Source organism: Ambystoma mexicanum, chromosome 9, assembly GCF_040938575.1.
Source record: "Ambystoma mexicanum isolate Mex_15411 chromosome 9, UKY_AmexF1_1, whole genome shotgun sequence".
NCBI classification, from domain to species: Eukaryota; Metazoa; Chordata; class Amphibia; order Caudata; family Ambystomatidae; genus Ambystoma; species Ambystoma mexicanum.
The window spans coordinates 1258080682-1258369039 of NC_090931.1; the positions used below are offsets into that span (position 1 = coordinate 1258080682).

The 288358-nt window shown below is 47.2% G+C and overlaps 1 protein-coding gene across 2 annotated transcripts; it reads left to right on the forward strand.

Annotated features, from left to right (window-relative positions):
* The first annotated feature begins 29734 nt into the window (after positions 1-29734).
* On the forward strand, positions 29735-228907 carry DDX18 (DEAD-box helicase 18). Of its 2 annotated transcripts, none has more exons than XM_069616589.1 (14): positions 29735-29943; positions 69236-69436; positions 83224-83358; positions 84112-84247; positions 95560-95660; positions 104178-104377; positions 104547-104661; positions 130658-130797; positions 144959-145120; positions 159757-159909; positions 188348-188461; positions 188617-188673; positions 222946-223123; positions 227973-228907. In XM_069616589.1, the coding sequence occupies exons 1-14, from the start codon at positions 29841-29843 to the stop codon at positions 228116-228118; spliced, it is 1941 nt and encodes a 646-aa protein (XP_069472690.1). In that variant the 5' UTR covers positions 29735-29840; the 3' UTR covers positions 228119-228907. The 2 variants fall into 2 exon arrangements, with proteins under 2 accessions (XP_069472690.1, XP_069472691.1); XM_069616590.1 differs by having other exon boundaries at positions 29764-29943; positions 69239-69436; positions 227973-228310.
* Positions 228908-288358: the final 59451 nt, after the last annotated feature.

Below are 288358 nucleotides of genomic sequence, written 5' to 3' on the forward strand. Positions count from 1 at the left end.
CCAGAGCTGGGCTGACTCAGAGGGTCACATGTCCTGCTTCCTGCTAGCAGTTTGTTTGTCAGTCACACCCGAATCTGCATTTCTATTCAGCCCAAGGATCCCTTTGTCTGCACTGAGAGCAACAGGCCAGGGTGCCACTCCCAGTTCCCTTTGTTTGTTTGAACACAGTGTGGGAAATTTTAACTCTGAGACCCAATGTCTAAAACCTGTCTTTTCTTATCATATAACCCACATTTTTAACACATACATCAAACCATTTCTTGCTTCAAGCCTTTTCAGAATATAGTTTTAAATTGTATCCACCTCTTAGGCTTCTGATAGCAAGTCTTTCATTGGCATAGTTTGAGTTCAATTGTCCAACTTTACACAAAATGGTTTTAAAACGCCGGCTTTCTGGTAGAGGTGAGGAACGGTATTACACCCATTTTTGACAGGTTTCTTCCAGCAAGCAATCCTCAAAAGTATACTTTGTTCAGATATAGATACACTTCTGTGGACCTTATATTGATGTAGATTCTTGCGGGAGAATGATTTTGACCCCTCAACAAGGAAGTTGGATCTTTTTGGGTGGTTTGTAAGCCATGATTTTTGTAAATTTGACACCAAATAGAAACAGATTTTTGAAACCAGCTCTATTTCCTTTGTAATGATTTTGCTCTGTGAGCAGCCAAATGATGGGTTTTGGCAGTGGTCTCCTGTGTTACCACTGACATAGGCACAAAGTAGATGGCGGCCTATTTTTCAGGTTTTCACTGCGCACTTTCTGGTGATTTCTGGCGAGCAGCATGCTTCCCGGCGGCCATTATGATGTTTCTGCTGCCAGCAATGCACAGTGATGTTGCAGGGCTTGGATTAGTGGGTTAAGACATCCCACAGAAGCCCAACCAGGATCTGCCACGATGCTGTTTGCAAAGCACTGAAACCGCAAAGTGCAGCTGAACCAAAAAGAGCCCATAGCTGCTGCTGACCTCACAAGTACTACCGCAGGAGCCCTCCAGACGTCCTCCCTCTTGTCCCCATGACTGAGGCTCATGAACAAGGGTCTGAACCGCTGTAGCAAGACAGAGACCACTCTTCTTCAAACCAGAGGTACTGTTTAGGCTTGGGGTACTTACCTAATTGTCTTTTAGCTGTACTTTTATCAATTGGGAATTTCAGTGCCTTACCTTTTAGCATTGATTCCAACTCTCTTTCTAAAGGCTTAACAGCTTGTGACCCTTCAAGTGATTTTTCTACAAACTCTCTAACTTTGTGCAAGACTTTAATTTAAGAAGTGCCTCAGATCCATAGACTGTGATCCAAGTGACTTTGGCTGTCCTTGCTCCCGGAAGGCTCTTCTAGTCCATTGACTTTGATACTATTTGTCCTCATAGGTGGTAGCTTGTTGTAGACTGTTACTGCTGGGAAAAACTTATCTAGATTTCATTGGAAGATTTTGTTGTCCTCACATATACTGAGACACTGGGGATCATTACAAGTTTGGAGGTAGCAATGGTGCTATTAGCGCCATGGCTGCCTCCAAAGTCGTGTCCGGGTCTTGCCGGGTCATTCCAACCTTGGAGGACCCGGTAAATCCCCATTCAAAATCCCCATCCCCATTGCCATTCGAGCCCCCATAGGGCTCAAGGGGAATGGGGAGAGAGCTAATAACGGGCCTGTTAATAACGGGCCCGTTATTAGCTCCCAGGTCCCTTAGCGGCTCCCGCTAAGGACGGCTGGTTTTACCTGCCGGCCTTAGTGGGACCCGCCAAGGGACCTCGTAATGCAGCGATAAGGGGTTAATGGAACTGGCAACCTTACCGGCGCCATTAACCCCTTACCGCCAGCCTCGTAATGAGGCCCACTGTCTAAGCTGTTTCCTTCCCTAACCTTTCCTGAAACCTCAGAATCTGCAAAGTATAACTTTGTGATATATAAATGCCACTACTGTCCTTGTGATTGAAGTCACCTCAGGGTGTAGGAATTGTGTAAGAAGCATATCCAAAGATTATCCTCTAACTTGTGTTGAGCCTGAAAAGTACTTTTAAAGTATATTTACATTGTTACACAAATTGCCTTTTTAAAGAATGCTTATTCAAAAATGTATGTTTAAATAAATACATATTTATGACAGGAACCTTGAGTGTAAGTGTTACTTCTACTTGTATTTACGAATTTCATTTGTACAGCTCTATGTCATGGTGCGTGCTCCAAAACCCCTGGAGCTGTTGGGCCCATCCCAGTTCCCGCCAACCAGAAGGACTTTGCAGGCCCCAAGGAAATGCCCCAGAGTCTCATGGACTCAGTCCTGGCGCCGGTGGCGCCAGGCTCATGAAATGGGCTGAATTTATGGAACTATTTAAACTGCCTGTGAGGCTGAGTCTTCTGTTTAATACAGGGTGTGGCAGAGGGACTATTTTTCCTGAGAGACAGTGTGTGGTAATGGGACTACTTTACATGGAACTACTTACAAGGCTATATAATCCACACCCTGCAAGCAGAACACGCTTCGCGTTATTCTGCACTCCTGAAGCGTAACGCTCACCGTGTCTGCTCTGCCCTCGAGCTTCTTCAGCCACGCCCGTTGGTGCTTTCCATCCATCGGTTCCTGGAACAAGACAAGGAGAAGAACAGGAGTTACTACAGTGACAAGCCCTTACCTGCGATTCCGGCCATCGGTCTCATCTCCAGCTGGTTCTCTGATCGCCGCCCCTGTTGGAAAAGGACTCCCACGCAGATTCCGATACTCACCTGGGATTCTGCATCCTCCGGGTTTCTTCGGAGCGGTTCTTCCATACTTCATCGTGGGGCCGCGCCTGCAAAAGGGAAACAGAAAAAAACAGCAGGTTAGTCAAGCACCATACAAACAAACATTTACCGTGTCATCCGGCGCCACTCATTCGCACCTGGACTCACATGGAGGCAACCAGCTCAGCATCCGAGGAGGGCCGAATCTTCTCCCGGACGACACACAAAACTGCATCTGTAAGAAAGACAAACACGTTTAAAGCCTTGGGACAATATGAGCATCTATACCAAGCTGTTATTGAGAAAGAGACTCACCTGATTATCCAAGCATTCCGAAAAAGCAGCAACAGCACTCTGGAACAGTGAAGTAACTGCGCCCAGAGAAAGACTGAGCCTACCGCGCCCTTGCTGAAGGTCAAGCAGGACGGAGCGCCAACCTCACCAAACTCATAGGTAAGCAGGAGAGGAGTCGGGCACCAGGAGGTGGCAGGTAGTGGGGCCAATACAACCCACTCATAGCTAACTTCTTGTTTCAACATTACAGGCTGACGCCTTCTGGGGAGATAACAAGGGAGAGGACACCGCTATACCATCAAAACTACACCAGTGCAGTTCCTGGTCATACGACTACGTGCTACGCCCCCGTGGAGACCAGGTGAGCATGACAGAAAGTGAAGCCTTCTACAAATTCTCTACCTGGGTGTCATGGAAACCTCAGAGACTGACCAACTGGCCCAACTCTTGGGGGAACTCAGGGCTGAGGTACATTCGGCCCGGCAGGAGACCAATGCTTTAAGGAAGGAATTGATCGTGGCTAAAGACCGAACCAATGAGCTTGCTAAACAATTGCTTCAATCCCAGGCGGGGCAAACACTGCTGCCTGGATTGGGGTCAATGGTTCCGACTACACCCAGCAATCCAGTTCAAGTGGTCCTCCCAGGGGCCGTACCTTTGGCACCTCCAGAACGCTTTGCAGGAGACCCAAAAAGGTATGCTGTTTTTATGAACCAGTGCCGACTTCATTTTCTACGTAGGCCAGGGGCCTTCCCAAATGACAAATCAAGGGTAGCCTTTGTATTGTCTTACCTCAGTGGCAGTGCTGCGGACTGGTCGGTTCCTCTAGTTAATCAGGACAATCCCATCTTGCGTGACTTCCAGGGGTTCCAAAGGAAAATGGAGAAGTTGTTTGCCCGCCACTCTCAAGGTCAGGCATTGGATAATGAACTCTTGTCCCTGCGCCAAGGCAACCAGGATCTGTTGTCGTACATTGCAACCTTTAATAGACTGATAGTAGAAACCGATTGGCCAGACGATAAGAGAACAACTCTCTTTCACCGGGGCTTAAGAGGGGAGCTGAAGGACGTTTTAGCCCTAGTGGTCAACCCCCTAGTGTTTGTGCGGAATACATAGATCTGGTGGTTCAGCTTGATCATAGACTACAGAACCGTAAGGCGGATCGAGCTAGGATGGACACTCGGGTGTTTGTGCGCCCAAAGGAGAATGCATCCAAGTCTTCTGACGTGGCCGAACCCATGCAAATTGGGGGGGGGGGTGCGAGGGCCATTAACCAAAGCAGAAAGAGACAGAAGAAGACAACAACAGCTATGTTTGTACTGCGGCTCTGCTGGCCGCTTTCTTCAAGACTGTCCTGTAAAGCCACCCAAGAAGGCAGTCGGAGTTGCCGGCAAAGTGGAAACGGAGCCGGAGTCGGAAAACTTCCTCACCCGACAAGCGTAGAGGTCCGCTTGTCGAGCGAAAAGAAGGACTCTCAGACCTCGCACCTCGTCTTGCCAATGATCCTCATAAATCACCAACAGCCTTCTCAAATCCATGCGGTCAGAGCATATATTGATAGCGGAGCCATTGGAAATTATATGGATCACGATTTGGCTACAAGGATGAATATTCCTCTGTGCGAAAAGGCAACTACAGATTTAGTCACCATTGTCGATGGAACTGAGATCGCATCAGGGCCAGTAACGCACTCAACAACAGAAATGACACTTTTGTGCCAAAACGGACATCAGGAAGACATCGTATTCGATCTAATCAAAGCTCCACAATTTCAAATAATTCTGGGAATACCGTGGTTAGGATCTCACAATCCTTGCATCGACTGGCGTGCTACGAAGCTGACCATCTCAGTCAAATGTGCATTTCTATTCAGCCCAAAGATCCCTTTGTCTGCACTGAGAGCAACAGGCCAGGGTGCCACTCCCAGTTCCTTTTGTTCATTTGAACACAGTGTGGGAAACTTTTAACTCTGAGACCCAATGTCTAAAACTTGTCTTTTCTTATAATATAACCCACATTTTTAACACATACATCAAACCATTTCTTGCTTCAAGCCTTTTCAGAATATAGTTATAAATTGTATCCACCTCTTAGGCTTCTGATAGCAAGTCTTTCTTTGGCATAGTTTGAGTTCAATTGTTCAACTTTACACAAAATGGTTTTAAAACGCCGGCTTTCTGGTAGTGGTAAGGAACAGACCCATTTTTGACAGGTTTCTTCCAGCAAGCAATCCTCAAAAGTATACTTTGTTCAGATATAGATTGATCATAGACTACTGAACCGTAAGGCGGATCGAGCTAGGATGGACACTCGGGTGTTTGTGCGCCCAAAGGAGAATGCATCCAAGACTTCCGACGTGGCCGAACCCATGGAAATTGGGGGGGGGTGCGAGGGCCATTAACCAAAGCAGAAAGAGACAGAAGAAGACAACAACAGATATGTTTGTACTGTGGCTCTGCTGGCCGCTTTCTTCGAGACTGTCCTGTAAAGCCACCCAAGAAGGCCATCGGAGTTGCAGGCAAAGTGGAAACGGAGCCGGAGTCGGAAAACTACCTCACCCGACAAGCTTAGAAGTCCGCTTGTCGAGCGAAAAGAAGGACTCTCAGACCTCACACCTCGTCTTGCCAATGATCCTCATAAATCACCAACAGCCTTCTCAAATGCATGCGGTCAGAGCATATATTGATAGCGGAGCCATTGGAAATTATATGGATCACGATTTTGGCTACAAGGATCAATATTCCTCTGTGCGAAAAGGTAACTACAGATTTAGTCACCACTGTTGATGGAACTGAGATCGCCTCAACAACAGAAATGACACTTTTGTGCCATGACGGACATCAGGAAGACATCGTATTCGATCTAATCAAAGCTCCACAATTTCAAATAATTCTGGGAATAGCATGGTTAGAATCTCACAATCCTTGCATCGCCTGGCGTGCTACAAAGCTGACCATCTCAGTCGAATGTGCTCGTACCTGTTACCAAACAAAGGAACCTTTGGTTAAGAAAGTCGCAACTGTCTCGAATCAGCCTAATCCGCTACCTCCAGAATACCAAGACTATCAGGACGTTTTCCAGAAAGATCAAGCAAATACCCTTCCTCCCCATAGATGGTACGATTGTCAAATCGACCTTATACCTGGCGCTCAAATTCCATGTGGCCGAATCTACACACTTACGGAGCCTGAAAATCTGCATTTAAAAACGTATTTGGACCAATACCTGGCTAACGGCTTTATCCGCCCATCCAAGTCCCCTGCAGCCTCGCCTTTGTTCTTCGTGCCTAAAAAGGAAGGAGACCTTAGGACTTGCATTGATTACCGCGCATTAAACCAAGTCACAGTTAAAAACCGTTACCCCTTGCCGCTAATTCCTGAACTTTTGGACCAAGTTAAAGATGCCTGAATCTATACCAAGCACGATCTCAGAGGGGCATATCATCTGGTACGAATAAAAAAAGGGGATGAATGGAAGACTGCCTTCCGCACCAAATATGGATTATTCGAATACCAGGTGATGTCCTTTGGTCTTTGTAAAGCCCCAGTGGCCTTCCAGTACTTCATGAATGACGTCCTTCGTGAATTGATTGATGTGTATGTCATAGTATACATAGACGACATCCTGGTATATTCATCGTCTGAACTGGAACATGTGAAACACGTCCGTGCAGTTTTGGATACATTTCGGCAACATAGACTGTTCGCAAAACTGGAAAAATGCTTCTTCCATGTTACGGAGGTCGAATTCCTTGGGTTTGTCCTAACCCCACATGGTGTACGCATGGATTACCAGAAGGTCGACGCCATACTCAACTGGCCTTCCCCAACCTCCATTAAAGGAGTTCAAAGTATGCTCGGATGTGCGAACTTCTATCGCCGCTTCATTCCAGACTTCTCACAGCTAGTGCATCCCATTACCTCTCCACTACGAAAGAACAAACGTTTCCAATGGTCAGAGGAAGCCGAGATGGCATTTCAGGACTTGAAGCAAAAATTCATCTCAGCCCCGATCTTGAAACACCCACGTCCAGACCTACCGTACGTGGTTGAGACCGACGCTTCCAGTTCAGCAATGGGAGCGGTCCTCTCACAAAAAGATCCTGAAACGGGTCAACTCCATCCAGTGGCTTTCTGGTCACGAAAATTCACGGCACCTGAATTGAATTACGCCATTACGGACAAGGAACTTTTGGCCATTAAGGCGGCCTTCAAAGCTTGGCGGCATTACCTTCTGGGAGCAAGACATACAATTACAGTAATCACTGACCATTGCAATCTACAGTATTTGAAGGTGGCAAAGGCCCAATCATCCCGCCAACTCTGATGGCATTATTTTTTGCCGAATTTGACTTTGTGATCACTTACCGACCTAGTTGTCAAAATGGCAAGGCTGACTCCCTATCTCGCATTGGGGTAGACAAGGAATCCACCAACCCAGACCCAGTGCCCATCATTCCCAGAGAAAAAATATTAGGAGTGACAACGTCTCTAACCTTAGACGACATCCACAAAGAAATCACACATCTCATGGATACAGACACTCTGAGAGACTGGTCTACTAAAAGTGTTCATCATTCGGTCTCAAACCACTTACCATATTTTCAGGGACGTCTCTACCTACCCAGTAAAGAACTTCAGGAGAGGGTCATCTCGACTTAACCACGAATCACTGGTTGAAGGCCATACTTGGATAGCTAAGACCGAAGCCAAGATCAAGCGATACTATTGGTGGCCAACATGGCGTAAAGACATCAAGCAATTTGTATTTTCCTGTGGAATTTGCGCACAAAACAAGGCCTCGAAGAAAAGATCACCAGGTGAACTGCAACCACTGGATATTCCGCCTACGTCTTGGCATACGTTGTCTCTTGATTTTATAACTGACCTTCCCCCTTGTAACGGGTTCAACACAATTCTGGTGGTGGTGGACTTATTTTCGAAAAATGGCTCATTTCATTCCACTGAAGGGCTTACCCTCTGCTGCAACCTTGGCTAAAGAATTTTTAGTGCAGATAGTGCGAATACATGGATTTCCTTCCATCCTAATTTTGGATCGTGGTAGCCAATTTATCTTAAGCTTTTGGAAAAAGTGTTGCGAATTAGCGCAAATCGATGTAAGACTTTCCACCAGCCACCATCCCCAGACTGATGGTCAGACTGAAAGGACCAACCAGACTCTAGAACAATACCTCAGATGTATGTTACACCAGTCTGAAAATGGTTGAAAAGACATTTTATGGATAACCGATTACGCCAACAACAGCTCTCTGCACTCCAGCATCGGACAGACCCCCTTCTACACCATCTATGGTTTGCATCCACAAACTTTCAATCTTGACTCACCTCAACCTTTGGAAATGCCAGCAGTAAAAAGTTTGCACTCTACCATCACTCAAGCCTTCAAACAAGCAACGGATCAGCTGAAACAAGCCAAGGAAAGGTACAAGAAGTCAGCAGACATCCACAGGAGTGAAGCACCAAAGTATCAAGTTGGAGATGAAGTCTGGCTGGCATCTAAGCACATACCCATGAAAGGAACCCGAACTTTCAACCCCAGATACATAGGTCCATACACCATTAAGGCTATCATCAATCCAGTAGCAGTGAAGTTGAATTTACCCTCACACATGAAAATTCATCCCGTGTTTCATGTCCCACTTCTAAAACCAGTACAACCAGGAACCCGAGTTCTGAAACCACCAAAACCGATCATGGTCGACGGAGAACCCGAATTTGAAATCAAGGATATTCTGGACTCGAAAATCATCAAATCAAAACTGTTCTATCTAATAGACTGGAAAGGATATGGACCACACGAAAGATCATGGGAACCCATTAAACACATTCAAGCACCACGATTGTTGAAAAGGTTTCATCATAGTCACCTGAACAAACCAGGACCAAGGGGAGACCCCGCCTTTAGGGGGACCTTGGGGGGGAGTGCTGTCATGGTGCGTGCTCCAAAACCCCTGGTGCTGTTGGGCCCATCCCAGTCCCCGCCAACCAGAAGGACTTGGCAGGCCCCAAGGAAATGGGTCTCATGGACTCAGTCCTGGCGCCGTTGGCGCCAGGCTCATGAAATGGGCTGAATTTATGGAACTATTTAAACTGCCTGTAAGGCTGAGTCTTCTGTTTAATCCAGGGTGTGGCAGAGGGACTATTTTTCCTGAGAGACAGAGTGTGGTAAAGGGACTACTTTACATGGAACAACTTACAAGGCTATATAAACCACAAATTCAACAAAGGTAGCAGGCGCCCCTCTCTCGGAAGAACAAGGCATGATAGCCTGTTCAGTGGCTGTTAACCACATTGAGAGTTCGCAGCCATCTGCTTTTTGCTCACTGTACCTTTCAAAGATGGGAAATATCCATTTGCATATCAGTCTTTGTCCCGCCCACATGGGCAGTCCAGCACCGAAATGCTATGGTAATTCCTCTCTGAACAAGAGTACCACCAGCAACCCCATACAAGTGTTTCAGCCTTGTTGGGCATCATCAGTGAGGTGAAGCTGAGCCTCTCTAACCACACCCTGCAAGCAGAACACGCTTCGCGTTATTCTGCACTCCTGCAGCGTAACGCTCACCGTGTCTGCTCTGCCCTCAAGCTTCTTCAGCCCCGCCCGTTGGTGCTTTCCATCCATCGGTGCCTGGAACAAGACAAGGAGAAGAACATGAGTTACTACAGCGACAAGCCCTTACCTGCGATTCTGGCCATCGGTCTCATCTGCGGCTGGTTCTCTGATCGCCGCCCCTGTTGGAAAAGGACTCCCACGCAGATTCTGATACTCACCTGGGATTCTGCATCCTCCGGGTTTCTTAAGAGCGGTTCTTCCATTCTTCATCTTGGGGCCGCGCCGCGCCTGCAAAATGGAAACAGAAAAAAACAGCAGGTTAGTCGCGCACCATACAAACAAGCATTTACTCCGGCGCCACTCATTCGCACCTGTACTCACCTGGAGGCAACCAGCTCAGCATCCGAGGAGGGCCGAATCTTCTCCCGGACGACGCACGAAACTGCATCTGTAAGAAAGACAAACACGTTTAAAGCCTTGGGACAATATGAGCATCTATACCAAGCTGTTATTGAGATAGAGACTCACCTGATTATCCAAGCATTCCAAAAAAGCAGCAACAGCACTCTGGAACAGTGAAGTAACTGTGGCCAGAGAAAGACTGAGCCTACCGCGCCCCTGCTGAAGGTCAAGCAGGACGGAGCGCCAACCTCACAAAACTCATAGGTGAGCAGGAGAGGAGTCAGACACCAGGAGGTGGCAGGTAGTGGGGCCAATCCAACCCACTCATAGCTAACTTCTTGTTTCAACATTACAGGCTAACGCCTTCTGGGGAGATAACAAGGGAGAGGACACCGCTATACCATCAAAACTAAACCAGTGCAGTTCCCAGTCATACGCCCCCGTGGAGACCAGGTGAGTGTGACACTATACAGCTCACATTTACCCCTCTTGAGATAGGCCTGGCTGCTCATTCACACTACCAACTTAAGTAGTACGGACCTAAACCAAAGGTGGGTTACCTAATACCAAGCAGATATGTGTTGTGTAGTCTCACACAGTGTCACTGCATCAATTCTTACCTAACACTCAGCAAAGACTTTGACGAATTCAGGCTTTGCACGATGATGCACTCGAAATGGGCAGCAGGTCTCCTGGTATTGGGGTTCCACAGCTCTGGAAACTCACAGGACCTTGAGAGATAGCTCAAATCAAAGTTCGTCTTGGGACTGGTTGTTCCCACCAGTCAAACGGAAGGAGTCATCCTCTTCGGAGTTCCTCTGTCACACAGTAAACGGGGTCAGGACAGCAGTGGTCGCTTCACGATGTTGCAAAGGTTCTGCAAGCGTCTCTGGTCATCTTCTTCTTCGGTAAATTCAGCTTCCAGTGGTCGTCTTTCTTTTCACTCCAGGAGCCCTGCCTTTTATCCACTTCCAGCACTCACTCCTCTGCACTCTTCCTCAGCAGTTTACAGAAAGGGGCGTTTGGTTGTCCAATCAGGACTGCCAGACTTTCAGTGGGAGCTGGTCCCATTCAGGCACTCTGGCAGACAAAGTACAGTGGGGTGGAAAACTCCTCCCCCACTTCCTGCCTGTCCAGACACTCTGGAGCCTAGGTGGGGGCACCCAAGACTTCCTGCCAAAGGCAAAATACATACGCAAGCCTCCCCATCCGGAATGGCAGAAGAAGGGCTGACAAAGAACAACCACGCTAGTAATGGCGAAAAAAGAAGGAATGCCTCAAGTTAGTACTTGGGTGCCCCTATTGCGCACTACTGAGGCTGTGGACATAGCCTGCGCTAGAATAATCACACAATAGTAGGTAGGACACATCCACTGCCACCAGCCATAACTAGGAGTTTGTCTATGTGACTAAAAAGTCACAGGAGCAGAGAGGAGGATACTAGGTATCCCCTTGGCACTCCGCATAAGGTGGTGTGTGCCATTGTCTCAGACTATAATGTTTTAGGAGAGATATCCTTAAGAACTGTAGCTACTCTAGGATAAAGAAAATAATCTCAAAGGAGGACCATAAGGATCCCCAGCAACACTTTGTATAAGGAGCTGGGTGCTGCAATAGTAAAATACAGATGCCTTTAAGAGTTATGGAGGAAAATAGACTCCTTAGGACAGGTAAAATACAAAGGGCCTCATCACAAGTTGGGCGCTAACCCCGGCGGTAATACCGCTGGGGCTATTAGCCCTACCGCCAAACTCCCCGGCGCTATTAGCGCCGGATCACGGGTTTGGTGGAACGGTAAGTCCCTATTACGCACTGGACCCATTCTGTTCTGGAATTTCCCATTCCCCATTTGGCCTAATGGGGAATGTTCGGCGCTATTACTGCCGGCGGTATTACCGTCGGCGGTAATAGCGCTGAAAATCGGCTAAATCACAGCGGTTTTGCCCCCAGCTCAGAGCTGGGGGAAAACCCGCCAAGATCGTGATTTGGTGGACCCTTAAATGCAGCGGTAATAGTGTTACCGTCGCTTTTAAGGGTTACTGCAAAACTCGTGATGAGGCCCAAAGAATAGAGCCCATAAGAATGAATGAGTGGAAAAAATCTACACTCATTCAGATTTTCAGAAAAGGTCCAGTAGTCCAGTAAAACTTGCAGGGGGGCAGGGGCGTAGGAGACGCATCAAATCTGGGGGGTACAGGGGACATCTTGGGGACTTTGCTTTATTTATTTATTTATTTATTGTGTTTTAGTCAAAGAACTCGACTTTTCACAAAATTAGAATTAAAATAGCAGTACATATTAAATTACAAATATCACTGTATAAAACAAGAGAAAAGAATAGAAGAAAACAGAAGAAAATTAAAGGATGCAGCAGCAAAGAACATGTCTTTGTATGTGGCATTTCTGGATTTTTCATCTGACTATGAGCTCATGGTAAGAGAGATGAAGTAACAATTACTTCCCGTGGGCCACAGCTCGGACGCCAGCTTGTTAAGAGGCAGATCACCGGTAAGTGGACTCCTGCCAAATAAAGGAGTTGCAGCCTTTTCTACCAACTGCAAGTTGCTACTTTTTTTTTTGTGGGGCAAGGAGACGTGTGTGTCTCTTGGAATGGAAGGATGGGGGTTTCAAAGAAAGAGGAAATCTTGTTTGTACCTCTGAGTAAGCCCTGTTATGGGAGTAGAGGGACTAGGTGTGTGATGTTGCTGCTTTGACTGTCCTCCGGGGGCGGGGGTTACAGCAAACAAGGAGGATGAGCGATCGCAAGCCCACCCCCTTATAAGCACTCCCCAGGCCCACGGCCGGATATGTCAGACCCGGGGGATGCCTAGTAGGTGGGGTGTATGTGGACCCAGGGGGGGTGGCCAAAGGGACAGCCCGCTATGTGGGCTGCCCCTCTAGCGCCCCTACGAGGGCCGGGCCAGCCTCTCACGATGAGTCTGGTCCCTCTTATTCCATCTCATGCTGGCTTCAGAGCCTAGCCTTTCTTTGCCTTTGTTATTCTGAATGCAGAGCTGGACTCTGTTCCTTTCTCGTTTAACATTTGCTGCAAAGCCTGATCTATTTGATTCTCTCATATGTTACTAGGACAGCAGAGCATGGGTCCTCTGCCCTGTTACATTATTCAAAGAGCCCCTCTGGCCTTTATTTGCTTCTCCCTTGTCTCACTGTGTGCTTGCTTAATACATACCTCCTTGCTTGAACACTGAACATATTCTCCCTAACACAGCAATGGCAGCTGCAGTCTCTCTTAACTTCTATTTGTTCCGTGTCTTGAATTGGCCTTTTATTTCCGCTTTTCTGTCTACAGGGGAAAGGCATTTGCCAGTCACTGCCATGATGGTTCTAGCTGGCCATAAGAGGGCAAAGGCTAGCCAATAGTGGAAGAACATGGGCATATTATGCCAGAGGCTGGCAACTGCCTTCCTAATGCCTACACAAGAGACACAACTCTTGCCTTTGTTTCTAACAGTAATCAGTGGATGAAGAAACGCGAGAACACACATATTGCTTTGCTTATAAATGAAGGGGATGATGTCACACTTGGTTAAGACATTTTGATCACGCCAGGAGCTAATTTCCAGCTGCAATTAAGCGATTACCTTTTAGACTTATGGCTTTAAATAACATTAGTATACCCTGGAAAGCACAGAGTTTGCTCAACAGGGTTCCTGGAGCATGAGGGATACCCTACTCGTGGGCATGGATGATTGGAGCAAATTCTTGTCCTGGTTTGGAGACTGGCCTCTACAGCCATGATGGGTGGAGGGGCCTATTACTTTTGGTTGTACGTACCCTTTGAGTGTGGGCAGACATTGCCTCCTGCTTTAGCCCACTAACAGCTCTGCTTTGCAACTTTATCACACATACCTTTCAGGTGGCATGTAACTCAATGCTACTAATGTTATCAGCCTCAGAAGTCTGGAATCCTTTGCCACATCAACTACAGTACAGGCTTGCCACCTGAGACTTACCCATGTCTGAGTCGGCATCTGTCACTCTGTGGGGAAGACAGACACAGAAAGAACAGGGCACCGTGCCCTTGTGGGTTTTTCACACTTCTTCCTCGGGGTGGGCACGATTCACTCCGCAGAGAAAGTGACACATGCTGGGCAACATTCTCCCACTTTGCCATGCTCACTCATTCTGATCACAAATTGCCATTTATCTGGGGTCATGTTAAATGTATTTATTTATTTATTACATGTGTAGAATCACGCAAAACCCCCAAGCATCAAGGCGCAAAGTAAACTGCATGGAGTAGACTACTTCCATTGGCGCATGTTTTTACTTTTCCGCCACAAAATGGAAGATTTTAGCATAAAAAGCAGGTGAAATCACATTGCTTTTCCACTTTGGAAGAGTGTAAATAGCTTGCGCAATTAGCGATTGCTGGCGGAATGGACAATGGCTTCCTCTGGACTCCGCCTGCTTTTACCAGGTTTAATTTTAAGCAGATCCCAGAGGAATCCCTTTCCTTATTTCCAGCATGAGAATCCATGCTGGCAGTAAGGCTGCATTTGTCTAGTGGAGCGGAAAATACAGGGGGACCTGGTGTGTCCACTCGGCTCCCGAACTCCACCCAGAAAATGCACGAAAATCTGGCCAATTAGAAAAAGCCACACTAATAGTGTTTTCCACTACTTTTTCTGAACCAATTGACCTGGAAAATGCTGTGTTGCATCGGAAGCTGAATGCATTCACTCTGCCTATTATCCCACTGGAAGATTAAGCCAGGTGCTGAACATAGGTGTTACATATTCCTGTGCACAATCTGCATTTGGAGCATTAACTAACTGAGCTACCTTACAAATGATATCTCCTCTGGGGCTTTACCGTCTTAACCCCTTAACTACCATGGGTATTTCCCCCAGTTCCAAGGCCTTTATTTGTGATTTCGGTATGTCGCCCTTCAATACCTTGTAACTTCTTTGTTACATGAGATATCTTGGCCAAAGTTGGCCCCTTTTTTCCAACTTGTAGCCGGTCGTAACGCCACCCAGGAATCCTAGTTTGCTCTAGGGGGGTGAGAGAAAATGACCAAAAAGGAGAACATTTTTTTTTCCAGAAAATGCCAATAAAATGTTGTACAAAGAAGCCTCTGGTGTTTTCCTTTCAAGAGCTAGGAACAAATGGTTTGCTGTGCTGGATTTCCCATTTTCCAGGGTTTCAAGAACAGATTGGGCCTCATTACACGGTAGGCGGTAAGGGTTAACGGTCACCGGTAAGGGTTACCGGTGACCGTTAACCCTTACCGCCTGATTACGAGGTCCCTTTGCGGGTTGGTACTTTAATGCCTGCTTTTTAGCAGGCGTTGAAAACCAACCCGCAAAGGGACCAGGGTGCTAATTACGGTACCGCAATTTGCGGTACCGTAATTAGCACCTTCCCCATTCCCATTATGCCCTATGGGGCAAAAATGGGAATGGGGAAGGGCAATGGGGGAAGGGGGAATTACCGTCCCGCCAACCTTGGAATAGGGCGGTTATTCCCCTTTCCTCCAAGGCGGTGCCGATACTTTACTGGCATGGACCAAGGTGCTAATAGCACCTTGGTCCACCGCCTACCGTGTAATGAGGCCCATTGAGTGGAAACCAAAATAACATATTTGGATATGTTAATCAGCCATTTTGTGAGAGGTAGGCTATTTTGGCGTTTTTTTTGTCCAATAGGACATGTGGACGGAATGGAAGAAAAGGGTAGGAAAGCTGAATGGGAAGCCAGAAAGGCACACATTTCTGAAAAGTAGACAATATTCCAAGTTTAGGAAGGGGTGATTTGCGCAGGTCAGGCAACAACTATGTAGGGAAAGATTCCATAGTTTTGGGGGAAATCGGAAAAATGACAGAAAAAAACCCCACAATTTCCGCACATTTCACTCTGGTCACCCACCGAAACACACAGCCAACAACACATAGCCTACCTTCCCACGTTCCGACAGGTTTCCCGACGAAAATGGTACCTCACATGTGTGGGTGCACCTACCTGGGTGCAAAGTGAAAAGCCAAAAACACTGGTAACCCCAAGTCTTTTCGCACAGCAGATTTTCAGGAATTTTGCTCATGTGGACAACCTACAGATTTGGGCCTAGGGTGTTGAAGCCACGAAGGAAAACCGGGAACCCCATGCATTTCCGAAAAAAAGACACACGTGGGAATCCAGAGAGGTCTGACTTGCGTGAATCGCCCCATAATTTATGACCCACAATCTCTGACAAAGTCTGAAATTTGCTCATGTGGACAACCTACAGATTTGGGCCTAGGGTGTTGAAGCCACCAAGGAAAACAGGGAACCCCATACATTTCCGAAAAGAAGACACCCTTGGGCACCTCCCTTTCCACTAAAAACATCCATGGTGGCCCCCACACCCACCCAAAACAAGTTATCATTTTTTTTATTTTTGTTTTGCCTCTTTCCTAGGGGCAGATTGTGCTAGCAATCTGCCCCCAGGGAGGGCTACATGAGATACCCCCATCCATTTGGGGTGGGGGAGAGGGCCACCCCCCTTTCTTCTAAAAACATCCATGGTGGTTCAGTGGCCCCCCGACCCACCCAAAACAAGTTATAATTTGTTTTATTTTTATTTTGCCCCTTTCCTAGGGGCAGATGGGCACATGTGTGTGGCCATCTGCCTCCCGGGGGGGCAAAACGTACTGCCCCAGGCTTGGGGGTGGCTCTGCCAATATTTGCAGTGGCCTCCCCCCACCCCAAATGGATGGGGGCATCTCATGTACCCCTTCCTAGGGGCAGAAATCTGCCCCCAGGGGAGGCTACATAAGGTGCCCCCATCCACTTAGGGTGGGGGGAGAGGGCCACCCCCCTTTCAAACGCAAAGAATCCTGGTGGTCTAGTGGACCCCCTACCTCCACCCAAAACAAGTTATAATATATATATTTTTGTTTTGCCCTTCTTTATGGGCAGATGGGCACATGTGTCTGATCATCTGCCCCCAGGGGGGTGGCAAAATGTACTGGCCCAGGCTTGGGAGGGGTGGCTCTGTCAATATTTGCAGTGGCCTCTCCCCCCACCCCAAATGGATGGAGGGCATCTCATGTACCCCTTCCTAGGGGCAGAAATCAGCCCCCAGGGAGGGCTACATTCACTTAGGGTAGGGGGGAAGAGGTCCAACCCCCTTGCAAAAGTCCCTGGTGGCTAGAGGTCCCATCCGCACCCACCCCACCCAAAACTATCTTTAAAAACATTCTTTTTTTTTGTTTGCCCCCTTTCCCTGGGGGCAGATGATCACCCATCTGCCCCCAGGGTATTGCCCCCATGCTTTGGGGTCAGGGGGAGAGGGCAGCTTACATAGTAAGCAGCCCCTCCCCCCACTTCAAAAACAGATCCCTGCACGACACACCAAACACATATTCTGGGGGGGATAAATGACATTACATCCCCCCACTTAAAATTGTGGGGGGATTTGTCCCCCCTGTCCCACCCATGTCCTATGCCCATGCAGGGGTTCTCAGTACGAGAGGGGATAAAGCATAACAATGATAAATCTCTCTAATAGGAACGTAGGGCCTCATTACGAGTGTGAAGGTAGCCATGCCCTTAATAAGGGCATGACTGCCTCCAAACTCGGGTCTGGGTCCGTGGTCCCTGAATGGGGAAATACCGGGCCATTCCGACTTTGGAGGGCCCGGTATTTCCACATTCAGGGAACCCGGACCATCCCCATTCCCATTTGCGCACCCACAGGGCTCAATGGGAATAGGGGGCATGCTAACAACAGGCCCGTTAATGACAGGCCCGTTGTTAGCATGCGTGTCCCCTCGCGGGAGCTACAAAGGACGTCTGGTAAAGGGGACCTCGTAGTAGGGCGGTAAGGGGTTAACGGCAGAGTGAACCGGGGTAACAGATGAGCCAACATCCAGCCCGGTACTCATTGGATTAGATCAGCATTCTGCTTACCTGCACCCAAGAGCGGGGAGACCCCCGTCCCGGTCCAGACGTTAATCAACAAGCATCGGGCAGCCTTTCTCTGGGGCATGGGCTGTGTGAAGCCCAGGAGACAGCCTGGACTATTACTGAAAGAAACTGGATGGGGCCTGAAGCAAGCTCGAGCCTCCTCACCTGGTCTCAGGAATTGCCCATCCTGGCTTTTCATGTAGACAACCGTTGCACATACCCGTCAACCTTTTGAGTTGCAAAGGAAGATGAAGAAAGAGGATTTTCTTTTGTGGGTGAGAGCAATATTGATGCCTATGGAGAGGCAAGGGTATTAGACAGTGAGTCTGGGCCTCCCCACTCCTGCCTAGCAGGAATCCCTCGAGGACTCAAGCATATATGCCAACCCTCCTGATTTAGACGTGAGGCTCCCGATTTTTTTAATAAAAAATGTTTCACTTTCTCCCACCTAAAATAAATTCGGCCCCAATGTAATTTAAAGGGAGAGTTCAACTCTCCCGCTTTCTGTAGGAGAATCTCCCTCCCAGGTGCTGCAAAATGTTGCCATGCGATCTCATGTCCTGCATGACCCGCATACAGACATTTAACTCAGTGTGATGAGGAGGCTTGTCACACCCAGGGGAACCAATGAAAAGTGTGAATGCTTGCACATGCACACAGGGAATTGTTAAAGACTCCAATCAAGCAGTCCCACTAAGTCAGTGCCTTGTCTGGGATTGCTCAAGGGAAGCCCTTATTTATATATTTTATGTCCAGTTCGTGTACTCTGGATGATCACCCTTATATAACACCCCTCTCTTAGAATCCCCCTGACTCCACTGAGCCAAGAAGTAAGTTTGTTTTGCAAATTTAAAAGGTTTATTTGAGAATTAAACAATATATATATATATATCACACTTTTATAATAAATTAATAATTGATATTACACTGGTGAATATGAGCAGTAATCAGCAATAGGTAATCCTACAATAGCACAGTTCTGGTGACTTATGACTAGGAACAGGAGAATAAGGTATCAGAGAATGCTTTATGGTTTCAAGGAGATGCAAAGATGAATAAGAGGCAGTACAGAAATAAACTTGATATGATTTCAGCAAAAGATAATGTGATCACTTTTTCTTCGACAATTCACTGCCCCCCTATGCAATGTAAGGAGATGGAAGTAACACGCACAATTCTCAGGAATACACACAAATGCAATACAAAGTTCCAGTTCCCCCCAGCGAGCTTAGAGGAAAACAGATATGATTTTAAACACAGGCAAAATCCTTTTAAAGGTGGTGGTAATGAAGTGAAAAATATACTCAAATTGCTTTTAATTCCCTATAGGAGGTTCAGGGTGAGTGATAGCTACTTTAAATTAGTTCAGGATCACTTTAGCAATGCTCTATGAATGATTGTCAGGTTGCAAACGAATTTCAGCAAAGGAAAGCAAGGAGCTGCTATTTTGACAAGTGAAGAAATTGAGCCAAATCGCAAATCGCGGCAATTTTTCCGAGTGCGTCCAGCGCGATTACGGAAAAGGTATAATGAATAGAAAGTCGGTTCTGGGTTCGTTGGAAAGCCCAGAATCTTAGCTTTAAAATGGCAGTTAAATTTCGTTCAAGAGATACGGACGATTTAGTGGAGGTAGATTTTCAGAATTGAAATTGCAGTTTCAGAATGACAGATGCGCTTTGGAAGGTTTTGAATCAACAGGATGGACACGATTTCTGATGATGCAGTTCTAATAGGTTAAAATAGTTTGAATTAGATTATTTTAAACTAAGAGATTGGGTTTTTTCACAGTCCTAAGGATACTCACTCCTAATTTTGGAAAGACTGGGCCTCGTTACGGATCTGGTCAACAGGTTTAGACTGCGGTTCTCTCGCCACGGACGGTCTCTGCCTGGTTCTGCTCACAGCGATCTCTGGTCTCTTTGCTCTCTGGGTCTGTCAGGCACCGGTCTCTGGAGATTGATGTATTTGAAGTCTGGATCTCTGGATGTGAAGTCGTCTATCAGCGTGCTCCGCAAGGAAATGGGAATTGAAAGTCCCTGTCTGGCTTCCAGTGGCTCTTTTTATGTGTTTTGAAAATGGGTGGGTCGGCTAATTCTGCATGCCCAACCCTCTCAAGATTTGATAGGCCAAAGGATTCTTTGGTCCCTGATTTGAGAAAGGATAGTGTGTCAGAGTGATGTCAGCCATTTATGATCTATTGAAGAAACGCCCCTTTGCTTTTACCTTAGAAATCATTTTTCATAACTACACATATTTCCCAGATACACAGTTGTTTGACATTACACGTACATATTACCGATTACTTAAGGTACATTCTGGCCCAACTCTGATCCTCCCAAGAGCTTGCATTAAAAAATGACAACTTATTTTCATTTTTAGTTGATTTACCAATATCGGACGTTTACCAAAAATGGCGCACATGTACACCGCCTTTTTACCCATATTCCATTAATTTACTAGGTCTCTAGCATAAACACAGTGTCTGTAGTATTAATAATTAGCGGGGTTTTGGCTCAGAACATCACAGAGCGACCAGCCTAGTTTTGAACTGGGAGTGAATGTGTCAATTTAAAGATCCCAAAGTTGCACATTTCTGTCATCTGGTTACAATTAGTTATCAGTGTTTTTATAAAACATATATTTGCCTTCAATTCAATTCACAAAAAGTGTCTGGGTCCGCCCCCAGAAACTTGGGAGTCAGGGATCACATGTCTCTTCTTCCAGGCAGAGCTCTGTTTACAGTCAACACCCGAATTAACATACCCCATTCAATTGCAAGAGTCTATTGTGTCGGCTGAAGTCAGCAGGCCAGGGGGCCACTCTGCATTTGGTTAGCATGTCCATGTGATCTCCTGGCTTCTTGTGTGTAGTTCTGAGGTGAGAAGGTTTCCCGGCCTCTTGCAATGTTAATTGAATCAGGCTGTCTTCGGGGAACAGCAGGTGTTTACATTTTTTAATTAACCAAAAAGGCTTTGAAGTTTCCAGCTGTCTCAGGAGGCTGGCAACTCATGAAGTACAGTTCTACTGTCAGAGTTTAGACCGCTAGCACCAGCTTGTGTCCAAAGTTGGTACTGCAGCTATTTTTTTAGGAGTTGAATTTGACAGGAGGATTTTGCTTGACAGCTCTAATCCTTGCTGCCATTGTTTTGATGGGCATCCTTACAGTAGAGTGGTGATGTGGAACCCCCCTCAAGAAGGTTGAATCTTTAGAGTGGTCTTGTGCCCATGATTTTAGCAACTTGTTGACATCAATAAAAACGGATTTTGAACAAATTGAAATGGACATTTTGAGCTTGCACTTCAGAGAAACAGCAGTGATTTCAAGGCGCTTTTGATCTAACAGGCACTGCTATTTTTCCTTTGGCACCACCTTTCACCCCTGGCGCTTCCGGTCCATCACGCTTGCACTAGTGGGTGGCAGGTTAGGTGACCATTTTGGTGTGCGCAAAACTGCGCGGTCCTCCTGGTTCTGGGATAGAATGATGGGCGGCGACAGCTCAATTCCACATCTACCCAGTCTATTGATTTATTTTTATTATCGCCTAATAATTCAACATGGGTCAAAACCCTTGACAAGCCCCCCTGCCCGACTGCGCTTTGATTTCGAGTCGAGGGGGAGTCGGGTGCAAAGGATGTTTTGATCCACACGCTGGTATGTCCTCATCATCTTCTTCCAATTCCGTAGATGGCACAATTCAGCATCTTTTCCTCCCTCCCGTTGGATCGATCGGTTCTCCTCGCCGGTCCTGATGGGAATATTGGGCGGTACCCTGGGCCCCTCGGATCTTTGCTCCCGGTCCCTGGGTCGTTCTCCTTGGTCAGTCTCCATGGTTTCATCTCTCCTAGGATGATAAAGCAAAAGCGCAATACCTATTCGTAGACATTTCTCCCCCACTATTGATATAGTGGGGCGGCATATACATTTTATAGTCAAAAACATGAACATATACATTTTTTTTTAAATCAGGAGGCAAGAAAATATTCAAGAATCATAGAATTTTATAGGCTATATGTGGAATATTTTAGGGTGGAACTGAATTAATCTGGAGCGGTCCCCTCTGGTATTGCAGAGGACTTCTCCAGTTGCTGCAGAGTGTGCCTGGGATGGCAACACTTTCGCTGATTTATATGGACCCACTTGTCTCCCCCTTCCGCCAGACTACCTTTGGGGATGCGGATCTTATACGCTACTGGGGAGACCTTGTCTATAATTTCAAACGGCCCCTTCCATGTAGGCAAACATTTTCGCTGTTTGGCCTGGTTTCTTTGGAAATTGTATAGATAAACCCGGTCTCCGACATTATATTCCTTCCTGGTGGTCTTCAGGTCGTAGTGGGTCTTCATGCTATCAGCTGATCTTTCTAGATTCCGCTGAGCATAGGCAAAAGCATGTTGGAGGTGTTTCCTTAAATTCTCCACATACTCATGAGTTGTGGAGGCATTTATCAATGTCTGCTCTTGGGTCCTGTAGAGCAAATGCTGGGGAAGCACCATCTTGCGTCCAGTCATCAGCTCAAATGGTGACATTTTAGTTGCAGATGACGGGGTAGATCTGATGGCCATTAGGACCAGAGGTAATCGGATATCCCAACTTGGCCCAGAATCTGCCACAAACTTTTTTAAGATGCTCACAATGGTCCGGTTGTAGCGTTCTACTGCCCCAGAAGAAGCTGGCTGGTAAGCAATATGTAACTTCCTTTGACCCCCAGTATCTCCCACATCTTTGTCATTACCTCGCTGGTGAAATGGCTACCTCTGTCTGACTCAATCCTTTGAGGTAGGCCAAAACGGGAAAAGATGTAGTTAATCATCAGGGCAGCTGCTGTTTCTGCCTTGCAGTTTGGGGCTGGGAGACATTCCACCCACTTGGTAAACAAGCATGTGACGGTCAACATGTACTTGTTTCCTCTAGACGAGCGAATTACAGGGCCTACGAAGTCGATTTGCAAATCTGACCATGGCAGTGTCACCCCCCTCTTTTGGAGAGGTGCACGGTGTGTGAGGGATGATGGCTGAAATTGTGCAGACACCCCTTCAAGTATTGGTTGAGGTCCTGCCCCATGTGTGGCCAGGATGCAACCTCTCTTAAGATCTCAAGTGTTGTGTGAAACCCCCTATGACCGGCTGTGGCCGCATCAAGGGCGTGACTTAACATCAGGCTTCGGAATGAGGTAGGGACCACCAACTGATCATGGCCAGCTTGGGATTTCCTTACCAACAAACCGTTTTGGATTCGGAACATCTTTGGACATTTCATCAACACTCTAAGGTCCTCCTTCCCAATGTAATCGGTATCCGTGAGGGGAAAGTTCTCAGGGTCCTCAATGTGTTGGTAAAACTTACCAATTATTGGATCCCCCTTTTGAGCCGTAATTAAATCAGCATCAGGGGCCTCCTTACTCCATTGTGCAGTTGAAAGATCATTGTGAACATTTGTCTGGGACCTAGTGATAGCAGTGACCTGGATTTCGCCCCAACAGGGACTCTATTTCTATTAGATCCCCTTGGATGGCCCCGGTTTTGGCCAGCTGATCAGCTAAGTCATTTCCAGTTTTATCTGGTCCCTCTACTTTGGAATGACCCTTGATCTTTTTGCAGTAGATGGTCATCCCATTCGATGTGACCAGATCATCAATGTTTTGGATTAACTTCCCATGTTTCAGGGGTTTGTTATTAGCACATAACATGCCTCTGGTTTTCCAATTGACCAGGTGCTCCACGAACCCGTTCCGTACATAATCCGAATCTGTGATTATGACCAGTTCGTGGAGTTGATGTTGGACAGCAGTGAGGATGGCTTGATGCACAGCCATCAACTCTGCTACCTGACTACTTCGGGGACCGATTTTGTACCCAGCGGAGGGTTCTGGGGACTCATTCACCCATGCATTCCCTACGCCGGCCACCAGTTCTTTTTCCCCGTTGTTGTCAACATGGTAAGAGCATCCATCCACATAGACAGTGGGCATTCCCTCACACTTGTCTTCTTCAAAGACTTTGTGTGGGGAATTAAGGTATGCCTCCATGTTGTCCTTGAGTTTTAGACTTTCGTGCTCGAGACAGTTTTCTCTGGCACAATCATGCAAGTCAGCCAGACCTTGCGCGAGGGGACTCTTCTTGTTTTGGCCATATCTGACCTCCACAGGAAAGCCTTGCATTGACAGAATCCAGGAAGTAATTCGGGAATTACTCACATTTCCGGCCCGGATTCTGTCACTTTGGAGGTATTGCAGAGGCTGGTGTGGAGTCTCCACTATGATGTGTTCGCCCTGGATGAACGGCGGTAATTCTTCAATGCCCACACCGTTGCCAGGAGTGCCTTTTCACAATCGTGGAATTTTTCCTCCACAGAGCATAAAGTTTTGCTCGCATTGGAGATTACTTTATTGACCTTGTCATGCTTTTGGTATAATACTGCCGTCAAGCACGTTTTAGAGAACCCTGTCTCCAGGAAGAACTCCTTGTTTCTGACGGGGTAAGCTAGGCAAGGCGCTTGTGAGAGGCTTCTTTTGAGTTGTCTTACTGCCTCGGATTGTTCTGGACCCCATTCACACTTGACCCCCCCTTCAAAAGATGAATCAGGGGTCTGCTGATCTCTGCGTAGCCTTCAATGAACTTTCTGCTGTAATTAGTCAGTCCAAGGAGGCTCCTTAGTTCCCGCAGTGTTGTGGGATCCTTCAGTTTCTGAAGTGCTTCCACTTTCTTTTCTTGGGGACAGAGACCCTGAGGAGTAATCTCATGCCCCAAGAAATTAACACGGGTTCTACACCACTGTGCTTTCTGAAAGGAAAGTTTTGCTCCGGCGGTCCTCAATTGTGTCAGAACATAACGGATCTCCGCTATGTGTTCTTCCACAGATGAACTTTTGATGAGGACATCATCTACATAAGCCAGGTTCCCCTTGCACCCAGGTCGGGCATGGCCTTATGTAGGAAAATGTTGAATTCATTGCCGGAGTGGAGGTATCCGAAGGGAGTTCGGGTCCATGTGTACTGCTGGCCCCCAAAGGTGAAAGCCAGTTTGTATTGATCCTCCCTACTGACGGGCACGGTCCAGTCACCATTGGTCAGGTCTTTTGCAGTGAATACCTGTGACCCCTGAATCTGGGCCAGCCCTTGGTCAATGTAGGGCAGAGGCCATCGGGAAGTATGGACCCGTTTGTTGAGCTCCCTACGGTCGGCGCAGAGTCTCCACTGGCCGTTTGGCTTCAATATTCCCAGCACCGGATTATTGAAGGTGCTGTGTACTGGACAGATTATTCCCCGGGACTCAATGTTCTTAATTATTTCAGTAAGAGACTCCATGGATGCGAGAGGAAAACGATATTGCTTCACAAACACTGGAATCATTCCAGGGTCCGTGGGAATTGTTGTAGTGTGGATGTCGGTGCGACCACAGTCATATGAGTCTACCGCAAAGAGATCTTGGAAATCCAAGAAAACTTGTTTCAACTTTTGCTTCTGTTCCAGAGTCACGCAGGCATCAGCTAGGTTGACTCTCTCTTCCACCATCTGCCTGAGGCCTGGAAAGACTTCTGGTTTTGCTATCTCAGCGGCCTCCTCCAGCTGGGTGGAGAAGTCCCTGGTCAGAGTGCTGATTTGGACTGGAGGCTTCAGGTGGGAAAGGCAGCCCTCATGGACCTGGAAAATCACCTCATCCCTTCTGAAGTGACAAGTCAAGTCTTCCTTACCATAAGGGCAAGAAGTGTACACCAGGAAGTTCCCCCCATGCCGGCTAAAGATCCTGTCTGGTGTTGTATTGTCATCACTGTCACTGTCAAAACAGTCCTTGGCGATTGGTCCTAACAGTTCATTTCCTAAATCAATGGAGAAATGTCGGTCATCAACCGCCATTCCAATTATGGTGCCTGCGGCTAGAGTAATACTCTTTAAGTCGCTGTTATCCACCTCTATTGGAATGGTGTCATGTTCTATGTTGACGAACGGTGTTGGGTTTACCCCTAACCCTTGCTGTTGGAGGGAAGCATTTAGATGAATATAAGCATCTGGGTTTTTCAATTTTTGTCCCCTTTTAACTTTCACTTCCAGGGAGAATTGTCGGGTCCTTTCTGGGCTGGTGACTTCCTCTTTAACCTGAATTTCAACTGCATAAGGTAGCAATTGAACTGACCTAAATGATTTTTCTGGATCATCAAAGCCCATGGGATTATCTGCTAATCGGGACCAAGCTTTGACGTTTATTAGGTCCAAACTAATGGTAAAGTTATTGAGAATGTCACTGCCTAAGTAAAAGGCGGCAGTGACGTCTTGCATGACCCATCAATTATGGACTATGCTCTTGTTGCCAATGGAGATTTTGCGCATACACCTGCTTGGCAGGAGATGTTTGGAATTGGGTGCTTCCAGGTCCATTTCCCATTTGTCTATCAGTTTGAATGTGGGAATGGCTGGATCTTTTGGGAGTTGGCAGCACATGGCTTCGCTGATGAAGCTCTTACCGTTGTTCACACACACTCGAGCGAGAACAGAGTCCTTCCCATCATTTAACTGAACAGGGATGAACAACTGCTCTCCAATTTGCTGAATATCAGCCAGGCTCTGAGCTAATTTCACATCTTTCTGGACTATAGGAGTGGGAGTGTCTGATTGTGGATTGGTAAAGAATTTCAGAGTGTTTCCTTCCAGTGTGGAATACCACCTTAAACTGGAAGGAAGGATGATTTTCAGAAATAGAGAGGACCCCCCCATCACCAGTCTGTTGTCCTACTGCTATTACTGTCACATCTGGAATTTGGTTGTTCTGGAAGTGAATTCTACTTGGTCAGATTTGTGTTCAACAATGTGGCAGGTGCCGTTTAAACTAACATGGTTGACACTCTGTTTTAATTTTATTGGTCGGCTAGTCTGGGTCCAGAGGACCTTGTTTACGCATTCTATTAGGGGTGACAACCTTCTCAGGAGGTCATTCCCTAGTAAAGAAGGGGTGCCCTCTGGAGTCACTACTATGACCGGGTGTTTCACTTTGTGTCACCCAATTTTGATGTCCAAATCTGCAGTCCCCTCGACGGGAATTTCCTTCCCGTCAAAGTTCTGGAGTTGTCCAGGAAGAGAGGTGAGGGGAATTTGGTACTTCTCCCCCCTACCTGAATTCAGTTCATCAAAGGCCCTTTTGGACAGAAGGGTAGCTTGGGATCCAGTGTCCACCAGTGCCAAAATTGTACCCTACCCCTGTACTTGTACCGGGGCATAGTATCTTCCCTCCTTCTCCTCAAGGGGGCACAGATAAGGTCCTTAAGCAGGGCCCTTTTTGCCTTATTGGCCTTTTTGGTTCGGGTAACCCTGGTCCATTCATCCTCCGACTCAGAAGCACTGCTCCCCGAGGTGCCCGTCTGATCTTCCAGGTTTTCCCAGATTCTGCGAGCCTGGGAATGGCTGGCAGAATGTGGGGACCTGGTCTCCTGTGTCCTGTGACGCTCAGAGGAGTCTTCAGATCTCTCCTTGCTACCAGGATTTGCTGGGTACCCCCCCCCACTAACCTAACTGGGCAGAGCTTTTCAGGATGCCCTTAGGGGGCCTACTCTCCTGGGGTTCCCCACTAAATTGCACTGTGCTTGGGTGCCCATACCCGGATGCCCGCCCATCCATTCCTGGGTGGTACTGGCCTATGAGCCCCATCCTTTTGGCTGGATAGTAATCTGCCATCCCTGTGGCCCTGTGCTCCTGTGCGCCAGGGGAGATGAGGGTGGCAGAGTCCAGGGACTGGGAGAGATGAAGGCCTCTGGTACTAGGGCTCCTGAGGTTATGCTCAGGTGTTTCCCTTTCCCAGCGAACTTCCTCTCTGTCAGCCCCTGCTCCCTGTTGCAATGCAAGAGCCTGCACTTTCAGTTCCTCAGTTAAGGCCTTACTAGACTCTATCAGTCTCTCCTGCATGGCTACCTGTTGCTGGAGCCTATCATTGTGCTGACAGAGAGCCTCATTCTCTCTCTGTGCCTCCTGATTGGTCCTGGAGTACTGGGCCAGTCTTTGCTGCAGGAGGGTTACCTCCTGAGTCCCATCCCTACTGGCCTGCTCCTTTCTTGCCAGAGCATATTCCACCCTCCTGGTCATATTCACAGCGTAGGGCATTCCTGAGGTGCTCAAGTCAGACAACAGGCCTCTGTTCAACGGAGGGAAGTTTGTCCATTCATGAGTCACATTGGCAAAAGTCACAGAAAATTACACCCCTGAGGCCACAAGCCAACGGCATGATAGAAAAGTTAATGGGAAGTTTGAAAAAGGTGCTGCAACAAAATGCATTGAGTCTGAGGCTGCTGAGCCAGGCACTGTATAGCATGCTCCAAGACTATCCGAACTCACCACATGGTACAACGGGAAAGTGCCCGTCAGAGCTGGTGTTTCAGAGGAAGGTGAAGACGAGATTGCCCCACAGCAGGGATTTCTGAGAAACAGACCTGACGATACTTCAAAATGAGGATGAAAAAAGGGGGGCAAAGTGGTTGACGCTGCACACGGGAGACAAAGTTCTTGCACGTCCGCAGCAAGAAAGGAAGTCAGAGTCCTGCGGAACGAGTGATTACATGAAATGTCTCACAGTTCAGACTCTACCAAGCAGGGGAGAAAGAGTGCGAGGACGAGGAGAATGCTGTGGAAGGTGCCCAAAGGGGGTCGAGAAAGGTTAACGTGGCCTCACCAGAGATGGGGCAGATTGTGGAGGTGTCAATGAGGCCCAAGCAATACTTCACAAGACCTGTCATTTGCAGCAATTTCATGGCAGAGTTAAAGAAAATAAAGAGCTGTTACAACCTGTTAATCGAGGCACCACATCTCTCATTTTAAGCGCAGCGCGCGCAGGCGCCTCAGGTCGAGGACCATTTTGAGATATAGCAATCAGCAGGACAAGATGTGCATGCTCAAGCATGACATTTTCCACTCCCCTCGCTAATGTGCTGTGTTGCACCTGGCAGCCAATCAGCGAGAGGAATGTTACGTACGCCTTACGTCCCGCAAGCGCAGTGACTTAAGGTGTCGGTTAATAAAGGGCCCGCCCTGGCGCATGTGCAGGCAGTTCCGGGCACAACAGAGACAACGCGTGTCGTGTGTATTCTTTCAGCTCCTCAGCCACGGCCCCATACAGGGCCCTGTTCGTTCTCCCTTCAGCCAGCGCACCGGCAGGGCAGAACGGAACAAGGATGTGCTTGCTCACTGTCCAGAGGAATGCAAAACTTTAACTGAGAGAGATTGGGACAGTAAGGTATTTTAGCTCCTGGAGGGAGAGCCAGAACATTTAAACTGGATAAAGGCTACCGTCATTACAGGATGACCCTCAAAGGTAAGTACTGGGACGAGGAAGAAGGAATTAGAGGTAATTATATTGCAGATTTATTATAGACTAGCCAAATAGTTCTATCTGTGACACTAGTATATTTGTCAAATCGGTGGAAGAAGACGGCTGAGAAGAAATAATCGAAACAAAAAAAGGACTACTTTCACAATCTAAGACTTGTTTGTAAGAACAGAACTCTGTGTCCCTAAAGCTATTTATTGGCTTTTCTTGGAATTCCGGCACATTTATTCATAATGAACAAAAATTGTTACTCAATTTTTCTAGAAGGCGTTTCAGGTACCTCTTATCGTGCATTTAATTTAATAAATTACTTATATAAAATCTTAATAAAACTCCGTAAATAAACATTTTACAAAAGACCGTTATTTCTCCAATCATTGACAGTATTGAGAAAAATAAATTTTAGGCGATATTTGGCGGTGTGTTTGAGTAGCTCATTCATTATTGTATTGTAACGGATTGTTTCAAAGTGGCGGATCGTATGCTGAAGCCTGGATGCACGGCTCACACGCTCCTGTTAGTCTTTTTACACTGTTTAGTCATCTTTCGGTTTGCTCCGTTTCGCGTGGACAGTGGACACAGACTCACTTCCGTTTTTTTTTACATGTGCGTTTCTTTGGTTCGGAACGATGGCGGACCTGCAAATGAAGCTGCTTCGGAGGAGGATTGCAAAGAGGAGTCAGAAGTTGAAGGAGAGAAACGTGGCACTACGGAGGAAACAGGAGGAGCAGGGTGAGTCGAAAATGTAGTGATCGAGAAAGTGTTGGTGAGAGGAGACTTCTGGCATGGGTTGGTAAATTGATGGGCTGATGGTAGAATTACTTACCGGTAATTTTCGGTGCCCCCATGTCCCTCTTCCTCACATTACTTAACTCCTGAAACTTGTCAAAGGGAGATTTTAATGGAAAGGAACCTATGACAACCTGCTTAGAAACGACCGGTTTACACCCCCCCACCCCCTCGCCATACCTTTTTTACCTTTCTTCCTGTTTAAGAATGTATCCTATCCTGTGAATCCAGGATTGCAGAATCCCAAAGGAAATGGACCTAGGGTCTTCAACTTTCAACTTGTAATGTCTAATGGAAGTATTTGGGTATACCCAAGTAGCACCCTTACAGACCGTGGAGTATACAGCATTATCAGAGTGGAGGGCGGGGGGAGCAACGAAAAAGGACAGAATGGCCAGAAAAAAAGACATGCACAGTAAGAAAGGGCTAGACTGGCTGCCACTGAATGCCAGTCTAGCCAAGTAATACATTGCATGCAAACTTTCTAATTTGCATGCAAGGTATTGCTGTGACTGCACAGAAAAGGACATTGCAAGGAGCATCATCAGTCTGATACCTGGAGGCACCATGGAAGTGACTTTAGAATAAGTTGCTTTCACTGAGCCAAGTAGCAAATAACTTTGTGATGCAAAATACATCAATTGCACTATTGTTATGTTGATTTATACTGCACAATGCTACTACCCAAGGGCAGTCTCTGGGTGCTCTATTATATATGGAGCCACTCTATAGTCGGTAGACATTTTTATACTAGCTTGATCTATTAACATAAGCTATGAAGTCGATCGCTTTAGGAGCTGCAGAAAAGACACCGTGAGATTAAAGGCTTTGCCCAGCATCACACACTTTGGTTAAATGGTGAAACTGGGATGGCGACAATTTAAGCAACGGAACACATCTCAACAGGTTGATATAGATGGGTTTTGCTTTGCATTTCATGTGATTTAAATATTTTATTTATAGCAATGCCTTGGAATCAAACCACAATACACTATAAGCTAGCTTTACACTATATACATCTCATAGAAATATGTTGATCAATACGTCTGGCTTTAGTTTATTCTTCCCATGCTGCATGCAAAGTCACAATAGCATCATGCCATGCAGATTAATGTGTGCCAACAAATCCTCCTTGGGTTTTAAAGCCATAGGCATTATTTAACAAAGCATGCAGCATTATGCACCCATCTAACTTCTGGTCACCCCATTCACATTTCTTAAGGGGCATATATATTGGGCCTCATTACGACCCAGGCGGTAAGTTACCGCCTGGGCCGTGACTTTACCACCATGGCGTAAACTACGTTTACGCCATGGTGGTTGGCGGACTTACCGCCCCATTCCGACCTAGGCGGGGCGGTAAGTCCCCAATCCCCATTTACCATTCCCATTTTTGCCCCATAGGGCATAATGGGAGTGGGGAAGGCGTTAATTACGCCACCGTAAATTACGGTGGCGTAATTAACTCCATGGTCCCTTAGCGCCATGGATTTTAACACCTGCTAAAAGCAGGTGTTAAAAGCACCATGGCGCTAGGGGACCTCGTAATCAGGCGGTAAGGGGCGGCGCTGTTAACGCTGCCGTTAACCCCTTACCGCCTGAGTCGTAATGAGGCCCATTGTCATTGCTTCTACTGTTTCATGTTCTACGTATTCTTGTTAAACTGTAAAGCGCTTTGGACTAAAGTGCTATATAAAAACAATAAATACAATACAATACAAAAGTCCTTGCTAATAATTCCCCATCCTCCTATCGGTGCCTAATGGCTCCCATTGCAATGCTCTGTTGACAAAGAGCAAACTGGCCAATTCCCTGAGAGAGCCCTCGGCTGCCCTGAGCTCAAACTGTCACACAAATAGGAAAGGTTTCCTGCCAGGACAATGGGGGTGCTGAACAAGAACACCATGCTTCTACTCGGCACCCTCATTGCTGCGTTCTGGCTCTTAAAATAGCCATGGGGATGGACGCAAGTTGGCCCCGCTCTGTACACTACTTCTTTCAGATATCCTCCAGTGTTACTCCTTCAGCCCTAGCCCATGAGGCTACCATGCCTCAAATGGCATTACTCTGGATAGTCCCTAGCAGTTGCTGATCTGCCATTAAATTGAGGGATGACCCATCTGCTATTGGTGACAATGGAAGCCTTTTTGTTGACACTCCTAGACCCACATGTTTAATTTCCTACAGGATTTTGTCATCTAGAGGTGCACTCCAGTTGATGCTGGGTTAGGAAAAAAGGCAGCAGCACTTGGTCCTGGAATCTATGGACTTTAGAGACCACTTTAGGAATGAGCTTTGGATCACACCACAGAACTAACAAGTCTGACTTTACTTTCAAGTATGGTGGTCTACACAATGGCTTCACTATCTCACCCAAACTACAAGCTAATGTGATTGCTATAAGGAATGTGTTAAGTAGCCATATGTTCACTCTGTGGGTTTAAACCATACTCTTTGCAACGTGTCCATTACCAGGGGAACATCCCACGTGGGACCTCCTGATACTTCCGCTCCTTAGCTACTGATAGGCTTTTCAGCATCTGTGCCACCAACTGTCTCCACTCTGTCCCAGTGCTCTTTAAATGCTTTTACTGCAGCAAGGCATACATTCGTTTTCAAAAATTGATTAGCAGAGCTTGCTAGTTAAAATGTATTTGGTTAGTAAACTTATTTGATTTGCAAATTTGTGCTGATATTTTTGTCACCGGGCGCTATTTGTACCCAAGACTAAAATTAGCAACAATACAGCATTTTCGTGTACATCTGAAGACTGACATTAGTGAGATGAATGTTTTTAATATGTCAAGGTTAGCTGCATGAATGGACACAAATATGTTAAAATGCCTCTGAAAACAGTTTTCAGTGGAATGCTCTGCGCATCTGGGTGCAGGCAGAGTTGTAGGGAAGTGCCACATATATTGTATGTTTGACCCATCATTTGCTGTGTAAGTTCAGAAGTGTAGTAAATCAAGCTTAAGATGGTAAAGGAAAGTCTTGTCCTGAGACCAAGTGTGTGGTATGGTGTTGCAGCAGGCACTGTAATTGTCAACTTCAGGTAGACAAGATGGCTCTTGCCTGTCATTGATATGATCTGTTTTCAATATTGCGTTAAATGCCACTTTTGTGCAAGGGCTGGGCCTTTTTAAAAAGGTCCTTAAGCCCGAGCCAGGTTAGGCCCAAGCGTAGATTTCCAGCCCTACGCACCAATGAAAGCAGTATTTATTGCTATTAGCACTGGGAACCCTATCTATAGAGCTGATCCTTTTTTTTTTGTTGCTTTTAATGGAACTAGGCTTTGCGCAATTCATGCTTCCCTTACTAAGAAATTACATGTCTGATCTGAAATAACTATTGCCAGGAGATACACAGGTGAGTAGGTAGTTTAAGGGGGGCATTCGCGGTATGGCACTCCAGTGGAGACTTGTCCTGGGACACCGCCTCGAGGAGAGTCTCGCCCCGGCATGAAATGCGGGCGGCTACTTGCAAATTCTGCTTCCGCTCCCAGCCTCTCCTAGCAGGTGGTAATATATAATGCAAGGCAAGCTTTAGGGGCTAATTACAGTGGATTTCATTGCAGAAGATATGTAAATGAACAGACTGGATGGAACTACTGATTACTTTGTGTAACATCTAGTTGGCTTCGTATATTCATTATGTAAGAGGAAAAAAAGAGACTGAGTGGATGGTGTAGCAGGAAGAGAACTGGGCAAACTATATGGAATATTGTAGTGTGCGGCTCTCTCCTTCAGGGTAGCTGGTATAAAGCAACAGGGTGCTAAGAGACGATGTCAAGGAGTTCAGAATCGGCTCATGAGTTGAGCACCTGCTGCGCAGCTGGATGTAACCAGCAGGTAACAACTAGGGTTGCCTTCAAAAGCATTTGGCCGTTTGATCATGTACACTAAGTGTTCACTGGTTAGTAAAATGCAACTTGCCCAACAAAATATAGTTGACACTATGAGATTTAAAGACACTAACCTAAAAACTGAGACACTGCAGTGTTTTACAGTAGCAATTCCGTAATTATGCATCAACTTAAAACAATTAACACATACTGGTCTTTATCAAACAGGATATCGTTGTCTTAACAAAAGTATCAAAACCGATTTACTTCTGGCTTGTAATTATTTGAAAAGGAAAGAACTTTCCTTGTCTAGCACTCCCACACAGGCCTTTGGCACTTTTGTGGAGGAGATGATTTATGTTGCCATCTCTCTGTTGGCCCCTTTGAACTTGCAGAGAAAAGAGAGGGCTTGAGAGGAATGCAGGGTGAGCTGTGCTTCGATTGAACAGGTTTATTTAAATAGCTAGTTGTGCTACACAAGTGACAATTTAATTGGCAAACGTACATAATTGCATAGCAAATTCCTATGTGACACTGCTTATTTTATGCCTGGCAGCCCACTGATTCTACAAAGTGGACATTAATAAGCCTTTTTAAACCCCCATGAAGAAATTGAAGTATATCTGGAACTCCACACTCTTAAGACCTTTTTTTACACGTCACAAAATAGTCCCAGTGACAATCAAGATTTCAGTGTGGACGGCCTTCTAGCTCTCTGGACTTTTTATACTTGCCTAAACAATCTCAATTTCCATAGCACCCCTCGTCTCAACTTCTGCACCAACCATTGACTCGTGTGCTGAGACATGGCCTAGGATACCACTAGAATTTTTATGCTCCGACTGTCCTGATCCTCCTTATCACTCTCGTAATCAGAGAAATTGGAAGAAAGGTATATAGCACGGCATTAGGCCAATCTTGCAAGATGGCAATGTTAAGCAGGGCTTCTTTGATAAGTAATCAAAATAAAGTACACAAAAGTTATCCACCGAAGTATACACTGCAAAAACACAGCTTTATTTAACCCCCAACAGCTGTGACGATGCATTCCGACAGTCCTGTGACTGAACTGGGTGGAGTTCTCAGCCCCGTCCACTACTGATACACTATTCATGAAACAAAACATTAATTACATTTTGGGCCAGGTCAAACAAACTGATTGGTGAACCGTTATCAGGCCCCTATAGCGCCCAATGCATTGAGGTAATTCTATTGGATAAAACCTTTCCTGGACAAAACCCTCTAACACCCCTTTTCATGACGTCCTGTTACTAAAATATCCTGCCCCTTAATCCATCTCTTAAGCTGAACAGCAGAAAAACTCTTGGCTGTATCTGTCTGGCACAGTTCAACGTACAAATAATTGCTGCAAGCTTATTGCACCACGTGTTTGGATATGGCATGAGGTGAGAACACCTCAACAAGTCTGACCAATTAAGTCATGAGGGAACAGAACATGGTCAGTGACACTGCTACCCCCATGGAACACCATATCCCAGTCCTCAGATTTATTCTCCTCCACTATGTGCACTTGTCAGCCCTTCCTATCTCTTCCCTTCCATCATGCCAGGTTTAATTGGAAATAACTTTGCAGGATACTGTTGGTGACTTGTATTTTACTATTATTTTTGCACCCGGGCCTTTGGTGCCCTTGAGGTATCTTGTGACTGCAACCTTTCCTTTGGCAACAATCAATTACCTACTGTGAGCTTCTGCACTCCTACTGATGATCCAGTTTCATTGTGTCAGCAGACGTTCAACGTTCAAGTCATAAAATGAGAACTGTCGCATAGCACTTTGCTATGCAATTCTGTAGGTTTGCTAATTAAATTGACACTCGTGTAGCATTTACCCTGTTCAATGAAAGCACAGCTCGCCTTGAATACCTCTTGTCCTCGGGGATCGCTCCACCCTCCTTTCTCTGTTCACTGCAAGTTCAAAGGAGCTAATAGAGAGAGTGCGGCAGTAATAATCTCCTTCACTGAAGTGCCAAAGGCATGTGTTTGAGTGCTAGGCAACAATGCTTCTTTTTCAAATAATTGCAAACTATCATGCCTGGCAAAGAACAGTATGCGTTTAACTTTACTTCCTTTTTAAGACGGTCATGCAATTCCATTCCTAAAATTTTAAGTTATTACATAATAATGCATAATGTATTGCTACTATAAAACACTGCATTGTCTCCATGCTTTACAGGAAAGTTTAGGTTTGTGTATTTAAATCTCATTTTGTGAACTATATTTGATTTTGTTTGAGAAGATGCATCATATTGCAGAGCGAACAGTTTTGAAAATGTACACAATCAACAGCCAAATTCTTCTGATGACAAACCTGGTTCTGTAATCTGCTGGTTGCGTACACCAGTGCAACTGGTGCTCAATCCATGAGCCAATCCCATACTCCTTGATATTCTAACTAATTACCCTGTTGCTTTCTACCAGCTACCCTAAAATGGGGATGGCCGCAAAATACAATATTCCACCTAGTTTTACCAGTTCTCTGCCTGCCACCCCATCCACTATGCTTAGTCTCAGACTTTATTTCCTCTGACATAATTAATACACAACGCTAACTAGATGTTTACGCAAAGTAGTGATTAATAGTTCCATGCAGTCTGTACATTTACAGATCTACTGCATTACCATACACTGTAGTTAGCCTCCAGAGCTTGCTTTGGTCTATGATTATGATTGTATTATTTATTGGCACCTGTGGGAGAAAGCTGGCCAAACTGTTTGCAGAACCCATATCTATTTGTGTCCATTCATGAAGCAAATCCTTTACATTCTACAGGCACTTAAACGGGGGGTCGCAAAATCTTTTCACCCACTCATAGTCGAGTAGATTTTACGAAGGGCGAGTACCATTTGCAGGGAATGTTTGAAAAACATTTACATTTGTTTGCAGTAAATGTCAAATTAAGTTTCATTATGACCTCTATTTGGTCATAGTGTGCCAAACATACTGGGTTTGTGGTGACGTGCACCATTTTCCAGAAAGGGCATTTACATTTTGTCAGTTACCATGGGTCGAGTGCATTTCTCTTATGTCGAGTAGGTAAGCCAAGTTAGGACTGGCAGAATTTTAACAAATTTGCAAGGCCTGACTCATCTCACTAATGTCTTATTTCAGCAGTACACAAAACTGATGTATTGTTGCTCATTTTATGTCTAGGGTACAAATGTAACATAAAAATTCCTACAACATTGCTAATCAAATGAGTTTGTTTGCCAATCAAGAACATTTTAATTAGCAAACTCTGCTAATCCATTTTTTAAAACAAATGTATGCCTTGATTTTACTGTGGTGTGGCCTGTCAAGCACTTAAACATAATGCCCGAACTGTCCGTGAAAACAGACCGCTGAATACTCGGACCTGAGAAGTCTTACAACAAGGACCGCAAACAAAACACAAACCACCAGAAGAACGACAAATAGACCAGCAAATTGAGACGCCTTCAGACAAATAACGAAGACGCGCAGCACAGGCAAAGTCGGAATGACAAGAAAAGTTTGTTGCAACACCAACGCACATAAACGAGGGGCCACAACAAATTCCCAAATGATTAGACGTACAGCACAACTCTCGTTAGACACTGAGAATCATTGATGGAATGCCACGGACGACGTAATAAAATATTTGGCCATACATTGCATCATCGCAATAAAAAGATGAAAAATGAAATGACATCAACTCCCTTGCCACAGAGACTGCTTCAACTTCAAACCAAAAGTGCAGATAACGCGCAACCTTGATTTCGTGGAGGCACCTAAGAACAATCCAACTGACATTGAACAATGTTCTACTGCAAGCAATGAGAAACAAACTGTGAAGGAGAATCGTTTTGCAAATGTAAAAGCGATCAGTCTATAAACCAACAGTAACAAAATACAATTCCTACAACAATGCTAGATCTGCAGAATATCATGATGGTGGCCTCTTCTATGGTATTAGCTCAGTTTGTAAAATTGTATGAGAGCTGCAGCGAGGCATTGGAAGATGAGGCTACGCTGCTTGCTCTCATACACACCAAACAAATACACAATGAGGCATTCATAAATAAAATCCAGATTCGACTGGATGCGGAAGCAGAGCAGTCGAGATTATGGCAATCTTGCCTTTTTGAGATTGCGACTACAGACCACATAGACAAGGCATGCCTAACTAGGGCCTTGATGGAGTTGCTGAAGAAAGCCACACAAAGAAAAGAATGTGAATCACCCCAACCTCATAATGAACGAGAGAGTGAACTACGATCCTTCAGAAAAAGAAAATCTAATGCATGAAAAGGTGGACAAATTGAAATCTTCTAACCGAAGTAAAATCATACAGGACCAAGACTTTCCAGCGATTTCCCCCTAACAAATGGCGTGCAAAATAACATAACTAACTGCTATCGTAACAAATACTACACATAATAGGGGCAAAAACGGAATCGGACCGCTTACTCAATATTTGAGAATAAACAGAGAAAGGTAACCAGGAAAGCAACAAGTGCACACAAATTGTAACATTCAACCAAAAAAAACCACCAGCAAATCGGAAAATTAAAGAAAATGGATCTCAAGCCTTTCTTAGGAATTTGCAGATGCCAACCGCAACAATCAACCCAAGTAAAGTCAATCAACCAAAAGTCCCTGTAATCACACTTAAAAAACATCCTATAAAAATAACAAAGGGGGAGATGGGCTCCCCAACTGATGATCAGATCCAACAAGATGATCTATTAAACCTATCAGTCTATGGATGATACGGCAAGAGACTCGTGGAACTCGAAGGAAGTTAGATCACTAGTTGAAGACGAACAAAGTGAAACGTGTCCAGTTGGAATTCAGAGAGCATCACGTTCATAATTATTGGTGATCTTACATGTGAACAAATCTCGAACATTGAATTGGAAACAACAAGACTTGACCTCTCATCTAGCAACAGAGAAGGTTCATATAGTGATCCATTAGTGGCTTCACGTGATCGAAACTGACAGTAGCACAAAAATGGAATCTCGTGATCCACAGTAATTCCTCGAGACACCTTGGAGAACAAAAACCCAAGGCCAACACACAATTGACCCGCCCTATGTACATTGAATCGCAATGTTCACCTGAAATCTCAATAATACAGAGAACAACAAACTATAATGACAAAGTGGTCATGAACAGAGGAAATGTGTTGAGGCTGCTGCATTCAATTAACGAGTTTGAATCAGTAAAGTCAGCAGACATAAAATGTGTAGAATTTCTGGACGAAAAGTATGCAGATTGGGTAGAAGTTCATTTAAACTCAAACGTTACCAGACGCTTTACTAGCCAAACGAGCTGCATTTTGACAGATGGGATTCAGAGTATCCCTATCACAACGGTTGCCAAGTTTGACAACAAACAAGTCTACTATCGAGCAAAACACAAATTTGAATACCAGGCCAACCGATAATAGAAATGGTCATAATCAATGTCCAAGTGGATATGGAGATATAGATGTTTATAAACTTTGATTCCAAACTGGCTCCTTGGCTGTCCCATCCAAAATTGATGAATTACACTCTGCTTTAAAAATGTTACCATCATACTCTACAGAGTTTTGAATATACATCTCTTCAATGAAAGAGGTGAACTGATACCAACATTCAAATTATCATCAAAAGTGCAGATTTGGAAAAAGGAGCTAATAAGAGTTAATATTGCTGAACGGTCACATTAATGGCGATCAACTCGCGAGGACAACTTGGGGGGGGGGGGGGGGGGGTGGGGTGAAGCGATCTTAGACTGCATCTACATATATCAAGACGGGAGACATTGAACATCAGAATGATCTATCCCAAACAACGTCCGTGACCACCACCAACTGGTTGTGACATGGGAACCAAAAGAAACCAAACACCTGCATAAAGATTATCCTTGATGAACCTGATTTATACGAGTTCAAGGATCAAAATCTCCACTGATCAAATGAACAGCTTAAAGCAAACTTTTGTCGATGCAAATATGACAGACCTTCAAAAGGTGGAATACGAATGGTTACTACAACCAAATAAATTGACAATAAGAAAAAAGACCAATGCTCAAACATCGCACAAACATGTATACGATAAAACATTGGCCATGAAAAAGAAGCAACTCCACATCAACCTTGGAAAATTAAACCACTGCCGATGGCCCAGTAAAGATTATTAGTACAAAGATCATACGAGCACAAAATGATGCAGAGGAAAGGCTACGCGCCTTGGCAAGAAGAACCATAAGGGATCTGTGGAAAAAAAAAACAGACTTAATAACAACAAATATATCAGAATTAGCATGGATAAGTTATTTTACCGACATATTTCAGAAACATTGACATCTTCCTATTATGCCCTCTAACCAAATCCTTAAATCTAATCCCGAAGCATGGGCAACCCTATGCACCAGTCTTTTTGAAATGATTGCCCGGGCAACTACCGTCCGATGGCTCTGCTCGCCACACCCCTCACCCCCGGGAAAAATATTCGCATCATTCTTACAAAAAAGGCTAAGTGGGCCAGCACAAGGAACAGAAACGATCCAAGATGAGCAGGATTTACATGGGGAGTAGGCGCTAACATCAACCTTCTAATTTAGAATTTGCTGAAATTGGAAGCAGCCAAAACGGACACAAAAACAAATGCTGTCTTCATAGACTTCAGGTTACCGTTCAATAGTGTAAATAGAGTGAAACTGTGGAACAAATAAAAAATGTAGCAATGCCCACAGGACATTACAGAACCAATAATGGCCCTGTACTCAAACACTAGCATAAGAGTGAGACTTTCTAAGACCGGAATCGTATCCAAAGCCATACAGACCTGGAATGGCCTGAAACCGGGTTGCCCCTTGGCAGCAACGCTGTTCTCCCTCTACATCTCTGACATTGAATTACAGTTATCACCGGCCACAACCAACCCCACCCCCCTGCGCCTTAAATGGTGTATTTGCATAATAAAAAATTGGAAGTGGTAAACAAAACAAAATACTTGGGCATATGGCTGAACCAAGGGAACACGGAAAAAGAATGGCATGACCACCTAAGAGCTAAAGTGGAAGACCAGGATTAATATTGCATAAGAAATACGGGAAGTTCTCGTTACAACTTTGTCAGAAGTATGTTATTAGAGGTTTTAACAGTTTTAACATATGGCAGTGAAACATTCCTAAATCTGCATTGGAAAATTTGGGATCAACTGGAGGCCATCTTTTGGAGAAGAATATTACAGCTCCCAAAGTCCTTCCCAATAAATAGGATACGTTTCGAAGTAGCTACTCAATCACGAAGATCGATCATGACTTGGAAATCATTGGTTTTATATAGGAAAAAGTTATTGGAGGAAGTGAATCCTCAATTTGAAATATTCGCATGAAGACCAAATCATCTCATGCTGCAATTTTAGACAAATGGAAAGAGGCCTACCTCGATAAGATAAAGCAACTTGACTCAAACTTGGAAACCCTAAAGAGGAAACCACAAATGATTAAACGGAAACTCCAACGACTTGATTGGATAGACACAATGCAATAGAAAGAGGCCCATAAACTGACAACAGGACGACATAATCCAGAGCTTTAAATCAGATACCCGCATATTTGGCTCTTTGTCCGTGCCAGAAAACGAGGGACCTGTTTCTAAGAATGAGATTGAATATACACCCAACAAAGGAAATCCTCAACTCAACAGATCCCAGGAAACAACAGACAATGTCGATTCTGTTTATCAAGTGTAATGAATTGGATGGTGTCATCACTCCTTTCCTGTTGGTGACCTCTCCTCATGTGGCCAGCGGATGACAGCCCGCTACCTGATCCTGACCCCCTGGGTGGCTATTTGAGGAAGGATCACAATGGGGAGACAGCCTCTGGGAGAGTATCATGGCATCATCGGACAATACCTGGTATTTTCTTTTGAGGATACCCCATCCATGCCCAATGCCTTAATGGCATATTGCTTACCTCTCCTCATTCACCTAGGAAGGGTACTGAAAACCTTTCACAAGATCTGTATGTAAGCCTTCAAAATCGGTTTTGCTTTTTAAGACTCATAAAAACACATTCTCAGACTCTCTACAAGTCACCCAAAGCTAAATTGCCCTTAAAGATCACAGCAAACACTTACCCAGGCTTTAAATGCAAGTCGTCAAGAATGGACGCCCATTCCCATAAATATAAGAATACTGTGACGAAGATGAACCCAGTATTACAGATCAGTGGAGGCCAAGAGCATGAGCTGCTCTCTAATTGTTGCGAGCGCATACCTGTGGCTGGGAAATACAGGAAAAGCAGCTGACAGTACAGAGGCACACGGCTGGCAGGAGAAGAACGGAGAGACCTCTGGGCTGGAGTGTGTTCTGTGGAGCCAACTGGCTCGACGAAAAGGAAAGCAGATGGTAAGCAAGACCACGCTGTGGGCACACCGAAGCCGACGGAAGGCTTCTGGGCATTTGCAGGTGTTAGAAGGCAGCCTCTGCCTTACCAAAGACCGAAACCATGCAGAACAGCCCTGCAGGAACCATGAGTGGCAGAGAAGAAGCCAGTAACAGAGGGAACAAGAATAGAGGAAATGCAGAATGACCACCACCTTCTTGCCTCAGGAGAAACGGCATATGCTAGCAAGAGCCGGTGAGTCCACCCAAGGGAAGCAGGGACACCAGTAATATTTGTTAATGAAGAAAAAATTTCACACCTTTTCTGTTAAAATGACACAAAAGAATTTGAAATGAAGTAGTGATAGTATAAAGATATAAGGTCCGTGGGAGAAGAATCTGTCTTTGCTTATGCACTGAGCATGGACAGTAAATGGAAAAAGTTCCCATAGATGGGGAACTCCTGTCCCCTGCACACTTTCACAGGCTAATGAATTTCCAAACACTTTAAAATAATTCCCAAAATATTTGAGATGTCAGATTATTTGTTTAAGAAATTAATATTCCATTGTATCGTTTTTCAATATCCATTCATACATCTAGGTAGACATTTATATTACATGAGTTTTTTTATTTTTGACCCATCGTGTTTCGAGAACTCCTCTTCATTCGGGGTCTTCATGAAATGTTCTACAAATGATTAGTCTTATATCAATATTGAAGTTAATATTCACATCAAGATTGTTTATCGTACGCATCAACATATCTTATGGTCAATGGAGTATAGTTGCACTGAGTCATTGTTCTTCAAAATTAATTCAAACTAGTATACAAATCGACCCTGCATTGTGGCAACAGTATAACCTTGTGCACATTAAGATGGATTTCTAAACTCTGATCTGGTGGGCAGAAGTTTAGGAGGCCGCACTAGTTTATTAGAACAGGGGAACCTTCTGGGTCAAGACTTAAGTCTCCGGATGGGTAAGCGTGATCGGAAGCCCACAGTGAGCACACACAAACTCCACAGAATAGGCTTAAAAAAATACATATACATTTATTATAGGCCTTAATAATTGAACATGAATATAGAACAGTTGCCACACATGCCTTTCACTATTTGTCATATATACAATCTGTTTCGCCTAATACGGTAGAGGGGGGGAGAAACACTGTCCTACCCTTCTGTTACAGGGTGCGTTAACACAAATATAGCATTAGGTAGTTCTTCAGAATCGATCCCTAACTTAAAGACTCCAGCCCTACAAAGTGGGGGAGCCTTGTGCTCAAAATACAGTAGTGCGTTATGAGGGAAAGCGGTCCTATTCCTATTCAAGGAGCTGTAGCAGTTCAGTAAGGGGCTTGAGGTGATGAAGAACAGTGTCGTATTCGAGGAGGGTCTACCTTTGCAGGTGGAGTGACCTTCGAGTTTCAGGAATAGCTATGGAGCGCGGGCTAGCCCAGGTAAGGCGAGTAGCTTTTTAGGGATTCTCGTGCGTAAAGAACAAAGGCTGTGCTGGGGGCCACCGGTAAGTGATGCTAGTACTCACCAACCCTCAATGTAGCCGGGCCAGAATTTGCCAGTCTAGGCCAGGTTGCTGGTAGGTTCATCCCCTGCAGTTCCATGTCTCTTCAGCTCTCATCGACTGCAGGACAGGACGATCGTCCATGGTGGGACAGTAGCCTTTCAAAAAGAGTATTGTTCCAGTGCAGCATGTTTCGGGGGGGAGGGTGCGGGGGGGCAGGCAGACAAGGCTCCTACAACAATCGGGGCGACACAGGGACCATAAATGCTCGCGGCCTGGAACACTCTTAGATTGCGACCCAGAGGAGCTTGGATTATGAAATTTGGTGGGAGAGGGCCCAGGACCATAAGCTGGCGATTCCTTCAGTCTAGGACTTTTAGGAGCTGTAATATTCTTCTCCAAAAGATGGCCTCCAGTTGATCCCAAATTTTCCAATGTAGATTTAGGAATGTCAACTTAGGACGGTGGTGCTCCTATGCGATACCCTGGGTTTGAGCTGGTCAGTTCGCTGGATAGCCCAGGAACACTTCTGTTGAGGCTCTTTGGGAGGTGCCGAGAGTAGTTGTTCCCACTACTCCAAAGGGTCAAAGCGCCCCTGCAGGCCCTCATTGATCGATGCAAAAACAGGGGTCTGATGGGACAACAGTGGGCTTGGGGTGCCAAACCTTCCAGCACGTCTCCGGCGGTTCCACAGGTCTGCTTTAGCGTTTCAGGATACTTGTTTCCTTATGTAGTTCGGCGTGGACTTCAGTTGATTGAACTGGAATGGATGCAGAGCCCCTTCTCTTATCCAAGATTCATTTCACACTCAAATGTGGAAGATCTGCTCTCTTGCATTCATGCCAGGCGTGGGCCAAGCGCGGCACACTGTGATTCCAGTCATTCACGCATACCAGCACCAGTAGTGTGGATTGGGACCAGACATGCAGAAGCCCGCAAAAGGTGTGGTTTTCGCAGGAGGCTGCATGCCCAAATAAGGAATTCCTGGGTCTACTCGACCTGGGGGAAGGCAAAGGGACAAAATGGCCAAAGGACTGAACAAAAGACTTCGTAACACGGCCATACTTGGCACTGGCCACAGTCTTGAGTAAAACGGGATATGGTTCATTATAAAGTCCAAACACCAGTTCGTCCTAGGCACACATACAATCGCCAAAAACCCTTAGTGTCTTGGGTCATAAAACGAAAGGAACCCTATGCACGGTACTGTAAGGTGCTTCAGTACTGACAGCCTGAATGACGTGCCAGTTTCCCCATAACAGATTAGCAAAAGCCCAGAGGAGCGCCGCTGAAGGCTGTGCTTCACTGGAAAGTCAGGTTAGGATAGAAAATAAAAGCAAAACGTTTGGGGGTCAATAAACATGGAAGGAAAGGTGCAGTGAAGCAAACTCTTTCCTAACACATGTAAATAAACAAGTGCCTCAACAAACCTTGTGGGCAATGGACGTTAGTCACACTGTCGTTTTTTTTTTTTAAAACCAGAAAGTTGTGTCCTTCATATAGCCATGTGCACATATATGTATATGAACATGTACTTCAATAATTCACATTCCTAATTCTCAGAAATGTGCTAATCCCCTTCTACGTTAGAGACCCCCCCAGCTCTTTTGCTGGATTTAGGAACATTTAATTTCTAACACTCATGTATTTTTGTGATTTTGACCTTGTTTCTTTTTAACTTTGGAGTCTGGCAAACTCCATAGGCATCATCTTTTACATTGTGACACCCAGTACCTTCAGTGCAGTCTCTTAGATTTCCCAAAGGTTTAAATACCTTCTCTTGGATAAACTACTGTTTCCAAGAGCAGTGAAGTGAAATTGACTTTACTTACAAAGGGTAACTTTCTAGACCCAGCACACACTCCCAGCACACGCTATCTTACCATAGTGTGCTGCAGGGGCTACTTCGTATGCCCTTTGTCTAGTTTCTCGTGTAACATTTTCATGTTACCTTTTCTCCAATTAATGGCTGGTGGCAGTGGTTTACGTTTTACTACCATTGTGGGTTTTTACCACAGGCTGTGTTCACAGCTGCAGTAAAGCACCCAGGGGTGCCCATTTTGTCAAAATTGCCTAGTCATTTTTTTTTTTTCTCGCCATTTCTTGCTGGAAAGGAAAGGTCCTTCGAGATTCTCTGTACACCATGCAAGTTTAGTCCCATTGATCGTTTTGTCTTTGGCGGGATTCACGAGTGAAGCCTGCCTCTGGCTCCAGTATGTCTGGCAGGAGCAGGAAGTGAGGGAGGTGCCCGAAACTCGCTGTACTTAATCCCTTTGCTTACAGGAATGCACCCAGAGGTGATCGGCTGGCTGGCTGTCCGGCAAGGACAGCAACCCTGCTGTGTGACTGACAGCTATGCTGGAATGAATGGGAGAAACATGCATAGAAGGCGAGGCTTTTTGGCTTGGATGCAGAGTCGACCACTGGACAAAGGAATTTAAAGAAGAACTTGGAAGAGATGCCTGCTGCAACGCCTGGACCGTTGATTTGCCCGGTGAAGCCCTGCTGCTTTGCTGAAGCTCTGGATTCGCCTCGACTAGAGAAGCCCTACAAGGACGACTTTTCCCTTTGAGTTGGTGGGACCAATCCACTCCAGAGTAAGCCCGTCTGGACATCCTCTCGAAGCAGGCTGTACTTCCACTACTGCTGCTGCTGGAACGGAAGTGCCAGGGAGAGGAACACCGGATTGTGTGTGTTGCTTTTAAGTTGGACCCGAGCGCCAGAAATATCCTCTGGACTTCCTGAAGCATGACTGACCAAGCCTGAGCCACCTCAACAGAATGTTGGACCCCAGATGCGAGGGAAATCGAGAGTGGTATCCGTGAACCGCAGTGTTGCTATTTGCTGTTATACGCGAGGAGCTGAAACACCAAAGGACCACTGAATTGAAGTTTGCCCATTGCTGCCCCTGACCTTCCTATTTCAGAGCAGGAGTCCCCAGACGTCCTCCCTCATGTCCTCACGACTGAGGCTCAGGAACAGCAGGATCTGCAGAGCTGTACAGGAACAGAAGCCAGCTGGAACCATTTCTTCTAACCAGAGGTACTGTAAAGTCTAAGAACCTAACTCTTGTTGTGTAGCCTTACTTGCTCTCAGTTGAGACCTGTCTTGGTTACCTTGCAGAGTTGCTATAGCTTTGCCCCTCACAAGCCTCCCAGCTTGTGGCCCTTCAAGTGTTCTATTTTCTACAAACATTTATAAAAACATTGTGCAAGACTTTTTTTACCTACCTGCAAAGAAGATCTTCAGCTCCCCTAGACGTTACGGCTGTCCTGGCTCCCTGAGAGACTCTTATTTACCTTTGACTCTGTGCTTTATCTTTTCCCCAGGAAAGGGTTAAACCTATATGGCATTGGAATGTTTTTAAAAGTACTTACCTGTTTGTGAATTATTTGTTAACCATTGTTTTATTACACTCTTCTATCTTTTACACCAAACTCAGTTTTTCTCTAAATGTACCAGTGATAGATTAATGTCCACAGTGTCCTAGCTATTAAAGCCACCTGAGGGTGTAGGAAGTGTCTGTGTGTCATCTCCAATGGGTATCAACTGATTTAGAGAAACTTAAGAGTGTGTTTTGAAGTGCATTTTGTTACATATATTGCTCCCTTCTGAAGAAGGCTTATACAATTGACTGTGAAATACACTCAAGGTTTCTTGATAAAACAATTAGTGTTTATTTGAATTACTGCTACTATGAAACTCTGTCACAACATTACTGTTCACATTGACCCCTCATTAGCTAGGCCTGGTTGCTCAGCCACACTACCAACCTGTGTAGTTCAGACTTCTACCAAATGTTGGGTCCCTATTTCCATGAGGTCATGGTTATTGTAGTGCGCCCAAAGGGTACTGCATACAATCTTGCCTAACCGTTTCAATTTCCGAGAAGTATCATTCATGGATACTAGAAATGTGTTTGGCAATCCCTCCTGGCAGCCTAAAAAACACAATATTGAAAGGGTATTTCATCCACCTAATACTATTGAGCATCAATCGGGTAGAAAAAGAGTTGGAAAGAAGAGAAGCAAGATAGTCGGTCGCAAGCCCGTAGAGAGAGTTAAAAGCTAAACAAAGTTAAATTTAAGTTGAGAATGGAAGGACAACCAACCAAATGATTGAGTCACGATAGGAAAGAAGACAAAGTGAGCGAATAGAAGTGGTAGACTGATTTAAGAGGGGCGATACGTGAACTGGGAATGTCAAAGAACGTGACAGAACAATAAAATAGTTGAGAAAAGATAAGTGACGAGATGAATTCTGTTGTGTAGAAGTTGAGAAAAAGGCGAACTCTGAATATTGTAGAGGTGAAAACGACAGGAGCGAGATGCGAGAGAAATATGCTAGATAAAGACCAAGGTTACGTGCAGTGGGAGAGATGGATAGAATAGAGGGAGGGGAATGTGGAGGGAGAGCATTAGCCGGAAACAATAAGACCTTGGTCTTTCCGGCATTTAAAGTAAGAAAATGGGAGGTCATCCAAGATTTGATGGCAGAGAGACATGTTGAAAGAGTGTGATGAATATTGGGAGTAAAAGACGAGAAGGATAGAAAGAACTGAGTATCATCCGCATAGAAGTGATGCGATAGTCCAGATTATAGGAGCAAGAAGGGAAATGTATAGGGAAAATAGAAAAGGACCCAGGACTGACCCTTGAGGAACACCGGGATCAAGGGGAAAAGGCGCAGAAATGTTATCACCCCAAGAGACAGAGTTGGATTGAATAAATGAGAAGAAAACCACGATAGAACAGAACCCCGAAGACCAAAGGAAGAAGGGGAATCCAAACGCAAAGTGATCCACAGTGTCAAAAGCAGCAGATAAATCAAGAAGAATGAGAACAGAAGAGTGTCTAGAATAGCTGGCTGTGAGAAGGGAGTTAAAGGGGTAGTGCTCTCAAAAATATTATTGGCTAAAAAGGCCACCCCGTCACCACCCGGACACCGGGGGTGTGGGGTGAGACGAAAGGAGGCTATGGCCCATAATAAAAAATATATATATAAAAAATATTTTTAAACAAAGTTCCTATGTAAAGTTTTGAACAAATGAACAAATGAAACAAACTCAAAAAATTTGAAGCACTAGGAGGCATCCATTTTGTGAATGTATGAGCCTCCTGTGCTTCTGTTAAGCTCTGCCCTTCGGCACTAATGAAGCAAAAGCCATCCAGCTGTTATAAACGAAAGCTACCACTGGGTGGCTTTTGCTTCATTGGTGCCGGAGACCAGAGAATGCAGGCAGGAAAGCTGCATCTAGATAAGTGCTTATTTCTTTTTTTAAATGAGCACTGCAAATATATATAAATGTAAAAGCTGCGGTTTTCTTTCTGGAGGAGCCCAGAAAACCTGGAAAGAAAACTGCAGCTTTTAAAATGTTGTATTTGTTTGCTGTGGCTTCAGCTTTGAGTCCCCTGTGCTCCAAGCAGAAGCTACCGCAAACATAAATACAACGCGTTGTATTTCTGCCTGCAGTGGCTTTCACTTTAAGTCTCCTGGGCTCCCCCGGTGAGAAATGCGTTGTATTTGTAAATGCAGCGGTATTTACAAATACAAGAACGTTGTTCTTCTGACTGCGGCGGCCTTCGTTTGGAGACTCCTGGGCTCCAGACCAGACACAAATGTTGAAATTTGTGAATAAACAAGACTTTCAAGGAGCTTGGATAGAAAAGGTAAGAGATATGGGACGAAGGTTTGAGACAAGAAGGGGATTAACTCTTTCCCGCCTTCGTTCTCCTCCTACTCCCGATACCTCATCCAACTCTACGCTTTCTCCCTCTGACTTTGCTAACTTCTTTTCCTCCAAAATCATCACACTCCGCCAAAAAATTAACTCCCCCCTCTAGCTCCCTCTCCTCCTCCCCCCTCTCCTCCCTCTTCCACTATGTCTGTCTTTTCATCTGTTTCTACTTCGGATGCCTCCTCCCTTCTTGCCAAAGCCACCCCATATCTGCCCCCTCTAACCCTCTCCCCTCCGTTCTTATCCCCAAGATCTACCCTCTTCTTATCCCTTACCACTTTCTTCAACTCCTGCCTCTTCATCTACCTTTCCCTCAGCTTTCAAAAATGCAACGATTATTCCTATCCTAAAGAAACCCTCTGCTGATCCACTTCTCACCACTAACTACAGACCAATCTCCCTTCTACCTTTCCTTTCTAAACTCCTTGAGCGTCTCACCTACTCTCAACTCTCTTCCTTCGTCTCTTCTTCCGCTCTCCTTCCTCCCTTCCAATCTGGCTTCCGACCCAAACACTCCACTGAAACTGCTCTCCCCTCTATTCTCAATTCTCTCCTCTCTGCTCGACATGCCAAGCAATCGTCTATCCTTATTCTCCTTGATCTCTCTGCAGCTTTTGACACTGTCGATCACCCACTCCTGCTACACACTCTCTCCTCCTTCGGATTCAAAGGCCATGTTCTGAAATGGTTATCTTCTTACCTCTCCTCGTTCCTTTGCCGTCTCATGGGGAGGCCAGACCTCTCCTTCCTTCCCTCTTATCTACGATGTTCCTCAAGGCTCTGTACTTGGTTCTTTCCTCTTCTCTCTTTACACCTCCCTCATTGCCCCCGTTATCTCCTCCTTTGCTATCTCCCATCACCTCTATGCCAATGATACTCGGCTCTTTCTCTTTCTCCTCCTTCACACCTGACCTCCACCTTAAACTCTCCTCTTGTCTCACAGCCATCAAGAACTGAATGTGACCCCGCTTCCTCTCTCTTAACACTGATAAAACTGAAGTCCTTTTCTTAATAATAATAATAATAATAATAATAATTCTGCATCTCAGCTTGCCCCCCTTAAATCCATTTACCACTCCGCTGTTCGTACCCTTTGTCTCCTTACCTCCCGTGACTCCATCTCCTCCTCGCTCTCATCTTCACTGAGTACCTTTCCACTTACAGCTAAAATTTAGCTTTCTCTGCCTTGTTTTCAAATCCCTATATGGTCTTGCTCCTCCTTATCTCGCTTCCCTTCTCACCTTTTACTCCCCCTCTCGCTCCTTTCGTTCCGCTGACCATTTCCTCCTCACTGTACCTGCTTCCCCCTGCGCTTCCTCCCGGTTCCGCTCCTTCCAACTACTTTGTTTGTTGTTCTCTGCATTAGTTGTTCCATTGTACAGTGCCTTGGTGTAAGGCGCTCTATAAATCAATCAATCAACTTTAGAAGAGGAAACAATGTGCAAAGTCAGATGCTGGTAGTAATGAATTAATAGAGGTATCAGGCGTAGGGGGAGAAAGAAGTAGTTAGTTTGAAAAAGCTGCAGGGGGTGTGCAGATTGATTATGGAGAAGGTCAGAGAAATAAGTGCGTTCAGCAGAGTTAAGGGCATGATCAGAGAAGTAGGTAGCGTTATTAGCAGGAGATCGAAGTTTGCGGCAGTGCCTTTCAAGACGACGACGAAGAAGACGGCGCATAGAACAAAGATGGAAAGAGGGCCAAGGGTGGGCAGGTTTACGGGTGGGCTGAAAGGAAGAAAGAGGATAGAGTTGGTCGAGACTTGAGGTAAGAGATGTGGACGTAGCTCTGTCCGCAGTAAGAGTAGAAAGATTTGTAGGAGATGCAAGAGAATTTATGCAGGTGTCATAGAAGAGCGAGGAATTAAAGTTGCGTAAATCGTGCCTAAAGAACGTATTAGATGGGGAAGGAACAAGGGAACAAGGAGAGGTAAGCGGGCAAAGAGATGCAGAAAGTAGAGAATGGTCAGATAAATACAGGTAGAGCAGATATAGAAGAAGCAAAAATGACGAGATAAAAACCGAATCAAGAGTAGAACCAGAAGTGTGAGTGGGAGGAGTTGGGAAAGTAAGTGTGAATTAAGTATAGAAAGAAAGGGAGAAGCTAAGTGAGTAGAAGAGAGAAGAAGATTAAAGTCTCTGAGTAAGACAAGTTGAGTAGGACTAGGTAGTGTCCAAGAAGGTAGTCAATGTCCACCTGTTTAATCTTTTAATTCTGCATATGCGAGATATGGATTGCTGTTGCTGGTACTGTCAATGAACGGCATATTTGAACAGTCGCGTCTGAATGCATTACTGCAAATTTTACTTGCTGCGAGTTCTAAATGGCTCCAAAGAAAGAATTAATGGATGTAAAGTTCCTTCCTGCATCAACACAAACTGTTTATTCGGTACATGTGGCTGCAGATGTTACTAGAGTGCATGTTGTCTCGCCTAGGCTTAGAACTGTGGAACGATTGGATGGACAAGTTGGATCTTGTGCACAAGTGCACAAGTATGTGCAGAAGTCTCATGTCTTGGTTTAGGTGTTGTTTTGGTCAAGTAAATGGGTTTCTGAATTTGGATACGTACCTATTGACACCTACTGGACAAGTGGTATGACAATTTTCTTTTTTTTTTTACTGTGGTGTTTGCTCCTTATGTTTAAATATTGTGCAGTATACACTCTTTCAAGACAAAACTAATAGATATGAATTAGGAATGGATGTATTTCCAGCCATGTTAACTAGTGCAATTGGGCCGGCCTTGTTCAGTGTGTCATACATAAGTGTTATGGCAGGCTGCAGTTTGTTTTGAATATAAGAGTTGTGGCTTACGGTCTTGCACACACGTGTTGTAATTCTTGAATTTGGTATGTGCTGTGTTAATGTTCGGCAATGCCAGATTATGTTTGAGGGAGGTGGTTGGTTAAATATAATGCTTGTTTAGATTTATGCTGTGGAAACTGTTTATGAATTCACAGTTGGCAGTGCAACAATAGTTTGTTATATTTTTCTGTCTAAAGAGAGTTATGATGTTATAACATATGGAACGTTACCCTTTCTCAGACGTTTATCAGGAAAGTTTTAGTTACTGAAATGTTGGATTCACAGTATGTATGTTTTCTTTTTGTCTCTTTCTTTTTATATTCCTTTTTTTATTTTTTATTATTAAAGTGCATTTGGTTACATTGTAGCGTTTTACACTGATGCACCAAAAAAGGAATTTTGCTAAACCTAGTTAAAACAATCGAACAATAAAAGTGTACTTTCTTTCCACATAGGCCCCTACATTCCCATTAAAATGAATAAACCAAATCATGAAATTCAGTAACGAAAAGCACAGTTTTTTTCATTAGCATTTCTCTAACATTGAATTCAATCTACTGACAACACTATTCAAAAATGATAGGCCGCTGCCGTAGACTCAGCCAGAGACTCAGCCCCGAAGATATTACTCCAAAATGATCAGCAGTAGTTAATTATTATTATAATAATAATAATTTAGCATTTATACAGCTCTGCTTACCCACGGTGTGTGGTGCTCATTTATCGACCTCGGAAAGATTGAGTTTGGCCCTACCGGGATTCGAACCTGCATCAGTAGGTTCTGCACGGATGTCAAGGAAAACGCTCTACTCGCTCTTGGACCGGCTTTAAGCGGAATTTACTGTATGCTCTCTCCTAGGAGCTATCCAATGCCTCGTATTGTCAGTACATTGGGGGGAGGGGGGGGTGGATTCAACGTGTTTGTGGCAAAGTCTGCATGTTCAATCTCCAAGGGGGATACCCTGCCAGGCCCCAGTGATTTCTAAAACCGGAAGAGTCTGCATTGTTTTTAAAAATCTAATTTAGGTGTGCTCACATCCTGCATTGCTCTTTGACGGTTACTCTTAACATCCACTTGTCTGCCTGCGAGTTGGGGTCAGAACTGTGCACTGCAGCTCCCACCCCCCTCTTTTCTCTCTGCCTCCCATTTCTTTCCTCTTGCTTTGGGATGAACTCTCCATCCCTCCAATATACTCTAACTGCTAACACGATCACCTATCCGTCCTCTCACACTCACAAAATCTGGATGGAAAAAGCTTAAGACATCCTTGCTGCAAACCCTGGCCTCCCAATTGCAGACACTTATGTCCATGCATCTTCCAGAGAAATCATCATTCATCTCCTTTTCTCTGTTCCATCTCCAGACCTATGGACTTCTCATCTCTACTCTCCCCTTACTCTTTCTCTCCCCTTAATGGCGGCACCAAGTGGGAAGTCCTCTTGGCGGGCTTCTTATCTTGCTGCTGCATTAATGTCTACTTAACGGGCACCATACTGGTTCAAGGCACTCAAGCCAGCCTCCTTTTCTTGGACCGGATCCTGCTGTCTATCAACTTCTTCATTCTCCCCCTACTACCGCCTCCCATTGCTCCGCCACCTCTGACTAAAGTACCATTCCCCTGTTCGCCACCTCCAAAAAAACGTTCAAAGGAAGTGATCGTCTCCACCTGGCGACCTTCGGCACACGCTCAGCCAACAAAGACTCTGCTGACATCTTCCTTCTCCTTGAAGATACTGAGCTTGACATACTGGCACTCACTGAGACTTGGTTCAATGCCAGCTCAGTCCCTTCCTTAACTCTCACCTGATGACTTTAAGATCACCTCCAAGCTTTGACCTCACCGGGCTGGCGGTGGGGTTGCCTTAATCTTCCCTGAGTGGATTCCTTCTTCCATCCTACCCACTCCGCTCTACTCTCCCTTTGTGAGCCTAGTGTGCAGATTGGTCATCTCTCCCTCCTCCACGCTGACTGTTGCTACCATTTACCGGCCTCCAGATGCTTCCCCCTCTGTTTTGAATGTTTTAGTTGCTGAAATGTTGGATTCCCCAGTATGTATGTTTTATTTTAATTTTTTTTGTATTCCTTTTTTTTGTTTGTTATTAAAGTGCATTTGGTTACATTGTAGCCTTTTACACTGATACACCAAAAAATAAATGTTGCTAAACCTAGTTAAAACAAGTGGACCTCCTTTCCACATAGGCCCCTATGCTCTCAGGTGGGTCCAGACCCCTTCCCAATCCCGTTCGTTGATAATTCAGCAAACCCTTTTCCTCTACCCATGCTGGAAACCGCTCTGATATGTTGACAAAAAGCTTAGAACCGACGTTGAGGATTGCCAACAGACTAAAGTTTGATGGCAGGTCTCGAGATCCTTTCTTAAAAACGGCGTTTAGGGTCGATACATTCCATGTATTAGGGATGCAACCAGTTAAACATCTGCCGGAATAGTTGAAGGATATAGGCCCACATTTGCGCATCGGCCACCAAATTAGAAAGGCCGACCGCACGTGAGGGCTTGGCTTTAATTATAGATGTCAGTCGGTCCGCCTTCTCTACAGGCTTGCCTGCGAGTTGGCCATAGAGTTAGAATCGCCTGCCCCACCATCAAACTCCCCACCATCAAAAATATAACTGATAAACACCGCCCATTGGTTCTGTTACCCCCCTCCTCTCTCTCGTGCCGACTACTTCGGCTCTTGCCCTTGAAGCAGGTCCAACATTTCCTAGAATCATTTGTGCTTATTGGACTGTTCCAATATTTCCACTCAGTGTCATTTACTGAGTACCTATGTTTTCAGAGCCAGTTCTTATAACCAGCCCTGATCCTCCCAAGCTGTTGCCGCTTAGCACTCCCCTAAGGAGGTCATTTCAGCTTAACCTGCATATATGGCATGTAGCTCGCGTTTCATCTTGGCTATAGCGCTGTGGTAACAGCGTGCCCTTTTTATGGGGCTGTTCTGATTGTAAAATACCTGTGCTCTATTGGGCAGTGAGGGGCTTGCAATGTTCCTAGATCAATATCGCCATCTGGCACAGTTCCATGGTCATTGAAGACACTATTTCTCAGGGAGAGGTTAAACCTAGAAATGGTGCCAGCTGACCAGTGCAGTCTATTTCCCTGAGAATTAACCACGTGGTTGCAGTTCAGTCTCGCTCTGGTCCTGCTCTTAGCCAACTGGAATTTCAGGTTGAGCAATGCATGGTCACTTAACGAGGAAGACCTAATTTCCAACTCTGGGCTGTAATTAGCGAGGCCATCACTCGTGAAAATAAATCAATGCGACTGCTAAATTGTCCACTGGACAAGATTTTGTCCCCCCCCCCATGCTCCCAGCCCCCCTCTTTCGAACACAGAGAGCAGAGTTTTATCTCAGCCATGGCACCCCGCCACTCTTTGGCCCTAGCACTTAACCCTCCCTTTTTATCAAACGCCTCCCCCACTGACAGTTTGCCTACCCATCAACATTCAAATCGCCAGTCAAGATTATACATCCTCCAGGAAAATGCACCAACCAGTCTCTAAATGTCTCCACAACATTGATTAGTTTAGCACTCATAACTCCCCCGGGGAGGTGTCATACAGAGTCACCAGCAAAATGGGCACAGATCTATCTCCCAAGTTCGTAATATGTGCTACTAAAAAGTTGGGGTGAGGCTTGCCTGCGCAATAGTCGGATAAATTGGATGTTACTTACCTTTTGGGCGGCCTCTTACGGGCACCTCTGCCATGCAAAAATTACACAAATAGCTGTAGCCATCCATGGCAAAAGCGGCACATAACCAGGTCTCCTGTAGCCAAAAGCACACTGCACTCCTCAAGATCATCATTTTAACCATTACTATGAAAAGAGCTGTAGCCCCTCTAATTCCAGGAGAGCACCAGAAGCACACCTGTTTCATCGACAGCCAACTGTCACTGCAGGGCCTGAAGGACTCTAGACCATTGCCCACTCTCTCGGCCACACATGTATTTTCTTATTTCCCACAAAGCCCCTTGGTGCCGCCCAATGTTCACTCTGCACCTTACTTGGCATGACCAGAGTCTTTGGTAGAAAGACAGAAATTCAAAGCCCAGCTGCATTAGGGTCCTGGCATTATTACAGATCCGCTCTAATACTGATGGTGAGTTAAACGTTGCCACCACCCAATTATATCAGTAATGTTGAATTTCGGGAGTTCCAGTTTCACCAAGTCCTTTGACGAAATTGTCTGGTCTGGTATCTGATGCAATAGTTCAAAGAGCCAGGTTCGATTGAGAAAAGGACTGTGCGATGAAGGTTTTTTTCTCTCCACAAACCTGATGTGCGCAAGTCTGAGCACCATGCTGCACCATGTGACTCCCTCCCCAGGGACCAGGTCTTCGGCCTTAATTTGTTTACCCGGTCCAACCAGGAGACCTGTTTGCCAATTGTCACTTTGGGACTGCTGTGGGGTACAGTGTTTGGGACTCCAACCGATTGAACCTTCTGAGCGGCACCTACCAAGGGAGCCAAAGTTAAAGGCAGTTCCTTTCCAGGATCACATGCCTGGCTGCTTAAAAACGTGTGGGTGCGCCCGATAGCCACCAACGTTTCCAGCCCCAACCCCAGGCTGCACTGGACTGACTTGTCCGCCGTTGTTGGAGGCACAGGTTGCTGACCATTAATCTTTGAGTTAAAGGGTGGGGGAAGAGACCTCACTGGGGCAGTCATTGAGGCAGCAGGCCTAGGATGCGGTCTAGCTACCCAGCTGTCCATAGGGCCTCGAAGGCCGGCCAGCCTAATTTCCCCTGACTCAAGAGTTTTTGAGACCAAGTATTCCCCTTCCTCCCCCCCGCCCCCCCCTCTCCTGCTCGACCCTTGTTTCACAGGCCCAGCCTTTGCCATCTTACTCTTCTGTTTTCCTTGCTGCAATTTCCCCCATTTTTCAATTATTCTTAAGCACCCTTAATTTATGACTTTTGGGGGGGGGGGCATTTAGAAGGGACAATTTGTCACAAATCGCCTCCAGGGCCCCACAGTCAGAGTCCGCCACCACGTTGGGCCCTGTCTTCACAGATGTCCATTTGTGTAGGTGAAGATGTAGCTCCAATGGCACTGGGGGCCATTATTTGCCCCACTTCCTGATCGTCACCCCTTGTATTTCTTAAGATGTTGTGTAAGGACAGCACTCTCTCCTTTAGAAATCGCTGCTCCACAGCCATATTTGAGCAATAGTACAAATAAGGCCTCTATCTTGGCTTCCAGCACCCCAATAGATTCGTCGCGACCAGGGGACTAGGATGGTTTGGTTCAGCAAGTACTTCTATGCCCTCTTCAAAATCGCTCTTCCCAGGTGATGACTTGTGAAGTTTTCCAGGTCAGGGGGCCGCGAAAAATTAGATGTCATTATGTTATCCTGCTCAAAATTGGCCGGCACCATTGAGTTTCTTTAACGACATGGCATAGTTTCAAGAAAGCTGTTATTGTCCAAGGATGTTACTGAATTCCAATCTGAGTCTTCCAGCGTCTGCACATCAGTAGCCATATTGGACCGCTCAATAGCATCCCCAGTCGGCTTAAAAACAAGACTATCCTTTGTTGTGCCGGAAGGGGTGGGGGCATTATGCGCTGGGAAGCCTGAGGCCTTTTTTTTGTTGTTTTTTTGCAAGAATCTACCTTGGGACTGATTTGTTCATTCAGGGGCTTCTCGCCCGCATCCCTCTCGTCCTCATGGCACTTCCTGTAGTTACTCAGCAGGTGATATTAAATCTGGTGGCTTTTCGAGCTCTGAGCCTTAATCCGGCGAGCAAACTAACAAGTGTGCCAAGCAAAACTGATGGCCAAGCAAGCCAAACAATGGGCACCATGCCTCCCACGACGACATTGCCCAAATCCCACTCCCACTTACAATTACAGTGGGCTTTCAAAGGGGGTGGGGGCAGCTGCAGTAGAACCTTTAACATGTGTGGCTCCTTGCACATTACCGATAATCAAAGACTGGGAAAATCACCTTTGCTCCTCCTGGTGCAGACAGTCGACATATGCCCGATCCCTCGCAGCATTTTCAACTGCTCCTCTTGGGGTGCAGACTTCACTCACCAGGGCGCCCCGGGTCAAATCAAAAGGGCTCTGCAAATGTGAGAACACGCTCCCGGCCTGTGGAACAGGGCCCTGTGACAGGACCCTGAGATGCTGCCTTATTGCTTTGTATTGCTACTTGCTTTAGCCCAGAGGCCCTCTATGCTGAAGTTCAGGTGGGGACAGAGGACTTGCCTTAGTTTGCCACCCGGTCTGGTCAGGACTAGACTGGGGATGAAATCTCCCCCTCGCCGTGGGGCGCGTGCAATAGCGCCCGCCTTCTCCTGGCAGATTAACTCTGCACTCAAATCTCGTCTTGCAGTTTTCAAGCTTGTTCAAGGAAGATGCCAAGGGGCGTCGAGCCACACTGCTTTCGCTCGGTCACGGAATCGCGCAGCAGCCGCTTCAGACACTCCTGGGCATCCTTGGGGATTATATGATGTTCTATAGGATTCTTGTTAGAGTTGCAATTTTATTGGTAGAATGAGTATCTGTTGTTTATTTTTTGGTTTAACTGTTTTAATTTACTTGCATATCCATTTATTTTCTTCCTAACCCAGCTTGAAGTTCGTCTTCTCGATTGACATATCGTTGACATTGGGCTGCTAATGCTTCTTATAGCTATACTCTCATGATCTGGCCTCAATGTATTTTATTTCTTCTGTTTCTTTTTTTTTTTTAACCTTTATTTTTGGTATTTAAGACAAAGTAAAACAAAATAATAACATAAACAAACATGGAAGTAACTCGTACTTCTTCTTCCCGTCTCCATTTCCCGCTTTCCATCACCTCTCGGTCACACCCTAGCTTGAGTTAATAGCAGTTCTCGGTTATTTGCATTGTTGGTGATGGGGCCTGTCTGTAGTCTCCTGTGGGGGTGCTGGAGTTGTATCTCGAGGGGAGTCTCTGTTTTTGGTAGATGGTAAGTAGGCAATGTAACTGGCCCCAGATGTCGGGGGGGGGGGGGGTCTTGCGTGTAGCTGTAGTAGCTTTATGAAGTTTCAGTGTCTTGACTGTACGTTACGTCTTTCATCCACTGTTGTATGGTCGGGGTGGGACCTTTTCCCCAAGACATTGCGATTCTTCTGCGAGCCAGCAGCAGTAGCAGCCCTCCCAGTTTGCGAGTCACAGGGGAAAAGTGTTTGGTGTATCCCAGTAACGTGATCTTGGGGTCGGGTTCGATAGGTGTGTCCGTTATTGCGGCTGTCTTTTCCAGTACCGATGTCCAAAAAAAGTTGTATTGTTGGACAGGCCCATGCGAGGTGTAGGAAGTCAGCCTGTGGTGCATTACAACGGCTGCATTGTGGGGAGGTTGATGGGTGGTAATGGCGAATTCTGGCGGGAGTGTGATATGTCTGGTGTATGAATTTCAGGTGTATTAGTTTATATCTTGTATTTAGTGATATCTTTTGTGTTTGTGCTAGGACATAGTCCCATTCTTCATCTGGGATTGTGATCCGAAGAGCCCTCTCCCACCTCGCCTTGGGTGCTGTCGGGTTTGGGGCTGTGTCCGTTAGTAGAGATTTGTATAACATAGAGACCAGTTTGCCCTCTCCTTGTGATTGGATGACCCCATGGAGTAACTGCCATGTCTCAGGTTTTCGCGGGAATGCTGGAAGAAGCGTTTGTAGGGCGCCTCTGAGGCAGAAATATAGGAACGTATCTAGTGCGGTGGAGGCTCTGCGGTCTTTGGCTTGTTGGGGGGGGGGGGTAAGGAAGTGCCCCTCGATAAAGAGGTCCTCCATATTTTTAATTTTTAGTTTGTCAACCCAATCCAGATACACTCTCTCGGCGGTTAATGGGACACCACGTATGAATTTTACAGGCAGTAAGGGGGAGAACCTGGTCTGTATCTCGTATTTTAGCACCATTTCTTTCCATATTGCTATGGTGGAGAGAACAGGATTCGGGGTGTGGTGCGGGGTGTGTGTCGGGCCTAAAATGGCTGCCCTGAGTAGATTGGGAGATGGTAGGGCTCGCTCCAGTTGGACATGGGGGCGGATGAATAGTGTGGCGTACCAATGTCCCAGGAACTGGGCTTGTGCAGCCCAGTAGTATCGTTCTACGTCAGGGAGGGCCATTCCGCCTTTGTTTACTGGTTGGATTAGTGAGTTATAGGCTATTCTGGCTGGCTTGCCTGCCCAGAGGAGTTCCAGGATCATGCTTCTCAGGTGTTGGAGCTGTTTTTGGGGTACTAGAAGGGGGAGGTTTACAAATAAATACAAGAGTTTGGGAAGTATTACAATTTTTACCAATGATGCGCGACCCCACAGGGTAAGTGGAAGTGATTTCCATCTTTCTACTTTCTCTTGTAGTGATTGGATTACCTTCCCATAGTTGTCGTGGAATAGTGTTTGGTGGTCACGGGCTAGTTGGATGCCTAGGTATCGCACGTTGGAATGTTCTCATTTGAACCCATAGTCATCTTGGAATTTTAGGGTCTCCGGAGTGAGTGGGAATATGATGGACTTACTGTGATTGATCTTCAGCCCGGAGAAGTTGCCAAATTTTATTATGTCACGAATTACTGGGTTTAGGTTGGATGTCGGGTCTCGTATGTAAAGGGCGATGTCATCTGCGTATAGGGATATTATTAGTTTATGGGGACCGAAGGACAGGCCTCTTTGTATATGTTTAGCTCAGATGTCTGAGGCGAGGGGTTCCATCACTAGTGCAAAGAGTAGGGCGGAAAGCAGACACCCTTGCCTTGTTCCTCTCTGGAGATCGATTGCTGTCGATCGGTTTTTCCTAATATAATGTGGGATTGGGGATGGTCGTACAATAGGGCTATTAATTGAAGGAATCTCTTGCTGAGGCCCATCCTCTGAAGGATTTCAAAGAGAAAAGGCCATTCAATGGAGTCGAACACCTTTTCTGCGTCTAATAGGACTGCTACTGCTTGCTGGGAGGAGTCTAGTGCTTCCATGACCCCAAACATGCGTCTTATGCCAAATGTGGTGTTACGGCCAGGTACAAATCCGGCTTGGTCTGCCAGCATCAGCGCGGGCATCAATGGGATGAGTGTAGTGGCCAGGATCTTGGCTAGTATTTTATTATCTAGGTTGATGAGCGAAATTGGCCTATACGAGCCGCATTCTTCCGGGGGTTTATTGGCTTTGTGTAGCAATATCATATTTGCTTCTCGGAGTGTCGGGGGTAACAAACCGACCTCTAGTGCCTCTCCGTATACCTGCTGTAACAATGGGGCAAGGATGGGTGCAAACATTTTGTAAAATTCACCTATCAGTCTGTCGGGGCCTGGGGCTTTGGTGCCCGGTAGATCTTTGATGGCCTGGTGGATTTCGTCTGTCGAGATTGGCGCATTGAGGGGTTCCCTTAATGTGGCATCTACCCAGTATAATTCTATGTCTTCTAGGTAGCGAGACATTGTTTCCTGGGTGGCATGAAATTTGGTGCTATATAGATTTTGGTAAGAAATGCGAAAAGTCTCTGCTATTTCTTTATCGGTGTGTACTAGGGTGCCCTGATGGTTCCGGATCTGTTCGACCTGTGTAGGTTTGCGGTCCGCTGCTATTGGCCTCGCGAGCAGTGCTCCTGGTTTTTGGCCCTCACCATATTGGCGGATACGATGACCATGTGATAGGAATTTAAATTCTCTGTCCGCGGCTGTTCTGAATTTGTCGAGCTCTGTCTTTCGCATCTAGTGGTGTAATTTCTCTGATCCTTAAAACCCTTTTCCTTGTTGGGGATTTATCCTTTTGTGGTAATGACGCAGTTTGAATGGAGTAGATCATACTTGTGGACTTGCAAATCTTTTGAAGGCGTTTCTCTGCCTGCTTACGTCGATTGGTAGGACATAGTATTTTTGCGTCCATATGGCAAATTTATTACATGTCTAAGTTGGAATGTCGTATTAAGAGAAAGAAGGTCCTTTAACTTTTAAAGTAAAAAGATATCCGACATTGTTTTACTTCAGGAGAGCCATTTGATTATATTTTGAATAGTATGTATGTGAGAATATTCAAGTGCGTTTGCTAGTACTCTAGGGGGCGACTATTTTATTCAAGAAAGGTTTGTGGTTCTCAGTTGAAAAAGTGAGCATGAACTTTGATGGGCGGTTTGTGGCAGCTAAGTTGTTGGTGGAAAATAGATGCTTAATAATTCTAAGTGGATATGCCCCTAATGGGGCCCAAACTTTTTTTTTAAACTGAATGATGTACTTAAAGATATGGGTTACAGCCCTATACACTTAGGAGGCGACTTTAACACTATAATGGATAAAGTGCTGGATAAATCTTAAGTATCGTGTTCTTATGTGCAACAGACGGCTAGAAAGGGTCTTGCAATGTATGCAGTCTAGGGATTTGCATGATATTTGGTGAAAATGTAACCCCCATAAAACACAATCTAGTTTCTATTCGGCGTTGCATGGTGGTACATCTCGAATTGGTCTCTTCTTGGAAAGTAGGGTGTTATTTGGTGATCTGATTGCGTCTCATATGGGCAATATTATAATCTCTGATCATGCTTGTGGGAATCTAAAATTGGATGACTCTTTGGGATGTGGGAAGCACAATATGCACTGGAGATTCAACACTTGATTGCTGATGGATAGTGGCTTTATTAAGCAAATTGAGACGCAAATATCTTCATCAAGGATAATGCCGGAATTGTTGGCTTATTGGCCACATTTTGGGATTCATTGAAAGCCTTCTTACGGGGCAAGATAATTAGCTATACCTCGTATAAAAAGAATGAGGCTGAATTCATGTGCCTGGAATCAATTTAAAAACAATCAGTGTTTGTACATACAGCTTGTCCTTCGGCTGTTAACCAATCTAATATGCTGAGTGTGAAGCGGTCCCTTAATAAGGAGATGCATACTAAGGCCGAGAGATATTTATTTTATTCAAGACCGACATTTTGGGAGTGTGGGGATACATCTGGTGCTTTGTTAGCTAATGGGCTGAAGGGTACAGATAATGGGAGACAGGTGCTTTTTATTTCAGGATCTGATGGCCCATTGTTGAGGAAGAACATTTATTTGTGGCGCATTTAGAGAATTGTATGCGTCGTATATTGTGAGGATGTGACGGTAGTTGGGGAAGAGGTAGTCTAGTTTCTTGACCATATTGATGTCCCGAAATTGCGTGACAATGACAAACTTTGTTTGGATGGTGAAATTTCAATTCAGGTGGTTACTGACTTGAATGGGGTTAGTATCACCTGGTAAGTGTCCGGGCCCAGAGGGTTCCCTGTAAATTCTATGCCGTTTTCAACTCTTCTCTTGCTACAATTTTGGTTGAGCTTTTCAGAGATCATAAATTCCGAGCAGGTAGCCGACTTGGGAGTACTGCAGTGATATCTGTGATCCATAAACCTGGGAAAGGCCATTCGATCTGCGGCAATTGTAGGCGAAGATTTATGCATTGCGATTTAATCCGATATTGCTGAAAACTAATTCACCAAAACCAGACTGGTTTTGTGTATGGTAGGAATAGTTTTGATAATCAAAGGGAATTATTGGTTGTTGTGCACCTCGAGTAATTTGCTAGACCCTTATGCTGCGATCCGTATTGATGCTGAAAAGGCGTTTAATTGGGTTAGTTGGACATGCCTCTGACCAGTTTTGAGGAGTGGATTGTGTATTCTGAATCTCTTAAATGCACTTAAAGACGCTGAAGTGAGAGAATTGGTAAATGGTTGCCTGTTGGAGAGTTTCCCTATTCACCGGGATAAGCGACTGGTTTGCCCCTTATCCCCACTCTTCTTATTTTTTTACCTCTTTGTTGAGCCCCTGCCAATTGTTGTAAGGGAAAATGCTGAAATTAAGGGTATAAAATGTAAAGTCTTCAGAATCCAGCAAAGTTGCTGGGGATCTCGAAGGTAGAGAGGAATTAGCACATTTCTGAGAATTCTCCCTAACACTTCTGCAAAAGCAGCCACACTTGGCAGATATCTGGTAAAAGTGGAGGCAAGAATGGGGCACCCCTGGTGCCTCTCCCAGTTGTGGGAATTTCTTTTGAAAGGATTGGGATAGACCTTGTTGGTCCCATGGAACCTGCCTCAGGCAAAACGTTTATACTTTTTGTGGACCATGCAACTGGGTACCCTGAGGCCATTCCCATGAGACCTCTACTGCTCAAGCAGTTGCCAAGGCCCTGCTTAGTATTTTTACCAGGGTAGGCTTTCCTAGGTCACATTTCACGTTGCACTACATGCAGGCCATGAGGAAAACCTGTGGAGTCTCTTACAAGTTCTCAACTGCCTACCACCCACAGTCAAATGGGTTGGTAGAGAGGTTTAATTGAAAACTGAATAGCATGATGGGAGCTTTAGAGGAACCCCCTTGCAGGAAGTGGGACCTTCTACTGCTGTGCCTTTTCTTTGCATATAGAGAAGTACCTCAAGCTGGAGTGGGCATTGGCCTCTTTGAGCTTCTCTGTGATCATTAAGTTGGGGGCCCCTTGGCCCTGATTTAAAAAAATAAAAAAATCCTGGCGGCTTCTCCACCTTCTAAGACAGTGAACATCACTGACTATGTGCTAGGTTTTAGAAAAAGGAAGTTACTTATGATGTCGGAAGCCAGTGACAACTTGAAACCTTGTCACATTGGTATGACCAGAAAGCTAACATGGTGGTTTTCTCCAGATCAGCAAGTTCTTGTAATGATTCCAGGGAAGCCCAAAGCTTTACAGGGTAAGAGGACAGGGCCCTTCAAATGTGTTGGAAAACTTTGACAAGTCAATTATTTGTTGGATTTGGGCAACCCCTAAGAAGGCCCCTAGGCTCTATACACCAACCCTATGAAGGCCTATGTTGTTGGAGCAGAGATGGGAGCTTTGCATTTGGTCCCTGATCAAGAAGAAGAAGAAGAAGAAGAAGAAGAGGAGGAGGAGAGTAAACCTCGCCTTGATCTTCGTAGGGGACACCCTTCAGATTGATATGTAGAAGTAGACCAACTCGCCTAATTTGACTCTGGGCCAACAGAGTGCAGAGAGCCTTCTTAGGCCTCACAGGATACCACAGAAATGTAATTGCTGACTATGGAACAATAGCTGCACCCCTGAATACCATTTCTTCTACCAAGTATACTAAGAAGGTAACATGGACAGAAGAATGCCAGAAGGCTTTTCCGAGGGTGAAAGATGCATTCTGCAAAACTCCATTGCTGAGAGCTCCAGATTACACTCGGGCCTTCCTTGTGCAAACCGATGCTTCCAACAAAGTTATTGGGGCAGTCTTGAGTCAAATGGATGATGGGCAGGGTTTACCCCATCGGTTTAGTTTCATCAGCAGGAAACTAAAAGATGGGGGGGGGGTGGGGGGGTGGGTAACAGTAGAGTGTGAATGTTTGCCATAGTGTGGTCATTGGAGTTTAGACCATACTTGTATGGGACTACTTTCAGGATTCAAACTGACCACCAACCTCTCAGATGGCTGCTGCAGAGGAAGGTGGGAACATCCTAAATTGCTCAGGTGGTCCATAAGCCTTCAAGGATCGACCTCACCATAGAGCATGGTTCAGGGGTTCCTACACAGGAATGCTCATGGACTCTCCAGAAGGTATGACCAACTGGAACCTGAAGTCCATCCAGGAGTGGATTAGATCCTCCTGTCCCTAGTCTGGGGGGCAGAGGGGCGAGTGTAATGTAGATCTTGTTTTCCTTTTTTCTGTTATTCTGGGAACCCATTTTGGTTAACTTTGGAGTCTGCTTTCCTCCATCTTTTTCAATGCCATCTGTAATTTACTGTTGCCGCTCACAGCATCTTTTTGTGCAGTGTTGCTGGGAGCTCCTTGAGCTTCCCTCTTTGGTTTTATTTTCCTGTGCTAACTTAATACGCCCATGATAAGGGAGATACTTGTTATCCTACCTATGCTTTTCTTTTGTGAGATCAGCCCACCCCACCCCACCCCACCTTGCGTTGAGGGCTGAGGGGACACATTGTATCCCTACTCTCACTTCTCCTAAACACTTCTAGTTACAGTGGCAAGTCTGTCTGAGTGGCTGATAGCAGTGGATATTTTCTAGTGACTTTTTGTGACTTTTACACACAGGCTGTCCTCACAGCTGTGATAAAGGACTCACGGGTCAGCATTGACATAAGTGTGCCTGTCTTCTTTTTTTTTTTTTTCAGCAACTCGCATTCCCTTTCTTGAGCCTTCCTCTTCTAGCCTCGGTGAGGGGGTGGTCCTGCACACTCCTTTGTCTTTGGGCTCCCATGGGGAAGCCCGCCCAGAGATGCCAGTGTGTCTGGGAGGACACAAACTCCTCAGGTCTAGTATGTCTGCCTGGATCCAGTTCCAACTGGGTGCCTGGCTTTCCCCTTGGTACAGCCATTGCCCAAAGTTAGAATGATCTATGCATGCTGATTGGCTGGGTTCCTGCATAAAAGGTGAGGGTCTTGATGCTGAAGCTAGTCTACCACTGGAAGATCCCTTCTGAGGAAAGAGGACGTCTGCAGCTATCTCCAGTGTTTGAGGGCCCGAATCTTACCTTGTCGCAGTGAAGGTGCTAAAGAGCACGATTTACTGTGCCAAATCAGGACGCCCAGGCGCGACTAGTATGCTCAAGTGGGCCTGGGCATCCTCGTAGTGCACGACAGTGCACCTTCAGCATTGCCCCCGTTTTTGGCTTAATGGGTGCAATCCGGAAAGCTCAGCAGCATTTTTGTAAAATAACAGCCTATTGGTTAAGTGCCACAAGAATACCAGTCTAAACAGGCAGGTAACGAATGTGGCAGTTGCTAGGTTGGTTTCCAACTCATCCTAGCAACCGCCACTTGTTTTCCGAAAGTGGCGCATTCCTACCGACTTCGGAAGAATGCACCACCTTCAGAATAGGTCTTACGTACCAAAAAGGTTAACGCTTTTAACAACCTTTTCGGTACTTAACACCTGTTGAGAATCGTGCCGTGAGTGACTGCAGCTGCTCCAGCCCTGTTTCTTGTGCGACAGGGAAGATCCAGACGGGATGACTTCCTCCCTTGAACTGGTGGGCATAACCAGTCTCGATACCATCTGCAGTTTGAGCCATCACATGAAGGGCTGCGACCTTTGCGGCCTGCAAAGCCTTGATACCCTGAAACCTCTGGCACTGCTGTGGTGCATCATCTCATTGCGCACCCTTCTGGCTGCAATTTTGTGAGTATCTTTCTGAGCCTACAGAGACTCCATCCTACATGTAGAGGTCTCCCCAGAAGTTTTGAAGACCGAGGGAGGGCTGGGTGACAACTGTTGAAGCCTATGTCGAGCCTCCACAACCAAGTGCTGCGTAATTCATCTGCTGGTCATCCCTGTGATAGTCCGACAGTCTGCTCCCGCCAAAACTTCTTTCTCCAGCCGCCAAGGCCAGATACCGAACCAGAGCTTCTGTCCTCTTCCTGTGTGGACCTGCCGGTGACATAGTTGTTGTTCATCCTAGAACGTACTGTCTGACTCATGGGTACTTAACCGGTTTTTTGTTTTTGTTATTCTTTGCTACGCCTGAGCTTGTAGAGTCACATTTGGGTGGACGATCCAACTGTGTTTTACCCTGCTTTGGGTAAGCTGTCTTTTAGACTAAAATCCTTACCCAGTCCCCCTTGAATCAAAATGTGTTCCCTTCTACCAAAAGCATCACCTGTGCATTTGACAACTTTGACAGCATCTGCCTTTTATTCTGCCACGTAAGGGCCACTGGTTCCCAAGTGTCCCCATCTGATTTTTGAGACTTTTCATTCCCCAGTTAGAGTTGTTCACCTATCGGTATGCTAGTTCAGTAAGTGTTGGTTAATGTATGATTTGCTAACTTGAAACTACTCTTGTACTTACTGTTTATTAATGCCACAGCAAATAACTACTGTAAATACCCATCTGTGTGAACTGTTTTTAGTTACCTGAATTATTTAGAATTTAACATTGCCTATTATCTATAATGAGCATATTTTTATATAACTACAGTGTTTCCTTGACAAGAAGTGTGCTCCAAGGTATTACTAGAGCCCTTCTCCCCACTAGACTGAGCCTGGCTCCTCGGCCATTGCTACCATACCTTTTGGTAGTAGAGGCCAAATCTAAGAATTGGTGCCCTGTTCACCTAAGAGTAAGTCTTTTAAACTCCTACCACGTCTGGACTTTGATAAAACTACTCAACATAAATGACAATGAAGTGCTCAATTTTGCCCTGACAGTGTTGTGAAAAGCAGCAGTATGCTTACATTCCAAGATGGGCATGCTATTTGTAAACCTGGAGTGCATATGGAAGTGTTTTGGAAGGGCATGGGTGGGGAGGGAGGAAGCATAGTCCGTACCATAAACATGGGCTCACCGCACACCTTTGTTCACATGCTCTTACTTGTATCTCCTCTCCGTTTGGCTCTGTCTCCAAATGTTTTTTGCGTCCAACTCCAAGGTCTCATTTACATCATCTGATTGGCAGTAGGTTGTGTGCAGCATTGCTTCAAATGTGTTTTAAGTCATGACTTCATCTCTGCTAATCACTCTAACCTATACTCCATCTTAATTATCCTTGACCTGTACGTTGCCTTGGATCGATCTTTTTTTTTTTTTCTTCTTGGGATTCGCATGAAGCCCTAGCCTGGATTGAATCCTACCTTGCACTTTGCCATTGCTCTGACTCCTGGAGCAACAGCACCTCTCAGCTCAATCCTCTAACTGTTGGTGTTCCATGGGGCTCTTGTTAACCTTTGCAGCACAGTCATTACAGACCGCAAACAAATTAATTTTTCCCATGGATTTCAAGTGTTCCGTTGGGATTCTTCACCCAACATACTTAAATGGAGAATACCATGTTATGCATCTACATTTCTGACCACTTTTATATATTGCCAGATATTTAAGGCTTTCATGTTGAATTAGCAAACCTGCTTAAAACATTCAAGTATCAATGTTTTTGGTTTATTGGAAGCGAGCTGTATGTGCTGATATATTCACCTGTTTATTGTGCAATTCTGTTTTAGCAGCTGTGCTTGTTGGTGGGGCAGTAGAAGACGAAGTAGAAGAAGTTGAAGACCACAAATGTGCATCAGAAACTAAATTGGAACATGTGAAAGAAGTAGTTGCCCCCTCCACTGCAGAAAACGGAGAGGACGTTCCAGTGACGAATCTGGCCAAAAAAAAGAAGAAAAAAAGGAAGGATGCATCGAATGTTGAAGAAAATGGTATGCTGTCAAACTGTACTCTGATGAATGCATTTCCTTATTCACATACATGCTCAATGCTAGAATTTGTTTCTCGCAGTAAGATTCCTATTTTACTGTAGTATATTTTGACACAAAGCCAATTTGATCAATAAAATCGGTCTCTGCATGTTCTGAGCTTCCATCTTCTGCACTACCAACTTTGGTAGAGGTCCACTAAACCAAAAATCCTTGACTTATCTTCACTTGGGATTGCTGATATTGATCATTTTTGGTGTCCGTTCTGTTGGATGACTAAAATCCTGCATGATCACCATCATACTTGTGTAAGCATTGTTCATATATTTTTGATATGTCTTGAGGACACATCATCATACTTCGGATGCAAACATATATTTGTAATCCAACATGAATCTGGGAAAAGTCATGAAGTGCCAGAATTGCTGTGCGATCTTTTTAACAATGCTATATGTCCTGCAAGATATACTTGTATTGCTTCCACAACTGTTCAAATACCCTGTCCGAATGGACCTTTGCACTCTTTAATTACACATTTTCACTGTGATCCTCTTCCTTGCTTCTCAACGTTGCATTCTGGTTCCACCTGCCAACCATAGTCTGGTTTGCACCCCTAATTGCGTGCCAGCCTACAGTCTGCTTTCCCAGCATTTCTCCCCACTATTTCAAACTGCCATAGAGGATATGCCATAAATGTAGGATAGTGTTGATGGAGAGCCTGCTCAGCTTTGCTTGCACATCTCGTCGTGGTTCTAACGCTTTGTGCGTAGTGAGAGACAATGCTAGCACAGTTGGGGAATTGGGTGCAGGTTAGCAACATACAAACCAGGCCCTGTCTGTGTTTAATTTCTTACGTAGACTAGGCCATAACGGGCTTTCCACAAACTGTCCCAGATTTGGTACTCTTAGCGTAATGTAATCTGTGCTTTTGTATGGCTGTCAGCCTTTTCAGGGAACAATCATTGACCACATTTTTATTGATTTTATAACATACAACCGCTGGGCTCCCTGTGGCCAGCCTTTAGACAACGACATTACTAACGATAATAGAAATAAAAGTAACATTGGATGGAAAAAGAAACTCTCATATGGAACACATACTACATGCTTACAGTTAACCTCCGATACGCAGCGTAATGGGTTTCGGCACAGTAACAAGTTACTTGCTGTAATGTCCACAACTCCTGATACCTGATATCATGATATTAGCGGTTCAGCAGGTCACATCGTGTCTTCCCAGCGCTGCCAAACTTTATCTGCTTTTTCAGTACAGCCCCTGGCCCTGTAGACCCTCCTTTCTATCGCGATGCAGATTTCTACATCATTTATCCACTGCTCCACTTGCGGAGGTTCCTCAGCTCCCCATAGGCGTGCTATGTTCCTTTTGCATATTGCTGTTGTAGTCATGAGACAGAGTTTCTCATATTTCGACTAGTCTATCTCGCTGTCTACTCCCAGTATCAGGAGTTTGGGCTCTCTGGGAATCGTCTGGTGCAGTACCCTTGACAGCACATTGCAGCATTGCTGCCAGTATTGACAGATCACCGGGCATTCCCACAGTATATGAAAGAAGGTTCCTCCTTCCTCCCGGCATCGTAGACAGTTGGGTTCAGCTATTTTGCCCCACTGGTATAGAGCTGCTCTCGGATAATAAATCCTGTGTAGTATCTTCAGTTGTACTAGGCGTAGTCTGGTTGATATGGTGACTTCCCTGGGGTACATTAGGATCTGGAACCAGTCTTCAGGCATAATTTCACCAACGTCAGCCTCCCATCTCAACTTTATTCGCTCCAGTTCTGGCGTGGCAAAGGAGGTGATGACACTATACATGACAGTAGTGACTTTGGTTGGGATATGGTCTACCACTATGTTCCTCTCCAGCGGGGTAGAGTCTGCCATGTCGGAGAGGGCTGGGAGGTACTGCTGTAGAGCATGCCGAAGCTGTGTGTAGTGGTATCTCTCTGTTTCCGGAAGGTCGAAGGTCGAGACTAGTTCATCAAAAGGTGTTACGACTCCCTCCTTCAGAATGTCCTGTACTTTTTCTATACCGTGTCTCTTCCACGCTGGCCATTTCGGTAGTTTAGTTACTTCAGAGAGGTTCCTATTATTCCACAATGGCTGCAGTGGAGTGATTTTTGTCTCCCCAGCCTATAAAGGTATGTGAGTCTGCCCAGATGCGTGGTATATGTGAGGTCATGTCTCTAGGGGTTGTTCTACGTGTTCCTGCGTACAGTTCCATGGGGCGGGACGCTCTCACATGTGGTAGTGTTGGGTTGGCGTGTAAAGCATCGTTTATTATCGCCATCTGGCTGGCCCAATAGTATGTCTGCAACCTTGGTAGACCGATGCCTCCTTCCCAAATCGACCTTTGTAATGTTTGAAGGGCTATTCTCGGGTGTCCGCCTCCCCACAGTAGTTGCCTGAGCACACGATCTATCTCCTGGAATGTCCTGGTCGGTTACCGTGGGAGTGTTGGCATCTTGAACAGTGCAGCGCGCCCTAAAAGGGTCAAGGGTAGGGACTTCCAATGTTGCGCGTCCCTTGTGAACCTGTCTGTAATAGGTTGCAGGTTGTTTAATGTGTAGTCGTCAAGATTTCTTGTGATCTGGACTACCAGATATCAGAACTGTTCATGCGCGATTTTGTATGGGCAGGGCTCAGGGGTCTCGTTTCCAAGATGATTCAAAGCGAACAATGTAGATTTAGATCGGTTCACCCTCAGGCCACGAAATGTTCCGTATTCCTGCAGTAGCTTAGTTACCACTGGGCATGCTGTTTTAGGATGTTGGAAGTATAGCGGTAGGTCATCCGCATATAGTGAGACTCTGTCTTCACATTCTGTTCCTCCAGGGATGCCATCCCAAGTTCGCGTGTCCCGTAGCCATTGGGCGAGTGGTTCCATGGCCAGTGCGAAAAGTAGGGCCGAAAGTGGACAGCCTTGTCGCGTCCCCTTCCCTAGTGCAAAGGATCGCGATGTCCAACCATTCACCCTCACCTCTGTCATCGGTGCCTCATATAGCAGTTGGACCCAGGTGATGAAGCGTTCGCCAATCCCCATTTTACGCATGATCGCCCAGAGCGCCTCCCAGTGGACCGAGTCGAAGGCCTTCTCAAAGTCCACTGCGAGTACACCCACAGGAGCATCGAGTGTCCGGGCACGTTCAATGGCCAGGTGCAGTCTGCGTATGTTCATTCTCGTGGATCTGCCAGGCATAAAGCCACATTGATCTGGGTGTATTGGGGATGTTATGATAAGTTTTAGGAGAGGGTCCTTTTCATGGGGGGGGGGTAGCCCCTCTTGCTTGCGCCGAATGTTAGTGTTTTGCATAGTGAGGTGGTTCACATGCTACAGCTCGTGGTGTAGTAACAGAGCGTTTATATAGTTTCGTGGGGCATTCCGTTTCTTCACTGCAGATTGTTGCTTTGTTCAGTGCACTACCGGTTCCGCAGCAGGGTCTGGAGCCTCTTGTTCGTTTTGTTCCGGATTTCTCCTTGGGGACGCCCGTTGTGGTCCAGGCATGGGTCTTCCTCTTCTTGGTCTTGTGGACCAGTCTCCTTCGATGTGGGCCTCGGCCCATTTCCAGGCCTCCTGCGGATCCGTGAAATGAACTGTCGATCCCTCGTGATAGATCTTGAGTTGGGCTGGGAAAAGCAGGCCGTATTTCACTTTCATCTGCGCCCATTGCCTCTTCAGTGGCTCAAAGGATTGTCTTGCGCGTTGCACCTCTCGGGTATAGTCTGGGGAAAAAGGCTATTGGTGATCCATTGTGTGTGACTGACCCATGTGAGCGCAACATTTGCAGGAGAGCGTCTCTGTCGTGGTAGGTTAGAAACCTAGCTATTATTGTCAGAGGCGGGGTACCTGGGGCCGGTTTGCCAGATGGCATTCTGTGGGCTCTCTCTATAGAGAAACTTTGAGAAAGAGTGGGGGTCAAAAATGTCAGTCAACCACTGTTCAAGAAATAACTCCAGACACGGCCCTTCTTCCCCTTCCGGCAGGCCCAAGATGCGGACGTTGTTGCGGCGAGAACTTCCTTCTCCTTCATCCACTCTGGTTTCCAGGGTTTTCAAGTGGGACATGGCTTGGAACAGCTGTCTGTTTCTCCCACTGATGTTTTCCGCTTCTGAAATACGGTGCTCGGCTTCAACGGTTCTGGATGTTAGTTTCTGTAAGTCATGTCGCAGGAAGGAGACATCCGCTGCGATGCTGTCCATCTTGATTTCCATGGCAGAGCGGGAGCTAGCGATGGCAGCCATGACGTCTCGTAAAGAGAGGGGTGCTTCATCTAGCAGGGCGGTTGATTGTGCAACCACTCCCGTCTGAGACGGTGTGGCAGCGACCGCAAATTGGTCCATGCTGCTTTGGGTTGATTTCTTTTGTCTGTCTTTGCCAATCTCAGCGTGCGTTTGGCGTTGCGGTGGAGGGATCAATACCGCATGGACAGTCCCAGCGTAGTCGCCGGCTTCCAGCTGGGATCGGTGTCCGCGCTGGTGTCTCCACCCCGTGGTCTCTCCTTCGTTATGCAGTGTGTTTGTGACTTGGCTTTCACCGGGAGTAGCCGGTAGGTGGGGTCTGTGTTACAGGAACACCACTCATCTGGGATTGTAAGTGATCTCTGTAATGGGTCCGACGTCCACACCCGCACCAGACGGCGCGGCGTATCACTAGTCTTTCAACCGGGCCCAGCCCTTACTACTGTGCTGTAGGGCCCCTCCGCTTCCCACACCTCCTCCTACGCAGGGAGAGAGCACCCCCTTTCGCTGGGTATTGGTCTTTCAGGAGGTTCGAGAGGGTCTAGGGGGGGGAGGGGAGAGGAAGTCCCACTTACTTGCTGCGCCTTTGGGTTGTCTCCAGTGTACTCGCCAATCTTCTCCCACAAACCGTTCTCCACGTGGTAGCGCAGGGAGGAGGATATGGCTAGCCACGGGATCGTCACCAGGCCTTGGCCGCTAACCCGTGGGCCAGCGGCTCACAGCGTGTTTCTCTGCGCCTTCTATTCCCACGGCATGTTATAGGTGCTCAATCAGTCAATGGTACCAGTTGTTTTGCATATGGCTTGTGTGTCCCACACGTGTCGGCGGGCAGGTTTGTTGCTGGGAAGGGAGAAAGCACCGACCGCCACAGTCGGATTCCGCCAGGAGGATCCTTCTCACCTCCGGTCTCCACCTCTGTCCCTCCAGCCACCAGGGCAGCAGTCCACAACGATCACGGCCGACGCCGCTCTCCATAGCTACCACCGCCGGCCCTCGCGGTCTGACAGGCACCACCGGTTCCCAGCCGGCGAGGATGACTTCGCCTCTGCTCCTCGGGCACACAGCTCCTCCGGTCCCACAGGCCGCCACTGGAGGTCCTCGCCTTCCGAATCCAGGGAGGGCCCGGTCGCAGCCTCAGCACGCTTCTCCTCCAGCGGACAGGCACGGAGGAGTTGGCTCCGCACGCCGCGCATCAGCCGCTGGTCGGAGGTAGCAGTTGCCGCTCGTTCTGTTTCACTGCGACACAGCACAGGCAATCTCCCCTACTGTAGGTGCCAAGGGGTTCCGTCCGTTAGCAGAGACGCGTCGTGGCGGCCATCTTGGAGGCGCTCTTCGCGCTTCCCGCGCTGAGACTATTACTCGCTTTAAAACCATAAGACATAGGTTTTGCGGGCCGAAACTTCACCCGGAGCTGCTTCACATATTCACCCAAATATACTGCAAAATTCAGGTTGTTGCGACCCGCCAGACAGGATAGTGTTGTCGGGATGTTGTCGGCGGCAAGAGGAGCTTACGGGACTCACGTCTTCCGAGCTCGCATGCTGGCCACCCCCTCGACCCGTGGACTTTTAAGAAAGCTTTCTTTCTGAAATAACTTTCTGGAGATTCCAAGATGGGCGCGAGACACTATGCATCGTGCCAACCGAGCTCCTGACTCCTGAAGCCCTGCAAGCCCCGTGCTTGATCAGCAAGCCCTCCCCAGGCAACCCGATCAGGGTGCACTGGCCCCCGGAGTACAGCGGGGGCACATACCGGACAATCCAATCTGCCGTTGGGGTGGGGGTGACTGGGCGCGCCGGTGCAGCCCTCCACTCCGATATAGCCCCTGGTCCGCTGCCCTCAGAGCCCCCCACAAGACTGGGGGAGCAAAATTCCCTTCCTGCCGGTGTTAGAGGGCGGGCCACCCCCTGCAGCATCCAACGGTCCGGACCTGCCCCCTGCAGGATCTCGCGGTCCGGACCTGCTGCTACCAAGGTGGAGGTTGGCGCGGCCTGCGGGGGGCGCTGCGCCCTGGAACCCACTGACCTCGGACTCAATCTGTCGAGGGACCGGAGCTGCCCGAAACACCTGACGTGCAACGCGACACCAGCGGACCCCACGACAAGCGTGGGGTCGTGAGGCCCTGCGATCGAATGCCTGTCGTCTTGCCCAGGTGCATTATGCGGCGCGGGCCCCAGCGGGACTGCAACGAGGACGGCCCAGAAGGGCTCGTATACACTGGAGGGTGCCCCCCACTGCTGCGGCCTGTACCAAAGCCAGAGGGAGCGCAGCAGGAACTCGCCCCCCTCATTCAGGTACGCGCTGCTTCTACCCACTGCCGCCCTCCCTGTCTGTCCAGTAGAGGACGTATAACTCATCTCATGGCTCCTTGGGGGTCACTCCTGGTATCCTGCTGTCTCACCTCCGGTGGATGCAGGGCCCCACACCGTCCAGTCTCTGGTCTCCCCCCTCCTGAAGTCATCAGGACCAGAAACAAGAAGTGCTGAGTGAGGTGTGGTGGGCCCCTCCCGGAAGACTGCCTCTCTACTGGGCCTGCCCTTTGTTGGAAGTGCCTCCTATTCGGCACATCACCTGGCCCCAGCCGGAGCCACGCATCTGGTGCTCTGTCCCCAAAAAAAAGCTCAGGGGCACTACGCCTAATGGAACCAGCCCTATGGGCCCCCTGGATCAAGTACCGTTCCCTCATGGACACCTGATCTTAGCCCAGAGCATTGCGGCAACGAAGGGGGTCGGGGGGGGGAGATCTGGTCCTGAATCATTAAGCACAGCAGGGGAGGACCGCTGAGAACAGAGGCATAAGAAGAGGAACCCATTATTTCGCCTCCTGGCCTGGACTCCCTCCCCTGCCTACCTCTGACATTTGGGTTTGAGAGGTTTCCCCCTACACAAGGAGAAGTGACACTATTGCCTAATCGGACGATTATCTGCCCGGAAGGCCCCCAGTGGGTGATCTCCTCGCCGCAGGACCTCAAGACTCTGGTGACATAATAAAATCAAGGACGCCCAACCTCCCCCCCTCCCCCCATAGACCGCCCAGGCGGGCGCACTGGCCAAGATATGGGCTAAGGACACGGAGGACCTCCAGTGAGTGGTGTGCAGTGGATCCCCCGGTGGAACGGTAGGACATTGAACAACCGGTTACACAAACGGCGTTGAAACAACTTTTGGCTGACATAGTCGGGAAGGTCACTACAGCTGGTCAAAAGAAATGGATGCTCGGAGAGGATCTAACGGAAGGCCTTCAGGAGATCAAGAGGGATGTAAACAAGATAGAGGACAGAGTTGACCTGAACAAGAGGGCAATCCAGGACCAGGCTGAGGATGCGAGGAAGACAGAGTCCCTGTTGGACACATTGGCGACAGCTACATACAACCTGGAACTCCAGGTGGAAGACATGGAAAAAGGTCTCAGCCCCGAATACCTGAATTAAGGCTCTCCCCGAGGACCCCCAGGACCAGGATCTGCCCCAAGTGGTAAAGGGAATCTTTGCTGATCTCCTACATGTGGAGGGGGCGGCGGACATGGTCTTCGACAGAATACACAGAGTAGGTTCCAGAAGAACAGACCCGGGCTCTAGGCCAAGAGACGTCCTGGTGGCGATGCATAGTTACGTCCTGAAAGAGCAGATGCTCTTGAAAGCACGGAAGGCCGGCCAGATTATGTATAACGGAGCAGAGATGTAATTATATCGGGACCTAGCCCACGCAACCTTAAGCGTAGAAGAATGGGATCTGTGCTGACCTACTTAAGGGCTCAAGACATACGGTATAGATGGGTGCACCCCTTTGGCCTCACATTTGACTGGAAAGGGAAGTCCCAGAAAATAAATACATGCAAGACTCATACCTTGGAATGGGATTGGTATATTCTGTGTTAGACCGGCTGGGGGGCATTCGAAGGGACGACTCAAGGTTTCGATTCGAGGGGGGGCAGTGGCCAGTCGTTCCACCCTGCCGGGGGGAGGAGGAGGAGGAGGAGGAGGAGGAGGAGGAGGAGGAGGAGGAGGAGGAGGAGGGGAAGGGAGGGAGGGGAGGGAGGGACCTGGAGCACCAGAAAATGTGAATCATAACCTAGACCCAAGGTGGACGAGGGAGCCCCGGGGAGGTCTACTTGATACTATATCGTGTGAGCCCGAAATCATGCCAGTTCTTCAGAAATCATGCCAGTTCTTCCACATTTGATAAAGCTAGCACTGGGGTAATGAAGATCCTCTCCCTCAGTGTCAACGGCTTAAACTCTCCGGTCAAACGCAAGAAACTAGAGCACTATATCATGCGCGAGCGGCCCAACATTCTCGCGCTGCAGGTGACACACATTTGCTCAGCAGACAGGGGCAGGGTTAAAATATGGGGCTACTCCAGGACACTCAAAGCTACCCAATCTGGCAAGAAAGCAGAGGCCCTCACAGTGGCCACTCTATATGCCCCAAATACGGCACAAGATCCCTTTTATTCAAAGTGTCATAGGGAAGCTGGAGAGCTTTGCCAAATTTCCTATCGTCCTTACCGGCGATTTAACATAGCATGGGATTCGGCCAAGGACAGGAGCGCGGGGCTGACTGACCCAGGAATAAAAGGGGAAAATCAGCAACTCGGCCCTAGTTGACGCGTGAAGGGGGATACAAGGAGAGAAAGGGTACAACTGCCACTCAAGAATAGACCACATCTGGCTCTCAGCCGCTGTCTTGGGAAGGGCCCTAGATATCTCCATTGGCACTACCATACTCTCTGATCACGCCCCCTCAACTATCCCCTTGAAAGCAAAGGGGAGACCCCCCCAGGCCTGTGGAAATGGCGCTACCCGGCACCCCTTTTTTAAAGACCAAATATTGACCCGGGAGGTCGAGCAGGAAATGGAACACTTCTTTGCGGATAACGCTGTAGGGGACATGACTCAAAGTTAGGTGGGACGCGTTTAAAGCTACCCTGAGGGGGACAATAGCAATTAAATCAAGAAGGGACAGGGAATTGAAGGAAACGTGGTCGACTCTTCCCCCGACATTTGGCAGATAAAATGTGGGTTTTCAATCAGCCAAGCACGGTGTTGGGGGACACCCATCAGGAGGACTCCATACTCTTATTGGGTCTTCTAGTTTTTGGGAGGTGGTAAGCTCGTCTGAGATAAGCTGGGGAGTTCTTGCTTCAGACATCCTGTCTGAGCATGGTGCATCCTTAGAGATGTTAATCCTGAATGTCTATTGGCATGAAGGTATGGGTAAGTTGGATTCCCTTCTGGAGGGCATCAGAGTATGTACTTAACTGGTGTGTGAGTCGTTGAGGGACATACGGTCCTGTTCGGAGATCTCAAATCTGACTACACAACCAGAAACCTGGGAAAAAATTGGGAGACTGGGAGGTTGGAGCAACAATAGAAGGGGCAATGGGAGGCGATGGTTATCGATTATGGGAGGTCTGGGTATGCAATTTCTAACTGACCTATCATAGCAACGTACCATCCTTCCCATCTTGGACGATTGGTGTGAGTAGCACAATTCTAGACTATGTATTTGTTGCTGAAGGGTTGGGGGTGAAATGTTCCAGATATGTAGTTACCAGCACCCCTTTTAGTGATCATGTGATGATCAAGGCTCGATTTGATTTTGTATGGAGCGGAAAGAAGCATGTTTCTTCGTGCCTCGGTGGAGAGAAGTGTAGATAACCTTGACTAGTGACGGTAACTGGGTCCTTTGGAACCCTCAGAAAATCGTAAAAGTGAATTCCCATCGGCTTCACGGTCCAAAGCTGGTGATTTAACACCTTTACATCCTCTAACTTTGGCACCTTTGTAGGAACATTACTACGACAGGGCAGAGTCTCTGATAAGGGCTTTAGTGAGGAGCTAAGTAAAACGTATTCATGTATACAATGAAGAACTGTTACAACGGAGGAAAGAAATGTGTGGAAAGATTGTGCAGTTAATCTAAGATCTGGCTGCCACTCGAACTTTGATATAAATGAGGGAATATGAAAAATAAAACTGGTCTACAGAAATTGGTTACTTCAATCAAAAGCAAACGGAACCAACTAGATGCAGAAGCTATGCTTCTGTGTATGAAGGATAAAAACTCACAGGCCTTTTGGCAAATTATTAACACTGAAGCTCCTCTGCCCCTGGCACAAATTAATGGAGTAGTGGAGGCGGCTTGGGTACAGCACTTTAGGGAGATCTATGCCGATTCAAACGCATTAGAAGGTGATGATCAGTTTGTGAAATGGGAGACCCCCGATCTAACTCCAGATGATTTCGGGGAAGAGGTGGTTTTAAGGGTACTCGCAGTCATCAGTTCTTCCCGAGCCCCAGGCCGAATGGATTGGCAAATCTACTGTATTTAGCGCTACTCGACACGGATAGCAAAGTATTTGTGTCACTTGTTTTCTCATTTGGAAGAATGGGCAGCTGCCAAGGGAAGACTCACGGAATGGCAGACTGGCTTTAGGCGTAAGATGGGGACAATAGTCAATGGGCTAATGATAAAACTGTGTCCGGGGCTTAATATGTGGATCCTTGTTAGACCTGACTGCAGCTTTTGACTCTTTGGATCTTGGTAGGCTTTAGAAAAAATGATTAGCCTGGGCATCCCATTAGGGCTTCTTATATTTGTTATTGGTCTTTATTCAAGAACTGAAATCCAGGTCCGATTGAACAAGTTGGGAGCCCATCAAGAAAAATCTCGGGGGTAAGACGGGAATGTGTTTCCGCCCCCTGTCTTTTTAATTGGTATCTTTCGGATATTGTGGATGTCCTACTCCCTGCCTTATTTATTGCTCTTGTGCTGCAGCACTTACGATTGCGTTGGCTGGCCTAATCGGATGACGTCTTTCTTTTTGATGTCACTGCTATTAGACTCAACGTCTCATGAAACAATTTGCCCTATACTTGGAAGAGCGTGCCCTAATGGTCAATCCAGCGAAGTGTAAGGTAGTGCAGTTCAGTGGTACAAGAAAGAGGTGCACATTCCAATGGCTCATTGGGAATGCAATGGTCTCAAAATCATTTACCTGGGATTTCTTTTCCACGCTAGGCCTTCCCTGAGTAACATCTATACCTGGTTCCATGATCGTTCCTTTAAGTTGGCGGCACAAACCAAAGGATCAACTCAAAATGTGGACAATTCTCTCTAACACAGGCAATTTGATGTTATGAGACCAAGGTTATTCCCAGACTGCTTTATGGTATTGAAATGTACCCACTTGCCATGTTGGTTCACTTACTGGTCTTAGAAGGAAAAATGTTGAGAAGAATTCTGAATCTGCCGAAGTTTTCTGGTGTCTGCTATAAGATGCAATGTTGGTACTAAATCTTTTAGAGCTAGAGTTTATTGGAAAATTCTAATACTTCTGCGTAAAAATGTATGTCCTTTAGAGGAATCCCTATATGGGGATTTAAAGAAGATCTATGCAGAACAATGTTGCAGCTGGCAAAAATCTATTCTGGATACTTGTAAATACCATCTTAGAATCTATAAGCTGTTCTACCGTTGATCTGATAGACTGCCCGGGAGGAGTGAAGATTCTCTTATACCTTATTGGCTTGTAACTATGGATTTATTACTCGTATCCATCCTTAATTGAGAAACTATTAGAAAAGGAAGGGTGTTTTGGCACCTTTCCTTAGTATTTATCCTGACAAGCCTTCTCGAACACGCTTATGTTTCAGACGGAAATTGTTGCACTCAAAACAAGTCCTGCTAAGACCTTGTCTGACCAAAGTATCTGTAGATTCTGTAAACTGACACTCACTTGAAACCATTAAACATTGGGTGTTGAAATGTGAAGCAAACATATTTTCGAACTGTGTATTTGGGAACGTTTTTTAAAATATAACTCCGGGAACTGAGGACTTCTGCCATCACTGTCTTGCTGTTTGCACTACCTCTACAGTGATTTGGATTACTGGTTTTATTAGAGCACTGAAGTTAGAAGAGTTTTAATGTGATGTATTCTAAGCTATGAGATGACCACGAATTTATAGTAGAATATCGAAGGTAGGAGATGTTTTAATGGTACTAATGTTTAGGAAGTTGTGTATTTAATCTTAAGTAATGCAATATTTGTTGAATTGTTTTCTTCAGATGTTAGTGTAATGTGTATTATTAAAGGTTGATGTTTGCAACCAAGAATACAAAAAATAAAAATAAGAAACCAAAAAGTCCTAGTTCGAAAAAATGCATGCGGGAGCGGGGGGGGGGGGGAAGTCCCATTCGGGAGTAAAAATTAAAAAGAGCTTGGGGTCTGAAAGGTTAAAGAGAATTGGCACATAAATGAATATTGAGCAAGCTTTATCAAGCCTAACCATTACACTCTTAAGTTCCTGCCAGTCCCTTTTCAAAGCAGTTTTCTGAGGGTTAATGGCTTGGAGCTGTACCTCACAACTGGTATAATAAGGTTTTAACTAGGTCTGAACCACTCGAGCAGTGTCCTTAACTGAAGTCCTGTTTAAAAAAAAAACAGCATTGGCAACGCCAACTGTTTTGACTTGTGTAGAAGTATTCGGCATTTGCCAGGTACTACTATATACCCAGGTACTCTCGCCATTATTTTGCAGCTTCTACAATTGATGGCAAGTTAATAACACTATGGCAGTGCCTGGCAAATGCATTGTCTGTGCCTACAGAAAAGCCGAAACTGTGACATTGCCAATGCTTGTTTACTTTGTTTTTTAAGTCGTTTTTTAGTATGCTATACTGTAGGGACGTTTGTAAGTTTCTCCCACTCTACATCAAGTTGAGAGAGGTGTTCAAGAATGTAATTGTACATTTGTCTACGTTTTATGCATTGTGGTTTAAAGTGTTCTTATGTTGTATATTTGCTGTTATATAACCCTTGTAAAGGTTTGATTAAACCATATACACTTAATAACTTCAATGTACACCTGAAAGCTACACTTATGTCTTTATTTGATGTATTATTGTACGTTATTGATTTCAACCCTATATTTTGGTTTACTGCTTATTGAATGTTCAGATATACAGGATATATACACTGACAGTTTTAAATGTAGCCGTTTAGTTTCGGTGAAGTGCAAAACACACCTCTGTAGTCAGTATAGTCCCAGAGAGCTCTAAGAATGTTTAGCTTTAAAAAAACAAAGTGTGCCATTTTGTGGTTTTGGCCTTTGCTCTTAGTGGCATCAAGATTTATTGCTAATTCTACCCCTATCCCTACAAGCCTCCTCTTCTCCCTCCCCCCACCTCCCATAGACCATACATTACCATTCCATTCACATGGGACACCAAGAAAAGCCTTTGGGTTGTGTTTGCTACAAATGTCTGCATTAACATGCTTTGTTTGATTTTTAGCTTTTGCAATTACAGCAATATTATCATTTGTGTGGGTGTGAAGGGGCTGAATTTTAAAATGGGCATCTAGCCCATAGTGGCTTTCAAGTGTTTGTTATGGGCTACACCTGAACTGATCTTTTATTGAATGCTCTTTTATACTATTGAACAATGAGGTATCATTTTCCTTTAATACAATATTTTCTCTGTAGACCTGCTGATTTCACCAATTGGTTTGAACATCTTTTTTTTATGCAGATGCAAAGCGAGCGAAGATTCATGAGCAGGATTCTGCAGTTGAAGAGAATGATGATGATGATGATGATGATGAGCATGTTGGGGATGAGGATGGTCAAGAAGGCGACGATCCGGAATTACCATTAGGGCTGACTGGTATGTGATTTTTTTTATTTTTTTTCTGTAGAATCTACTGCTACCTGTTCATACTAGGGTCTGGTTAGCATGTAAACCGAAGGCAATTTTCATAGTACTATTTCATTATGAATGAATTCATCCAGCTTAGAATGTTGATTTATCAGTGTGCAGACTTCAATGTAACTCTAGGCTTAGGCGTGTAGATCTAGTGAGGAGTAGTCTGAACCACAGTCTTATTTAGTCCATTACGTTTTCAGTTTCTTTTGATATTTCTAGCCTCACCCAAACAATTCTAAATGCCTAGCTGTCCTTCTGTTCCAAATGTACGATTAATAGGCAATATGAGTTAAGCAACACTAAGTTTGTATAGACCTTGTGGGCTGTGGTCATTGGTACTGTGGTATTGCCAAAAAACGTGTTTTTGATTAACAGAAGTACCCAATCAACAGCTTTCCGATGATGCATTCAGAATGTGAAATGGGATGCCATCAGTTTGTCTCTAGATTAGCTCCATTGTACTGGAGTGGCTATGTTTTCAAGTGCCTGATTGGAGTTTTATTGGGTATAGCTAGCAATTCAGTCATTGATCTAATTATCCTGCAAGTTAACACTTTTTAAATCGGTAGGGAAAATCATTTTTTGGTCAAATTACAGCTGGCAATCCCTTTTGCCCGTTTGAGGACAACAACCAGGCTCAATTACAAAAAAATTGTGCATTGAAATATGTTCATGTAGATGTGAAAATAATAAAAATGTCTATTGTTTCTTTAGGTGCGTTTGAGGATACTGCATTTGCTTCGCTCGCTGATCTGGTCAGCGAGAACACCTTAAAAGGCATTTTGGACATGGGTTTTGTGCATATGACAGAAATTCAGCATAAAAGCATCAGACCTCTTCTAGAGGGCAGGTGAGATTTGTAAACTTCATTGGTCTACAACTCAATTTGTTTAAATGCTGCATTGTATCAAGTGTTCTCATCCCAACTGCGATTATCGGCTGCAAATTGCACAATGGGGCACAGAACAATAGTCAATCTTGTTCTCTAAAGGTGCTTGCTTAAAACTGCATTTAACTTATTTAACTTATTTAATGTATCTACAGCGTAGGTAATTAAAGGAGCACTCAAGTATATAAACCAACGGGGATTATAATTGCTGGGAGTTGAGCTGAAGCTTGTAGCCTAGTTGATTGACACTAACTGCTGCCAGGCGCTACTTTCGGTTAGATTGACACTAACTGCTGCCAGGCGCTACTTTCGATTTCCCCAAGGCACTAGTCCCACGCAACATACCTGTGTGGTGGACATACTTGTGGTGGTAGTATTATTTGTTAGGTTTATAGTGCAGATCTAACTCAGTGTCGTACAGTTCATGGAACAAAAAATGGATAGCAAGCGTTTTAGAAGTCATCAAGTAAACATTAGTAATAGTTATCACAGTCCAATATATACAGATGGGTGGTGTGCACAATATATCTGGACTCTAGGTTATACACCAAGGTCCAGGGTCTTCTGTTCTTTCTAAGGGGACTTGAAGCAGTCTAGGTTGCCAACGGAATGAAGTTCAATAGGACCAAAACATAGTACGAGAAGGACTGTCCTAGTCTCCTCTTTTCAAGCCTGTCTAGGTTCCGATCGGGCATTTTTCATTCACTTTTGAATGGTTGCAAGACATGAGCGAAGGTGAACAATATCCTTTGGGCCCTCAACCTTTTAGGTACAATTGTGTATCATGTGCTACTTATCTAGCATGTTTGGGCCACCTAGGAGTGAGCACAGCAGTTCCATAGAGATTAAAGGTTAATCGGGGGGGCAGGGACGGGGGGCTGGCGGGGAGGATGGAACTCTGACTCCACAGGTGACAGGGCGGCATTGGGACCAGAGGGAGCCAACCGGGACAACCTGGTGACGGCTACACAGGATGTGAACCATTTCAGATCTGTGCCTGGAAGCCCATTCTGTGAGCTAGGAGGGTGAGTAGTATGTGATGGCTGACTGTGTCGAACACCGCTGATATGCCTCGGCGTACTAGCAGGCATGAGTCCCCTTTATTGATAACTGGATGATCACTTTTTCAGTGCTGCATTCGTTTGGGGTGCAACATGGATGACTTTGCTGATCAAAAGGAGCCGATAAACTGGAGACTCTTGATCGATTGGTAGTTTGCGAGGTCTCCTGTGTCGAGGCTTTTTTTTCAGGAGTGGACGTGAAAGCCTTAAAACATCTGGTAACCTACCTAAGGGAGGTGATGGCTATCCGAACTAGTAAGGGAGGTTTTTTTAAAGAAGGTGACTGGGCGGATGTCTGTAAGAGGTCAGTTTTAAGAATGAAGCATGTGTGAGCGGTCCTCTGGCAATGGCAAGAGGGCAGAGAAGTCTGTTCATGGTTGAATGGCCCATGGGGGTGGGGGGGTTAAAGGATGTTGGACACGGTGTAGCCTGAATGGGAATATGTATTGATAAAGTAAGTTTTGATGGCCTCCCGCTTCTCCTGGGATTCTTTCACTGTTGGGTCTTGTGTGTGGTTCGAACAGTATTTGACTGCTGCAGAAACGGCTCTGCTCCTTTTGGAGGCAGCCATAATGGTGGTGGTGTAATAAGTAGCCAGTGTTTCAGATATCTGGGTCTGCTGTTATGTAAGGTCATGAGGGTATAGAAGGTCCTGTGGTTTATAGTCCTTGTGCTAGAGATTTTACAGAGCTCCACAGAGCGCCTTGTGTATACCAGGGGGTGGGTGGGTGGGTTGGTTCTGGTGTGGCCCAATTTTTCTGGTGTGGGTTTCTGCCTACTCCTTTGCTTTTTGGATAAAGGTTTCTAACAGTGAGGTTACACTTGCAGAGTTGGAAGTTGGAGAAACTGTTATCCAGTACCTCCAATGGAAAGCTTTTTGGAGCCGCGATTTTGCCACCATGGCTCGTTTATCCTGAAGTTTGTGAATGATCAGGCAATGTGCTGAATAGAATGTAATGGGATGGCTGCAGGGTCTGCCCAGTTGAGCATGATGGGGTTTGCATGGCTTAGGAGGGGATAAGGGGCTAAAATGAGGGTTTCGCGCATTACATTTAATCTGTTTGGGGGGGGCTAGTACTCATTGGGCTACGTTCAGCAATTCTACCAGCGGCAGGAATGTGTCAAGACTAGAACTGTACCTGCTACAACTGATTGTGTATTTTTAAAACGTTACATTACCCTCCACCCTATGGAACTGTTAAGCTACTTTGCATAAATGCTGGTAAATCTGTACCCGTTAATTTCCTGGAGTGTATTTAGGTATGACATTGTTAAACTGAAGACATCCCGAAGTTTGGGGATATTGTAGTTGTCTATGTATTTGTGGATCCTGTTATTACACTGTACATGTTTATCGCTGTCTAGGTTCCCCTTTTTAGCTTGCACTCAATAGCCTTCTGTTTACTGTGCTTACCACCAGGTATAGGGCATAGATTTAGCTTCCAACTGAGAATGGTCCCTCTCTTTACTGTTTTTAAGCATATTGGTTTGTTTAGCCCAAACTGCTTATTTGAACTCCTGTCATTTGTCATGTATTGTGTAGTAGATTTCCTGGGGTAACTATTGGGTCTTTTTGTACCTCATTGCCAGCCTACCCCGGGCTGGTCTATCTTTGAGTTGCATTAGGTTAGATGGGTTTTACATCCCTTAGCGCTGTGGAAAAATATCCCTAATACTCAACCTCCCAAATGTATGTTTCTGCAATTCCCACAACTGCCATCACAAAAATATGGCCAAAGAGCCAAGAAAACAAGCAGGAAAAAGCAAAAGGCTTAGGTTTCCCATAAAATCGGACAACAAAACCCCTTCTGTCGTAACAACAAATATGGAGAAGCTTGGCATATTGCTGATTAGTTTGTGGGGTCTGTATTGGTTTGGCAAGTAATCCATTTAGTGGTGATCCGTGTGCTGGTTTGTCTTAAACATCTCTTTAGCAGTTTACAAATGATTTGGTCTATTCTGTACTAGACTAAATGTTACAGATTTGGTTATTGTGACATACTTCAACTTTGATCACAAAATGATTTCTAACACTCACTTGGTTGTAATCACCTAGAAAGGTTAGAGGAGTGAGGGAGAAAAACTAGATGTTACAAAAATCCACTTGCATGTGGTAGAGGAACCTCCATGTAGTAGCAATTTAGACCTTGCAAAGATAATGCCTCTTCATGTCATTCAAACTCCAGAGGAATCACAACTTATATTCATAAAATGCTACATTTCAAGATGCATGCAATGGAGATGACTCGAAGATGATTTCTTCTGTTAGCGGGGCCATCTTTGGTACAAGTCGGTAGTACACAGGTTGGTAGTGTGTTGAGCAGCCAGGCTAATCTCAAGAGGGGTCAATGTGAGCTGTAGGTGAGTTAGCGATTTCACAGTGACAAGTATTCAAATAAACTCTTGCACACAAGGTTTCTTGATAAAAACAAAAAATCATTAATTTCAGTCAGAGTAAGCCTTCTTCAGAAGGGGGGCAATATACAAAAGCACACAAATACACTCTAAAGTTTCTAACTCAGTAAGTACCCTTTTGGGATGGCCCACATACACAACCTACACCTTCAGGTGACTTCAATAGCTACGGTTCTGGGGACATTAATGTATCACTGTTGCATTTAGAAAAGCTTAGGAGTTGGTTAAGGTTATTAGAATATACAAGAGACCACAAATATTCTCAACCAGACAAATACTTTTGGATCCCCCACCAAGTTGTTCAGTGGAACAGGCTAAGCCAAAGACAATGGACAGAAATCTATATGAGCTGAAATACTACTTTGCAGGTAAGTAAGAAAAGTCTTTGCACAATGTTTTTACAAGTTTTTGAAGAGGAAGAATCGATGTAGGGCCGTACGTACACGTTGCGATACTAACGTGTACGTACCCGCGGATAGAAATGCTCACTAAGTTAAAACACACTTTGTACTCCAGAATTTCAAACAAGGGAAAAGGGGATAAAATCACAGGCAATACTTTTGTCAAGGCAATAGGATCAGCGGACTCGTTCAAAGATCCAGATAAAAGTCAATAGGCCCTGCGCCAGTGTCTATGGAGCAGATGCTCAGTTGCCGAGGATCACACGTTGAACAGTTCGAGATTCGAGATGCCAAGAGTACTTGGATATTGTCAGATGGAAGGAAAAGTTATAAGAGGGAAGAAAGGACAAGCCTTCGCGGAGGAAAAGGGTTCACCCCGATTCCGGATGGTCAGACGGAGAGAACGACCAAATGTGCTCAGTACCTTATTCCGTTGAAGAAAGCTGGTGCCACGCCAGTTGTTCCTGGTAGTTCCTGCAGACTCACAGTTCCTGCGGCTTCAGTCGTGGGGACATGGATGACATCTGGAGCGATCTGCACTACCCAGGGATGAGGCCAGCAACAGCGAAAAAGGCAACAATGAATAAAAGGTGCACTCCTTTAAATCAGAAGAGGGCTCTTCTGATGGCTATCCGGACCACTACCGCACAGCAGTGATTTCGACCCAGGAGAGGATTCTCTGACTGAAGAAAGGATGAGCTGGTTGATCCCACCAGGCTCAAGGGAAGAAGACTCCGGACTGGATATGCTCTTGTCGTTGAAGGGTAGATAGCTCAGGACTGCAGCAGGGCTTTACCGGGACTCGGGGTTGCAGCAGCCATCCTCCTCTTCTCCGCTTCTCTTCGGTTCCTTGCAGTTCCAGTGGCGACTCTGCCTTCTAGCCCAAGAGTCCTGCCTTTTATGCCAAAATCCCCCATTCACACAGCCTGGCTGTCAATCACACAGCAGGGGGTTTGTCCGGGCCGGACAACCACCTCAGCCAATAGACACAAAGTGCGTATTGGGTTTCCAAGGAAACCCTGTGCAGGGGGTGACTACAGCCCTCCCTCACATTCAGCCCACATAGACACCCAGACGCCAAAGGAGGCAAACCTGGTTTGCCGTGCAAAGAAAGACCCAAGAAGGATGTTAACAAAAAGGAATGGCGATTAAACCCAACCGGAGCTGAAATAAAAAGTATTTGGGCAAGCAGGTTTAAAGTTCGAGGCTACTAAAATAGCTTAAAACATTACCACGTTATGTAATATAATTGCGGTAGGAAAATTAGGGTAGATACCACTGCCACTAGCCAAGTCTTAATGTTAAGGGAGCAATGAACACTCCAGGATACATAGATAAAAAGGGCTATGAATTAACCCTTTCCAATACTCCAATAAGATGGGGTGTACTGGGATAGTACTCAGCCCCAGAAAATGGAGTCGGTAGCAAGTCGAAAAGGCAACCCTGTGTCACTGCATTGAGGGTGCTGTGCAACACACAGAGTGGGTCTCTTGGAGTGGTGTACTCCAGAGTCCACAATCACAAAAACAGTTGAAATACACATGGCAAAACACAGGTAAGAGTGGGGAAAAGCTCACTCTTACCGGGTTGAAAAAATAAACTCCAGAAATTCAGCAAAGCTGCTGAGGGATTCACTAGGTAAGGGAAATTAGCCATAGAATGAGAATTATCCCTAACAATCAGACTCTGAATACCTTGTGCAAAGACATTTCCATTTACTACAGAAGTGCTTCATCCTATACAAGACTTTTGCCCATTGACTTTGGCTTAGCCTATTGAAATGTATGACTAAAAGTGTTTGCCTACTTAAGAATATTTGTGATCTCTTGTTCTAATAACCTTTGCCTTTTACCAATTTCTAAAAGTATTCTGAATGCTAACAGTAATGTATTAAGGTCGCCAGCACCCTAGTTATTTAAGTCACCTGTGGGTGTAGGGGTCATCCCAAAAGGGTCTTAACTGGTTCAGAAACTTGAAGTGTACAGTATTGAAGTGTATTTGTGTGTTACTAGTATATTGCTCCCTTATAAAGAAGGCTTTGTAACTGACTGATAAACTAAATAAATTGATAATTGTTTATGCAAGAAACCTTGAATATAAGTTTATTTGAATGCCTGTAACTGTGAATCTTTGTAACTCCACTACAGCTCACATTTACCTCTCTTGATGAGCCTGGCTGCTCAACACGCTACCAAAACTGTGTAGTACAAGCTTATACCAAAGGTTGGGTTGCCTATACCTGTAGTCATAGTTGTTTGTAGTGTTCCCAGAGGGTACTGCATACAAACATTGCCTAACACATCCCAAAAGGGTATCTACTTACTGTATTGAACTGAATTAGTGTATTTTGAGTATATTATTGTTGCTAAGTGCTCCCTTCTAAAGAAAGCTTATTTAGAACTGACCTTTTAATGAATAAATAATTATTTAATCAAGAAACCTTAAGTGCTATTTGGATACTTGTCAATGTTGCAACCCTACAGCTCACATTGACCCCTCTTAAGAAGTCTGCTGCTCAGTCACACTACCAACTTGTGTAGTACAGGCCTATACCAAAGGTTGGGATTAACTAATCCCAGGAGCTCAAGGCTGGTGTAGTCTCTGACAGGGTTACTACGTACTATCTTGCCCAACTACCTTCTGCAGAGTGATTTCTCAGCTGCAGGACAGCACCCAGAGGTGACAATTTTTCCAAAATGGCCCCCATCTTCCTTTTTTCACCATTTCTTGTTGGTTCCTTTTGTGGTTTTACTGTTGTTGGAACCAGGTTTGAGTCCTTTGTATATTTTGCCTTTGGCAGGCTTCATCCCTTCGTCCAGGCTCCAGTGTGTCTGGAAAGGCAGGAAGTGAGGGAGGATCTTCCCTGTCGTTTGTCTCTAGGTGTGCCTGAGTGAAACCAGTTCTGGTTGGTTGGTTGGCTGGCTGGCCGAGAGGACATCCCTCTGCTGGGTGATTGACAGTCCTAAGGCTGTGAATGAATAGGAACTTGCTTAAAAGGTGAGGTTTTTGGGACACTTGAGGACATCTGACGAAGATGTGAAGAGACGCAAGCAGCACCCTCCTGGACTGCAAAGAGCCTGGTTGAAGCCCTGCTGTTGTGCTGACCCCGTTTTCGTTGCGACTGGGAAGATCTGCAAGGGACAACTTCCTCCTTTGGATTGGTGGGACCAACTAACCTTGCAACAAGCTTCATTTTGATGCAATCCCCGACTTGCTGCGACTTTCCAAGGCTGCAGAATCCCAATGCCCGGGGACCACTGACCATCATAGAGTGCATTGTCTTCGGAAGTGCGAATCCAGCCAAAACTTTATGGGCATCCTGTAGGACATTTTTTCTCAAGTCCATCTAAGGGCTTAGTAAAACCATTCAACTGAGGCAGTACAAGACTCCACTATAAGGCTGTACCACCTGAGTTTATGGTAGTGTAGACAGAGCAGCCAGGCTTTTCTTAGGAGGGAGAGAGGGCTGTAGAGTCAGTACAAATTAAATTGTGATTCAAATGATCAAATTAAACACTGGAACACTTTGTATTGTAAAAATAAAGGATTTATTTAAATACAAGTAGGCCAAGATAAATCTAGTGGTAATTAAGCACTAAAACATTCTATGAAATCACAGTATAAAAACACAACACTATACTTGAAAGTACACAGACCCAAGTATAGACCTTATTTGAAATACCTAACAGTAGTTCTAGGGAAGTCGACACCTTTTCATACACATTCAGTATAGGTCAAGCCTATTCTTGGGGAGCAAAAACCAATGGTTACTTTTTTTCCAATTGCATTCAGTAATGCCAGGGCAGTAGACCCTTCCAGTTGTATAATTATGCACCGTACAAATCACTTAATCAGTCAACTGGACAATATACTCTTGGTGAATAGTGGAGCACTTATTCTAGGTGCAATAGTAACCTATAACTACTTTTGTGATAACAGTTTAGGTGAGTAACACCGAAGGATGTAATATACAATTACAGGTGCTTTTGAAATCAGGGAGCCTCAGATTGAGGTAAACAGTAACTCTTGTAATTTTATTTTTGGATGGCACACAGCTAACACAAGGCAAGTAAAACCCACATAATTTTTTAACCTCACAATGAACGGGGAAGTAAAACCCAATGTCACACTTTACTGAATAACTCAGTTATTCTAGGTAGGCAACAACCTAATGTAGACTTATTCTGGACAGGCTAGCAGCAAGTCGGGGGAAGCAAGACCCAGTTGGGGGACACTTTACAATTATCCTAACAGGACTAAACTGGTGATACCAACATTTGCAGGACACTCATACAATTACCCTGCAGGAATAATCTGGCGAAACCAACACTCCTTTGAGAAGAGGCACAACCTAATCACAGGAGAGTAAAATACCTTCACATCTACATTCTATTAGACCAGCAAAACAGTTGCTAAGGAAGAAAAGCAGTTCACCATTTAAGAATAGTGCGCCACACATTCAAGAAAGTAAGAACTTTTGTAACTGTTTCAGAATTAGTTACCAACCACCTCTTTACAAGTAAGTAACTTTTAAACACTTATTTTCTTTTCTAGGCAAAAGTCCCAATCCCTTGTTCTTGGAGCATGGGTTATCTCAGTGGCAGAAGGGAGTCACTTGGACTAGTGACCAACAGGCAGTGTCAGAATAGGTTCTTTAGTAGCAAAAGTCAGAGTTCCTTAGGAAAACTGGGCAAACAGGCGAGCACTTCACTTCTAGGGTTAGAAGAGGGTCCAGGGGATTCGCAGAAGACACCCTAGCAGGATTCTAGCAGTGGGACTGTGCATTGGATGAGAGGCCTCCCCATCACAGAAAACAACCCACAGCAATCCTAACCGGCTTAAGGGAAATGCATACCAAACCCAACACAGTACCTCACCATTGAAGATTTTGCAGCAGGAGAACTTCAGGGTCTGTAGCCAATGCGTGGGAGGGCTCAAAATGCAGCTCTCGAGTCTAGTGGGTCTCACCAGGCTCTCGGCCGTCATTTTCCGAGTCCCCAGGTCGATTGGAAGGAAGGGCTGCAGCAGGTTCAGGTTACACAGCAGGCTCTGCGGCCGCTGGAAATCATTTCACCCACGTTTCCTTCATCTTGCTCTTTGGTTTCGGTTCCAGTGGTCGACTTTTTTTCAGCTTCCTGGTTCGCAGTATTTATCAGGAATTGCAACACAACCTCTGCATTATCTCCCTGCATTTTACACAAAGGGGCGGTCTGGTTGTCCAATTGGGACAGCCATCCCCTCACTGGGATTTGTCCCAATTCAACCAAGGCGTAAGACAAAGGGCTGGGGAGTTTTGGACTCCTCCCTCACTTCCTGCTCCCACAGACAGACTGGAGCCTTGGCGGGGGAGTACAGTGGACTGCCGCTGAAGATAAAAATCACACAAAGGAAATTCCTGCCCTCTATGTCGGGGAAAGGAACAAGAAACGACAAACACTAAAATGGCGAAAAAAGAAGACATATCCATTTTGGTAAAATTGACATCCTTGGGCCCCTTTACTGCAACTCTGGACTCAGCCCACGGTAAAGGTGCACCAAATTAATACAAGGTATCCCTGCCACCAGCCATTGAAGGTAAGCTTGTCACTAAGAGAATTGTTACTTTTAGTGTGAAAGTGGATACATTGTATCTCCCTTGCCCTCCACATAAGGTGGGATGTGCTGGTTTCACTTAACAAAATGTAAAAGGGATCCAAAGATCCTTTCTACCCCTGGGAACTGTAGTTCACCCAAGGTTTAGCAAAAGAAAGTTAAAAGGGGAGCCTCTAGGGCAACCCAGCAACAGGTACTAATTGCCAATAAGTTGTTAAAGAGGGTAACTTTAAAAAGACATTATGGAGAGTCCTAAAAATGACACCCATAAAAAGAGTTAGATTATGTGAGTGCAGAAAAAGGTTCCCACTCACTGAGGTATTATGGAAAAATAGCCCACTAGTAAAGCAAAAAGTTATGGGGTTGACCCAGGTCAGGAAGATTGACCAGTTCTGTGCAAATCTTACCTAACCCCTCCAGAGGACCCTACAGAAGCGGGAAATCTTCATCCAGAGTCCAGGACCGAGGGATCAAGTAACTTCCAAATAGAGCGGTTTGTTCTTCTTTGGCGTCGAGAAAAAGAAGCCATAACCATAACTGAATCCAGCAGATTCCATTGCTGCAGAGTCCCTCTACAGAGTTCTGCCACAGTAGTCCGCCAGATGTCCTCCTTTTCTTCATCATGACCAAGGACCAGGAACGAGGGTCTGCTACACTGCAACAGGAAGGCATCCAGCTGGATCCATTTCTCAGGTACTGTGGGGGTTGGGGTCCATCTACCTTTTGCTATTTGTAGAGCTTCCTATTTTAAACCCTTTTGAGTTGGACCTCAACTCACCAGCACTAGCCTCCCAGCTTGTGCTTCTTCAGCTCCTCTTGTGCTTCTGTGATTTTTCTACTGAAATACTTTTTTTTTTTTATTAAGATGAGGGCATTAGAACTTAGAATTGGCTCATTGACTGTGGCTGTCCTGGCTCCCAAAAGACTCCCCTTCTGAACCTATTGGATTTGGCAGTGCTTGTTCCCTCACAGGTTTTTGTGGGAGAAGACTGCCTACATCCGCCTAAGAGAATCCAAATGTTTTACTACTTACCAAGTATGTTCTGAGCTAACTTTTTAACTTTTCCCTCCTTGAAACTCAATATTGTAATGGAAGTCACAAATGAGCGCTAATACTGTCCTCATATGACGTCACTCAGTGTGCTGGAACATGTTTAGCATAAGAAAAGTTTATTCCCCTACTTTATTCTTCTTGCTGAACTGAATCCTAACCTTTGATTCAATGTTACTATTTGCTGCTTAACTTTAAGTGTGTAAGAGTTTACTTGGATACCTGTATTGACTAATTTCATTTAACAGCTCAAATTACCCCCCTTAAGATGAGCCTGGCTGCTCAGTCACTCTGCCACCTTGTTTAGTACAGGCCTATATTAAAAGGTGGGTTGTCTAATACCAAGAGATACATCGTCCTGTAAAGTCCCACAGCAGTTGGACTCTACAATTTCTTACGTAGCAGTAGTAAATATTTTGTGCCGGCTCTCCGCTTTTGAGCTTGGTGTACCGAAACATTCGAGGCAACACATATACTAGGCAACCATACTATTTGCATATAAGCAGTGTCCGCATGCTGATTACCCTAAAATAAACCTACCCATTTTCTCTTGGTATTCTTTAGGCCTTGTGCTAAAAGCAGACCTATTTAAGAGCAAGAAACATTCTTTAAAAAGGCCATGTCTTGTGGATGTAGGAATAGTAGCCTCACTGCAACTCATTGTATGTTAGTGTTCAAAGTAGTCTTATGTACAAATGTGTATTTTCTCTGTACTTCAATTAAAAGGATGAATTATTTTTGTCTAATTTACAGGGATGTTCTGGCAGCTGCACGCACAGGAAGTGGTAAAACGTTGGCCTTCTTGATACCTGCAATTGAACTGGTCTACAAATTAAAATTCATGCCCAGAAACGGTATTTGTTTTGTTGCAATAAAAGTTTTTAACATATGTTAAAGCCTAAAATGAGCATGGTATGAACTTGATCCCTTTTTAGTTGTTGCCCGGGAGGATTAACTCGCCCACTAAAGTTTTTCAGAACACACTGTGGCGAAGGTTTAGAGAAGCTAATTTAAAGATGCAACTAGTTTACTCTTAAGTCTGACGCACCTCTCAATGGTAAAGTGGCTGAGCAGGCAAGTCTAGACTTGGAAGGAGGTAGGTTTGGTGTGAAGCATGGTTATCAAGAGCAAGTTCTTTCAAGTAGGTCTACAAATGGTATGTACACATATATTACAGGGCCCGTATTGTGAAAATCCGGGCAGTATTATTATTTTTTTTTTAAAACTACCAACAAGTGGGTAAAAATAAATTCGTGATTTCTGGGTTTGGTTAGCAGACCGACCTCTGATTGGTCCACAGACATCTGACGCGCCTGCTGATTGGATCGTGTGAAGTGCACGGACAGCCGCCTGTTAGGGAGAATTCTCATTTCTGTGCTAATTCCCTTCATCCTTGGAGACCCCCAGTTCTTTTGCCGGACTTTAGGACTGTAATTTTAACCCTGGAGTGAGTGACCTTTTTCTCACTCGTGTGTTTTGACCCGATTTGGATTGTTTCATCTGTTTTTGGAGTCTGACAAACTCCATAGGCATCTACTCTTTGTATGGTGACACACAGCACCTTCAGTGCAGTGTCACAGAGAAATCCCTTAGATTTCCCCAAAGGTTTAAATATCTTTTCTTGTGTGAACTACTGTTCCCAAGAAAAGTAAACAGACCTTCCAGGATTTTGCAGCATGAAATGACACATTTTGCGGCACAACCCTTTATTTATTGCAGCATTTTTGCGGGGCATTTTGTATTAACTGGAGGGTGTAAGATTGACACATTGCAGGAACTCCCCATCACAACTTGCATTCCTTAACCTCTCACTCTGTCATACAAATACTTGCGTGCTACGTCACACTGTCAAGTCACAATTTGCGCTGCCCAACCCCTGTCACACTCCAAATCATACTCCCAACACCTTACACTCTACAATTCCTCCCGCAATATACAGTACTTCATTCTTTTGTGCTGCTTCTGCATCTTGCATCCTTTCTCCCATTCGATCGCACTCTTCCCTCATCCTTTTTCCCCATTCTGCAGCTCACTGCCTCTTTCTGGCCAACTGTTTCCTCTCTGCTTTTTGGCTCACTGACCACACGCTCCCTCTACTTTCTGTACCTCTGCTCGCTCTGATTTCTGGTCCACTGCATCACTGCTTCCTCTGCTCTCTTGTGCACCGCTTCCTCCTCTGACCCACTGCTCTCCCTCTGCTTTCTTGCCCATCACTTCATATCTCACCCATCACTCTCCCTCCCTCCCTCCCTCTCTCTCATAGTGTAACCATTTTTTTTATTTTCTTTAAATGTAGATTTTGACCCAGAATTTAAAAAAGGAAAGGAGGATATGCTATTTTTAGACTACCCATTTTTGGAAATGAGCAGGTGACCTTATTCTCAAAGGTGACGGCGCATTTCCACAGGCTTGAGCTGTAGCGCAAATTGTGCACTGGCCAGCTGCCTGGAAGGGTGTTCTGGGTTGTTTGACCGAAGTGTAATTATTTGCGGCGGAATTGACCGTAGTCAATTTCGCTGCGAATTGATTTGCACTTGAGCCAAACAACCCAAAATGTACCTTTCTCCACCACCCCCTCTCCTACTTAACAGCTTGGTCGCTGCTGCTTCCTCTGCAACCCTGCGGTGCCAGATCCGTCCCTCTAACGCGGGTCGGATCCGACTACTCAGGGACCCTTTTTTTTTTTGTCCCCGCCTCCAATTTTGAGAACAAATGGGAAAACACTTCTGCAACCACCCTAGACCAAAAATACTGAACATGGGGAGCGGGTGACCTCCGCAACACATGTTCTGTATTTATAATATCGAAGTACTGGACGAAATAGGTCAAATCGTACCATTCGTTCAATAGTTTTTTTTTTGTCATCAAAATGGGCAGTACCTTGAATAGAATCGCTCTCCCGACAGTGTTCTGCAAGTCCCAGCGCCTTTCACAGGGACAGGCCCTCCAGGGGCCTGCCACTGTAAAATGCGACCCAAAAAATGCATTTTTATCCTGTTTGAGGAACAGAAATGCAAGCGACACAGCAGCGGTTCATACCTTGAAAGAAATGCAGGGTCAGGAAAGACCCTGTCATGCAGTGGCAGCCCCACATCCCGTGCGCGTAGGATTGCCTACAATTTGTGCACATTTAAAAGTGCATCTTGCTTGGAAATGAGGGATGCGCTTTTAAATTGGCAGAAACGCCACTTTATTTGATCAACAAGGTGAAAAAGGCCATCTGAATGGGCGCACATATAAAATGTGCCCATTCATGTGTCCCTTGTGGATTGGGCTGCACTTTTTTGGGGCGCAAGTGCTGAGATGTTTTAGCGCATTTCATTTAATTTACTGTATAAAAAAAAAAGTTGAGACCCTGGCACCCTGAGTATTTATTTTTCAACCGTAATTTTTGCAGATTACTTTAAAAACATTTTTTTTAAAAGGTGCTGTTTTTGCACAAAACGGCAGTTTTCACAGCATTTTGCGGGATCGCTATGAGCTGGAGTGTCTGAGTAAAGTGAAATTCACTTTACTTACCTATTCTTTGCAGTTCCAGCACACACCATCTTATGTGGACTGCTGAGGGTGGGAGGGGTTACCTACTAGCCCCTTAACCTACGTTCTCTTGTAACATTTTATTATCTTACTCTCACTACTTCTGGTAGCAGTGGTTTATTTTTCCTATCATAGTGCTTTTCTACCGCAGACAGAATCCTCCGCTGCAGTACATCATAATATGGGCGACCATTTTGTCAAAATGGCCTGGTCTTGTTTTTTCACCATTTTCTGTTTGTGAGGTTTGTCTTGGGTTTTGCTCTGTGCGTTGAGCCAGGTTTGAGTCCTTTGTTCGTTTTGCCTTTGGCAGGCTTGAGCCCTGAAGCTCGCCTCTGGCTCCAGTGTGTCTGGAAGGGCAGGATGTGATGGAGGTTCCTGAAACTCCCCCTTTCAGGACAGCCACCCTGCTATTGATGCACAGCCTGCTTAAAAGGCGAGGGTTTTGGGACTAGTGGCAGAGTCGACCACTGGGAGAAATGCCCAACGAAGAAACCCTGAGCGAAGCTTGTTGCATCCTCCTGGATCTTTGAACCGCCCGGTAAAGCACTGCTGCTGTGCTAATGAGCCTTTTTCAATTCGACAGAGAAGCTCCGGAAGGGATGACTTCTTCCCTTGGGTTAGTGGGACCAACTAACCCTGAGACGAACTCCCCTGTACCATCTTCCCCCGACTGGCTGTACTGCTTCGCTGCTCCAAGAACCAATTGCCAGGGGTCGAGAAATCTAGTCCAGGGCAACGTCTGAAATCTGGCCTAAAGCTCCTGGTGTCTCACGAGGACCCTCAAGAAGCAGGACGACCAGAGCCAGAGCCCAGGACGGAGTGAAGGAAGCCCAACCGGTATCCAAGATCCGCAGTGGTGCTGTTTACCAAGTGCTGAAACCAGGCGTGCCACTGTTGGGGAGAATGCTTATGATGCTAATTCCCTTCACCTTAGAGACCCCCAGCAACGTTGCAGGATTTTGAGGACTTGATTTATTTTTTTACCTGGAGAGTGAGAGCCTTTTTTCCCACATTATGTACTTTGATGGGTTTTACTCTGGGGTTTTTGATTATGGCGTTTTAGACTACTCTATATGCATCATCTTTTCATTTGTGTTACACAGCACCCTCAGTGCAGTGACACAGGGAAGCATTTCAGGCTGTCCCAAGGTTTAAAATACTACCTTCTCTGGGATAAACTACTGTTTCCCAGAGAAAGTAAAGTGAAATTGACTACTGGTCTTTCCAGATTCCTAGACCCAGCACACCCTATCGTACAATAGAGCGCTGGATGGGTTACTTAGTGTCCCCTATGTCTTGAAACTCAAGTAGCAGTCAAATGCTACCCTTTCCTATCAAAATAGCTGGTGGCAGTGGTTTTACAACGAATAATCGCGGGAGCCATGTTTATCAAGATGGCTTCCGAGCCCCAGCCTTCTTTCACTGTTTCTTTTTGGAAAGGTCCTTCTAGAGTTTCTCTGCGCGGTTTGGTCCCTTTGTTCCTACGACTTTGGCGGACTTCAAGACTGAAGACCGCCTCTGGTGCCTGAGTGTTTGGGGGGGGGCAGGAAGGAGGTGCCTGAAACTCCCTGTGCTTAGTCTCCTAAAAGACCCAAATGCACTCTGGCGTGATTGGCTGGCTGACTGACTATCCAGCAAGGACAGCCACCCTGCTGGGTAGTGACAGCTAGGCTGGAATAAATGGGAGAGAACTGAATAAAAGTCTCTTGGCTTGGAAGGCAGAGTCGACCACTGGAACGAAAGAACCGAAGACAAGCTGGAAGAGGATGGCTTCTGCAACTCCTGGACCGATGGTTTGCCTGTTGAAGCCCTGCTGCAGGTCAGAATTGCCAAGTTCATCTCGACCGAGAAGCCCTTCAAGGACGACTTCTTCCTTTTGAGTTGGTGGGACCAATCAACTCGTAAGCCGCCTGGACACCATTCTAGGAGATGGTTGTATTTTCCTCAGAGTGCTGCAGGAAACCGAATATCCAGGGAGAAGGACACCAGTTTGTGTGCTTAAAGACAGCTACCGGAACCAAGTATTGCCTTTGCCAGATTTTTGACCAGTCGCAGTGCAGTAGTCCCCCAACGTCCTCCCTCTTGTTCCCACGACTGAGGCTCAGGAACAGCGAGATATGCAGGAACTGCCAGGAACAGAAGTCTTCAGCTGCATCTTTTTCTTCATTATAAGGTACTGTGAAAACTTGATCGAGAGAACCTAACTTTCACTGCGAAAGTGTGAAACTTTTGCAGCTTTCAGGCCTGACCAGCTAGTGACCCAGCAAATGATTCTTCATTTTGCAAACTACTTCCGAGAACTTTTACAGAGACTCTACCGTTTTACTCACCAGAACCGTTTTATCCTATACAAGACTTTAGCCCATTGACTTTGGCCTAACCTATTGAATTATATTGACTCTTCTGGTGAACTCAGTATCTGCACTGTCTAAGAATACCTTTGATATGATATGATATGGCATTTGTAACGCGCCTATACACAAGCGTTTCAAGTGTTTCAAGGCGCAAAGAACGTTCTTGAACGTTCTTTGTGATATTCTAATAACCTATGCCTTTTTGCTCCTACTTTAAAGTAATCTAAATGCCTCAAACTTGTAGCTTAGTACTGAAGTATATTGGTGTATAATATTTAATTGCCTCCTTCTAGTGAATGTTTTATAACCGACTGCGAAATAAAGTCATACGTGTTTTACCAAGAAACCTTGAGAGTAAGAGTTTATTTGAATACTTGTGATTGTACACCTCTGTGTACAGCTCACATTCCCTCACTGCTCAGCCCTGCTACCAAAAACTGTGTAGTACAGACTTGTACCAAAGGTTGGTTTTGCTTACACCTGGAGTCCTAATTATGTGTGGTGGTCTCAGACGGCGCTGCATGCAATTCTGCCTAACACTGGTGTCAAGTGGTGAGGATAAATTGTATAGTTGTTACATTGAGCTTTCTGCTTTACTTTTGTTAAAATAATAACCTTCAATGCTAAGCACCACTCGAAAAGCAATTTTATCATGCCTGATATGGATAACTTCAGACGGGAGGCCCTGATCATTTTAACAGTAGATCAACTGAAGGAAATGTGTAAAGTCAGGAATCTCCCTGTTAAAGCAAAGAAAAATTCATTGATTGAAAGATTGTTGAATTATCAAAGTCTGAGAAGTGGGTCTGTTACACCTACTCCTTCAGCAAATGTGGAAAATGAGGATAATAATGATTCAGTTTAACTCTAATGTTGGGGAGTTGGAGGCGTCTCAGGATGTTAGCCCCTCTGAACCTCAAAAAGCTCTTAGGCCTCAACCTTTAGCCACAGGGACCCTACCAGGTCCAGTACTGAGTCCAGAATGTCTCTCTTGGAAGAAATTAGACTTGAGTTAGAGTTCAAAAGGCTCCAAATGCAAATTGAAAGTAAACATCAAGAAATCAAACTCTGAGAAATGGAAATGCATCATGCTCTTGAAATGAAGAAATTATCTCTTGAAAATGGTTCTATCCCGCAGTCTAATAAGTCTTCCAGTCCTAAGAGACCTTGCATGGAAACCACCCAAGGGTGGCATTTGTGTAAAAATGGCCCCAGTCTTCTTTTTTTGCCATTTCTTTGTGGAAAGGTCCTTGAGATTTACTCTGCGTGCCAAACCAGGTTTGGTCCCATTGTTTTGCCTTTGGCGGGATTCATGAATGAAACCCGCCTCTGGCTCCAGGGTGCCTGCGGTAGGAAGGAAATGAGGGAGGTGCCCGAAACTCCCTGTGCTTGGTCTCCTAGGAGACCCAAATGCACTCTGTAATGATTGGCTGGCTGACTGTCCGGCAAGGACAGCCACTGACAGCTAGGCTGGAATGAATGGGAGATAACTGAATAAAAGGCAAGTCTTTTGGCTTGGAAGGCCGAGTCGACCGCAAATCCTGGACCATTGGTTTGCCTGGTGAAGCCCTGCTGCAGTGCCGATATGCCAAGTTTGCATCGATGGAGAAGCCCCTGCAAGGACGACTTCTCCCCTTGAGTTGGTGGGACCAATCAACTCCAAAGTAAGCCACCTGGACAACCATCTCGGAGCTGGTAGAATTTCCAGAGTTGCTGCTGGAAATCGTATAGCCAGGGAGAGGAACACCAGATTATGTGCGTTTCTTTTAAGCTGGCCTAGACCTCCAGGAAGATCCTCCAGACTCCTAGGAAGTAGGACTGCCTGAGCCCCCTCAACAGAGTGCAGAACCCTAGAAGCAAGGAAATTCCATCTCGACAGCCAGGAACTGCAGTGTTGCTATTTGCTTTAGATTCGAGGAGCTGAACCATTGAACAGCCACTGAAAGTGCAGTTTGCCAGTTGCATGTTTTGACTGTCCCAGTGCATTTCAGGAGTCCCCCGACATCCTCCCTCTTGTCCCCACGACTGAGGCCCAGGAGTAGTGAGATCTACAGAGCTGCACAGGAACCAGTCATCTACTGCATCTTTTCTTCATTTTAAAGGTACTATAAAAAAGGCTGAGAGAACTTACCTCTCACTGTAGAGTTGCTTGCATCTTCCACTACTCGCAAGTCTAATCAGCTTGTGGCCCTACATTTGATTCTAATTTTCTCCAAAGACTTCTAAAAACATTGTGCACAGACTTTCTACTTTCCTACAAAGCGCTTTAGCTTACATAGACTTTTGCCTATTGACTTTGGCTTAGCGTCTTCCACTGAATGACTCTTATTGGAGGATCTGAAAGTTTTTGTCTGCGTGATATTTGTGGTCTCTTGTTTTAAATAATGTTTTCCTTTGACTTGTTACTTTATGATCCTAAATGCAACAGTGATACATTAATGCCCCCAGCACCCTAGAAATTGAAGTCACCTGAGGGTGTAGGTAGTGTCTGTGGGCCATCCCAAAAGGTATCTACTAATTTAGAGCTATTAAGAGTGTGTATTTCATGAAGTGTTATTGAGTGTTACTATTCTATTGTTACCTTCTGAAGAAGGCTTATTCTAACTGACTTTTAAATAAATTAATAATTGTGTATTCAAGAAACCTTGATTGTAAGAGTTTATTTGAATACTTGTAACTATAAATCTCTGTAACTCCACTACAGCTCACATTGAGCCCTTTTGAGATCAGCCTGGCTGCTGAACACGCTAACGAAACTGTGTAGGACAAGCTTATACCAAAGGTTGTGTTTCCTATACCTGTAATCAGTTGTTTGTAGTGTTCCCAGAGGGTATTACATACAAACTTTGCCTAATAGGCTCAACGTGGCTCACTGTAGGTTTGACTTCGGGAGTTTCACGAGCTGTGGTTTTGAGTTTCCAGCGACAGTTACGTCATGCTTATGGCATAGCATAGATGTCTCGATTTCAGTTCCAGCAGTACAGGAGGACCCCTACAAATGCGGATGGGATCTGACATTGTCATGACCCTGGGCAAGGTCAGCAGGCCATCATGAGCAGCATGGTCAGACTCCGGGTTCCTGCAGACCTTTCGTCATGGTGAGAGATGGCAGCAGCAGGTTGACTAGGTCCCAGCAGAGCTTGCAGGATGCAAGCAAGTTTCCAGGGGTGGGACAGTGCCCATAAAACGACCCATTCTTTTGCCAGGCATATGTACTCCAGTGTGAGTAGGTTCTAAAAAATGCTCGAAACCATTGTTCAATATTTTTTTTTAAAAAAATGTATCTAGACTTTATTGGAGTATTAATTGGCATGTCGCATATCAATCACACAATGGGTGGGTGTGCTGTTTCATGGTGACTGATCATAGCTGTGTTACTAGCATACTTGTAAGTTAAAGCCCTGGTGCACTTAACAGGGAACACCAGCTGTTTTGGTTTAGAGTAATTTATTCTTAATCAGAGTATGTTGTTCCTTTCAGGTACTGGAGTCCTCATTCTCTCTCCCACGAGAGAGCTTGCAATGCAGACCTATGGTGTTTTAAAAGAGTTGATGACCCACCATGTTCACACATATGGTTTGGTAATGGGAGGAAGTAACAGATCTGCGGAGGCACAGAAACTTGCAAATGGGGTCAATATTGTTGTGGCAACCCCTGGCAGGTTGTTGGATCATTTGCAGGTGCTATTTTTTAATTTATTATGTGTTGATTGTAAAGTGCCTACTTTTATACCAAATGGCTTGGAGCATATACTATTTAGTTGTTGGGCTTTTTTTTTTTTTGCAGATTAAAGTTGCTGTCTACTTAAAGTTTTTTCTTTTTTTCTTTTGTCAATGGAAAATTGTATAGAACACACCAGGTTTTATGTACAAAAACCTACAGTGCCTAGTAATTGATGAAGCTGATCGAATCTTGGAAGTTGGCTTTGAAGAAGAAATGAAACAGATAATAAAACTTCTGCCAAGTGAGTGAATCGGTTGATCTAATATGCCCTCATGTTCATACAATTAAAATGAAGCACTTCCCATTATGAACATAAACATTTATAAAAATGCATATATACATTGTACTATAGATTATGCATACAGTAGATCTTTCTCTAGCGTTTTTTGTGTATGTATGCGCATGTGTGGGTCAATGTAGAAGGCCATGCGTTATGTATTGCCTTGTCTACAGTATATTCCTAATTCTTTTAAAATATTCTACATGAACATATCAAATTGTTTAACATGGCAAAGGATGCAGAGAACGGTCACAAATGCTAGTCATATAAAGAAATGTCATCTCCATTAATGGTGCCCTGTGTTCCCAAATACGTCTGCAAAGATTGCGTCCAGATTAATTTAGCAACATGACCAAAGGTGTTTTCCCATATGGATTTCTGAAATGGTCATCTCAAAAGGTATGTAGTCTGTATTATCCACTTCTGGTGATCTGTTTTGCTAGCTGTCGAAGCACAACACTAAGTCGCAGTGCAGGACTACAGCACGTTGGGTAGCAGTAGAAATGGCAAAATTGGTTGGTTGCAGGTGTATGTACACGTCCCACTTGGGACCTCCCGGTGGCATGCTCCTGACCCTCCCCCACAGCTGCACATCCTTTCTCAATGCTGGAGCATTGCACAGCAGTGCTTGTGTTAACTATACATTTTAATGATTTCAGAAACTGTCCATTAAACAGGATTCCAACACGATTTTGTGCAACTGGCATTTTTCCAGTGTATACAGGGCAGAAGGCAATTTTATTTATTTTTTTCGTCTAATTTGGAGGTTCCCCTCCTTCTTGCTAGATTCATTGGGTTTTGACTCCTTTTGTCTTCCCAACCAGGCCAAAGTGACTTCTTGTGTTCTCTGTTCTAAGAGTCCTTATGACTCCTAAGTCTGGGATATCCCAGAGCATGTTGCCTCTTCGATAGTCATCTGGCTAGGCTAGTGGTGGCCTTTTCACCTGTATAATATGGTTGCACATGGTGGAATCCATTTGACCTGGCTGGCTCCATTTTGCCCCACTCTATTTCGCATAATGGAGATTGTCCTTGTCTCAAAGATGTCATGGTCTCCCATGACTATCCTGTGTCTGTCCCCCTGAAACCAGTTCTGACTAGTGTTAGGGAGAATTCTCAAAAAATGTGCTAATTCCGTTCACCTTGCGGACCCCTAGCAACCTTGCAGGATTTGGAGGATTTGATTTATTTATTTTTTTACCTGGAGAGTGTGACCCTTTTTCCCACTCATGTATTTTGAGATGTGTTTTACCCTTGTGTTTTCTTTGGTTTTGGAGTCTAACCGACTCCATAGGCATCATCTTGTTCATTTGTGTCTCGCAGCACCCTCAGTGCAGTGACACAGGGAAGCCTTTCTGGCTTTTCCAAGGTTGAACTACCTCCTCTGGGATAAACTACTGTTTCCCAGAGTAAGTAAAGTGAAATTGACTTTGCCAGTCTTTTAAATTCCTAGACCCAGCACACCATATCTTACAATAGAATGCTGGAGGGGTTACTTAGTATCACCCTATGTCTAGATAATAATGCTACCCTTTCCTCTCAGAATGGCTGGTGACAGTGGTTTTACAACAAACTACCATGATTTTACCAGACCGCGAGCGCTGGTAACGTTAAATCGCAGGAGTCATATTTTTCAAGATGGCGTCTGAGACCCCTTTGTTAAAACAGGTCCTGGTCTTCTTTTTTCACAATTTCTTTTTTTTTGGAAAGGTCCTTCTCAGGTATTTCTCTGCGCGCTAAACCAGGTTTGGTTTTTGTTCATTTCACCTTTGGGAGACTTCAGGAGTGAAACCTGAAACCTGCCTCTGGCTCCAGAGTGTCTGGGGTAGGCAGGAAGTGAGGGAAGGTGCCCGAAACTCCCTGTGCTTGGTCTCCTAGGAGACCCAAATGCACTCTGTGGTGATTGGCTGGCTGACTATCCAGCAAGGACAGCCACCCTGCTGGGTGAGTGACAGCGAGGCTGGAATGAATGGGAGAAAAATGAATGAAAGGCGAGTCTCGACTTGTAAGGCAGAGTTGACAACTTGAACGAAGGAACCGAAGAAGAGCTTGAAGAGGACGGGTGTTGCAACTCCTGGACCGTTGGTTTGCCCGGTGAAACCCTTCTGCAGGTCCGAATCGCCAAGTTCACATCGACAGAGAAGCCCCTTCAAGGACGACCTTTGAGTTGGCGGGACCAATCGGTAAGCCACCTGGATGCCTTATCTCAGAGCTGGTTGAATTTCCTCAGAGTGCTGCAGGAAGCCATAGAACCAGGGAGAGGGACATCAGTTTATATGCTTGACTTGCAGCCACCAGAATTGAAGTTTTGCCAGATTTTTTACCAGTCCCAGTACAGTGCAGGAGCCCCTCCGTCCTCCCTCTTGTCCCCATGACTGAGGCCCAGGAACAGTAAGATCTGCAGGAACTGCAAGGAAATGAAGTCATCAGCTGTGTACTTGCATCTCGCCGTGGAAGTGCTTGAATCTTTTGCAACATGCAGGCCTAATCGGCTTGTGACCCAACCTATGATTCTTCTTTTTACAAACTACTTCTGAGAACTTTTGCAGAGACTTTAACTTTCACTTACCAGAACTGCTTTATCCTATCCAAGACTTTAGCCCATTTTTTGCCCTAACCTATTGAATTATATTTAGTCTTCTGGTGAACTGAAGTGTTTGCACTGTCTAAGAATAATTGTAGTCTTTTATGTTCTGATAACCCTTCCATTTTACTTAACGTTTCCTAAGAGTGTACAGTACTGAAGTGTATTTTTGTATGATTATTTGATTGCCTCCTTCTACTGAATTTTTTATAACTGTTAAATAAATTAATAAGCGTTTAACCAAGAAACCTTGAGTGCAAGTCTATTTGAACACCTGTGATTGTAGTCCTCTGTCTAACATCATTACAGCTCACATTCCCCTCTTTAGGTAAGCCTGGCTGCTCAGCCCTGCTACCAAAACTGCGTAGTACAGACTTCTACCAAAATTTGGTTTGCTTACACCAATAGTCATTGTGTAGTGGTCCTAAAGGGTACTGCATACAAACTCTGCCTAACAACTGACAGATGCCGTTCTAGTCTAGTGCAGATTCACTTCCTTTGTGTAATAGCCATTCCTGAGTGCATAATTGTTTGGAGGGATAGTCAACCAATGGCTGGAAAGAACTGAACAGATATCTGTAGTTGTTGGGTGATTGAGTGAATTGTTCACCATTTCCTCCTCAGGGGGATACAAGCAGACCACATTACCTTGTCTACTGCTGGAAACATCGTACCTGCACTCGAGGAATGACTGAAGCTCTGTGCCAGGATCCTTTGACACTCTGCCTAATCAGATGGTGAAGCTCTGCCTCTGCAGAAGGAATTGTCTGTGATGCTCCTACTCCCTGATCCAGTGGGGACAACTGGATCACAGCTTCTGCGCAAAGGCCTAGTCTGTTAGGCAAGAATTGATATAGTAACCCTGTAGGAGACAGTTTATGGTCTTTCCATAAACAACTTTCCAATAAGTTTTTGCATCGAAAACCCAACCATCGAAAGTATTTAAAACAGGGGGGGGTCTAGGAATCTCTACCAGCACGAACACAGCCCAGTGACCTGTTCTTGGGCGAATAACCCCTGGGAGAGACTCTACCAAGTCTTTAGCTCACTGTCCCTTTCACAGAGAAGAAATTTCCCTGCATATCAGTCTTTGTCCTGCCCAGGGGCAGTCCAGCACCGAAATACTAGGCAATTATCCTCTGAACAAGAGTACCAACAGCAACCCCATACACGTGTTTCGGCCTTCTTGGCCATCATCGGTGAGGTGAAGCTGTGCCTCCTCTAAGAAAAGTGAGCAAGGGGTCCACGCCTGGATCGCCCTGTTAATTTAGGGTGAAACCCAAAGGTAATTCATGGAAAACAATGCATTCTTTTTTTGGGGGGGGTCCACTAACCCCCTGGTTTTTTTACCCTTAAAAACCCACCCCAACAAACATTAACCCTTTACCCATCACATATATGCATTCGGTGTATATATTTTCGATGGATAGGTTTCTGTGGAAAAGGTTTTGTTGGACACCTTTTCGATGGAAACACTAGATACCGTGGGAGACTACACAACCCCTGTTCTCTTGGTATTAGATAACCCTTCTTTTGGTATAGGCTGTACTACACAAGTTGGTAGTGTGACTGAGCAGCCAGGTGTTAAGGAGAATTCTCAGAAATGTGCAAATTCCTCTCTACCTTCGACACCCAGCTCTTTTGCTGGACTTTAGGAATTTAATTTTTTACCGGGAAAGAGTGAGACCCTTTTTTCCCACTCTCTCGTATTTTTAATGTGATTTGAACACTGTTTCTTTTGGTTGTCGAGTGTGACAAACTCCATAGGCATCATCTTTTACATTGTCACACAACATCCTCAGTGCAGTGACACAGGGAAGTCTGTTTAGATTTCCCAAGGTTTAAATACCTTCTCCTAGGAGAACCAAATACACTCTGGGTTGTTTGAACATCACAAAAAAAAGTTCACAAGTATTCTTAGACAGTGCAGATACTTTGAGTTCACCAGAAGAGTCAATAAAATGTAATGGGTTAGGCCAAAGTCAATGGGCTAAAGTCTTGGATAGGATAAAACGGTTCTGGTAAGTAAAACGGTAAAGTGTCTGTAAAAGTTCTCAGAAGTAGTTTGCGAAATGAAGAATCAGATGTTGGGTCACAAGCTGATCAGTCCTGCAAGTTGCAAAAGTTTCACACACTTTCGCAGTGAGAGGTAAGTTCTCTCGATCAGGTTTTCACAGTACCTTTTATAATGAAGAAAAAGATGCAGCTGAAGACTTTTGTTCCTGCCAGTTCCTGCAGATCATGCTGTTCCTGAGCCTCAGCCGTGGGGACAAGATGGAGGACGTCGGGGGACTGCACTGGGACTGGTCAAAAAGCTGGCAAATCTTCAATTCTGGTAGCTGTAGACAAGCACACAAACTGGTGTCCCTCTCCCTGGTTATTCGGTTTCCTGCAGCACTCTGAGGAAAATACAGCCAGCTCTGAGAATGGTATCCAGGTGGCTTACGAGTTGTTTGGTCCTACCAACTCAAGGGCAGAAGTCCTCCTTGTGGGGGCTTCTCTGTCAAGGTGAACTTGGCGATTCGGACCTGCTGCAAGGCTTCACCGGGCAAACCAACGGTCCAGGAGTTGCAGCAGCCGTCTCTTCAAGCTCGTCGTCTGTTCTTTCGTTCCAGTGGTCGACTCAGCCTGCCAAGCCAAGAGACTTGCCTTTTTATTCAGTTCTCTCATATTCATTCCAGCCTAGCTGCCACTCACCCAGCAGGGTGGCTGTCCTTGCTGGACAGTCAGCCAACCAATCACGCCAGAGTGCATTTGGGTCTCCTAGGAGACTAAGCGCAGGGAGTTTCGGGCACCTCCCACACTTCCTGCCCACCCGAGACACTCAGGCGCCAGAGGCGGTCTTCAATCCTGAAACCCGCTACAGGCGTAGGAACAAAGGGACTGAACCTGGTTTGGTGCGCAGAGACAAACTCTAGAAGGACCTTTCCAAAAAGAAACAGCGAAAAAAGACCGGGACCTGTTTCAACAGAAGGGGCTCGGACATGACTCCTGCGATTTTTCATTACTGGTGTTCGCATGCTATTTCTGGGTCTAGGAATTTAAAGACTAGTAAAGTCAATTTCACAGTTCATCCCAGAGAAGATATTTAAACCTTGGGCCAGCCACTGCACTTTAGGGTGTTGTGTGACACAAATGAAAAGATGATGCCTGTGGAGTTATCTAAAACCCCATAATCAAAGACCACAAGAGTAAAACACACCTCAAAATACATGAGTGGGGAAAAAAGGCTCACATTCTCCAGGTAAAAAAACAATCTAGTCCTTAAAATCCAGCAAAGTTGCTGGGGGTCTCTAAGGTGAAGGGAATTGGCACTTTTATGAGAATTCTCCCTAACAAGGGGTTACTTAGTATCCCCTTTTGTCTAGCGTCTCATGTAACATTTTCATGTTACCGTTTTCTCACTGAAGGGCTGCTGGCAGTGGTTTCGTTTGAACTACCATGGTATGTCTTTACTGCCGGCTGCATTCACGGCTCTGGTGAAACAACTGCCGGAGCCAGCTTTTTTCAAAATGGCATAGAGCCATCTTTGACAAAATGACCCCGGTCGTCTTTTTTCGCCAGTTCTTTGTGGAAAGGTCCTTCTAGATGCAGGGATGCTTTGAGTAACATCACAATACCAGCCGCCGATACGCACACAAACCAACAGGGGAGTATCGAAGCCTGCGATGGAATCCGGCCTACAGTCCAGCAAGCCGCAAAGGATGAAACAAGGCCAGGCCTGTGAGATACAACAGCACCAGTCCTTACCTAAAGATTCCTCCGAGATTCTGCGCGTGGGCATAGGCCTGCAGACGGATCAACAACTAAATCCAGGCCAAAATGACACTAACGGGATCTGTAATTCAAAAACAGGGGGAGAGGGTGAACAATCCTTCTAAGCATCAAGGAGGGCTAGCTCAAGCAGTCCGGCAAGAAGAGGGGGGTCCAAGAAGGGAAGAAGGTGAACTAGCCCCAATCTTTCTACAAAATAAACAACCAAGGAAAAGTATGGTGACCTAAAAGTGTAGACACTGATTCCAAAGGAGTCAAACGGAAATTAGCACAGATCTTCTCCCTAGTACCCAGGAAAGAAGTAGGATTATCGATCGATGGGGAACTAAGTAACCCTAATGTGGTGACATCTGAAAAGGGAGAAGGCATCCAGGGGATATGGAATGGTTCTGGGAAGTCGAAGGAGATCGTGCAACCACAAAGGGCAAATGCCCAGCTACAGGACAATAAGACTATGCAGGGTGGAGAAAGGTGGAAACCATAACAGGCTTTGAAGTGCCAAGACTCTGGCTACAGTCTACACGAAAGAACAACCAATACAAGCAGAGGCACGATCTTATCAGTGTTCAAGAAAATCAAGAGCCTGTTCAGTGGACATAGAGTATGTCAGATTCCCAGAACGTAAAAACTCATTCAGGGTGGAGCTAGGGCTGAGCTCGATAAAGGCATACGAAGCAATTCTAAAAGCGGCCAGGGATCTAGAAGATCAAGGTATAAAAGTGGACAGAGAACCCAATGAAACAACCCCAGATACATTCATTCAACAGCAAGAGACCAGAAGGTGCAAGAAAACAGAGCCAAGAAAGAGTTCCCTCGGGAAGTCGATCTGAAAGATCGACTGTCTCGGGTGAGACTCTAAAAGAAGAAAAAATGTTAGCCGCACTTCCCGAAATCCTTGCCCAAGTACTAACGAGTATAGGCCTGGGTTTGAGACAACTTTAGTCAAACGGGCCTCCACGTGGTGAGCTGGAACACGCGTGGTTCCAAAACTTTAGATCGAAAAAAGTTAGACTACCTTTTGGGTAAAATGGATATTTTGATTTTCCAGGAAACCTGGCTGGTAAAAGCTATAGAGATGGAGGGCTTTACGGCACACTGGTTGCCAGCCAGCCAAAAACCACTGGACAGACCAGCGGGAGGACTCCTGGCATTTTAAAAATAGCTCAGTGAAGGCTGCCACCCTGATATTTAAGAATGAAGTGGGCATTTTGGCCAGCGTGATCCAGCTTAACTTTGAGATATCAAACCCAATGGTAGTGGTGATAGACGTGTATTGGAACATCGCCTCTTCCTCACTTGACACATTTTTGGCCACCCTAGACGCCCTAAGGACAACAATCAAGGCAGAGATGAGCAGGACCAATATAATAGTGGCAGGGGACTTCAACTCCATGTGTACAGCAGTTAAGTGGGGAAGTGAGAGCTGAGAGGATAATAATCTCTAGGAGGGCTACAATGGTTGGCTTTCATGAGCTCTTGGCATTTTAAAATGCTAAACGGGAGCTCGTAGGGGATAAAGGCATTTCTACGACATGGAGGAGGGGCGACTCCTCGTCCACATTTGATTACATCTTTATTAGCTCAAGCCTGTTTTCCTTAATGTCCACACTGGAAATAAAACATGAGGGAGGCAGTGGTCAGTCCAGATTAGAATTGTCTTTTTCCAGTTTTATTAGGACATCCTCCGATGGTACACAAACAAGAACTGGAGGGGAGCGAAGGAAGAGTGAAGCTAGTTAAATATGGACATGGCGGAGAAAACCTAAATAGAGAATAAGAATACCAAACTCCACTTTTAGACCCACTGTCGGACAGAAAATTGCATCCACTATATCTGCTCAATTGTTCCCCCAAAAAAGTCAGCCATAGGAGTCAAACATAACCACTTACACGGATTGAGTCAAGAGCCAAAAAAAGAGAAACAAGAAAAGAAATAGGTAGCCTGAAAAAGAGGAATCTGTGTTTAGAAGCTTATAAAAAAGAAGCAAATGGCATTAGGAGAAATTATAGGCACTGGTCCATAAACCATAGAATGGCTCGCCTGCAAAACGACAGGGAACATATGCTGAAGCTCTTGGCGGAAACGAACACCAGAGGATTTTGGTCGGTTATTGTCTAATTGGATTCCCATCAAACAGTTCTCTGTGTAATCTGGTCACGGAAAGTAAATGGATTGAACATCTTTTAAGAATTTATAAGGAGCCAAGAGAGGAAGAGCAAATACAGCTGCAGGACATCGGGTGGTCTTTGAACTTGGACGTGGAGGAAATCCTGGAGATAATCAGAGGATTCTCAACATCCAAAGCATCCGGTCCTAGCGGCCTGACATACCAGGTCCTCAATAATGAAATAATGAACCAGAACTCTGGGCTGGGTTCTTGAAGCATCTCTGTAAGGAGATTCTGATCAGCAAACAGTTTCCCCCGTCATGGAAAACCGCTTTGGTTATTCAATTCTTTAAGGTGGGGGGATCGGAATGATCCAGCGAACTATCGCCCAATCGCCCTTAGATAGAGAGTAACATTTTTATGAGACTGGTAGCCAAGGAACTCACACACTGGATGGAAAACATGGGGTGCTGTCCCGATTTCAAACAGGGTTCAGAAGGGGATGTCTACAGCATTAAATGGAGTGACCCTGAGCCTGGTTAGTGAGACCATCGCAGGGAAAGGGGGCCTGCCATTATACAGGGCTTGGATAGACCTCTCCAAAGCCTTTGATCAGATCAGTAGAGGCAAGTTGTGGGCAAAATTTAGACAAAAGGGTGTTCCAGAGGTCCCGTTAGCCATACTGATAGAGCTACATAGAGGTACAACAGTGAGGGTTCGCCTAGACGAGAAGGGAAATCTATCAGATTCAGTGGCTGTAGAGAGATGAGTAAGGCAGGGGTGTCTGGGTGCGCCCCTATTTTTTAACCGCTTCCTGTCGGATATGGGCAATGAACTGGAACCAGCAGCATTGGCCAGGCCAACCATTAACGGAAAGATCTTTTGGTTGGCCTATGCGGACGACATCATCCTGCTGGACAGAACACCGATGGGCCTCCAAAGACTTCTGACCAAAATGGGAGAGTACGCCGAAATAAAGGGCCTGGTTATAAACCCACAAAAATAGAAGATCTTGGTCTTCAAGTACCCAAGGAAGAAAGTTAGCTTCAATAGATGGTCTCTGAATGGGCAACTAATACCACGAGTAGACTAACTTCTATACTTGGGCTATAAGATCTATGCCAGCCCAACAAATCAGGAGTCCGATATACTCTCCAAGGCGCAGGACCTGATACCCCATATGAAAAAGATCAATGGGAAGTATAACTGTTCACTCTGAGTTAGTTACCAAGCAACTTTTTTTGCAAGCAAGTAACATTTAAACATTCTCTTTTCTAGGCAACTGGCCCAATCCTTATAAGTCTTTCCCTTATTCTTGGAGCATGACTGTCCTCAGTTGCAAAGGGGGTGGGGGGGGGTCACTAGGGTCTAGTGTCCAACAGGCAGGTCAGGATAGGTTAAGTAGCAAAGGTTAGAGTTCCTAAGGAAGACTGTTCGAACAGGTAAGTACTTTTAGAGTTAGTTGAGGGTCCAGGGTCTTCACAGAAGACACCCTAGGAGGATTCCAGCAGGTGCCTGGGTGCACTGGACGAGAGGCCTCTCAATCACAGAAAACACCCCAAAACTACACAGGAATCACAAGAGACTTAAGGTACGTAAATGCCCGAGGCAGCACAGTACTGCAACCGACCTTCAAATTGTAGTGCAGGAGTCCCCAGACGTCCTCCCTCTTGTCCCCACGACTGAGGCCCAGGAACATCATGATCTGCAGAGCTACACAGGAACAGAAGCCAGCTGGAACCATTTCTTCTAACCAAAGGTACTGTATAGTGAAAGGTAGCCCAACTTACAGGGGTACCCCTTAAATACAGGTACCCCTAATCACGCTCACACCAGATGTTCACCCCTCTAGGGAATTAAGGCCAAGAGTCTTGTCTTGCAAGGATAACCATTTAATCTGCACAAAAATGAGGATGGGGGGGGGGGGCAAAGGACTCTGCCCTGCCCCCCCGAACGTCCCAGACCAGCATTCTGTCCTCCTTCCGTGGCCAGCTCCTCCGGACTGATGCCAAGCAGGCGCCTTATAGACTGTTCAACTTGGTTACTGGATACTGGCACAGCTCATCCAAAACTGTTCTTCTTGCCTTACAAGGGACTCTGCAGTCTTCATTCTTGCATGGCCAGGTTACAAACTACTTGGCAAACTGCTGCCTAGGCAGGATTACATTGTAGCTCCTGTTGATCATCATTTGCTATATTATAAACATCTATATGTAACATAAACTGACCTTCCCGCCATACTCTCAACACTTCACTCCCTATTCTATATTTTATCTGGTCCAGTAATTCTGCTTAAAACCCTGTTTTCCCATAATGTTACATTGTGTATATGAGCCCCAGCCTGCCTGGGTGTTTTGATGGACAGGGAACAGTTGCTCAGCCACTTAGTGTGCTCTGCCAGCCTTGGCGAAAACTACGGCAGTGCCTGTTGTCTATTTGTAATACAGGCTGCATTCCTTTTTGCACAGAGCTCTTTACTGTGCTCTGAGAAAACTAAATACAATGTAACATTTTTACAAATTCATTCAACTAATAGTTATTTGCACCATCTATTTAAATACTAACTATTGTCATTTAGGGCCTGGCCAGCCTGTGTGTGATTATTTGTGCATGAAAAAAGCCTTCTCAGTGCTATAGTGCTTAGATAAGTCTTTTTTTTTATATAAAGTATTTTATTGTTATTAACATAATAGAATAATCACAATAAAGAAACAAATCAACTTAAAGACTGTCATGGTCATTCATAATCAGTGGAGATAGTACCCATAACATCAGAAGTCGAGCAGCTTCCTCAGTACGTGTAGTAATGTGTAATACAAAACACCCAGTGCACATTCCCCAGCTTGTAGGAGGGATTCTCAGGTCGCTCCTTCTGCCCATCTATCCCATATTTTCAAGGCTTTGTTGGGACAGCCTCGTGCTGAGTAAATCCTATGCTCCATCATAGCGCATATGTCCATATCTGATTTCCATTGGTCCAGTGTTGGGGAATCGGGGGCTCCCCATTTCTGCGCTATGTTGCGCTTGATCAGTCCCATCGCCGTGTGCAGGAGTGATCTCTCCCACTTATTAGCCTCTATCTCGTCAGGCACACCCAGGAGTAAGGCCCTTGGGTCCAGTGGTATGGTGCGGGTCAGAACTCGGGAGAGTTCCCTACAGCATGCATTCCAAAAAGTTTGTATCCGGGGACATGCCCACAAAATGTGAATGAAGGTTCCCTTCTTATCCCCGCATCGCAAACAGTTCGGGTTTGGGGCCCGTTTCCAGCCATATAGGCGCGTTCTAGTGTAATAAACCCGGTGCAGTATTTTCAGCTGCACAAGTCGAAGCCTAGAGGAAATAGCGATTTCTCGGGGGTGCATGAGGACTTGTATCCAGTCCTCTGGATCTAGCTCCCCCACATCCGCTTCCCATTTCGCCTTCAGCTCGTTCAGTTCAGGGGTAGCAAAGGAGGATATGGCATTGTAGAGGATGGAGGTGCATTTGGTGGGAATATACGCCGGGAGGATGTTCCGCTCTATAGGGGTATAATCTGGTAGCTCTATATCTACTGTTAGGTAAGGTCTTAAGGCGTGGGTCAGGCGTATGTAGTGGTATCGTTCCGTGTTTGGGATCTGAAATTGCAGTTGCAGGTCATCAAATTAGGTCAATCTCCCCTCCGTAAGCATATCCCCAACCCTAATGATCCCCGCTTTCACCCACTTGGGCCATGGCTCAAACTTCCAGGTCTCAGCTAGGTTATTGTTTTGCCAGAGGGGTTGTGCGGTAGTAACTTTGTTTTCCCACCCAATGAATCGGTGTGCTTGTCTCCATACCGTAATCATGTGTGTTGTGGTTGTGGGTGGGGGAGTTCTCGGGAGGGGATGATAGAGGAGGGACAGCGGGTCGGTGTTCTGCATAGTGGCTATCTCAGCACGTATATGGGGTAGGTCTCGGTTTCTGTGAAGATCATTAGCCACTGCCAGTTGTGATGCCCAGTAGTACGTTTGGAGACTGGGAACTCCTATTCCTCCCTCCCAGATCGATCTTTGAAGTGTGGTCAACGCAATTCGTGGCTGGCCTCCCCCCCCATCTGAGATCTCTGAGAAGTGTCTCCACTTGGTGAAATTCCAGATCTGGGATTTTAAGTGGGGCATTCTGAAGAATGTAAAGGAATCTGGGAAGGGTCATTTTAAAGAGTGCCGCTCTTCCCATAAGTGTCAGGGGGGAGGAGTTTCCAGTGTTGGACGTCAATAATGAAGCGGTCTGTGATTGGTCGGAGATTATGTTCTATATAACTTGTTAGGTCCCCAGATATCCATATTCCCAGGTATCGAAAGCCCTGTCGTTCCACCCGGTACGGGCACTCCTGGGGAATTGCTTGTTCTCCACCCTTTACCGGAAAGAAAACTGATTTCTCCCAGTTGATTCTGAGTCCGCTGAATTCCCCAAAGCGGATGAGCAGTTGTGTTACAATGGGGGAAGACCTTGGCGGGTCACCCAGATATACAAGGAGGTCGTCTGCATACAAGGATGTACAATCCTCATTTCCCTCTGGCCATCTGAATCCTTTCCAGGCGGTGTTTTGGCAAAGCCAAAATAGCCAGTGGTTCGATTGCAAGGGCAAATAGGAGAGGGGACAGTGGGCATCCCTGTCGTGTACCCCGACCCAGGGGGAAAGACCTGGAGGACCACCCGTTTACTTTCACTTCAGCTTTGATGTTAGTATAAAGTAACTGCACCCATCCCAGAAAGGCCTCCCCGAATCCCATACGGCGCATGATCTCCCAGAGGCAGTCCCATCGAATGGAATCGAACGCCTTTTCGAAATCGATTGCCAACAGGGCCAAGGGTTCGTTTATAATCTGGGATCTCTCCAATGCTAGATGGAGGCGGCGTAGATTCATCCGAGTCGATTTGCAAGGCATAAATCCACATTGTTATTGTTATTGTTATTTTGCATTTATATAGCGCCTTATATACCATTGGTATGGTCTGAAGGCGCTGGTAGGTTGAACGCCCTTGGGAACCGAAGTTCATATCAGTAGAGAGAGAGAAGAGAGAGTCAAAAAGTTGCGTGTGAGCACCAGGTATGTGTACAGCTCGTGCAGTATCAGTGTAATACCTGCTTTCTAGCGGTAGGTGTGGTGGTTGAGAGGTCAGGAGTATGTGTTCGTTCTGGCAGGATTAATCCAGATCGGATGTGGCTGCGTTAGGCCTGAGGAGAACGCCTTGCTGGGGGGTGTGTAACCAGCAGTGATTATTTAGAATGATGTGGAGTGAGCAGCGAATGTTGATATGAGAACAGTTGTACCGAATGGTGTCATAGTATCTCTGTGTTCTAGTTGAGTGGTGATGTAAGGAGAGAGTCAGCGTGTTGGTGAGATATGATGGGTTTCATGCCCTTTCAGAGACTTCTAATTCACAGGGAGGCTATTGGGGACACTTCTAAATTCAACTTCATAGAGAGGCTATTGGGCACATTTCTAAAATCAACTTTCACGGAGAGGCTATTGGGCACATTTCTAAATTCAACATTTCACAGCTATTGGGTGCACTTCTGAATTCAACTTTTCACAGAGAAGCTGTTGGGTACACTTCTAAATGCGACTTTCTAAATGTACTTCTAAATTCAACTTTTCGCAGAGAGGCTATTGGGCACATTTCTAAATTCAACTTTTCATAGAGAGGCTCTTGAGCACAATTCTAAATGCAACATTTCACAGCTATTGGGCACACTTCTAAATGTAACTTTCCACAGAGAGGCTATTGGGCACATTTCTAAATTCAACTTTTCATAGAGAGGCTCTTGAGCACAATTCTAAATGCAACATTTCACAGCTATTGGGCACACTTCTAAATGTAACTTTCCACAGAGAGGCTATTGGGCACATTTCTAAATTCAACTTTTCATAGAGAGGCTCTTGAGCACAATTCTAAATGCAACATTTCACAGCTATTGGGTACACTTCTAAATGTAACTTTCCACAGAGAGGCTATTGGGCACATTTCTAAATTCAACTTTTCATAGAGAGGCTCTTGAGCACAATTCTAAATGCAACATTTCACAGCTATTGGGTACACTTCTAAATGTAACTTTCCAAATGTACTTCTAGATTCAACTATCCACAGAGAGGCTATTGGGCGCACTTCTAAATAGTACTTTTCACAGGGAGGCTATTGGGTACACTTCTAAATTCAACTTTTCACAGAGAGGCTCTTGAGCACAATTCTAAATGCAACATTTCACAGCTATTGGGTACACTTCTAAATGTAACTTTCCAAATGTACTTCTAGATTCAACTATCCACAGAGAGGTTATTGGGCGCACTTCTAAATAGTACTTTTCACAGGGAGGCTATTGGGCGCACTTCTAAATGCAACATTTCACAGCTATTGGGTACACTTCTGAATTCAACTTTCTGAATGTACTTCTCTATTCTACTTTCACAGAGAGGCTATTAGAGAAGCCATCTAAGTGTGGCATAAGCTAACAATCACATTTCTGGCTAGATGAGGGGCAGGCTAATCAGTGTGGTTCTCTAGGGCAATGGTGCTGGTTAACATTAGACTGCAGACCATTGAAAGGTATGTGAGAGTGGCAGGAGCTTTCTGGAGTAGAGTAATTGCTCTACCCCCCACCCAAGCCAGCACTTACAGTTTTGTCGGTGTCTGGTGGCTTCCTTGGCTTCCCCTGCGGACACCTGCTGACACTTCCTGGAGCCGCCCTTGGCCTTAGCCGCTGGGGCTGCCGGGCAGAGGGCTGCCCTGGGAGGACCTGTGATGAAGGGCTCACGGCCCAATGAGAGCGGGGGTGGGCGGGTTGGGAGGCGGGAGGGGAGCGGGAAACAGGAAGAGGGTGCGGGGTGGGAGAGGGACGCTCCGAGGGCCTGGGGGCCCAGTTGGCTCCAAAATCGGAGCCATGCCCAGAAGGGCTTCCTTACCTCGCGTCGGCCGCCTGCACTGAAATGCAGGGGCCGCCGCGAGGAGGGTCGCTAGACCTTTCCAGCTGGGGCTCACGGCCCAATCAGAGCGGGGGTGGGCGGGTTGGGAGGCGGGAGGGGAGCGGGAAACAGGAAGAGGGTGCGGGGTGGGAGAGGACCAGGGTGGGTGCAACTAATTGTAATCGGTTCGCTAGTAACTTAGCGAGGACCTTATCCTCCCCGTTGATCAGTGATATAGGTCTATAGGAGGCACATTCATGTGGAGGTTTGCCAGGCTTGGGAATGACCACGATAGTCACCTTGCAAAGATCTGGTGGGAGGGTCCCCTGTTCCCGGGCAGCATGGAACATTCTGTGCAGAGGAGCCGCCGTTTTATCTGCCCCTAGCTTTTGCCAAGTTTCAACAGGGAATCCATTCGGGCCTGGTGCCTTCCCTGATTGCAGTTGAGATAGCGCCTCTGAAATCTCAGCCTCCGATAAGGCAGAGTCCAGCTGGTCCCTCTGTTGCCCCGAGAGAGTCGGCAGCGTTACCGCATCTAAGAGGGAGGGGTTTAGCGATGAGGTCGGGGCTCAGTACAAGTCTGCGTAAAACTCTGCAAAGGCCCCAGCAATCCCAGCGTCTGAGTGATAGCTGTCGCTCTGTGGTGTAACTATTTCCTGAACATGGCGTTGTCCTTCATCCCTTCTCTGTAGCCAGGCGAGCAATTTACCCGCCTTGTCCCCTAGTTCGTACACCCTCGCTCTAGCCTGCCAATGGGCCTGCTTGGCGTCATCCATCGCTCTGTTCCAGAGGCACTCTTGGGCGCGTTGGAGGGATCGATGAGTCTCGGGCGTAGGGTCAGAGATATGCTTAGTCTCCCAGTTACTCACTTCCTCTTCGGCTTTTAGTATTTCCCGAAGCCGGGTGTTTCTTTTGTGTCGTCCAGGAGAGAATCTCACCCCTGAGCACTGTTTTATATGCCTCCCATAGTATCACAGGGTTGTCCACCGACTCCTCGTTAATTTCGAAGTATTCGGCAGATACTTCCCCTAGGGGATCTATCAGTTCCGGGAACCCTAGATAGTAGCTGTTAAGTCTCCACGTTCTAGGGGGGGGAGGGGACCCTGCATACATATTTCGACTAAGAGAGGCGAGTGGTCCGAGATGCCCCGAGGGAGCAGATCTGCGGACATTGCCCTGTAAAGGTCGGTATGTGGTAGAAAGAGGTAATCCAGTCTGGACATGGAGCCGTGAGCGCCGAAGTGGAAAGAATACTCCCTAGCATTCGGGTGTAACTCCCTCCATACATCTCGGAGCCCAAGAGCAGATGTAAAGTTGGCTAATCTAGTAGGAGTGTCTGGGTTGCAATTTCGGAGATGGGAACGGTCAATGTTATCATTCATGGTGTCATTGAAGTCTCCCCCCAGAACGAGTGTATCAGGGTGGTGTTTCCCTATAAGGGTAGTGAGGTCGTCCAGTAACTCCTGTCCCAGCTCAGGTGGAGAATAGATTGAGGCAATAGCCACCGTCTGACCCCAGATCGTTCCCATGACGAACACGTATCGGCCCCTCGGATCCCGTTCAACAGTTTGTTGAATAAATGGCATGCGCTTGTGTATCAGAATGAGGGTGCCCCTGGAGCCCATTGTGTACCCCGCCTGAAAGGCAAGGTGGTAGTTAGTCCTCTGAAAAAAGGCACAGTTTGATCCGGCCAGGTGGGTTTCTGTCAGAAGGGCCACATCAGGGGAGTGTCTATTTAAAAATTGCCTGAGAAGACGCCGTTTAATTCCCGACCCCATCCCATTCACGTTCCAAATAAGGAATTTCAGAGATTTAGTATGTCGCATGGGTGTTCTGCTAGTCTGTGCGGAGGATACTTATAACACATGATGGGGTTTTCAAGGGTGTAGCGATCAGTGAGAGATGGCGATATGGAACCCGCCTGTATCAGAGGGGCGGGGGTGCTCTGTAAAGTGGTACAGAGCGTCTTCAACCAGAGATAATGGTTCGTTTGACCTATGAGCATGTGACAGTCTTGAAATAACAAACACGGTTTTGAACATTCCCAACTCACGCCCACCCTATACTCCACCCCAACACGAAGTACCTGTCGCCCAAACATAGCTGAACCTTCAACTTAAGGTGTCAGCTCAAAAACCAGACCCTTGAGTAGGGTCTAGATACGCAAGAAAGAGGGGGGGGGGGCGGGAACGAGAAAGGGCTTGACTAGGGGAGGGATGAGAGCTTCCTCCAGAGTTCCCTCCCGTGCGCCCAATGTCAACATCTTCCATGGTGGACTACTTATGCGTCGGGCTCAGAGGTGCGAAAAGTGCACGCCCACATGTCAGAGCACTGCTCCTAGGCCCCCGGAGTAGGGGACAATAGTCCGTTTAGTGTTCTTCCTGTTCTGCCACTGGCTCCAGGATCTCCTGTCCTTCCCGGTCTGGGTTTCTCCTCGGGGAAGCTCGCCTAGGCCTCGGTCGGGGTCTTCCTCTCGGTCTCCTCGGTCTTGCAGTCCAATCGCCTTCTACGTGAGCCTCCGCCCATTTCCATGCCTCTTGTGGGTCATTAAAGTGAACAGTAGTTCCTTTATGGGATATCTTTAGTTGGGCCGGGAAGAGCAGGCCGTATTTCACATTCAGTTGAGCCAGTTGTCTCTTGAGTGGTTCAAACGATTGTCGTGCCCGCTGCACTTCTCGGGTATAGTCCGGGAAGAAGGCGATTCGGGAGCCGTTATGGGTAATCGTCCCTTGCATTCTTGACAGTTGCAGGAGGGCATCCCTGTCTCGGTAGTTGAGTAGGCGGGCAATGATAGTACGTGGCGGAGCACCCGGGAGTGGTTTGCCCGGTGGCATCCTATGAGCCTTCTCCACTGAAAAAAACTTTGAGAAGGATGTGGCCTCGAAGATGTCCACGAGCCACTGCTCCAAGAATAGTTCCATGCATTGTCCCTCCTCCTCCTCCGGCAGGCCCAGGATGCGGACGTTGTTGCGGCGGGATCTTCCCTCTCCATCATCCACTCTTGATTCAAGGGTTTTAAGGCGGTTTAAGGCTTGGGACAATTGACGATTGATCCCGCCAATGTTGTCTTCCACTTCAGAGATGCAGTGTTCCGCCTCTCCTGTTCTGGAAGTTAGTTTCTGCAGGTCGTGGCGCAGGAAGGAGACATCCGCCGCCATACTGTCTATTTTGGTCTCCATGGAGGATTGGGAGTTAGCAATGGCCGCCATTAAGTCATGTAGGGAAAGAGCCGTCCCCCGTGGGGGAGTTCGGCCGTGTTGCTGGGCCCGCCGGGGCCAGGGTAGTAGCGACGGCAAATTGGTCCATACTGCTCTGTGTGGATGGTTTTTTCTGCCTGTCTTTCCCCATAGCTCCGGAGGCCGTGGAGCGTCCGGCACAATGGGTCGAATGATATTATTTATACTCAGTTGCATCCTCTCTGGTGTGTGGTGTTGCCGCCCTGCAGCGGGTCAGATGGAGAGCCGCGGGTCTCCCAGAGCGTCCTCCAACAGGTTAATATGTACTTTGGGTGGCAGGGGCTCGGCGTCCTTTATTGGGATTTCACGGAGCCTCCAGAGACCGTGCAGGCCTCCGGTGTATCTCACAGTTCACCCGCTAAGTGGTGGTCCCCTTATGCCTCCTATGCGGCACCGGAGTTGCAGGAAGGTGCTGGCTCCTCGCCAGCAAAAGTTAAGAGGACTTTGTTGTGTAGCCTTACTTGTTCTCAGTTGAGACTTGTTTTGGTTGCCATTGCAGAGTTGCTTGCAGCTTTGCCCCTCACAAGCCTCCCAGCTTGTGGCCCTTCAAGTGAATCTTTTTCTACAAACTTCTCTAAATAAAACAAGACTTTTACTTACCTGCAAGAAGATCTTCAGCTCCCCCTGACTTTGCTCAACTAACATTGGCTGTCCTAGCTCCCTTAGAGACTCTTCTTATCTGACTTTGTGCTTTTGCCTTTCCCCCAGGAAAGGGTTAATTTACTTTCTATTGGAGGGTTAAGAAGCACTTACCAGTTTATGAATTATTTGTTAACCTTTTGTTTTATTCCCATATCTAATACTTTGCACAGAATTCAGTATTGCTCTAAATGTCCCAGTGATAAATCAATGTCCAGTGTCCTAGTCACCTGAGGGTATAGGAAGTGTTTGTGTGCCATCCCCAATGGGTGTCATCTGATTTAGAGAAAGTTTTTTAAGTATATTTTAAGTGTTATACGTGTTGCTCCCTTCTGAAGGCTTATATAACTCAATGTGAAATAAATTGATAATTGTTTCGTCGAGAAACCTTGAGTCGAAGTATTTATTTGAATAATTGTCATTGTGAAACTGTGTTACAACCTACAGCTCACATTGACCACAAGCCTGGCTGCTCAGCCACACTACCAACCTGTGTAGTAGAGACTTATACCAAAGGTTGGGTTCCCTATTGCCAGGAGGACGAGGCTGGTGAAGTCTCCCACAGGGTATTGCATACAATCTTGCCTACAATCTTCCCTAACAGCCATTCCAACAGAGTTTCTGTAAGGTTATATTACTCACCTGGGATTTGGTTGTGCCTCTTCCCAAAAGTAATGTTGGTTTCACTTCACTATTCCTGTAAGGATAAATGTATGACTGTCGCAAGCTGGGTCTTGCTTCCCCTGACTTGCTTTTAGCCTGTCCAGAAGAAGTCTGCATTAGGTTTTACCTACCTAGAATAACCTTGAGTCATTCATAAAGAGTAACATTGGGTTTTACTTTCCTGGGTCTGTTGTAGACAGACACAAAAACAGTCTTCGGTGTACACATGCCTTTAAGTTGCTTATAGCTCCTATAAAAAGTGTATAAGTTTTACTTACCTTGAGTATTACTGTGTTATCATAAAATAAGTTGAAGTTATTGCTTCCCTTAGTCTGTGAACTGAAAAGCAACTAATTGAATATTAAAAACGAGGGGTTCTGGGAGTCTCTCTAACGGCACAAACACAGCCCATTGACCAGTTCTTGGGTGGATGGCCCCCGGGAGAGTCTCAACCAAGTCTTGAGCTCACTGTCCCTTTCACAGAGGAGAAATATCCTTGTGATATTGCCCCGCTAACCACCTCCCTCCTACTTTCCTTCTTCTTGCTCATAGCACCGGATGAGGTTGCTAAACAAGTCCTCTCTATTAATGTCTTCTCCAAAAAGGTTCTCCTCCACTCCTTCAGATCTATCAAGGACAGCATTGCCTCCCTTGTTCCAGCTTTGGGTGATTTCTGCAATCACTCCTTTGCCACTGGCTCCTTCCCACTACCCCTCAAGCACTCCGTTGTGCGCCTTCTGCTGACCCTTCTTGCCTGGCTAACAACCGCCCAATCTCCATTGCCCCCTTCTTGGGCAAACTCTTGGAGAAGTTGGTCATCTCCCAACTGATTCACCGGTCTGGCTTCAGAGCAGCCAGAGGCACCGAAACTGCTCTCCTGAACACCCGTGAAGACTTGCTCTCAAATCTCGATTCCAACTCTACTTCCGTTCTCATCCTTCTCGATCTTTCCTCTGCCTTTGATACGGTCAATCATGCCACCCTTATACATTGGTTCCGCGATAACTGTTTGGCAAGATTGTATGCAGTACCCTTTGGGTGCACTACAACCCTGGCCTCCTGGCAATAGGAACCCAACCTTTGGTATAAGTCTGTACTACACATGTTGGTAGCATGTTGAGCAGCCAGTCTTATCTCAAGAGGTGTCAATGTGAGCTGTAGTGGAGTTAGAGATTCACAGTGACAAGTATTCAAATAAACTCTTGCACACAAGGTTTCTTGATTAAACAATTTATAAGTCAGTTAGAATAAGCCTTCTTCAGAAGGGAGTAATATAAAGCAACACACAAATACACTTAAAAAATACACTCTTAGTTTCTATATTAGAAAATCTCCATTTTGGATGGCATACAAGCACTACCTAAAACCCCAGGTGATTTCAATTGCTAGGGTGCTGTTGACATTAATATATCACTGTTGCATTTAGAATACTCTTGGGAGTAGTGTTAAAGAGAAGAGAGTTCAGAATAAAACAAGTATTCTTAAGCAGGTAAGTACGTTCAAAACCCCCAATGCAAAGTCAGTTAACCCTTTCCTGGAATGAAGGCAAAAGCACGAAGAGTCATTCAGGGAGCCAGGCAAGCCAATGTTAAGTTAGCAAATGTTAAGGTGAGCTGCAGCTTGCAGGTAAGTAGAAAGTCTTTCACAATGTTTAAAGTCTTTGTAGAATGGAAGAAATCAAAGTAGGGCCACAAGCTGATTAGGCTTGTGAGGTAAAGAAGCTGCAAGCAACTCTACAAGAGCAAGCGAGACAAGTCTCCAACAAGGACAAGCAAGGTGGCACGACAAGAGCTAAGTTCTCTCAGACTTTACAGTACCTTTCGATTGAAAAGTGCAGCGGATGAATTCTGTTCCTGTGAAGCTCAGCAGATCATGGGGTTCCTGTGCTTCAGTCGTGGGGACAAGAGAGAGGACGTCTGGGGACTCTTGCACTGCAATGGGACGGTCACCGACTGCAACCGGCAATCTTCAAGTGGCACTTCGGTGTTTCGGCTCCTCGCGTCTACCGCAAATAGCAACACAGTGGTTCCTGGCTGTCGAGAGGGGCTTTCCTTGCATCTGGGGACCCGCACTCTGTTGAGGGGGCTCGGGCTCGGTCAGTCCTGCTTCCTGGGAGTCCGGAGGATCTTCCTGCAGCTCTTGGCGAGCTTAAAAGCAAAGCACATAATCTGGTGGTCCTCTCCGTGGCTATTCAGTTCCATCAGCAACTGCAGTGGAATTTCAACCTGCTTCAAGAGGATGTCCAGGTGGCTTTGGAGTTTATTCGTCCCACCAACTCAAAGGGAGAAATTGTCCTTGCAGGGGCTTCGCTGTCGATATGAATTTGGAGTTTCAGCACAGCAGCAGGGTTTAACCGGAAAAAACAACGACCCAGGAGTTGCAGCAGGTGTCCTCTTTTTTCCTTCTTCCAGTGGTCGACTCTGCCTTCCAAGCCAAAAAGGCACTCCTTTATGCAGGTTTCTCCCATTCATTCCAGCCTATCTGTCAGTCACCCAGCAGGGTGTCTGTCCTTGTCGGACAGCCGGCCGGCCAATCACCTAAGAGTGCATTCCTGTCCCCTAGGAGATTAAGCACAGGGAGTTTCGGGCACCTCCCTTCCTTCCTGCCCCCGCCAGACACCCTGGAGCCAGAGGCGGGCCCCACTCGTGAATCCTGGCAAAATGAACAAAAGGACTAAACCTGGCACAGAGTAAATCTCAAGAAGGACCTTTCCACAAATAAATGGTGAAAAAATACCGGACCATTTTGACAAAAATGGCACCCTTGGGTTCTTTACTGCAGCTGCGAATGCAGCCCGTGGTAAATGCACACCACGGTAGTAAAAAGTAAGTAAACCACTGCCACCAGCCATTCATCGAGGAGAGGAAACATAAAAATGTTACATGAGAAGCTAGACAAAGGGGATACTAAGTAACCCCTCCAGCACCCTATTGTAAGATAGCGTTTGCTGGCTCTAGAGAGTTACACATGTAAGTAAAGTCACTTTCACTTTACTGCTCTTGGAAACAGTAGTGTATCAAACAGAAGGTCTTTAAACCTTTGGGAAATCTGAAAGACTTCCCTGTGTCACTGCACTGAAGGTGCTTTTTGACACAAGGTAAAAGATGATGCCTATGGAGTTTGTCAGACTCCACAACCAAAAGAAACCCAGAGTTCAAAATCACATTAAAATACATGAGAGAGTGGGAAAAAGGGTCTCCAGGTTAAATATGAACGTCCTCAAAATCCAGCAAAGTTGCTGGGGGTCTCGAAGGTAGAGAGGAATTAGCACGTTTTCTGAGAATTCTCCCTAACAATACACTTGGGATCGCTGACCTGGCACTGGACTGGTTGACCTCCTTATCCGACTGACCTTCCCAGGTTCAATTGGGCCCTTTTCTCTCCTCCACCACATTCTACACCTGTGGCCTCACTCGAGGCTCTAGCCTTTCGCTGTGGCTCTTCAACATCTCCCTTGCCCACTTGATTGTCATATTCTCGCCCAACTTCCAGTGTTATGCAGATGACTCGCAGCCCTCCTTTTAGCTTCCCTCCAGTTCCTCCTCTTCGCCCTCTCCTATTTCTGACTGTCTGACTACTATTCAGGAATGCTGTGCTGCTAACACTCTCTGCCTTAATGCCAGTAAGACTGAAATCCTTCTCATTGGGGACCCCTGCTCCCTCCTTCCGTCCTACTCTCTGGCCGCCCTCCCCTCATCCTCATGTGAGGCTAAAGCCTTGGCGTCATGTTCGACTCCTCTAGCTCTCTCCTTCTCTCCTCATATCTCGGACCTTGCCAAGAAGGCCCACCCCCTCAGGGGCATTCTCCCTTTCCTCACCTTCCCCCAGGGAATCTGCCTTTATCCTCCCTTCGCCCCCTCCAACTAAACCAGAATAGGACTGCAAGACCTATCCTTGGCTCCAGCCCAGGGACTGCATCTCTCCAGCCTTAAAATCTCGCCTGGCTCCCGGCGGCTACGAGGATCACGTTCAAGACCCTATGCATCATCCACAAGGTTGTCTGTGGCCTGGGACCCTGCTACATCCAACTCGCTCTCCCTACATACCATCCCGGTACAGCCCTTCGGTCTTCTAGCTTCATCTCTCTGTAGATAAGACGTTTTTCCACGCAGAGAGTGGGGGATATGATCTATATGATAGGCTATTTTATAACACGCTTAATACCCAGTGGGGTCTAAACGCGGACCCGTGGATCAGACCTGTGGTACGCTCTGTTGTCTTGATTCCAATGCAAGCACGTTGCCCCTGAGCTTTCCTCTTGAGACTCTTCGGTAGGAGCCTCCCTCCGGAATGGCATCTGCCCCTCTCAGGCTTGAACCGGATCTCCTTATGTTGCGGAAACTTCTCAAGACCCTCCTTTTCTCTTCTTCCTTCCTTCTCCCCATCTAATTGCCCCCCCCTCCCCTCTGCCGCATTGACTGGCTGCCTGGTCCCTTCCGAGTCCTACAGGGCACGAGGCCCTCCTCGCCCAGTCTACCCCAGCACCCCAGTCTCCCGAACTTTCCTCCCGCCCCTGCACTTGCCCTTCCGTTCCCCTCCCCTGACTAGCCTGGCAGTGTGTGCCTCCCTACCGAGCCTGGTCCACCAGCATATGGTCTTGAACTCCCTGAATCCCCTGGCACTTTCCCACCTGGCCCCCCGTTAGCACTTGCCTGGCCTCAGGTGCCCTCTTCTTCCCCTCCGCCAAAATTTATATGCCTCCACTCTGCCCGGAACTTCACACCCACCCTAGCATTATCAACCCCCCTGCTCTTCTTGTTACTGCACTTGCATGATCTGGTGCACAGCGAATGATCTCTGTCTCAAGGCGAGTAAGACGGAGATCCTTCTCATTGGGACACCTGTGCCCTTTTTTTCTAACTACCCTTTGGCCACCCTCCTCTGGGGGGGAGGGTGGGGGGGAGCCCACCATCCGGTGAGACCAAAAACCTCAGGGTCCTTCGATTCCACTCTCCTTCACACCTGACATCGTGGACCAAGTCTCACTTTTATAGCTGAACCTAGTCAGGGGCATTCTTCTTTTTCTCACCTTCCCCCAGAAGCTCAATGTCTTCTCCCAGAAGCTCAAAGCCTTTGTCCTCTCCAGGCTGGACTACTCAACAGCCTCTCATCTTTCCTCTCTCCTCCTCCAGCTAATCCAGAATAAGGCTGCAAGATTTATCCTTGGCCTCAAGCGCAGGGACCGTATCTCTCCACCCCTAAAATCTCTGCCTATGCAGATTATGTAATAAAGCAAAGTTGGTCAAGCATTCTACCTGTTTGTCTATTATGCACATCTCTACAAAGGAACGCAAGAGGGCAATTTTCTCTAGGGCACAAACATGGGCACATGCTTACATTATTTTATCCATTCATCTGCTTGCTAGTTGAGGAAAGCATGTGAAACCATTTACTAGCAAGGACAGTGCAATGAGTTGGAACAATTTTTGACAATTTGCATGGTTGCCACAAATGTGAATCTTGCATTTATAAAAATCAAGGGAGCTGGAGCAGTTGGAGCTTTCTTTGCAAACGTCCCTTCAGACCTAATTTGCAATTCTGCCACTTGGCGTTCAGTAAACACTTTCACGTGCCACTACTGTGTAGAGTAGACACACTAGCATGGGCATAGATCCACAGGTGAGGGAGGCCTAACTATTTTGCACTATTATATCATCTTTCATCTTCAGGTCCTGCTCATTAGTCTTTGCAAAGCATTGGAGTCTAAACCGATTCACAGCCCACAGAAGATAGATGGTATTTACCAGGTTAAAGTCTTTCTGTAGCTTGTATCAAATAGCAATGATATTTTATTTCCTCATTAGTTATGGCACTGGTGAGTGGTTTATTCTATTTTGGAGTGATCTTGAAGCTGCAAATGTTTTCTGGGCTGCCTTATGTCCAATCCCATGTAGTGAGAACAATTCCTAATCAATTTACAGAATGATTCACTGCTTGTAATGTTTTATTGTAAATATGGTAATATTTCAATATTTGTTACTGTTGCATGATCAAAATGCACTTTTAATGTGTTCTAATTCTCAATTCCAGAACGCCGACAGACCATGCTCTTTTCTGCTACACAAACACGCAAGGTAGAAGACTTGGCAAAGATTTCCCTTAAAAAGGAGCCTTTGTATGTAGGCGTTGATGATAACAAGGAAACTGCAACAGTTGATGGTCTTGAGCAGGTAACATCATGGCGAACCTATCCCATAGCCAATATGCAGAAGCTATTTTTAAGAGTGGTTGAGCAGAACCTACTGTGGTCAAGGGATCTGAGAAGCCAACTTAAAGGTTAAATTCTATGAGGTAGGGTGAGCAGTCTGGCTTTGGGTCAGGAGAAGGGTGGCTTGATGTGACGCACAGTTAACGAGCAAAGTGTAAGCAACCGGGACTTTTATAATTAGGGACTGAATGTATATGATTTGAAAAACATAGCGATTTTATTCTGTAATTTTTTTTATTATGAGTCTTTAATGGAATTTATATCCAAATACAGCTAAATGAATGACCATTAAACTAAATTTAAAAAAATCATGTTTAACAGACTACAAGTAAAACTTCCATTAAGCATGCCCATCTACAGTTTGTTAGGGCAGAATTCTATTTTGGAGCTTTTTGGCATCACTTGGAGGGGAACCATTTCCTTTTTGTTCGATTTCTTGGTTTTTGACTCACCTTTTTCTCCCAGCCAGCCTTACTCTTAAGTCTCACTGAGAGCGCAGCTCTGTTTAATGCACTGCCTTGGGACTCCTAAGGCAGGGTTACACCAAAGGTGCACCCATTGGTTTCCCAAAGGTAATACTCTTTCTGTTAGTCATGTGGCTAGGCTTGTGGTGGCTTTTTCACCCATTTTTAGAATTGTTCCACTGGGTGTGCTACATTTTATCCGATTATGTCCTTTCTGGCCCCATATCCATCGATCAATGTGGAGGTTATGGTGGTTTGCCTCAAAGGCCTGAGGGGTCACTTGACTATCCATTGCCCCTGTGTGTCCTTATGAGAGGAGGTGGCCATCTTTGGCTTATGGGTGTGTGTATCCCCCAAAGAATGGCGTCTGTAGTCCGCCTTCAACAAGTTCCAGGACTGGCATATGCAGATGTCTTTCTTAGACACCGTGAATTCATTCCTTTTTTTAGAGAGACCGTTCCAGAATACTTGGAAGGAAGGATGATCTTCCATTGGCTGACAACACCTCTGTGTATTAGGCTTGGTGTGCGATTGGGTGTAGTTTTAACTCGCCGTTTCCAGAGGGGGGTAAAAACTGCTCCTGCCCACTCACCTGGTCTACAGCTGGCTCTTCAAACCTGCAGTCTGGAAGGTCTGCTGCTCGAGGAAGGACTGAAGCTCTTCATCAGCACCTGTTGGTGTCTCGAACAATCTGAAAACAAAGATATGCCTCTCCAAAGACCAATAGGAATACACAGTGGTGCTCCTTTGCCAGATCCTCTGGGGATAATTGGATCACAACTCCTGCCAAAGGTGGGCCTTCTCTGAAGCTCCTTATCATGCCTGACTTACGGGGCCCCGAAGACTCGCCAAACCAACTTGAGAAATCTTCACCACAGGACCCCCTAGCAAGCTCTGGCGCTTTCTCCCCAACCTGGGAAACGCCAGAGGCCGTGCTCTCTCCATTCTTGTGACTTCATTGTCAAACTCGCCTTTCCGATCCATCATCCTTGGCTGGCTCCTCCCTGATGTGCATTCTTCAACATCCGCCCTGCACTGGGGATCACCCTTTCTTCAAGCAAGATCCCCGGGCCCTAGGTGACAGAGGACTCATCGCACAGGCTACACCGCCTATGATTACCCAATGCAAGTCAATGAGGCTAGGGAAGCTGTTTCGGCCCCCAGACTCTGGTTTGCAAAATCAGTGTAACCCTGGGACAGGGAATTGGTAGTTTCCCCATGGGCTTAGTTGCTGGTGGCTTGCTACTAGAGACACTTATGTCAGGCTCTAGCAGGGACACCTGAACAGGGTGAAGACTTCTACATTTCACTTCCAGCAGCACAGGATGACCCCTCCTCAGAAGCAGGCTGGAGCAGATGGACCAAGCCTGATGTGCATGCTGTCTGTCCCTTTCTGTAATGGGCTGGCAGACAGAGTGATGGTCTCAATGGTTGTCTAGAGCAATACCAGAGGTTAAGATTAATTCTAAACCTTCCAGCCATCACCTTTTTGTTTTGCTGAAGTCACCCAGAGTGGGGTGGGGGTATGCCCAGAAGTGGGTCCCGTGCCTGCTGGACCTAGAGACCCAAGCTATATCTCACCGATGACACTGAAACATGTCTGGGGTTGCTTGTGGTCTCGGGCAGAAGGGATGTGATCAAGCCATTCAGGCTAGACTGACCCTTTAGGGCTGGGACCAAGCTTGATTTGTATATGGTTGTTCCCCTTTCTGTAATGGCTTGGTAGGTGAGAAGCTAAGGTTTGGAGGGTTTCCCAGAGCAATGTCTGAGGTTGATTGTTATGAAGATGCTGGTTTGACCCGGGAGAACGTTGGGAAGCCCTCGGCAAGGAACAGTGCAGTTACACTTTTGTTACAACAGCCCCTTCCTCATGGTGCAGGATTGCTGCATCAGGTTTGTGGTCCCAGCAGTGCTTTGAAGATGCCAGCAAAGTTTCCAGTGAGGAAACAGTGCCCATGCAACTTTGGTGCCCAGCTCTAGGCATTGGTAGGTCAAATGCATATTACTGTGGTCTCCAGCTCTAGGCATCGGTAGGTCAAATGCATACTTGCCAACTACTCCAACCTTGCAAAGCGATGGGTGCAGAGCATGTCTTTAGACTGGTTTGCCCCATCAACCCAAAGGAGGGAAGGCACTTTGTTCAAGTATTGCATGTATACTCAAAGGACTATGTCCAGTACGCAGACGTTTGCATTACTAATGCTGGTTGCTTCCACAGTCCTCGAGTGCGTCTCTGCTGGTCCTTCAGATGCTTGCATCTCGCTCAGAGTCCTTTCCTTTAATGCAGAATTCGGTCTGAGCGGGTGCCTAGGGCCACCTATGGGAGGAGCTGTGACATTCATATAGGTGGAGGCTCTCCAATAATGGCCAGCCTGCCACCTCTCAATCTGCACAGCAAAAGGACAGACCCTGGCTGCTATGTCTATTGGTACAGTACAGGCCACTTGAAACGCACAAAGCACTGATCAAGAGTCCTTAACAAAACTCCTCCGAAAGTGCATGCCATTGTATGGCGAATACCGACCGGAAAAGGGAGGCTGGTTGCCAACAAAGCACTGCTTGTAATAAGATGGTTTGCAGTAAATAATAATGGTGCATGATTGTGCACTGGAAAATGGTTGAACAAAAAACCTGTTCCGTGCCACCAGCCTGTTTAAGTATACATCGTAAAGGTAACTGGGAGTGTTAGGCAAGATTGTATGCAGTACCCTTTGGGTGCACTACGATAACCCTTACCTCCTGGCAATAGAAACCCAACCTTTGGTATAAGTCTGCACTACACAGTTTGGTAGCGTGTGGGGCAGCCAGGCGTATCTCAAGAGGGGTCAATGTGAGCTGTAGGGGAGGTACACAGAGATTCAGTGACAGTATTCAAATAAACTATTACACAAGTTTTCTTGAGTAAACTATTAATTTATTTACCAGTCAGTTATTGTAAGCCTTCTTCAAAAGGGAGCAATATAAAACCACACACAAATACACTCCAAAAATACACTTGGTTATCTAAATCAGCAAATGCCCATTTGGGGTGTCACACAGGCACTACCTACAACCTCAGGTGACTTCAATAGCTAGGGTGCTGGTGGCATCAATATATCACTGTTGCATTTAGAATAGTCTTGGGAGTAGTGTTAAAGAGAAGAGAGTTCAGAATAAAACAAGAATTCAGTTATTCTTAAGTAGGTAAGTACTTTAAAACAACCCTTCCCCCACGCCCCCCATGCAAAGTTAGTTAACCCTTTCCTGGAAGGAAGGCAAAATACAGAAGCAGAATGGAGAAGTCATTCAGGGAGCCAGGCCAGCCATTGTTTTTTTTAATAACACATTTTATTGGTTTTCCAACAAAACAATACAACAGACAAACATTACACAAACTTGTAACTTTGCATACAGACGGCGAGGCAGCACGAACAGACATGGTATATGTTTCTTGGTCGCTTCCATGCTAGTCTTATTCTAAGGATGTCGGAACAGGATATGTCTCCCCAAAATAGTGGGAGGTTTATATAGCATTATCTATTGGTTCAGTCAATATGTATGTTACAGTTTGTTCCCACTTTGCCCATATCTTCTCTGCCTTGCAGCCTTTTGCTTGATATACTCTGCGTCCCATTAAGATGCAGACGTCTACGTTCGATAACCATTGATCATATTGGGGAGTGGACTCTGAGCCCCATAGCTGTGCAATGTTTCTTTTGGCAATACCTGTGGAGGTTGAAAGCCGGAGTTTTTCAAAGCGAGACATTTCCCCTTCCTCTATGATTCCTAGGAGAAGTTTAGGATCAATTGGGATTGTTCGACACCTGAACCTCGAGTCTCTCACCCCTTTTGCGCCAAAAGCGTTGTATTTTCGAACATTGCCATAGGATGTGATAGAAGGTTCCTTCCTCTTGTTTGCAGCATAGACCTCTCGAGTCATATTTTTTTACCCCATTTGTATAGTGCTACTCGGGGATAGTATATCCTATGAAGAATTTTGCAGTTGTATAAGTGAATTCTGGCCGAGATTGCAGTCTCACTAGGGTACATGAGGGTCGAGATCCAATCATCAGGCAGTATTAAGCCCACATCTCTTTCCCATTTCAGCTTTAGGCTCGCCAATTCCTTTGTGGCGAAAGAGGAGTTGGCACTATACATGGTGGATGTAACCTTGGTTTTCACGCTGTCTACCACTGTTCCTTTCGATGGGCGTGCATTCCGGCATGTCTAACAGTTGGGCCCTTAGTTTGGTGATAGCATGATAAAGTTGGCCATAGTAGTAGCTCTCAGCGGCAGGAAGATTATATGTGGCCGAGATCTCGGCAAATTAGATCATTTGGTTGTTGGCATATATTTGCTGAATGGTTTGTGTACCGGCAGTTTCCCAGCTTGGCCACTTGGGGAGTTGACCGAGTCCTGCAAGGCAGGCATTATTCCAGATGGGCTGGACTGGGGTAATTTTTTTGTCCCACCCGATATGTTTGTGTACTTCTCTCCAGATTTGGGATGTGTGTGCTGTTATCGTGCCATCAGGGGAATGGTTCTTTGTGGTATATAGGCTTTCAATTGGGGACATGTCGTGTCTTGCTGCTATTTCGGCCCATATATGTGGGAGTTCTGGGTTACCATGTAATATATCTTTTACCGTTGCCATCTGGGTCGCCCAGTAATAGGTTTGGATATTCGGGAGTCCTATTCCCCCTTCCCATACTGAGCGTTGGAGGGTTTTGAGGGCTATCCTTGGATGTTTCCCTGCCCATAGTAGTTTGCGTATGATTCTATCTATTTTACAGAATTCTGTTGCTGGGACGTGGAGGGGGGCGTTTTGTAGGAAGGCCAGCCATTGTTAAGTTAGCAAAAGTGCAGGTGAACTGAATCTCTTCTTGCAGGCAAGTAGAAAGTCTTTTCCTATGTTTAAAAAGTCTTGGTAGAATAGAAGAAAATCAAAGTAGGGTCACAAGCTGATTAGGCTTGTGAAGTAAAGAAGCTGCAAGCAACTCTACACATGCAAACAACCAAGTCTCCAACGAGGACAAGTGGCTACACAACAAGAGATAAGTACAGTACCTTTAGGTTGAAGAAAAAGTGCAGCACATGACGATACAGACTGTTTCTGTGCAGCTCTCCAGATCTCACTGTTCCTGGGCCACAGTCATGGGGACAAGGACTACTTCTGGGGACTCCTGCACTGCAATGGGACGGTCACCGCTCGCAACCTGCAAACTTCAAACAAGTGGCTGTTCGGTGTTTCAGCTCCTCGCGTCTACCGCAAATAGCAACACCACGGTTCCTGACTGTCGGGACTGCTTCTGCAGTCCCGCACTCTGTTGAGGGGGCTCGGTCAGTCCTGCTTCCTGGGAGTCCGGAGGATCTTCCTGGAGCTCTTGGCCAGCTTAAAAGCAACGCCCACGCACTGGTGTTACTCTCACTGGCTATCCGGTTCCAGCAGAGACTGTAGTGGATACTCTACCAGCTTCGAGAGGATGTCCAGGTGGCTTACTTTTGAGTTGATTGGTCCCACCAACTCAAAGGGAGAAGTCGTCCTTGCAGGGGCTTCTCTGTCGATATGAAATGAGGTCAGCACAGCAGCAGGGCTTCACCAATGTTCCAGGAGTTGCAGCAGGCGTCGTCCTCAAGTTCTTCTTCGGATTCCTTCGTCCAGTGGTCGACTCTGCCTTCCAATTCAAAAAGCCTTGCCTTTTATGCAGCTTGCCCCCATTCATTCCAGCCAAGCTGTTAGCTACCCATCAGGGTGGCTGTCCTTGCCGGACAGTCAGCTGGCCAATCACCACAGAGTGCATTTCTGTCTCCTAGGAGATTAAGCACGGGGAGTTTCTGGCACCTCCCTCACTTCCTGCCCTCGCCAGACACCCTGGAGCCAAAGGCGGGCTTCACTCTTGAATCCCGCCAAAGTCAAAATGAACAAAGGGAGCAAACCTGGTTTGGCGCACAAGAGTAAATCTCAAGAAGGACCTTTCCACAAAGAAATGGCGAAAAAAGACTGCCATTTTGACAGAAATGGCACCCTTGGGTGCTTTACTGCAGCCCGCGGTAAAATCCCTTAATCCACTGCCACCAGCCATTCAGTGAGGAAAGGTTAACATAAAAAATGTCGAAGCTAGACAAAGGGTATACTAAGTTACCCCTCCAGCACCCTATTGTAAGATCATGTGTGCTGGGTCTAGAAAGTTAGAAATGTAGGTAAAGTCAATTTCACATTACTGCTCTGGGAAAAAGTAGTTTATCCAAGAGAAGGTATTTAAACCTTTGGGAAATCTGAGACTTCCCTGTGTCACTGCACTGAAGGTGCTGTGTGACACATTGTAAAAGATGATGCCTATGGAGTTTGTCAGGCTCCACAGCCAAAAGAAACTGAGTACAAAATCACTTTAAAATACATGAGAGTGGGAAAAAGGGTCTCGCTCTCGCCAGGTTAAAAAAAGTCCTCAAAATCCACCTAAGTTATTGGGGGTCTCTAAGGTAGAGGGGAATTGGCACATTTCTGAGAATTCTCCCTAATGGGGATGTTACATTGAGAAAAGAAAAAGGTATTTGATGTTGCTGATGCACTTTTCTGAAGGTGGCTTATTACGATGTACACATAAAGATGAAAAATAAAGGGAGACACATTCCCTGCATCGGTAGCCATAGAGACTGACGAGTGCATCCAAAACAAGATGAGGTGTTCAGGTGGATTTCCAAAATCAACCCTAGAGGTGGATTTTGGGAGGCTAACCAACTATGGTTAACGGGGAGACACTGAAGCCTAGCCAAACACAATCCAGAAAAGGTAGCAGAGCATCAGTGCTTGCAGTCGATAGGTGCGAGTGGTGCAGGGCTACAATGAGTGCACACACAACACCAGTTAAAAAAAGTATATTTATTTCTCCAGCATGGCGTCTGGCATGGATTCACATGCTCATGAATATTCCCAGTCAGGCTGGGAATCTTCGGTAAAAGAAAAAATCAGTTTCAGTTTCACTTCTGAACTGTCTTTCTCCTAATAACCAATCACTGGCCTCTGGGTCATACTGCCCCCAGCCAATGACTGCACTCCACCTAAACCCATCCTCTGGCAGCCATCTTCAGATTTTTACTGCACGTTAGAGTGGTGGGAGTCCTCCTGATTAGTTCTCTGGCTTTTTTTTGTTTTGCTCTTTTTCTTAATTTACTCTATTTTTCCGGTCAATTGAGCCTCAAGCTCCATCGATCCATCTTCTTACTAACGGGTATCCAATTTTTCGGAACTTTCTACGCCCCTCAAGGGTGACTTTTTATCGAGCTCCCTTCATGCAGGATTCCAGAAGATTCTTTGAGGCCTACTCTGCATGGGCATGGCTGAAGATGGAGACTTGACGCCTCTATTCAGGATCTGCCCTGGATGTGGACCACGGAACCTTTTCCTGGACGATGGGTGCTCTCTGTGCCTTTACTGCCTACATTCCGACCAAACGCACGTGGAGGAGACAATGATATGGTGCCTCGCACCATGAAGGACCGTCGCAGGCGGCTCTCTGAGTGGCTCTAGATGAAGATCCCGGCTGCAAGTGAACCCTGAGCCTCTGCCAGCAAGAGGAAATCTGAGCTGTCTTCTAAGAGGGTGCTCAGGCGACTGGGGCCCAACATAAGGCAAAGCTCTGTGAGCCCACGGGCACCAGGAACGCTGTTGGGACGGGCTCCTCGGCGGCCAGGTTAGGAACGGCATCCCCGGCACCTTCGACCACGAGCCAACACTCCGGGTCAGCAAAGAAGAGGAAGTCGGACCATCCGGGTAAACCTCTGGAGAAGTCGACTCTGGAGAAAGCAAAGGGGGAGTGGGGTGTCGACCCTCCCTCCCCCCACAGTGAAGGCCTCAAGCGCATCCAAGATCATGAAGGCCCAGGTTCACCAGGCAAAATCTTCCCTTGAAGGAGTGGTGGCGTCCCTAGCGAAGGCCGCGGAAAGGGTTCGCAGGAGGCGGCCCTTAAGAAGAGTTTTCCTGCCTGCAAGGAGGGAATCGTCTTTTCTACCCATCAAGAAGACACCGGTGAAGACAATGCCGATCTCCCCTAGACCGTCCCCGCTGGTCGAGCAGAAGGGGGGGGTGCGGTAGTCCTGCAGGTCTCGGACATCTCATCCTACGAGGAGCTTTCTGGTCTGAAGGCTGTACTGGATTAAAGTTTGTCAAGGCCAGGTCCTATGGGAGGCGGATGTGGAGAGCAGCCTGGAAACGGACTAAGAGCAGCAGGGCGGAGAGGAGCCGGAGGACATCACGCCACTGCCTTCGCTCCGGTCGCAACAACCGCCTCCGCCAGCGAACATGTCAGCGGACATCCTACAAGCACTGCACACCTTGTGCTCAGATATTCGGACGAGGATGCCCCTGTTGCCAGCGGGTGATCCCGCAGCGCCTGGGCTGTCGGAGGAACCCCCTGTCACGAGAAGGAGTTCACCTGCCACCTCCTTGCCATTCTTCGCCACCACCCCCTCCTCCGAGGGACGATACTGAACTGGATACGGCAACGACGGGTACGGACGTTGATGGAGTGGACCTCCCTTCTCCAGTGCCCAGGGCCTCACCGCTCGACGAGATTGGCTCTTTCCATGCCATGATCTCCATGGCCTTGGAATTGTTCAACTGGCTCCCGAGGAAAAGGAAGGCTTCCTGCACCAGCGCCGGGAGGCCAAGAGGAACACTGTGATTTCGATCTCTCTATTGGACGAAATTTGGGATGAGGGACTGTCCCTTATGAAGAACCCATCCTCTGCCCCGGCAAAGAGGGACCGATGCGAGAAGTGCAGAGTGCCGGACTCTGCACCCAAGTGTCTCAGGTCCCAGCCATCCCCGGACTCTTATGGTCTCGACAGCGGCGAGGAAGAAGTCTTCTGGATCTTCTGCGTCAATGTCCTCTTCCCTGATCTCCCCCTCCCCCCCCCCCCCCCCCCCCCAAACCCCCCACCGGATGGCAAGGGAAGGAAGCTGGATGCCATGGGGCAACTGGTCATCTCGTCGGCTGCGACGACGATCAAGGCGGCCAATGCTCTGGCCATCGTGGCCCGTTACGGCAGGGAGCTATACTTCAAGATCGCTCCCCTCCTGGACTTCCTCCCCGACAAGAGAGCGGAAGCTCTGGAAATCCTGCAGGAAGACAAGGTGGCATCGGTCCATGCCATCGCCACGGACATCGCGGACACATGATTCCGTCAGATGGGCAACAGCGTTTGACTTCGACAGCGGGGCTGGTTGAGGGCCACTAGCTTTCGCCAGGGCGTATAGTTGAGGGTGCTGGACATGCCCTTCGATGGGGACAACTTATTCGGCAAGACTGTGTACGAGTCTCTTCAGGCCATCAGGCGGATACCGAGACAGCTCGGGTCTTGGGCACGCTCCAGCAGCGACTGCCGCCTTTTCGGTCCTCTGGAGGAAAGTACCAGGGGTCCTGCAAAGGATTCGGTGGTGGCTTATCCCATCGTCAACCATCCCGCTCTTCGGCTCAGGAAGCCTACCCGGGCCGCAGCAAGTCCAGAGGTGGCCGCCGTCGTCACCAAGGCCCACAAGGTGGCGCCCCCACGGCGAAGCAGGACTGAACCGGCTTTGACGTCGGGCCCCCACCCGCGCACCCCAGTGGGAGGCCGGCTGGCGAACTTCGTCAGCCGGGCCCCCACCCGCGCACCCCGTTGGGAGACTGGCTGGTGAACTTCGTCAGCCGGGCCCCCACCCGTGCACCCCGGTGGGAGGCCGGCTGGCGAACTTCATCAGCCGGGCCCCCACCCGCGCACCCCGGTGGGAGGCCGGCTGGCGAATTTCGTCAGCATGTGTAAGTCCATCTCCACCGACCGTTGGGTGTTGGACGCCCTGGCCCACAGGCACACCCTGGAATTTCAACAAAATTGCCAGCGCATTCCACCGGCGCCTGCAGGGGATTCACGTCTACCCTTACCTGGACGATTGGTTCATCCGAACGAAGTCGAGAGAGACCGCCGTCGAGCACACAGCGGGGACCGTCCGGCTACTCGAGGAACTGGCGTTCTCAAACTTTGCAAAGTCCTGCTTGAAGATATCGCAGGACCGTTTCTGGGGTCCCGGCTCAACAGTGTTGTGCCTGGGGGCCCCGTCGGAGGAGTGAATAGCGGTCATCCTGGGCAAGGTACAACATCTGTTGGCCCTGAAGGTCGCATGGCTGAGGTCCATCAAGTCCCTTCTCGGCATTATGCCGTCATGCATATACCTTGTGGGCCTGTGCAGGCTGCGGATGCGACTGATGCAGGAGTTCCTCGACGCCCGTTGGATTCAGGCATTTGGAAGCTTTGAGGACAACATCACCCTCAACAACATTTTCCATTGATCGATTTGGTGGTGGGGTGTCCGCGTATCTGTCGGCGGGTGCAGATTGCCAGACCCTCCCATCCCTCAGCAGGAGACGGTCACGACAGACGCATCACTGGAAGGTTGGGGAGCACACACTGGAAGTCTCCACGCAAGAGGCCTGTGGCTACCAGAGAAGTTGCTGCACATCAACGTTCTGGAGCTATGGACAGTGTTTTGGGCCCTCAAGTCTTTCCTTCCGTCCCTCAAGGGCAAGGTGGTGCAGATCTTCATGGACAACACCACCACAATGTTTTACTTCCGGAAGCAGGGAGGCACCAGATCCCCGGTGCTCTCCAGGGAGGCGCAGGACCTATGGTTATGTTTGTCGTCCCATTTCATCTGGCAGGATTGAAGAACACTGCCGACTTGTGCCACGAGTGGGAGCTTCGGCAGGACCAAGTTGATCTTCTAGTCCGACAATGGGGCAATCCCCAGATCGATCTGTTTGCGACGGCGACGAAAAAAAAGTACAAGAGGTTCGCCAGCAGGTTTACCCAGCCGGGGAGTATGGGGGATGCATTCTTCTCCCCTGGGGCGGCCTGTTCTTCTGCGTCCCCCCCCCCCCCCATTGCCGTTGCTTCTGCGACTCATGAGTCAACTCAGACGGTCCCGGTGCAGGATGATCCTCGTCGCCCAAGCGTGTCCGAGGCAGATATGGTACCCAGACCATCTGGACATGTCAGCGTCCCCTCCAGTCAAGCTTCCGGCAGACGCAGATCTTCTCGCCAGGGAAGGAGGCACGATTCTGCACCACGACCCAGGGTCGCTGAACTTGAGTTTGGAGGTTATGATATCCCGGCGGGCTGCAAGGATGTACTTACCAAGGCCAGGGCTTATTCTACACTGAAATTCTACGGGCATAAGTGGAAGAGGTTCGCAGTCTGGTGCAGTGCACAGAAACTCGATCCTACGGATTACGGCCCTGCAGGTGCTGCCGTACTTGCTGTCGCTGGCCACAGCAGGGTTGGCTCATGCTTCCATTAAGGTTCATCTGGCGGCTATTTCCCGCTACACCAAAACTCCGGAGTGGTCATCGTTATGGTCACACCACCGGGTCAAGGAGTTCATAAAAGGACTTTTCCGTTTGTTCCTGCCGGTGAAGGCTCTGGCCCTGCCGTGGGACCTCAACGTGGTGCTGACGAGGCTCATGACTGCCCCGTTTGAACCTTTTGAACCATTCGGCACGCTGAAGTTTTTATCGTGGAAGACTGTTTCTTGTGGCCATCACCTCTGCATGACGAGTGGGAGAGGTCCAGGCCCTCTCTTGTTGACCTCCTTACTTGACATTCCACGAGACGAGGGTGGTGCTGTGGACGCACCCCTCTTTCATGCCCAAGGTTCTGTCGGACTTCCATCTCAACGAGCCCTTGGTGTTACCTGTTTTCTTCCCGTCACCTTCATTGCCGGCTGAGAGGACTTTGCACTCGCTGGATGTGGCTAGAGCAAAGAAGTTCTACGTGGACCGCACAAAGTGTTTTCGTAAGACCTCACAGCTGTTTGTGAACTCTGGCCATGTGAACCAAGGGAAGGCCCTCTCCAAGGCTTCCATTTCCAGGTGGCTCTCTGGCTGCATCACCCATTGTCACTGGTTGCCAAACTGACGTTGCCTGGCCGTTCGAGAGCCCATTCGACCAGAGCGATCGCTGCAACTACGGTGTTCCTGTCTGGTGTGCCCCTGCTGGACATCTGCAGGGCTGCTACGTCGAGGTCGACGCACACCTTGACAAAATTCTACTGCGTCGACCAGGATTCCAGGGAGGAGTCCAGAGTTGGCCAAGCAGTGCTGCACAACCTGTTCACTTGATGGTGAGCCTGGTGAGGAGGTAAGAGATGCTTGATGTTGAGATGCTTTAATGTTGAGCCTTGCCACCTCCCGTGGTTGTGCATGTGTGTACTGCTATGTATTTATTTATGAGCATGTGAATCCATGCCAGAGAAGGAACAAGTTACTTATCTGTAACTGTTGTTCTCCAGCATGGGTCTGGCATGGATTCGCATGCGAACCCTCCCACCTACCCCTCTGCGGCTCTTCTCTTGGTCCTACTGCCTCGTGCTACCAAATCTGAACATGGCTGCCAGAGGAGGGGCCTAAGTGGTGGGCAGTCATTGCCTGGGGGCAGTATGACACAGAGGCCAGTGATTGGTTATTAGGAGAAAGACAGTTCAGAAGTGAAACAGATTTTTTTTCTTTTAACAATGATTCCCAGCCTGACGATGGGAGTATTCATGAGCATGTGAATCCATGCCGGACCCATGCTGGAGAACAGTTAAAGGTAAGTAACTTGTTCCTTATTTGGCCTTTAAAATGCACACTAAGCAATTGAAACGAAAAATCCTTAACTTTCTGTAGTGGCTACACACCCCATTCACTTTAGGTTGATTTGTGCAATTGGAGTAATTCACTGAGACAGTCTATGGACTGATCAGTTTGTCCATAAGAGCGAGCCAAGAGACCAGGAGTAAAGCAAAAGGTTTTACTTGCATCCAAAAGATCAGGAATCAAAACAAAGCGAAAAGATGGGGAAAGATCTTTACCAACATGAGGCAAAAGGGCCTCCTCACTCACACCACAAATCAGCGTGGATCTAGAACAGCAGATATGCTTTGGGGGTGGGGGGTTGCAGGGTGGGGAGGGGTCACCATGAAGTCAAAATAGGAAAGTGTCAAAAAGCTGAACATTCCTAACACAAGTGTGGCATGCATTTACCCATAGTTCTCCTTGCCAACTTTTTTTTTTGGGCTAATAGGATAGATCACCCATGACTGTCGCAACTTTTCTTTGAATTCTTCGATCGATGCTCAGTCTGTTTGCAGTCATACTGCCTAACTTTACCCTTACTTTCATATTGAATAGACTATTCACAGTGCAATTCATGTTCGACCTGATTACCAGAACGTACATTTATCTTGTGATTTGTTATGCCATAATTGGTTTGTTTAAGCTTTCTTTTCTGTACAACATGAAGCATTGTTAAAATGATCCTTATGAAGGAGAGCAATGCAATTGAAAATTATCTAGAAAGAAAAATATGCTCATTTTTATAGTAAAGAAAACAAAAAATGAGCCAAATCAACAGCATCTTTTCATAGAGCCGTGTTTTCAATACTTGTTTTTCCAATCATGTATAGCCGTGCATTATAACACCCGCTGCTCAGATTGATCATCTACAGCTAGGTGAAAGTATATAAGTGAGAAAGGCAGACTTTCAATGTTGCACGGCAAAAAATGCAAGTACAAGCAGCTTTTTAAACCAAATTAAGTATGACGTTGCTTCAGACCGTTTAGAAATTGTGCATAGTATAATATTGTCTTGCATATTTATCGTTTATAGGGATACGTGGTATGTCCGTCTGAGAAGAGATTTCTATTGCTATTTACTTTCCTTAAGAAGAACCGTAAGAAGAAGCTCATGGTTTTCTTCTCTTCGTGCATGTCTGTGAAATACCATTATGAGCTACTCAATTACATTGACCTTCCTGTCATGGCGATCCATGTAAGTAATTTTTCTCTCAATGTTTTTGGCCTATACGCAATGCACTCAGAAATCTGCAAATGTGTTGTATTATCTGAAACAATGGTCTTTTTAAAGAATGTTGTACTTCACTGTCTTTTCTGAATCTGAAATTAACACAAGCAAATGTAAAGACAGGTATTTTAGTAAATATCGAGGTCTGAAGGAGTTCATCTTGATGGATTATTTGTACCAATTTAAACTACTGTTTCCCAGAGAAAGTAAAGTTAAATTAACTTTACTAGTCTTTTTAAATTCCTAGACCAGCACACACTATCTTCCCATAGAGTGTTGGAGGGGTTACCTAGTATTCCCTATGTCTAGAAACTCATTTAGCTGTCAAATGCTAGCCTTTCCTTTTGAAATGGCTGGTGGCAGTGGTTTTACAATGAACTACCATGATTTTTCCCGACCACGAACACTGGTAGCTAAAAAAAAAATTCAAGGTGGCGCATGAGCCCCCCTTTGTTTTAAACCGGTCCCGGTCTTCTTTTTTCACGGTTTCTTTTTGGAAAGGTTCTTCTAGAGTTTGTCTGTGCGTGCCAAACCAAGTTGGGTCCCTTAGTTCCTACGCCTTTGGCGGGCTTCAGGAGACTAAGCACAGGGAGTTTCGGGCACCTCCCTCACTTCCTGCCCAGCCCATGGCGTCAGAGGCAGTCCAGAAGCCTGCCAAAGGCGTGCAAACAAAAGGACCAAGACTGGTTTGGCGTGCATAGATAAATCCCACAAGGACCTTTTCAAAAAGAAACTGCAAAAAAAGACCGGGACCCGTTTAAACAAAGGGGCTTAAGGCGCCATCTTGAAAAACATGGCCCCTGCGATTTTTTTATTTTTATTTTTATGCAACCAGTGTTCGCTGTCGGGGGGATAAATCATGGTAGTTCGTTGTAAAACCACTGCCACCAGCCATTTCAATAGGAAAGGGTAGCATTTGACTGCTACATGAGTATTTAGACACAGTGGGATACTAGATAAACCCTCCAGCACTCTATAAGAAGATAGTGTGTACTGGGTCTCAGAATTTGGAAAGACTAGTAAAGTCAATTTCACTTTACATTCTCTGGGAAACAGTGTTTATCCCAGAGAAGGTACTTAAACCTTTGGGAAGTTTATAACACATTCCTGTGTTACTGCACTGAAGGTGCTGTGTAACACACATGAAAAGATGCCCGTGGAGTTATCTAAAACCCCATAATCGAAGAACACAAGAGTAAAAAACGCATCAAAATACATGAGTGGGAAAAAAGGCTCATTCTTTCCAGGTAAAAAAATATCCTCAAAATCCAGCAAAGTTGCTGGGGTTCTCCAAGGTGAGGGGAATTAGCACATTTATTAGAATTCTCCCTAACATTGGGTGCTGGACGCTCTCGCCCACGGGCACACACAAGTTCCAACAAAAGTGTCCTCAAATACCACCGGTGGCCCGGCAGGAAAACCACATCCCTCAGCTGCTGCTGGAGGTTCGGGCCATGTTAAAGAAAGGGGCGATAGAGCTGGTTCCAAAGTGGCTCCGGCGCTCCGGAGTTTACTCGAGGTACTTCCTCGTACGAAAAAGAAAATCTGTGGGATAGAAGACCGGGGAATGGAGGCCCATTCTCGACTTAAAATGACTGAACAAATATGCTAAGTCCCAGAAGTTCAGGAGGGTCACACTGCAGCACATGTTCGGCCAGCTAGAGGAGGGAGCCTTTCTGTCGTCGTCGGACCTAGCGGGCGCTTACTTCCACGTCCCCATCCACAGGTTTCTGCGCTTCATCGTTCAAGGGAAGCATTACCAGATCAAGGCTCTTACCTTCGGTCTGAAGTCGGCTCCCAGAGTCTTCACCAAGTGCCTGGCGCTGGTGGCAGCCAATCTACTACTGCAAGGGATCCATGTGTACTCTTACCTGGACGACTGGCTCCTCCAAGCCAGATCAAGGGACATCGCAGTCGACCACACGGCGAAGACCTCCCGTCTGCTGACGGAACTGAATTATGCAAAGTCCTGCTTGACTCCATCGCAGGACATGCTGTTCCTGGGATCCAGACTCTACACGGTGGCCTTCCTGGTGTCGCCATCGGTGGAGAAGATATCGGCTATCCTAGGCAAAGTGCAACGGCTCTTGACATTGAGGGTTGCCACAGTGAGGGCCATTAAGTCTCTACTCAGCATTATGTTGTCATGCATATGCCCGAACAGGAGTTCCTCGACGCCTGTTGGGGTCCAGGTGTCCGGAGGCTTTCAGGACAGGATCACGCTTGACCAGGAGGTCTGTCGAGCGATAAGGTGGTGGGGCTTGCGCTCCAATATTGCTGGGGGCATGGATTTCCAGAGCCCCCTGTTCCAGGAGACATCACGGCAGACGTCTCCCTCGAAGGATGGGGAGCCCACACCGTACGTCTTCACGCTAGAGGCCTGTGGCTGCCGGAGGAGAAGACGTTACACATCAGTCTTGGAACTGAAGGCAGTGTTTTGGACCTTGAAGTAGTTTCTGCTGTCCCTCAAGGGCAAAGTGGTGAGGGTCTTCACGGACAATACCACCATGTTTTACATCGGGAAACAGGGGGAGGCACCAGATCCCACCAGCGCTCTCCAGAGGCGCAGGACTTTTGGCACTGGGCGCCCAGGGGATGATTCGCATTCTGGTTCACCTGGCAGGAGTAAAGAACACCGTCGCTGACTCAACAGAGAGCTGCACTCTTGCCACGAGTGAGAGCTTCGGCAGGACCAAGTGGACAAACTTTTCCACAGATTGGGCAGTCCCCAGTTCGATCTGTTTGCGACGGCGCCGGACACCAAGTGCCAGAGGTTCAACAGCAGATTCCCCCAGCCGGGTAGCATGGCTGACGCATTCTCTTTCCCTTGAAAGGCCTGTTTCTGTATGCTTTCCCTCCATTGCCGATACTCCTTAGTCATCAATCAACTCAGACGGTACCGGTGCAGGATGATCCTCGTCGCAACAGCGTGGACGAGGCATATCTGGCACCCGGACCTTCTCAGCATGTCAGCGTCTCCCCCCCCCCCCCCCCCCCCCAGTCAAGCTGCAAGGGGTTGCTAGTCTTATCGCCAGGGAAGGAGGTGCAGTTCTGCACCACGACCCAGGGTCACTGAACCTGAAGGCCTGGCTCCTGCAGCGTTAAAATTCTGTGGTGACAATCTTCCGGCGGACTGCAAAGAGATTCTCGCTTATGCCAGGGCGTCTACCTTAAAATGCTACGGGCACAAATGGATGCGCTTTACTGTTGGTGCCGTTCATAAAAGATGAACCCTCTGAGGGTCACTGCCCCTCAAGTATTGCTGTATCTACTGTAATTGCCCAAATCTGAGCTGGCTCACGCCTCAATCATTCATCTGGCATCTATCTCCCGCTTCACCTCCAGGACGGTCTTCTCTGTGGTGGCACCGTCTGGTCAAGGAGCTCATCAAGGGACTGTTCCGCTCGGTCCCGCCGGTGAAGGCTCCGATCCCGGCGTGGGATCTCAATGTGGTGCTGACTAGGCTCATGGGGGCTCCATTCGAACCTATGCATTCAGCTCCGCTCAAGTTTCTGTTGTGGAAGACGGCTTTCGTCATGGCCATCACCTCTGCTAGACAAGTAGGTTTGATCCAGGCCCTGTCATGCAAGCGTCCTTACTTGACTTTTCACAAGACGAGGGTTTTGCTGTGGACGCACCCCATCTTCATGCTAAGGTGCTGTCGGAATTTCACCTCAACGAGCCCTTGCTTTTACTTGTGTTTTTTCCGACTCCTTTGTCGCCGGCTGAAAGGACTTTGTACTCACTGGATGTGGCCCGCACGAAGAGTTTCAGAAAACTTCTCTGCTTTTTGTGAACTTTGGTCCTGTGAACCATGGGAAAGCCCTGTCCAAGGCTTCCATTTCCAGGTGGCTTTCCGGCTGTGTCGCTGTCTCCGGTTGGCAAACCGACCGCTGCCTGGCCGTTAGAGAGCCCATTCTACCCTAGCGATCGCTGCTGCAATGGCGTTCCTGTCTGGTGTGCCCCTGCTGGACATCTGCAGGGCTGCTACGTGGAGGTCGACGCACACCTTCATGAAATTCTACTGAGTCGACAGGGATTCCAGGGAGGAGTACAGAGTCGGCCAAGCAGTGCTGCGCAACCTGTTCGATGGTGAGGAGGTAAGAGATTGCTTCTGTTGAGCCTTGCCACCTTCCATTGTTGTACATGTGTGTACTGCTATGTATTCTTTATTCAGGAGCATGTGAATCCATGCCAGACCCATGCTGGAGAACAAATTACATGTAAGTAACTTGTTCCATCCTTGGCTTTTGTCTAGGCTGCCATAGTTTGCAACTGATGCTGTAAAGGAGGTGGGTAAACTTGAAAGACAGGAGTATGAGAATGTGAATCTAGCCTCGATAGCCAGATTTGGGAAAACTCCTTTTCAGTACGTTAAAAGGTTTAGAAGCTTCATAAAGACTGATGGTACCCCTTGGGCTACCTGGGTGTGTGAATGTTTGAAAAACTTAGATGGTTGGATTAAGGGTTACAGGTTGAACTCCTTTGAAGGAATGAGATTGTTGGAGTCTATTTTTGTTGCCTGCTCTGCTGAGCTGAGACAACACTTGGCTGACTCAAAAGAGATTGATCCCAAGAAGTTGGTGTTAGGCAGAATTGCATGCAGTACCCTCTGGGACCACCACATACAATTAGAACTACAGGTGTAAACAAAATCAACCTTTGGTATAAGTCTGTACTACAGTTGGTGGTAGCAGGGCTGAGCAGTCAGGCTTATCTCAAGAGGGAATGTGAGCAGTACAAGATGTTACACAAAGGACTTAAAATCACAGTGGTTCAAGTAGACACTGGCTACCTTAGCCACTTTTACCTCCTCCTCTGCCACTCTTCAGGCTACCTCCACAACTCCGCAGGGCGTACCTCTGATTTGTACCCCTCCCTGGAAGGTCTTTAAGGCCGGAAACCTTCATCTTGCCACTCTCAACTCTCGCTCTGCTGTCGAACACTCCTCTGACATCTGCCACCTCCTTGAAGAACTGGACCTTGATGTCCTCGGTCTTACGGAGACATGGTTCACGGCTAGTTCTGTCACAAGCTTTGACACTCTACTCCCTGAGGGCTACAAGATCCTCTCCGCACCCAGATCCACTCGACCTGGAGGGGGCGTAACCCTGATCTTTCCTGAGTGGATTCATGCCACCATCATTCCCATTCAGATTTACTCCTCTTTTGAATGCCTTGTCTGCAGGGTCTCAATCTCTCCTAGCCACTCTTACTGTTGCTATTCTCTACCGGCCCCCCGGGCAAATCACCTCTTTTCTCTCTGAGTGGGCGACCTCTCCTCCCTCCTGGCCTCAACCACTCAACTCCTCCTCCTCCTTGGTGACCTCAACATTGACCTCGATTCTCACTGTCCCTCATTGCTGCTCTTTCGCAACCTCTGCGATACCCTCTCCCTCTGGAGACCCCTCTGGCCCGACGCACTCTGCAGGACACACACCTGATGTCTTGATCTCCCCTGGCCTGCCCCTCTCTATTCCTCTGACCACTCCTCTCTCCTGGAGTGACCACTGCCTCATCTCCTCCCATCTCTCTTTTCCCCCAAGCCAACCACACTCCAACACTTACCTTCTCAGACATCCGACCTATGAAGCGTGTGTCAGCTGAGGCTTTCGCTGCCCCCTTCTCTCCCCTCCTCCCCTGGCTGACTCACACCCCGACACAACCCTGTCCCTTCTCTACTCCTCCATTTCTACTACTCTTGATGCTCTTGCCCCTGTCAGGATCTGCTTGAAGTCCATAGCCAAGTGCAATTCCTGGTATGATTCCGACCTAGCTACACTTAAACGTAAGAGGAAATGGGGGTCTTCTTGCTCATCCTCTGACAAACTGGCCTGTCACCTGCTCCAAAGGCAATACCGACTCTCTGTCTGCACTAAGAAGAGAGCCCACATTCAAGCCCGTGTCTCTGCGGCATCCAACAACTCAGCCGAATTCTTTAAAATCTGCAAGGAGCTTGCCAACCCTGCAGCAGTCTCCTCCCCTCCTCTTGCCTTCCAGGCTCTCTGCAATGCCCTTGCCTCGCACTTTATCTCTAAAACACAGGACATCCTGTCCAGCCTCCCCTGCCCCTCCTATTCCCTCTCAGTCTGTGCTTGGAGACCCCCCTTTAAGCACCCCCCCACCATCCTTCTCTTCCTTTCCAATTTTCTCCCCTGACGAGGTCGCTAGACAAGTCCGATCTATGAAAGCCTCGTCCAAACAGGTTCATTCCTGTCCCTCCAAAACCATCAAGGACCACATTGACACCCTCGCTCCTGCCCTTGCTGATTTTTGCAACAACTCGTTTGCCTCAGGATCCTTCCCCTCCCCTCTGAAGCACTCCCTTGTGCATCCTCTTCTCAAGAAACCCACAGCTGATCCTTCCTGTCTGGCAAACTATCGCCCAATTTCCATTACCCCCTTTCTGGGCAAACTCCTGGAAAAGCTGGCCATCTCTCAGCTTAACCTTCATTCAGATTCTGTTGGTTGTCTCCACGACCACCAGTCTGGCTTCAGAGCGGTCAGAAGCACGGAAACTGCTCTCCTCAATATCCGTGAAGATCTGCTCTCCAACCTTGATTTTAACATTCCCTCTGTCCTCATCCTTCTTGCTCTCTCTTCTGCCTTCGACACGGTCAACCACACCATCCTGCTCAACCGTCTCCGTGATAATCTGGGTATCACTGACCAGGCTCTGGCCTAGCTGACCTCTTTCCTCTCTGATCGACCCTCCCAGGTCCAACTGGGGTCTTTCCTATCATCTATCTTCCTCTCCACCTGTGGGGTTCACCAGGGGTCTAACCTCTCACCCTGGCTTTTCAACCAATACCTGGCAACTCTCGCTCACTGCATTGCCATTTTCTGCTCAAATTTCCAGTGCTACGCTGATGACACTCAACTCATTTTCCGGCTGCCCTCAGCCACCTCCTCTCCCTCTCCCTCTCTCATCTGACTGCCTAACTGCCATTCAGAATTGGTGTGCCGCCAATGATCTTTGTTTGAATGCCAGCAAGATGGAGATCCTCCTCATCGGCACACCATCTCCATCCTTTTCCCTCACTCTGGCCGGCCTCCCTTGGCCGCCCTCCTACCCCTACCTGCGAGGCTAAGAACCTTGGCGTCATCTTTGACTCCACACTTTCCTTCTCGGCCCATATATCTGTCTCTAAAAAGTCAAACTTCCTACTGCAACTCCTCAGAGGTATTCTTCCTTTCCTCTCCTTCCCTCAGAAGCTCACTGTCTCCCAAGCTCTGGTTCTCTCTCGGTTGGACTTTTGTAACAGCCGCTTTCTAAATCTACCTGCCTTTACTGTCCGCCCTCTACAACTTATCCAGAACAAGACTGCAAGACTTGACCTTGGCCTCAAGCCCTGGGATTGTGTATCTCCAGCTTTGAAATCTCTCCATTTGCTACCAGTGGATGCAAGGATTACATTCAAAACCCTCTGAATTGCCCACAAGGCTTTCTGGGGCCTGAGTCCAAAATACCTTCAGCTATCCCTCCGCAAATACCTCCCCTCTCGAGCTCTTCGCGCCTCTACCTCCAACTCCCCCAGGGTCAGTCGTTTTTCAAAGAAACAAGCTGGGGGTAGATCTCTATCTTCGGCTGGGGCCTCCCTCTGGAACAGCCTCCCTGCCACTCTAAAACTTCAGGAGAACCATCTCCGGTTCCGGAAGCACCTCAAAACCTTCCTCTTTGCTTCTGCCTTCGCTCCCCTTCTCCCCTGCTGATCTACTCTCTTGGCACTGTGCACCTGGTTACCCTCTGTCCCCTGGGCCCAGGTACCTGCTCACCCTGCCACCTTCCTGCACTGCCTCCTGGCCACCCCTTGCACTGGGGACTGTATCTGTACCCATACGCACGCCCCCCCCCCCCCCCCCCCCCCCCCATATTTCTTCTTTTTCTGCACTAACACATCACTTGCTACTTGCTGGCTGCACTACCACAGTTTGCCTCAATTTTCTATTTATTTTATTTATCTGCGCTCCTCCTCGTCTTCTGCACTTTCCACTCTCACCCTTCCAGGCACTTTTTCACTTTTTCCCTTTCCCATGCACTTGCGCGTTCTCAATGTCACTGGGCCTAGTAAGATCGTTTTTATGTTGTGCTGTGGTCTCCATTGTTCCCCTCCCCTCCCTTGCCTAGTCGCGCTCTGAAACACTTGTGTACAAGCGCGATAGAAATAAAATATCATATATCATACTCAAGGTTTCTTGTTAAAACACTTCTTAATTTAGTACACAATCATTTAGAAAACATTCACTAGAAGTAGGCAACTTAATATTTTACCCAAATGAATTCCAGTACTAAACCAATGAGTTTCTGAACAAGTAAGGCTCCCCTGAAGTGGGAGTAAAATGGCAATTAATCACTTTAAATTAGAATAGATCACAATTACATTCTTAGGCAGTGCAAATAGTTTCAGTTCACTAGAAGAGTCGATTCAATTCAATAGGCATATGCCAAAGTCAATGGACTAGTGTCTTGGATAGGAAAGAGTAATTCTGGTAGTAAACGGTAAAGTCTTTGCCAAAGTTCTCAGAAGTAGTTTCTATGAATAAAATCATATGTTGGGTTACAAGCTGATTAGGCCTGCAAGTTGGGAAAGTTTCACAAACTTTCACTGCGACAGATTTTCTCAATCGAGTTGGCACAGTACCTTTTAATATGAAGAAAAAAGATGCAGCTGAAGTCATTGGTTCCTGGCAGTTCCTGCAGATCTCACTGTTCCTGAGCCTCAGTCGTGGGGAAAGAGGGAGGACGTCGGGGGACCACTGCACGGGATCGTCGGAAAACGCTGACAAAATGGAGTCACTTCAGTTTGAATAGCTGTAGTTCAAGCACACAAGCTGGTGTCCCTCTCCCTGGTTAATCCTAACCAGCCTTGAGAATGGTATCCAGGTGGATTACGAGTTGATTGGTACCACCAACCCAAAGGAAGAAGCCGTCCTTGAAGGAGCTTTTCTGTCAAAGGGAGTTTGGCAATTCGGACCTGCAGCAGGACTTCACCGAGCAAACCAACAGTCTAATAGTTGCAGCAGCCGTCCTCTTCCAGCTCATCTTCTGTTCTTTAGTTGCAGTGGTTGACTGCTTTCCAGTCCAGGAGGCTTGCCTTTTATCCAGTTTTCTCCCATTCATTCCAGCCTAGCTGTCACTCACCCAGCAGGGTGGCTGTCCTTGCCGGACAGTTAGCCAGCCAATCACGGCAGGGTGCATTTGGGTCTCCTAGGAGACTAAGCTCAGGGAGTTTCGGGAACCTCCCTCAAATCCTATCCACTCGACACTCAGGCTCGCAGAGGAGGGCTTCAGCACTGAAGCCCGCCAAAGGGACCAAACCTGGTTTGGTGCGCAGAGATAAACACAAGGACCTTTTCTAAAAAAAAAAAGTCGACCAGAGTCTGTTTTTACAGATCGGTCTTGGGCGCCATATTGGAAAACATGGCTGACCCGATTTTTAGCTACTGGTGTTCGCGGTTGGGAAAAATCATGGTAGTTTGTTAAAAACCACCCCGACCAGCCATTTCAAGTAGAAAAGGGTAACATTTGACTGTTACATGAGTGTTTAGACTCAGGGGATGCTAGATCGTGTGTGCTTGGTCTGTACATTTATAAAGTCCAGTAAAGTCAATTTAACTTTACATGCTCTGGGAGCCGGTAGTCGGTCCCAGAGAAGGTATTTAAGCCTTGTGGTCTGAAAGACACCCCTGTGCCACTGAACTGGAGGTGCTGTGTGACACATAAGAAAAAGAGGATGCCTATGGAGTTGTTTTAAACCTCCATATCCAAAGAACACAAAAGTAAAACGCACATCAAAATACATGAGTGGGAAAAAAGCTCACTCTTTCCAGGTAAAAATTAAAATCTTAGAAATCCAGCAAAGTTGCTGGGGGTCTCAAAAGGTAAGGGAAATTAGCACATTCTTGAGAATTCTCCCTAACAGTGTACTTGTGAATGGACAGGAGACCTCTGCCATTAGAGACATTGGGGCCAGCATTACAGCAGTAGATGAATCTTTTTTCAAACCCGAGGATGTTGCTAATGCACCCAAATGTCCTACTAAACTTGTTGGAGGAATTATCCAGATGGTACCAATACTACCACCTCTCATCCAGTGCAACACAAAATAGGACTGTAAGAATACCTGTCAGTGTACAAAATGAGGTGCCCGGGAGTGTCCTGTTGGGGAATGCCTTAAAGACTCTTCGAGTTGTATCAAGCACCCCCAGGCCTTCCAGTAAAAGGAAGCAGGAACAGACTAGATTGGGCAGAGAGGCAACTTTGGATGACTATCAATGGGAAGTTACTGAAACTCTTATAACTTCCAGACCACAGGAAGAACACCCTTCTAATTCCAGGACAAAGGAGGCAAAGGTCTCAGGAAAGAAGAAAGGTGCCACACCTGTTTTAAGGACAGGGACATCCCAGAGAGGACAGTCCAGTCTTCGACTCCCCCCCACCCCCCAAAACCTGCTGAGGCCGAGTGGGTGGAACAACCAGAAAGTGGTGAACCAGCTACTGGTGAAAGCCGGATCCTAAAGACCATACTGAGCTGCAGACTTTGCTTGCAGAAGTGGACCCTCTAGGGCAGATTTTAGCAAAGGTCAGAGAGTGTCCTACTATTGAAGAACTTCACCAACAGGTAGCTCCCCTAAATTTCTTCAAAGATCACACAATGGCAACACATTCATGTTCAATTGTTGCCCACCTTGTCTTGCGGTCCTTCAGTTTCCTACTGATGAAGCAGGTAGGGTGTTCCTGCCATTCTCATCGAGCTGACTCAAAACTGCACCTATTCCTGTATTTGAAGCATCAGTTTGTACAATGAAGGATGTGTTGTACTTAGGAGTTCTCCAGACTGGAGCTTGATACAGGCTTTCTTAAATCCTTCAAATGCCTTTGTGCACTCCTCATTCCACCTAACCTTTTTAGGGAATTTTGGGTGAGATCACATTCAAGGGAGAAGCTATGGTCCCATATGTTCAGTGAAGTTCCTATAGTAACCTTTGAGACCTAGAAAGCTTGCCGTTGGCTTTGAGTAGTAGGGGTGGCCCAGTCTTGTACAGCCTGTACCTTGCTAGGCAGTGGCCTGATTTCACCTCCTCCTCCTCCTACCTCTTGTCCAAGGTTGACCACTCTACTCTGACCAATTTGACATTTTCTAGCATTTATGGTCAGATGGGCCTGCTCAAGTATGCCATGCAGAAGTCCTCCATTCCATTCTGAACATGATTCACCATCCTTTGGAATGTAGCGGGTCCATTTTTTTAGTCAACAAATCTGGTTTGGCACGCAAGTAAATCTCAAGAAGGACCTTTCCAACAAGAAATGGTGAAAAAAGACGGCTAGAGGCATTTTGACAAAATGGGCACCCATGGGTGTAATACTGCAGCTGAGGATTCAGTCTGCGGTAAAAACACACAATGGTAGGACAAAGTAAACCACTGCCACCAACCATTAATTGTAGAAAGGGTAACATAAAAATGTTAAAGGGATACTAAGTAACCCATCCAAGACACCCTATTGTAAGATAGTGTGTGCTGGGTCTATAAAGAGGAAAATGTAAGCCAAGTCAATTTCACTTTACTACTCTTGGAAACAGTAGTTATCCAAGAGAAGGTATTTAAACCTTTGAGAAATCCAAAGGACTTCTCTGTGACACTGCACTGAAGATGCTGTGTGTCACAATGTAAAAAGATGATGCCTATGGCGTTAGACTCCAAAACAAAGAGAAACAGGGTTCAAATCAAATTAAAAATACACAAGAGTGGGTAAAAAGGTCTCTCTCTCTCCAGGATGAAAATTAAAAGTCCTAAAGTGCATCAAAAGAGCTGCGGGTCTCCTAGGGAATTAGCACATTTCTGAGAATGCTCGAACACCCTGTAACAGAATTGTTACCGTTTTAGTGTGAAAGGGGACACATTGTGTCTCCCCAACACTCCACGTAAGGTGTGGTGTGCTGGATTCACCAAATAAAATGTAAAAGGGATCCAAAGATCATTTCTTGGGAAATGTAGTTCTCTCAAGGGTCGCCAGAGAGTTGAAAGGGGAGCCCCTAGGGCAACCCGGCAACAGGCACTTACTGCCAAAAAATTGTCAGAGGATAACTTTAAAAAGACATTATGGAGAGTCTAAAAAATGACACCCATAAAAAGAGTAAAAGATTCCGTGAGTGTGGAAAAAGGTTCCCACTCAGAGGTGTAAGGAAAAATAATCCACTAGTAAAGCTAAATATTCTGGGGTTGCCACAGGTCGGGAAGACTTACCATTTTTCCTTTGTGGGTCCAGCACACACCACCTTATGTGGAGTGCTGGGGGCGGGGGGTTACGTAGTAACTCCTTATTCCACTTCTCATGTAACATTTTGATACACTTTTTAACTTGAATGGCTGGTGGCAGTGGTTTCCTTTTACAATCTTTGTGCAATGTATCTGCAGGCTGATTTCTCAGCTGCAGTACTGCACCCAAGGGTGACCATTTTACCAAAATGGCCCTTGTCTTCTTTTGCCATTTCTCGTTTGTTAGTTCCATCTGGGCTTTTACTCTGTCGTTTAGATCAAGGTTGAGTCCACTGTGCGTTTTGCCTTTGGTGGGCTTCAGTCCTGAATCACGCCCAGACTCCAGTGTCTGGGAAGGCAGGAAGTAAGGAAGGAACCAACAACTTCACTGGCTTTTGTTTGTAGGCATACCTGGGCAAAACCAGTTCCAGCTGGGCGGATGGCTGTCCTTGAGTGATCGACAGCGTAGTGCTGTGAATTAATGGGGTTTCGCATACAAGGCAAGGGTTTTGGGACTACAGGCAGAGTCGACCACTGGAACATCAAATCCAAAGAAGACACATTCCAGCAGCACCTTCCAGGAACGCAAAAGCACTGGTGAAACCTTGCAGCTGTGCTGACACCATTTTCCCATCAACAGTGAAGCTTCGCCAAGGACGACTTTCTCCCTTAGGCTGGTGGGACAACCAGCCGCATGACCTGCTTCGTTATGGGCCAACCCGAGTCGCTGTGACTTTCCTGGGCTGCAATTTCCCAGTACCTGGGGTACCTGCACCACTGACGAGTGCAATATCTTCCACAGAACGAATCGGGACAAAACTTTGTGGGCATCTTCAAGGACCTCCAGAAGCAGAAATTCTTCGTCCACAGTCCCCTCACCAGAGTCCAGGGCCGAGGGACCAAGGAAATTCCAACCAGAGCTATTCATTCTCTTGACGCTGAGAAAAAGGCTCCAAACCCACAAAGCCGCTGAAACGAGGGGAATCCATTGCTGCAGAGTCCTTTTCGAGAGTACCACTGCAGTAGCCCGCCAGACGTCCTTTTTTTCCTCACCACGGTCCACAGACAAGGGGCTGCATCAAGAAGGAAACCAGCTGGAACATCTGCTTCAATTCTAAGGTACTGTGGGGCTTTGCGTTTAAACCCCTCTAGCCAAATGTATTGCTTCCTAGTTTGGGGAGTTTTCCTTTCTATCCTTTTGAATTACTGCAATTCACTTGTGCAGGCTTAGCAGCTTGTGCACCTCAGTTAGGCTCACTTGAGCTCCTGGATTTTTCTTCAATGAACTACTGAAGATTGCATCAGAACTAGAACTGACTTATTGACTTTGGCTGTGCTGGCTCCCTAAAGGCATCCCGGCTTTGGCACTGGGTGCTCCCTTAAAGGTTTTAATTGGGTTACACTATTAATGCTGGGCTAAAAGGCTGCCTACATCCCTCAGGGAGAAAAGACTATTGTTAGTGTTCTATTCTACTATAACACATTTTCCCTCCAAAGTCAATATTGTCTGGTGAACCATAAGTGCTACTACTGACCTGAACTGATGTCACAGTGTGCTGAAATTGTTTTAGGACAAATACTTTACTCCCCTGCATTATTGCTACTTGAATAACTTCATTCTGACCTTCTGCTTCATGTTACTATTAGTTGCTGCATAACCTAGTGTGATTCACGTGCTTTGTGTATAAATATTTATTGTAATAACTGTGTTTACTTACCTACTTGTCACTACTGATTTCATTGTACTGCTCTACAGCTCACAAATACCCCTTCTAAGATGTGCCTGGCTGCTCAGCCACTCTGCCGAGTTGTGTAGTACAGGCATATGCCAAGAGTTGGGTCTCTAATACCAAGCAGATAAGTCTTGTAAAGTCCCACACCAGTTGGATGTCACAACATCTTAACTAACGGAGAATATTTGAAGTTATGTTTTGCTCACCTTGCTGAATGTACATGATTTGGATTTCCTAATGAGAATCCAAATGAGTGCTAGTTTGGTCTAAACAGAAGCCAGTGTCGTATAATTATAGAAAACTGCGATTAGTTGCTTCAGAATTAAGGAAGTCGGCTATTTTCATTGCTAGACAAACCATTAAAACCCACTTACAGCTTCCCTTACGATTCTACCATTGACCTTCTGCTGGAGTTTATTTCTGATCATGCATCGCCATCTCCTTCAAAATACTGCTTTTGGTCCTTGGTGACCGTTTTCTTTAACACCTTGTCACTCCCTGCTACTTCCCATTTACAAAGACTGATTAAAGGCCCTCATGAAAGAGCAGATTAAAAATTGCTTCAAGCGAGGTCAGTTTACAAAAAAACGTTTTATTCCTTTTTCCTAATAGGGCAAGCAAAAGCAAACCAAGCGTACCACCACTTTCTTCCAGTTCTGTAACGCAGATTCCGGAATATTATTGTGTACAGATGTTGCTGCCAGAGGGTTGGATATTCCAGAAGTAGATTGGATTGTCCAGTATGACCCTCCAGATGACCCTAAGGTAATCAGTGCTGTTAATTCTTCTTAAACAGTTAATTATGATGATTTTGAAGAGTACTTGAGTACTATTTTCAGAGTTCTTTACTAGACCTCTTTGCTTTTGCCTATGAAGTGTTGCACAAACATCAATATATTGATATTAAGTGTTTAAATAAAAACCGCATATTCCCTTGTCTTTTCATATTTGTTTACTCTGTTAATCCTCATAACAGATTATTTTGTTCCAAACTTGTTGTAAAGATGGTGTTCAGAATCTACTCTGGTTGGGGGGGGGGGGGTTTCTGAAGAAAAATCAACACTCTACCTACTTGCCAAATGGAAACTTTAGACTACTCAGACCTTGGAACAGCCATGGATGCAGGACTTCAGACTGGTTGGTCCCACCAAGACAAAGGAGGAAATCTCCCTATTCAGGTCTTCCCAGTCTAGTCGAAGGCAGAAGCCCAGTATGCAGTGGTCCGCTTCCATTGCCAGTTACAGCAGCAGTCCTGGTCTGTGGTGGTCGTCCTTCATATTTAAATGATTGGATATTGTGTTACATTATCTTGAATGGCTCCAGATCCTCTCCTGCTATCCAGAATTTGGGCTGGGGCTGCCCCATCCCACCTATGAATGGTGCCTGCAAGTTTGAAATGGGTAAAGGCTGTCTAATCGGGGGCAGCCTGCACCCTAAGATTCTTTCCAGCAACAGAAATACGTGTTGGGAACGGTTTTCTTTTTGCTGCTTTGCTCCCGTGGACTTATATGGGGCATCCCTTCTTTTTTCCCTGCTTTGACTGCTGACCAGATTCTTTTTTCTTATTTTTTGGAGGTAAGTAAAGCCTTCTCCTTTACTTCCCTGCCTTTTGTGCCCTTTAAGGCAGAAAGTCAATTTTCTGTCACCTTAGTGACCTCATGTTTTTACCTATTTTTTAAACTAGGTGTGAGAACTCTTCTCCACTTTGCCAGACTTCTCTCAAAGTTGGGATAAAGCTGGAGACTCAATTGGTCCATTGCTGGTAATTTCCCTTTCTGGCTCCTAACTATTTTTATCCCCAATGAGACTAAATCCATACTCGCATGATGGACCACAAATCTCACACATTCTTTGTGTCAGCACCTGTTCGGCAAGATTGGATGCAGTAACCCTGTGGGCGACTACACCAGCCTTGTCCTCTTGGTAATGGATAACCCACCTATTGGTGTAGGTATGAAGTACACAAGTTGGTAGAGTGACTGAGCTGTTGAGCGACTTCAATTCAGCACTCCAACTAAGTCGATGCCTGGTCTGGGATGCCCAAGGGAAGCCCTTAATTATATATTTTTATGACAAGTTCATTGATCTGGATGATAAACCCTTGTATAACGCCCCTCTCTTTGAATCCCCCTGACCTCACTGAGCCAAGAAGTAGGTTTGTTTTGCAAATTAAAAGATATATTGAAAAATTAAACAAGATATATATCACACTTTTATAAATAAATTAATATTTGATAGCACATTTATGAATGACAGTGATCAACAATGGATAATATTACACTAGCACACTTATTTAATTACCTGGGAGTTAGTATAGAAGGGATAAGGTGGCTCAGAATGCTTTATGGTTTCAAGGGAATGCAATGATGGAAAAGAATGCAGCACAGGGATAAACTGATATGGTTTCAACAAGAGATAATATAATCACTTTCCCCTTGTGGCAATTCACTCCCCCATATGCAATATAAAGAGATGTACTGTTGGCTGTGGACTCGGACTGGTCTGCGCTGTTCCCTGGATTTTCCCTGCAGCGCCGCCTTTGCTCTGCCCTGGACTATTCCCTGCCTCTGGACGTCGTGTGTACGGCTCGGAGCTTTTCGAACGCCTGGAGGACGTCCTACTGTGATACACACAGTTTGCCTGGCCCCCGTTCGTGAAAAGGAGGCTCCGCCCCCCTGTGTCGAGTGACGCCCAGGAAGCCTTGATAACATCAGCCTTCTCGCGCACCCGCGCCGCGCACCTGCCAAGTACATTCTAAGTACTGTTGGCTGTGGACTCGGACTGGTCTGCGCTGTTCCCTGGATTTTCCCTGCAGCGCCGCCTTTGCTCTGCCCTGGACTATTCCCTGCCTCTGGACGTCGTGTGTACGGCTCGGAGCTTTTCGAACGCCTGGAGGGCGTCCTACTGTGATACACACAGTTTGCCTGGCCCCCGTTCGTGAAAAGGAGGTGACTGACTATTATGACCTAACTTGTCCCTGCCCACTGAACTGCCCATTGAACTGCCTATTCCATCTACCTTTAATCGTTTTGCTCTCTGGGAAAGGGCCCTTCCTTGTTACATTCTTTCAATTGTGTTCCCCGCCTTGTAAAGTCCCGGAGGTGTGGTTAACGTTCTTTTTTGTGTTTCTTCTTCTTAGGCTCCGCCCCCCTGTGTCGAGTGACGCCCAGGAAGCCTTGATAACATCAGCCTCCTCGCGCACCCGCGCCCCGCACCTGCCAAGTACATTCTAAGTACTGTTGGCTGTTCGCGGTTCGCGGGAGCGCGGAGGAGGTTCTTAGGCTTCCGTTAGTGTCCTGTTTGACCTAGAGGCACGAGCGGTTTGTCATTCATCGTCCACAGTTTATTGTAAATTATTTGGATATTTCTGTTATACTTTTGGTTATTGTGGCCCAATCACCCAAGTTTTGGGGAGTCCCACCGTCCGGGGGGGTACAGTGAGTGGTGCTCCGGGTGGGGTGCCTTCAACATTGGGTCCACAATTCAAACAAATGTGCATTACTTTTGTTATTATTCCAACATGTTACTTTTATGTGTCTAGAGGCCATGTTTACTCTTTTGGTAACTTTTCTTGTAAATCTATAGAGGCCTCGTCTTGAAGTGCGGACTTGTGCCATTATACCACTGTTATTTGGCATTATCTTTTGCCTTGGCAAAAAAGGGGCGTGCCCTACAGCTTGGTTTTGGGGTGTGTGCCGCTCCTGAGTATGAGTCCGATACTAAGAAGTGGTAGTAAAATCGGCTCTCCCGTGCAAGACCTCGCCTTAGAGGTTATTACCAATCCGCTAATCCCTCCTCTTCTTCAGTACTCGGCAGCCTCCGTTCCTTTGCTACCTAGGCCTAGCCTCCCTATAGAGAGAGGCGTGGGACGGGGTCAGGCGGGATATATGGACCTCGCCATAGCAGCCGCACCATCTTTGACCAGCTCCCCATCACTGCATGGTCCGTCTCCGGCATTGGCTGTGCCAACTTTTTCAGTCCATGACGCTAACGTCTATGTTGGTGATGAGGGCGAGGTGTTCAATCATGGGCTTGACGTAGATAGCTCCTCTACACAAGGCCTCCGAGGCCTTTATTGTCTCACAGACACGTCTATCTTGGCACCCACGATTGTCAGCGAACTAAGTAAAAGAGTGCGGCTCTCCTTGGGCCCTTCGTCTCCTGCGTCATCCGCTTTTCCATTCTGTGAACAAGTACACTTTCATATTCCCCCAGTAATTATCAGTGAAAAAAATGGCGACCATGGGATGGCTTCACCGACTTTTTCACATAGGGTCTTGGAAGGGGGTGTCGCCACTCCATATGACAACACATCTTTTGGCACTGAGACGGCAGTAGGGCCTTTGTTTGTAGAAGGTGCGGTTCCCTTTTCCCTGGTGAATGAAGAGGCAGATGTCTCTGCTCCAAAGGGAGCAGTTAGATCGGCCTCCACCCCAGAGGAATACTGCTCACACTCGCAGTTAAACGAACCCTTCAATTTTCCAGTCATTTCACGCATTCTCAATTTACTGGATAAGGGACACGAGCTGACACATTGCACTCTAAGGGAGATGCAATCTTCATTTTCTCTTATGAAAGACAAGATAGCCAGACTGGAAGGCTTCATCCTAGCTGAAGAGCACTCTAGATCCTTCTATCTGGCCCATTTTGAAAAATTGTTGGAGAGTGTCCCACATAGAGCACCCCAGCTCCTAACTCCTATTACGACTTACACTCAGGGCTCCCAGACTGAGCCGGGAATGGGCTCCATAGCTGTCCCACAGACTTCTTACTCTCAGGTAGTGTCAGGGTCCAATCCACTGATGACGTTACATGCCAACTCGGAGGCCATTGATTTGGTGGAGGTTCTTAAACTCCAGCACGAACGTCTACTACAGGTGGAACAGCTTCTCTATAAGCTAGCTGCCACCAAACAGCTCTTGGACCCAGAAGACCCTCCAAGAGAAGGATCCAAAGTTACTCAAGGTCTTGCTACTCCCTCTGATAGTCCCTCCGCCTTGACTGACATCATTGAGGCTCCGCCCAGTCCTGCATTGTTGGCAGTAGACTTGGGCTCGGACTTGGAGGAAGGACCCGTGGTGCATGAAGGAAGACACTTCGTTTCGCGTAAAGCGAGAAAGTCCTTCCTAAGAGCCCAAAAACGTCTAAAACTTACTAAGGCTGGCTTAAAGAAAGCCAGCATCTACATACCACCTCCGGTTCTTGCTTTAACGATCCCCGAACCTATAGCAACCTTGGGTACGGGGACCAGCCACGATGATTCTGGCCTAACCCTCTGCGACCTTGACGAAGAAAGTAGGAAACATCTTCAGGTTGCAGCTTTGAAAGCTGGGAACTCACAGATCGCCTCTCGTGGCCACCAAGGAACTTCCACGGTCAAGCTCCAATCACAGTTACATTCTTTTTTTCCCAACATCCAACCTAGAAAGGCGAGCTCGACGTTGCTAGCCGAGGCCTCAGTTACCCCTGTTCTGAGTCCAAGTTGTGCTCCCCCCCAGTTGGAAACCGTTTTGGTTGGGACGGATGCAGTTACCATTCCCCTAGCCCCCTATGGTGCTGTAAGTGTAGATCCTGGTCGTCCTCCTTCTCCTTTAGAAGTACCTGGGGTCTCGGCGTCTCCTAACGTGGAGGTGATGCATCTCCCGCCCTCAGCGGTAGGAAAATCTCTTCCAGCCGTCCTGTCCTTCTCGCACACACCAAAGGACATGAAATTAATCCTTGGTTGGTCGAGCAATCCAGAGTCAAACGGCCCTGCTCGTATAAACAGGTCATTTTTGATGAATTCATTCTTTCAAATTCCAGCCCTTAGGAACCTTTCATCTAAAGATCTAGATTGGGTTAAATTGGCAACCCATAACAATCATAGAGCCCTGTGCAGAGTCCAATCGCAGATTATTACCAAAATGCTGTTGGACTTCGCTGAGGACTTCCATTCCATCGGTCTGACTCCATGCCTATTTTCGGACATGGATAGTGCATGGGCCTATCTTGACTGGGTAGCTCCCACCTTGCCAGTATGTCCTGTGGGGCAGGGTACAGACTCATCTGACTCTCAGGTTACGCAACTAGCCCTCCAATTAGCATCGCTAACCCAAGCATTGAGTGGGCTAGCTTGGCTGGAACCCCTGATAAAAACAGCTGCAGCCATCAAAGGGCCTACTCCAGGCTCATAACTGTCCAGACTGACCATTGCATCCTGGAATTGTTGTGGCCTGGGCAATTTGGTTGCATGGCACAAGCGGGTTGCCCCTGATCGGAAACCCGACATCTTATTTTTGCAGGAAACGATGAGCCTATCCGAGCTTTATCTCGATGGGTACTCTAGTTTCTCGGTCCCAGCCAGTCGCATTCTTACAGGCCGTCCTTCGGGCGGCATTGCTGTCCTTATCAAAAATGGTCTAAAAGCAGTGGCCTCCATTCTTGATACTTCGAAATCTTGCGTCTTAGTGGAGCTGTTGTTTGAACCCGCCGAGGTTGTCCCTTTGCTTCTAATGTCGCTGTATTGGAACCCCAAGTCTGTTTCTTTTCCCCTGCTCGTGGATGATCTCGACAGGATGTTGGGTCATGCTGCAGTCTCGTGTCCCTATCATGAAATTGTGATTGGAGGCGATTTAAACTCATACCTTCAGTTCTCTCACTCACTAGGATCTCTTTCTTCCCTTTCCTCCTACGCCCAACAAGCTGTTCATAGAGGGTACCATTTGTTAAGATTCTTTGAAAAATGGGGTATCTACCCAATTCAATTTGCACCTAACCCTTCACATATTTCATGGTCACGGGGCAACCTTTCATCCCTTATTGACTACTTCCTTGCATCCAAAGTGTGTTCCGGGTTGCTTGAACCAGTCTTAATTCTAGACTTGGGTCTGAGCGACCACCACATGCTGTGTTCAATACTTCAGATGAGGTGTGAGGTCTATAGTCCTTCACCTCCAGTCTCTTTGGCGGTTCCCGACAGAAACACCATCTCTGTCAATTGGAATCCGGCCGTGTATAGGAAATTGGTGTTTTTGGTGAATAGAGATCTCATACCAAACTATGACGACCTTATGTCGCAGGGGAATATCAAAAAAATCAACGACAGAAACATCAACATGATTCAGCTTCACCTACTTTCCTTAGCGAAGGACGCCTTGGCTAAAGGTAGCCCATTGGATGCCAACCCAAACCTGAATCAGATAGCAATATTAAAAAAGCAAAAAAATCGGGATCTGGCTACCTTAAGAAAAAAGGCCCTCAGCCCTCTCACCTACCATCAGGAAAAAAACCATATCATTGGGTGCTTTAAGCACCATATTAAGTCTTTCTCAGGCTGCCTTCACTCTCGCGAATCAACATATGATTAGCTTGCTTTGCAAAAAAAAAACTCGAGAGATATGGGCAATCTTAAGAAACCCCTCAGGTAAGGTGGACACTCGATCTGTGGCGATTATCTCGGGCTCCGAATGGGAGAAGTACTTCTCTCAAAAATATGCCTTGCCTACCACTCATGCCTCTACTGAGAGTACAGACACGTGTTTGTCCATGCCGCGAGTCTGTCCTTGGGCCAAAAAAGACATCATATGGGAGATTTCCCAATTGAAGTTCTCCAAAGCAGCCGGTCCTGATGGGCTTCCTCCCTGCGTTCTAAAAGATGACCCTTACTTTTGGGCCAGTTACCTTCTCCCTTGCTACCAGCTAATCTACTTAACTGGTAAGATCCCGGAATCATGGCTGACTGCCATAATCATTCCAATACATAAAAAGGGTGTGCTAAACAAACCCTTAAATTTCAGGCCCATTGCCCTTATAGATACTGCTGCAAAAATTTTTGCACGTCTGCTTCTATCAGAATTGGAAGGCTGCATACATGAGCTATCAATTCTTTCCAAAGCACAGGTCGGTTTCCGCAGAGCAATGGGCACCCAACTAAATGCTACGATCCTAGCCCATCTTCTTTGGAATGCACATACCAAAACTAATGGAACTATATATATGGCAGCCTTGGACCTCTCGGCTGCATTTGATAACGTACTCCGTACCCGGCTTTGGCAAAAGATGCTGGCCTATGGCATACCATCTCCACTAGTTGCATTAATTGCAGCCTTACACCAGAAGACTTCTTACCGAGTCCGCATTAATGCGGAAGGGCTATTGTCTAACAACATACCCACATACATAGGTGTTAAACAGGGCTGCAACTTGGCAGCAGTCCTGTTTAATCTTTACCTTGCCGACATCGATGAGATCTGGCAAGGTTCTAACTCTTTTCCGGTCAAACTGGGTTCTATGCGGCTGCATTGGCTAGCATTCGCTGATGATATTATAATATTTGATAGAGTGCCGTTTGGACTCCAAAACAAATTAAATCTGTTTGGAGAATATTGTAAACTCAACAATATGACTATTAACTCACTTAAATCGCATATATTGGTTTTCACTGCTAAAAAAAAGCTTCCGAGATTCAACTTTACAATTAATGCTCAGGTGATCTTGAGAAAAGAGGAGATGAAGTATTTGGGCTATCATTTATCGAATGGGATGTCAGTTAACATGTGGCGCTCAGTATTGATTGCAAAGTTTAACCCCCTTCTGGCCCAAATGAGAATCATTTTCACCAAATATTGTCGTTACTCTCTCCTGCCTTTGATACATTACTACACCATGAAGATAGAGCCCACCCTCCTCTATGCAGTAGACATCTGCCTTTTGAACTTGGGGCCCCTCCTGAACATCTTACAGGGTAAACTTTGGAAGAACATTTTGGGGCTGCCCGGATACCTACCGAACGCCATAATTATTCATGAATTGGGTCTATATCCACTAGAAGACAGACTTATTTGGCGGACGGTATCTGTGTTTTCTAAAATGATCTCCCCCCCCCCCCCCCAAATTCTCTCTGAGGACTTTCAGGAAATGTTAGCCGGAACGTGTCCTATTTCGCTCACCATTGTGAAAGATAAAATACAAGCGGTTCTAACTTCTTTGAATATGACGCAGGATGATCTGGTAAATAACCCTGCCAAAGTCAAAAGGCGTTTTTTTAAAAATTCTTGGGCTCACAATTGTGATCGAATTGGACGCTACTCTTCCTTCACTATATATGCGACCTTTAGACATGCAGTCGCACCTCGGCTGCCTTATATCCTGTCTTTCCCAGACAAAGGAGCAAGAAGGCATTACATGCGCTTCCGCATGGACCTCATCCAGACGGGTGCCCGCATTAGAAATTGGAACGGCTATAGGGCATTGGCAAAATGGGAGGGGTGCAGATTTTGCCTAAATACATCTGAGCCTGAAACCCTGACACATCTCTTTATGCACTGTAATTTCTTTCTCAGGCATAGACAACGTTGTTTGGCCGCATATCTTACTTCGTTCTCTCTGTTTGAATGTCACCTAGTATGGCTGCGATGTATGCAGGGAAATTCTAATTCCATCATATTAGCAACCGTTAGACTTGTTGCAATAATAGAAGAACATTTGTTGTTACTCAATAGGACCTTCTGGAGAGGGTAAACCTTTAAACCTTTGAGATTTTGCATATTCAATAACTATTGGTACTTGCCATTTGTTAGAGGCAAGACCTAAGTTGGTAGAGGCCTGCGACGCCTATTAGTACCATCCTGTTGGGTAGGTTAGGATTGACATTTGGTATCGTAGACCCCCCTTGTGATTTTGTGAACCTGTGATTCGGTGATGCCATGTTTGTGATCTTGTGACTTTGTGAGTCGGTGATTCCGGGGATCCTTGTTGATGCATTAGGAAATGTTTTAACGTTCCAACGTTCCAATGATTTTAGTATTGTTTGGTTGTGTAATTATTTGTGTCATTGCGTATGTTTTATGAGATTTTATATGTTTTATATGTGTTATATATAATTTGTAAAGGTGTAAATTTAATTTTGCTACCAAAACAAACAAATAAATAAAAAAAAAAAAAAAAGATGGAAGGAAAGCACACAGTTTTCAGGAATACAATCAACATGCGATACAGATTCAGTTCAAATTCTAGTAATCTTGGAGCAACCGGTATGCTTTTAAAACATGCAGAAATATTTTGAATGTGATTTGTACTGAAGTGAAATATGCTAAAAATGATTTTAATTCCCTATAGGAGATTCAGGGTAGGTGGTAGATACTTAAGGTTGGTTCAGGTCAACACTACCAATTATTCCTGAAGGATTATTAGGTTGAAACGAATCTCAGCAATGCAAGCAAAAGACAGCGATTTTTTTTTTTGATTTTTTTTTTTGATTTTTTTTGATTATATTTTTTTATTATTACATGTGGTGAAATGAGCTAGTTGCAATTCGCGGCACTTTTTCCGAATACGTCGAGCGCGATTACGGAAAAACTTTAAGGAGTAGAGCAAGTAGATACCCTTTTGGATGCCTCAGACACTTCCTACACCCTGATGTGACTTCAATTGCTAGGACAATGTTTGGCATTAATAGATTACTTTTTACACTTAATGCAATTCTGAGTTTGTGGAAAAGGTTAGGGAAGGAAAAGGTTAACAGGTTCTCCGAGCATGTGAATACTTTTCCATCTCCCAATGAAGTCTAGATTAGATCTTCCCCAGCAATACAAGTTAAACGTATGCACCACCTATGAGGGAAGTTGGAACCTAAGTCAATGGGTTAGTCTGCAGGGAGCCAGGACAGCCAAAGTTAATTTGAGAAATGTATCTAGAGCTGAGGCACTTCCTTCGATAGTACAAAAGTCTTGCACAAAGTTTAGAGTTTGTAGTAAAAAGAATCGCTGTTGGGCCACAAGCTGTAAGGCTTGTGAAACGCAAAGCTGAAATCAACTCTGCAAAAAGCAGCTACTGCAAGTCTCCAGTCAGAACAAGCAAGCTACAGCCAAGAGTACCCCTGGGTCAACTACCTTAGGTTTGAAGAAGAGGATCCAGCTGGCTACTGTTCTGGTTGCAGTCTTTCAGATCCTGGGTTCCTGGGCCTCGGTCGTGGAGACGAGGGAGGATGTCTGGAGGACTCCTGCACTATGGTCGGTGGCAGCTACAGGCTCTCCCCAATTCAGCGGCACTTAGCGGTTTCAGCTACCGGTCAATAGCACCACAGGGGTTCTTGAACACTTGATGGGCTTCCCTTACTTCTGGCGCCAGCACTCTGGTGAGGTGGGTCAGGCTTGGGTCGCCCTGCTTCAGGAGGGTCCTCAGGATTTTCCTGGAGCTCGGGTCCGGCTTAAAGATGATGCACTAGATTCTGGTTTTCGGGCACTCGGTTCCAGCAGCAGGAAAGTACAGCCAGCAGGGAAAGGTTTTCCAGCACAGTTCATCTTGGTTAGTTGGTCCCACCAACCCAAGGGAAGAAGTCTGTTCCGGGCTTCTCTAGTTGATACGAAATGGGAGCTTCAGCACTGCAGCAGGGCTTCACTGGCCAGTTCAACGGTCCAGGAGGGTACAGAAATCTTTGTTAGGCAAAGTTTAAATGCAGTACCCTTTGGGAACACTACAAACAACTATGACTACAGGTATAGGCTACCCAACCTTTGGTATAAGCTTGTACTACGCAGTTTTGGTAGCGTGTTTGTTTTATTTATATAGCGCACCTGACCCAGGGATACCTGGGCGCTTGTAGGTAGTTACAGGATACATTTTATACAGTTTGGAATACAAATAATACATTCAAATGGTAATGGTAGGTCAAGGCAAGATGGGAGGGTACAAGGTGATGGTCGGAGTGAGGTAGGTGATTTTAGTCTTTGTTCAGTAACCATGTTATGACGCGACATCTGAATGATTGAAAGGTTGGGATAGTTTTGATGTCCTGTGGAAGTGTGTTCCATAATTGGGCGGCTAGAACAGGGAAACTGGTTCCACCAGCTCTTTTTAGGAGATACCTGGGCACCACCAGGCAGGATGAGTTGGTGGGTCTAGTAATTCTGGCTGGCGTTTTCAGGGTAAATTTGTCCGTGAGATAAGGAGGGGCTTGGTGGTTCAAAGCTTTAAAGATGAGGCAGATGGTTTTTAAGTCAATTTTTTTCTTGAATGGATAGCTATTTGCACAATTTTCTGGTTGCAGAGATGTGCTCTCTCCGCGGTACGTTTAATGCAGCTCAGAGGGCAATATTTTGCATAACCTTCAGTTTGTTGATTATGGATTTGTTGGCGCCTAAGTAGAGGCCATTACAGTAGTCCAGTTTGGACTGTATAAGCGCTCTGGACAGAATAAGGCAACTGTTGGCGGATAGTAGGGGTCTGCAAGCCCTGATCAGCTTGCCAGTGTAGGCAGTGGCTGAAGCGGTCATGTCTTGAGCAGCCAGGCTTATCTCAAGAGGGGAAATGTGAGCTGTAGTGGAGTTGCCCAAACATTCACAGTTGCAGGTATTCAAATAAACTCAAGGTTTCTTGCATAAACAATTATTTTATTTATCAGTCAGTTATAAAGCCTTCTTTAAAAGGGAGCAATATACTAGTAACACACAAATACACTTCAATACTGTACACTTCAAGTTTCTGAACCAGTTAAGATCCTTTTGGGATGGCCCACAGACACAACCTACACCCACAGGGGAATTCAATAACTAGGATGCTGGAGACATTAATATCTTACTGTTGGCATTCAGAATACTTTTAGAAATTGGTAAAAGGCAACGGTTATTATAACAAGAGATCACAGATATTCTTAAGTAGGCAAACCCTTTTAGGTCCCCCAACAAGAGTCATACAATTCAATAGGCTAAGGCAAAGTCAGTGGGCAAAAGTCTTATATAGGATGAAGCACGTCTGGTAAGTAAATGGAAAAGTCTTTGCACAAGTTCGATGAAAAGAATCAAATGTAGGGCCACAAGCTGATTAGGTTTGTGAGTTCTAGTAGTTTCAAAGCAACTCTACAGTAAGCGGTAAATTCTCTTTAGCTTGTTTTACAGTACCTTGGCAATGAAGAAAAGATCCAGCTGTTGACTTCTGTTTCTGTGCAGCTCTGCATATCTCACTGTTCCTGGGCCTCAGTCGTGGGGACAAGAGCGAGGACGTCTGGAGACTCCTGCAATGCACTGGTACTGTCAAAACTGGCAACTGGCAAACTTTACTTTCAGTGGCTGTTTCGTGTTTCAGCTCCTCGCGTCTACCGAAAATAGCAACACTGTGGTTCTTGGCTGTTGAGATGGACTTTCCGGAGGATCGTCCAAAAGCTCCAGGCCAGCTTAAAAGCAACGCACGCAATCTGGTGTTCCTCTCCCCGGTTATACGGTTTCCAGCAGCAACTCTGTGGAAATTCAACCAGCTCCAAGATGGATGTCCAGGTGACTGACTTTGGAGTTGATTGGTCCCATCAACTCAAGGGGAGAAGTCGTCCTTGCAGGGGCTTCTCTGTCGATGCGCACTTGGCGTTTCAGCACTGCAGCAGGGCTTCACCAGGCAAACCAACGGTCCAGGAGTTGCAACAGGCGTCCTCTACAAGCTCTTCTTCGGGCCCTTCGTCCAGTGGTCGACTGTCTTCCAAGCCAAAAGACTCGCCTTTTATTCAGTTCTCTTATTCATTCCAGCCTAGCTGTCACTCACCCAGCAGGGTGGCTGTCCTTGTCGGACAGTCAGCCAGCCAATCACTCCAAAGTGCATTTGGTTCTCCTAGGAGAATAAGCACAGGGTGTTTCAGGCACCTTCCTCACTTCCTGCCTTCCCCAGACACTCTGGAGCCAGTGGTGGGTTTCACTCCTGAAGCCTGCCAAAGGTGAAATGAACGGAGACCAAACCTGGTTTGGCACGCAGAGAAAATCTCTAGAAGGACCTTTACACAAAGAACTGGCAAAAAAAGACCGGGGGTCATTTTGGCAAAGATGGCTCCCGCGGTTGTTTACCGGAGCTACAAATGCAGCCCACGGTAAAGACAAATGGTGGTGGTTTTCAAATGAAACCACTTCCACAAGCCATTCAGTGAGGAAAGGGTAACATAAAAATGTTACTTGAGAGGCTAGACAAAGGGGATATTAAGTAACCCGCCAGCACTCTATTGTAAAATAGTGTGCGCTGGGTCTAGAAAGTTACAATGGTAAGTAAAGTAAATTTCACTTTTCTGCTCTGGGAAACAGTAGTTTATCCCAGAGAAGGTATTTAAACATTTGGGAAATCTGGAAGACTTCCATGTGTCACTGTACTGAAGGTGCTTTGTGACACCATGAAAGCGATGATGCCTATGGAGTTTGTCAGACTCCATAACTAAAAGAAACACAGTTAATATTTACATAAAAATACATAAGAGAGTGGGGGGAAAAAGGGTCACACAGACTCCAGGTAAAAAAAAGTCCTCAAAAATCCAGCAAAGGTGCTGGAGGTCTCTAAGGTGAAGGGAATGAGCACATTTCTGAGAATTCTCCCTAACCAGCTTCTCTTCAGTTTCCTTCGTCTGATGTTTCGTCCAGTGGTCGACTCTGCCTTCTTTTCAAGAGACCTTTTATGCAGGTTTCCCCCATTCATGCACAGCCTGGCATTCACTCACACAGCAGGGTGCCTGTCCGGTAAGGCCAGCCAGCCAATCAGCACTGGGTGCTTTCAGGTAACCAAGGAGACTAAGCATCAGGGAGTTTCGGGCACCTGCCTCGCTTCCTGCCCTGCCAGACACACTGGAGCCAGAGGCGCGATTCAGTTCTGAAGCCAGCCAAAGGCAAAACTAACAAAAGGGTGAAACCTGGTTTGGCGCTCAGAGTAAAACCCAAGCAAGACCTCACAAGCAAGAAATGGGGAATAAAGAAGACCGGGCCATTTTGACATAATGGGCAGTATTAACACACAAAGCGGTAAAAACACACAATGGTAGGAAAATTGAACCACTGTCACCAGCCATTAATTGTAGTGAGGGTAACATAAGAAATGTTACATGAGTAGGTTGGAAAAGGGGCTACTGAGTAACCCCCCAGTAATTCCACATAGGATGGGGTGTACTGGACCTACATAGGAACAACAGGTAAGTAAAGTCAATTTCACTTTACTACTCTTGGGAACAGTAGTATTTGTTGGGGAGAATTCTCAGAAATGTGCTAAATCCGCTCTAACTTAGAGACCCCAAGCACTTGCCGGACTCTACGACTTTTTAATTTTTAACCTAGAGAGAGAGAGAGACATTTTTCGCTTTCATGTATTTTACTGTAATTTACCACTGCGTTTCTTTTGGTTTTGGAGTCTGAGTCTGACAAACTCCATAGGCATCATCTTTGCATTGTGACACGCAGCACCTTCAGTGCAGTGGCACAGTCAAGTCTCTTAGATTTCCCAAAGGTTTAAATACCTCCTCTTGGTGAAACTACTGTTTCCAAGTGAAGTGAAATTGACTTTACTTACAATTTGTAACTTTCTAGACCCAGCACTGTGGGATGTTTTTACCCATGCATCCGAGCCCTACCAAAAAAAAAAAAAAAACCTGTGCATTACTGGCGTGGAAAACATCGATGGCCAGAGCTTCCCAGAAAATGCCCAGGGAAATGCATGAAGAATAGGCTGCCACCCATTTTTGCCGATGTTATGGGCACAGAAGGGCACTGCCTAAAACCACCATTGGACGACCCACACAGTAGCCTGTAACCATTGGGAATGGCAATGCTGATTGCCAAAAGCAACCTAGAACTGTGGGGAATTCATTTTCTTAAATCCCAAAAATGGTTGCATTACCAGTACTCGCCACTATCAGAAAGCCGGCGTTTTAAAACCACCAGACTTTTGTGTAAAACTGAACAAATGAACCCAAAGCAGGCCAAAGAAAGACCTACTGAGAGGTGGATACAATGTAAAGTTATATTCTGAAGTGACTTGAAGGTTTATAACAAGACTGGCTGAGCTCTGCAGGTCTGCAGCGGCTCAAACTGAAACTGGATTTAAAATTACCAAAAATCGAAATGTGTAAATAAACTGAGGGACAGACTTGTGACTGCCACATAGTTTGTCACTGTTAAAATGGCATAGTTTTGAACTTGGAATCAGCATTCTAGCTGCATGTGTAAAAATTGTTAGTTTTATTTGAATGCAGAAAAACTGGGTAACTAGAAGTGACATTAGCGGGGGCCTGGCTTAAGGAACTGGATTCTGCCTGACAACTTTCCCCCAATTGGAGTGAAACTGGATCCACAGCAGTTCTCGGGCCTGGCTGCATTCTGAGGGGAGGTTACCCCTCTCTGATTGAATTACCAAGGGACTGCTAGAGACTAAACAAAGGACCCAGGCAGAGGGTTTATTGGGGGGAGGCCATAAATGGCTTCCTCTTGAACAATGGGCCTTCCAGGGCCCAGGCAGATGGTTTATTGGGGGAATCGTAAAACAGCTTCCTCTTGGCAGAAGCTGGGAGGGGCAGGGTCTCTGAGCTTGGCAGAAACTGGATAAACTGGTTTCTCCACCATGTGACCTGGGATAACACACCCCTGTTGGCCAGAATATGATTTTAAGAAAGATGTATAACTCATGGTGCGGACTTGTCAAAATTATTTAAATGATACCATAATTCTTGTGATTTTTCTGTGCACGTTTTAAGACGCGTTGGGAATTTGTGTGATGTTCTGGGGCAAAACCCTGCTATTTATGTATACTACAGACTCTGTGTTTAAGCTAGAGACATGGGAATTTACTGGAGTATGTATGGACAGGCTGTGTATATGTGTATAATTTTTAATGAAAAACCAATATTGCAAAACCAGTTAAACGCAAAATGTTGCCGTTTCTGAATGCAAGCTCTTAGAAACATCAGAGTTTGAACAGAGTATACCTCATGTGATACGTGATGGGTGCATGTAATTTCAAACCACTGTGTATCTATGAAATATGTCTTTAGGTCAAATATAGATTTGTGGGCAAACTGACCAGGGGAGGATCCTCTGACCCATAAAACCTACAGCATCACTCTGACTCACAGTTCCTTCCCCAATCATGGGAGAGGGGATAATTGGGCCAATGACAAGTAGAAAGGGGCAGGCTTAGCTAGGCCCTGGCACACACCCACTTTCAAAACACATAAAAAGAGACTTCTGAGACAGGTAGAGAGATTCAATTCCATTTGCTGCGGAGAATGCTGACCGATGACTTCACATCCAGAGATCCTACACTTAGACTTCCAAGCTAAACAGAGACTACAGAACTTTGAACCAAGAAGGCCCACTGCAAGCAAAAGTATTTGTCAGCAGGCCCAAAAAATCATTTGCAGACTATTCACAGCCGGACCCAGGTGTTGATTCTGGCCTGAAACCCTGTGCCAGAAAGATCCAGAAGCAGTGCTGTACCCAGAGAAAGCAGAGCAGTATCCAGAACCAGAGGCCAGAGATCCAGAGTGACCCAGACCGCAGTTAGCAGAACCAGAGAGCTGATCCAGATCACTGTGAAGTGCCGAGACCAGAACCGGAGTCCAGTCCAAAACCTGACCAGATCCGTGGGGAGGCCTATTTCAAAATATATTGTGAGTACCTAGCAGAACTGTGCAGAACCAATCTCTTAGTTAAAATAATATAATTCAATCTATTTTAAATCTAACCAGAACTGCCTCCTAACTGTCACCTGTCATTTGCAAAGCTGTCACCTGTCATTTTCTAGCTGCAAGCTGTAACCTGTCACTTTGAACTTTTAAAATTTCAAGTCCAAAAAACAACCTTCACAAAATCGTTCATAACTCCGTAACTGTTTGTGCTAGGAACTTGGTTTAACTTTCCTCTGAAAGCTTAGAATCTCAGCTTTTCATATACTTTTGCCGTAATCACGATTCTCGCACTCGCAAATTTTGCCGCGATTTGGCCCGATTTCTTTACTTGTAAAAAGATAGCTGCTTTTGCCTGAACTGCTAAATTTCGTTTGCCTCTTAAGAACCATCCCTGAATCATTGCTAGAGTGAGCCTGAACTCATATTAACTAGATACCACTCACCCTGAACCTCCTGAAGGGAATTAAAAGCATTTTCAGCATATTTCTCACTGCATTGTCATCATATTCAAAGCCTTTTGCCTGTGTTTCAAACTTATGTAGTCTAAGCTTGCTGGGGTGAACTGAATTACATTTGATTGCATTTCTAAGAACTGTCATCTTCATCTTCATCTCCTTACATTGCATAACAGGGGGGGGGGGTGAATTGTCCAAGAAAGTGATTACATTGTCTTTTGCTGAAACCCTATCAAGTTATTTTCTGTACTGCATTTCATTCCACCTTGCATCCATTTGAAACCATAAAAGTATTGTTGCTATCTTATCCATCCTATAACCACTCATCATTGATTATAAAGAAGTGTGCTACTGCCAGACTATCCATTATTGATTACTGATCAGATTAAGTGTGATATTCAATTATTAATTTATTATAAAGTGTGATATATATATATATATATATATATATATATATATATATATATATATATATATATATAGTTTAAATTCCCAAATAAACCTTTTAACTTGCAAAACAGAACTACTTCTTGGCTCAGTGGGGTCAGGGGGATTCCAAGAGAGGGGTGTTATAAAGGGGTAGTCATCCAGAACTCATGAACTGGATATAAAGATATATCAATAAGGGTTTCCATTCAGTATCCCAGACTAGGCATTGACTTAGCTGTAGTGCTGGATTGAATCCTCTTACAGCACACATTAACTTACCATAGAGTGCTCGAGGGGTTACTTAGTATTCAGTTTAGACAGTTTCACATGTAAAATGTATGTTACCCTTTCTATAATTAATGGCTGGTGGCAGTTTTTACTTTTTACTACCATTGTGTGTTTTTACTGCGGCTGCATTCGCAGCTGCAGTAAAGCACCCATGGGTGCCCATTTTGTCAAAATGGCCTGGTCTTCTTTTTTCACCATTTCTTGCTGGAAAGGTGCTTCTTGAGATTTACTCTGCACGCCAAACCAGGTTTGAGCCCTTTGTTTAGTCTTTGGCAGGATTCACGAGTGAAGCCCGCCTCTGGCTCCAGTATGTCTGGCAAGAAGTGAGGGAGGTGGCTAAAACTCCCTGTGCTTAATCCCCTTGGTTACAGGAATGCACCCAAAGGTGATTGGCCGGCTGGCTGTCTGGGAAGGACAGCCACCCTGCTGTGTGATTGACAGCTAGGCTGGAATGAATGGGAGGAATCCCCATAAAAGGCAAGGCTTTTTGACTTGGAAGGCAGTCGACCACTGGACGAAGAAATCCGAAGAAGAACTTGCAAGAGACGTCTGCTGCAACTCCTGGACCATTGGTGTGCCCGGTGAAGCCATGCTCATGTGCTGAGGCTCTAAGTCCGCCACAAATAGAGAAGCCCTGCAAGTAAGACTTCTCCCCTTGAGTTGGTGGGACCAATCAACTGAACTCCTTTGGACATCCTCTATGAGCTGGCTTTACTTCCACTGCTGTTGCTGCTGGAACCGGTGTGCCAGGGCGAGGAACACCAAGCGGAGTGCATCATTTGTAAGATGGACCCGAGCTGCTGGAATATCCACTGCACTCCCAGTAAGCGGGACTGAGCAGGCCTGAGCCACCTCAACAGTGTGCTGAACCCCAGATGCGAGGAAAGTCCAGAGTGGTATCTGTGAAACCGCGGTGGTGCTATTTGCTGAGACGCGAGGAGCTGAAACCATGAAGTGCAGCTGAATAGAAGTTTGTCCTTTTCTGTCGCCGACCATCCCGTTGTGTTGCAGGAGTCCCCAGAAGTCCCCCCTCTTGTCCCCACGACTGAGGCACAGGAACAAAAGGATGTGCAGAGCCACAGAGGAACAGAAGCCAGCTGGAGCAATTTCTTCTAACCAGGGGGGCTGTACAGTCTAAGAGAACATCTTGTTGTTGTAACCTTACTTGATCTCAGTTGAGACTTGTGTTGGTTGCTTTTGTAGAGTTGCTTGCATCTTCTGCCTCCCGGCGTGTGACCCTACATTGATTCTACTTTTCTACAACGACTTCTAAAATATTGTGCAGGACTTTTACTTGCCAGATGTGCTTCAGCTCATCTAGACTTTTGCCCAATTGACATTGGCTGGCCTGGCTCCCTGAATGACTCTTCTTTCCTGTGTTTTACCTTCCCTCCAGCGAAGGGTTAATTTACTTTGCCTTGGGGGATGGTGGGGGGGTTCAAAAGTACTTACCTGCTTCAGAATAGTTTGTGATCTTTTGTTTTATTCTGAAACCTCTTTACTTTAACACTCATCTCAGTATTGCTCTAAATGTAACAGTGATATATTAATGTCCAGTGTCCTAGCTATTTGTCACCTGAGGGTGCAGGGAGTGCCTGTGTGCCATCCCAAATGGGTACTTGCTGATTTAGAGAAACTAAGAGTTTGTATTTAGAAGTGTATTTGTCAGTTACTATTATATTGCCCCTTCTGAAGAAGGCTTATTCAAACTGACTGTTAAATTAATAATTGTTGAATAAAGAAACCTTGAGAATGTTTATTTGGATACTTGTCACTGTGAATCTGTGTAACTCCCCTACTTCCCACATTGACCCCTCGAGATAAGCCTGGCTGCTCAGCCACACTACCAACCCGTGTAGTACAGACTTATACCAAAGGTTGTGTTCCTATTACCACAAAGTCAAGGTTGTTGTAGTGCACCCAAATCTTCCCTAACACTATTCAAACTTTATGAGAAATCCAAATCTCTGACACCGCAATTAAGGTGCTGTGTCACAATACAAAAGGGTGATGCCTCTGGAGTTTGTCAGACTCCTAAACCCAGGAAACTGGGTCCAAATCAGATCAAAAATACATGAGGGAGTGAGAAAAAAGGTCTCTCACTCCAGGATAGAAATTAAAAAGTCCCAAAGTCCAGCAAAAGAGCTGGGGGTCTCTAAGGATGAAGGTAATTAGGAAGAATTCTCATTTCTGTGCCTTGGTGAGTGCTGCATCTGCCTGCATCGACCCTCCTGGGCCGAATTCCTGGTGCCCCAGACCCTTTGTAACCCTGTGGCCAGCTCGCTTCCACCCCGTTTCAGCCCTCCCTCCCCTAGACCCTCTCCCTTCCGTGTTTGTCTCTCCTCCCTCCTCCCCTGATTGGCCGGACCGCTTCCTCCTTGGCCCTGATTGGCTCACAAGCTCACAACAACAGAGCCTACCGGGCCGCGCTCGACTCGTGGAGGCCACTTTGTTCCTGCACCTTGGTGAGTGCTGCATCTGCCTGCATCGACCCTCCTGGGCCGAATTCCTGGTGCCCCAGACCCTTTGTAACCCTGTGGCCAGCTCGCTTCCACCCCGTTTCAGCCCTCCCTCCCCTAGACCCTCTCCCTTCCGTGTTTGTCTCTCCTCCCGCCTCCCTCCTCCCCTGATTGGCCGGACTGCTTCCTCCTTGGCCCTGATTGGCTCACGAGCTCACAACAACAGAGCCTACCGGGCCGTGCTCTCCTCCCTGCCTCTCCTGCGTCCTGGTCCGCCTCCCGACCCGCCCACAACCCGTCCGATTTGCCATCCGGCCTCACCCCTACATGCAAACCATCAACCCGCCGTGGCCCGTTCCCCAGTTGGTTCACTCCTGACATGAAGACCAGTAAACGACACTACAAATACCTAGGACGCAATTGGCAAAATGAGAAAACCCACGAAAGCAGGACCACCTTGGCCCGTCACTTGTACCGGCACAAGGCTGAAATCCGGAAAGCTAAAAAGGCCCACTACAACGCCCGAATCCTAAACTGCAAAAACCCACGCAAAGAACTCCAAAAAATCATCTCCGAATTCACCAATCCAACTTGTAATACAACCGTCGCGACCCCGTCACAATCACTGTGCGACTCACTCTCCCTCCACTTTTACACCACAGCTATTGAAAGGACAAAAACTCTAAACACCAAACTGGCTCTCTTACAACCAATTGACAATCCTCCACCCGTACCGGCCAGCCCGTCAACTACAACCTCAACTCAACCAACATTCGAATCTTTTAGTCCAATATCACCAGAACAATTTCTCAAACTCCTATCTGCCCGCAAACCATCTGGATCCCCTCTGGACCACTGCCCAGCCACAACCCTTAAAGAAATCTTTGCCTCCACCTGCGCAGGAGAACACGCAAGATCTATCATAAATGCCTCCCTTTCCTCCGGTATCTTTCCCGAAGCATTCAAAATGGTTCACGTCAAACCTCTAATTAAAAAACCCTCGCTCGACCCTCTCGAGCCCAAAAATTACCGCCCAATCTCAAACACCAGATTCCTCGCCAAACTCATTGACCGAACCGCCTACTCCCAACTAAACGCCTTTGTTGAAGCCAACAATCTCCTTGACCCCGCCCAATCGGGATTCAGAACACGCCACGGAACTGAAACCACCTTAACCTCGATCTGGGACGACCTTAAAATGACAGCAGACTCCGCGGGATGTGCCGCTCTAATCCTTCTTGACCTATCCGCTGCCTTTGACACGATCAATCACTCGATACTCCTAGACCGCCTCCACTCACTAGGAATTTGTGGAACCGCTCTTAAATGGATAGCTTCATTCCTCAAAGACAGGCACCAAATAACGACACTCTCCAGCTTTACCTCCCAAGCCCGACCAGTCAACACGGGAGTCCCTCAAGGAGCATGTCTATCCGCCCTCCTATTCAATCTCTACCTGATCACCCTCCCACCAATAATTCGTTCACACAACATCCTATGTTACAACTACGCCGACGACACTCAACTTATTCTAAAATTCCAGAACTCGAAACCCAACTCCCAACCCGACCTGGTCCTGCCTCGTAAACATAGAGCGCTGGATGACCCAAAGCCACCTCTTGTTAAACCCCTCCAAAACAGAAATCATGGTTTGCGGCAACTCCGACCTTCTTCCGCACCCGCTACCCTGGCCACCCGCCATGGGCAACTCACCTACACCCTCCAAAACGGTAAAAAATCTTGGTTGCACCCTACACTCCGACCGAACACTCTCGCGCCAAGTCAACAATGTCTCAAAGTCCTGCCACCACCACCTTAAAAACCTAAGGCGCGTCTTTCCATACCTCTCTTTTCCCAACAGAGTCTCCGCTGTCCAAGCAATCGTTATATCCAGACTGGACTACGGAAACCCCCTTTACCTCGGAATCCATACCTACCAACTGAATAAACTCCAAAGAGCACAAAACGCAGCGGCCAAATTACTACTTGCGCTCAGTCCAAGAGACCACATATCCCCAGCCCTTAAAACACTGCACTGGCTTCCTGTAGCCCGTAGGGTAGCTTTCAAAACCTTATGCCTCTCGCATCGAGCACTGCATAAAACTGGACCGCAATATCTTCAAGACAAACTAATACCTTATCATCCCACTCGCACCCTAAGATCAAGCTCAGCCGGCCTCCTAGTAATTCCCAAGACAAACTCAGTCAGGCTAGGCGGATCATCATTCTCTGCCCTGGCTCCAACCCTGTGGAACTCACTCCCACCCCACATCCGCTTAACTGAAGACTTAACGTCCTTCCGCAAACTACTGAAAACCTGGCTCTTCCCATAAAACCAATCCAGCATCACCACAATAATACCGACCCATCAAACTACCTGAAGCGAGAATGACAGCTAAATAAACTCGAATGTAAACTAGAAAGACAAGCAGGCTTAAACGAGTAAAGTAGATCAAAACAATGAAACAGAGAATACGAATAAATCATTGAGAAACTCAGGAAATCTGAACCGATCAAAACGACATAATAAATGAGAAGGGAATACAGTGAATGACATAAATGAAACAGTTAGAATGGATGAAGCGTACAGAACAGACAATTACACTAAACGGAAGCATGTGGATGTGACTGGAGAACAGATGAGTTGTGGAAAGCGGTTGAGTGTGGAAAGCGGTTGAGTGTGGAAAGCGGTTGAGTGTGGAAAGCGGACGAGTGTGGAAAGCGGACGAGTGTGGGAGCGGACGAGTGTGGGAGCGGACGAGTGTGGGAGCGGACGAGTGTGGGAGCGGACGAGTGTGGGGAGCGGATGAGTGTGGGGAGCGGATGGGAGCGAGAGCGTAGTGCAGATGAGAGCGAGAGCGTAATGCCGATGAGTGTGGAAATCGGGGGAGTGTGGTGATTGTGGCTGAGCGGGTGAGCGTGGAGAGCGGATGAGCGTGGGGAGCGGATGAGCGTGGGGAGCGGATGAGCGTGGGGAGCGGAGAGTGCATGAGTGTGGAGAGCGCATGAGTGTGTGTGAGCGGACAAGTTGTGGGGAGCAGATGAGCGCGGTTGAGCGCGGAAAACGGTTGAGTGGATAGAGCGGCTTAGTATGAGGAACCGAAATGAGCGGAGGTCTGTGGAGAGCGGAGGACTGTGGAGATCGGGTGAGTGTGCGGAGAGCGGTTTGAGAATGGAGAGCGGACGAGAGTGGAGAGCGGGTGACTTTGTGAGCGGATGACTTTGAGAGCGGATGATTTTAAGAGCGGATACGCGTGGGGAACACATGAGTCTGGGCAGCTCCTGAGTGTGGGGAGCGCACGACTGATTATGGACTGAACGAATGTCCTACCTCGACCAGTATGTAGACTGGACGAGTGGATAAACTACACAAGCATATAGTCTGGACAAATGTCTAGACCTGACGAAGTGTGCGGCCTGGACGAGGGTGCGGTCTGGACGAGGGTGCGAACCAAACGTAGGGTGCGGACTAGACGAATGTGTGGAGCGGTCAAGTATGAGGAACGGACGATTATGTGCAACGGACGATACCTAACATGCCTTGGAATGAAGGAAACTCTTGAAAACATACATCATGCCACACCCCACGCTTACCCTCTCCCTTACACCACCACTCATCTAGAACGCAGAGATACTATGACACCATTCGGTATAACTGTTCCCATATCTACATCTCCCGCTTACTCCACATCACTCTAAGTAAACATTGCTGGTTTCTCACCACCCAGCCAGGCGTTCTTCTCAGGCCTAACGCAGCCAAACTCGTTCCGGATAAAGCCGACCAGAACGAACACATACTCCTGATCTCTCAACCACCACACCTACAGCTAAGAAGCAGCTACCACTTGTTTTCGCACTAGCTGCACACATACATGGTGCGCACACGCACTTTTTGACTCCCCCCTACTCTCTCTACTGACCTGAACTTCGGTTCCCAAGGGCGTTCAACCTACCAGCGCCTTCAGACCATACCAATGGTATATAAGGCGCTATATAAATGCAAAATAACATAACATAACATAACATAACTCTTGGGGAGCCCATAATGCACCCACGGGTGGGGGCACCACTCGGTGCTCCGTACATCATATGGGGCAACCTTCCTCATCAGATTGGTGGAAGTAAAAAGGGCTGGTGGCAGAGGGGTTCTTGGACTCCTTGTGTAAAATAGCTAACAACCATCTTACTATGCAGGTGTTTGCAAACACCCTGATGGGGACTGTGTTCTTGTCCCTTTCCTGTTTCTCCTTGCAGTCCTGAAAGATTTCTACCTCCTCCCTCCATTGCATTGCACTGGGGACAGGATATGGCCATGGGTTACATGCATCCCCAGCTTGGGAGAGCACACAATCCCATGACCAGTATGTACTGGTTTAAACTGGGTATATGTATTCAGGGCTGAAAACGCATCCTGGCTGGTGGGGGGGTTTGCCTGCAACTGTTTGAATTTGGGATGCTTACCATTGATTGGAAAGAAATCGCAAACACTATGGGTGTATGATTGGAGGACAGGGAGAGCCATCCCTGCTCTTGTGTGGGTGTGAATGTGTATAAACATGCAGACCCTATGCCATTGACAGTCTGGATTTCGTCCTGCTGCTGTGCGGAGAGGAGGATTGTTGAGAAATTGGAAGCACTGCATACTCAAGGGATCTCCTGTTCAGACTCTGCTCCTTCGACCAGAGGGAACCTGCAAAGGTGTACCCTTCCTAGTCTGACAGGGACAGCCAGGCACCTGATCCTCTTCACTGCAAGACATCCCTTGGGCCACATGCTATGGCTGCTGGCATCTACCGAAGGGAGTGCTGAGAAAAGACTCTGGGTCTGCTTCACTTGTGCTGCAGAACCTCCTTCCCCGTGTGTGAGATGCCCTTGGAAGCGGCTACTGTTCTTCCTGGGGGGGACGATTGCCTGAGCCCACAACCCGACAGGCTGCTGCTGTATGCTGGTCTCCTGCCTTGGTGACATCTCAAGCTGCTGGGCAGACAAAATGTCATCCTGTAGGCATATTAGGGAGAATTCTAATGTCTGTGCTAATTCCTTTCAACCTTGGATACCCCCAGCTCTTTTGCTGGACTTTAGGACTTTTAAATTTAGACCCTGGAGAGAGCACATTTTTTCCTCACTCCATGTATTTTGATTCTGTTTCCTTTTATTTTTGGAGTCTGACAAACTCCAAAGGCATCTACCTTTTGTATGGTGACACACAGCAACTTCAGTGCAGTGTCAGAGAAATCCTTTAGATTTCTCTTAAGGTTTAATGACCCTTTCCTTGGTTGAACTGCAGTTCCCAAGAATATTAAAGTGAAATTGACTTTACTTGCCTTTTCTCTTTGTGGGTCCAGCACACCCCATTTTATGTGGAGTGCTCGGGAGAGGGGGGGGGGGGGTTACCGTAGCCCTTTTTCCTACTTACTCATGTAAAATTTCTTTACCTTGACTACTTTAAATGGCTGGTAGCAGTAGTTTAATTTTCCCATCATCGTGCTTTTCTACCGCAGGCTGAATCCTCAGCTGCAGTATAGCACAGATGGGTGACCATTGTGTCAAAATGGCTCCAGTCTTCTTTTTTTGCCATTTGTTTGGGAGGTCTTTCTCCTCAGAAGACGTGCATTACTCAACCGAATAGCATTTCTGATTATTGTATCTGCTTAGATTCACACGCACCCACCCTTCCTTCCCCTCGTGGAGTAGAAGGAACATAGACCTCTTACACCTTCTGTCTTCTGTACTTGCTCACGCTGAATATAAGGCTCAGAGGGACCTTGACGCGTGAGGGATTTTGGGTACAATACACGTCAAGTTAGGGATAGTGTTAGTCACGCCCATGTCTGTCTCCTTTCGATCTTCGAAAGAAAAAAGCAATCCGCTATTTCCACTAGATGTCAGACTATATGCACAGTATGTGAATCTAATCCCTGGATTTTTGTCCTCTGGACAAAACACATCTCTAAAGGAGACAGGAGGTTCTCTGCGTTTGGTCCTAAGTTGTGGAGCCAGCTGCCCATTGGTATACGCTCATGCACCACACTGGCAACATTCTGAAAAAAATTAAAAACATTCCTATTGAAATTAATTTAAGTACTTAGGGAGACTACAAGCCATCACAGCTAAATATACAACCTTTAGTGAACATCTGCGCCCGAGTGCAGTTTTCTGCCCGGTGCGCGTAAGAAATCACTCAAAATCAAAATTAAAAAAATCAATCTGATACAATCAGAAATGCTATTATGGTGAGTAATTCAGGTCATCTTTTATTTAATGTTGTGTGACATTACATGCTAGTCCATATTTCAGTATTATATGGTCCTAAATAAAGTGTTTTTAGAACTGATTGTTTAAGTGTGTTCCCTGACTTTTCATTGAGGACCCCTTACAAGTTCTTTACCTCTTGAGACTTAGCCTAGACCACTCATCAACCTCCCTTGAACTGGTTTGGCTTCAGCTCCCAGAGTTGTCCCTGTCACTTAACCAGGTTGGCCTACTATACATCTGTCCACCAGGCGAGAGTATATAAAATCAGTCCTAATGAGGTTGTATTGCTTAGTGTATATTTTAAAAGCCTCATAATCATTGTATATTTTTGTACTACTATGTATCACTCTGTATCTGTACCTCGACCACTCACACCCCTCCTGAGTCTAAGCTATGACACCCAGCTACATACCTTGATTGGGTTTAGCTGGCTTCAGTCTCTTTCCTGTTTAACATAATAGGTGGCCGCCTGCTCCCACACCCCCTTAACTGACCCGGTTTTGGCTACTTCACCCGCAGTGCTCTGACCTGGAGTCCAGAGCTGGACTTCCATGAAAGGGCATGAAAGCAGGTGATTGATGCAAAAATGATTCATCCTAAAACTCGCACTTCCAGGTGTTCTGGCACAGCCTCACCCCTCCACTCCCCCCTTCCTTTTACTCTGGTGTTCCCCAAGGGTCACTCCAGGGTCCACTTCTCTACACTCTTTATACCTCTGCTCTTGGCACCTTGATTTCCTTCTATGGTTTCTCCGATCATCTCTTTGCTGATGACACTTGACACTTGGATCTTCCCCTTTCCCTCCTCCAACGAGCTACAGTCAAACATTTCTAACTGTCTCTCCACCATCAAATACTTGGTGGCATCTCACTCATTCATACTCACTTCCCATTCAAACAGGTTATCTCTTCCTCTCCCCCTCTTCTATTCTGTCCTCCTGACTACCTTCCTTACTCTGCTTCTGATCGCAACCTTGGTGTTGTCTTCGACCCATCTCGCTCATCTCCAAATCTGCCTCTGCGGCCAGACTTTACTCCTCCACATCAGAAAAATAAGACCTGTTCTTCCCTTCAACACTGATAAGCACCTAATCTCCTTTGTAGTACGCTCAATCTAACTACTGTGCCAGTCTATTCTATTGCCTTACTGACTATGCTTTTTTATCTCTTTAACCTTCCCAGCTTAATCTCCACCTCCCTGACCCGTCTTCAGTTAGTCTGGTTATCTGAGACAAAGTATAAACTAATTTTTATCTTCAAAACTATACTGATTGCCCATCTCGCTCTCTACTTTCCCCCTCGCGCCACTCTTCTCACCTCTTTGCCATCTCTCGTGCACCATGCGATTCCTTGTTGTTTCTGCTCTCTTCCTTCCATTACTCTGGAATGCTCTTCCTCTCTGCACTACTCCCACTCTGTGTTTAAATCTAACCTCCTAGCTCCCCTCCTTTCTGAAGAACCACTTGCATAGCATTCTATCCCACCACATCTCGCTGTTCTCGTCTCCCCCTGCCACTCTACAACCACCCCATGGTACTTATCCTTAACCCCTTCATCCTAAAGCACTTCCTCCACTATCCCATTCATATATCATGCTCTACTTTCCTTGTCCCTAGTTCATGTCTCCCTCCTTCTATACACATCCTCTCACTCATTGTTACGCACACTGGTCCTCTGCTCTGTAAATCAATGTTAAAACGTTTTGTAAGCATTTTTGTCTCAAATTATTTTTTGTACCTGTAATTTGTATTCCATAACTATGTTGAAGTCAGTGGAGGAAAGTTGCAAAAAGAAAAACTTTCATGAGTCTTCTTGTTTATTGTGATGAACACCACTAATGTAATTATCCATCTTGAGATTCTTGAAAGAATTTTGGGTGCTAAATTGAATGTGGTTTGTACTAGTGTTTCCTTTTTATTTTTTAAGGAATATATCCACCGCGTAGGTAGGACAGCCAGAGGCCTTAATGGCAAGGGGCATGCTCTGCTAATTTTACGACCCGAAGAACTGGGCTTCCTTCGTTATTTAAAACAAGCCAAGGTTAGTGTTTGTACATAAATACTTTTATGTTCTACTTTTGTATTTTTAAAAGGAAATTCTAATATAATTGTGATGTCTTTGTTTTTATTTTGTTTTAAGTTTCTCTAATGTGTATACATTTGCCAACAAGTCTTGAAATTTAATTTTCCATGTAGGTACCGTTAAGTGAATTTGAGTTTTCCTGGACCAAAATCTCAGACATTCAGTCACAGGTAATGAAGATGTGTTTGCTTTTTTGGGGTGAGGTGGGGTTTGAAGCGGGTGGGGGGGGGTTGCGGGCATGGCAAGATACTGTGATCTGTACTGGTTAATCTGCAAAATGCCTCATGTTATACTGCTGTCACTCCAATAAACTTGCACCATAAATGTTAAATAATTGGAGAGGGGTGGTTCTGATGATGGTCTGAAGTAATATCAGAGTCCACCGCCTCAACCTATGTGCAATGTAATGCCCAGAATTCTGACCCTTCTGCGCATTAACACATGGTAATGTCGTTTTATTCCCCAATCTGGGATGGAAATGGATTTTGGTGTAAATTGGGAACAGAACAAATTTTTTTTTTTTTTTTTTTTGAACTACAGTATTTTGAAAATATTTACCTGCAGTAACGGTAATAACCTAATACAGAAATCTGGTCACAAAATCCACAAAAGCTGTGAATGAGAACTCATAGGTTGGTGCTGGGTAGACCTTCTCGAGCTTCCACAAAAATACCTGTGGTTCCTTCTAAAATCTTCAATGGAGACCGAGCACCTTTACAGGTCCTGGCAAGTTCTTACTGTTGTGCAATTATGCGCTGCCATTATCCACTGCCACCAGTCCATCTTGGACATGTTATGTCGGCAACAGTAAAGTTGCAAAAGGAAAGGTATAGAGGATAACCAGTATCCCAACCGCATTTCATTCTAAGGTAATAATGTGTGCAGTTTTAGAAAATATTCCACTAAGAGAGACAGGGTCTTCCAGCACTAATAGTCTTGGGGACGTATTCGTCTCATCAAGGGAAGAAGTAAAGCTGTCTGGTCAGATTGCAAATGATAGCACAAAGATAGGGTGTCCATTGACTTGTATAGTGGGAAAGTAACCAAAAAGAAAATCTTTCCTACAACCAGTCAAATGAGGGGTTGCGTCCGTAGAACCGGTCATATATTGTAATATACCAAAACCAGAATTAACATTTGGTTTATTGTCCGTTTCTTGCCTTGTTTTTAATCCATTTCATACAGCTAATCTCATTAGGTGTGTATTAGATTATATCTGGCATTTCAACATTGCAGTAAATTTGTCAGATTATTTCATGAGCCCAATTTAGTCAAGAAGTAGAATGGAAGCAAGCATTCCTATTGGGAAAACATCCCTTCCCCCACCCCTTCCAGTGACATCAGTGGGACACCTAAAGTTTTTCCTTTGCTTTGAACTTTTCCTTACTTTTGAAGGTAAGTGAAGCCCTTTTGCTTCACTTACCTTGCTAAGCTCATCTCTTTCGGGGGCACCAATCGGACCCCATGGCTAGCCGTGCAGTTCACCATAGTAATATTCTGTGTTTGGTTTTATCTGCAAACATCATCTTCTTTGAAGAGACACCTTGTGCCTCTAATTTTGTCTTTGGTAATAAATTTATGATTTTTGTTTTTGTAGTCTTTTAATAGTATTGTGCACTTTTGCATTTTACCGCTTAATGCATATTAGAGTAGTGTTGGGTAGAATGTTATTCTTGTATGATATTCTACACTTGTTGCTGGGCTGTTTTTTTACTCTGACTCCCCTGAGTGAGGGGGAACCCTCCCCCACTCATTCTTATTTTGTACTCTGGGCACCCCTTTTTGGGTTCTTTTGATGGAGCCTGCTTTCCTCACACTTTTTCTACGACATCTATAATTTCCTATTGCAGCACACCTCCCCTTATGTGTAGTGCTTCTGGAAGCTTGTTGAGCATCCATTTTTGGTTTAATCATTTTTCCTTGTGAAAACTGTTTCCAAGGATAGGGGGATACTTTTTATCCAACCTAAACGTTTCTTTGTGAGATCAGCACACCCCACCTTAAGTGTAGTGCTCTCAGAGGATACTTTGTAACCTTTTTTCACTTTTGTAACTTTTTAGTTACAGTAACAAATCCATCTGTGTTGCTGTTGGCGTGGTATTTATGATTTTTGTGAAACTTACAACGCAGGCTTTATTCACAGCTGCGGAAAAGGGCACCTGGGAGACCATTGATCTAAAATCATTCCAACCTTACTATTATGCCAACTCGCGATGGTTTGTTTTTTCTTGGTCCTTCTGCTTTGTTGGGGAGGGAGTCCTTGTTTGTCTTTTGTATTCGCCGTGATCCCTCTGTGAAGCCTGTCCGAAGGTGCCAGTGTGTCTGGTAGGACAGGAAACTGGGGAGTACGGGGGAGGGGGGGGCACCAAAACTCAGGTTTTTGTCATCCAGAGTGACTGCTTGCATCCAGTTTAAACTGGGCGCCTGGCTGTCCCTTGGGGACATTGAAACATGTATGGCTGGGTTCCTGCATAAAGGCAAGGGTCTTGATACTGAAGCGAGAGTTGACCACTGGAAGATCCATCCTGAAGAGGATGACGTCTGCAGCAACCTCCAGTGACCGCCTGAGCCATCTGATTGATCGCTGCTGCTCCAACCTTTTCCATACTACGGGGAAGCTCCAGACACAACTTCCTCCATTAGACTGGTGTGACCAACCAGTGTCGGATGACCTGCATTTTGAGCCATCCTACGACGAACTGCAACCTTCACCACAGGCAAAATTCTACTCGCTGAAGTCCCCTCTTCGAAATGCTGGACCGAGAGCAAGCAGAATCAACCTGGTGGTGACAGTTCTTCATTGGTGCTTTAAAAAGGGTGCCAAAACCACAGCACAGAGAAAAATCGGTTGCTGAGAGTTTCTTCACTCTACTGCGAGATCCATTCCAGTGCCCCTTTCGTCTGCCTGACCAAGAATCTGGTGACTGGGTCTGCTGCATCGTAGGAGTATCATGCTGCATTCTATTCTTCATGCTTAAAGTACTGCGAGACTCTTGGTAGAACTTAACTAGAGTTGCTCTGCTGCTCCTGTGTTGCTGGAGTGCTGATTCGGGTGTAGGAGTTTGCCAATACATGTTAGCTCAGGCCTAACGCCTGGCTGCCTACAGGGAACTTTCTCCAAAGCCTCTGAACCCTTTTATCCAACAAAGTTTACTTACTTGCTCTGAGTATTCTTCTAGAACTCTTGACTCTCTACAGCTAGTGCCTTGCTTATTTTTCCTCCAATCTGACAGACACTCTGTGCCTCTGTCTCTCTGTGCCTCTGTCTCTCTGTGCCTCTGTCTCTCTGTGCCTCTGTCTCTCTGTGCCTCTGTCTCTCTGTGCCTCTGTCTCTCTGTGCCTCTGTCTCTCTGTGCCTCTGTCTCTCTGTGCCTCTGTCTCTCTGTGCCTCTGTCTCTCTGTGCCTCTGTCTCTCTGTGCCTCTGTCTCTCTGTGCCTCTGTCTCTCTGTGCCTCTGTCTCTCTGTGCCTCTGTCTCTCTGTGCCTCTGTCTCTCTGTGCCTCTGTCTCTCTGTGCCTCTGTCTCTCTGTGCCTCTGTCTCTCTGTGCCTCTGTCTCTCTGTGCCTCTGTCTCTCTGTGCCTCTGTCTCTCTGTGCCTCTGTCTCTCTGTGCCTCTGTCTCTCTGTGCCTCTGTCTCTCTGTGCCTCTGTCTCTCTGTGCCTCTGTCTCTCTGTGCCTCTGTCTCTCTGTGCCTCTGTCTCTCTGTGCCTCTGTCTCTCTGTGCCTCTGTCTCTCTGTGCCTCTGTCTCTCTGTGCCTCTGTCTCTCTGTGCCTCTGTCTCTCTGTGCCTCTGTCTCTCTGTGCCTCTGTCTCTCTGTGCCTCTGTCTGCCTCTCCTGTGTCTCTCTGTGTGCCTCTCCTGTGTCTCTCTGTGTGCCTCTCCTGTGTCTCTCTGTGTGCCTCTCCTGTGTCTCTCTGTGTGCCTCTCCTGTGTCTCTCTGTGTGCCTCTCCTGTGTCTCTCTGTGTGCCTCTCCTGTGTCTCTCTGTGTGCCTCTCCTGTGTCTCTCTGTGTGCCTCTCCTGTGTCTCTCTGTGTGCCTCTCCTCTGTCTCTCTGTGTGCCTCTCCTCTGTCTCTCTGTGTGCCTCTCCTCTGTCTCTCTGTGTGCCTCTCCTCTGTCTCTCTGTGTGCCTCTCCTCTGTCTCTCTGTGTGCCTCTCCTCTGTCTCTCTGTGTGCCTCTCCTCTGTCTCTCTGTGTGCCTCTCCTCTGTCTCTCTCTGTGCCTCTCCTCTGTCTCTCTCTGTGCCTCCTGTCTCTCCTAGTTTTGCTAACCTTTACCTAGTTGGTATAATAACATTTATATAAGGGTAAGTGTCTTGACTGCTTGTGTGCTCAACGGTCTTTGTACTTTGCCCTTCTCCCTCCTAGATTAAGCCTGGCTGCTTAGCCTTATCTACCAAACCTTTTGGGTAATTCCGGAAAAATTCTTTGGAGCCCTGTGCACTAAAAGGGAGGTTTTTCTACAGTCCTACCATAGGTGGACTTTAGTGAGACTCCCTAACGAGTACTGTATACTCTAAAATGGCCATGCCACAAGATTCTGGCCTGTCGGGGAAAGATGCAGCTTTTGTGGAAAGTCACTCTGTGCGAGTCTGTGGGGGCTGCGTCTTCTGGACCCAGTGAACATTCGTGCCAGTGTGTGTCTGTTGCTGGGAAAATGTCCATGACTGGGGAGCGCCTGCTAAGTTTGCATGGTGCAGATCCTTGGCATCGGTAGGCTGGTGCAACTCCAGCCCGGATTCTGGATAAGAGTGGACTCCTGCAGCCATTCCTTTAATTGTTGGAGCCAAGACCCCTTAAGGTGAACCCCTGTCCCTCTGCAGGTCTAATGAAGGCCCGGGACATTGCAGCACGTCACCACAACGGAGGGAGGGGGGAGGGGGAGGGAGTGAGGGGGGGGGGGGAGGTGGAGGTGGGGTTATAGACGGGGAGGGGAGTGTTCTGGAGGGGGAGGGGAGCTTGCAGGTCCAGTTTCCTCCACGAGGGACATGATCCATGTTAGGCAAGATTGTACGCAGTACCCATCGGGTGCACAACAATCACCACCCTGACCTCCTGGCAGTAGTAACCCAACTTTTGGTATAAGTCTTTACTACACAGGTTGGTAGTGTGGACGAGCAGCCAGGCGTATCTCAAGAGGGGTCATTGTGAGCTGTAGGGGAGATACACAGAGGTTCACAGTGACAAGTATTCAAGCAAACACTTGCACACAGGGTTTCTTGCTAAAACAATTGTTAATTTATTTACCAGTCGGTTAATATAAGCCTTCTTCAGAAGGGAGCATTGTAAAACACCACACAAATAAACTTCAAAATTACACAATCTCTTCAGTTCAGAATCAGTAACTACCCATTTGGGATGGCATACAGCAGAGACCTACACCCACAGGTAACTTCAATTGCTAGGGTGCTTTTGACATTAATGTATTGCTGTTGGTATTCAAAATTAGTTTAAGAGCAAGTAAAAAGGAAAAGATAATTTAGAGCAAACAAGTTACCACAAATATTTCTTAAGCGGGCAAATACTTTCAGATCCCTCAGAGTCATTCAGTTAAAATAGGCCAAGCCAAAGTCAATAGGCAAGAGTCTATATGGGCTGAAGCACTTCTTTGAATGCAAGTAGAAAAGTCTTTGCACAATGTTTTTAGAAGAAAAAGATCAATCAATGTAGGGCCACAAGCTGTTAGACTTGGGAGTAGTAGAAGATGCAAGCAACTCTACAGCAAGAGGTAAGTTCTCTTAGACTTTGTACAGTACATTTAAAATGAAGAAAAGATGCAGTAGATGACTCCTGTTCCTGTTCAGCTCTGCAGGTCGCACTGTTCCTGGCGACAAGAAAGAGGATGTCCGGACTCCTGCACTGCATTGGGACGGTCAAAACTTGCAACTGGCAAACTTCACTTTCAGTGGCTGTTCAGTGTGTCGGCTCCTCCCGTCTACTGCAAATAGCAAGACTGTGGTTCCTAGATGTCGAAATGGACTTAACTTGCTTCTGGGGTCCCGCACTCTGTTGAGGGGGCTCAGGCTCGGTCAGTCCTGCTTCCTGGGAGTCTGGAGGATCTTCCTGGAGCTCTTGGCCAACTTAAAAGCAACGCACACAAACTGGTGTTCTTCTCCATGGCTCTACGGTTTCCAGCAGCAACTCTGTGGCAACTCTGTGGAAATTCAACCAGCTCCAAGATGGATGTCCAGGTGGCTTACTTTGGAGTTGATTGGGCCCAGCAACTCAAGGGGAGAAGTCATCCTTGCAGGGGCTTCTCTGTTGATGCAAACTTGGCGTTTCGGCACTGCAGCAGGGCTTCACCGGGCAAACCAACGGTCCAGGAGTTGCAGCAGGCGTCCTCAAGTTCTTCTTCGGTTCCTTCGTCCAGCGGTTGACTCTGCCTTCAAAGCCAAAAGACATTTTATACAATTGTCTCCCTTTCATTCCAGCATAGCTGTCATTCACCCAGCAGGGTGGCTGTCCTTGCCGGACAGCCAGCCAGCCAATTAACAGAGTGCATTTGGGTCTCCTAGGAGACTAAGCACCAGGAGTTTCGTGCACCTCCCTCATTTCCTGCCTACCCTAGACTCTCGGGCGCAAGAGGCGGGTTTCTCTCAGAAACCCCGCCAAATGCAGAATGAACAAAGAGACCAAACCTGGTTTGACGCACAGAGAAACTCTAGAAGGACCTTCCAACATAGATCTGGCAAAGAAGACCACCAGTCTCCATTTTAGCAAAGATTGCTAGATGCCATTTTGAAAAAGATGGCTCCCGTGGTTACTTCATTAGAGCTGTAGACAGTTGCGGTAAATGCAAACCTAGGTAGTTCAAAACAAAACCACTGCCACCAGCCAGTCCATTGAGAAAGGGGTAACATAAAACAAGTTACATGAGCATTTAGACACAGGGGATACTAAGTAACCCCTCCAGCACTCTATTGTAAGATAGGGTGTGCTGGGTCTAGCAAGTACAATGCGAAGTAAAGTCTGTTTTACTTTACTGCTCTGCGAAACAGTAGTTTATCCCAGAGAAGGTATTTAAACCTTGGGAAATTTGGAAAACTTCCCTGTGGCACTGCACTGAAGGTGCTTTGTGACACAAAAGATGATGCCTATGGAGTTGGTTAGACTCCATAACCAAAAGAAACGGTGTATAAAATCACATTAAAATACATGAGTGGGAAAAAGGGTAACACTCTCCGGGTAAAATAATGAAAGTCCTCAAAATCCAGAAAAGTTGCTGGGGGCCTCTAAGGTGGAGGGAATTGGCACATTTTTGAGTATTCTCCCTAACACGCGTCTTGGCAGGGACTAGGCCCCGGCTCCCTGGGCGACACAATGCAGATTCCATGGGAGGGCATGACAGCCTATGCTTTTCCGCCCACACCCCTAAACCCCAAGGTACTCCGCAAGACAAAGGAGACTTGTCACCTCAGCATCATAGTGATAGTGCCATGGTGGCCGGCGAGACTGTGGTTCTCCGAATTGCTCACCTCTCGGGCCGTCCACCCATTCACCTTCTTCTGGGCCCAGCACCTCTCCTGTCCCAGCAGGTGGGCATGGTTCTCCGCCCGCTCCTCAGAAGCTAGCCTTTGCAGTGTGGTTCCTGAACAGATAACTCTCAAGCACCTGAACCTATCTCTGGCTAACCCAGAGGTCATCCACGGTGCTAGGAGCAAGGCCAATAGGAGCCAATACAGGAGTAAATGGAGGTTCTGTCACTGGGCCGATTCTAAGGAAATCAACCCCCTGACTTGCACATTGCACAAAGTGCTATCTATTTCTCAGGACACCTTGCCCACTCAGGCGTGCAGTTGGACACTTTTCGCACCTATCTTGCGGCCGTAGGGGCCTACAGAAATTCGGAGGAGGTCTTCTCTTCTTCCAACCCGATGGTCAGGAACATTTGGCGGGCCTGTCCAGGCTTTACCCGCCCATCAAAAAGCCACACCCTGTGTGGGACCTCAATGTGGTGATGGGCGCCATGGCGCACACAGCCTTCGAGCCAATGGCGTATGCGGACATCAGACTGGTCACCATCAAGACAGCTCTGCTAGTAGGTCTCACATCCGCTCGCCGAGTCAGCGAGATCCAGAGATCTGGTGGCTTCAGAACCCCATGCCACTTTCCACAGGGATAAGGTGGTCCTGCGGACTCACCCGGCGTCCCTTCCTGAGCTACCCTGTGTTCCATCTAAATGAGGAAATAGTCCTACCTACATTCTTCGCTGACCCCAAGGATGAGGCTCAGTCTTGCACTGTCTGGATATCAGACACGCCGCTCTGAAATTCTATCTGGATAGGACCAAGGTCTTCCGCAAGTCGGCCACACTGTCACCTTTGGGGGGGGCTCAGACCCGGTTATCAGGCATCCAAGACCTCCATCGCCAGGTGGATGGTTGTGGCCATCAAAGAGACAAATGAGGGGCACCGGAAGCCGCTGCCATCAAACATGCACGCCCATGCCGTCGGGGCGAAGGCCACGGCCATCGCATTCTGCGGCAGATTCCGTGGCAGGGCAGCTACCTGGGCCACCCCTTCAGCTTTCTATAAGCATTACGGTTTGGATGCCGGCTCTAAGTCAGACACAGCCTTCGGACAGGCGGTTCTAAGGAACTTGTTTGCGTAAGGAGGGTCTCCGCTCCACCCTAGGGCTACATTCAGTTGTAATCACCCATACAGTATGAAGGAAAGGGGATGGGGCAGGAACGTAAGAGTTATTACAAGTTACTCACCGTAGTGGCTAATGTACTCTTAGTCCCCTTTCCTCCATACGTCCCACCATCCTCCTCCCTAATACTGGTGTCATTAAATATTGTTGACGCATCAATGGGGACTGAGGAGTGACGCCGGTGGGTGGAGTCAGGGTAGCGCATGCTCCCGGGCTGCACCCTTCTAAATTTAAAGGGGAAGAAGGTTTTTCTGGTGAAAAAGGTTCCATCTCCCGTCCCTAGGAAGGGACACCCATACAGTATGGAGGAAAGGGAACTAAGCGTACGTTAGTCACTACGGTGAGTAACTTGTAATATATTGAACAATGGATGACAAGAAACCACCTCCTTCTGAACCCAGATAAAACTGAGATCATGGTGTGCGGCAATACTGCCCTTGTTCCGCAACCACTCCCATGGCCTGCCACCCCCGCCCCTCCACCCCCTTCTTTCAAAATAGTCAACCTTGGCTGCACTATGGACTCGTGCCTAACCCTCTCCCATCAGATCAATAAAGTATCAACATCCTGTCACTAGCACCTCAAGCTCCTAAGACACATTTTCCCTTATCTCACCTATCCCAAAAGACTTGCGGTTATGTCGAGACTGGATTATGCCAAATCCTTATACATGGGAGCACCGGCATACCAACTTAACACACTCCAAAGAGCCCAAAACACAGCCGCCAAACTCCTTCTTGCTCTAGGACACAGTGATCACATCTCCCCACCCTTCACTGGCTCCCTGTGGGACGAAGGGCCACTTTCAAAACCCTAGGCATTACCCACGAGCACTGCACAAGACCGCCCCAGAATTACCTACAAGAGAAGATTAAACTCTACATCCCATCACACACCCTAAGATCAAGCACTGCCCTCTTACTTGTGATTCCAGCCTCCAATTCAGCCACGATTGGAGGGTCCGCCTTCTCACCCTTAGCTCCAACTCTGTGGAACTTGCTCCCTCCGCACATTAGACACAACCAAGACTACATGGCCTTCTGCAAAGCTCTAAAAACCTGTCACTTTCCGTAAACCTAGGACCATCTAGGGCCGCTGAAACCCAACATCATAGACCATGATGTTAATGACACTACATTGGAAAGTTATTACAGCCTGCGGACAAATGTTCGAGGAGATATCGAGCAAAGAGATCTCAGAAAGCAACCAATAAGTCACCAAGACAGAATTAATTAGGAAATGGATACCACAGATGGCAACCTTGGGGTCCTGCAGGCGCCAAGATATGGAATTGCTGACTCTCCGCTGCCTGAGTCTACTACACAGGCCTAGTAGCCTCTCGCGCCATCTAGCCTATAATATCCTTTCTCCATACCTTGTCCCAACTACATACCTAAGATATGATCCCTCCTAGACGCTGAAACATCCAGACTACACTGCCTGCGTCCAGCCTATCCTTTAGCGTCACTGCTTCGATGTTAATACGTTGGTGTAAAATAGCTCCTGCCCTATAACTAAATATCCTGCCTAATCCTATCCTGCAACCCACCATAAACAACCTGTGAACCAGAAACCGGGCCCTGAGATGCATAGTGCTGAGCCTAAGAATAGGAAACCTCTGACCGTGCAAACATACCTTACTCTGCTCCTAGTTATGAATCTACCTCCGAGTGCAGCTACCGCGAAACACGAGGACGACCACTACCAGCTCATTCAGATCCAGAATGTAATCCTGCAGCAGTGGGCTCATAAGAATAGAACATCCACTCCAGACACTAACCTCTCCCACCACTATGCTCTCTCTACACTTAACACAAACACACGATAGAGCGCAGCTATACCCCACGAAACAATCGGCCTAGCTGCACACTCAAACATCCTTCACAGGCCTAATGCCGCCAGAATATAGTCTCAGACTAACCACCAGACTGCACACATTCAACTGATCTCTTACTACCATCACACCTAATGTTCGGATGCAGCTACCATCAGGCAAGCTCATCAGCTGCTCACATACGGATTGCACCCAAGCACTCTATGCTACCCTACTCACTTGACTGACCTGGACTACGGTCACCAAGGGCGTTCAACCCACAAGCGCTTTGAGATCCTACCAATGATATATAGAGCGCTGTATAAATGCCAAATAACATAAGGATTCTATCTGGAAATTATAACCAGTATAAAAGTACTTGGAAGTTAGTGTTGTAACTGTAACAATTGCTAGTGCAAGCCACTACTATTTAAGCAATGGAACTTTGATTACTGCCCTTTTCCTGTAACAATTGTGGTGGCGCAAGCCACTACTATCGGAGCAGTCCACTTCAAAGTGTATGTTGTTACTGTTTTACTATTCTTAACCGAATGAGGGTAAACCCTTACCAATAGGATTTTAGCTACCTTGAGTAGCAGATTGTCATTCTTAAAGTGTTTGATTGGGTTTTGCTTTACTTATACAGATCTAAACCAGATGAGTTAATACTTGCCTTTGAGTTGTGTGTAGCCCCACTTAAAAATATATAGGTCTTGCTCACCTTGAATAGCTGCTGCTCTTTTAAACCTGTGGCACTGGGTTGGATTCACATGCTCATGAGTATTCCCCGTCGGGCTGGGAATCCTCAGTGAAAGAAAAAAATGTTTGTTTCATTTCTAAACTGTCTTTCTCCTATAAACCAATCACTGAGCTCTGGGTCATACTGCCCCCAGCCAATGACTGCCCTCTACCTAAGCACCTCCTCTGGCAGCCATCTTCAGAACTTTACGGCACGTTCAAGTGTTGGGAGTCGTCCTGCTTCAATCTTTTCTGTGTTGTTTTTTTTTGGATAGGAGAACTCTCTTGGTCAATCGAGCAGGCTCGAACGCTTATTCTTCCGATTAACGGGGACCTGTTTTTCGGCATCTTTCATCGCCCATCAAGGACAGAAATCGTTGAGTGTTCTTCTTGGAAGCTTCCAGAGGTTCTTCAGGCCTACACCACATGGATCATGTTGGACGAGAAGGACGTAGCTTCCCTCTTCAAGCTTTGCTCCGACTGCGTTTTGTGGAATGTGTACATGGACGACAAACCTTTCCAGTGTCCGTGCTGCTTGCACCCGACGCATAAGGAAGAGGACTGTGATTTGCCGAGGCTTCACGAAGAGTACAATCAACGATCGACACCAGTGGTTGGAGTCGTGGCTGCAGACCAAGGCCTCTGCCCCGGGTGGTACCCAGGTGCATGCCTCTCCCTGATCCTGCAAACCTAAGCTGGCTTCTAAGTCCTTTGAGGGCGCTCCACCTGTGGGGGCTCAACATAAGGCCAAGTACTGCAAGTCTGCTTCCGTTGGGGTTGCCGCTGCTGCCGGTCCTGCGACGTTCAGGGCGCAATCCTCGTCCTCATCCCCATCTGCATCGATCTCCAGTCACCACTCTGGTTCTTGGCCCAAGAGGAAGTTGGCTAATCCGGAGAAGGCCAAGCAGGGTATGGTGTCCGGCCTACCTGCAACAGAGAAGGCCAAAGGAGACTGACCCGGCCCCAAAGGAAAAGGCCAGACCAGGCGTCTGACCCAGCCATGAAGAAGGGCAAGCAAGACGAGGGCTCCAGCCTTTCCGTGAAGGCACAGGTGTGGCGTCACTCTCTAAGTCCGTAGGGGCGGACCCAGCTCAGGGTACCCCGACGACAGTCAGGGTGTCTTACTCCCAGGAGGGAGGCTTCGAGCAAGCCTTCTGAAAAGACCCCGGAGACGATGACTATGAGGGGGGACGTCTGAGAATCACCCCACGATGGGGGGCGACTATGGGGCTACAGTCGATGGAGACAGAGGGCCCCAAGATGAGGGCACCTAGCCCCAGCCCCCCAGGTACCGCAGAAGGATCTTTCACTGGACATCCTTTCGACCCGCCACATGCTGGTGCCAGAGATACAGAAGAGGATGCCATCGGACCCTCCCCCCACCCCTAACAACCCCAGCCCCACCCCCACTCATCAGTTCCGGCCACCACCATTGACACTAGGGGAACTGCCGGCTAAGAAGGGTAGGGTGCATCCAATGCCTCCATGCCACCCTTCGCCTCCCTTTCCCCCAAGGGAGATGGAATCTGACACAGCGACAACGGGTACGGATGACTATGGCGGGATGGGGGACCTCCCGTCCCCTCCGCCCAGGGCCTCCCTGCCTGATGAGGTAGGAGCCTTCCATGCAATGACTTTTCCAGCTCATGCCGGAGGGAAAGGAGGAATTCTTTTTTTTTTTTTATATCCGCACAGGGAGGCGAAGACTAAGACCATTTCGGTCCAACTCCGGGACGATGTTTGGGATGAAGGGCTGGCTCTGATAAAGAACCCCTCGATGCCCCCAGCGAAGAGAGATCTGCTTGAGAAAAAGTACAGGATGCCGGACTCCGCACCCAAGTGCTTGCGGTCTCAACCTTCACCAGTCTTGGTGGCCGCAAGGAAGAAATAGACGAATTTGGCGGCGTCTTCATCTTCCACCCCTCCGGACAACTAGGGGAAGAAATTGGATTCTATGGGTAAAAAGGTTATCTATGCGGCGACTACAGTCAAGGCGGCCAACGCCCTCGCAATCGTGGCCAGATTCGACTGGGCACTGTGGTTTAAGCAGGCACCGCTCCTGGACTTCCACCCGATAGCTAGCGGGTAGAGGCTTTGGAGATCCTTCAGGAAAGTGAGGTGGTGTCAGACCACCCCATCACGGTGGCCCTTGACATTGCGGACACAGGGTTCCGCCAGATGGGAAACAGCATTTGCCTTCGCTGTTGTGGCTGGCTCAGGGCCACCAACTTTAGACAGGATGTCGAGACAAGGGTTTTGGACATGCCCTTTGACGGGGACAACCTGTTCAGGAAGGCTGTGTATGAATCCCTCCAGGCCATCAAGACGACACGGAGACGGCACATGCCCTAGGCACGCTATAACCATAGCGACTGACCTTTCGTTCCTCAGGAGGGAAGTCTAGCCGGTCTTCGAAGGGTTTCGGCAGGGGCTCCTCTTCTTACTGCCAGCCCTCCCGGCTCGACCCAGGAAGCCAACGGGGATTGCTCCAAGGCCTTTGTGGGCAGACTCCATCGTCGGGGACCGCAAGGCGGCCCGTCGACCTCAAAGCAAGATTGAACCAGCCAGGACGTCAGGGCCCCCACCGGTGCACCCCGGTGGGAGGCTGGCTGGTGAACGTCAGCATGTGGAAGGCCATCCCCATTGACCGTTGGGTGCTGGACGCGCTCGCCCACAGACACACTAAGTTCCAGCAAAAGTGTCCTCCAATACCACTGATGGCCCAGCAGGAAAGCCACATCCCTCAGCTGCTGCTGGAGGTTCAGGCCATATTAAAGAAAGGGGGCGATAGAGCTGGTGCCAAAGCGGCTGCAGGGCTCTGGAGTTTACTCAAGGTACTTCCTCGTATGAATAAAGGCTGGGGGGATGGAGGCCCATTTTCTACTTACGACGACTGAACAAATATATGAAATCCCAGAAGTTCAGGATGGTCCCCCTACAGCACGTGCTCGGCCAGCTGTAGGAGGGAGACTTTCTGTTGTTGGACCTAGAGGACGCTTAATCTCACGTCCCATCCACAAAGGACACCGCAAGTTTTTGCGCTTTGTCGTTTAAGGGAAATATTACCAGTTCAAGGCTCTTCACTTTAGACTGAAGTCGGAGCCAAGAGTCTTCACCAAGTGCCTGGCGCTGGTGGCGGCCCATCTACGACTGCAAAGGATCCATGTGTACCATTACCTGGATTACTGGCTCATCCAAGCCAGATCAAGGGACGTCGCAGTTGACCACACGGCGAAGACCGTCCGCCTGCTGACGGAACTGTGGTTCTTGGTGAATTATGCAAAGTCCTGCTTGACTCCATCGCAAGACGCGCTGTTCCTGGGATCCAGAGTCAACATGGTGGCCTGCCTGGCGTCACTGTCGGAGGAGAGGATATCTGCCATCCTAGGCGAAGTGCAGCAGCTCTTGACACTGAGGGTCGCCACGGTGAAGACCATAGAGTCGCTACTCGGCATGAAGTCGTCATATACCTGATCCGGCTCTGCAGGTTGCGTATGCACCTTCTACAGAACTTCTTGCCACCAGTTGGGTCCAGGTGTCCGCAGGCTTCCAGGACAGGATTGCGCTCGACGAGGAGTTCAGTCGAGCAATAAGGTGGTGGGGCTTGCGCTCCAATATTGTTATGGGCACGGATTTCCGGAGCCCCCCATCCCCGTACCAGCGGGCGGTCATGACAGATGCCTCCCCGGAAGGATGGGGAGCCCACTCCGGACGTCTTCACGCCAGAGGCCTGTGGCTGCCGGAGGATAAGACATTACACATCACCGTCTTGGAATTAAGGGCAGTGTTTTGGACCCTCAAGTCGTTCCTGCCGTCCCTCAAGGGCAAAGTGGTGAGGTCTTCATGGACAATACCACCACAATGTTTTACATCCGGAAACATGGGGGCACCAGATCCCCAGCGCTCTCTAAAGAGGCGCAGGACTTATGTCACTGGGCCGTCGCCCAGGGGATGTTCCTCATTCCGTTTCACCTAGCCGGAGTAAAGAACACAGTCGTGACTCTCAGCAGGGAGCTGTCCTCTTGCCATGAGTGGGAGCTTCGCCGGGACCAAGTGGACAAGCTTTTCCTCAAATGGGGCAGTACCCAGAATGATCTGTTTGCGACAGCGACAAACTCAAAGTGCCAGAGGTTCGCCAGCAGATTCCCCCAGCCAGGGAGCATGGGGGACGCATTCTCATTTCCTTGGGAAGGCATGTTTCTGAATGCGTTCCCTCCATTGCCGTTACTCCTTCGAGTCATCAATCAACTCAGACGGTACCGGTGCAGGATGATCCTTGTCGCACCAGCGTGGCCGGGGCAGATCTGGCACCTGGACCTTCTCAGCATGTCCGTGTCCCCTTCAGTCAAGCTGCCAGTAGTCGCGGATCTTCTCGACAGGGAGGGGGCGCAATTCTGCACCACAACCTGGGTCACTGAACATGGAGGCCTGGCTCCTGCAGTGTTAGAATTCAGTGGCTACGATCTTCCGGCGGCCTGCAAAGAGATTCTTGCCAAGGCCAGGGCGTCCTCTACCTTAAAATGCTACGGATTGGCCACCAGGGGGCGCACGGATGAGTCGCCTCTCCGTGTGAGCGCTCTACACAGGGTCCGGAAAGTGGCAGTGAGCCCCCACTTCGAGACCCCCCCCAGAATTGGTTTTTGAGCGAGAGACGTGGGATGGTGTCCCCCCCACATGAGAGAAAACCCGGAGAAAATCGGAGGCGGCATCGTGGTGAAATCAACATCGGCACTCTGAGGCCTTCGCCGTGGCGTGCGTCCCGCGGAACTTCCAGCCCAGGCCTGCGTATACGCGGGAAGAGCCGCCTTCTGCGACTGACCCGGCGCACTTCTTGGAGCTCCGTGAGGAAACTACTGTGCACTACCGCTCACTGCGGCTGGGAGCCCCCTCTGACACCCCCGCCGCGGCACGGTAAGCGGACCCTTCGTCCCCCCCCTGCATCGCGGGGCAGCTGTCCCCTCCACTGCTGGTCTTTGCCGGCTGTCCTCAGCCTGACGGCACGGTGGGGCCTCATCCTCCTCCCTACCTACCCTCCAGGGGGGCCCTCTCCGGTGTTGCGGGAACGGCACTCGCTGCCTGAGAGGTGATACGCTTTAGCTGCGCAGCCGGTGAGGAGGGTGAAGGAGGACTCTACGAGTACATATTGGAACAAAACTCGAGAGGCCCTCAAGAGCTGGTCCTTCGCGCGGGTGCTAACGTTACATCAATAGGAGGCCGCTAGGACGTTTTTCACCCTGCCAAGTGCCCTTCATGGACCCTAAGACCAAGTTGGCGAAATACACGTTTTCACAAATTGCCAGATCCCCAGGGCCCTCCTCGATTTCTACAATGTCGACAGCAGGATCCGAGGCTGCCGCGACCAAGGCGGATGTAGCTGATTTGCTTGCCGAACTGAGGGGCATGCGAGCAGATATTGGTAACAGGATAGATAAGATCACGCAGAGGATGGACAAGATGGACGACAGGCTCGAGCAGGTTGAGCACAACCAAACATCTCTGAACGCACTGGAAGCACAGATGGATCACCGCATTGCAGACATATCGAACAGAGAAGACGAATTGCGCCTTAAGATCGACGACCTCGAAAATAGGGAGCGTCGTAACAATATTCGAGTCTTTGGTCTTCCTGAGAAAGAGGGTGAAACCGATCTAGACCTGAGGCAATCGTTACACACTATCCTGAAGCTCCTCTACAATGATGACTCAATTGACGTACCTAAAATTGACCGAATCCATAGGGCTGGAGGTAGACCGGGGGCCCCGAGATCGGTCCTGGCTCGATTTCATAACTATGCGGACAGAGCACGAATCTTGGACAAGGCCAGAAACGCCCCACAATTGTCCTTGGAGAACTCCGCTATTTCCCTCTACCAAGACTTGTCATCCCTCACACTAGCAATGAGGAAAAAGTGCTCTCCGATCACGAAAATGTTGAAAGACAAGGGTGTCAGGTACCGATGGGGGTACCCATTCTCCCTCACCTTCGAATGGGAAGGCTCGACATTGAGACTTGTCACGGAGAAAGACATTGTTGACTGTACGTCAGACCTGATAGGTTCGCCGGAAGGTGCCCCCTCTCATGAGGATCAAGGAACATTTGGTGGTGAGTGGAAAATCAAGGCTTCACGGCGGAGGAAGATCACAGGTTCTAGGAAATTCAGAAAGATGAACACCTCCCAGGACATGGAACACTGACAAGGTGCCTGAAGTGCTTTGGCATACCCTTGGGTAAAAGGTAAACTGGGCAAATTACTCCGCCGAGGGGGTTACGAACTCATGCATAAGAGTCAACCTCCTGCTATGAGACTTCCATAGATGGCCTGCAGGCCAAATTGTGAAAGGTCACTTTCTCCAAGTGTGAGGTATGTTTAGCTCTGTTTGTCTCAGACGCTCGGAATGTGATATGGCGTAATACTCACGTTGCACTAGCTCCTGGGGGAGGGTTGATGACTCTGTTATTGAACCATTGTTATTGTTAGGTGCACACAAAAGTTGGGGCTCACTGATATAAGTGACTTTATTATGGTAGGACCGCCTGTTTTGCGGTCTCCACTGGTGGTCCGAGTTCGGCTGGGTGATGTCAACCTGGGCGAATCGGGCGCCGAATGTGTTGGGGATGGGGGGGGGTGGGGGGTGGGGGAGGGGGAGGTTGAGAAACACACACTTTGCATCAATATTGATCCAACAGACACGCAGACGCACCTTGGCCACACTGGAGTCTATGGTATGCATCAGACGATTTGGTCGTCGGCCTCCGTGGGATTTTCTGGGATCCACTCATATAATGACGACCCATGCATAACGATGGCCGACAGGATATGTGCCGTGGCACAGATGGAATGGCCGCCCACGATCACTAACTACACCTACGATGGCACTCGCACCCCGTAGGGACACATTACGCATTTGCACACTCAACGTCAAAGGCTTGAACTCTCCCACAAAACGATCAATGGTGGCCAGGGAATTCAGAAGATCGAATGTAGACATCTTGTTCCTTCAAGAAACGAGATACCGGAGGGGTGAGGAGAGAGCCATCCCGTCACGGGAGATTGGGCTCGCCTACTGGAGCTCGGGTATATTGAAAAAGGCAGGGGTGGGAATTCTGGTTCGCAAATCACTCCGAATGACAATTCTTGACATATGGACGGACACTGAGGGTAGGGCGATCACGGTTGTAGGTAATATAGGGGGCATAATAATCACTCTGGCCACGCTCTACGCACCCAATCAAGGGCAGAATCGTTTTCTTCACAAAATCTCCGAAAAGGTCTTTAACATGGCTAAGGGGCACACGGTCCTGGGCGGGGACTTTAACACATGGATGGACAGCTCTATTGACAGGCAGACCAGGGCCGACGCATTAGACCCGCCCAACACTCGAACCGAGGCCGAAATTAAGTCTACCCTTGATCTTTATGGCCTTGTAGATAGCTGGCGACATCTACACCCGTTGGACAGAGGTTTTACCTTTCACTCCCTCCCCCACGACACACTCACACGCATCGACTATATTTTTCTCTCCAACGATCTTCTACCTGTGCTGCAAGCTGCTACTATATATCCCTCCGCATGGTCAGACCATGACATGGTTGCAATTGATATATCCTGGGATGAGCTGTCACCCCGCAATACCAAATGGAGGTGTAACGAATCCCTCTGGGCTGACCCGGTCTTTAAGGAGACCTTTGAAAAAGAGATCGAGCAATTCTTTCCCATTAATGATACAGGGGAAGTAGGGGAAGGTAACTGTGTGGGAAGCAGCCAAGGCTACTTGGAGGGGAACCCTTATAAGGGAAGGGGCCCGAAGGAAAAGGGAACGTGCCCTGATAGAAAGGGGCATTAGGGAGAAGCTTGCCGTGGCTCAGAACTTGGCGCAGACCACCCCGTCTGACAGACCTAGGTACTTAACTGAAGCTAAACAACTCAGAGAAGAATTGAGGATTCTTATTGCTGGCAAAACAGCACAGACCTTACAGTGCCTTAAGCAAAAATATTATGAGAAGGGGGACAAAGCAGATGCTCTGTTAGCAGCTCGCCTCCGTGCGCAGAGAGCGGAGAGATGGGTTGATCGAATTGAGAGGACTGATGGCACTCTGATAGATACGACGGTCACGTCCCCGAAGGACATACAGGAGGCATTTGCCTACTTCTATGAAGATCTATATATGTGTGACCCTCCTCCCCCTATAGGAAGCGTAGACGCATATCTTGAGGGAGCGCGTCTTCCCACCCTCACAGGTGCGGAGGCCGAATCCCTAGATACTCCGGTCACTGAGGAAGAAGTGGAGAGTGCCATTAAGAGTCTGAAAATAGGGAGAGCCCCAGGGGATGATGGATTTACACCGGGTTTCTATAAAGCATTTTCCACCCTCCTTGCCCCCTTCCTAGCATCCTTGTTTAACCATATTTTCAATACAGGTCAGGCCCCCCCGTCCTTCTCTCAGGCCCTCCTGGCTGTAATTCCTAAGGAAGGTCGAGATCCCAAATACTGTAGTTCTTATCGACCCATCTCGCTTCTTAACATAGACGCTAAGGTGTATGCTAGAGTCATTGCGGCTCGACTCGAGACATATCTTCCTAGATTGGTACACTCTGACCAAGTTGGCTTTGTTCTTGGCAGGCAGGGCGCAGATACCATGCGGAAAACACTCCACTTACTACACGAGGCACAGGGAATGAAGGGGGACCCATCTCTTTTGTCGTTGGATGCTGAGAAGGCTTTTGATAGTGTCCTGGGACTTTTTAGAAAGAGTGTTGGTGTCATATGGGTTGGGACCGAAACTCTGCCGCGCCATTAAAGCATTGTACACCTCCCCCACGACATCGGTGGCGGTGAATGGAGGATATTCACGCTGGTTTCCCCTTGAAAGAGGTACGAGACAGGGTTGCCCATTGTCAGCAATATTGTTTGTGATGTCCCTTGAACCATTGGCGCAGAAACTAAGAAGTGACGGTAGAGTTAAGGGCATCACAGTGGGAGACAGGGAGTACAAACTGGGGCTATACGCGGATGATATATTGCTTCACTTGACCGACCCCTTAGATTCGATCCCAGCTGCGCTTGATATAATTGAGGAATACGGTGCATTGGCCGGCCTAAAAATCAACACAGGGAAGTCAGTCCTCCTCCCGATTGATAAGAGTAGGGATTCCGAAATCGTACGCTTTGCCCCGCTAGGAGTCCAAGTCAGCCTCACTACACTCCGTTACTTGGGCATTAATGTCACCCGCGACCTTGACTCCTTATATGGAGCTAACTTCCCACCACTGTCACACGCTCTACAGAAAGATAGCCAACGGTGGTCCAAGCTCACAATCTCCTGGATGGGCCGTTTAAATGCCATAAAGATGGTCTTTCTCCCTAAGATATTATATTTGTTCCAGATGCTCCCCGTTAGGATGCCCCCGGAATACTTCATGGATGTGCGAAAAATGTTTTTGTCCTTCCTGTGGCAGGGCCAGAGACCTAGAATTCCAAGACCCTTACTCCAGCTCCGCAAAGACAACGCGGGAGTATGCCTCCCGGACATGGAAACATATTACAGGGCGGCGCAACTTAGAGTTCTTGTCCCACACTTTAGGCAACGTTCGGAACCCCAGTGGATAGCGCTGGATAATTATCACCTTCGTCCCTTTATTGTACCCGAATGGTTATGGGTCCCCACATACCAGTTGCGTGAAAGAATCAGATCCCACCCTATCTTAGGTACGCTATGGGCAATTTGGAAACCAGGCAGGAAAATGATGGGAGTCACGACGTGGCCATCTCCCTTGGGTCACCTTTGGTCACCAGGGATCCGAGACGCAATCCCAGAACCGGGAAGCTATGAAACGTGGTACCAAGCGGGGCTGGAAAGAGCGGGCCAATTATGGCGCGACGGAACCTTTATAACCATACAAGACCTCCAGGAGGCGCTTGGCATAGGCACGCTCTCAGTTTTCCTGTACTTGAGACTCAAAGGGGTTATGACAAGGTCAATCTGGAAGGACCAGCTGCAGAGGGATCTTACCCCATTTGAAACAATCCTTGATCGATGTACGGGCTCCAGTGGTCTGATAAGCGCTATGTATTCGGCCCTTATCGAGATTGATATCTCCCCCTCATTGGTGCTTAAGGGCAGATGGGAAGCAGATATGGGCAGACAAATCTCCGAAAAGCTGTGGCTAAACATCTGCAGACGCACTGCGAAATCCTCAATATCCTCCAGTACAAACTCCATGCCATAAAACTTTTGTATAGATGGCAGTACGACCCGACCAGGCTTGCCAAAATGTACCAGGGGGTTAGCCCATATGGTTGGAGGGGCTGTGGGAAGCGGGCTGGTTACTGGCATATGTGGTGGGGGTGTGCCATGGTCCAGACCTACTGGTCAGAGGTTCTTAGCTGGATCAGGGATCTGGACGATGAAGAAAGGGTGAAGCAGCCAATGTTCATCTTGTTTGGTCTGATCGAAACAGGGGACGAAGTTGTAAAAGCACCTAGGATGGTACAAGGTTTACTGATGGCTGCACGAGCCTGCCTCACTATGGTGTGGAAGAGGCCCAAGCTCCCTGGTAAAACTGAATGGCTTGGGGTTGCCCAGACTCTCTATAGAATGGACTACCTGACCGCCGCTTTACGCGGAGATCTTACTGATGTCGAAAGTGCCTGGTCTGAGTTCAGAGCCAAGCATGCCTTGTAAAGACAATGTGTGCAGTATATTGTTGCGATTTGTGCCAATAATGATAACAAACGAAGATTTTTGTTGTGGCGGCTCCTTGGGTCATGTTATGTGTCCTGGTCGGATATCATATTTATACTCGAAGCTTTCTGGTGTTGTCTCATTGTTTAATGGTGTTTCTCAATCACGTATTTGGAGATATTAGAGAGGGGGGGGGAGGTAGGGGGCGAGACTGGGTTTTGTTAATCTTATTCATTATACTGTTTAATTTTCAGGAACTACTGCATATGATATATGAAGATGGTATTTGTCTTACATGCTCCCTCTAATTATTTACTGAAAAATTTCGGATGTAAGTGACTGTTGAGCTTGTACAAAATCAATAAATATTGAATTTAAAAAAAAAATGCTACGGGCTCAAATGGAAGCGCTTTACGGTTTGGTGCCGTTCACAGAAAATTAACCCCCTCAGGGCCATGGCCCCTCAAGTATTGCTGGATCTACTGTCATTGGCTAAATCGAAGCTGGCTCACGCCTACAAGATTCATCTGGCATCTAGCTCCCTCTACACCAGATCTCCGGGACGGTCTTCTCTTTGGTCGCACCGTCTGGTCAAGGAGTTCATCAAGAGTCTGTTCCGCTAGTTTCTGCCGGTGAAGGCTCTGGCCCCGGCATGGGAGCTCAATGTGGTGCTGACTAGGCTCATGGGGTCTCCCTTCGACCCTATGCATTCAGCTGCGCTCAGGTTTCTGTCGTGGAAGACCGCTTTCCTCGCGGCATCACCTCTGCAAGAAGAGTAGGTGAGATCCAGGCCCTGTCATGCAAGCGGCCTTACTTGACTTTTCACAAGACGAGGGTGGTGCTGCGGACGCACCCCATCTTCATGCTCAAGGTGCTGTTGGAATTTCACCTCAACGAGCCCTTGGTGTTACCTGTGTTTTTTCCAACTCCTTAGTCACTGGCTCAAAGGACTTTGTACTCGCTGGATGTGGCTGGAGCGCTGAAGTTTTGTGGCCCGCATGAAAACTTCTCAGCTTTTTGTGAACTTTGGTCCTGGAACCATGGGAAGGCCCTGTCAAACGCTTCCATTTCCAGGTGGCTCTCCGGCTGTATCACTCACTGTCACCGGTTGGCAAACCGACCGCTGCCTGGCCGTCCGCGGGGTCATTCTACCAGAGCGATCCCTGCTACGACGATGTTCCTGTCTGGTGTGCCCCTGCTGGACATCTGCAGGGCTGCTACCTGGAGGTCAACGCACACCTTCACGAAATTCTACTGCGTCGACAGGGATTCCAGGGAGGAGTTAGGAGCCGGACAAGCAGTGCTGCGCAACCTGTTCGCTTGAAGGTTAGCCTGGTGAGGAGGTAAGAGATTGCTCCTCGCCACCTTCCATGGTTGTGCATGTGTGTACTGCTATGTATTCTTTATTCATGGGCATGTGAATCCATGCCAGACCCCATGCTGGAGAAGGATCAAGTTACTTACCTGTAACTGTTCTCCAGCATGGGTCTGGCATGGATTCACATGCAAACCCTCCCGCCTACCCCTCTGCGGCTCTTCTCTTGGTCCTACTGCCTCTTTGTGCTACCAAATCTGAAGATGGCTGCCAGAGGAGGGGCTTAGGTAGAGGGAAGTCATTGGCTGGGGCAGTATGACCAGAGCTCAGTGATTGATTTATAGGAAAAAGACTATGTGAAAGTGAAACTGTTTTTTTTTCTTTTACCGAGGATTCCCAGGCTGATGACTGGGAATATTCATGAGCATGTGAATCCATGCCAGACCCATGCTGGAGAACAACGGTTACAAGTAACTTGTTCCTTCTTTCTTACCTTAGAAACTGTATTGTACACTTAATTAACTAGTGGGTAGCGGATAGATATACATTGTGTCTTTCTTAAAGTGTAAATAGGTTTTGCTTTCCCTGAATTGCTTAGTGCATTCTAAAATAGTTGTTTGTTCATACTTCTCATTGAGTAGCTCAAGACCCCTCCAGAAAGTATGAGTTACATTATTCGTTTTGAATTGTGTTCTGCAAAGTAATATCTGTTACAAGGTGTATACTTGTAACATGGTTTGTTTGAGTGAATTCTGTAACTGAATGTCGCTGCAGGACTGACCGTCTACTACCCTTGAAATAATGATTGTATTCTAAAAGTATATCTAACCTGGTTTTACTCCCCAAGAATAACTGCCATTCTGAACGTTTTATAGGTTTGGCTCATCTTGCTTATTGTATTCTAAATAGTTAGCGCTTGGTCTGTGAAGCCTAGGTATTGTTGTTTTTTATAATTGTGTTTGATCTGTTACAGTTCTTTCTGCCCCAAGATTTATCTTGGCCTACTTGCATTTAAATAAACCCTTTATTTTTACAATACATAGTGTCAGTGTTTCTTTGGTCCATATATATGCTACCATTTTTTTGTAACAAGCTACAGCTCTCTCAAGATGAGCCTGGCTGCTCTGTCCATGCCACACACGTTCTCAGGTAGTACAGCCTTATACTAAGAGTGGAGTTTATGTACTGCCTCAGATAGGGTTTTATGAAGCCCTTCATTAGACTTTAGAAAACTGTCCTAACACTGTGAACTAGCCGGACCCAAAGACCAGACTTTTGAAACACTTAGCACGACTTGTTGGCTCAAACCAACACTTTGCAACTTCTTAAGAGACTCCTATCCTCCAGAAAACACTTGTATTGGGCCCCGTGACTCTTGGGGCCCTTGACGCTAGGTAAGGACTTTTTAAGGTTGGTTAGCTTATTCATAATGTTTTATAGGATGTTTTATTTCCATTCTTCTAAACGGTTTAGTTCTCAAAGTTTTCATTACTTACCTGGTTCTATTCCTACACTTTGCTACACCTACAGCATATTGAAAATAGTGATATTTTTTCTGACCAATACATATAAAAAAAACACCAGTACAAATCCGCAGACCCAACATTGCTTTTGAAGATATTGACACCTTAACTGAGCTCATACACCTAGAAAATGTTAATCGCACAAAACCGTAGACTCCATCTATTTCCTATCATTCCTTTATCCTGGACACTTGAATGTAGATGGTTCAATTGCTGTTGTGTGGCAGTGGGCCTCCCTCCCACGCTCTCAGGCCTCCCTTGGTGGTCCTCTTCCCCCTTCCTCCCTTCTCACATCACCAGGTGAGGCCTTTGGACGGCTCCGCTCTGGCGAGTCTCATCCTTACATGTGTTCTGCTCCTCCAGAACTCTGATGGTCTACTTTGCCTCCTTGTCCCAAACTGGCAGATTTTGTGATCATTCCTTGCCTCTGGCTCCTTTCCTCTTCTCCTCAAGCTCTACCTTGTGCACACCTTGTGCACCCTCTGCTTTAAGTGCAGGTTATCCTGTTCACTTGCTCTTAATGTACCTTTCTCCTCCCAAGCTTCCTCCTTGCCTGTCCTGCGCACTTCTCTCCCCGGCCCCATGTCTCCTCATTCTGTTACTGCACTTGCACAATCTGAATTCTCACGACTTAGTGGGAACAATTCTTTTTTTTTTAACACCCCCTCTTGTCTTGATGAGTACACCTTTTGCTATATAGGCACGTTACAAATAAATAAAATATTGACTGGCCTATACAGAAAACCAACGGGGTCGAACGCTCCCCTGCATGCCACTAGTAGCCATTATAAGAACCGTATTTTAAGTATACCTTATGGGGAGTTCTTGTGACTCAGAAGGAATTGTTCAACCTTGCATTTTTTGAAAGACAAAGTAAAATCACTGCAAAGGGATTTAGAGATCGGGCATACCGAAAAAGTACAGAAGATGCAAAGGGAGGGACTCCTTGTAACCAGAAATCCGAAAATATTAAAGGAAAAAGAGGTTGATGGCAAGGTTCATTATTACCGTTGATGGATAATTTAAGTGTCGGAACCATCATGAATCGACAATGGCATGTGCTAAAGTTGGACAAAATATGTTGTGAGGTTCTGGCAAATAATCAGAGTATTCATTATAGACGATCCACCTCTTGTAAAGATTTGCTTGTCGAGTTTTTTGCAAAAGGAACCCACACTTCCTGGGGCACAGTGGATGCAAGTTTCTGGCCTAGGCTTTAATACATGCACAAAATGTAAAGCCTGTCAATTTGCATTCAATTTGCACTCCATTGCACTACGTATTGTATCTTCTGATGGTTGTTAATCTGCTTAGAATCACAAGTTGTGCATATAGTCCAACAGAATCCCAGTGATTTGACCGAAGGGAAAATTATCGAGGCTGAAATATCCGAAAACGAAATGTTCGAATTACCAAACACACGCACACTCCCACCCACACCACCAACATGCACAAACCCCACTTACCTTCACCTTCACGCTGGTTCCTGCAGCGCCAGTTCCCTTTCACTTCTGTGATTGGGAACTGGCGCTGCAGGGTCCTTTTCTTTCTTTTTTTTTTTTTAAACGGAGGGCTGCGGGGGTGTCCCCCGCATCCCCCGCTCACTATACCATAAAGTATAGTGAGAAGGGCAATGCGGGGGTCACACTCGCAGCCATCAGTTTTTTTTTTTTTTTTTTTTTTTTTTTTTTTTTTAATGCTACCACCAGAGGATCGAACATTTGGTGTTCGATCGTTGGGTGGTAGCCTTTTTAGAACGTTTGATTGTTTCGACCTTTTTTTCGGTCATTTCAACCTAAACCGTCCAACATCTAGTGATAATCGCAGAGTATTGCATCTTTCTTCCAAATATCGAAAGGGGACGTCGACATGGGCGTGACTGTAACACTATCCCTAACGTGTAGTGTACCCAAAATCCCTTACGCTTCGAGGTCCCTCAGATTGTTTTTTTCCACCCAGATAGCTGATCGCCTAATGCGGAGCTCGTACATTGCAAAGTTATTTTTCATTATCCATGAAAGTCGTTGTTTAATATTCGTTCATTCATCATTGACTACTTCAGAACCTATGCTGAAGACTACAGATTTTAGCGGCTGGTGCTTCGGTCGACAGTGTCAACCACGTGGTTTTGGCACCCAGGCCAGGCCCATACAGTCGGGAGAGCGGGGCCCAAGGGTTTGATTCTTTGTAGAATGCATTTCCTTCTGGCCCCCCGCACCCTCTTTTCCCATCTGGTCTTGCTGTAGCTTTTTACCTGAGCTATGGACAGGACTCATTTTTTAAGTTTTGCCCGTCCTGCCGTACCCATGGAAAGATAATCACAGAAAGTGTAACAAGTGTCTGGTTCGTGATCATGACGAGCGATCCTGCAAGTCTTGACAACTTTTACGCCCAAAGACGCGAAAAGATGGGCGGACGAAGCGGTGGGTGGCCTATGCCATGCAGCAGGTCGAGGGGTTCGCCCATCGGTGCAGGCGCCTCGAGTGACAAGGATTCAATCGGCAGCCTTGGCTCCGATGGGGAGGCCATGGACCTCTCTGCGGAGCCAGCAGTTTCCAAAATGTCCGTCCCCTGGCCCCAGCAGGCAGGCCACTGGTTCTGCTATGGGGAGACAACATCCTGCCGACAGGGGCACACCCGTACCACAAAAAGAAAAGCACACAACCCCACAGGCTTCCTCGACTGATTCGTCGAGAAAGCCACAAACGCCAACGGGCCCGTCAAACGGTTTGACGGCACCCACCGATCCCCATGATAGGCTGCACTCCCCGCAACAGTTCATACGGCATGCGTCCGGGCCTTCTAGCCATAAGGACGTCTGCACCAAACAACATCAGAGCGCTAAGGGTTTTGAAAATATGGGTCACAGCCCCTATCCAAGCCTGTGACTGACAAATCTCGGCCCTCTAGGGACCCCTGTCCTCCAGTAGCGCCCTTCACCACCCCCTCGAAACCCCCCCTCTGGTTCATCTCTATGGGCCAGAGATCGGTTTGAGGGTTCCATGGACAAATTTTCAAAGTTTGTTGACTTATCAGAGAAATGTATCCACCCAAGTAGACATAGGGTGGAGGATTCATGCCATACTCTTTCGAATGTACAACAGATTTCCAGTACTTTTCCCCAAGATGACGTTTTAGACCTCTCAGACCATGAAGAACTCTATGGGGACCCCTATGTTCAGGAGGAGACCAGTTTTGAGGAGACACCAGACCAGTGTCTGCACTGGGGTCAGGAACAGCCGGCAGAGGAAGCACCATGGCTTTCCCCCCAATATTACCCCAGATCAGGACGCCCTTTGTGTAGACTCCTCCCTCCTTGCCTCCTCAGACTAGCCTCACCCATTGACGACCAAATGGCCTTCAATGCAATCCTAAAGAGGGCTGCAGACCATTTTGAAATCACTCAAGAGGCGGTACAGGACTGTGCTAATTCCCTTCTATCTTAGAGACACCCAGCACTTTTACTGGACTTTAGACTTTAGGACTTTTAATTTTTATCCTGGAGAGAGTGAGGCCTTTTTCCCACTCTCGTGTGTTTTTCTGTGATTTTGAACTGTTTTTTGGTTATGAAGTCTGACAAACTCCATAGGCATTATCTTTTTACATTGGGTGTCACAGCACCTTCAGTGCAGTGGCACGGGGAAGTCTCAGATTTCCCAAAGGTTTAAATACCTTCTCTTGGTTAACTACTGTTTCTAAGAGAAGTGGAGTGAAATTTACTTTACTTGCATTGTAACGTTCTAGACCCAGCACACACTATCTTACAATAGGGTGCTGGAGGGGTTACTTAGTATCCCCTTTGTCTAGTTTCTCATGTAACATTTTTGATGTTACCCTTTCTACAATTAATGGTTGCTGGCAGTGGTTTACTTTTTGCGACCACCGAGTTTCTACCGCGGGCTGCAATTGTAGCTGCAGTAAAGCACCCATGGTGCCCATTTTGTCAAAATGGCACTGGTCATCTTTTTTCACCATTTCTACTAAATTAATAATAGTTTAATCAGGAAACTTTGTGTGTGAGTGTTTATTTGGATAACTGTCACTGTGAAACTGTTACAAAGCTACAGCTCACATTGACCCCTCTTGAGATAAGCCTGGCTGTTCAGTCACTCTACCAACTTGTGTAGTACATGCTTATACCTTAACTATTGCCAAGAGGACGAGGCTGGTGCGGTCTCCCACAGGGTACTGCATGCAATCTTGCCTAACGCATCTTAAAGTAGAAACCACCCACAAGTCAGGCGATAATTGCTTAACTCTATTAAGCGCCTCACACCCTCATTGTTGTCCCCCTTCTCTTACAAGAGCTGTCAACCCTAGAGTGGAAAAGCTTTTTCGCCCACAGACCCGCTGTACTTCCGGGCCATGCTTAACCGAGATTCCCCGATATATGGCATGTATAACGCGCCTATACACAAGTGTTTCAAGGCGCGACAAGGCAAGGGAGGGGGAACAGAGGGAAGACGGATAACGATCCTACTAGGCCAGGTGTCTTTCAGATCGTGCAAGTGAATGGGAGGGGGAAGTGGGAAAGTGCCTGGGGGGGGAGAGGGGACAGTGCAGTACATAAATAGAATAAATAACATTAAGTAAAAGTACGGCCAGCAGGTGGTAAGTGCAGATAACAGGTGTCAAGTGCTGGTAGTGGGACTGTAGGGCTACAGAAACAATCCCCAAGTGCAGGGTTTGCCAGGAAGGCAGTGCAGGTGTGCGACTGGCAGCGGAGGGGACCGGGGCCCGAGATCAGAAGGTGGCCAGGTAACCGTGCAGTTTCCGTCAGTCAGCAGGAGAGAGGAGGAGAAAAGGCAGAAGCGAAGTGGAAGGTTTTGAGGTGCTTCCGGAAATGGTTCTCAAGTTTCAGGGAGGCAGGGTGGCTGTTCCAGAGGGAGGCCCCAGCTGAGGAAAGAGATCTACCACCAACTCGTTGCTTGGAGAAGCGACTGACCCTGAGGGAGTTGGAGGCGGATGATCGCAGGGCTCTAGAAGGAAGATATTTAGGAAAAGAGATTTGAAGGTATTGAGTCCCCATGCCCCATAAGGCCTTGTGGACAATGCCTAGGGTTTTGAAGTTAATCCTTGCAACCACTGGGAGCCAGTGCAGAGATTTCAGTCCTGGAGAGATCCGATCCCTGGGCTTGAGGCCAAGGACAGTCCTGTTCAGGATGAGTTGCAGAGGGCAGAGAGTAGAGGCAGGCAGATTTAGAAAGAGGTTGTTGAAATAGTCCAGCCTAGAGAGAACCAGAGCACTGGAGACAGGGAGCTTCTGGGGGAAGGTGACTACTAGTCACTACTACCAGAAAGAGGGCAGTGGGCCGTTCTCAATGGCAAAGGGACCGCCAGAAAAGGACTGTAAAAAGTTGTATGCCCTCGTAAAGCGCATCACTACGTCAGCAGCATTTTCCACTAGAATTGCCAATAACACTACACTGCTTGCAAGTTGACGTACAATGGAACTTACTTCAGCAGGGCCTACAAGAAGTGCTGGAACCAGTAGGATCACGCCTGCTGGCGTTTGTATCAGAAGGGAGACTGGTCAACCAAAATATCCTGAATAATACCTTGGATGTGGCTGAAACAGCGGGCCGGGCCCTGGCCCAGGGTACCCTTCTAAAAAGGCATGCCTGGGTAAAAAATTCGGGATTTAAGCCTGAGACACAGGCATCCCTTATAAACAAACCAGTGAAGGACTGCAACTTGTTTGGGAAGGCAGTTGACGATGCCTTAGAAACAGCAAAGAAGGAGCATTTAGAGACTTAACAGTGAGGAGGTAACGCTCCCCGTTCCCTTCAAGGGAAATCCATCTCATGTCCCCCCCCCACAACCAGTATGGAACAGGGAGTGCACCATGGTCCTCTGGACGGGGCACCACAGCCACAGGTCCGTACCAACAGAGGTCAGCGAAGAGGCAAAGGCAGGGGTAGGTACTCCACCCCAAGAGGCTTCCTGGCCTCTGCTCTGCTCCCATGTCTCCCCAGTCGGGGGATGTTTAACATCTTTTCTCCACGCATGGGAGGGAGTCCAGTCAGACCAGTGGGTACACAAGACCATATCCCACGGTTATTGCATCGAGTTCCGCCGGCCACCTCAGTACCATCCACCAAGACAGACTCCTATTGCCTGCACACCTGCAGATTCTACTGGAAGAGGTGCAGATCCTTCAAGAAAACGGCACCATAGAAGTCGTCTCCGTTTATCGGGTAAACAAGGTATTTATTCAGTATACTTCCTTGTACCCAAAAAGGATTTCACCATGTGCCCTGTGTTAGACTTGCGCCCAGCGAACAAGTTTGTCAAACCACAAACGTTCAGAATGACAACACTGCAGGAAGTGATCCCTCTGTTAACGCAGGGGGATTACATGGCAACACTGGATATGAAAGATGCATACTTTCATATTTCAATGTTGCCAGCACACAGAGTACCTAAGGTTCATGATAGAGGACAAGCACTATCAGTTCAAAGTTCTCCCCTTCGGCATTGCCTCAGCCTCAAGGGTGTTTACAAAGGTACTGGCGGTAGTAGCGGCTCACCTGCTTAGGCAGTTCATTCCAGTCTATCCTTTCCTCGACGATTGGCTAATAATGGGGATTTGTACAGAGCATGTCTAGCAAATACCCAGAAGATGGTAGATCCGTTAATGATCGAGAAGAAGTCCAGCCTAGATCCCAGCCAAGTCGAGCAATTTCTGGGGGCTCTAATTCGGATCAAAGATGGGCTCGTCTTTCCCTCCAACAAGAGGGTTAAGAACATGCTGTTCCAGATCCCTCCCTATGTAGCCAATCACAAGATTACCGTACGCAAAGCCATGCGACTGTTGGGGATGATGGCCGCCTGCATTTATCTAGTCCCACACGTGCGCCTGTGCCCCATGAACGAGTGGCTCACGAGCCAGTGGTGTCAGGCCAGCGGACAATGGGACGATCTAGTGGTTGTCTCGGCAGCCCTCATTCAGTCTTTGCAGTGGTGGTCAAGGGAGAACCTCTTGCAGGGGAAAACCTTCACCACCCCTGCAGTAGAAGCCACTCACCACGGATGCATCAGACTGGGTGGGGGAGGGAGGGTCTCACCTCCTTCACCAGACAGCGCACAGTGTGTTGCCCCCGGCGGTAGCAAGCAATCGCATAAACCTGTTGGAACTGCTAGCAGTATTCAAGGCCCTAAAGGCATTCCAAACAGACCTCCAGGGGAAGACAGTACTAGTAGTACCACAGGCGGGTATTGGGCACTCGCTCTCCAGGGCTATCCAAACTGTCCCAGAACATTTGGAAGTGGGCTCTCAAACACAAGATGTTCCTCCTGTCACTACACATTCCAGGGGAACTCAATCTGCTGGCAGTCGTACTCCGCAGAGACTTCCCCCTGCCGTGGAGTACGAATGGCAGCTACACGAAAACATTCTATTCAACGTCTTCGCAGACTCGGGCTTCCCAGAGATCGACTTGTTCGCAATTCTGTAGAACACGCAATGCCAGATTATGCCTCCAGGTACCTGCAAAACCACTCCAAGGGGAACGGTCTTTGAATAACATGGTCAGGGAAATTTGTTTACGCACCTTCCCACACCCCATTCGCGATGATTCTGGTGACCCCGATGTGGGCCCGCGAGCCCTTGTTCTCTCACTTGATGCCAATGTCTGTCGCTCCCACAAAAAAGCAGCCATGCCCGTACAACATGCTGTCGCAAGACAGGGGGGGAGACTCTGCATCCATGCCTGCAAACTCTCAAATTAGCTTGGCTCCTGAGGTCATAGTTCAGACACCTCCACCTTCCTCAGAGATGCATTGACATACTTGGAGAAGCAAGAAAGCCTAACCGCAGATATTGCTACTCCAATAAATGGAAACTCTTCGTTGGTGCAATTCCAAGAGCATCAATCCTATAGACTGCTCACCAACACATTGTCTTACACCTGACTCACCTACTTAACTCAGGTCTGCTTTTTAATTCCCTGAAGGTCCACCTACCTGCACTTTCAGCTTATACTACGTCCCAGATAAAAGGTGAGGTGTCTGGTGAAAGATCCCAGAGATCAAGGCTTTTATGGAAGGGGTTAAAAGACTTCATCCCCCTATTTCAAACGTAGCTCCCAGATGGATGGGACCTAAATGTGGTATTAACTAGACTAATGGGATCTCCCTTTGAACCCATGCATAAGGCTAGCCTTAAAGCACTCGCTTACAAGACTGCCTTCCTAGTGGCAGTCACTTCAATAAGAAGAGTTAGTGAACTACAGGCATTTTCAGTTCAAGGCCCATGTGTCAATTCACACAGACAAGGTGGTTCTGCGCACTCACCCACGGTATGCACCTAAATTAATTTCAAAGTTCCATGTGAACCAGTCAATAAAACTACCCACATTCTTCCAGAACCCCACAAACGTGTCAGAAAAAAGCATACACACACTTGATGTGCGCAAGGCAGTCATATATTATCTGGAAAAGACTAAACCACTAAGGAAAACAAACAGGTTTTTCTTTTCTGTGGCGGCTGGTAGAGAATGGGACCCTGTCTCTCAATCAGCCATCTCAAAGTGGATTGTAAATTGCATCACGTTCTGCTACACTTGCCAAGAGAGATCTGCCCTTCAAGCCTCTGGCACACTACTTGGGGCACTGGGGCTTCCATAGCATTCTTTGCAAATGTTCCTCTCGAGTCAATTTGCAAAGCGGCAACCTGGAGTTCTGTAAACACCTTTACAAAACACTACTGCCTAGATACTCAGTCTAGGTCTGATTCCTTCTCACATCCCACCACCAACTCTGGGTACTGCTCGATAGTCTATGCACAGCATGTGATTCTGATTGTATCTGCTTAGATTGTCATGCGCCCACTCTTCCTCCCCGCTTGGATTTAAGGAACATAGACATCTTACTACTATTTTCTCTCTATCTACTCCCTCACGATAGTCATAAGGCTCCCTCACGGTAGAAAAAAACACAACCAGAGGGACCTCTATGTGTGAGGTATTTTGAGTACACTGCACGTCACATTGGGGATAGTGTTACAAGCATGCCCATGTCGACGTCCCTTTCGATCCAGATGCAGTACTCTAAGATTACCACTAGAAGTCGAACTATATGCACAGCATCTGAATCTAAGCAGATACAATCATTAGAAATGCGATTATGGTAAGTAATGCAGGATATATACACATTTAAAAATGAAGTGTTGGTGTTCTTAGTACAGCACAGCAAGTTGAATGTGTATGTACTAATAGTAAATGTAGGTATTACTTACCTGTGGCTTTTCATTAAGTTTATTTGCAGCCTAACCAAATAACAGCATTTTTACACATTCTGCATAACTTGTATTAATAGTGCCCTGTGCATGCTTAACCGAACCCTTCACTACTCTCCAGTCCTCCTAATTGGGAGCCTTAATGCTCATCCACACTACCCATAGACAGTTTGGCTAGATATTTGTTTGTCCTGTTCATCAGAATAGGGTGTCCTCTCACTCTGGGTTGATTCTGAAAATCCACCATAGCATTTCCTAAAGTCATCTTCTGCCACAACGTATCGATGATTTTTTTAATTGTAGTTTGTTTTATGTATCTTGTATTGAGCCATTGTTTTATAAATTCATATAGTGAAGCATATTTCTTTAAACTCATTCCCTTTTTATATGGTACACTTTGTTCTAATACACAATAATAGAGCTGCCTTAGTGTGCTTTCTTGAATTTTCCAAAAGCGTAATCGGTTTGTTTATATTTTAGATGGAAAAACTGATAGAGAAGAACTATTACCTGCATAAATCCGCCCAGGAAGCGTACAAGGCATATATTCGAGCCTATGACTCCCATTCCTTGAAACAGATCTACAATGTGAACACCCTGGACCTACCAAAAGTGTCTCTTTCGTTTGGTTTCAAAGTGCCTCCATTTGTTGATCTCAGTATCCTTTTCTCAATGTTCCTAGCAAAGTAGGAGGTTCGATTGTGTACTGTTTTTCTTTGCTTTATTTTTAGGAGAAATGTCTAGTTGATTGTACAAAGGTGCATCACATTTTGCTGTTCTGTCCTATAATATGTTAAAAGGTTACTTACAGGAGTCGCTCTAATATAGCAACATAATGGATACCTCCCAGTCTGGATACAAGGTTGGTGTCCTTTTTTAGGCTACCTTATCTGCATTTAAGGGCACACATTGAAGGAGACTTCATGGGAGAAAAGGAGCTTCCCTAGTGGTGTCAGACACCTCATCTGCTTTTTTTTTTCTATTTGCCCATAGTCTACACTCTTCTTTCAAATGCAAAGCAAGGTAAACTTGCTTTAAATTGACTTACATTTTTTTAATGCAATGCTTGAAGAGTAATAATTGGTCCTTTTTTTTAACGCAACAGTTAATCAGTTTTTAAGGAGCCCTACTGTCCGTTATGCTGGTGGCAATTTCAGTTTGGCTAATGGCAGGTTTACCGACTCTAGTGTTCAGCAATTTCCAGTCCCACATGAGATGCTCAGTGGAGATGAATGGTGGTAATTGGCAAGGTATCCCCTCCGTATTTGTGGTTCCTAGCTTACAATGCAAGTCATTCATTCATCTAATTGAAATTTGCCAGCTAAGTGTTTATTCAGATGTTCACACCAAACATAATCTTTTCAGGTCTGTTTTGCTCAACCACTATCTCCATTTGAATCCACACAGGCAGTTGTGATGCGATTCTCCATGGATTGGGAGAGGGCATTCATCCAATTGGGTGTCTGGGAACTTGGGTGGAAACTGCTAGTATGCATCTGTGCTTGAACAGCCACAATCCCCTCTGCACCACCTGCCTACCATTACCTACCTGTTCGCTTTGGGTGAGGGAGGGGGTTTGGCCCTTTTCTTCCGGCGAGGCTTTCTTGCCATTCACACCACTATGGAACTAGAAAAGGGATTATGCTTCCCGCCCCCCAAGATTGGGTACAGGCAAGACACTTTTAGACTTTTCGCCCGCCTCTACCAAGCCCGGAGCGAGCTCCTGAGTGTGTTCTGCAGCGTACAGTTGCAGCAACCGCACTGAGCTCCCACCATAGGTTCTAATAGAGGGGGTAGTCTATAGAAATGTACTTGCCGGCGCAGTTGGCATCGTAAACTTTTTCACCCAACAGTCCTGCATCTTGCTGTCTGCTCGTTCAATGGTCCACCAACGGGGTACCCAAGAAGAGCAGTGTCCATAGGCCTCGGGGCTTGGACCCTGTCCTGACAAAGAAAACTGCCTACGCACCCACATCTAGAATTACTGTGATGGTTTCTTCTGCACTAAGCACATCAGGACAGAGCGGAGTCAATCTTTTTACTGCTACCTTCGAATTCAAACCCAGTATTCGCCAGTCCCCAGGAGCAGATCTATTTAAACCATTCAAACACACTACAATAAGGGTGAACTGGATTCCCGTTGGTCTCAAACTCTTCAGACCAACGCATCAGCAGTGTGACAAGAATGAAGCCCCTCACGATCCAACTGGGGATTCGATTTTCGGGGAGCTGGACCTTATTGATCTTGTTGCCAACCTCAGATGTGCGTGTCCTTGAAATGCACCCGAAACCTGTATATTGCCTGAGCGTCCCAGTACGACCACTCGAACGCAGCCTTTCTTGATGCCTTGGGGCTCCCCCACTCCCCTTCTAGACAGGCCTAACCGTATAACTTTACAGATATTTTGGACAGGGGACCAAAAAGAGTCTGGCCTTCGTTAACCAGTCAGTCGCTCACTCAATAGTGATTACAGTGATCTCCTTGTTCAGCAGCCATAGTCACAGAAACCTAGAACGAAAATGTATACTTGCATCGATGCCCGACCTGCCTCTCCGGTTCTTTGTCATTATTTTGATTTTTGTAGGTTGCCTAACCAAAAAAACGATTTTTTTCCACACGATTTTAGGGGGTCTACAAAAATGGAAATAATCACATTTCTTCACCCCTCTCTCCTGCCCACCCGCTCTTCCCGGTTTTACTTCAAATCAGGGGGTTTCACCCCCACAAACTCCATCAGCTCCCCACCACTTACCAACACCCCCCAACCACAAAACGCACACAAACTCGCATGCACATACTGCCAACGCACACGTACCGTTCTTCCTCTTGGCCACTTCCGGGTCCTGCCGTGCCTGACAGCCCCTGTGCGCACTCGTACCTTTTGTAGTAATATGGGCTGCGGGAAGGCTATACCCTAGATGGTTGTGAATGTGATTAAGTAGTGACCCAAACAGCAAAGGATCACAGTCTAAAATGAAAGGAATGTCCGAAGGGAACCGCACTCCCGCGGGCCAAAAACAATCTCCAAGATAAAGACAAAAAGACTCACATGAGTAGATGCGAGTTTTTGATTGTATAACAAAGGGGACAGCAACAAACGGACAGAGGCAGGACGCCATGGGTTAAGACGTGCAACACAACGCGTTTCGCGCTACACTGAGCGCTTGATCATGTGTGGGGAAATGGATTAACACAACATAAATATCGTAAAATGTAGCCCTACAACACTTTCGCCCACTCTCCCATCAGACTCTGTCACAAAGCAGTGAGCTTGGCAGCCATGTTAGCATGGAAGATCGTGCTGCTGTCCGGCCAGCCCAAAAGGAAGGGACAGGGACAACAGAGAAAGTCAAGTGCGCATACAATGCTTGAACTGTGTAAAAACAGCGTAGAAAACACATTCTATAAAAATCATAGATGTCCAAAATTGATGACATGAAGGGGACAGAAACCTGTCACATTGACATTCGTGGAGCAATGGCATAAATGTAATTACAGTAATACATCAGACACAGTAAAAGCATGCAAGGTGTAATACACGCAGGCTGTCTAGCAGCGATGACATGGTGAATAAGGTATACACATTCTGATAAACAAAAGGAATTGCCGGTGTCAGAGATATCGAACAGTAAGGACATCCTAGTATTCATAGCCGTGACAGATGGGCCAAAGTACAACAACATAATAGATCACAGATCCCGGAAGTGAGGATGTGACCTAAGGTGCAGGTGCATGAATGGAGATGGCATCACCTCCAATCAGGGCATTGAAATAACGACCTAAAGTGCAAATGCATAATTGGAATAGTCAACACCTGGGAACAAGGCATATAGAATCAGTGAGTCCAAGCATATTAGTAATAATAACCTTGATCAGTAGGCTGAAATGTAGTTGCATCGAGTCATCGGACACCAAAATTAAGGTGTTACAATCTAGAGACATAGTTGGAGCTATAGTACCAATTCAGTACTGAAATACTGGTATATCCCTAATACATAAAATAAAGTGCAAATGGAGTCCGGCTTGTTGATGCCATGAATAATGCATATACTTTTAAAGACCCCATCTGCAATAATGGCTAAATGGAAAACACTATTGACAATTCAACACTATTCAAAACCCACAGCTGTGGAAGGAACATGGAATAGGCAATAGCTACTGAGATGCATCTCTCTGGTAATAAGAAAAGGGTGAAAAGCAAATCAACAGCCACAGCGTTCTTTTGAAAGGATGGTTCTGTGGATGAAAAATGTGCATAAGTCTCAAAATGGACATGGGTTATGTAGTTTGTGTGCAGTGGTGCATATCTTCAATGCATTACTTTGGATACCTAGTTTCTTCCGGGTATTCTGTTTGTCTGAAAGCCTCCTGATCGTCCCTCTCTGGGATAGTGCCATCCTCAGACCCGGTCCTGAGGGAGGAGTTCCAGATCCTGCTTCAAAAGGTGGTGGCAGAATCAGTTCTCGAAATGGATCATGTAAAGGGGTGGTACTCTTCCGATTTGCTTGGTGCCCAAAAAATTGGGTTTGCATCCCATTTTGGACTTCAATCACCCCAACAAATTTCTGAGGAAGGAGAAGTTCAAGATGGTGATGCTGGTCCAGATTCTACAAACCCTGGAGATACACGACTGGTTGGCGTCCTTCGACCTCTAGGACTGTTACTTCCATGTGCCTATACATCAATACCACCGGAAGTTCCTGAGGTTCGTGATGGGCAATGTGCGTTATAATTTTCATGTGCACCCTTTTGGGCTCAGCCCCTCCCCGAGGGTCTTCATCAAACTGCCAGTGGTGGGGGTTAAGCTCAGATGGGGGGCGGGGGTGGAGTGTATCCAGTCTTGTCCTACCTGAAAGAATGGTGATTAAGGCCAGGTCTCGCAGCATGCAGATTCCTATGTAGACTGCACTTGCCACCTGCCTCACACCTTGGGCTTCTCTGTGCTTCTAGCAGTCTCTCGGGTGACCCCCTCCCAGACTCTGCTTTTCATCGGAGCGGTGTTGGAAGTCTCACTCTGGGAAGGGACATTCTGAAACTTGTGTTGTAAAATTTTTCAGGTTTTTTTAACGTATTTGTCAACTTGGGACACGGCTATTGAAACATTAAATACATGTGTTGTGTTGCCCTTGCATTGTTTTCATATAGGAATTGTTTTTGTCTAAATTATATATCTTTTTTGAAAGCCTATGTTTGGGGTCTATAAGGGAGATGATCCACCGATGCCAGCTAACTCGTAGATAAGATAGTCACTTAAAAGCTTTCACCTGGGACTTTAAAGGCCAGGTTGCCGATTTGATTTGAGTATTTGTATAGTGCACTGCACGAACTGAAGCGTATTTAGGCGCAGACGTAAAAAGCCGTAAATCCAAATGGAGCATGAAAGAGCTTAAGTCCATGGTTCCGGTAGGAACCCGACCCCAGAACTACTTTGAATTGGTATGTTTAACGTTTTTAAAGGTCTGCTGCATTGTCGTTCCATTTACTTTCTTTAACACAAACTTTTCAGACGTACATAGCAGCAAGGGGAAGAAAATGCAAAAACGAGGTGGTGGTGGAGGTTTTGGGTACCAGAAGTCGAAGAATGTTCATAAATCAAAGATCTTCAAACACATCAATAAGAGCACGTCCGACAGAAGGCAGTTTACTCGTTGATGGAGCTCGTGCTGACCGACACTTTGTACACAGAACTTTGAGACAAAACTCGTTATACACATTCTGGTTCCTTTCTACGTCATCCTAAAAAATATCTGAGCTTTTTCATCAACTGGAAAACGGGTATTCCTGCAAAGTAAAACCTCTTTGAATTACGTCAATCTGGCGTGTACAGGAATGATTTCCATCCTGCAATGTTCAAACCCAACTAAAAGCCCTGAAGAGCGAAGATGCATGTGCAAAGCGGACACGTCCTCTCTTCACTGAACCGGCACCATTGTCAGAGATGCCATTCTGTTTACTTTGTGCTTTCACGAGCAATTGAGGACATTCTCCTGACTCTGAGAAGCTGTGACTCCATCTTATGCTTGGCTCTTTCGAAATGACACTTGGGCCAACAGTGTCGATTTGTGTAAATGAGTAATCTTGCAGCGGTTTTCTCCCCAGAGTTCGCATTAGCGATTTTAATATCTTAATCGGAATCACGTCATTTTAATATTGATGAAATGTATTAGAAAAAACCTAATTCACATACTAGCGAATGTGTAATCCTCTGCAGGCTTACTGCAAAGTATTTGAACACCCGTGTTCAAGAAATTGTAAAAAGAAGCTTACGTTAATAAAGAAAACTGTTAACTGTAGTATGTTCAGATATTACGGTGCATTTTCGAACATATGGCACCTGGCAAAATCCGTGTCTTAACCCATTGATAGCCATGTGAATTACTGATCTGTGGTGCTTGAATCTGGCGGCCTTCTTGCTGAAATAAAATCCTCCACCGTGTTTCATTTCCTGGCTAAACCCGTTCTTTAATTTCTCCAGTTGAAACCTCTCGCATCGTCCACAGGAAGACCATTTTCTGTAAAATAGTGTATACATTTTTGGCATTTAGTTTAAAAAAAGTCTCATTTTGCGGTCCCTGCATATCAATATTCTAGTGCTATTTGGTTGATTTTTTTTAAAAATGCAAACCCGAACTAAATGTGTGGGGTTTTCACATTTAAATCTGTTAACGGGACGTGGTCCCGGAACCGTCGTTGTTGTCAACGTCAACAAAATATGTATTTCCTAACTTATAAAATATGATGCCCCCGGGCTGCCTTGCGCACTTTATAAATGCAAATAAATTAAATAAGATCTGATGTAAAAGTTGGGTATTTGTGTAATGTCCATACAGTTAAACGGCCACTAGAGGGAGCTGTATGTCTAAATACTTGGGGTTAGCATCTAAAATTCAACAAGTTCTTGGAGCATTTGAAATTAGAATCTCAATGGTTAGCAAACCAGAGTTGACGCCACGAAAATCTATTTATACTGAGATTCACACTATAGACGGCAGGCGGGTTCGTTCTGGGGGACATTGTCAGAAGGGCCAGCCTGATGGGTTACTGCGGGTCTCCGATCTTGGCCACTGGTGGCCTATTTACTGACTTTTTGCACTGTTCATCTGGTAGTTTGAAACAATGTTACTACTTTCATACTCTGGTTTAAAATGTGCAAACTTTCCCATAAATATTACGAGAAAATGCTTCTCAAGCATACTAATCAGTTTGTCATTCTGATTCGTGCATGTCAGCCACAATTCTTTGTGCCTGCAATTGTGTTGTTCCACTCGGACACTAGCAACAAGAAATATTGAATGTTTTCATTGAACATGGTTCGGAAAACAACCTTTCACGGAATGACCTAAATATTTTGTGACCTGAGCTGTTGGAACCTCACCATCGTCCTGGTTCAGACAGATTGGCTCATTTCCCAGTGGTTTCTCGGGTCTAGTGACCCTCTGCTAGCACCTGCCCACACTTTCAGCGGAGCATAGCAGGTGAGTGGGGCTCCTAGAGCGACCCCATTTTGTTTATAACTTGCCCAAAAAGGGCATCCAGGCCCTGTGTGCCTCCGTTGCAGGCCGGCACCTTCTTCCTGCTTCTCGGTCCCTCCTCCCGCCTCACAGGCCCTCCCACCTACGTGATTGGCTAATTTGCCCCGTGGTTTCTCGACCACCCACCCTTGACTAGCTGCTTCATCCGGTGAGTGTTGCCAGATATTTGTGGGTAATTTAGGTTGATTTTGCTACCCTAGCGCTGCCTATTTTGATTTTGCAAAAAATCCCCTTGCTTCTAGGCCCCTACTTCCCTCCCGCAGCCCTCGCTCCCTCTCGTATTCCTGATTCTCCAACTCCCGCCTCCCGACCCGCCCACCGTGCCCCGATTTGGCCCTTGGGCCATGTTACCAGGCCATTACAGACCTTCCCTGGGCAGCCCTTTGCCGGCAGCCCCAGTGGCTAAGGACCACGAGGCAAAGGACGGCTCCTACAAAGGTGGCTCCAGATCGTATCTGCAGGAGAAGCAGGAAGCCAGCACCCACCGAAAAGTGTGACAAGGGTGGGGACTGAAGCAATTACTTCACGCCAGACAACCCTACCACTCAAACCTACAAGCCCTACTGTCGTAAATTCTTGCATCTAGACTGTACTCCCACCATCACTGAGCACGCCTGTTTTGTTCAACTGAGCTGAATCTCGCATCTAGATTGTCTGCACAAACCTCACAAATTCAGAAAGTGTGACTAATAGCGTAAGTGTGGTCTAGCTGAATTTAGAAAGTGTCCCTAACTATGGTATATCTGAACTTCGAAAGTGGGAATAATATGATCCTGTGGTATAGTTGAACTTGGAAACGGTGAATAATCTCACCCTATGGTATAGTTGAACTTAGAAAGTGCAAATAATATCCTGTGGTATATTTGATCTTTGAAAGTGTGATTAATATCATCCTGTGCTACAGCCGAATTAGAAAGTGTGCGTAACTGTGGTACAGGTACACTTAAAAAGTGTGAATAATATCCTGTGGTATAGTTGAACTTGGAAAGTGAACAGAATCATCCCATGCCAACTGTAGCATATTCCAAACGTAGCCACGCCATGAGTCCACCCGGCCCACCAAAGTCTGCCAAAAGACCCATGCGTGCCCGCCTCCTTTCCCCCTCGCCCTACTTCCCTTCCCCCTCCGTCTACTGTCCTTCCCCCCCCCCCCCATCCGCAAACCATCCCGCCCTCCACCACTTCCATCGTGCTGAGCAGGTGAGCGCTCCATAGCAGAAGACCCTCTGGGCCTTTCTGGGCATCTTATTTGCTTTTCCGTTATCCTGGAAGCAGGCGAGTGCTGACCTCTGCGCTGCCCCATTGTGCGCTTTATTAAAAAAAAAAAAAAAAAACCCGGGGACTCCAGGCCTCGTGTGCACGCATCCCCTTGCAGCGTCTCCTGTTCCTGCTTCCCCTCTCCCTCCCGACCCGCCCATCCCTTCTCCGATTGGGCCCGAGCCCTTCATCACTGGTCTTCCCAGGGCAGCCCTCTGGCTAAGGGCCTAAGGACCAGGGTGGCTCCCACATTGGCGGTTCCCAGATGTGTCTGCAGGTGTCAGCAGGGGAAGCCAATGAAGCCACCAGACACCGACCAAACTAAGTGCTGGCATGGGTTGGGGGTAGAGCAATAAATTACCTTTCAATGGCCTAGACTGCTACAGACCTACACCATGCATTATTAGAAAGATAAGTGACCACCAGCCTAAACCTACTCATGGCTGGACAGCTAACACTGCCTGCAGTATAATGTTATTGTCATGAGCACTGCTCCCGAAAAGCCAAGTCAAACCCAGCATCCCTGGAAGCAGGCTCACGACCCTCGTCCCCGGCTCCAGCAAACCCCTATTGGGGCCCTTTGGACCATGTCCTGGCGCCTCTGGCGCCAGGCTCATAAGGAACCTCAGTCCTGGCGCCAGGGGCGCCGGGCTCATAATTCTTGCAAAGGTGCTTGGGTGGACCTACCTGTAGCAGACCATGCTGCATACTCACCTTTGCAAATGCTGGCAGGATGAAGTCCCCAGCCTTCTGCTGGGAGGAACTATTCCCTGAACTGGGACTACTTTCTTACCTGGGTGGGGCTGGTGCCACTCCTTAGCTCTGGAACACAGGAACTCTTTTACCTGGGCGAGGCTGAGGAAGAAGACACCCAATCACTCCAACACTATTTAAACCACACCCGATTGGGAAAATGTGCTTCGCGTTATTCTGCATCTGCAGCAGGACGCTCACCGAGTCAGCTCCAGCATTCCAGTGACATCTCCAGCTTCAGCTCAGCAACCTGTGGAAGAAAGACACGAGAACTATACTTACCATCCAGGAATCCAGACACCGGCAGAACCTGCAAGCAAAAGAAACATAAGGTTAGCAAGTTGCAATACGTTCGCAGCCGCGCTCGCTTACCTGATCCATCTGTGCTTTCACGGATTCTTCGCGGCCTTCTCTTCAGCAGCCTAACGGCACCTGTAAAGACAAAGAACATTGTTAGGTAGGAATCGGGTGAAGGCGGCCGCATTTACTTTTCTTACCTGCTTTTGTGTGCGTATTACGATCTCTTCAACCGCAGCAGCCTGGCACCTAAAAACAAGAAAAGACATTATTTAAGTGCCATTAAAGACTGCAAGAAAGCCTAACACTTACGTGTTTCCCCACGTGCATCCGCGACTGGGAAAACGCCCGCAAGGTCCCGACACCTGCAAATAAGAAAAGAACATTGTTAGAGGTGCTATAATAAGGTCACAGATCATTATACTCACGTACTTCACATGTGCAACGGCAACGGACGAACAACGCCCGCAACATTTCAAGACCTGAAAACAGAAAACAAGGGACATTATTGAGGTGTCATTGAAATTCCCATACCTACGTACAACCGCACGTGTCGCGCTCTGTGACCACGCCCTCAGCATCCAGGCACCTGAAAAAGACAATGCAAAGACTTCATTAAAGGTGCCCATCTCTTCAAGACTATAAACTCTTTGTACCTACTGGCATCTGCTCGTGCAGTAACGGCGGCATCACCTTTTGGCATCTCAGCACCTGTGCCACTTCTAAGGCCACAAAAGACTTTGAGGGTCTCCAGTGACGTAACTGGAACCCACGCACCCCTGCATAAGTCGCAGGATGGAGAGCCCAGCATTTATACGCCTAAGGTGAGAGCTCACCAGGACATTGGACTTTCGGAGAGTTGGCGATTAGTGAGGAGGAAGTCCAGCCAAACGGTCATTAACCCTTTTTTCTTCCGCCTGTAGAAACCTTACCCTGCAAGCCAGACGGTCAATAAGAGGAAGCCCAGTCCAGAGAGTCATCCGAGCTCTACGCTTCTCAATTGAAGAGACTATAACAGTTCAGCCGGGACCAGCGCCTCCGTGGGAATCAGGTGAGCGTTACAGAACGCAAAGCCCTCCAATAACCTCCTACCCAGGCGCTATGGAAACTTCCGACACTGATCAACTGGCCCAGTTACTAGGGGAATTAAGAGCTGAAGTACATGCTGCCCGCCAGGAAACGAATGCCCTGAGGAGGGAATTGATTCGCCAGACAGTTATTACAAACACAAGCGGGGCTAAACCCTCTACCTAATTCAGGAGGGACCTATACCCCGGCGGCTTCAGCCAATCCTGTTCAAATCAATCTGCCCGGAAATGTGCCTTTGGCTCCGCCCGAACGCTTCTCTGGTGACCCTAAGAGGTTTGCGGTGTTCATAAATCAGTGCCGATTGCACTTACTTTGTAGACCAGCTGCTTTTCCGACTGATCAGACTAAAGTAGCCTTTGTGCTTTCGTATCTTAGCGGCAGCGCCGCTGATTGGTCGATCCCTCTGGTTACAGAGGATGACCGATTCTTCGCAATTTCCAGGCCTTCCAGGCCAATATGGAAAGACTTTTCGCAAGACATTCCCAGTGGCAGGCCCTGGACAACGAACTCCTTTCCCTACGGCAGGGCGATCAGGATCTTCTGGCTTATATTGCGTCATTTAACAGACTAATCGTTGAAACCAGATGGCCCTAGGACAAGAGGATCACGCTTTTCCACAGGGGTTTGCATGGCGAACTCAAAGACGTCCTAGCCCAGGTCGTGAATCCCCCTCAAGATTGTTCAGAGTACATTGATTTAGTGGTCCAATTGGATCACAGACTACAAAACAGAAAGGCAGACCGCTCCAGGTTTGAAACTCTAGTATTCTCTAAGCCACTAACTCACACCAAAGGAGTTGAAGCCGTAGAACCTATGCAAATAGGGGTCGTAAAGGGTCCCCTAACCCAGAAAGAACGCGACAGGAGACGACAATTGCAGCTATGTCTCTATTGTGGAAATTCAGGACATTTCATCCGAGATTGCCCGGTGAAACCTCCGAAGAAGACAGTGGGAGCTTCTGATAAGAATTCCGAAAAGCCCGAGCCGGGAAACAACCTCGCCCGACAAGTGTAGAGGTCCGCTTGCCGAGCGTAAAAAACAGTTCTTTGACCTTGCACTTCATAATGTCAATGATCCTCATAAATCCAGAACGACCGGATCGTTTGCATGCCATTAAAGCATACATTGATAGCGGAGCGATTGGAAATTATGTAGACCGCGAGATGGCTTCCAGGATGAACCTACCCCTTTGTCCTAAGGTAATTAAAGACGTCATTACCACAGTGGATGGTACGGAAATAGCCTCCGGACCGGTAACCCATACCACCATAGAAGTGACGTTATTAGGCCAAGATGGACATCGGGAGGTAATCGTGTTCGATGTGATCAAGGCCCCTCAGTTCCAAAATATTTCTGGGGATCCCTTGGTTGGAGAAACACAATCCTCAAATTGATTGAGGAGCAAAGACGATACAGTTCCCAGAGTGTGCACCTACTTGTTATCCTCGACCCAGTATTGGCCTAGCGGTAGCAACATCCGAAGGACTGCAATTGCCTCCAGAGTATCAAGAATTCCAAGATGTCTTTCAGAAGGAACAGGCTAATACCCTGCCTCCCCACAGATGTTACGACTGTCAAATAGACCTGATACCCGGAGCCACTCCCCCTTGTAGTAGAATTTACGCCCTTACCGAGCCTGAAAATCTTCATTTGCGACAGTATCTGGACCAGTACCTGGCCAATGGATTTATCCGCCCATCAAAGTCTCCTGCATCCTTGGCTCTGTTCTTCGTACCTAAAAAAGGTGACCTTAGAACCTGTATTGATTATCGTGCCCTGAACCAGATAACGGTAAAGAACAGATACCCCCTACCCCTGATTCCGGAACTCATTGACCAAGTTAAGAACGCCTGCATTTATACAAAGCTAGATCTCCGGGGAGCCTACCACTTGGTACGGATTAAAGAAGGTGACGAATGGAAGACGGCATTTCGCACCAAGTATGGACTATTTGAGTACCTAGTGATGCCCTTCGGACTATGCAATGCACCAGCCGCTTTTCAGTATTTTATGAATGATGTCCTCAGAGAACTCATAGATGTTTGCGTAGTCGTCTACATAGATGACATCCTTGTGTACTGATCTTCAGAAGCAGATCATCGGAAACATGTTAGAGCCGTCCTTGAAAAACTCTGCCAACATAAGCTTTTTGCTAAGCTCGAAAAATGTGTTTTTCATGTCACGGAGGTCGAATTTCTAGGCTTTATTCTGACACCCAAAGGAGTCCACATGGACTCGAGAAAGGTGGACGCTGGCCATCACCTACTTCCGTGAAAGGTGTCCAAAGCATGTTAGGTTTCGCCAACTTTTACTGCAGGTTTATTCCAGAGTTTTCACGAGTGGTGCAGCCCATCACCTCCCTCTTAAGAAAAAACAAACGTTTCGAGTGGTCAACAGAAGCAGAACAGGCCTTTCAAGAGCTAAACGCCAAGTTCACCTCAGCACCCATACTGAAACACCCACGCCCAGACCTCCCTTACATCGTTGAGACCGACGCCTCCAGCTTAGCAATGGGGGCGGTTCTATCACAGAGAGATCCGGAAACTAACCAATTGCACCCCGTGGCATTCTGGTCTCGCAAGTTCTCGGCGCCTGAAATTAACTACACCATCACAGATGAAGAGCTTTTAGCAATTAAGTCCGCTTTCAAGGCCTGGCGGCACTATCTCCTTGGAGCCAAACATACTGTCACGGTAATCACCGATCATCGAAACCTACAATACCTGAAAACCGCCAAAGCGCAGTCCTCCAGACAGCTTCGCTGGGCACTTTTCTTTGCCGAATTTGACTTTGTAATTACTTATCGCCCCGGCAACAAAAATGGCAAAGCGGATGCCCTTTCCCGGATTGGAATGGGAGATAATATTGTCAATCCTGAACCTGTGCCAATAATTCCAGAACAGAGAATCCTGGGCCTGATTTCTTCACAATCCATCGAAGATATCGAAGCAAAAGTTAAACAACTTGTGACCCTTTCGGACTTACAAAACTGGCAACTGAAGGGAAAGGACTTAATAAAAAAAGACCTGCCTTATTTTCAGGGACGACTATTCCTACCACATGCCGATTTACAAAAACAGGTAATCTCTTGCTACCATGATTCCTTGATGGAGGGCCACCCAGGCATTGCCAAAACCTCGGAAAAAGTCAAGAGACACTTCTGGTGGCTGTCATGGAGAAAAGAGATGAAGGAGTTTGTGATGTCCTGTGGTGTGTGTGCCCAAAACAAAGGTCAGAAGGAAAGACCAGCGGGTCTCCTGCATCCGCTAGACATCCCGCCACTTCCCTGGCATACCCTCTCCATGGACTTCATCACCGATTTACCCTCCTGTTCCAGATACAACACTATTCTAGTAATTGTAGATTTGTTTTCTAAAATGGCCCACTTCGTTCCACTAAAGGGCTTACCTTCAGCTTCAGTTCTAGCACGGGAATTCCTTGAAAATATTGTAAGATTGCACGGCTTCCCTTCGGTTTTGATCTCCGGTAGGGGGAGCCAGTTTATCTCTCACTTTTGGCAAAGTTGCTGTCGTTTAGCTCAAATCGATGTGAGACTTTCAACCAGCCATCATCCCCAGACCGACAGACAAACTGAGAGGACAAACCAAACTCTGGAACAATATTTACGTTGTATGCTACAGCAGTCGGAAAGTAATTGGAAAGATATCCTTTGGATAGCCGAATATGCTTACAACAACTCGATCCATTCAGGAACCGGAAAAAGTCCCTTTTACATTTTATATGGGATTCATCCTCGAACCTCCAATCTCGACCCGCCCCAAGATCTTGGAAAGCCTGCCGTGGATCAACTTCACAATGCTATCACTCAAGCTTTCAAAGAAGCGACAATCCACCTACAACAGGCTAAAGAACGGTACAAAAGGGGAGCAGACCAACACCGAAGAGACGCCCCTCAATACCAGGTTGGAGATCAAGTTTGGTTATCCACCAAACATTTATCACTTAAAGGACCTCACACCTTCAACCCAAAATATCTGGGACCATATCCAATTACAGCCATAATAAACCCAGTGGCTGTCAAATTGGGTTTGCCATCCCACATGAAAATACATCTGGTGTTTCACGTATCTCTACTAAAACCTATGCAACCTGGAACCAGACTGAATAAACCTCCAGAGCCTATTCAAGTAAATGGAGAACCTGAATTTGAGGTTAAAAACATCCTGGACTCCAAGATCATCAAGTCAAAATTATACTATCTGATCGACTGGAAGGGTTACGGACCTCAAGAACGATCATGGGAACCCTCTGACCACGTCCGTGCTCCTCGTCTAGTCAGAAAATTCCACCGAACTTTTCCTAATAGGCCAAAACCTCCGGGGAAGACAAGTTTGGGAGGGGCCTTGAGGGGGGGGGGGTGCTGTCATGAGCACTGCTCCCGAGAAGCCAAGTCAAGCCCAGCATCCCCGGAAGCAGGCTCACGACCCTCGTCCCCCGGCTCCAGCAAACCCCTATTGGGGCCCTTTGGACCATGTCCTGGCGCATCTGGCGCCAGGCTCATAAGGAACCTCAGTCCCGGCACCAGGGGCGCCGGGCTCATAATTCTTGCAAAGGTGCTTGGGTGGACCTACCTGTAGCAGACCATGCTGCATACTCACCTTTGCAAATGCTGGCAGGATGAAGTCCCCAGCCTTCTGCTGGCAGGAACTATTCCCTGAACTGGGACTACTTTCTTACCTGGGTGGGGCTGGTGCCACTCCTTAGCTCTGGAACACAGGAACTCTTTTACCTGGGCGAGGCTGAGGAAGAAGACACCCAATCACTCCAAAACTATTTAAACCACACCCGATTGGGAAAACGTGCTTCGCGTTATTCTGCATCTGCAGCAGGACGCTCACCGAGTCAGCTCCGGCATTCCAGTGACATCTCCAGCTTCAGCTCAGCAACCTGTGGAAGAAAGACACGAGAACTATACTTGCCATCCAGGAATCCAGACACCGGCAGAACCTGCAAGCAAAAGAAACATAAGGTTAGCAAGTTGCAACACGTTCGCAGCAGCGCTCGCTTACCTGATCCATCTGTGCTTTCACGGATTCTTCACGGCCTTCTCTTCAGCAGCCTAACGGCACCTGTAAAGACAAAGAACATTGTTGGGTAGGAATCGGGTGAAGGCGGCCGCATTTACTTTTCTTACCTGCTTTTGTGCGCGTATTACGATCTCTTCAACCGCAGCAGCCCGGCACCTGAAAACAAGAAAAGACATTATTTAAGTGCCATTAAAGACTGCAAGAAAGCCTAACACTTACGTGTTTCCCCACGTGCATCCGCGACTGGGAAAACGCCCGCAAGGTCCCGACACCTGCAAATAAGAAAAGAACATTGTTAGAGGTGCTATAATAAGGTCACAGATCATTATACTCACGTACTTCGCACGTGCAACGGCAACGGACGAACAACGCCCGCAACATCTCAAGACCCGAAAACAGAAAACAAGGGACATTATTGAGGTGTCATTGAAATTCCCATACCTACGTACAACCGCACGTGTCACGCTCTGTGACCAGGCCCTCAGCATCCAGGCACCTGAAAAAGACAATGCAAAGACTTCATTAAAGGTGCCCATCTCTTCAAGACTATAAACTCTTTATACCTACTGGCATCCGCTCGTGCAGTAACGGCGGCATCATCTTTTGGCATCTCAGCACCTGTGCCACTTCTAAGGCCACAAAAGACTTTGAGGATCTCCAGTGACATAACTGGAACCCACGCACCCCTGCATAAGTCGCAGGATGGAGAGCCCAGCATTTATACGCCTAGGGTGAGAGCTCACCAGGACATTGGACTTTCGGAGAGTTGGCGATTAGTGAGGAGGAAGTCCAGCCAAACGGTCATTAACCCTTTTTTCTTCCGCCTGCAGAAACCTTACCCTGCAAGCCAGACGGTCAATAAGAGGAAGCCCAGTCCAGAGAGTCATCCGAGCTCTACGCTTCTCAATTGAAGAGACTATAACAGTTCAGCCGGGACCAGCGCCTCCGTGGGAATCAGGTGAGCATTAGTTATCTAGTACCATACCCCGAGAGAACCACAAAGATTAGCCTGTGCCAAATCTAGACAGAAAAGTGATTCTTAGCATGCACCACACTCAGGATTGTGAACCCTAGCTTGCGTCGCATCTAGACAGAAATGTGACTGTTAGCATGTACCGCACCCAGATGGAATCCCACAATTGCAAGGACAGCAATGCCAACTAACCAACCAACATTTCATCCCTCTACATACACCTCTCAAACTATAACCAAACACAACCACAAGCCTAAAGCGCAGCATTCCGCACAAACTTCACAACAATGCAACAACAAAACAAACCACACATAGACTTGCACAACAGCACACGACGACTACGGACCATAAAACGCCCCAAGCCCAGCCAACGGACCCACCGGGCTGAGGCTGCCAACAGCACATCACTGCTCTCTTGCACTTTTCCGGCTTATTCCCACTAACCCACCCCCTCTCCTCCCCTTTTTCAGAGCCACTAGAGCGCCAGGGGACCACTTCGGTGGAGATAGTGCGCGGTACAAATGTCCTTTAACATTAAAAGTTGAATTTAGAAATGTGCCCAATAGCCCCTCTGTGAATTTAGAAGTGTGCCCAATAGCCTCTTACTGAAAGTTGAATTAGAAGTGTGCCCAATAGCCGCTCATTTGAAAATTGAATTTAGAAATGAGCCCAATAGCCACTCATTAAAAGTTGAATTTAGAAGTGTGCCCAACAACCCTGCATTGAAAGTTAAATTAGAAGGGTGCCCAATAGCCCCTCTATGAATTTAGAAGTGTGCCCAATAGCCGCTCATTGAAAGTTGAATTTAGAAATGTGCCCAATAGCCTCTCACTGAAAGCTGAATTTAGAAATGTGTCCAATAGCCGCTCATTGAAGTTGAATTTAGAGGTGTGCCAAATAGCCCGTCTGTGAAAAGTTGAATTTAGAAGTGTGCCCAATAGCCTCTCACTGAAAGCTGAATTTAGAAATGCGCCAAATAGCCGCTCATTGAAAGTTGAATTTAGAAGTGTGCCCAATAACCCCACATTGAAAGTTGAATTAGAAGTGTGCCCAATAGCCTCCGGTGAAAATTGAATTTAGAAGCGTACCCAATAGCCGCTCATGGAAAGCTGTATTGAGAAGTGTGCCCAATATCCCCTTTGTGAAAAGTTGAATCTAGAAGTGAATTTAGAAGTTGAATTTAGAAGTGTGCCCAATAGCTTCTAGGTGAAAATTGGATTTAGAAGTGCATTTAAAAGCCAAATTTAGAAGTGTACCCAATAGCATCTCTGTGAAAGGTGAATTTAAAAGGGTTGCGTGACGTACATAGTATGGTTTGGAATGCAGAGAACGTTCAAAAGACCATATAACCCATCATATCACACCACCACGTGTACTCTCTCCTTTACACCACCACTCAACTAGAACACAGATACTATGACACCATTCGGTATAATTGTTCTCATACCAACATCTGCCGCATACTCCACATCATCCTAAGTAAACACTGCTGGTTATACACCCCCTAGCCAGGCGTTCTCCTCAGGCCTAACGCAGCCACATCCGGTCTGGATAAATCCTGCCAGAACAAACACATACTCTTGATCTCTCAACCACCACACCTACCGCTAAGAAGCAGCTATTACACGAATACCGCACCAGCTGCACACATACCCGGTGCTCACACGTGCCTTTTACTCTCTCTACTGATCTGAACTTCGGTTCCCAAGGGCGTTCAACCTACCAGCGCCTTCAGACCATACCAATGGTATATAAGGCGCTATATAAATGCAAAATAACATAACATAACATAGCATCCTCATCCCACTCCCTATCCAACTCCCAAAACAGAAGAACCTACCCATCACAAACCAGACCACCCACCACCACAGTCTCAGCCCACTCGCTGTCCAACCCTCAAGCCAGAAAAACCATCCCAATCCAGCCCGCCCTCCACCACCCCCCCCACTCCAACCCCTATCCAAACACCAAGCCAGAGGAGCCCGATGGCGAGCCGACCATCCTAAGACCCATGTTCCTTCATCCCCTCCACCAACCCGCCCACTATCATCATGCCAACACCCCAGGCCCCTCCAACTAACGGCCCACCCAGCCCCCCTGCACACCCAGCCCCGCCACCACCCCCTTCCTCTCCTCAACTCCCCCAAACATCCTCCTCCGACCCCACTCCTTCCCCTCTCTAAAAACTGCACGTCTCGCCCTGGCAAGAACAGTAGCTGCATCCCTTTCACCCTCCGAGCCCCCTACCCTCTCTCTCTCACACACCAACTGCAAAATAAAACTGAAAAGAAAACGTACCTGGTCTCCCTCAATCTCTCATTACTCCTCTCCTGCCCCGACCCACCACCTCAATCTCCACCATCACCCCCCCTTCCTCACCCTGCCTTAAGCCCCTCTCCCTTGAATACTCACTAAACTCAACTGGAACTCCTAAACCCCTACATCCCACCTTCGAGTCCCTTGACCTAAATCCAAACAACCTCAGACACCCATCCCACCCTGCCCTGCCACCTCGCCCGCCCACTCTTCCCATTAACCATCCCCCCTCGCAACCCCCAGTTTCCACTCTCTTCCCTCAACCCCCTCCACCCAACCCTGCCACCACCACTCCGACCCACTCCCCCACTCCGCTCAACCTCTGCAACCTCCACCTCACCCTCCTGTACCGAAGTAAGATGCATCCTTTTTAATGCCCGATCTGTAGCAAAAAAACAGACACAGCATCTTTGACCTCCCCTCAGACAAACCCGACCTAGTCTTTATCACGGAGACCTGGTTCTCCAGCATGGGGTATGGCATGGATTCACATGCTCGGGACTATTCCCCATCGTCAGGCTGGGAATCCTCGGTAAAGAAAAAATCAGTATTAATTTCGTTTCTGATCTGTTTTTTTTTAGTAGTAACCAATCACTGATCTCTGGGTCATACTGCCCACAGCCAATGACTGCCCTCTCCCTAAGCCCCTCCCCTGGCAGCCATCCTCAGATTTTTACCACACGCTCAAGTGTTGGGAGTCCTCGTGTTTAGCTCTCGAGCTTTTGCTGGGTTTTCGTGCTTTTTCAAAGAGAATTTCAAATTTTTCGGTCAAATAGAGCCTCAAGCTCCACCGTTTCTACATCCGATTAACGGGGATCCGTGTCGGATTTTTCTACGCCCCTCAAGGGTGAAGATTTCGTCGCGTTACGCTTCTTGGAGTACAGGAGTTTCTACAGCCTACCCGAACATGGCCCAGGAGAAGGGAAGCTAGACGGCCGGAAAGCTGTTCAGGGTTTGCCCTGGATGCCAGCTGCAGAATGTGTTCAAGGAGGACCAGCACTCGAAATGCCTCTACTGTCTTCATGAGGACAAAACGCACGTGGAGAAGGACTGTGCGTTTTGCAGGAACATGTCGGAACGGACCATCAGGGACCGACACCTTCGTCTCTGGCTGGAAAGAAAAGAGCCTGTCGGGTGAGAAGAAGTCCGAGCGGTCTTCTAAGTCCTGTGAGGGCGCCCCGGCGACGGGCCCAACAGAAGGCAAAGCACCACGAGTCTGTGGGCACTGGGCGCGCCGAAACGGTCGGGCTCCTCGGCTGCCAGGCAGGGCGCATCCTCCCCAGCGCCATCAACCACAAGCCAACGCTCTGGCTCAGGGAAGTGGAAGGCCGAGAACCCGACAAAGCTTCTGGAGAGGCCCCAGTCGAGCTCGAAGGATCCAGCCGAGGGGGAGCGAGGCAGTGACCCTCCCCCCAAGGTGAAGGCCACAGGCCCACATAAGGTGGTAAAGGCCTTGATTCACCCGCCGAAGGCCTCTATCGAGGAAGTTGCGGCGGCCCTGGTGCAGCCTGTGGAGGCTACACCAGTGGAGGCGACCTCAGGGCTCAGTCTCCCTGCCTCCGTGGAGGGAAGCCTCTTTCAGACCCATCGAAAAGACCCCTGTGAAGACCTCATGGAAAAAAGGGGGGGGCGGTGGCCATTGTGGACACGGACACAGCATCCAAGGAGGAGCTTGTAGAAGTCTTAGAGGGCCTCGATGAGGGCGTCGATGAGGCCCGTTCCCACGGGAGGGATCCCGACGAAGGTGACGACGAGAGCGACGGCGGCCCCCGGCGAGGGTCCTAGTCACTCGTCGCTTCCTGAGCCGCAGAACAACTCGGCGGCCATTTTGTTGCAAACACAATCGTTAAGTTCGGAGATGAGGATGAGATTGCCCTTAGCACCGACGGAGGAACCAGAACCAGGCTTGACGGAGGAGCCAGGCCTGGCGGGAAGCCCCCCGAACAAGAGAAGACGGATCCATCCAGCCCCGCCTTTTCAGCCCTTGCGGCCTACTCAACCTTTGCCCACGTCCCCCGTCCCTGGGGATGACACGGGAACGGACATGGGTACCGACGACGACGACGGCGGTGACGACGGGACGGAACTCCCATCGCCCCCAGCCCGGGCCTCCCCGCCCGACGAGATCGGATATTTCCATGCAATGATCGCCAGGACATCCAAGCTTTTTCAGCTCTGCCCCGAAGAGAAGGAAGGTTTCCTTTACCAACGGCACGAGGCCAAGAGGAAAACATTCCTCGCCGTGCCTCTGCTGGATGACATCTGGGACGAGGGCCTCACCTGTCTCAAGAACCCATCTACGACGCCTGCTAAGAGGAATCGGTACGAGAAGAAGTACCAGGTCCCCGACGCGGCCCCTTTGTGCCTTAGGGCACAACCGACCCCTGACTGTCGTCTCAGCGGTGGCCAAGAAGAAAGTGGGGGGGTGGGCAATGGCCTCCACGTCAAATTCCCCGCCGGACGGTGAAGGAAAGAAGCTGGATGCTATGGGACGACGAGTTATCTCGCCGGCGGCAACAACGATTAAGGCTGCCAACGCCCTCACGATCTTGGCCTGCTACGACAGGGAGTTATGGTAAAAGAGCGCCCCCCCTGTTGGACTTACTACCGGACGACAAGGGGGGGGCGAGGCCCTGGAGATCTTGCAAGAAGGCGAAGTGGCGTCGGACCGCACCATTACGGTGGCAACGGACATTGCCGACACCAGTTTCCGCCAGCTGGGCAACAGTGTTTGCCTCAGACGACGAGGGTGGCTCAAATCCGTCAGGACGTACAAGCCAAGATTTTGGACATGCCGTTCGACGGGAACAATCTGTTTGGGAAAACAGTGGATGAGTCCCTCCAAGCCATCAAGGCGGACACAGACAGCTAAGGCCCTAGGCTTTCTCCGGCAACAAAAGGCGTCCTTTCGGAGCACCAGAGGCAAGCAGGGTGCCTCCAAGGGATTCGGCGGTGGCTTCTCTACGTACCGCCAAGCGGCCCGCTCCTCGTCGCTGGAAGCCTATAGAGGGCGAGGCAAGTCGGGTGGACCCCTCCGTCGTCGCCAGGGAGGCCAAGGCGGCAAGGCGTCCTCCAAGCAAGATTGAACCGACTGTGGTGTCGGGCCCCCACCGAAGCACCCCAGTGGGAGGCCGGCTGGCGAAGTTCGTCAGCGTGTGGCAGTCCATCTCCACCAACCGTTAGGTGCTGGACGCCCTGGCCCAGGGGCACGCCCTCGAATTTCTAAAAAAGTGCCCCCGCATTCCACCCGTGGCCAGGAAGGAAAATCGCATCCCTCAACTGCTATTGGAGGTAAGGGCGATGCTCAAAAAAGGTGCCATCGAGCTTGTCCCGAAGAGGCTCCGGGGCTCTGGAGTATACTCAAGGTACTTCCTTGTGAAAAAGAGGACAGGAGGATGGCGCCCCATCCTGGACCTGCGACGACTGAAAAAGTACATCAAGGCACAGAAATTCCGGATGGTCACCCTCCAGCACGTGCTGGAACAGCTGGAGGAGGGCGATTTCCTGTCGTCGTTGGATTTGGAGGATGCGTACTTCCACATCCCCATTCTAAAAGGACACCGAAAGTTCCTCATGTTCGTGGTCCAAGGACGGCACTACCAGTTCAAGGCCCTCCCGTTCAGATTGAAGTCGGCACCCAGGGTGTTCACCAAGTGCCTCGCACTGGTGGCGGCGCTGCTGCGCCTGCAGGGGATCCACATCTACCCCTACCTGGACGACTGGCTCATCCGAGCAAGGACAAGGGAGCTCGCTGTAGAGCACCCAGCGAAGACCATCCAGCTGCTAACGGACCTGGGATTCTCCATCAACTTTCCCAAATCCCACCTGGTCCCGTCGCAAGTCGCACTGTTTCTGGGAGCCAAGCTCGACAGTGGCGCGTCTGGCCTCACCGTCGGAGGAAAGGACGAAGGCCATCCTGGGCAAGGTGCAGCGTCGACTGGCCACGGATGGGCCAGGGTTAGGTCCATCAAGTCCCTCGTCGGGATGATGTCCTCCTGCATATATCTTGTGCGCCTGTGCAGGCTTCGGATGCGTCCTCTGCAAGAGTTCCTCAATGCCCACTGGATCCAAGCGACTGGCAGCTTCGAGGACAGGATCCCGCTCAACTAGACCTTCCGACAAGCGATCCAGTGGTGGGGCACCCGCGCTCATCTGACGGCGGGCACAGACTTTCAGACCCCATCTCACCAGATACGGTGACGACGGATGCCTCCCTGGAAGGGTGGGGAGCGCACACCAGAAAACCTCACGCGAGACGCCTTTGGCTCCCGGAGGAGAAGCCGCTCCACATCAACATCCTGGAGCTCCGTGCAGTGTTCTGGGCCCTCAGATCCTTTCTCCCATCCCTCAAGGGCAAGGTGGTGAGAATCTTCACCGACAACACCACCATGATGTTCTACATCCGGAAGCAGGGAGGAACCAGATCCCCAGCCCTCTCCAAGGAAGCCCAGGATCTGTGGCATTGGGTCGTCGCGCAAGGGATGTTTATGGTGCCTTTTCATCTGGCAGGGATAAAAAAAACACCATTGCAGACTCACTCAGCAGGGAGCTGCGCTCGTGCCACGAGTGGGAACTACGCCGGGATCAAGTGGATCGACTCCTCCGACGATGGGGGTGGTGGGGGGAAACGCGGATCAACCTGTTCGCGACGGTGACAAACTCCCAGTGCCAGAGGTTCGCCTGCAGGTTTCCCCAGCCGAGGAGCATGGGCAATGCTTTCTCGTTGCCCTGGGACGGCCTGTTCCTATATGTGTTCCCTCTGTTCCCTCTGTTGCCGTTGCTGCTTCGACTCGTCAACCAGCTCAAGAGGTCCCGGTGCAGGATGATCCTCGTTGCACCGGCGTGGCCGAGGCAGATCTGGTTCCTGGACCTTCTGGACTTGTCAGCGTCCCCACCAGTCAAACTGCCGACGGACGCGGATCTTCTCTCCAGAGAAGGAGGCGCCATACTTCATCACGACCCGGAGTCGCTGAACTTGCAGGCCTGGCTCCTGCAGCACTAGAGTTTGGAGGGTACGATATCCCGGCTGACGGCAGAGAGGTTCTTGCAAAGGCCAGGGCGTCCTCAACTCTCAAGTGCTACAGACATAAGTGGAAGAGGTTCTGTCTGGTGCCATGCACAGATTAACCCTCTACGGATTACGGCCCATCTAGTTCTGTCGTACCTACTGTTGCCGGCCAAGGCTGGACTGGCTCACGCCTCCATCAAGATGCACCTGGCTGCGATCTCCCGATACACCAGAACCACAGGACGGGCGTCCTTGTGGTCCCATCACCTGGTGAAGGAATTTATGAAGGGACTGTTCTGATCGTTCCTGCCAGTGAAGGCCCCTGCCCCGGTGTGGGATGCCCCGGTGTGGGAGCTCAACGTGGTGCTGACCAGGCTCATGGGGGCGCCATTCGAGCCCCTGCATTCGGCGCCGTTGAAGTTCCTGTCGTGGAAGACTGCGTTTCTTGTGGCCATCACCTCCACACGACGAGTGGGAGCGATCCAGACCCTATCCTACAAGCCTCCATACTTGACTTTTCACGACACAAGGGTGGTGCTGAGGACGCATCCCTCCTTTATGCCCAGCCATCCGAGCCCATTCAACCAGAGCGATCGCTGCTACTACGGTGTTCCTGGATGGTGTGCCCCTGCTGGACATCTGCAGGGCTGCCATGTGGAGGTCGACGCACACCTTCACGAGATTCTACTGCGTCGATCGGGACTGCAGGGAGGAGTCCAGGGTCGGCCAAGCAGTGCTGCGCAACCTGTTCACCTGAAGGTGGGCCTGGTGAGGAGGTAAGAGTTGCTTAATGTTGAGCCTTTTGCCACCTCCCGTGGTTGTGCATGTGTGTACTGCCATGTATTCTTGTATTCATGAGCATGTGAATCCATGCCAGACCCCATGCTGGAGAAGGAACAAGTTACTTTCCTGTAACTGTTGTTCTCCAGCATGGGTCTGGCATGGATTCAATTGTGAACCCTCCCTCCTTACCCTCTGCGGCTCTTCACTTGGTCTTACTGCCACTTTACGTGCTACCAAATCTGAGGATGGCTGCCAGGGGAGGGGCTTAGGGAGAGGGTGGTCAATATGACCCAGAGATCAGTGATTGGTTACTACTAAGAAAGACAGATCAGAAACGAAACTGATACTGATTTCTTTTCTTTACCGAGGATTCCTGGCCTGACGAAGGGGAATATTCATGAGCATGTGAATCCATGCCAGACCCATGCTGGAGAACAGTTACAGGTAAGTAACTTGTTCCTTCTCCGATGACTTTGCCCCTATCGCCTATGATGCCTCCACCCCCCCCCCTCCCCAGACTACTCCCTCATCCCACTCAACTGACCCGCTAGAGGAGGAGGAGGAGTAGCAGCAATTGCCTTGAAGTCACACTTCTCTGCCTCAATCGACAACCAGCCAACCATCCCTTTCCCTTTTTCTCTCTATGCACTCTGCTGTCTTCGGTCATTCCCCAGTTACCTGGCAGTGGGTTTCAAAACCCTTTGTGTAGGAAAGAAAGCTGGGTCAGTAAGACTGCTCTTTTTGCAAGCTTCCCAACTCTGCAACCTGTATCCTACAGGTGCACAATAACAAAGTACTCAGTCCTGGTGTGCTCTCAAATCAGAGGGGGGGACCCAGAGGTGATTCAGGGTTTGACTCTGTTTCAAGCTGAGATGCTGCCTTTACAGTATACATTTGGGGCTAAAGAATTCGGTACCTTGCCTGGAGGATCCTTTGGGATCTAAACACTAGTCCTCCGGTCCAATGGCAGAAAATGTAATGTTCCTAGGCTGAACTCTAATGAATTATTCCATGATGCAGCGGCAAATCCAGTAGTGTACCTACTTGTGTTTCCCCTCGGCTTCTGCTCTGGTCATGCCTCACAGCGCACATGTCAATGTTCTAAGTACCAAACCAGAAGGCAGCCAACTAGACCGCTGGGTCCTATGTTTAGTAGAGCTAGATCCTCACATGACCAGGACCGCGCTCTGGTTATATTTCAAAGCTCTCTTCACAAACCCACCCCCCGGCCACCCATTTGGACTTGGGACTCCACATGGGAGTTGCTCCCAACTCAGTGGGTTTGTTCACTCAATAGTCTCCAGAATTGTAACTGTTATGCCAACATTTGCTCGCAAATCATTCATAGTACTGGATAATCTGGTTTTCCAATTGCTTCCTGGGATTTCCAAAACAGTGGTCGTTGTCCAGGGCATTGACTAAAAGCAAAACCTACCCATAAAGAGGCCTGATCTTCCAGAGTATGTGACTGCTGGTCGGTTGATGGTCTGAGGAGCAGTCATTACCCACAAGGCTTATTCCATAAGCCTAGGCGAGCACCAGAGAGGAGTCCTTTTGACTGGTTCCTTTTCTGATGACTCTTGTATTACAGGACTACTTTATTAATATTGTAACACTGGTCATTCCTACTGCTCCTTTGCCACAAACTCTTGATCCATAGCCTCCTTTCCCTACACTGATTTCTACGGCTCCGCAGCCACCAGATCCTTGAACTATGGCCACAGTGAGATTGCTGGTGTGGTGTTCTCCAATCTCCATCACAGCTCAATGACCTATGTTGCCACCAGTGCATGTTATGGTGCATCCTTCACTCCAATATCACCACCTGATCAATGCCTCTCTCCAGCCATGGATCCTGACGAGGAGTCCCTTCAGTGTGGCTTACCAAGATTGGATGCTGGGGGATAATATGTAGGATCACCCCCCTGCCTCAAGCCTTCTTATTGGGATGGAAGCTCAGGATACTACTAACATTTTGCAACCCGTAAATGCAACCAAAAGACAGCAGGAACTTGGAACAAGAACCCATCAGGACCAGAAGATGGGAAAGTTAGAGAAGACAGAATTTTATATATACCTTTTTTAAAGGTGGTGTTGATGGCCATAAAAATGCCTGTACAAGACGTGACCAAGCCCTACTGGAGCATCTAGCCGATCATTGGGACTGCAAATTGGATTCTTTGCTATGCATTTGATCAGATTGTATGTATTGTGGTGGTTGTAGTGTCAGAGTAACATTTGCAGATGCAAGCATCCGTAACATTTTGGAACAAACGTGATGTTCTTTCTGTCCCGGGTATTGAGGTATGCTTGGATACTGGAGCAAGCATTGCCATCTCCATGAGCATTGGTACCTTCCTGCACAAAAAATGAAGACGGGTATCTTCAGTGTCTAATTGACAATACAACACCCTCAACATATCTGGAGCGTGGGATCTTTCGGGTCTGTAGAAATTATGGATATTAATCTCTCGGTCCTTGAAAGAGCATGGAGTTGAATTGTCAGTACAGGCCAGGGATCCTGTCTCGATAACGTTAATCATTTCACCCTACACAGGGGGGTTTAGGTCTGGCTAGATCCAAATAAGGTTGCTGATTCTCCTGGAATATAGCTGGACTAAAAAGTAAGCTGGGGGATCCTGAGTTTATTGCTTTCATATAATCTTTTTCGAGTAGATATGGGCGCTCTCATTAATTCAACTAAATGACTTTCACGGCTTCCATGTTCAGACCCTAATAAGCGTGAGGAACAAAGGTGGCCTGGCCACATGTGAATATGAAAATACGTGTCACCTGTAGCCCAGAAATTATTTTCCAATACGCTACGCAGTGTTAAAATCAGTAATGGTCTCAACAACCCCCTGTTGATTGTACATTTCTTTAATGCATTGCAAAGATCAGCTCTGAGCCCCAACTTCAAGATACTATTGCATGCATTTGATCTCTGTACATATCGGCCATCAAGTTGCAGTAATGCTTATAATCAGGGGAGATTTCAACGTAAGGTTGTACTATTGTAATGCTGGGAAAAGTGTGTCTAAGGAAATCGACCATGCTCTCGACATTCCATCGGCAATTATGTTGGGTGCAATTACATCCACGGCTGGGGAATTGTTTCTATTTAAACTGTTAGAAAAGGGATTGTGCACAGTCAATGGGAGGTTACTATCTGACCCTCCAGGTCAATTCACCTTTAGGAATACCAAATATCGACCAGAAATTGTTTATTTTTTAATGTATGTCCATGATTGTCACTATTTGTGTGATCTATGCGTTGTTCAATGTGCAGAGAGAAATCATTACCCTTTGATACTATCTGTTAACCCTCATAATAAATATGCCACTAATTGCCAGACAGATTCTGTTGTATCAAACTACACCCAGAGGAAACCATTAAAATGGGCAAATATGGATAAGAAGGGACTCGCTAGCAAACTGATTAGCTTTTGTCTAAGTTGCATAGAAACCTGTTTTATCAGTCCAGAAGCACATTTTCTGCAATTACAAGCCATTAATAGCATAATGGAAAAAGCAAGTCTACACCTTACTCTCATCAGGTCCTGTTCATATAAAAATAACTATCCTGCCTGGTATAATCGGGATTGGAAAAAAAAATCTCCTTACTAAAATGGATAAAGGAGCATAACGGGAACAGTCTCGCCAAGCTAAGCCAGCTTTCTAAAAGAGCTTTAAAACAAGCTAAAGGCACCTGGACACGTATACGTCCTGGCAACAGCTGGAAGCAGCAACAAAAAAAAAGTGAATTTTGAAATTTGGTTTAAAGGGGATTAGATCATCCCCAACTGATGCCAATGTGTTACCATCGACCGAAGCCTGGGGCAATTTCTCCCGGCTCTATAACTCTGTAGCTCAAGTCGAAAAAGTAGTTCTAGTAAACAAATTGCACTGGAAAAAATTCCACCCAATTACACTCCAGTGCTTTTTGAGGTTGCTGAACTAAGGAGGGCTCCGGTTTCCAATCCTTCAGGGAAAGCTCCTAGTCCGGATCAGATCACATTGGACTCGAGAATTGCCACTTGATATGGGTGCCTGTATTTACTAAAATCTTCAATGCTAGAACGGCCACCTCACAAGGTCTGGTATCCCTGTCTGGCCATCATCTGATGCGGTTCGCGCCTTTGTGCTGTGCATCTCTGGCACCCTTATTCCACCTTTGAGCCCTCCGCCTGATGCCTGCATCCTGACGACGACCGCCGATCTCATTGAGGTAACCCCTGCTGGGCCGTGCATTGCTGCACCAGAGCGTCTGTTCCCTCACAACATGGTCGCTACCATCTCGCCAACCATCCAGCCACCTTGGCTACAAGATGCGGAATAGTCACATGACGCATCTGGCACAATCCATGGGAGCCGACCAGCCCCCTCCAAAGGCCTGGTGTCTGCCTGGCCATAGCTAGCTTGCCACCAGCCTACCACACTGTTGGATCGTCCCTGGCTCCTCCCCATCTATGCCGCTCAATCATACTAGCAGTAGCCCCACTGCAAAAGGTCGGTCTGCACAAGGTAAGGCTTCATTGAATGCTGTATCTGTCTCCAAATACTGTTCTGTCTCTGCGTGGGTTACCAGCGTGCACTGCCATATGCCCCTACAGCCTCAGCTCGCATCCCGTCTCCAACCTGTATGAGACTATCTCATCCCCCACACGCACACCGGCTGCCGCCTCCCTTCTGCACTGCCCAAAGCTTGCCTCCCAGTCTTCCGTAGCATTACCACCACAACCGACACCGGTTGCTTATCAAGCGCCTTATCGCCATTCCATGTTCACTAGCTCCTGCCCCATCTCCATACCTGGGCCCACAAACTTGCATAGTACTGACTCGCAAACCATACATTTACTGGCCACATTCACCAGTGCCATGCCTAAATGCAATCTGTGCGATTGTGGCGAGATTGCCATCTGCACCAGTGTTTTCTGAAGCACGCTTCCAGTCCCCCATTCTGCCACCTGCTCATTGTTCCGCTGACTATCTTGCTATACTACTGACCTCCTTGACGTTAAAACGTAAGGTTGTCCTGGTGAACACTTCTAACAGCCCCTCGACTGCAGACCCCCTTAGACCCGTTATGAGGGCCACTTTCTTTACGCATCATTTCGCCCTCCTTTCACTATTTACCACTCAACTAGAGTCCCCGCTCCCTCATGAACATGCTAAGAATCCATTGTGCAGATCCACCACCTCCCATGCCAAACACCTCCCTCACAACCAATACACCCACTACCCCTCATGACACACTCCCTTTCACAGGCAAAACCAGAACCCCCTACGACTCTCCTTGCACTTTTGCACCCTCTCTTACCCCCCCACCTAGCATTTCACACCGCCTAACTTGCATCCAAACATGCACTTCCATCGCTCACCCAGCACTGGCAGCTGCACCTCTCTCAAGCCCAAGCTCTGACCCTGCCACCCCTTCAATCTCTCACATGGCCAATCTCTTAACTGCACCCTAATCCATGCACGATCGCTCATCGCCCACTCCACTGATGTCAGAGACCTCATTCCCAACATCATCTTTTAGCCAGAACTGAAACCTGGCTACACCCGGCAGCAGGACTTGCTCTTGCCATCACCATTCCTGCTGGCCACACTATTGTCTGCTGGGGTCGACCTGTAAACAATGGAGGGTGCGTTGCCCTCTTCCTCAAAGACACCCTAGCCTTTAAAACCTTAACCACTCCTTCTGCATGTGGCCTACTTAGCACTAGGCTGACCATCTCACCTACCTCCACCTTAACCATTCACATTATATATCGTTTTCCTGACCCAGCTTACTGCTTTGAGGATGACCTCTCTGCACTTCTTAGCACTAATGGACCCACGTCCAAAGTTCTATTTCTTGGGGACCTTAACTTGGGACCGTTGGACCTGGCAGACGAGGACACCCCTTTCGCTGGCCAACTCTCTAACCTCCTTTGGGTTCATATAGTGTAGCTCCAGCCCAACACACCAACTTGGACGATCCCTAGATTGGCTTGCGGCCTTGAATTGTAATGTGGGTGATCTACCCATCTCCCATAATCTTTGAGACCACTTCACCATTTCCTTCAGAGTGCCCATTTTAGGGAGATGTATTAGTTTAATGCTTAATCCCCTCTCATAATGAGACTCCCAGCACCTTTTTCTGGACTTGACCTTTTTCTTTCTATCCTGAATTCTAGAGGAGTCTTTTTTTAAAAAAAAAAAAAAAAATCCCCTCATTTATTCATATTTGCTCTGACTTTGGGAACTCTGTTCTTTGTGTTTTATCTTATTCTAGGGAGTCTTGATTTCCTCCATATCTCTTTAAAGGCATCTTTGTTCACATTCTCAGCACACAGCACCCTATGTGCAGTTTTGCTGGGGACCCTTTGTGTTCTCCTTTGAGATGATTTCATTTTCCCCAAGAAATACTGTTCTTAAGGAAAGAGGGCTACTTTGTACCCTTCCTAAAACCTTAATTTATGAGAGATTAGCACATACCACCTTATGTGAATGCTAAGGGGCACGTAGAATGCCCCTTCTCTCTGCCCCAGAGACTTTTTGGTCAGTGACAACCCTATAGTCAGTGGACGTGTTCTACCAACTTTTGTGCTATTTTTTACCGCAGATTGTATTCATAGCCTCGGTTATGCACAAAAGGATCACCTATGTTCTAACATGGTGGCTCCCTTCTTTTTTTTGGTGCCATTTCTCTGCGTTGTCCTTTTGTTAGCCCTTCTATCATTCTGGGAGGGGGAGGTCTTAATGTGATTTGCCTTTGGTAGGAACCCTTGGGTGTGTCCGCCTAGGCTCCAGTGTGTGTGTGTGAGGATAGGAAGGAGGGCAGGAGTTTGACACTTCCCTGTCCTTTTTGTCTGCTGATGTGCCTTAATGGAACGAGTTCCCACTGCGGGGCTGGCTATCCTGATTGGCAGCCACCTGCCCCTTTCTGTAAACTGCAGGGAGAGTTTGCAGAGGAATGAATGGAAATTCTGAATCAAAGGTGAGGTTCCTGAGGCAGAAGGTAAGTCGACCACTGGAGCAGAAGATCTGATGCTGAAGATGACCAGAGACACCTGGAGACCCTTCCGGTAACTGTGAAGGGACCACTGCTGTCCTGACCCAGTTTTCTTATCGACAGAGAAGTTCTGAAGGGGACAACTACTTCCTTTTGGCTGGGTGGACCAACCTGCCTTAAGACGAACTGCAGATCGAACCATATGCCGCGGTGCTGCGACCTTCTAGGGCTGCAAACCACGAATACCAGGGGACCTCCGACCCATTTGCAGTGCAATGTCTTTGCGTGAACGAATCTTCCCAGAATTTTGGTGAGCTCCTGTTGGACCTCCAGGGGCACGATCCCACTCATCCAAGTCCCCTCACCAGAATGCAGGACTACACAATCGAGGCAGATTGTCCGGGCTGTAACCCTTCATTTTTGGAGCTGATAAAAAGGAGCCAAAACCGCAGACCGATGTGGAAGACCCAAGAAATCCTTGCTGAGGGTCCTTTCTCATGTCTGCTGCTGTGATGGCCTCCCATTTAGAGTCCTTTATTTCGTCACCAGACCAAGGAATCGGGAAACCGGGCCTGTCGCTGCTGCACAGGAAAGAATCCAGCTGCATTTTCTTCAACCCTAAGGTACTGTGGGGCTCAAGGTAGAACTTGCCTCAAGCCGAATAGTCGCTCCAGTGTGACTGCAATCCGATACCAGGTGTTTGGGTGACCAACCATACCTCTTGACCTTGCTTTACAGCCTGTGCACTTTTATGTTTGCAGGGTCCTTGTAACTTGATATCTTGCTAAACTATGCTGACAATACTCTCTGATCCGCCTTACTGGGGACTACACCAAAGATACCATCTCTGTTAACCATGTGTTTGGTCTCATCGACTCCTGGATGAAGGATAATGGGTTAGCGTTAAATGCCAAGAAGACTGAGCTGATGATTTCTTGCAAGGAAACTTAGGGATGAATGTCAAGCCTTTGACATCGCAGGTTGTGAAATTAAGACCGTCAATAAAGTGAAGACCCTGGGGGTGGTATTGGATCAGGAGCTTTCCATGAAAGAGCATAATCAGTAGCCTGGTATCAAATACAGGCTACTACCAAAATTGTTGGCCCTGATTAGGCCTTTCCTTAGCAGACCCAACTGTGCAGCAATTGCAAGAGCCATTATTGGGGCCTACATTGACTACTGCTCCAGCTTTCTTCAGGTGCATTCGAAAAGTGAAACTGGCAAGACTCCAGGTCATTCAAACTAACGCAGTGGGTGGTGGAGGGTCTCAAACGATTGGACCACGTTTTGCTGCCAGGCAAGGTCTCCACTGGCTTCCAGTGGAAGAGTGATCTTTCAGACACTCTGTATCACACACCAATGCCTCCACTGAAATGTCCCCAGATATCTCGCTCAGTGATCCGGTTGCCAGAGAGAAAAGTCCTGAGATCAAACAACTCATCTTCTGCTCATCCCCAATGCAAGACTGGCCATGGTTGCACAGAAATCCTTCACCCACAACCCCCCAGGCTATGGAATGATCTTCCGCCTGACCTGAGGGCTTGTAGCATCTTTCTGAATTTCAAACAGGCACTTAAGACGCTCCTTTTCTGCTAGCTGGTTTGCCCACACTTTCCCTGCCTTTTGTCCTGATTTGCTTTGTCTTATCAGTCTGTCCCTGCGCTTTTATGCCTACAGGCTTTGGCGATGCGCATTACAAATAAAATAAAGCATGTTATTTAAGTGACTAGGAATGTTGCCTTTGTTGCTGCATAAGACTTTTGCTCCACTCCTACACTGACTTTGGTGACCTCTTGAAAAGTTAGGGATTGGGTTTCCCAAGGATTATAAGCCTTGAACAGTGTTTCTGAGAAATGCATTACTGCTTATATTGTTGAATAACCCTTTTCCTTCCTACAGACTGACTATAATAAATTAATGAAACTGTAATTTCTCAATGAGGGTGCTCACCTCTACTATTTATATGGTAGAACTGTCATTTTATGTAACATTTGTTAATCGCGAGCAACTACTATTGAAGCCGTCAACTATGAAAAGTATTGTTAATATTTCATGTGTGTTGGTTAGTCCAAGTATTTACCTACCTTGCCTTGTGTATATAAGAATACATGTATATTGTATCAGAACTTTCAGTGTATAAGAGTTCCTTTGTACTATTGTATTGACTGGGTTCATTGTACTTGCCTACAGCTCACATCCTCCTCATAAAATAAGCCTGGCTCCTCTGCCATTCTACTAATATTTTGGGTAGTTCAGACTTGTACTAAGAGTTGGGGACCTGTATACCAAGGGATAGTTTTGCCTCCAAGTACACTTTAGGAAAACTCCCCCAACACTGGTGTTACCGCTGGTGAGATTGAATAGCAGTGGATTACATTGACTCCTGGTTGTACCAGTGTCCAAAGAATCCATCCACAAGGCTGGTTGCCTATAGCGTGACTACTAAATCACTAACAATGAAAAACCTTAAAGCAGAGCCTCTAATCAATCTTACAGTAGATAAACTAAAAGATATGTACAAATAGTGGTCTCAGTTGTAAAGGAAAGACAAGTGAAATGATGGAAAGTGTGTTGGATCACCAAATTGTGAGTAGGCTTGTAACCCCTACTCCAGGAATTGACATGGGTGAAGATGGTTTAGGGCAAAGTGTAAGTAACACTTAGTCCTCATCTTCCAGGAAGTGAGGAAGAAGAGGTAGATACCTACATACCTGTTGATCTAACTCCCACACTCCTAGCCTCATCCCTACTTGCTACTAACATGACCCCAGAACTTGTTCTGGAAATTGAAAAGATGAAAATGCAACTAGAGTTCAGAAAACTGAGTTACAATCACAAATGCAGGAAAGGGAACTTAAGAAAGAACTGCAACTCGGAGAGAAAGGGATGCAGCAGGAGTATGAATTGAAAAAGGTCTCTCTTGACTCCTTCTGTTTCAAAGTTCTCTTTGCCAGATGTCTTCAGGTTCAGGTAGCCTCATCTCCCCAAGGATTTGGTGAGTGTGTATGATGTGAAGACTGGTATTCTGGATCAAGTACTTTTGAACTTGCATGTAAAGTGCAAGGTATATGTGAGAGTGACGTTGTTCCATGGGTCATTTCTACGCTCCCCCAGAATGGCCGTGATGGAGTTGAATGGTGCTGAAAGAGAAGATTATCAGTTGGTTAAGACTGCTCTCATAGCCAGGCTTGTGGGGCCACAAGAAGCAAGGCGGAGTCTTGTGTGCAATGTGGATGAGAGCCTGGTAAACCTAGATGGGTGGATTAAGAACTAAATGGTGAGCACCTATGATGATCCGAGATGTCTTGTCACGCTAGAAAGCATTTCTGACGCCTGTTACCCAGAGCTGAGACAGGACCTTGATGACTTTAAAGAACTGGACCTCAAGAAGTTAGCACTAGCTGCTGACTTGTGAGTAACCCTGTTGGCTACCCACAAGCAAGAGGTGGGGAAGAACAGAAAATGGATGGAAAAAGATCATTCCACAAATATCCCCCTACCAGAAGAGGCCCACACAAATCACAAGGGTAAGTTCCCTCATAAACCTTAGAAGGCTAGTGAAAACTCTGGTCCCAAACCAGAGGGTGGCTACCAGAAACCCCCATTCGAAAAGACTTTTGGGAAACGTGTAGTTTGTGGGTCTAGAGACCTTGTGAAAGGAGATTCCAGATGTAAGGATATACCTTTAGGGATCGCATCTGTCTCCTTGCCCTTCACCCATGATGGGAAGTTCCAATCACAGGTGTTGGCTTTCACACTCCTGCTGAATAACCCATTGGTGTTCAAGCTAGAATTTCTTTAGTATCCCTGTGACTGTGGAACAGGGATAGAAAGCTGATGTCGGAACTGTTGGGACTGGGGGCTAGCTAGTCTTTTGGCTGTAGCTCCTGAGATTCTATCCGGGCTACAACCAAAAGATCAGGGGCTATAGCCCTCTTAGCCCCACCCCTAGCAACGCCCCTGACTGTGGGAACAACAGAACATGGGTCTACAATGCCATTCCAGATAATACTAAAGAGTATTATAAAGGCAGTGTGCTTGTAACTGGTTAGGACACCCCTGCCATTAGAGACACTGGGCCCTCCATAACTGTGCTGATGAGTTTTTCAGCACGTGGAGGTTGATAAGGTCCCCAAAAGGCGTACCTAGTTAGAGAGTGGTCCTGTCCAAATAGGTCACATATTGCTGGCTACCATTGAGTGCAATGATATGACTGTAAGAATCACTGTTGGTGTTCAGTTTGAAGTGCCAGGTAGAGTACATTTAGGAAATGTCTAATTTCTCTGTCGCAACACCGGACACAAGCAGCTGCGTGAGGACCTGAGGAGACTCCCTCACTCCCACCCCCGGCAAGTGAAATCATGCTCTTTGGACTGGTTGTATTATCACTGAGCGGTGCTCTGTGAACTGCAGCATCTTTTGAAAAAAATCCTAAAGTTCCATCTTTGCCTGCCCTGAGGTTTTCCTGCAGCGTTCCACTGCTGCTGCTTGTGGGGGAGTGCTTTATTGCATTCCGCTCGTGTTGAGCACTACTCTGCCATCCTTCTATCATGGCCGTCTTTGTCGCAGACACCGGAGTAACATCCACAACACGGCTATGATTGGGCCCAGCTACCTTCTTGTAGCCCAATCAGGTCAAGCCAGCAGGCGATGGCTGGCCCACCTCCCAAGGCCCGCTAGCTGAGGCCTTGTCTGTGCCTGTCCGGTCCTGGAAGGCGCTGAGGGCCGCCTCTTAATTCTGCACCTTGCCAGCACCCCACGACTAACTCTTTCTGGACCCTGAAGGCAGATCCTGGCCCCATGATTCCCTGGCAGCCCTACATCGCTACTGTGAGTTAGCTTCTCGCCTAATCCGATTTCTTGACTATACTCCTGTAGCCACTTTTCGTATTTATGCTGTGGTGTGGTTCTGCTTAAAAAAAGAATAATCGAATTTAGGTGTTTAACATCCTTTGGCACTTTGGTTTTGCATTCCCAGTGTGCGCGTCTTCCTGTCACCCTCCTGCCCCCTACACTTGGGCTCAAGCACTTACACTATCAGACATGCACGAAGATAGTCTAATTGTTCTGTTTGTCTTTACCCTACCCTCACTCGTCCCCCTCTCACCTTTTATGTAAATAGCTCTTCCATTGTTGAAACGACCGTCGGGCACGTACAATAATCATGTTCATTTCTTGTAATCAGCTCTGTATTTGGATCTATGTTGTACCTCTAACGCATTGCACTTGCACATTCTGAATGTCCCATTGCCTATTATGAATGAAATGTACTCTCTTCCCGCATTGGAGCGATTTGAATCCAACGCTTTGCCTATCTGTATAGGTGCTATATAAATGACCAATAAATAAATTACTTGAAGGCCCTGGGTGTAGTCTCCACCAGACCAAACCCTCTTTCTAAGAAAAGAAGAGAGCTTACAAGAAACGCCCGGGAGGCAACCTTGAGCGACTCCCTGCCCCCCCACCCGCCACCCACCCCCGAGACCAAGGAGCAATCCAGGGTCTCCAAACGTAAGAAGTACCTCAAGCCCAAACCTTCCTCCAAAAAGAGTTTCTGTTAAAGGGGAAACTCCATGTCACTCCTGTGACCCCACCAATGGCTGAAGCTGAGTTGGTAACAGAGGAATCCCCTGAAGAACCATCTACTGTTGACTCGGAGATGGAGGAGATTCAACCCTGTAGAGGATCTGGATCCTGGAGACCATCCTGAGCTGCAGACTTTGCTTGCAGAAGGTGGACCCTCTAGGACAGACTTTAGTAAAAGATAAAGAGGATCCCTCTGTTGATGGTCTGCATCAGCAGGCAGCTCCCCAGAGTGAAAGGCAAGAACCTGGGAAGCATAGGCTCTACTGGGAGGATTGCCTCTTCTACAGTGAACCTCTGGAATCCATTCCAGGGGACCTCAGGAGACTGGTGGTACCCCATGAACAGAGACCCAAATTACTGTAATTAGCCTATGAGGCCCCTCTGGCTGGTCAAGTAGAACAATATTGCAGGAACTGCCAAACTTGCCAATTGTCTGGCAAGAGTGGATCGAAGAATGTGGCACCCTTAGTGCCACTCCCACTTGTGGGCATTCCTTTTGAGAGGGTGGGGTTTGACACTGTTGTCCCCCTAGACCCTCCAACCTCTTTTGGCAACCAGTGTATCCTGGTTGTATTAGACCATCCCACTAGATACTGAGGCCATGCCAATGAGAACTGTTACTGCTCAGGCAGTGGCTAAGGCCCTACTTGGTATTTTTAACAGAGTAGGATTTCCTAATGAGATTGCATCAGACAGGGGGTCAAATCGTATGTCCCACTACATGCAGGACATGTGGAAAACCTGTGGGCCCACCTACACATTATCAACATCCTGCCACCTTCAAACCAATGGGTTGCTAGAGAGGTTTAATGGAACTATGAAGAACATGAATGGTGCTGTAGAGTAACCCCTTAGAAGAAAGTGGGTCCTTCTACTGCCGTGCCTTCTCTTTGCCTACAGAGAGGTGCCTCAGGCTGGAGTGGGCCTTAGCCCCTTTGAGCTCCTACAGCCATCCAGACAGAGGTCCTTTGGCCTTGATTAAAGAAGGTCCGGCGAGTGCTCCAACCTTAAAGCCAGTATGAATTACTGACTGTGCTAGGCCTCAGACAGAGGATGGCACACATGATGACAAGAGGCTTCTGAGAACTTGAAAGCTAGTCAGGCACTGGTCAAACATTGGCATGACCAGAAGGCCAACATGCTTGAGTTTACTCCAGACCAACAGGCTTATTATGGTCCCAGTAAGACAGACTTTTACAGGACAAATGGACAGGGCCCTTAAGGCTGTAGCCAAGCTTGGAGAAGTTAAATATTTGGTGGACTTGGGTAACCCCAAGGAGGCCCCTAGGGTCTTTAACACCAACCCACTGAATCCTTCTTTCTCTACACCAGATATGAGCTTTGCTTCTAGCTTCTGATCAAGAAGAAGAGCAGAGTGAGCATCTCCCAGATCTTCTAAAGGGACACCCTTCAGATGGGTCTGTAGAAGGAGTCAAACTCTCTTCGAATTTGGCACTGCAGCAACAAGAGGAGTACATGACTGTTAAAACAGTTTGCACCTCACTTTCACTTACACCTGGCTTGACCCCTTGGGGCAAGCATGACATTGACACTTCTGATAGTGTACCCTTTGGAAAGCAGGGGCTACAGGATCTCTGATCATGTGAGGAATCTCATTAAGGAAGAGGTCAACAAGATTCTTCACCTTGGAGTAATCGAACACTCCAAATGTCTATGGGCTAGCCCAGTTGTGTTCGTACCAGAAGCCAGTACCAAAGAACATAGGTTCTGCGTGGACCACAGGGCCTTGAATTCAGTTTCCAAAACTGATTCCCATCTCTTGCCAAGGACTGATGAACTGGTGGATAAGCTGGTATGAGCTAAATTTCCCAGTACATTTGACTTAACAAGTGGTTATTGGCAAATTGCCGACTGACCATGCAAAGGAGAAAACGGCATGTTCTACCCACAAAGGCCTGTACCAGTTCAAGGTCATGCTTTTTGGATTGAAAATGCATCTGCCACTTTTCAAAGAATGGTGTACCATGTTCTAAATGGGTTAGAGAACTTGTGCATGGCATACTTGGATGACATAGTAGTGTTCAGCCCTACCTGGGAAGAACATCTTATCCATCTTGAGCAAGTGTTGCAGGTAGGCCAATCTGACCATCAAGGCAAGCAAATGTAAAGTTGAACAGAGTAAAGTGGTCTACCATGGGCATAAAGTAGGAGGTGAGATCCAGCCCTTACCTAGCCAAGTACAAGACAGGGCCACCACTACGACTCAAACACAAGTAAGAGCCTTTTTAGGACTTGCAGTTTATTACAGGAACTTTGTTGAGAATTAGGGGACATAGCTTCTCCTCTTAATACGGTCTTCTCCTAAATACCCCAAGAGGGTGAAGTGGAATGAGGTTTGTGAGAAAGCGTTTCAGGGGCTGAAAGATTACCTCTATAAAGCTCCAAATTACACACAGGTTTTCTTAGTTCAGACTGATGCGTCCAATGTAGGGATTGGAGCGGTCTTGAGCCAATTTGATAGCAAAGGCAGGGAGCACCCATCTGCTTTATAGAAAACGAAAAGATAGGGGAAACCAGGTGGGCAACGATTGAACATGAATGTTTTCCCATAGTATTGTTCTGAAGAAGTTTAGGCCATACCTATATGGATCTACTTTCAGGATTCAAACGGACCACGAACACCGAAGGTGGTTAATGCAGATGAAGGGGGGAAATCCAAAGTTGCTTAGGTGGTCCATTAGTCTTTGGGGTTTTTACTTCACCATAGAGCATTGGTCAGGTACCCAACATAAGAATTTGTATAATTGTTAATTTATAACGCTCTTAATACCAACGAGTGGTTTCTAAGCGCGGGATCGGGATTCAAACCTGTGTTGCGCTGCATTGTCTTGCTTCCAAGACGAACGTGTTGCCCCCGAGCTATCCTTCCTCCGAATGCTTATGGTCTCTCCAGGGAGTATGAACGACTGGATCTTGAGATCCATCTAGGAGTAGATTAGAGATCCTCCTGTCCCTTAATCTGGGGTGGCGAGTGTTTGGGAGATGTATCAGTTTTATGCTTAATGCCTCTCATAGTGGGATCCCCAGCACGTGTTGGCGGACTTCTGGCTTTGTTTCTTTCTGTCCTGAATGAGGGGAAGCCTTTTCCCCTTTATTCATATTTGCTCCTGACTTTAGGAACTTAATTATTTGTGTTTTTATCTTCTATGGAATCTTGCTTTGTCTCCATGTGTTAACTTTTGCAGCACACAGCACCCTATTTGCAGTGTTGCTGGCGACCCTCTGGGTTCTCCTTTGAGATTTTTATTTCCCCCAAAAACTACTGTTCTTGAGGAAAGGGGAATACTTTGTACCCTTCAATTAGCACACACCACCTTATGTGAATGCTAAGGGGATACCTAGTATCCCCCCTTCTTTCTGCCCCTGTGAAGTTTTGGTCAGGGACAACCCTATAGTTATGGCTGATGGCAGTGTACGTGTTATACCATGTATGTGCTATTTTTTTTATGAAATTGTATTCACAGCTTGGTTTATGCACAAAAGGGTCACATATGTTCTAACTTGGTGGCTCCTTTTCTTTTTTTGCCTTTTCTAGCACGGTTGTCTTTTGTTAGCCCTTCTACCAGTCTGGGAGGGGAGGTTTGAATGTGGTTTGTCTTTGGGGGAACCCTTGGGTGTCCCCGCTTAGGCTCCAGTTTGTTTGTGAGGACAGGAAGCAGGGGAGGGGTTTGACACTCCCCTGGTTTTTGTCTGCTGATGTGCCTGAATGGAATCGGTTCCCACAAGGGGGGGAAGGGGAGGGGGTTCTGGCTGATTGGACAGCCACCCACCCCTTTCTGTAAACTGCGGGGAGGGTTTGCAGAGGAATTAATGGGAATTCTGAATAAAAGGTGAGGTTCCTGAGGCAGAAGGCAAATCGACCACTGCAAACTGCAACTAAGGAGCTGAAGTTGAAGATGACCAGAGACTCCTGCAAACCCTTCCAGTAACCGTGAATCAACCACTGCTGTCATGACCCCTTTTGCTTATTGACAGAGGAGCTCCGAAGAGGATGACTACTTCCCTTTGGCTGGTGGGACCAACCAGCCCTAATACCAACTGCAGATCGAGCCATCCTGAGTTGCTGTGACCTTTCAGGGCTGCAAACCGTGAATACCAGGGGACCTCTGACCCATTTGCAGTGCAACTTTTTTGCGTGAACGAATCAGCCCAGAACTTTGGTGAGCTCCAGTTGGACCTCCAGAGGCACCACCCCACTCATCTAAGTCCCCTCACCAGAGAGCAGGACTGCAAAATCGAGGCAGATTGTCCGGGCTGTAACCGTTCATTGTTTCAGCTGAGAAAAAAGTACCCAAAACCACAGACTGACGTGAGAGACCAAAGAAATCCTTGCTGAGGGTACTTACTCGTGACTGCTGCTGTGACATCCCATTCAGAGTCCTTCATTTCGTCACCAGACCAAGGAATCTGGAGACTGGGTCTGGCACTGTTGCACAGGAAAGAATCCAGCTGCATTTTCTTCAACCCTAGTGTACTGGGGGGCTCAAGGTAACTTAGCTGAAGCCAAAAAGTTGCTGCAGTGTGACCGGAATCCGATACCAGGTGTTTCCACCCATACTTCTTTCCCAGGCTTTACAGCTTGTGCGCATGTAGGGAGTCCTTTACAGGGTTCTTATAACTTGTGTTATCTTGCTAAAGCATTGGAAATGTGTATTTTCTGCTGCTGCATAAGACTTTTACTCCACTACCACACTGACTTTGATGAACTCTTGAATAGTTGGGCATCGGACTGCCAACGCATTAGAAGCCTTGAAAAGTGTTGCTAAGAAGTAAATTACTGCTTATAGTGTTGAATACCCCTTCTTTTCCTTCCTACGGACTGTCTCTATTAAATTACTGAAACTGTCATTTCTCTATAACAATTAAGCGTGAGCAACTACTATTGAAGCAGTCACCTATGAAAAGTATTGCAAATATTTCCTGTGTGTTGGTTAGTCTAAATAACTATGCATCTACCTTGCCTTGTGTGTATAACAATAAATGTATATTTTAATATACCTTTCTGTGCGTAAGAGTTTCTTTGGACTATTGTATTGACTCTGTTCATTGTACTTGCCTACAGCTCACATCCTCCTCATAAGGTGAACCTGGATGTTCTGCCATTCTACCAATCCTTTGGGTAGTACCTACTTATACTAAGAGATGGGGACCTGTATACCAAGGGATAGTTTGAGTCTTGCCTCCAAGTGGACTTTAGGAAAATTCCCCTAACAGCCCACCACGCCCGTCAACCCACTGAGCGCCCTCCTACCTACCACCTGCACTGATGAGATGCACCTGCAACCTCACCAAAGAAAGCCTTCTCTGTATCCTCTTGCTGATCATACCATCGCCAAAGCCTCCCTACCCACTCTCCCAACCAACCTGGTTAATGCCTACAATTCCTCCATCCTCTCAACCTTGGATGCCATTGCCCCGCTCAAAGCTCACAAGGCGAAACACATTGTGCATATAAATTCCTGGTGTACCCTGGATCTCCAGGACATGAGAGCCAAGAAGGGCACCCTCGAAAATAATTGGTGCAAACTCCCTTCTGCAACAACAGCCACTTTCCTTAGCTGCTCTAAGACATCTAAAAAAGCCATCCTCACCGTCAATGCTTCGGCACTCTCGATCAGAATCCTCAAAGTGCAGCCCGACTATCACAAATTCTCCATCTTAAGGGATCTTGAAATCCCAAGTGTCCATACTCCATACTGCACTAAAGATGACACCTGGTGCCAAACATCCAGGACTCCATCGGCAACAAAATTGCATCCTCTCCAAGAAATAATCCAAACTAAGGAATCGACCATCCTCCTCAAAGCCAAAAAGGTTCTGTCCCCCTTATCCCCCTTCCTTTTGCTGGCCTCCCCCCCCCCCCTCACTTGCCAACATGCCATCAATTGCCGTCCTGTCATAGACCTGGACACCTCTAACCTCATTTCTGTCCTGAGATGATCATGCTGCCAAGGGGACATCTTCTTTGCCCCTCATTACAAATTGTGCTTGAAGCGCTTGTTCCATCATCACAACCTTCATCAACTCGTCCTTCTCAGACAGCTTTGTCCCTCTTGCCCTTAAGGAAGCATGGATCTCCCCTCTTCTCAAAAAACCTTCTCTAGACCCCACCTCTACTGCTAATTACTGACCTAGTACCACTACCTTTCCTACTAAAAACCTTGGACCAGTCTGCCTATTCTCAAATGCAATCCTACCTTGAATGCTAGAACATCCTCAGCCACAGACAATCTGACTTTTGCCCTGGTCACAGCACCGAATCAGCCCAACTAGACTTAAAAAAAACAACTAGATGACATCCGGGATGCAGGGGATCTAGCCCCCCTCCTCCTTCACCTTTAGCTATCGGTCGCTTTTGACTTGGTCAACCACTAGACTCTTTGCCAACGCCGCCAGCTTTGCTGCGTCAGCTGATGGGTCTGCCAATGTCTACACAGGAAACGGAGTGGCCCACCCAACCCCCATTCCCTGCAGAGTCCCACAAGGCTCATTTGTCTCCCCAACTTTATACAACGTCTACACAAAACCTCTTTTTGACCACCTCGACTCCGAGTATAGCCATCACAAACTATGCAGACGATACCCAAATCCTCATCCCCCTCTCAGGTAACCACGAACAAGTGTCCAGAAACATTAACACCATCTATATCCTCATTCAAGCCTGAATGTCTTCTCACCAACTATGAATGTTAAGACAGAAATCCTAATTGTCGGTCCCCGGGCTCGCCTGACCAAACTGGACCCAGCCTACCACTCACGATCAACGCCTGCATCATCCCTGTCCCATCTAGCGTCAAAACACTTGGTGTCTACATAGCCACAAGCCTCAGCATGACCCCTCACGTCAATGGCATCACATCTTCTGCAGCCCACACCACCAAACACCTTCTCTCTTCACACAAGAGCCTGACCGTAGCAAGAGCCACCGTTGGCTCCCGGATAGACTATTGCAACTCCCTCCTAGCCAGTACCACCGAACTGAATCTTTGCAAGCTACAAACTAACCAGAACAATGCCATCCGGGCAGCTATGGACCTTTCCAAACATGATCACGTAGCCGCACATGGAGGAGGTGCTCACTGCCTTTCTACATTACTCCCCGTTGAGAAAGACACCCAAAGCTGGTGACCAACCCCCCCCCCCCCCCCGACCATCCTGGAACTCTGGCTGGGCTGCGTTACTGAATTTCCCTCTTAGAAGGGATGGTGACCCTGCTGGGGCTCCCTGGGACCGGCGCGGTACTTGTGAACGATCAATCCACATGGGAGGCAGGTGCCCATGGCCGGGATATCACCCCCAACTGTCATGGAGCTCTAGCTGCGCTGCTTTAGAGCTTTTCCCTCCGGGTGGGGCAGGGGACCCTGCCGGGGCTCCCTTGCACTGCTATTGGACTTGTGGACGGCCGACACATTTTCTTTTCCGCTCAGGTAGGTGCATCCACACATGTGAGGTACAGTTTTCATTGGGACACCTGTGGGAATGTAGGACATTTGGTGTTGCCGGCATGTTTCGGTGGTTTCCTTGTGGCAAATGTCTGAATAATTGTGGTGTTTTTCCCTACATTTTGGACTTTCATGGACATTGTGGGTAATAAATTCTAGGATGATTCGCGCAAGTCAGACCATTGTGGATTCCCACGGGTGTCGTCTTTTAAAAAAATGTATGGGGTTCCCAGTTTTCCTTGGTGTCTGCGGCACTCCAGGCCTAAATCTGTAGGTTGTCCACAAAACCAAAATCCTAAAAATGTCCTCTTCTCAAACCCTTTGGGATACCAGTGGTTTAGACTTTACCCTTTTCGCCCAGGTAGCTGCACCCACACATGAGTTACCATTTCCGTCAGGACACCTGTGGGAAGGTAGGAAATGTGGTGCTGCAGGTGTGTTTCGGTGGTTTCCTGGTGGCAAATGTCTGTGTTTTTTCCCCTCTATATGTGGGTAATACATTCAAGGGCGAGTCGCACAAGGCAGACCTCTGGATTACCACGTGTCTTCTTTTCAGAAATGCATGGGGTTCCTTGTTTTCTTTGGTGGCTGCGACACCCCAAGCCCAAATCTGCAGGTTGTCCACAAAGCCAAATCGAGTCTTCCCCAGGGCATTTGATGTACCAGTGGTTTAGCTTTCCCCCTTTGTGCCCAGGTAGGTGCACCCACAGATGTGAGGTACAGTTTCCGTTGAGACACCTCTGGGAAGATAGGTCATATGGTGTTTTCTTAGTTTTGATAATGTTTTCATACATTCGCTACTGTACTTTGTTACACAACCCTTTCATTTCTCATATGTAACCTACATTTAGCCGCTACTTTAGGCACTGTATGCTTTTGTAACCTGCTCAAGTCACCTATCCTTCAAAAGGTCTGCCTGTGCGCTTTCAAAAAAAATGTATGCTTGCCATTCCTCACCACATTTGTTTTCCTTATTTACACATGCTAAGTACGTCTGTTTAGGCCGTCAGCATAAACATCCTGTTGACCATGGCTCAGTTTTTGGCTTGTGGTGATGCTTACGTGTGATTTCCTAGCTAGACGAGTCGGGGGAGGGGGAGAAATGTAGCAGTGCATTGCTTTTCTCAATATTCACAGGACCCCATTACCTTACAGGTTCAAACATGTCTGGCACATACCTTTTTTACTGTCATTTCTCCAATTTGTTTCTCAAACAATGAGAATTTTACCTACATAGTTGTTGCCTAACCTGCTCAAATTACCCCTTCCTAAACTTGGAATTTTGTCTACTTTTCCGAAATGTATGTCTTTCAGTCTTCCCATTCAGCTTTCCTTCCCTCCTCTTCCGTTCCGTCCACGCATGTACTATTGGGGAGAAAAAAAGGGAAACAAATTGCCTACCTCGCACAAGACTGATGGTAACCTTAGAAATGTTTTATTTTTTTTTTGTTTCCACTCAACCTGTTCTCGAAAGGCTGGAAAATGGCGTATTCGGAACAGCAAACTATTTGACCCTAGCTCCACCAAGGAAAAAAACCACAGGCTTCTTTGAACATCATTTTGAGGGCATTTTCTGAAAAAAAGACAAAATTGATCTTTTGTTATTTTCTCTCACCTCCCCCCATGCAGCAAACTAGGATTCCGTGGTGGTGGTGGTATGACCGCCTACATCTGGAAAGAAAAGAAGCCAAATTTGGCAGAGATATCTTATGTAACAAAATAGTTACAAAGGATTGAATGGCAACATACCGAAATATCCAAAAAAAGGGCTCACTGCTGGTAGGGAAAACACTCAGCAGTTAAGGAGTTAAAAAGGGCGATAGACTGGTCCCAAGATGCTAGCGCCCAATTTCACTAATTGAGTCCACAGCTAAATGGATAGGCTGGATGGTGTACAATCGTGTAACTGACTGACACAGGCTAACATTCTATCAGATGAGCAATATGGGTTCAGAGCAGGAGTTGGGACGGTCAAGCAGGTCCTTAACTTCAGGTTATTGTAATACCGGACCAATATGTTTGAGGTCATGGATGCCCAGTTTACTTGGGGTTTATGGACATGAGCCTGGCATTTGATAGTGTGAACTGGCAAAAGTGTGGTATTGTCTGCACCCCCTGACCACTCATAAACCTGCTAATTTCTCTGCACAGCAATCTCACAGCTGTGGTGAGACTGGACAGTACAGTGTGTCATATGGAGTCAGGCATGGGTGTGTGTTGGCGCCATTATTTGTTTGTTAGTACAGTTTCGATGGAGCTAAATTGAAATAACACACCCAATGCTGTTGTATTGGCCCTTACTCCAAAGGCTCTTCAGGCATTTACCACTGGATATGTTGGACACATGGATTTGAGAGATCGGTCCTTGAACAGTGGCAAATCCAAGCTTGTCTGGGGGCAGGGCTTGTGGTAATATTCAATGTATCTCCTCATCCGAATGAAAACTGAAGTGGGTTCGCAAATGTACATATCTTAGGATCGTGTTTAATAATGCACTGAACTGGTCTGATTGTGTTAACGGCTTGCCAATAAATTTGCTCAAGCTAATGGTGCCATTATCAACTTTGCCAGAGATATGGGAGGCTTAACCTTTGATTCTGTACTTCCCGTCTATCAGGCCGGGTCCATTACAATTAGTGTGTATGGGGCCGAGGTGTGGGGATTTTCCCCTCTGCCATCAATCGAATCAACAAAAACTTCTTACAATCTCTTTTTGAAGTTTGATGCATGTTCCATTAGGAAGCTGGTTTGGATTATATAAGTGATCTGTTTAATTTTAGACCGCTATTACTATGGATTAGACTATGGTAAAAAAATAAAGCCATACTTAAAACATGATGTCATCAAAGATCTGCTGGTTTCCGATATGTATGAAAATTCCCTGGTTAAATCAGTTGAAGGGATTTAGCTCCCTTGGCCTTTTTAAATTATTTTGTGCCTCCCCCCCCCTCATACGTAAAAAGGATGTAACATTGACTGAGATATAGGGATCGAGTAGGTATCTGTGTCATAGTACGGAGATAAGGAAATACTGTCTCCTGTTATTTTGCACATGGCTTTCATGAGGTGAAAGCTAATTATATACCCTGCTTTCTGAGCCCATGCAAGAGGAGTTATTTAGCTTAAAGGCCGATTGCCTACCGATACAGCTCAAACCATAATTATCTTCTTAGTGCTCCTTGTCCCTATAACAAATCGTTGTCACAACTTTGAGTCAAGGCTTTTCAATCAGTTATTATAAAGGAACAATTCTAGAACAATTACTGACGCAATTCTGTTGGGTGTTTAACATGGGTCTTCTTGATAGGTTCCAGAGTGGTTTTTGCCCTGGTTATTCAACGGTGCATAATTTTAGGCTGGTTGACTATCTAACGGAGAGAGCATGAACGAAGGATTCACCAGGGTTATATGCTCTTTGTGGATTTTCGATCTGCTTTTGATTCTCTTGACAGAAATAGACTGAAGAAACTGGAGCTGTTTGGCTGCCCACTGTAGGGTATTTTGTGTAGATTTGGGGCCTAGCGGTATTTTCTTACTGACAAAAATAAAGTAATTCAGCAATAATCACTCCTTGCATTCAGATTGGGTTTGGTATTATAGTAATATAGTGGAATGCATTATTTCAGTACACAGATACATTTAGTTGGTATGCATTTCGTTGTGGTATAGTGATGAGCATAATTTCTTTGTTTTATTTGTGGCCCCAACATACAAAACGCCTTTCTTTTGTTTAGACTGTTCTTGTGATCTCTAGAGGCCTCGGGCTTCCACATTATTCAAGAACACCACACTTTCACATGGAATGCCACTTACAGCTGTTATCACTGATTTATCTACACCAGTGAGCTATGCTTCCATAAAGTATTCACAATAACATGTGGTATAATCACTAATTTATTTACATTAGTGAAACTATTTCCAGAGGCCTCTCTTTCTGCTGACTCATATACGTCCAGCAAACTATTTCATTATGTTCCACTCAGAAATGACACACACATATACACACTGAGTGGAACCACGCACACAGCTATTTATAATTGCTCATAACATTACTTTATCTGCATAGAAACTTGGCGCTTTAAGCATCATTCCCTTTATGGCATAATATTTTTTTAGACACCAACAGAAACAAGAATACTCTTAGGCAGAGACTGTGTTATCACAATTTCATTTTCCAATGATACATTACCATTCGTGAGACAATCCTCTTCTGAAATAAAAACATGAGACAAAATGCAGGAACACTACGAATTTCATTTCATATTTGCACAAGAGAGAAAAAATTACATAGTTTGTTTTGCCTTCAGCTGGCAACATTAAAATGTGTCATTTGAACACAGTGAAAAGCTATTGCTACACTGCCTGTCTAAAATAGGTCTCATGCACATACCGCACCCTCGCTTTCATACAAGATAATTACCAGCGAATTGTAGCTGTTTAGCACGCAAACTCCCCAGACTGGTCGCTTTCTTTAAATGGCTCAAGGCTTTCCTTCAAAGCACCCCAGCGAGGACATGCAGTTCTGATCTGCGGTCTCTCAAGCCGGTGCTTATCGACTGGAATCTTCAGTCTGGGAAAGTCAGCAATGGACTAGGACGGCACCTCTCAATCAGGAAATCCCATAGAAACTCCAGCCAGGTCTTCCCCGGAGCTGTGTAAAATGTCCTCAGCCTTTCTTCCTCCCCGAAATGTACCAAGAGACCTCTGTTACAGCCCTTCAGGTGACGTGTCACCAATGAAAATGCACAATAATCTATCCTCCTCTTTTAACAATGGCTTGGCTTATACGGTTTAGAAACTGTATCTACTCATTTCCTGGCATGCAGATTTCGCATCCAGCTAACACAGTGAACAGAGAAAAAAAATTAATCCAAGTGCACGTTTAAATGACTTTCAGAGCCTGTTTTTTTCCCACCTCATTTTGCACTGGAGAACACATTATGTTAATAAATTAAGATCATGTTAGTACTGTTAATTATTTTAGTTCATTAATCCTCTAATGTGTCTCCTGCAACAGAGGCATTTCAGGAGAAAAAAAATGGTGCAATTGCTTGTACCGCATTATAGCAATACATTAATCCCATGCAATGGTGCTGTGCTCCCGAAACATGCTAAATAATCCTACATCACCCATGATCTTATATTTTGTCAAACTCCTCCATACAAATAATAGTCAGGGTGAAATTGGATGGCAAGGGAGCCCTGACGGCACCCTTTCCCAGTGGTAGTGGGATGAAATGGGGGCTGCGTCTTGCCTCCCCTGCTTTTTAATTTGTATCTTGCAGACTAGCCTCCCAGCCTAGTTAAACCAGGGTGTTATCCACCTAAAATTCATACGGTCCGTTGTCAAGTATTAGTGTATGCTGATGATTTAGTACTTAGACCCCATTTTTATTGGGCTCAACCAGCCAAGGTCTTATGATATTATGCGGAGGAAAACTCCTTGAATATAAATGAAAGCAAAACAAAAATTTGCTGCAAAAAAAGCTGCTCGCCCGCACCTGATTAAGTGAGTGTCAATCGCGTATGTGACTGAATATAAATATGTTGGCGTGGAATGAGTTTCAGCGGTGGTACCACTTTTGGCCTGTATAATTAAAAAAGCTAAATTGACATCTTTGGTCCATCGGTCTGTAAATCGAACAGGGGGCTTTTCCCTTGAAGGAGCCAGACGACTATCTACAGTGCTTTGTTCCAGCTATTCTTCATGGCCTGGAATGTCTTCAGTGGCTACAAAGAATTGAGGGGAAATTTACTGGGCCTACCTTCTTGTGTTTGATTGCCATTATTAGGGTCTTGGTCTGCATTCTTTGCAATCTAGGTTTTGCAAAAAAGGCCTTAATTAATGTGTACAGATGAAGATTGACTCCGATAAGCATTTTCTTCATAATATGGGTCTTGGCCTACGTAGAAATGAAGGACACTTAAAGTACAACTCTGGTATTGTTAAATTCTTTGAACTGCTGGGGTTGTCCCTGAATTGGGAGGAGGGGTATTACTATTTTAGAAAAAAGACTCGAGTAAGAAAATACATTTGTGGAATTGGGTTGAATATTTGCCATCTGTCTACAAGGAGGTATGGTTTTGTTTCTGAGACATTGTACTCCCCCAACCGTATTTGACCATTTGTCCATTTATACTCCGGTTGCGTTTAAATCGTCTCCCCATCCTTTCTGTGAAAGGCAGTTTGATTAAGGTTCCTAAGTCGGAGGTGCTGTCGGATTTGTCAACCATTTAGTGTTGGAGACCCCAAAACATGTTCTGAGTGTGTACACATTGGGTCCTATTTATATGTGACACCTGGGAGAATATGTACATCACCGGGGTACAATGAAATCAAGCTCCCTTTGGTGATGCTGTCGCAATACCCATTGTAAAACCGTTCAAATGGACCTACATAGGGTTTGGTTAGTAGTTTGAGAGAAATTGTAACATTAGATGGTTACGCTGGATTGTATTGCATAAGGAGAGGAGACTGCACGCGCTATGCACCCAGAATTTGCCCTTGGGTTGGTAGTGTTGATGGGTTTGATACTTTGTATTTTAATCATGTATATCAAACGTGCACAATAATATTTTGCAAGTATTGATCAAATGAAAAGCAATGAAATGAATTAGAATAATGAATGGCAATTAAATGATTTTATGAATGTAGAATAAATGTATTGATTTTATAAGGAAAATGTGTAAAGTTATGTATACTAAAACACTTTAATAATAAATTAATGGTGCAATAGAATACCTGTGTGTTAAGTACTGAACAAACAAGATGCTCCTGTTTACACTTTATTGAAGGTGCATTATTGAATGAAGAATGTCGTCAAAAGAACAGATTAGTTTCTATAATCCCTGAACAGAGTTATTATTTTAATCTGTGTATAATTTTTTTATTATTTGTACCGTACGTTTTACCATGGTTTTTAAACTTTGAAATAAAGATTTATTAAGAAGAAAAAGATTATCTTGCCCCAGTGCTGCATCCTTACCTGATGGAGCAGGAAAGCTTCTTCAAGCAGGTGCACTAAGAGGCTAAAAAAATTGCATCAAACCATGTAGATACTGCTTTAGGGGTTATTTCCCCTCAGCCTTGATTGCCATCAGGTCTGGCCAAGTTACACAATATTACATGTGATGCTCAGGATGAACTACTTCCTTGTGACGGTTCACAATGCCAACACAAACGAGCTCCAAAATATCAATGCTGGTAATTTAATGGTCTAATTGCTAACTGTTGTTTCTAAACGAGACCATAAACCTTCCACAACAGGCTAATCCAAGGGAGAATGCTCTTGTTCCATTGAGGGCCTCAGGGAACAAGAGAACAGATCTTCTGGCAGCCATGTAAGACAAAATCTGAAGACCACTTGAGGTTTCGATCAACTACCTCTTCCTCTGATCCTTTAAGGTCTGGTTGGTTGATAATTCAAACACACTACAGCCCTATGGGGGGAATACTATTTTCCTCAGATCTGTGAGAAAATAATTGTGAAAAGAACCAAATAGGAGAAGAGCAGAGTCACACTGCTGTTTTTTCTTATGGTTGCACAGGCAGTGTGGATATGTGGGTGATGCTGAGCAAAGATATGAGATGTCTCCTTGTGTATCGCAAGGTGAAAATAAGTCTTAGTTAAAATTCAGATTAATTAGTTTAATGCTATGTGCAGTGTTCACTTGAACCACTTTTAGTCATGCTGTATGGTATTCCTGATCAGCCTAATGATGATTGCCCACTCATTAGGAGTTTATATTGTTATTATGTTAAACTGTTAACATGTTTTGCATCACTAGTGCTTTCGAATGGTTACAAAGTAAATGACAGAAATGTGTGATTGACTTGGATTAACTACACAGAAACAAATGCATACACGCATTTGGAACTTTTCAGTGGACATTTTTGTTTTATAAATGTAACATGCTCCATTATTTCTACAGTTGCCAGCAAGGAGTGTGGGTGAAGGAGGCGGGAGAAGACATGTGGTTGGAAAGGGGAGGGGTGCAACTTTGCTGGAATTGTCTTTGACACCAAGAAAGACATTTGTACAGGTGTTATAAATGCCATATCATATATCAGAGTGGGGGACCTCTTTGGACAAACTGAACCTTTTATGACACCTGTGATGCAGTCTTAGCCCAGTGGATGTGAAGACACTATTGGTCACTTCACGTCTATAATCTGTGGAGCATTGAGAATCGGGATGCTCATATAAACATTCTGGAATTAAAAGATATTTTTGTGGCACTTCCAGCCTTTCTTCCTCCCATTCAGGTATGTGCAGTGTGTTGATTAAAACAGACAACACAATTGCAATGTTTTATGTTGACAAGCATTGGAGGATGCAATCCTACCCTCTACTTCCTTCTGGGCTTTACTTCGTCTTTGGGATTGAGCAATTGCTTGTTGTGTTTTCCCAGTTGAATTTTACCTTCTGGAGCTACTAATCTGTAGTGCAGATTGGAGCGGCCTCACTCATGCTTGTCATAAATGTGAGTTACATTGCACTGTTATGCACCAGAGCTTCCTAAAATAGGGATCTCCTTTGGTGGATCTTTCCATGAACAGGTAAACAGGAAATGTCCACTTCATGTCTTGTATGAGGACCATAAGGGTTTCATTGAGTATGCTTTCTTTCTTCATTGGGCCAATACATCTATCACTTTATTGTCAAATGATTTCCCAGATGTGGTGTTCAAAATGTTTATTTGGTTTATATACAGGAAAGAACTGCTCTTTTGCTCACAATAGAACGTACATTAGGTAAAATATCAGATTTGATGGGAAGCAGTGAGCTATGTACAATGGGGTGTGTTCAAGTGACATTCTGACCTGGTTCTGATGTGGGGTGAATGGAACAGTCCTTGGGGATGATACGTGGGTGAACTTGCATAGATTTAGGACAGTAATCAACATTCGAGATGTGTATGTGCAGGTAGGTGGTATGGTCAGATATGTTAGGGATGTGACAATGATGGAAAAAGTGCAGAGTGGAGGTAGAGAGAGTGATGGAGAGGCAAGCTAGAGGCCAGGGAAAAATGTTAGCTGAAAGGCAGATGAAAAGTGGGTTGACGAGGATAACTCTGAGATGAGAAGGTAGGCTTTCAGTTTGGCTTTCAAAAAATCTGTGTGGACTGTTTCTTGGATGTTTGGGCGACGAGAATTCCATGCAAGTGGTGCAAGAAAAGCTGAAGCGAGATGAAGCACAGAGAGGGCAGGCGCCACAAGATTAGTGGAGGAGGCAGTATATACAGAAATCTCATCTGCCATATTCTTTTCAATTTGGGTATCAGTAAATGCACTTCATTAGATTACAAAACATGTATTCATTCTTAAGTCTGTCCTAGGACTAACACTATTTGCTTACAAATAAAGCTTAAATGACCACCAAGATCTGAATACCATAGATTAGATTAACATGCCTACATGTCTAAACCCATGTTCTTTCATTCACATACCTTAGACCAGTCTCATCACCAACTAAAATAAAACAAAGAAACAACAAACATTAACTGAATAAGAATAGCATCCAAATCGTAGTTATGTATAGAAACCATACAGAACCTAATTATAAACACAATCCTACACAAAGCCTGCAATTGACTAACCGGGTATAATTGTCAGTAAAGTTCTTCATATAGTGATATAGTGTAATCTATTGCCATGTAGTTTTGAAACATGCGAATACGACAGAGCAAAGCTGCCACATTTTAGCTGACAGTTAATGCGGGTTCTCTTTTGTTGACATAACTTGGTTGAAAGAGAACGGCCAGTCGAGGGGGCGGAGCAGAGACTGAGTAGGCTTCTATAGTTGTATAGAGGATAAATCTGGTGGTGCCTACTGCGGATAGATAAGTGAACCAGGAGAAGCCATTTAAATCTGGCCTCGTTTTGTATAGTCAGCCATCCGGCCTGGTGATGGTAAGAGGAAGTAGTTGTGAAGTGAGGGAGTTCAAAGAGTCCTGGTAGCAAAGTTAATCTTGTCAAGAGGAAAAAGCATAGTTTGGGGGACCAAACAGGATGCTGGCACAGTAGTCCAGTTTAGAGAAGAGTGGTTAAGAGGTGTTGATAGGAAGGAGGTGCCTTATATTTAGATGAGCTGTCATTGCAGTTTTGGAGATGAAAGTAGAGCAGGTGTGAGAGGAGTCATAGATGACAGAGGTTTCTAGCTGAAGAGGAGTATGGGATGTTAGGAAATGTTTTCTTTTTGCAATTTTCCCTCCATTGTTTCCTTTGGGACCTCAATCTTATTCCTCCGTGTAAAAAAAAATATATATTTTGTCCTGCCGTTTTGAAGGGAAGTAAAGCCTTCAGCTTCACTTCACCTCACTTTTGCTCCCATGTTATGAGGAAACTGATCAGTTCTTCAGACTATCAATACTGGTATTCTTGTATTTATTTATTGCACATTTGTATGGCGCCTATACACAAGTGTTTCCAGGCGCCATACAAATGTCCAATATATTTAACATCGCATACAGCATTTTACAATGCAGTGCAAGGGGGATACCTTTTGGATCACCGTAGCTTTTGACACAGCTGTTTTGCTTACTTTCATGTGCCTAAAGACAAGGTGGTGGCAGCAGTACAGATTTTACCAAATTTACATTATTTTTGGTGGGCACATTTGCATTTACCGCGTATGGCTACTAAACATGGCTAGTGCCCTAAAATGGCTGCCATGAGATTTTTCGCTTGTTCTTTGGCAATCTCAGAGTTTGGCTTTATTCCTGCCTTCTCAGGTCAGGAAAGTCCTTGTAAGGTCATGCGCTTGCCTGGGAAAGCTGCACGTTTGGCAGGTGTGCCTCTGTGGTCGGTCTTTCTCTTGCTCGAAGGGGGCTAGGATTGTCTAGTCCCAGTCCACATTATGGGTGCCAGAAAGTATGCTTCTGGGGTGGATGTGATTGTACAACTATTGGTGTTTGAATGGTGCAGATCCTCGCCATTGGTGGGCTTGGGCTTGCTTCCAGTTCAGATTGTGGCTAAGAGGATGACGCCTGCAGTTATTCTTCAGATCTATATTGGAGCCAGGATTCCCTAGAAGAAGAGCAGACATCTGAAGATGACTCCTGAAGGGGCTCAGCCTCCCTTCCAGTGTTTGGCTCGGTGAAACCCTGCTCCATTGCCTGATTCCCGAAGACCCTGAGCGGTGCTTCAACCTTTGGGCAAGTGGTGCACCGACCAGCTCTGGTGAGGTAGCCCACAAGAGAAGTGTAGCTGTTCCGCAATAGTGTCACCTTCTTCTCAAATTCCAGCTTCCAATCTTCAAGCAAACCTGTCCTGCAGCAGCTCTTGTTACTGCGTCTGGAAGTACGCCTGCCGTCACCTACAAACTGATTGTCGCTGGAACTCGCCTTCCTCCATCCATTTGGCTAAACTCTCAAAGCTACCAGTTTACCATAACTTTCATGGCCTCCTTAAATCTGTCAACTAGGCCAGATTATAGAAATCCATTTTAACATTGGAGAGTGTCAGGTGGGAACTGGATAGGCAGGAGAGCAGATGGGAGAGTATTTTTCAGGGCAGAAGAGCACCTCAGTTTTGGAAGTGTTTCAGATCGGAGAGTGAGAAGCTATTTAATGGCAGAGTGATGGTTCAGGAAAAGAGACGATGATTTGGTTGTCATCCGTGAAGAGTTTGTACGAGAACCCAAAGGAGGAGGTTAGTTCCCCAAGAGCAGAGGTGTAGAGTGTAATGATGAGAGGACTCAAGACAGCCATTTGGAACACCAACCGTTAGAGGAGTGAGTTGAGAAGTGTTGTTGTTCGAGGAGACTGAGAATTGGTGAGGTGCCAGGTAGGATACAATCCAAGCCAAAGGCTCAATGGCGAATTCCAAGAAAATCTAGAGTATTACGGAGATCAGAATGATCCACAGTGTGAAAGGCAGCAGACGGGTCAAGGAGAATTATGATAGAGGCTAGGTCAGGGGTAATGCGTTTGTCTTGGAAGCAAGACAGCGCAGAGCAACACAGCTTTGAATCCCAGTCCCACACTTCGAGACTGGTCTCTGGTATTAAGCATGCCAGAAAAGAATAATTATGTTAGAGTGCTTAGTAGAGGTGATGAAGTTGGAGCCGTTCAAGAGAGCCGTTTCTGTGAAGTGACCGGAGCGGAAACCTGCTTGTAGGGGGTTTCAAAGGTTGTGGATGTCTAAGAAATTGGTTAGATGGTTACAACCCTTTCTAGTACTTTAGAGCGGTGCAGAAGGAGAGAGACAGGGCAAAGGTTGTCTGACTGGTTTGGGTCAGCCCTTTGCTTTTTTAGGAGAGGGATGAGTGGCTGTTTTGTGGCAGGTTTTTGGAGCGTTTACCAAGGAGAGTCGAATGACGAGTTGAAAAGTTGAGAGAGGTGAGTGCACGCTAAAAGGGCAACAGGCTTGACTAGTTGAGGAGCAAAGTGGTCTGATGGAGCAAAAGAGGGGTTAGCCTTCATTAGTAGAGTAATCCGTATTAGCGTGACTAAAGTGGGAGACAGAGGATGATGGTAGAGCAGGCAGACTGTAAAATGTCAGAGAAGGGAGTGTGAGCAAGGTTAGGAGAGTCTTCCTGATAGTCTGTATTGTTGTATTTTTCTCTTATTGTCTAAAGTTAAAGTGGCAGATACCCCCAAAGTATAACTTACTGCCACAACAGCTGGGCCTGGTTCTTTACACATTCCTGCAATCAATGTCTAGCCCCTTGGTTCCCAAGGGCTTACTCCACGGTGATCTTTGGCTGTCCGCAGAAAATGTAAAATTAATTCCGTCCAATAAAAAATATGTGGACCCATACACAGTGCAAATCCAAACAGATGAGATTATGTTACCGGGTGATGAATAAGAACATTAACTAATTGAATTGTAATGGATGGATTTTTTAATTTTTCCTGACTTGGACAAATCCAGCTTAAAAGTTGATTAATGCCATATTCATTACCTATTATTGTAAACCTCAAGTATGTAGTTAGTTTTTCTCTTCAGAATTCTGTTTTTGATGGCCTTACTCACATTTTCCCCACCAGTCAAACCTCCACACGGGGTATAGGCATCTGCCTCCACGCCATTTGAGTGGATAGTATATATATATATATAATTACATGGCCACGGTAGTGGCCATGTAGTTATGGTTAAGTTGCTGTTTCCATAGGAAGAGCACTTTTTGGGCGGCTTATAACTTTGCTCTCCCTGGACGAATCCTCACCAAACTTTGCAAAAAGAGTATTTGGGTCACTCTGAATTTTTTTTGCAAAGTTTGGTGAGGATTTGTCCAGGGGGGGGCAAAGTTATAGGGGGGGTCCCAAAACTTTTTTTTTTTCCCCATAGACATAATGGGAAAAAACTTTGCTCACGCCTACAGCCCAAACCGCTGGACGGATTTACTCCAAATTAGCGACAGGAGCAGCGGCTTGGTCCCGAAAGCGTGCTTTGCTTTATTTGGTGTAAATCCGTCCAGTAGTTTTTTAAAAAATGACAAAAATGTAAGTGAAAAAATTTAGTGATATCTGTGTTCACTTCACGGACACACTTCCCTGTTCGCTCCGCGGACAGGACGGTGATTGGGCAAGCAGCTTGCGTGATGTCCGCGGACATCTGACGTGCTCTCTCATTGGATGCGTGAAAGCGTGCAGTGCGTCTGGCTTCAGAGACGCCCGCCATCTTTGTTCCTCGCATGAGAGGCTTTGTATCCCGCCTGCACAGTAAGTCCCCCACCCCCGCTCATGCCCGTGTCTGTCTCGTGTTCCTCCCACCCCCCGCTCATGTCCGTGTGTCTTTCTCCCTCCCGCCCTCCGCCGGCTCGTGTCCGTGTGTCTTTCTCCCACCGCCGGCTCATGTCCGTGTGTCTTTCTCTCTCCCTCCTGCCCACCCCCCGCTCATGCCCCGCTCGTCTCTCCCAACCGCCCACCCCCCGCTCTTGCCCCGTGTGTCTCTCCCACCCCCGTGTGTCTCTACCACCCCCCACTCATGTCCGTATGTCTCTCACCACCTGCCGCCCACCGCCGGCTCATGTCCGTGTGTCTTTCTCCCTCCCGCCCACCGCCGGCTCATGTACGTTTCTTTCTCCCTCTCGCCCACCGCCCGCTCATGCCCCGCTCGTCTCTCCCAACCGCCCACCCCCCGCTCTTGCCCCGTGTGTCTCTACCACCCCCGCTCATGTCCGTATGTCTCTCACCACCTGCTGCCCACCCCCGCTCATGTCCGTATGTCTCTCACCACCTGCCGCTCCACCCCCTGCTCATGTCCGTATGTCTCTCACCACCTGCCGCCCACCCCCCGCTCATGTCCGTGTCTCTCCCCACCCGCCGCCCACCCCCTGCTCATGTCCGTGTGTCTCTCCCCACCTGCCGCCCACCCCCCACTCATGTCCCGTGTGTCTTTCTCCCTCGCCCCCACCCCCGCTCATGCCCCGCTCGTCTCTCCCACCCCCTGCTCATGCCCCATGTCTCTCCCCCTCTCGCCCACCCCCGCTCTTGCACCGTCTCTCCCCCTCCCGCCCACCCATGCCCCGTGTCTTCCCCCTCCCGCCCACCCATGCCCCGTGTCTTTCCCCCTAACGCCCACCCATGCCCCGTGTCTTTCCCCCTCCCGCCCACCCCCGCTCATGCCCCGTGTCTCTCCCTCCTGCCCACCCCTCCTGCCCACCCCCCGCTCATGCCCCATGTGTCTCTCCCTCCCGCCCACCCCCCGCTCATGCCCCGTGTGTCTCTCCCTCCCGCCCACCCCCGCTCAAGCCCCGTGTCTCTCCCTCCCGTCCACCCCCCGCTCATGCCCCGTGTGTCACTCCCTCCCCCACCCCCGCTCATGCCCTGTCTCCCTCCCTTCCCCCCACCCCCCGCTCATGCCCCGTGTCTGTCTTCTGTTCCCCCATCCCCCTGCTCATGCCCCGTATCTGTCTCCTGTTCCCCTCATGCGCCATGTCTGTCTCCTGTTGCCCCCCACACCCCCGCTCATGCCCCGTGTCTGTCTCCTGTTCTCCCCACCCCTGCTCATGCCCCGTGTCTGTGTCCTGTTCCCCCCACCCCCCGCTCATGCCCCGTGTCTGTCTCCTGTTCCCCCCACCCGCTCATGCCCCGTGTCTGTCTCCTGTTCCTCCCACCCCCCGCTCATGCCCCGTGTCTGTGTCCTGTTCCCCCCCACCCCCCGCTCATGCCCCGTGTCTGTCTCCTGTTCCTCCCACCCCCCGCTCATGCCCCGTGTCTGTCTCCTGTTGCCCCCCACCCCCCCGTGTCTGTCTCCTGTTGCCCCCCACCCCCCGCTCATGCCCTGTGTCTGTTCTCCCCACCCCCCGCTCATGCTCCGTGTCTGTTGTTCCCCCCCACCCCCGCTCATGCCCCGTGTCTGTCTCCTGTTCCCCCCCACCCCTCGCTCATGCCCCGTGTCTGTCTCCTGTTCCCACCCCACCCCCGCTCATGCCGTGTCTCTCCTGTTGCCCCCACCCCCGCTCATGCCCCGTGTCTGTCTCCTGTTGCCCCCTACCCCCTGCTCATGCCCCGTGTCTGTCTCCTGTTGCCCCCCGCTCATGCCCCTTGTCTATCTCCTGTTGCTCCCCACCCCCCGCTCATGCCCGTGTCTGTTTCCTGTTGCCCCTCATGCCCCGTGTCTGTCACCTGTTCTCCCCACCCCCGTGTTTCTCTCCTGTTGCCCCCCACCCCCCGCTCATGCCCCGTGTCTCTCCTGTACCCCCACCCCCCGCTCATGCCCCGTGTCTCTCTCCTATTCCCCCACCCGCTCATGCCCCGTGTCTCTCTCCTGTTCCCCCACCCGCTCATGCCCAGTGTCTCTCTCCTGTTGCCCCCCACCCCCTGCTCATGCCCCGTGTCTGTCTCCTGTACCCCCACCCCCCGCTCATGCCCCGTGTCTCTCTCCTGTTCCCCCCACCCGCTCATGCCCAGTGTCTCTCTCCTGTTCCCCCTACCCGCTCATGCCCCGTGTCTCTCTCCTGTACCCCCCCACCCCCTGCTCATGCCCCATGTCTGTCTGCTGTTGCCCCCCACCCATGCCCCGTGTCTGTCTCCTGTTCCCTCCGCTCATGCCCCGTGTCTCTCTCCTGTTGCCCCCCACCCCCACTCATGCCCCGTGTATGTCTCCTGTTGCCCCCCACGCCCCGGCTCATGCCCCGTGTCTGTCTCCCGTATCTGTCTCCTGTTCCCCCCACCCCCGCTCATGCTCCGTGTCTGTCTCCTGTTCTCCCCACCCCCCGCTCATGCCCCGTGTCTGTTCTCCCAACCCCCCCGCTCATGCCCCGTGTCTCTCTCCTGTTGGCCCCACCCCCCCGCTCATGCCCCGTGTCTGTCTCCTGTTGCCCCCCGCTCATGCCCCGTGTCTCTCTCCTGTTGCCCCCCACCCCCGCTCATGCCCCGTGTCTCTCTCCTGTTGCCCCCCACCACCGCTCATGCCCCGTGTCTTCCTCTTGTCTCCCCCTCCTATGATGCCCCTTGTTGACCTCTTGTTCCCCCCACCCCCTGCTCATGCCCCGTGTCTCCCTGCTTTCCCTCTTTCCCCCCGCACCCCCTGCTCATGCCCCGTGTCTGCACTGTTGGAACAGGGCAGACACGGGGCATGAGCGGGGGTGGGGGCCCTACCTTGCCCTACCCCCGCTCATGCTCCGTGTCTGTCTCCCTCCTTTTCCCCCGCTCATGGCTCGTGTCTCCCCTGTTCACCCCCACCCCCTGCTCATGCCCCGTGTCTGTCTCCTGTTCCCCCCCACCCGCTCATGCCCCGTGTCTCTCTTGTTGCCCCCCACCCCCTGCTCATGCCCTGTGTCTTCCTCTTGTACCCCCTCCTAAGGTGTCCCTTGTTGACCTCTTGTTCCACCCACCCTACGCTCATGCCCCGTGTCTCCCTTCTTCCCCCCACCCTCCGCTCATGCCCCGTGTCTTTCTTCCCCCCCACTCCCTGCTTATGCCCCGTGTCTCCCTTCTTTCTCCCCCCACCCCCCGCGTCTGCACTGTTGGAACAGGGCAGACACGGGGCATGAGCGGGGGTGGGGGCCCCACCTTGCCCTACCCCCGCTCATGCCCTGTGTCTCTCCTGTCTGTTCACCCCCACTCATGCTCCGTGTCTGTCTCCCTCCTTTTCCCCCCCGCTCATGGCCCGTGTCTCCCCTGTTCACCCCCCGCTCATGCCCCGTGTCTCCCTTCTTCCCCCCCACCTCCCACACTTGCCCCGTGTCTCCCATCTTTCCCGCTCATGCCCCGTGTCTCCCTTCTTCCCCCCCACCCCCCGCTCATGCCCCGTGTCTCCCTTCTTTCCCGCTCATGCCCAGTGTCTCCCTTCTTTCCACCCCCTTCTCATGCCCCGTGTCTCTCTCCTGGTCTTCCCGACCCCCCCCCGCCAATGGCCTGTTGTGTTCTCTTTATACACCCTGCCTACCCTTTCCCTGGTGTCCATCTTGGTAAAAGATTTTCCTTCCTGCACCGGGACGCCTGCCTGCGGCGTCCCGGTTTGGGAAGAAAAATCTTTTTTTTACCACCCCGGGTTCCCACTTTGAGAACCTAGGATGCTAGTGGTTTTCCTCCATTGAAAAGGACGTTATGGTTACATTGCACTAATAAAAAAACTATGAAATTCAGTAAAAAAAAAAGTGTGTTAAAGTGACTTTATGGTTAAGTTGCACTAACAAAAACCTATGAAATGCAGTAAAAAAACTTTGTTAAAGGGACTTTATGGTTAAGTTGCACTAATAAAAAAACTATGAAATTCAGTAAAAAAAACTTTGTTAAAGGGACGTTATGGTTAAGTTGCGCTACTAAAAACCTATGAAATGCAGTAAAAAAACTTTGTTAAAGGGACGTTATGGTTAAGTTGCGCTTCTAAAAACCTATGAAATGCAGTAAAAAAACTTTGTTAAAGGGACGTTATGGTTAAGTTGCGCTACTAAAAACCTATGAAATTCAGTAAAAAAACGTTGTTAAAGGGACGTTATGGTTCAAAGTAAAAACGAAAAACCCCTGAAATTCGGCAGTTATGGTAAGATAAGCAACCATAACTCGCGCCACCTTGCACTGCTAACACTAACACCCAGGACATCAAAGATGACATCACATTTTTACTGAATTTCATAGGTTTTTAGTAGCACAACTTAACCATAACATCCTTTTAACAAAGTTTTTTTACTGAATATATATATATATATATTTTTGTTAGATGGCCACAGTAGTGGCCATGTAGTTATGGTTAAGTTGCTGTTTCCATAGGAAGAGCACTTTTTGGGCGGCTTATAACTTCGCTCCCCCTGGACGAATCCACACCAAACTTTGCAAAAAAAGTATATGGCCCACTGAAACTTTTTGCAAAGTTTGGTGAGGTTTGGTTGGCTTAGGGGGGGGTCCCAATTTATTTTTTTCCATAGACTGAATGGGAGAAAAACTTTGCTCACGCCTACAGCTCAAACCACTGGACGGATTTTCACCAAATTTGGACCAGGAGCAGTGGCTTGGTCCCGAAAGCGTGCTTTTGCAAATTTGGTGAAAATCCGTCCAGTAGTTTTTTTTGTAAAAAAAATGACCAAAAAGTAGGTTAGAAAAAATTAGTGATATCTGTGTCGCAGACACAGTTCCCTGTTCGCTCCGCGGACAGGACAGGGATTGGGCAGCGTGGTGTCCGCGGACATATTACGTGCTTTCCCATTAGCTGCGGTGCAGCGTGCAGTGCGTCGTATTTTGAAAGACGCCCACCATCTTTGTCTATCCTGAGAAGCGGGATCTGCCACCTGCTAGTAAGGTCATGCCCATGTCTTCCTCCCGTTCCCCCCTCCACCCCTGCTCATGCCCGTGTCTTCCTCCTGTTCCCCCCACCCCCCCCGCTCATTCCCCGTGTCTCCCCTGTTCCTCCAGCCCCCGCTCACGCCATCGGCACACGGTGGCCTGCGGAGGGCCGAGGAGCGGGATCTGCTGCCTGCACACTAAGCTTATGTCCATGTTTTCCTCCCGTTCTCCCCCACCCCCCGCTCATGCCCCGTGTCTCCCCTGTTCCCCCCACCCCTGCTCATCCCCCGTATCTCCCTCACGAACCCCCCACCCCCCGCTCATCCCGTGTCTCCCCTGTTCCCCCCACCCCCGCTCATGACCCTTGTCTCCCTTGTTACCCCTCATCCCCCATGTCTCCCTCCTGTCCCCCCACGCCCGTGTCGCCCTACTGTACCCCCACCCCCTGCTCAGCCCCCGTGTCTGCCTCACGATCCCCCACCCCTGCTCATGCCCCGTGTCTCCCTCCTGTCCCCCCAGCCCCTCTCATGCCCCATGTCTCCCTCACGATCCCCCACCCCCCCGCTCATGCCCCTTGTCTCCCCTGTTCCCCCTACCCCCGCTCATGCCCCGTGTCTCCCCTGTTCCTCCCTACCCCCGCTCATGCCCCGTATCTCCCTCCTTCCCCCCCCCACCGCCTGCTCATGCCCCGTGTCAGCCCTGTTACCCCCAACCCCGCTCATGCTACGTGTCTCCCCTGTTACCCCCACCCCCGCTCATGCTCTGTGTCTCCCCTGTTCCCTCCCACCCCCCGCTCATGCCCCGTGTCTCCCCTGTTACCCCCCACCCCCGCTCATGCCTTGTCTCCCCTGTTCCCTCCCACCCCCCGCTCATGACCCGTGTCTCCCCTGTTACCCCCACCCCCGCTCATACCCCGAGTCTCCCCTGTTCCCTCCCACCCCCGCTCATGCCCCGTGTCTCCCTCGTGTTGTCCCCACCTCTGCTCATGACCCGTGTCTCCCTCGTGTTGCCCCCCACCCCCCCGCTCATGACCCGTGTCTCCCTCGTGTTGCCCCCCGACCCCCTGCTCATGACCCGTGTCTCCCTCATGTTGCCCCCCACCCCCTGCTCATGCCCCGTGTTTCCCTTGTGTTGCCCCCACCCCTCGCTCATGCCCCGTATCTCCCTCCTTCCCCCCCACCCCCGCTCATGCCCCGTGTCTGCCCTATTCCCCCCTCCCCCTCTCATGCCCCGTGTCTCCCTTGTGTTGCCCCCACCCCCCGCTCATGCCCCGTGTCTCCCTCCTTCCCCCCACCCCCGCTCATGCCCCGTGTCTGCCCTGTTCCCCCCTCTCCCTCTCATGCCCCGTGTCTCCCTCCTGTTACCCCACCCCCGCTCATGCCCCATGTCTCCCCTGTTCTCCCAGCCCCCGCTCATGCCCCATGTCTCCCCTGTTCCCCCACCCCCCAGTCATGCCCCGTGTCTCCCTCGTGTTGCCCCCTGCTCATGCCCTGTGTCTCCCTCCTTCCCCCCACCCATGATCATGCGCCGTGTCTCCTCTGTTCCCACCACAACACCCCCCACTCATGCCCCGTGTCTCCCCTGTTCCCCCCACCCCCGCTCATTGTCTCTCTTGTTCCCCCCCACCCCCTGCTCATGCCCCGTGTCTCCCTCCTTTTCACCCCACCCCCTGCTCATGCCCCTTGTCTCCTCTGTTCCCCCCTGCCCCCGCTCATGCCCCGGGTCTCCTCTGTTCCCCCCTGCCCCCGCTCATGCCCCGGGTCTCCCCTGTTCCCCCCACCCCGCTCATGCCCCGGGTCTCCCCTGTTCCCCCCACCCCGCTCATGCCCCGTGTCTGCCCTGTTCCCCCCACCCCGCTCATGCCCCGTGTCTCACTTGTGTTGCCCCCACCCCCCGCTCATGCCCCGTGTCTCCCTCGTGTTAACCTCCCACCCCCGCTCATGCCCCATGTCTGCCCTATTCCCCCCACCCCCTGCTCATGCCCCGTGTCTCCCCTGTTGCCCCCACCCCCGCTCATGCCCCGTGTTTCCCTCGTGTTCCCCCCACCCCCGCTCATGCCCCGTGTCTCCCTGTTCCCCCCCACCCCCCGTTCATGCCCCGTGTCTCCCTGTT

Bases quoted from the DNA above. Each gene is read 5' to 3' on its own strand.
- DDX18 (XM_069616589.1), top strand. From the start codon at position 29,841: ATGGCGGACCTGCAAATGAAGCTGCTTCGGAGGAGGATTGCAAAGAGG. The intron at 29,944-69,235 runs GTGAGTCGAAAA...ATTCTGTTTTAG, and splicing joins GAGGAAACAGGAGGAGCAGG to CAGCTGTGCTTGTTGGTGGG. The intron at 69,437-83,223 runs GTATGCTGTCAA...TTTTTTATGCAG, and splicing joins ATCGAATGTTGAAGAAAATG to ATGCAAAGCGAGCGAAGATT.